General features: G+C 42.1%; 1 protein-coding gene across 1 annotated transcript; it reads right to left on the reverse strand.

The window, feature by feature from the left end:
- Window positions 1-60,916: 60,916 nt before the first annotated feature.
- LOC126260771 (dynein intermediate chain 3, ciliary-like) lies at window positions 60,917-237,131 on the reverse strand. The gene is made up of 7 exons (XM_049958109.1): window positions 236,970-237,131; window positions 178,289-178,547; window positions 111,991-112,244; window positions 107,926-108,275; window positions 95,084-95,219; window positions 72,986-73,132; window positions 60,917-61,132 (listed from the first exon to the last, which is right to left on the reverse strand). The coding sequence occupies exons 1-7, from the start codon at window positions 237,129-237,131 to the stop codon at window positions 60,917-60,919; spliced, it is 1,524 nt and encodes a 507-aa protein (XP_049814066.1).
- Between the last annotated feature and the right edge of the window lie 51,227 nt (window positions 237,132-288,358).

The following is a 288,358-nucleotide window of genomic DNA, read 5'->3' on the forward strand; positions in this document are numbered from 1 at the left end:
CCCACAAAAAATTTTACAAATTGTTTTGGGCAGTGGCCAATAATGATTTGATAAAATTTTTCATAATTACAATAACAAAGATATCAAATGCACACACTTATTGATACAATGTTGGTCAAATGCTACAATTTTCTCACAGTCCATAAAGACAGTCCTGCTCATTCATCACAGTAAAATTGCAGTGTTTTTCTCAAAGTCTGAGCAGTAAAAGAAAATGCACACGGAAGTAGTGGATTTCCATTGCAGTCTTGAAGAAGTAGTGTTGTCCCTCCAACGGAAAGACAGTGCTGACTCTTGACATGCAGACAGGTAATGGGCCACAACAGAGCAAACCCACCGCAGAGTCAGTCGAAGTTTTGAAGAATACTGGTAGGTAGTTCATCACAGAGTAGACCCACTGTAGTCCTGGTAGAGATTACGGTATTGGTGGGCCACAAGAGGTGCTGACCCGCTGCAGTCCTTGTAGAAATAATGGTACTGGTGAGTCAGCAAAGGTGTAGACCCACTGTAGTCCTTGTAGAAATGGCCAGCAGCCATCTGCTGCGACTGTGCAGGTGCACAATCACCATCGAAGAGTCTTGCGGAGAATATAGCAAGTCCATAAACCACCACTTGTGCACTCACACAGTTTTTGGAATTGTCCTTAGAACCAGCAATGCTGTTATCCAGTCCCTTGCTGAATTATTAACACACGTGTAAACACTACTTCTCACATATTGTCCATATACTATGACCAACAGAAACGTGTGCAGTGAAATGTAACTTACAAGGTACTTAATTTGATGAACTGGTGTCAATTACAGTTTTATAACATAAGAATACAATAACAAAGGTACAAAATACATCATTAAAACATAATAATACAGATAACATTTGTAGTAATACAGGCTTTACAAAAGAATAGAAATAGACATATACATCAGTGTTACAGGAATTATGACATAAGTAAATACATAAAAGATCAGAATAACTTTTGAAACAACAACTTCACACATGAGCATTAAAACAGAACAGAATTAATAATGTCTAACATCTTTACAAAGTAAATAACGTATTATTAATGCAAATTATATTTGAGGATAACAGTATTCCTCATCATAGTTCATGTAGCTGAGTATTAGAAAAATTCTACAACATAAGTCTTATCAGATAAACATATAAAGACAGGAAGAACGTAAATACACAAGGGTACACAAACACATAGTGGGATAACACAAGGAAAGGACGGGGTTTGATTTACTGCAGTATTTTGCAAACAAAACTTTATTTACTTCTCAGAGATCTCCCTTCGTTCTTCATTATTCCCAAAAGGTCCTATCTATACCTGCTTTCTGTACTTCTTTCGTATAACTTCTCAATGCATTTCTTCCAATTCATCACAACTCGTTCTCTTATATAGCGTACCCCCTCTTAAGCTAACTTAAATCTACTGAGCTCAGATGCTAAACTAAGGAACGAGGCAATGCAGCAGCACAAAACAATTAACACAAACAACAATGATAAAAAAATACAAATTGGCAAAGCAATTGCAATATTACAACTAATATAAGGCACTGTGCAGCAAACAAGAAAAATAAATCCGTAGTAAAACTGGCTTAACAGCGTAATACAAAGTCAAATTCAGTAGTACTATGCCTGGCACACAGCAGCAGCAAATGAAATAACTTATATCTAAACATGACATAGCTCAAGCAGAAAAAATATTACACTAAAGACAACAGTGCAGACAAGGGAAATGTATATTCACATCTTAATGACTATGTAATTAAAGTGGTGCACCACAACTTATTCTACAAAAGAAATTACCAAGTACTTGGAAAGAAAATTATGAATGCAGTTCCTGTGAAGGTAAATGTCTTTTTGTGCTCCCTCATTTTTTTGAAAAAATTATTATTTACTCGATCTGTAGACAGAAAATATTTATATTAGTACATCTACAAAATTTTTTTAAGCAATGCTGCAGCGCAGCTAGAAACTAGATATTAAACAAATTGAGTAAATAAATACATAAAGCAAGCCATATGGCATTTCTCTCAACTAGCAAGACAATAGCCGTGAAATGTTTCTCATCGTTTCATTAGGCATTTTAGTAAATATCATAAATTAAGAGCTCCACAGTATAATCATATGTTTTCAAGTTTGAGCGTGTCGTATTTTCGATGCTTTCTACAAAGGAATGTCAATAGCGAGGATAATGGCCTCCCCCCCTTTTTTTTCCACCTGTGCCTCTGAAAGGCACACACTAATGGCTTTTTTCTCCAGGCGTCTTTCGCGCAGCTGGGTGGCCACGACGCATTACGTGAAGGTCGTCACTTAACTTTCTTACCGAAATATTTACGACAGCAGTTTCCGCTACAGTGACAGTCTCATATAAAAAATTCCACAGGTTGAGAATTTGCGTTACTGACATGTAGAAACAAAATCCTGTAAATATAACAGTGTTCAAAAAGTTTTCGTCGGCATTGTGATACATTCACGCATTTACACACATTTCATAACTCTTAAAGTACGATTCTTGGTTTCCAACATCCTTTTCCACAAATCAGAGTCCCTAAACACTACTCATTATTCCTTACCTTATTCGTCGACACTTCTTCAATATTTCATCATAACAGATACGTAGCATACTCAAATAACTCATATAGCATCAGCTTATTGATCATAAACATACCTCAACAGCATAATACACATCATCATCGTAATAATAACATCATAAAGCCTCAGCCAAATCTCAAAATCGTTGTAGCTTCCTCCAATAGTTTCAAAACCTAAAAAAAAAATTCTCTGCTCATGTCAGTAGTGTCATTTACCTCAAATTTACTTTAAAAATCATGCTCCCTTACCAAATACATCATTCAAAGCTCTCATAGTATCACAATGGTTCCAAAAAAATATGAACAGTTCACAAAGTACAGACAAAATACAATTTCATAAGTATTAAATTATCCAACTGTGTAATTGCGTAAACATGTGTCACTGACATAAAAAAAATTTTTGTTTCTCTGTTAAATAATCAGATAGCTGTGTAATTCTGTGTTGGAGAAATATGGTACCGATGTGTAAAGCTGTATAAGCAAATATCATATTAGCTAGGGCTCCTTGTGCTTGCCACACACATGGTACATAAAGTAAGCATGTACCCCGCTGAGGATTAATGTAATTATACCCTCAGGTTTTACAGATTACAGAAATGGAATGAAATCAGGGTCGCCATATGAAACGTCCCCTTTGTACAATTGTACAAGACTGTGTTTAAACTGACACACAATATTTTTTAGCGCAACGCAATCCGACTTTCAATAATCCCTACAAAAGAATGGCCCTGACTAACATTAACCTATACCTTTCACAAATCACTTACCTCACAAAAATCTTCGTTACTCAAGCTACAGCAATACAGCGAGCGCCACTACTCCCAACTAAATAAAAGATTCAAACTACCGAAGGCACTAACTACTGATATGCATAGTTAGAAAATGAAAGATTTTGAAAGAGAACAAACAATGTATTTACCTTACTAGTGTTCAAAAGTCATAATATATGTAAGAGTTCATAACATCCATTCTTACAAATATCAAAACTCCGCCATTTCTCTCCCCACATCCACCACTGCTGGCGGCTCACCTCCAACTGCGCAACGATACGCGCTGTTCACATCCAGCTGCCCAACACTACAATGGCAGACAACAATGCAAACTAGCCACAGACTGCACACAGCACAGCCAGTGATTTTCATACAGAGCGCTACGTAACGTTGCCAATAAGAAAACATAAACAGCCTACTTACAACACGTAGCCACAAACAGACACACACACACACACACACACACACACACACACACACAAGCACCAAAATACCTCATATACATGCACCGTAGACAGAATTCTTCCACATGCAAGCAAATACCCTTCCGCAAGCTGCACCAGGCAGCCGGGACGGTTGCTGCTTGGGAAACCACGCTGGTTCGACGCAGCTACGACGTCGCTGACCAAACCACGTGAAGCGGTCTGCGAGAGAGCGCTCGTGGTCATGGCTATGTTTCAGTCGAATACCTCTATGTCCTTTCCGTGTATTTCAAGATATACGGGTATACACTTGGTATGCATCCAAATTGATGTGTAACAGAGCTGTATTTATCAACATGAATCAGATATGTTTTCCAGGCAATATATCGGACAACACGCCAGTGCAGCGAGATTTCGTTTGTGTGTTGCGCATGGTGCAAAAAATATATGAGTTTCGCTTGCTTCTGTGATAGGTTTCAACCCACTGAATGCGAGCAAGCTCACGAATAGACTGTCAATAATTGGAATTACGCAATAATACACTTAAGTTTTATTTTTGCATTATGTATCCCAAAGAAAATAACTGTAAATAGATTATATGCCTACTTGCTTATTACTCGCGCTTCTCCACGCTTTCCTCAAAAAATAAAAATAAAAGTAAAAAGAGAGAGACAGAGAGAGAAAACAGAAATGTATTTCAAATATCAGGTCGGTGACGCCATGTTCGTCTAGTGATGTAAAGCAAAGATAATTGATAGGTAATATCTCGTTGTACTAGCGATATGTATGGCTACAGATTTCTTTCTTTTCTCTCTACAAACAACCAGAACACAATTCAGTAACAAAGTGGTAAGAACACCTATGCAGTGCGGCAATTAAACACTCAGCCTTTCTTGGTTATTTTGTTAATCGTTAACAATTGTCTGTAATGCAGTAAACATCCTTGATTACTGATCTGTTATTACTACCATTGTTATTGTCATTTGTCACCTCTCAACAGCTTTCCTATCACTCATTGCTGCTGATGCACGTAACGAATGGATCAGGATGAATGGAATGTGGGACGTTTCGTCACGGAGAATATGCATATTTATCTCGGCGTCTTGTGTTCGGGGTAATATGAAAATCTGAGTAAGAGCAGACGACAACGGGATGCTGGTGATGCAGGCAGTAATACCCAACTATTTCTGTCGACTTAACACTATGACGACAAATTGGCGTCTCAGTGTATTTTGATTATAATTCGTTAGCCTTCTTGAGACCTCGTTCTAATACCTCGTGGGAGCAGGCATAATATTTTGCTTTTTGAACACCGAGCAGTAACACACAAAGATAGTAGATGGAAGGATGAAAAGAAACAATCAGACTCATGGGTGTGTATCCAGTTCATCATTAGAAGACTAAACAAGAGGGAAACATTACGAAAGCAATGAATACGCTGGTTAGTATGCATTATTTATGTGGATTTGAAGATGAAAAAGCGCAGATCTATACAGTGCCCGAATCTGCACTTTAGTTTCTGTCTTAATGGGCATAATTTTTAGTTTCTGAATTTTCAAATGAATTGATTATTATGGGGCACAGAATAATTAGTTAACTGTGTTTCTTATAGCTTCCATTCGCACCAACACTTTTCTACATTCTCGTGCAATTCATGAAATTCTGCTTGTATGATCACAAGACTGCACATAGATGCAACCGATTTCGAGGTGCAAAGTGTTTTTCATATTACTTTTCCTGACAGGTGGGCAAAGTTGATTTCCAAAGACTTTTTATTGTACTGAAATAATCGTTTGTCACAAAGAAACAAGGTAAGTGTTTTATTCGTATATAAACTAAGACACTGAGACAGAAAATTCAATTTTTTGGCTAAATAAATGCTATTCTTGACATAAGTGACAACTTTTATTATTGTTCACTATGCGTTATGAGGCTGAGCGACCAATACCATGACGAGAGTGGCGTGCTGGCAGCAGTGTGGCTGTAGCCCCGTGTCTCGCGTCGTAACGGCTCAGTGAGTCGTCAGTTCTAATGACTCGTGTGCCAGCATGTGCGAGCTTTTTTTCTGATTTATTTTATGGAGCTGCGAATTTCCGGAAATAATTCTGTAACGAAATCGGAAGAAAACCTTTACACATCAAGTCCTCTTGGTAGCTCGGCTCAGTAAGTTGTGTTAATGGTCATAGGTCTCTGCTTTCTGACTGCCAAGCTGCTTCAAAATATAACCATCTCTGAAGAAATTCGAATCGACCGATGATACGAATTTCAATATTGTTCTTCACTTAAGACTCACATGCCAGGGTGATAAGTATGAAGGAAATAAACCTCTTGATTACTATAGAGCCTCTGTGCTAAATTTCCACAGTAGCAATTAGGAACTCTCTGCAGACATTTGCTAACAGCAGCTCTAGCAACTTACTTTTTCTCTGGGTATCTTCAAATATGGGCAATTTTGTCGCCTTAAATCCAATTGAATATTTTAAATATCACTTTTGAACAGCATTCACTTCTCTATTAATTAATGTATGGACCTCAAAACAAGCAATTTGCCTGACCAGCTATAGAGCTGGTTCTGAAAGATATTGACACAATGTTTCGCATCAGTTTACCACAGGGAATCAAAGAAACAAACCAAACACATTACATTGCATTTACTCTCTGCAAATTCAGATGTACATATGAATCCATGAAAAAAATAAATTATTTGAAGAACCTCCTGTGAAAGGAAAAAGAACAGGATGTGACACTTCAATTATAGCGCCCTGGATCAGAAACAATGAAATTAATTCTGTGCCACATTGATGTATTGCATACTAGTGTAATAAAATACTCATCAAATAAAAACGGTTTCGTGCCTCTGTTGCTATCAAGTGTGAAACACAAATCGTAGACAGATTTTATGGATCACCACTCAACAACATCAAAGCATTTTACACCGTCGAGAGTGAGGAGTGAAGCAGATGTTGTCCGCAGAAGGCGAGGCAGCGCAGTGCCTCAGCCCCCGCCTGTAGGCAGCAAACGGGTCCCAGAGCACTGAGACGCATGCGGTGTTCAGAGGCAGATGGTCGGCCAAGAAATCTCTCGCTAAAATATTGTTGAACCAAACTGTTATTACCAATGTGACAGAAAGCGAAATATATTGTAGATTCGTTTGAATTACACTCATAGCTTCAGCACCGAGAGGAAAGGGGTGATAAAAGTTTTGTCGACGTGTGCTTTCGGTTGCCAGACATCGTATTAGCTAGTCTCGCGTTTTACCTCAAGACTACAGTCGCAGTTAATAGTGATGTACTCAGACTGTAGTCAAGACTTCCTCCGGGAAGTGCCGCAGTCTACAATGTTGCCAGGTAGAGCAAATTGCCGGACATAGTATTCTGAGGGGAGCACGAATGTATTGTCCACCTTACGTGAATGACTCGGCGGTCAATTTTTTTGTCTAAGACTGTATCTACAACACATATTGCATGCTGAAGACCCATAAGAATTAAAAAAACAAAATTAGTGTATGAGTGCAACGTTAACTATAGCGTTTCAAGTATTCATAGTATACGTGTGTGTAAACGCCTTCCAATGCCCACTCAAGGAAGACAAGGACACACAGTCTAGCTTCAATATTATAAATAAGCCTCAGCTTGTGGATGAACCCAGACTTAATCATTTTGAATATTTAGCAGTACTGTACCCATTGGTGTTAAACTCGTTTTCAACCAATGATTCCCACAGCTATAGGAACACTACTTGTGACACCTCTTAGACAAAATACTTACGCAGTGCTATCAGACGAAAAGATCAACCTGACACAAACTGTGGGAAGTTAGTTTTACAACCTTCGTACCTGGATAAAGAGCTTTTCCTATTTGAGATATCTGTGAACGTTGCTGCATAAGACGATTTAAGAAGAAACTAAATTCCTTCAGCTACAACAATGTTCAAAGAAATCGTCTTAATGGCACTAAATCGTGGTTTGTGAATCGTTTAACGGCTGTACTCTGCCGCATTTCGCTGGTTGGAAGGCAAAAAGCTTACTGATAAATTTCACAGAAGGAAAAGGGGGATGAAATGTCTCCCACTGGAAGGTCATGTTGTTTTATTTAAATGATTACAAAATCAGGTAAAACGAACAGTGAGGTTGTCGGTATAAGCACATTACTGTTGTCAGTATGATGTTGCACTACCCAGGGCCTGTAATGATAAAGAGCCCGTTTAGGTCAGGCATATTTTATACACAAGTGGAAGAGTGAGCACCACTAAATTCTACAATCCGTATGCATTGCATACACACAGAAATTACTGTTACAAAGTACTTATGGCGCCCAATGAGTCAACTGCGTATTTTCCGGTGAGAAATAGCTCTGGCAAACAGTCTTCGCTACATTAGGTTACTTAAACTGGTGCCACTCTGAGCTAGAATTTATGTTCAGCGACTAAGTGTAAGGTCAATGAATCGGATGCGGGTTTGCAATTGTGAAATACTTTCCTGAATTATAGAAGTGAATGTTAAATTTGAACCAATAATGTGAAAATTTTGAACTTGGATAGCTTAGAATGAAAATCTTGCTGTTTATTGCAAAGGAAAACAATTGATTTTCTAAAACATTCTCTGTCATACACAACTTGAAACAGGTCGCGTTGACAGAATCATATGGAAGAACTGACAGCGACGTATATCGGAAGGCAGTAAGATCTCTTGGTTTTTGGTTTGGCAGTATTCGACAGCCATTTCTAAGCGCAAGTAAATGAAGAAAGGCAGCGCGTTTTTGTTATCATGTAACGTCTTCATCAATTATTTTAGTTTTAATGTAATCTACGAGTAATTGCTGATGTTTGTTATTAACATGAAAAGGATTCCGTAGACAGGGAAAGAACCTCTTCTTGGGCAACTACTTCTATAATGATCAAAAGGCATTGAATGATCTTCAAACACATGTGTTCTAGCAGCGGTATGAAGAAAATTATAGTAATAATGACGGTAATAATCGAATTACCCGGTAACTTCACACTTCACAGTGGATTTTCTCGAACTAAGAAATTTGCTGAATTAGTGAAAATTTCAAAATGGCTTCACATCGACGCTATTATGCCTAGAAGAGTCTTTAAATCCTGCTGACATGAGAATAGCATAATCTCCGCGTCAGAACCTTGCTTCTACTTCACCATTTAATATACTCGCATTTTTTCCGCCGTGACTAATTTTGTAAGCTAAGCACATCATCCGTTACAACACACTCCTGGGGCTGGGAAATGTGGCCACAATGGTCTGGTGGAACGAACTATCACAGGTGCAATGCGTGGGTTCAGGCGTTTACTTTTAAGAGGCACAAACAGATTTACTTTACCTCTGGTAACCTCAAGACAAAGACGTTATAATCCAGAATCCGCATTAAACATCACGATCCTTCATTACCAACTGGGCAGAGCCAGTTTTCGTTGGGAAATGACATAGCGGAAGTCATGGTAAACAGAAATACAGTCGCCAGTAAACTTACTTACATTAGAAAATTTTATTTTATTTGATGAACCGATAGCCATTTAAAGGAACAGGGCTCTTATTTTACTTGTACTTGATTGAACTAGAGGCGTTGAAAAATTTGGTGCTGGACTGTGATTCGAATTCGTATCTCCTCTTTCGAGGATGAATCTCTCGGAACAGTATAATTCAATCATTTCGTTCCTTTTCCCAAGACTGCAGTCTTCTCTAGGTCTCCTCCACAGGTAAGTATGTGGATCCGAATCCTGATCCGGTACAAAGATATTCATAATTTCATTTCAAGCCCTATCATGTGCACACAGGCCTACTAGTGAAAATTAACATTCATTTTTAATATCTATTCATGTGTTGCGAATAATCGCAATAGGTGTCGTTATTTCTAGTCAAACACGCACACATCTTGCTGTTGGTGAGTAAGCAATTGATGCTTAAGCGCCGGCCGGAGTGGCCGTGCGGTTCTAGGCGCTACAGTCTGGAACCGAGCGACCGCTACGGTCGCAGGTTCGAATCCTGCCTCGGGCATGGATGTGTGTGATGTCCTTAGGTTAGTTAGGTTTAATTAGCTCTAAGTTCTAGGCGACTGATGACCTCAGAAGTTAAGTCGCATAGTGCTCAGAGCCATTTGAACCATTTTTTTGATGCTTAAGCTATATTCGTCGATGATAAAGAAGAACGGTAGGTGTGCGGTTCGATTGTCGCACAGGCAAAAAAATTTGTATCCTTATTTTCGATTCAAACACCTAGCAGCTGGTAAGAATAACCGATACGTAATGTTTTATTTTACTTAGTTAACAATCCGATTACGTGTTGGGTTCGTATCTCCGTCACAAAACATCACATCATGCGCTTCATCTTTAAATGCATGCACACTTCTGAATGGAGGTATATCATACATCTTTCGTGGTTAGTTAATAGGGAGGAAAGGGTCTTGATAAGAATCCCGGTTTATTACAAAAACTGTCGTCTTTTACTTTCAAGTTTAGATTTGGTAACTGATTTTGGAGAAAATTTCGGTGATTCATGACTCTTCATGGCTAGTCAGCAATATGATTAGATTTGATTAGATTAATGCTTGTTCCATAGATCATGAATACGACATTTGGTAATGATGTGGAATGTGTCATTTTAATGAAAGATTTCTTTACGTAGCAGTATTCTATTTCTTTACAACAACTTTTTACTCTCTCTCTCTCTCATTTTTATCTCTCTCTCTCTCTCTCTCTCTCTCTCTCTCTCTCTGTCACACACACGAACGCACACACATTCCTCTTTTATTTCTATTTGTTTGTTGTGCTCGACCATCGGCCAGGCACGAAAACGTCTGTGAATGAGTTTCTTAGTTTTGAGTACACTTACGAAAGAAACATAAAAACAACTATGAGAGTTACTGATTTATGATGCTTAGTTTGCAGTCAGTTCTGAGTATTATTAGTAACTATGCTCCAGTCCCTAAACCTAGTTACAGAAATGCGAACCAGAAGCATTACGTATTCCAGGCCGTGGCAGCCGCGTCTTTGAGACGTCAGCTATGGTCACTTCCCAGCCCACTGTAGCAACACATCGGTTCGCTTCTTCCTGCTGGTACTGTAACTGAGATTTGGCAACAAGGCAAGGTATGTTTGGCAACTCTGTGATCGACGAATTACTTCCTGGTGTGCACGGAATTAAGCCTCAAAGTTCACTTGATTTTTCCTGTCATTTCCATTGAATAATCTGAGTTATTATCGCTTAAGGTGTAACAAAACATTGTAAATTTACGGTTTTCAGCCCGGGAAAGTCGTTGCACGTGGAAATTGCAACTAATCTCGTCCTTTAAATAGCGGTTTACGAGTTCTAGCCACTATTGTCCCCGAAAGAGGAAACCAAGACACATACCTCTTCGCAAGCTCTGTGGTAATGTGCTGACCTGTGAAAAAGCGTCTGTTACGGTTCGCGGTTCCAGTCTCGCTTCCCTTCTGTGAAAGAGCTACAAGCAGTCAGATCAAACATTGATAAGGAAATCGCAAGAAAATACTTTCGGCTCATAGTGCAATGGTGAAAAACTCACAATGCTGCACAATAGGTAACGCCGATTTCCGCTGCTGACAAGCAAATTTTGGGTTTCTAGGAATACATAATTTTGTTTATGAAATGCCACATTTGCATACCTCTTGAGTATGACACAGCATACCAATTAAACACAGACCCAATCGAAATCTAAGCGAGTAGTATTTTACTACACTACTGGCCATTAAAATTGCTACACCAAGAAGAAATGCAGATGATAAATGGGTATTTATTGGAAAAATACATTACACTAGAACTGACATGTGATTACATTTTCACGCAATTTGGGTGCATAGATCCAGAGAAATCAGTACCCAGAACAACCACCTCTGGCCATAATAACGGCCTTGATACGCCTGGGCATTGAGTCAAACAGAGCTTCGATGGCGTGTACAGGTACAGCTGCCCATGCAGCCTCAACACGATACCACAGTTCATCAAGAGTAGTGACTGGCGTATTGTGACGAGCCAGTTGCTCGGTTATCATTGATCAGACGTTTTCAATTGGTGAGAGATCTGAAGAATGTGCTGGCCACAGCAGCAGTCGAACATTTTCTGTATACAGAAAGGCCCGTACAGGACCTGCAACATGCGGTCGTGCATTATCCTGCTGAAATGTAGGGTTTTGCAGGGATCGAGTGAAGGGTAGAGGCAGGGGTCGTAACACATGTGAAATGTAACGTCCACTGTTCAAAGTGCCGTCAATGCGAACAAGTGGTGACCAGACATGTAACCAATGGCACCCCATACCATCACCCCGGGTGATACGCCAGTATGGCGATGACGAACACACGCTTCCAATGTGCGTTCACCGCGATGTCGCCAAACACGGATGCGACCATCATGACGCTGTAAACAGAACCTGGATTCATCCGAAAAAATGACGTTTTGCCGTTCGTGCACCCAGGTTCGTCGTTGAGTACACCATCGCAGGCGCTCCTGTCTGTGATGCAGCGTCAATGGTAACCACAGCCATGGCCTCCAGGCTGATAGTCCATGCTGCTGCAAACGTCGTCGAACCGTTCGTGCAGATGGTTGTTGTCTCGCAAACGTCCCCATCTGTTGACTCAGGGATCGAGACGTGGCTGCACGATCCGTTACAGCCATGCGGATAAGATGCCTGTCATTTCGACTGCTAGTGATACGAGGCTTTTGGGAACCAGCACGGCGTTCCGTATTACCCTCCTGAATCAACCGATTCCATATTCTGGTAACAGTCATTGGATCTCGACCAACGCGAGCGGTAATGTCGCGATACCATAAACTGCAATCGCGATAGGCTACAATCCGACCTTTATTAAAGTCGAAAACGTGATGGTACGCATTTCTCCTCCTTATGCGAGGCATCACAACGACGGTTCAGCAGGCAACGCCGGTCAACTGCTGTTTGTGTATGAGAAATCGGTTGGAAACGTTCCTCGTGTCAGCACGTTATAGGTGTCTCCACCGGCGCCAACCTTGTGTGAATGCTCTGAAAAGCTAATCATTTGCATATCACAGCATCTTCTTCCTGTCGTTTAAATTTCGCATCTGTAGCACGTCATCTTCGTGGTGTAGCAACTTTAACGTCCAGTAGTGTAATTCATGCCGATAGAGGCACGCTTGTGCACAAATACTCAATTTTATTAAAGCAGACTTTCTTTGTAAGGTTATCGTAGGTAGTTTTATTTCATTTCTTATAATACGGTGACTATTTTAGTAAGATTTCTTTTAGTGTTGGTAAAACAATAGTAAACATGAGAGGTAAATTAATCATCAACGACATATACGAATTCTCTGTGTTATCTATAACAGTCTGACAATGCACATGCAGTTTATTGATTACATGCATGTAGAAAACTTGTTCTGAGTTAAAGCTGTCAAACAGTTTCATGAAGAATAAAATGCCACTACCACACGACAGCTAATGTAGAAAATACTTTTCTGACGTATTTTGGCACGATACGCTCTCCCCATACATAATACAAAAATTTCGATATGCCTCTACTGCCTGAAAAGCAAAATGTCGCCGAAGTTAGCCCCTTTTCCACATGCGACTATTTTGGCTTGAGAAGTTCCATTAGATTGATAAATTCAGCAGACAGTAGAATTGCGTTTTGAAAAATGTAGCATTGAATGTATTTGAACTCGCGACGTTTTGTCTAGAGTGCACTACACTTACCGTTACACCACTAGCTGGACCGTAGTTACAGCAGCTCCAGAAGTCAACAACAATTTCTCCAGAACTTCCGCATTGCACTGTTCTGTGAGATAATGCATATGGCCGGATCTAGACTTCTGAGAGACAGACGGTTACAGCGTTTCTTTCGCACTGCACGACGTTTTCAACAAACAGCTAGTGCAATAGAGTAGCTCAAGTGGAAAGGAAAACTTCCTGTTTAAATTTCTGCATCCTACACTGTTGGCAGTTCTGTGTAGGTGTCAGTTACGTGATTTTATTTCGGTGATTACAAAATAAAGTTGAATGTATGCACTGGGTAGCCGAGGCAGCTAGTTCATGGCGATTCGGTCAAACAAGTAAATGAATGTACTGAACATGCTGCAAACCACTACAGGGAGTCTGTGTGTCAGAATTCTCATCCAGTGTGGCGCAACATTGTTATGATAGAATAATGGCTGATCTAGCAGAGAATTTGGTGGTCTCTTGGATTGATGCTAGGTTCATATACTTATGGTCTGGGTTCGATTCCGACTTCTGCTAATGATTTTTGATAAGGAGAGACAGATTCTGTTCTCTTCTGACTACGCCAAGTGAAGAAGGTATAATGGCATTGTGGTCTGAAATTCACGTTAAACATAATATTCCTTCTCTACTAAGTAGACGTTAGGTTGAACCACAATCAAGTCAGGAGTCGCGTCACGTAGAAACTGTATCAGCAGTAACCTTTCTTATGCTAGTTATTTATTTCTAGTGACGAAACAAACGCAATGTAGGGTCACAGGACACTTATTCCATCTTTTTTTGAGCTTCTGTATGTCGATAAAATTGGTTCTGAACTGGGAGTGCAACTCAGACCGCCCTTAACGCGGAATTTGATCCCTTCGTGACAATACAGCTCAACTACAATTTGCTGTTTGTTCAAAACTGCAGATTCCTCAACATCTCCACATAACGCATGTGAATGGGTTCGAATCCTGGCCTGGCCCTAAAGTTTTCATTATGTTTCATCAAGCTCTAGGATGAGAACACCTATCTGCTGGTGGATAATAATTTTGATTTTTAATGTATTTTCACTCCTTGTCAACACTAACGATATCTGACGTTTTTGACTCCCAGTGAGACACAGAACTACACTCCTGGAAATGGAAAAAAGAACACATTGACACTGGTGTGTCAGACCCACCATACTTGCTCCGGACACTGCGAGAGGGCTGTACAAGCAATGATCACACGCACGGCACAGCGGACACACCAGGAACCGCGGTGTTGGCCGTCGAATGGCGCTAGCTGCGCGGCATTTGTGCACCGCCGCCGTCAGTGTCAGCCAGTTTGCCATGGCATACGGAGCTCCATCGCAGTCTTTAACACTGGTAGCATGCCGCGACAGCATGGACGTGAACCGTATGTGCAGTTGATGGACTTTGAGCGAGGGCGTATAGTGGGCATGCGGGAGGCCGGGTGGACGTACCGCCGAATTGCTCAACACGTGGGGCGTGAGGTCTCCACAGTACATCGATGTTGTCGCCAGTGGTCGGCGGAAGGTGCACGTGCCCGTCGACCTGGGACAGGACTGCAGCGACGCACGGATGCACGCCAAGACCGTAGGATCCTACGCAGTGCCGTAGGGGACCGCACCGCCACTTCCCAGCAAATTAGGGACACTGTTGCTCCTGGGGTATCGGCGAGGACCATTCGCAACCGTCTCCATGAAGCTGGGCTACGGTCCCGCACACCGTTAGGCCGTCTTCCGCTCACGCCCCAACATCATGCAGCCCGCCTCCAGTGGTGTCGCGACAGGCGTGAATGGAGGGACGAATGGAGACGTGTCGTCTTCAGCGATGAGAGACGCTTCTGCCTTGGTGCCAATGATGGTCGTATGCGTGTTTGGCGCCGTGCAGGTGAGCGCCACAATCAGGACTGCATACGACCGAGGCACACAGGGCCAACACCCGGCATCATGGTGTGGGGAGCGATCTCCTACACTGGCCGTACACCACTGGTGATCGTCGAGGGGACACTGAATGGTGCACGGTACATCCAAACCGTCATCGAACCCATCGTTCTACCATTCCTAGACCTAGACCTGTTCCAACAGGACAATGCACGTCCGCATGTATCCCGTGCCACCCAACGTGCTCTAGAAGGTGTAAGTCAACTACCCTGGCCAGCAAGATCTCCGGATCTGTCCCCCATTGAGCATGTTTGAGACTGGATGAAGCGTCGTCTCACGCGGTCTGCACGTCCAGCACGAACGCTGGCTCAACTGAGGCGCCAGGTGGAAATGGCATGGCAAGCCGTTCCACAGGACTACATCCAGCATCTCTACGATCGTCTCCATGGGAGAATAGCAGCCTGCATTGCTGCGAAAGGTGGATATACACTGTACTAGTGCCGACATTGTGCATGCTCTGTTGCCTGTGTCTATGTGCCTGTGGTTCTGTCAGTGTGATCATGTGATGTATCTGACCCCAGGAATGTGTCAATAAAGTTTCCCCTTCCTGGGACAATGAATTCACGGTGTTCTTATTTCAATTTCCAGGAGTGTATTTGCGAGATCACTTGAAGGATGTTATTCCGAGCTGCTGGTGGATAAAAATTCGGTAGCTGACGTCCCTTTGTGTGTAATCAACAACGATATGTGTGGTGTTCGATTACCAGTCAGCACTGAACTCTTCGTCATACTATTTCTAGTTCAAACATGCTCACATGTCGCTTCTGGTGTAACAAACCCATACTTAACGTTCGTTTTTTCTAGAATGTAACAGCGATAGGTGCTGGGTTGGAGTCCTGGGAAGGAAAAAATTAATGTTTCGTCTCGTCATTTCACTTAAAACATCTTGCTACTGCTGAGAAAATCCGATATGTCCCAGCTGATTGTGCTTCGATAACAATCCGATTGGGTTCTGGGTTCGAATCCCTGTCCAACACAAAGCTTTAGCTCACGGCATTTCAAGTATGTTTTTTGTGATGAAGCAATATCTAACATCTCTTGTAGTTCGTTAACAGGGACAATAGGTGCTGGGTAGGAATTCGCGTCCGTTAACAACGTTTACGTTATGTAATTTAAAGTTGATATTTGCTAACTGATACTGTCTAAAATCGAGGTATATCACTCTCTGTATGCCTAGTCAGTAATGACTGTTAGTTTCCGTCAGCCACGATGTCTTTGCTTAGTCTGCATGACCTGGGTTTGAATCCATATGCAGAACGAGACGGTTCGTCATGTCATTTGAATTCATACGCATTCTCAACTAGCTGCTGGTGAATAATTTAAATTTTTAATGTCATTTTGTGTTAAATAATAAGTACGGTATGTTACTTCGAAGAGGAAATCATGAATACGACGAACTTACTACGTGCAGTACCTATCTGACGTAATAATGAGAGTGGTAACATTTCGTGTATGTCATTTATTGTAATAAATGTGAGCTTACAAGCCTTAAGGGCAGTCTTATCTGTGATAAAGTGTTCCCTGATATTTGTAGTATCGTGGTATTACTTTACATCTTGAGTTATTGCGATACAGAGCAGTGTTCTAGTAGTGACTTCTTGGAACCATTTTCAGTAGTCAAGCGACAGTACCGAGGATCGATTAGAGGACCTACTAGACAGCTGCGTTATGCGGGTTGCATGCGAATCAGGCGAAATGTAATTCAGGTCGTTCGGATACTTTTGAGCACGACTGTACATTGGTCATAAGAAGGGATAATAAGAATTGTAAATAATAGAATGAAAACTTTATATGAGTATGGTACCTGAACATAATTACTGGTAATATGTGTAATTACAGAATTAAGAAACTAACTCGAGCGGAAACAGTAACATGAGGAATGCATGGTGGAAGTGGAGCAAGGTACGAGTGGGCTGCCAAAAACATACCACTATGGAACCACTTTAGCCAGGAGAGTAGGTACAGTTAAAAGAGAATTGTCTAATAGTTAGCACAAATACATTTAGATAGCACGATAAGAGTACATGAAAACATCAGATAAATCGAAATGCTTGCTTGATTGTGATACAATAGAATATTTCAATTTCTTTTTTCTGACCCCTATAATTAAGCGAGAATATGGAAATAAATGAAAATAAGGCTAGTTTTCCTCTGTTTCAAACTGCAAAGAACTTACATGTGCCAGCTACTATAAAACCTGTGATCCTTGTATATAATCTTCTAATTCTATCTGATATTTTCTGTATATTATGTAAAGATAGTTAAACGATAACGTGAACCGTGTGGAGTGCAAAAAGTGACAAGGTTGGTTTACTACCATGACTTGCGTGCTGCGTGTGCATACCGCAAGGATAAAACGAGGATAAAGCTTCTACAGCGCCGCAGCAGTGCAGGCCATGGATACAGGAGGGGAGTGATGAAAGAAATAAAGGTAACAAATTTACCGTTACATCGATGGACATTCGTCGTGGCGCCGATTGTATGAAGTGGCTTCTTCGGGCTCTGCAGCGATGTAGTGTTCGTCGTAGTCTACGAACCAGTAGACGGAAACGTACGAGCGTGGCAGCTTCGTTGTGGCTTAGCGAGGGGCGCAGGGGGCCGCGACGCTACGCCAACGTACCGGCTACACTGGCTACAGAACTGCGCGGCGGTTACGCGCTTACATTGCGGCCTGAGGCTGATCAATATGCGTCCACTGTAGGGACAATTTCAACTGAACTAAGGAGGCAGAGAAATGAGGGAAAAGAAGAAAGTGTAATAAATGTCGTGAATAGTATTATTTTGTAAACTGAATGTTAAACAACGGGTAAAGGTTATAAAAGAAGAAGAAAAACAGTTGCCAAGTGTAGGAGTACTAAAAAACAAAAGCTTATTAAGTCTGGCCAGACAATAAAGAGTACTGAACCCTCTCCAGGCCAAGGTTCAAATGGCTCTGAGCAGTATGGGACTTAACATCTGACGTCATCAGTCCCCTAGAACCTAGAACTACTTAAACGTAAATAACCTAAGGACATCACACACATCCATGCCCGATGCAGGATTCGAACCTGCGACCGAAGCGGTCGCGCGGTTCCAGACTGAAGCGCCTAGAACCGCTCGGTCACTCCGGCCGGCCCAGGCCAAGGACCCAATGTAGAAATAGTAACGTAATGTCTGCTCTGAACTGTTAATAAACAATCCTAAACAACCAAAAGGTGCACCACTATTGAATACTGTCGTCCAGTAAAATCTTGACAATGCCAGTACATAGCAGGGGGCCAGTTACAGTGAACCTAAACTGGAATACCTAAGAGACTCCCATTTTTTTAATTGTTTGTCTATCTCCTTCTCATGATTTACAGGAAGATAAACCTAAAAAGATTACACAATATACGGTACATAATCAATGTCATCTCAGTAGTTGCACTTTTTTACATGTTCATTTGTTAACAGTTTTCATTTATTAATCATGTTCTCTTGCTTCGGACTCCTCCATGGGACGATGTTTCATAGAGACGCTCCGTCTTTTGTGTGAAGAGAGAAGTGTAAACTTATCTCAAAAAGTATTCTCAATACAGTGCTGAGTACAGGCCTGAAGTGGGGTTTTATTTGGTAGGAGGAAAAATCTACGTCCATTCAGATTCCTACTACAAAAATTTTATTTCATCAAGAAGACGATACTTACCGACGCGAGATGGCCACTAGAAATTTATTTGTCAAGCAATAGGAAGGCCGCAGAAGAAGATTCCAGAGCAGCTGCTATTAAGAAGAAACAAGGTAAAGCGATAATTTCCGCGGACATTACTTTACAAGACATTTATGAGAATTAGTAGTGTTACAGGTGAAGGCAGCAACAGCAGCTGTTCGGTCTGCCGCCCTCCCACACATCTTCAAAGGCTTACCATTATTTATACGAAAATGAAAAAACTAGCAAACTGGGCTATCCTGTGTAGGTGTCTTCGTATCCGCACAGTTACCGGTACCGACACTGGTTTCAACCTGTCTGTCGCCTCCAAGATTATGTCCCTCTACAATTTTTACGCCCTACATTTCCCTCGTTATCACATTAACTTCTACCTGATGCCTTACGGTGCGTCCTAACCCACCTATCCCTGCTTTTATTCAAGTTTTGCCATATAGCTTTTATCTGCCCAGTTTGGCTCCGTACCTCTTCATCAGTTGTCTTACCCACTGATATACTTTTCCGTTTTCTTCTGTAGCACCAAAATGCTTTAAGAAAAAACTGCCTGACTGTTAAATATATGACAGTTTCTCTTGTCATTGCCCGTGTACACTATACATACGAGGGCTATCCACAAAGTACATTACGTTTTGGAATTAAAAATAAATAAAGTATTGGAAATTTTTTTTATTATATACAGATGAAAGCCACACTTAAATACTACTTTTCTACACAGTTGCCATTTAAATTAAGGCACTTATCGTAGTGATGGACGAGCTTGGAAGTTCCTTCGTCGTAAAATTCGGCCGCCTGCGCCTTCAACCATGTGGTTACCTCTTCTTGATGCTGTGCGTCGTCATCAAAACGCTGCATAGCCAACCACTTCTTCATTGCTGGGAATAAGTGGAAGTCGCTCGGTGCCAGGTCGGGACTGTACGGCGGATGAGGAAACAACTCCCACTTAAAAGATTCGAGAACTTCACGAGTGGCATTTGCCGTGTGGGCCCGGGCGTTGTCGTGAATCAGCAAGATCTTTGAGAACAAATTTCCCCTGCGCTTGTTTTGTATTGCTCTTCTGAGGTTGTGCAGAGTTTGGCAATACCTTTGAGAGTTTATTGTAGTGCCTCTTTCCAGGAAATCCACAAAAATCACACCTTTTCTGTCCCAAAAGAAGAGGTAACCACGTGGTTGAACGCGCAGGCGGCCGAATTTTACGACGAAGGAATTTCCAAGCTCGTCCATCGCTACGATAAGTGCCTTAATTTAAATGGCAACTATGTAGAAGAGTAGTATTTAAGTGTGGCTTTCATCTGTATATAATAAAAAAAATTCCAATACTTTATTTATTTTTAATTCCAAAACGTAATGTACTTTGTGGATAGCCCTCGTATTAACAAGTTCTACTGTCATCAGTGACTTTGGCTGAATATTCTTTTTCTACTCAAATATTTGCATATGATCGGTTTCACCGAGATAGGTTATCATTTGGTCTGGTTTCCTGTGATCGTAGGCCCCAGTTGGTAACCTTCGGGTAAGAAAATGAGGTATTGTGTACACCTTATGCACTTATGTTTCATTGTGCAGTCTTAAGACACTCTGAAATGAGTTGGATTCAGCTATTGGAACTGTGCTTAGCTTCTGCATAGTGACTATTGTAACTTTTTTTCCAGCATCGCTTGTTTCAGAAATCGTATATCGGAAAAATCTGTAAAGTTACTTATGACGTCTAGTAATTTTCGCGTTTTGTGCAGGAGATGCTTTGTTTCATAACGAACTGCTACATTGTGGTATTACAGCATAAGGGGCTTTGCCTTTCTGAATAAGTATTGAACGGATTTCCATGTGAGTACGTCTTTTCAGTTACGTGGGATCATTTCTGTTTATTTTATTTCATCGATCTCTAATATTTGTTGAACTTGTGGCTTCTGCTGTAATTCCTCTTGTATTCTCACGATTGTAAAATGTTCAAATGTGTGTGAAATCTTATGGTCTGCTAAGGTCATCAGTCCGTAAGCTTACACACTACTTAACCTAAATTATCCAAAGTACAAACACACACACCCAGGCCCGAGGGAGGACTCGAACCTCCGCCGGGACCAGCCGCACAGTCAATGACTGCAGCGCCTTTAACCGCTCGGCTAATCCCGCGCGGCTCACGATTGTACCTCAGTCTTCACCTCTCACGATCATGATTCTCTCCTAATTTCTTTTATATTCACCCCACAAGCCGCAAGTAGGTGCTTTCTTCTGTGTCAAAATTTCTGTAAATTATGCGAGTTTTCTTTCGTGCACGCAGTCTAACCTTAGTCCGCTGATGACCGCGCAGTTGAGCGCTCCCAAAACCCAACTAACCTTAGTCGAACAGGCCAACCACGTTATGCTGCTCGCTATGAAATTCATCAACAAGTGGTTTCTTAATACAATACATAATCTTATCATTCTGATCCATGTCTAGACGTGTCAAGAATTATTGATTTAACGTGTCTTATATGACTAGTCCATCAGAGCAGCCACGTGCTTCTATCCTGAATGTTATGCGTGAACCAATGTTTTCTTTGAACAGCACATGAGCTTAATATTGTAAGGAACAGTTAAAATGTCACGGAAATCCTTTCGCTTTGGGGAATAATAAATTTAACGTTTTTTTGTGTTTTCGCATCGGTCTATAGATAACTAAACTCTATCTCTGATTGTGTGGACATTTCTTGTAAGGCCTTCTTCTGTTGATCTCCTTTGCTTAGTTTCCATTCACAGTTTGTTTGTGGTTCCCATGAACATTGTTCGCGCCATATGCTAGCGCGACCAGTACCCGCTTGTTAACCGTTAACTGCATAAACGTTTTATGATTCTGTGTGTTTATCTGTCACAAAATGGTATTTGGATTGTGAGTAGGATCTTTGTACTGTAATCTTAGCCTCGTATTGGACATGACCTGTTTTTGTGTTCCTTACAACAAATTTTTAAGTGAAAGATAAGCTTAATCCCAACTTATACGCTGCAATTTGCACCATTCCATTGTCTGAATTTCCTTGTTAATACGTTAATGTTGTCTGTTTTTCACATAAAACCAGTTCTAACAGAATATCAGTTCTAATTTGGGTAATAGAGAGGCGTAAGGGACGTTCACCACTCTCCACCTTCCCCTCCCCTCTTCCAATTAGCTAACGGAGTTTCAAACTCCACAGGAGTAGATAACTTTCATTTCTGTCGACCCTTTCCCTGGGTTGCTTAATAGGACAAACAGAGTAACTGTGCTTCATTTGGGGTCCCTTAGCCAAAGACGTCGTTCGTTGTGTGAATCCTCTGAGGAAGTGGCAAATACAGTGGCATGTTTAAAAGACGTGTTTATTCAAAGAGTCACATAATTTCGTTTCCATCCAACAGCGTTTCTTGAAGATGCTGCTTGAAAGGCGTTTATTTGAAGTGTTCGTGTGCTTTGTCGGATTTTATTCGAGTCTTACTGTGTTTTTGGGATATCTTGTACAGTCTGTAGTTCTTTGTCAGGAAATGTAGAGATTTTATTTTGCATGTGATAAGTTACACCAGAAGTTTTAAATGGATTAATATTCAATAAGAATAAGGTTTTGTAGCCGTTTAGATTTTTTTTATTTGCGTTGTTTGGATCTTTGTAAGGGTGTGATGCTGTGTGCTGGTAAAAAAGAGAGAGAGAGAGAGAATGGCTCCTCGAATGCACTCAAAAAGCAGCTTAAAAACAATACCAACGAGGGAGAATGGTTGTGAAATGGAATCCGAGGCATCAGAAGCTATCGCGGTCACGCTTTGCGACAGAAGTATAAAATGGGGATCAGTGCTTTCTCCTGTATGGCTGGAAACGATGTTTAGGAATCTTGAGGCTGAACTGACAGGTGTTTGTGCCACAATATACTTAGACCACTCGCAAGACGCTCAAGTTGGCGTTAACAAAATTTATAGTAATACGTCTGGTTTTCTGACAATAAATGCTGTCGCATTAGCAGGAGGTGCCGGTTAATGTGTCTGCTGGCCACGAATATGTAATGGTGGGGCTAAACAGCCATATTTATAGTTTAAGTGGAAATTTACAGAAACAGAACGAGAGTCTAAAAGGAGCAGTAAAGAAAGCTCGTGCAAAGGAATGTCGTGAGACAGATGAGAATCTCATGAGAAAAGTTGAAGAGGTGCAGGTCAGCCGTGATGAAAAGTTTCAGAATCTCAGAATTCAAATTCGGGAGAATTAACTGCGGAACTGAAGTCAAAATCTGAGAGGATCAGTTGAATACTATGGAAATGGAACAGTCACAGATACGAGAAGAAGATAGGTCACGTAAGGATAAAGCAATCGAAGGATTTGGTGAGTTTTGAGAGCAGTACCAAAAAGATAAAGAGAAACTCTTGATTCAGATCAGTAGCACAACTTCTGAGAACAATGAATCACTGAAGAACAGAGTTTCGGGAAAAATGTATAGTGATACAAGAACTGGAAGATAATTTCGAAGCTTTGAATCTGGCAGGCACAAAGCGAATCCAAATTGGAAGGGAGAAATCGCTAAACTCGCAGAGGGCATGAAGCAATTAACGGTCTCGGAGAAGAGTGTGAATAGGACAGCTCCACTACTGACGAGATCAGCTGAAAATCATTAAAACAGTGCCGGCCACGGCGCACGGCGTGGGCCACGCGGCACAGCGCGGCATTCGGTTCGACGCTGCGGCGCGGCACAGCCCTCTGAGTCCGGCATAATGGTGGAGCCGGTGCTGTTTGCTCGTGGCGTGAAGGCCGCTCAGAAGTCCAGTGGCTCTGCGCACAAAAAAAGGCAGTCTAGCGATACATCGTCACAGTCCTTTAAAGTGAATGAGACGGAAGGAAGAGAGCGATGACAATTCTCAATTTGCATAAGCGACCGGTACTACATATTTGCTACGAAACGACATTATAATGCCATGCAGAAAGAATTTAAACTTTTAGATGACAATGAAACATGGAACAATTACAACAATCGACAGATGGGATTCGTTGTCCTTACATCAAGTAGTATTTGGTGCTAAATCTGCAGACATGGAGCACTTGTAGAAATTGGTGACACGGATAGTAAAATTTCTGGAGTCCACTCTCAGTTGGAACAGTTTTCAATGGAAATGAACGAAGAGTACGGAGACTTCACACATTACTGCAAAGTGCGTTGCTTAAGCGATAGGCATGCTTGGAACGATTTTACGATTTAAATCTCAACATTATTGAATGTATGAAGAAGAAAGGAGTGCTGGAACGAAAATTAGAACATCTGGAAAGGAACTGCAGACTTCGCGTTTTAAGTGGACATGACTGCACACTGCCCACAGCAAGACATGATAACTTCTTTCTGATCTGATGGGGATGCATTTAAAAAGGAAATCGCGATGTAGAAGGGACACATGCTGACAAAGGCAATCCAATTCCCTAAGTTCACTAGGAAAGCATGAGGTTTGAAGAATTCATTGTGGCCTTGCAAGAGATACAATGACAGTTTTATAAAGATTTTGAGGACACTGTCAATCTCTAACCTGTTTTCGAGACCGTTTGCCATTTCAGTTGAATGTTCACCCGTGCGTGTTCAGAAGCAACTCACTCATCTGCAAGGTAATTCCACTTTAGGTACAAACGTTTTACGTTAAAACTGTCCAGAACGTCTACATAACTTTTCTCAGGTAGATTTTCCAAGTTGCATAATGGGGTTGCAAAACTGCTACAATATTTCGATCGACATACTTCTGTGAAAGACCTTTTTCTGATTATGAAACTAAATAAGCCACGATTACGTGGCAACTTGAGAGCGAAACTCTTTGAAATTGTCTGTACCTGTCCGTACGCCGACGGCTTGTACCAGATAAAAATTATATTGCGTCTTCAGTATGCCCAAAACAATGAAGTAATACTGGAAACTTGTTTTGTTTGTGAACTACGTTGCTGAGAAATGTGAAATTTAGAAGTAAATAGTATGCAGTGCGGCTGTACTGCCATCTAAATGGGGCGCCTCGGCTGTTTTCTGCTCTCCACTCCTTGCGCTCAGACAGCGCGGCCTAGCGGTGCGGGAAGTCTGAACAGAACCTTGGCCGCCCCTGCATTAAACAGTACTCCGGATTTGCGAAAGTCACACGAGCATGTGTCACGATTCGAGCAGATGGTCAACGAGTGACTGGACTTTTGAGAATATAGCCTCTCATAGGAGAGATGATGAAAATGATTTGGCGCATGACAACGAATGCAGTTATGGAAAGGTTATGGGAACACCACATATGCGTGAGGTAATGGGATGAACATTTGCGGATTCTCACCGCAGTGGGAAATGGAATGATTTGATTAAACATTTCCTGTTGATGTGGAAGTTTGCTGTGTCCAAAACTCTTTTACTGAAATCCACCCCAGGGGCCTGGTTGGAACAGCTTCGCTATTCATTACCACCCATACGGCCAAGTGCCCAGAGAATTGAGTTCATGAGTGGCTATTTGGGAGAGGAGCTCCCTTCTCCTTCATAAATTCAACCATAGCGAGATTTGAATCGAAAAAACGTTCCAGGCCTACTCCTTGACTTAACCAACGCACTTTGCAGTAATATATGAAGTCTTCGTACTCTTCGTTCATTGAAAAATGTTGCAACTGAGAATGGAATAATGGGTGCGACTTCAGACATTGTACTATTCATACCACCAACAACGCGATATATCACACACGAAAGTGACGCATAAAGAGAGTTCTGCTGAGATTTTTCTGTCAGAGTATTTGTTGGAGGCGGAGCAGTATAGGGTAAAGCATTGGATCATTATGCTTCATAACTCCAACCACTCACGTTTTTCCAGTCCTGTGAGATTTTTTGAACATACGGTCACGTGGAATCAATTCCTGTATGACCCATAGCGTTCTGTAGAATTGGTCCAAATATTTGTAACAAAACTGCCGGTACACCTTCAACACATTATACTTGCTAGATGCCGTAAAGATGATGCTGAAGCTTTCAAGACACTGCTACAAGAGCTATAATATGATGCAGGCAAGAGCATGTCGCGTAATGAGCAGTAGTAATTTATTCATTATGTTCCATGGCTGCAAGGGAGAAGAATGTGCAGGCGTGATCGTTTTGAACATGGAGATCAGACAGCAACCAATATGGACGAGATAGGATTGATGCAGAGAAGGAGCGGTCAGTAACTGGTAAGGGCAAAAGTGAGGAAATAAAGAAAGGATTGTGATTCCATCAGGGATCAAAATCAGATGAACTGACTCACGAAACAGTCAGTCGGACCACACGCCGCCTCCACCATAGTGATAACAGACAGCAGCAGGAGAAAGATTCGTAGACCGAATGGAAGTGAAGATTTGTGGGCTGAACTACACTGAAGAGCCAAAGAAACTGGTAGATCTGCCTACTATCGTGTAGGATCACTGCGAGCATGCAGTAGCGCCGCCACACAATGTGTCATGGATTCGACTGATGTCTGAAGTAGTGCTGGAGGGAACTGACACCATGAATCTTGCAGGGCTCTCCATAATAATGGAGACCTCTTCTGAATAGCACGTTGCAAGGCAACCCAGATATGCTCAATAATGTTCATATCTGGGGAGTTTGGTGGCCAGCGGAAGAGTTTAGACTCAGAAGAGTGTTCCTGGAGCCACTCTTAGCAATTCTGGACGTGTGGGGTGTCGAATTGTCCTGCTGAAATTGCCCAAGTCCGTCTGAATGCACAATGGACATGAATGGATGCAGGTGTTCAGACAACATGCTTACGTACGTGTCACCTGTGAGAGTCGTATATAGACATACCAGGAGTCCCATATCACTCCAACTGCACACGCCCCACACCATTACAGAGCCTCCACCTGCTTGAACAGTCCCCTGCTGACATGTAGGGTCCATGGATTCATGAGCTTGTCTCCATACCCGTACAGATCAATCCGCTCGATACAATTTGAAACGAGACTCGTCCGATCAGGCAACACGTTTCCAGTCATCAACAGTCCAATGGCTGTTGACAGGCCCAGCCGACGGGGAAAGCTATCTGTCAGGCAGTCATCAAGGGTACACGAGTGGGCCTTCAGCTCTGAAAGCCCATATCGATGATGTTTCGTTGAATGGTTCGCACGCTGACACTTGTTGATGGCCCAGCACTGAAATCTACACCAATCTGCGGAAGGATTCCCGTTCTGTTCCGTTGAACGACTCTCTTCAGACGTCGTTTGTCCCGTTCTTGCAGGACCTCTTTCCGGCCGGAGCGATGTCGGAGATTTGATCTTTTACCGTATTCCTGATATTCACGGTACACTCGTGAAATGGTCGTACGGGAAAATCCCCACTTCATCGCTATCTCGGAGAGGCTGCGTCCCATCCCTCGTGCACGGACTATAACACTACGTTCAAATCTTGATAACCTTCCACTGTAGCACCAGTAACCGATCTAACAAATGCGCCAGACACTTGTCTTATGCAGGCGTTGCCGACCGCAGCGCCGCATTGTGCCTGTTTACATATCTCTGTATTTGAATTAGCCTGCCTATACCACTTTCTTTGGCGCTTCAGTGTATATTGGCTGGGAAGATGTAAGAGAGCTACTGTTTCAGGAAGCAGTGAGCAGTAAGGTTCTAGCTCTAAGTCCTGTGATAAAAATTTGTAGTGGGACATTATCATCATGTGCATTCTGGACCCAGGCAGTCCTTTTGCCATTGTCACCGAAGTAGCATTTAGAAAATGTGGAGAAGTGGGGACTTGGATGATCCTCCCATTGCGAGGAATGAACACTGAAGGGGCGATATTTGGAAAGAACGTGGAAGTCAAAAGGTAAACTCGAGTAGTATCTAGAAGCGAATTTATTAACTGTGCCTTTACCGAATTTAGAAGTGATATTGGGGACTGACATCATGAATGCCCACCAAGCAATGATAGACTTGGGAGGAGGAATAGTGATTCTGGTCTCTATGACGTTGAGATATGGTAATTATGTTTTGAGGGAAGAGTCAGAGGTGAGTTCCCTGAGTTTTCTCAATATGAGCTGCAATCGTAGCCGGAAATAGTCGTCAACTGTGTCAGTGATTTGAGTCTTCCATCATCTGCCCAATGACGGAATGGAGCTTTAGCCAGTATTGTGAGTGAGAGAGTTGCCTGTTTTGAGAGTTCGTCAGAGAGAATGAAATTGAGTGAGATATTACAGGAACATGCTGACGTATTCTCTGAGTCTCTTGGTTTTGTATACGTGTTTAGGGCGAGAGAATAGAAGAAGTTTTTCATGAGGCCATGCCAAATCCCATCGATGTATAAGGTAAAAGTAGGAAAGAAAATTCAGGGATTCTGAAAGAAGGTGTTACTGACCAACCTGTAACCTCCCATAGAAGTCCTCTCTTAGTGGTACTGAAGTGAGATGATTCTGTTGGGTTCGTTTTGGACTTCTAGCAGATATATACTATTATTCTTGCATAAAAATTAGACCTGAGAGTTTAGATGATTTACTGCAATGGTTTGAGTGCGTGGCAGTTTTGTCTGTGTTTGGTTTGTTGTGAGCTTTTCGCAGGTAGTGTTGCACCATGCATGAAGTCGGTATACAGTGTCTTTATGGATCGGAACCTGCTATCAGTTTACGTTACGTCGTTTCGGGTCGAACGTATCTTCAGCTGCTTTTATTACGATGCTACCCTACGATGTAAAAGCGTGAGTGATGCTCTATGTGGTTGATATCTTCAGCATGGAGAAAACGTGGAATGATCACAGTATATTGTTGCATCGACTGTTACTATGTCTCGGAGACGCTCGTGCGAACGTAAATCTCCAGAAGTCACAGTTTGGTGGATAGAGCATTGCGTTTCTTAGGTACATCATTTCAGTGGATGGTATCCATCTTGATCCTGATAAAACTAAGGTGGTTAGGAAATTTAGCACCACCAAAGCAACATGCAACTGAGGGGTTTCTCAAGTTCAAATGGTTCAAATGGCTCTGAGCACTATGGGACTTAACAGCTGAGGTCATCAGTCCCCTAGAACTTAGAACTACTTAAACCTAACTAACCTAAGGACATCACACACATCCATGCCCGAGGCAGGATTCGAACCTCTGACCGTAGCAGTCGCGCGGTTCCGGACTGAAGCGCCTAGAACCGCTCGGCCACCGCGGCCGGCTTCTCTAACTAAACTAACTTTTTTAAAACTTCGCCAGTTTAGGGGTTTTAACTGTGTGACGGCAGTGTATGTTAACAGAATTACCTTAAGTAGTTTGAAAGTCCACATCATTAGATAAATTTTAGTTTTGTTGATCCATTCCCAGGGTTAAATGGTTCAAATGGCTCTGAGCACTATGGGACTCAACTGCTGAGGTCATTAGTCCCCTAGAACTTAGAACTAGTTAAACCTAACTAACCTAAGGACATCACAAACATCCATGCCCGAGGCAGGATTCGAACCTGTGACCGTAGCGGTCTTGCGGTTCCAGACTGCAGCGCCTTTAACCGCACGGCCACTTCGGCCGGCTCCCAGGGTTATTAAATACGCAGATAGAGTAACAATTTTCGCTGCCTTCTGCAGTTAATTTCTTAAGGTAGTTTTCTGGAGATCACCTGACGCAATGTGACCACACTCCATTATCGTTGTTGGCTATTTATTGATATTCGTCTCATAATGTCTTTCAAAGACAAAATCATTTGTGCTCATCGCGTATTTCAAGTCTTAAGTCGTGTCTGATAGAATTACAATATGCCTTACTTAGTGAATTTTAATTCCTTTAGTGATTATTCACTGGTTTCCGTCACTACTTGCTATATGAACGACTGGAGTAAAATGAGGGACACTAAGACCTTGTCTCACCCCCTTCTGAACAACTGTCGCTGTTGCCTGTGCATTGACTGCTGGAACTACGTTATCATTTCCGCATTAGCAGTAGCTCCCACGCCCTGCCTGCTACAGCTCGTCTGCATTTCCAGTTGATAGAGTCTCATACACGGCGTCAAAACACGGCTCACGTCGACCCTCTGTACATTCTCATTAAGTGTGCACAGCGCAATGTACAAACACAGAATTGTGCCAGTAGTGGCTGTACAGCTCCAGGATACAGATGGAAACTGAAAAGTATTCTCTGATTGCCAATTGTAAATTATCGTAGTTGACCTCAGCCGTAACACAACAAACACACTGCGGTGACACAAGTCATGGGGTACCTCCTGATATGGTGTGGGGTCTCCTTTTGCCCGGCGTTGTACGGCACCTCCACGTCACATGTACTCAGCAAGCAGTCGAAAGTCGCCTGCAGAAATGTTGTCTCTTTAGCCGCCCATAATAGCGAAAGTGTTTCCGTTTCGATTATGTCCTATAAATGTTCGCTGGGATTCATATAGGGGTGATTTGGGTGGCCAAATCATTCGCTCAAATTTTCCAGCATGTACTCCAATAACTGTCGTGAATGATTGTGGTGTTGTGACAATTCCATCATTGTTTCGGAAGATGAAGTCCACGAATGGCTGTAAATGATCTCCAAGCCCTGGAAGATAACCATTTCCAGTCAACGATCGTTTCAGCTGGACCGTGTAAATACAGCCCTTAAGTTTATGAAGCCGTGCCAGCTCGCACAGAGCGTTGCTGACAGCTTGGGTACGTCGCGTCTGCACCCACTCGAAACCTACCATCAGCTCTTATACCCTCATCTGCCCAGGTCACAATTTTCCACTAAACGAGAGTCCAAACGATGCGGTCACGAGCTCAGGAGGGGCGCTGCAGGCGGTGTCGTGCTGTCAGCAGAGGCACTCGCCTCAGTCGTCTGCTGCCACAGCCCACTGTCGCCAGATTTCGCCGCGCTGTCCTCACGGATACGTTCGTCGCACGTCTCGCATCGATTCCTGCGGTTACTTCACGCAGTGTTACTTGTCTGTTAGCACTGACAACTCTACAGAAACGCAGCTGCTCTCGGTCGTTAAGTGAAGGGCGTCAGCCACAGCGTTGTCCGTGGTGAGAGGTAGTACCTGAAATTTAGTATTCGCGGCCCTCTCTTGACTTGACACTTGGATCCCTTAACGACTTCCGAAGTGGAATGTCCCATGCTCCAACTACCATTCCGCGTTCAAAGTCTGTTTATTCTTGTCGCGTGGCCATAATCACGTTGGAAACTTTTTCACACGAATTACCTGAGTAGAAATCACAGCTCGACGAATGCACTGCCGTTTTGTACCCACTGTGTACGTGCACACATCGCCGTCCCATGACTTTTGCCACCTCAGCGTAAATGGCAAAGACGCAGCTCCCAGCTGTCTGGAACTCCCAGCTGAGCAGTAACCATATTTATTAAACAACAATACGTGTACTAAATCCATTTCTGCAGGAACAGAAGCGAAGATTCAGGGTGTGATTCTTGAAAACACTCGGAATTTCGTTAGGAATGACGTTCCCAGTTCGTGGAACACTCGCCAAACATGACTTCCCAGAACGCTGAGAACGCCAGTAAAACCGCGGGCAGCCCCAGCCGCCAGCTGGGAGGCGGCGCTACTCGGCCGGCTTGGCCTCCTCCGCCCCCTCCTGCGCCCCCGCGCCGGCAGCGTCGGCGCCGCCCTCCTCCGCGCCGGGCTGGCCCTCCGCCTCCGCCTCCGGCGCCGCCGCCGCCGCCCCCTCCTCCGCGCCTTCCGCTTCCTGGCCGCCTTCGCCGCCTGCCTCTGCTTCGCCGCCTTCACCGGCTTCACCAGCTTCGCCACCTTCGCCTTCTTCTTCGAGTTCTTCACCAACTTCTGGGAGTTCACTCCCGCCTAATTCCTATTCGAAGAAAACAACAATTTATTTTCCCACTTCTATTTTATTCCCATGTGGACACCGTATGTTATTCAGACACTGAAAAGAGCAGTATTTACTTTTGCAAACAGAGTAACATAGGGTGGGTTACAATCAGTATCGAAAACTAACATGTGTAAAAGTATACAATGACGGAAGTAAAAACCTACCAGTAAACACGGGTCGGAAAACCAGCAGTACAAATGCATCATTGCGAGCCGACAGCAACTTCAAAGTGGAACGTTGCCCTACTTAGTAAAATCGAGTTGTAAATGTGGACTTCTCGATTACGTCTTCATCTAATTGGGCTCAAACGCTGTACATCATTGTACCGTCGTAACTGTTAATTGAGCGGAGGCTGTCCACGTGTCGTCGTCACATTTGGATGCAGTACTGCACTCGTCTCTCCTGTGATTTATGTATTCTTTCAAACACCCTCCCCGCCGTCCCAACCTCCCCAGATCATCTCGCAAAATTTTGACAACACAGTTCCTCTCCTGTCCCATTCGTAAGTGGAGCTAGGGAAAAACGACTGTCTGTACGCCCACGTACGAGCCCAAATGTCGCTAATCTAACCTTCGCGGTCCTCACGCCTGCACTAGAATCGTTCTGCAGTCACCCTCGAATGCCGGTTCTCTAAATTTTCTGGAAAGTCCCTCGCGGAAGGAGCGCCGTCTTCCCTCCGTGGATACTCATTTGAGGGCACGAAGGGTCTGCGTAGTACTGGAATGCTGATCCATCCTACCGGTAACAAAGCTAGCAACGCGTTTCTAAATTGCTTCGATATCTTCCTTCAATCTGACCTAGTGAAGAACCTATACACTGGAGCAACACTCTACAATGCGTCGTATCCTTTGTAGATGAGATACACTTCCCTAAAATTCTCTCAGTAAACCCAAGTCGACCATTCCCCTTCCCTACACCAGGCCCCATGTGCTCGTCTCGTTTCACATTGCTTTGTAGCGTTACACCTGTACGGTTAATAGACGTGAACGTCTCAAGCAGCACACAGCTAACCCCACCCTGTGTACACGGCTGTCGGTTGTTGGGGTTCCGTACCTCGGTCGGTAGAAACGGAACCCTCATTGCGTCACTTTGTTTTCCGTCAGTCTGTCTCTCTCTTACACTGATGAAAACCATGTTTCTCAGGAAACGGTAGAGGTATCGAGTTGAAATTTATGTCACGCCCTAAGGTCTACAATCCCTTAGCCTTCTAATAAATGTAACCTTTTAAGTCAGCGTAATCTAAAGCTATCGCCATCTATGCCACATATTTTGACTCGCACATACACATTCATCAAAACGTATAGCGTACTTCCCGTTGAGCTAGAATTATGAAATTTCGCAAGGAGCAAAGTTTTGCAATACATGTTGTTGTTGTTGTAGTTGTTGTGGTCTTCAGTCCTGAGACTGGTTTGATGCAGCTCTCCATGCTACTCTATCCTGTGCAAGCTTCTTCATCTCCCAGTACCTACTGCAGCCTACATCCTTCTGAATCTGCTTAGTGTAATCATCTCTTGGTCTCCCTCTACGATATTTACCCTCCACACTGCCCTCCAATTCTAAATTGGTCATCCCTTGATGCCTCAACACATGTCCTACCAACCGATCCCTTCTTCTTGTCAAGTTGTGCCACAAACTTCTCTTCTCCCCAATCCTGTTCAATACTTCCTCATTAGTTATTTGATCTACCCATCTAATCTTCAGCATTCTTCTGTAGCACCACATTTTAAAACCTTTTATTCTCTTCTTGTCCAAAATATTTACCGTTCATGTTTCACTTCCATACATGGCTACACTCCATACAAATACTTTCAGAAATGACTTCCTAACACTTAAATCTATACTCGATGCAAAAAAATTTCTCTTCTTCAGAAACGTTTTCCTTGTCATTGCCAGTCTACATTTTATATCCTCTCTACTTCGACCATCATCAGTTATTTTGCTCCGCAAACAGCAAAACTCCTTTACTAATTTAAGTGTCTCATTTCCTAATCTAATTCCCTCAGCATCACCCGACTTAATTCGACTACATTCCATTATCCTCGTTTTGCTTTTGTTGATGTTCATCTTATACCCTCCTTTCAAGAGCTATCCATTTCATTCAGCTGCTCTTCCAAGTCCTTTGCTGTCTCTGACAGAATTACAATGTCATCGGCGAACTTCAAAGTTTTTATTTCTTCTCCATGGATTTTAATACCTACTCAGAATTTTTCTTGTGTTTTCTTTACTGCTTGCTCAATATACAAATTGAATAACATCTGGGAGTGACTACAACCCTGTCTCACTCCCTTCCCAACCACTGCTTCCCTTTCATGTCTCTCGACTCGTATAACTGCCATCTGGTTTCTGTACAAATTGTAAATAGCCTTTCGCTGCCTGTATTTTACCCCTGCCACCTTCAGAATTTGAAAGAGCGTATTCCAGACAACATTGTCAAAAGCTTTCTCCAAGTCTACAAATGCAAGTCTCGGTCCGGCACACAGTTTTAATCTCCCAGGAAGTTTCATCATTATTGTGTTGCATTCTCTATGCAGTTGCTTCTTCCGTCCACTCAAAATCTTTATTGCTGCAGAGTCTAGGTGGAAATATTTCATTAAAGACAGTAAGGAAACTACTTACGAATTTTTCAAAGTGTTCATCATTTGATTTACAATTATCAAAATGATTTTTCCTCTTTTAGCTTATTACTAATTGGTAGAATTTTGCACAGAGCATAACTTAATCATAACTAACACTTGGTTCAAGAATCATAAAAGAAGGTTGTATACATGGAAAAAGCCTGGAGGTACTGACAGGTTTCAGATAGATTATATAATGGTAAGACAGAGATTTAGGAACCCGGTTTTAAATTGTAAGACATTTCCAGGGGCAGATGTGGACTCTGGCCACAATCCATTGGTTATGAATTGTAGATTAAAAGTGAAGAAACTGCAAAAAGGTAGGAATTTAAGGAGATGGGACCCAGATAAACTGACTAAACCAGAGGTTGTACAGAGTTTCAGAGAGAGTATAAGGGCAAAATTGACAGGAATTGGGGAAAGAAATACAGTAGAAGAAGAATGGGTAGCTTTGAGGGATGAAATGGGGAAGGCAGCGGAGGATCAAGTAGGTAAAAAGACGAGGGCTAGTAAACATCCTTGGGTAACAGAAGAAATATTGAATTTAATTGATGAAAGGAGAAAATATAAAAATGCAATGAATGAAGTAGGCAAAAAGGAATACAAACGTCTCAAAAATGAGATCGACAGGAAGTGCAAACTGGCTAAGCAGGGATGGCTAGAGGACAAATGTAAGGATGTAGAGGCGTATCTCATTAGGGGTAAGATAGATACTGCCAACAGGAAAATGAAAGAGACCTTTGGAGAAAAGAGAACCACTTGTATGAATATCAAGAGCTCAGATGGAAACTCAGTTCTAAGCAAAGAAGGGAAAGCAGATAGCTGGAAGGAGTATATAAAGGGTCTATACAAGGGCGATGTACTTGAGGACAATATTATGGAAATGGAAGGGGATGTAGATGAAGATGAAATGGGAGATACGATACTGCGTGAAGAGTTGGAACAAGGCCCCGGGAGTAGACAACATTCCATTAGAACTACTGACAGCCTTGGGAGAGCCAGTCCTGACAAAACTCTACCATCTGGTGAGCAAGATGTATGAGACAGGTGAAATATCCTCAGACTTCAAGAAGAATATAATAATTCCAATCCCAAAGGAAGCAGGTGTTCAGAATTACCGAACAATCAGTTTAATGAGTCACAGCTGCAAAATAATAACGCGAATTCTTTACAGACGAAGGAAAATCTAGTAGAAGCGGACCTTGGAGAAGATCAGTTTGGATTCCGTAGAAGTATTGGAACACGTGGGGCAACACTGACCTTACGACTCACCTTAACAGAAAGATTAAGGAAAGGCAAACCTACGTTCCTAGCATTCGTAGACTTAGAGAAAGCTTTTGACAATGTTGACTGGAATACTCTCTTTCAAATTCTAAAGGTGGCAGGGGAAAATACAGGGAGCGAAAAGCTTTTTACAATTTGTACAGAAACCAGATGGCAGTTATAAGAGTCGAGGGACATGAAAGGGAAGCAGTGGTTGGGAAGGGAGTGAGACAGGGTTGTAGCCAATCCCCGATGTTATTCAGTCTGTATATTGAGCAAGCAGTAAAGGAAACACAAGAAAAATTCGGATTAGGTATTAAAATCTATGGAGAAGAAATAAAAACTTTGAGGTTCGCCGATGACATTGTAATTCTGTCAGAGACAGCAAAGGACTTGGAAGAGCAGTTGAACGGAATGGACAGTGTCTTGAAAGGAGGGTATAAGATGAACATCAACAAAAGCAGAACGAGGATAATGGAATGTACTCGAATTAAGTCTGCTGATGCTGAGGGAATTAGATTAGGAAATGAGACACTTAAATTAGTAAAGGAGTTTTGGTATTTGGGGAGCAAAATAACTGATGATGGTCGAAGTAGAGAGGATATAAAATGTAGACCTGGCAATGGCAAGGAAAGCGTTTCTGAAGAAGAGGAATTTGTTAACATTGAGTATAAATTTAAGTGTTAGGAAGCCGTTTCTGAAAATATTTGTGTGGAGTGTGGCCATGTATGGAAGTGAACATGGACGATAAATAGTTTGGACAAGAAGAGAATAGAAGCTTTCGAAATGTGGTGCTACAGAAGAATGCTGAGGATTAGATGGGTAGATCACATAACTAATGAGGAGGTATTGAATAGGATTGGGGAGAAGAGGAGTTTGTGGCACAACTTGACAAGAAGAAGGGATCGATTGGTAGGACATGTTCTGAGGCATCAAGGGATCACCAATTTAGTATTGGAGGGAAGCGTGGAGGGTAAAAATCGTAGAGGGAGACCAAGAGATGAATGCACTAAGCAGATTCAGAAGGATGTAGGTTGCACTAGGTACTGGGAGATGAAGAAGCTTGCACAGGATAGATTAGCATGGAGAGCTGCATCAAACCAGTCTCATGACTGAAGACCATAGCAACAACAACACCAAATATGAGAAATATACCCCTCAGAAGACAGACATGCTACAGACAAGATGAACTACTCCAGGTAGTGATGACCTCTTAGTCGATATTTTTGAAGCTATTGGATGACGAATCTATAAAACATTTATCTAAAATATTTTCAAATTGTTTGCACAGTGGAAAATTAACAACAAATTGAAATGAATCTAAAATAAACCTAATACACAAGAAAGATAGTGCAAAAGATATAACGAACTATCGCCCTGTCAGCCTCCTGTCCAGTTTGACTACACTTGATCCAGCCCAACCTATTGAGCAACGTGGGTTCTGTACAACTAACCATATCCTCACTCTATGAGAAATAATTAGTAGAAAAAATGAGTACCTTCGATCTCTTTGCTTTGCCTTCTTAGTTTTCGAGAAGATATTCGATTCTATCAGTCACCCAGTTGTGGTTGGGGCTCTAACAGATTAAGGAATAGAAGACGTCTATGTAAAAGTTTTATACAACACATACAAAACGTCCACAATGTATGTAAATGTAGTTGAAGAAACCAATTAATTTCCCATCGAAAAGGGCATAAAAGAAGGTGACTCTACATCTCGAAAGCTTTTCTCAGCAGTCCTTAAAAAGTGATGTCTAAATTAGATTGGAAAACAAAGGTAACCTAAATTCTCTGAAAGATTAAATAATTTGATATTAACTTATGAGATTATACTACTTGCAAACGGTATAAAAGAACTTCAAATACTGGTTAGTGAACTTGCGTCAGCCAGCTCTGAAGTTGGGCTACAAAATGAACTACGATAAAACCAAGATCATTGATGACTGAATGGACACTAGAGAGAAATATGTGTTGGAATACGCGGAAACTTCAAAGAGTCACAGAACGATTTTACCTGGGTCAACTGCTAAATATGAAAGGAGACCTAAAACCAGAAATATTCCGACATAATAAATTAGACTGGCAGGCTTTTGGAAGACGCGTCTAAGTTTTGAATCCAAGATGTTTGCAGAGCTAAAGAAAACTGTCTTTGACCTGCCAGTAATAACTTATGGCTGTGAGACATGGACATTAAATGAGTTCATTGTTACAAACTAATAGTAGCCCAAAGAGGAACGGAAAGATAAATGTTGGGCCACACAAATAAAGACAGAAAGAAAGCAGTTGACATCGGATAGCAAAGGTCAGCGACATAATGGAAAGAGTGAATACCTTGAAATGATAGTGGGTTGGTCCTGTTGCTCGAAGAAAAGCTGGGAGGTGCTCAAAACAAGTTCTAGACTTGAGGCCAATTTACCAATAAAGACCACAAAACAGATGGGACAGAGACTTAATGGCAACAGAAAGTTCAAGATCGGCAGAAATGGATAAAGCTGTATGCATCATGTGTTGCACGCCGACTCAAAGAGGCCACATCAACAAGTGATCGAAATGACTGAAAGAGAAGAAGAAAATGGTGATGATGATAGTATTTACTGGTAAGTCCATTATTTCTGTGCAACATCTCTCAAACATGCATTCATCATTTAAATAATTGAAATAATTCCGGGTTTCATAATTTATTTAACTATGCAGAAGTATACATGAGCTCCAAGCGACTTTTTCTTCTCCAAAAGTTATATTTTAACCTGGAATTCCCCATTTTGTTTAAAATTTTAATTGTGTCCTCAGTAAACTAGTGCTCATTTAAACAATCAACTTCAGTATTTTTACATTCTAGCAAAAGGATTTCCAATTTATCTTTTTCAGAGTTTTTGTTGTTTGAAACATACGTGTTAAAATCATTTATATTCCAGTGCTTAGTATACCTACTTTTACTATTACTTATAAGCTGTAGCACATTTCTTTCCAGATAATGGTTTGGCATTGTCTTTCTTATATCCGCAGAAGTTTTTCCACACCCATGACTACTTATCAGTTTCCCTTATTTTTTTATAACCTAGCAACTATCTGTGAACATCTTACTAAATATTTTGAGCCTAACCTATTCAGATACAGGCCATCTTTGGATAGACACTTTGCACTTAGGAATTTGTTGGGATCAATGAGAACGACTCCTAGTTTATTGCATTGTTCTTTAATATTGTTGTTTATTCTCTGCGTGTAGTTGTCACTCTGTGGTGCCACTGATTAGTGCTCTGGAAGCAGTGTATGGGCTTCTGGCCGTTCGAATAAGGTTCCTTGTGTGGTTTATGATTTCTTATTCGCTCTTGGTTCGAAGGGAAGTTGTTTCCACGTGGATAAAAACACCTTTTGGATTCCTATTTCGCTTGTCTGGTACGCTCTCTCTTGAGTTTAAGATGTTGTTTTGAATGTTTATGCAATTGATGAGTCCTGATTCCTGGTCGAATGTCGATTTTGGAATTAGGAACGACTATGTTTTTTAACAATATGTCACCTACAATAAAGAATTCACTTTCTGTCTTAATTTGACGGTTCTTTTTGTCCTTTCTCTCCGTTGCACTGATCCACTTACATTTATTTGGTTCTTCCGTATCTTCAGTTTCTTTTTATTCCATAATGGCGGCTGAGTCGTTTCGCGATTGATCAGTCGTATTACTCTGTGTATTTGCCTATGTACATCTATCTACCACCGGACGTTTTTTTTTCACAAACACAGTGTTTTTCGCGTTCCAGCCCAATATTTTCCTGCGTTAGCAACGTCAATTCTGGTTTGAGAGCGTCAATGTCACATTGAAGAACACGACTAATTTCGTCTTTAGAGCTTAACGCGGACGTTAATCGCGGATTTTCGTCACTTATACAGTCGAGGCACGTGCACTAAATATCGTCACTTATAAACTTGAGACACGTTTTCGGACTCCTCGTGTAACCAAAAGTTCCACGTAATACACCGAATCCCTTTGACTACACGTTTTTGACACTCCTTGCACGAAGAACCATTTAATTTCCACTAATTCTGGAGCACCGTATCACTACACTATCCTGCCAGCGCCCTATTACCTGTTGAGCCTCTCTCCCCTATACTGGAACCGGCACAACTCCAGACACAGCTATCGTGTAGACGCTATATAACATTTCTTCTAACTGAGACTATTCAGGCAATTTCATTTTGCCTATTATTTCCTGCATAATAATATTATTACGACTTTTTACATCTCTTAAGTGTGTACTGCCAACTCTTCCCTGCATTCTAGTGAAATTTAAGTATAGAACTTTAAGTTTACCTCTTGAGCAAACAACGGACGTATTTGTAGCTATTCCATTAGTTTTAAACTATGCAAATAGCTCTTTCGTTACGAGATGTACAATGATGAGACCGCCACTTTTACATACAATGTAATCATCCTTTCCAAGCAGGTGGAAATTCGGATGGTGGTTTGTAAACAGATTTTTCCTGTCTTCTACTATAGTAAACATCCTTGCATCCAATGTTTTCTGTGAGTAGCCCAGTGAGCAGTCACTTATTACAGTAATCGGTGATATATGGTTTCCCCAAATGTATCTTGATTTCTCCACTTACTGTATTTAAAATAATTGTAAGTCTTGCTTGCACAATTAAAACTACTTGTCCTTCTTTCAGCAACACTTTATATTCTTCCTTCGTTGTAGTTTTTTTCATCAAATAGTCCTCTTTTCGTTTTTTCACTTTGACCTCTTCCTCTTCCAATTTATTTTTCGCACACATGACACATTAACTGCACTTAAACAAGTAATTTCTATAATAGGGAATGGTTTAATAACAAAAAAGGTCTGTCAAGATTGCAAAAGTTGTTTATAACTTGCTTCAATCATAAGTGCTTTAAAGGCACATTTTTAGCCATAGCATGTAAATCTATTTTTTCTTAATCAGAGAACCCTGTTTAATAAAGCATGAAAGCCAATGCAAGTTATCTTGTGCGCCGTCGCATGTGATCGCTGGTGAGACACAGAAAGGATGTCTAGTCTTTTGTTAATTACTTCTTCTGTTATCTGTCCTGGAATGGAGTCGAGGGAGAGCCTCGTGCGTTACACTGTCCGCTCTAATTTAAACTCTTTAATTTTATAAAAAGTCACTGCATACTGCAGGGCGCACACTCGCGCATATTAGTAATTATATAAGGAAATTTCCACTGCGCACGGACGAGATACCGACGTACGGATAATCAACATATCACTAGTGATTAATATTGTACTCCCAATGTAAGTAGCACAGTGCACTTCAGTAATTATAGTTATGATTAACGCTATTGTGATTTCATTATTTGTTTAATCCATGATCCTAAAATTTCAACATTACATGTAAACTGTATTTTCAGTATTTATCTCATTTTAGCTCATAAATAACGTGGACGACGAACCTCCTTCTTACGGCGACGAAATTCTCGAAGTATATGTCCGATGCCACCTTATCATGGCTTAAATATATTCACTGATTTTTAAATATTTCCATCCTTTTCAATTCAATGAAAGTTTTTATATATATATATATATATATATATATATATATATATATATATATATATATATATATATATATATATATAAACTAATAGTTTTCAAACTAATAAAACAGGCGAAGGATAAACAGCTATTAAGCTTACAAACAACACAAAATTAAACGTATATCCTGATGAAACATGGACCAAATCAAGGGGCTGCTATATGTACCAAAAAGTACCAGTCGACAACTGCTGACTACCTAGTGTACGCTAGGTGTTGCAAACGCTAAGCTTCACGTGATTTGTAGGGTAAACCAGCGAACGATAAATTTCACAACTCTCGTGTGTACAGATAAGGAAAACTTCATATTGTACACACATCAAAAAAAGTTTTGCATCACTCCGGTTCCCAGAACTCCTGAAGATAGCCGTTCACTGTGGGTATTGTATCACAGACATAGTCCCTTTGACTGTACAGAGATGTCACAAAACCCACTCAAAGATGTAAACGACAATGCATCAGCAGCACCTGTTAGATGGAGAGGTTCGAACAGCCAATCAGTTCCAGTCATTCCATCAGGAAAGAGATACACAGCTCGTGTTGTCTGTACATCAACCATGCCTAGACGGTCAATACCGCGGTTCGATTGTGCCAGGTAGGGCTCTCAACAAAAGAAGTGTCGAAGCGTCTTGGAGTGAACCAAAGTGATGTTGTTCAGACATGGAGGAGATACAGAGAGATATGACCTGTCGATGACACGCCTCGCTCAGGCCGCCCAAGGGCTACTACTGCAGTGGATGACTGCTACCTACAGATTATGGCTTGCAGAAACCCTGACAGCAACGCCACCATGTTGAATAATGCTTATTGTGCAGCCACAGGACTCGTGTTACGACTCAAACTGTGCACAAAACACTGCATGATGAGCAACTTCACTTACTATGTCCATGATGAGGTCTATCTTTGCAACCATGACACCATGCATCAGTAGTTGGACAACAGGGTTAACACCCCATGTTGCATTGTTGCCAAACTTACTCAAGACGGCAGCAATAGATATTGCAATGACGCAGTGACATCGTGTCAGGAAGTTCAAATATTGGTTGGGAAGATAGGTCGATTGGGCTTCTTCCACTAACTCCCTCCCCTACCTTCTCCCATTCCCCCCCCCCCCCAGAAAATGGTGGGAAGTACAAATTTTGGCAGAAAAAAGGTCTCTTGGGCTACCTGAGAAAATAATGGGAAACTAGGTCACTTGAGACACCTCCACTAACCTAAGTCATCCGACTGCCACCTCTTCCTTGGAATTGGTGAGAAAAGGACTCACCTTGTGCTGGACTGCTGGAGAGAGGAAGAAGTGCACTTTATATATTTTGGAACAATTTATTTAGGGACGGATTTCACATAGTTTATTTAGTACACTGATATAAAACACTCGCCCTGACGTGCTTGGGGTCATAGTAAATAGTCTACTGACATGCAACTACTCGTAAATCACCGAAATAATGCAGTACACTGATGTACAGACACGAAAACAACTCATAAATTGTCAAAATAATGTATGTATAGTGCTCTGCAAACACGCTTGCTACTGGTAAACTGTCGATATAATGCATTGCACAGCCTACAGACCTGCAAACTACTCGTAAACCACCGATGTGCAGACATGCAAACAACTCGTAAATTACTTAAATAATGCGTAGCACAGCCTACACACCTGTTCACAAAATAATGCAACAGACATGGAAACAGATTGTAAATCGTCAAAATAATGCATGTAAAAGGCTCTGTAAACACACTCTGGAAGCTTAAACAGCCGAAAATAATGCAGTGCACAAACACTAAGTGCACATAAAAAACGCTTTCGAACTGTCGTCAACCACAACGTATCATCGAACTGTTCCAATGCATGCACATACCGACGCTGCCGACACTGCAGAGGTGCTTTGAAGGGCCAGCCAGATTGCAAGCCACCACCAGAGAGACGAACGCCAGGGTATGAGCCATCGCTCTCCTGCCGCTGCCGCACGCAGCCAGCAGGTGAAAGTCGCATTTGTTTTCGGATATACAGTTACAGTTCTTCCAGTGTTTTATTGACGTCACATGTCTACGTATATAAGAGGCAAGTCACCCTCTGGACATGCATGTGTTCACCAAGCCACCACGGCTGAGGCGTAGCTGCTGGTCCAGTGCCGAGAAAGATGTTTGCGTAGTGGCTCACCCTTGCAGACGCAGCTAAAAGGTTCTCAATGTTATACTGACGTCGTAGGTCTATGTAAATAAGAGCCAAGTCTCCCCTCTGAAGGCGCTACAGAAATGGGTTGCAATGCTTCCCAGAATAGTACAGGGTGCATTCTCCCTAGCGGTCCTAATGGGACATGTGAAATGGCTTCGGCCGCTTATGTGTTTACTCAGCCACCACGCGTACCAGCCGGTCCAGGACAGGCCTAATTGACAAGTGTGAGACGTTTGCATAGCAGCTCAACCACACAGGTGCAGCTAAAAGGTTCACAATGTTATACTGACGTCACAAGTCTATGTAAATAAGAGCCAAGTCTACCTCTTGAAAACAGTAAAGTGCTGCAGAAAAGTTAAAGATCGCTTTTGTAGGCGCTTTCGTGATGTCTCAGCTTGTCTGCATGTAAATTCTTGTTCTAACAGGAGCTGTTTACGAAAATAGCCCAGAATAACACCGATTGCATTCTTCCTGATAGTCCTAACCAGGCAACCCATCCGTCACGTGTTACCCTTCCTGGAAATCACGATGTCCTGCTTTCAACATACATCTCAGAAATGGTAAACATTCTCGCCACTATGTAGAGGCTTCTTAATCCCAGCACAAAGGATGTCTTGTGAATGAATAGATCATTCTGATTGGTTCTTACTGAATTTACTCGCCAAACTGCTGCTGATGATAGTGCGGGAGCACTATACTCCATGTTTTTTCGTGCACACACGACTTTCAGCAGCAAAACTATTTTGTACAGATCACCATATTGCACTGACAGTTAAACCCTGCAAAAGTGGTCTACAGATCGTCAAATTCGGTAACTGCCCAATTGCACTGCTCTGCCACTGAGGATGAAAACTTGAATATTACAGCGTGAAACCGATCTCCTACCCAGCAATATATCACCACGTACCGTGTCGCCATACATATAGCTATCGACCGCCACACTCTCATACATTTACCGTAAAGACAAACAGCATAAGCACATGCACCGAATATACTCCTTGGAGCACTAGATATTTCCCACGACGTCGGGCAGTCACCCACCACAGCCGATGGTCACAAGTCAGCTGCCCCCGACACGTGAGCACAGCGCCCTCAGTGGGCTGAAGTCACTCTCTTAACTGTTGTACAGTCAGGGTCGGCTCCCCTCAGCGCAAAGGCGTTACTGTTCCTGGCCCCGACATGCTTACTTGCTTTCTACACCGATCTCCAGATTCTGGGATTATAAGAACATGTGTAATTCCACATGGTTTGCTAGAATGTCATACCATTTTCGCGATACTTCTCGATATCAAGCACATAACAATATCGCTTGCATAGTAGTATCGCTTGTGCAGTATAATTCTGAAGATATAGCATGGAAATTATTTTTCTAGAAACCTGAACCTTTAGCGAGGTGCAGCGTGCTGTAAACCACTCAGTAACTTGAAACTTATCTCGTCTGTGAAGACCTTTATGTGAAATCGAGGGGCGAGGGGGGGGGGGGGGGGGGGGGGACATAGGAAACAGATGTTTCCACTCGCGAATACCGATGCCAATTATATAAAAGATTCCGAATCATCCTTATAATTTACAAAGTAAACTAAGGTGTTTCTCATGTCTAGACAACCAGCAAATGTGTCCTCCACCCGTCTTTCACCTCCTAGATGCACTGAATACGCACCACAATCGATGTTCTCTTAACCAAATATATGCAGGAAATGTGAAGAAGCTGTCAATTGCACAGTTTACATTGGACAGAACAATGGTCCAGCGCAAACACATGTCAATATTGAATCTTCTCAGATTTCCACAGGATCACGAAAGCTGTCCAACACATACTAGGCATTAGTTCGCTATTCGGCGGTCTAGAGGACGACATGGTTAAGTCAGCTACATTCCAGCATTCCCAGCAGGCCTTTCCATTCGGATGGCTCCAGCTGTAAGTGGGAAATGTGAATGATTCCTGCCACAGGCCACCGCTGGTGCACCACGCACCCCTACACACAATCATCCTTGGAAATCGACCACATAGATACTTGATCGCTATATTTACAATTAAATGTTACGATTGCAGCCTCAATTGAACGACATTCGAAAATGAGTGAAGTATCAGAAATACACCCTGCTGACGGCTGTGGTTCTGGAAATAGAAATATGTGTACCATTCCTGTGACTTGACATACTCTTCCCTCTGCTATCACAGTATTTCATAGTCACCTCATTTGCACATGTCGGAACACAAACACATACTTTATAAGCCTGATGCTCAAGGTGAACCTATCACACATCCCCCATTACTACTAAGTATAATACTTCGTCATTGACTGATTGCCTATGATACGAAATAATAGTGAGAGAAAACCATTGACGGGTGGACATGTCTCATAAGTTTTTCTTGCAAGTCTGTGTCATAGAAAGAGAGACATAATCGGCCAGATGTAAAATAAAACGATCTCAACAACTACTGTATGTTACTGTCACAAGCGGTCTTGGTTCTACAGGTGCACAAAAGTATCCACGTTAAAAGCTATGCTGGCTTTATAAATAGAGGTACGACATTACTTCTGAATGAGGTGGTTGTTCCGGACAAATACCGAGACGGTGATCGCAGGACTGTGTATTATCAGACCAGCACTCCAGTTACACGTAGCCCGCGATGCAACCTCGTGATAAAATCGCTGAATTTTGAGGGTTATTCGGCTAAGGATCATGGTATGAAGCCGGTATGTTCAACTCCATCACACTGCCCCAGCTAGATATTTCTATAGTACTTGTAACATATTCTGGCTCGATACCATGTCAGAGGTTCTGCAATATATCCACTGAGCTATAGACGATGACTTATTGAGAAGGATCACAAACAGTAGCAGTAGATGATGTGCTGATTGACATTGTAACAAATGTACACTAGCTTTTCAAATCTCTAGTGCTACGCTATCTGGTAGAAATGCTGTCTATGATTCGTAATCAAGTCTTCCCATTCAACCATGTACATGTATTGTATGCGATGGAGAAGTCCTTTAATGATTAGAGCCACTGGTGAATCATATTTCGGACACTCTCATATCTCAAAACGAGTCACCTTTTCCGAACATATCTACTACAGTAAAATTGTAGAGAGTTCCTATGCCTCTTGCAACTGATGCCATTTCTGCAGCGTTGCGCATGTGATAGTTCCAATTAAAGTTGGAACTGAGCAGATGTTGCAGAGAGCTATACCCACCACCTTCTGCAACTCATGTAGAAACAGAGTAACATGAGTTCGTGTGACAGGACCATGTTTTGACTATTCAGTGGAAATGGGAACAAGTTGCCATAGATCCGCCAACAGTGTACGATGTGTATGGTTAGCACCAAACCAAGTACGGGAACTGGGAGAACAACGAGGATTTTGATACTGCATTGTGATGCGTTCCTGATCTACATACAGATACTGCAGTCTGAAGCAGATCCGCATCCCTCAGGCCCCATTCACATCTATCACCCCAACATGCTATCATCGTTATTCTGTACCATCCAACTGAGAAAAATTACGAACTATAAAACCTCCACTAACTTCATCCAATAGAGAGCTCCATAACACTTTTACTGCATCTCTCTCGTCCCGTATATCGAAAGCAAATACCGTCTGCATGCCGGCATCGAGCGCATGTGACGATCCAATTAAATATACAGGTATTGATCTATTGCGAGGACCAGTGTAAAGTTGCATTGCCTGTACTGTAGGAGGATTACTGTATCCTACAAGCTATACTATAAGTCAAAGAGACCCTTCCTGTGACCCTGTGTCATTGTTTGAAACATTGTTTTTCTCTGCTGTAACACGCTTTGTACACTGCCATACATTTTGTTTTTCTGCCACGACTTCGAGATCTGTGTCAGGTTCTAAACTTACATTGACACGTCCTGATCCATAGCCTCTCACAGAAGACTGCACATCACACGGCGTATATCATGTTGTTACTGATGCTACCGCACACAGCACACACACATTGGATGATTTTAAATAAAAGACATTTGCATCATAAGGACACTGGAAAAGTTTGGCGGCGTTGTGGAGCATTTCCAAACTGCTGTCGGAAAGTGATTGACGACCTTTACATTTAAACTCATCTGTCACAGTGACGGAATAGCTTATGGTCCTGCATTCCATTTCGACCGATTCCTGATTCCTCGTATTGCAGTGATGTATGCGATCACTCTTTCGGTGCTGGCCATCTCCAGAAGGTGTTGACCCTCCACCAAAACTCTTCCTCCATCTCAAACAAGCGATGTCAGTCAATCGTTAGGTGGTAACCAACAGCGTACCAGTGGACGGATGAGATGGAAAAGACACTGTCGATGTACTGCAATAATAAGCATCACAGTAGATAGTGAGAACAATTTTAGCAATTTTACAGTAATTTCTACACCGACCAATGATGCAACAGCATATTTACCAATTTCAGTATCATCACTAAACCGCCCATTCTCTACTTTGCGAGTATCATTGCGAATGTAGAGAGATGGCTGTGCAGTACATCCATTCATTGTTAATTCTCGAATATATACATTATCAACGTATACCAGACATCACTCACATATTTCTAGCACCTAGAGCATAGTGCTTAATTTACAATCTATCTCTATGCGGATGGGAGTCACATAGCATTCTCACAGAGACTGAAAGACCCCCTCGCACTGTCTTTGACAAAGCTGCCCTTCGGCACCATTACCGACTTAATCTGCACAAGTACACCACAGACGTTCACCACTACATTTCCAGTCTAAGAAATATTTTTCCAGCACATGTAATACATCCTTCTTGCATGTTTCTCTACGATAAACTATGGTAACAAACTGTAAAATGAAAAATTACTTCCTTAAAACATCGGCTCTGTGTGATGCATGCACAATATAGCTTTCCAGAGATGTACAGCGTCTACTGTTCATGGGCCAGAAATTATACTATGCCCAAATCAGTCTTACATAAAATGATCGTTACTAATGGAGAATACCTCTTACATGGAAACAGATAAACGGATACCAGGATCGCCCGACATGTGAAATTACACGTCATGCCGCCACTAACTCTGTAAACAGCAATTCTCTCAGGCAGATGTATACACAGGGATTGCAGTGTCTTACAAACACCTATCGCTAACTTAGAATCATCTTAGTTATGAAGTCTCGATTTTATACCCAATATGCAGGAGGGGAATGGTGTACATCTGTTATCCTTTAACACAGATGCATGTAAGTTTACAGGCAGGTAGTTCTCAGTTTTCCTGAAAAGTGTCAAATACAGTAGTCAACTCACTTGTATCACTGTTATCTCAATAGACATACAGTAGAATATTGCCTCAATGGAAAATAAGTGACTGTTTCCCTGGTTCTCTTCGCTCCCATGTCGACGTTTCCTTAGATTCCTCTTGCTGTCGCATACTTGTTCACATGTACAATTTGTTCTATGCCAACCTGAAGACACGCAAATACTTCCTCAATTTCCCCGCATTTTGGTGTATATTCTCTCAACTTATACGTATTTTGCCATCATTTTTCGCAATTATTTACATAGACATGTGATGTCAATATAACACTCGAAGAACTCTAACTGCATACCCGAAAATAAATGCGACTTTCACCTGCTGGCTGCGTGCGGCAGTGGCAGGACAGCGATGGCTCGCACCCCGGCGTTCGTCTCTCTGGTGGTGGCTTGCATCTGGCTGGCCCTTCAGAGCCCCTCTGCAGTGTCGGCATGTGCACGCATTAGAACAGTTCGCTGATACGTTGTGGTTGACGATAGTTCGAAAAGGTTTTTTATGTGCACTGAGTACACTCCTGGAAATGGAAAACAGAACACATTGACACCGGTGTGTCAGACCCACCATACTTGCTCCGGACACTGCGAGAAGGCTGTACAAGCAATGATCACACGCACGGCACAGCGGACACACCAGGAACCGCGGTGTTGGCCGTCGAATGGCGCTAGCTGCGCAGCATTTGTGCACCGCCGTCGTCAGTGTCAGCCAGTTTGCCGTGGCATACGGAGCTCCATCGCAGTCTTTAACACTGGTAGCATGCCGCGACAGCGTGGACGTGAACCGTATGTGCAGTTGACGGACTTTGAGCGAGGGCGTATAGTGGGCATGCGGGAGGCCGGGTGGACGTACCGCCGAATTGCTCAACACGTGGGGCGTGAGGTCTCCACAGTACATCGATGTTGTCGCCAGTGGTCGGCGGAAGGTGCACGTGCCCGTCGACCTGGGACCGGACCGCAGCGACGCACGGATGCACGCCAAGACCGTAGGATCCTACGCAGTGCCGTAGGGGACCGCACCGCCACTTCCCAGCAAATTAGGGACACTGTTGCTCCTGGGGTATCGGCGAGGACCATTCGCAACCGTCTCCATGAAGCTGGGCTACGGTCCCGCACACCGTTAGGCCGTCTTCCGCTCACGCCCCAACATCGTGCAGCCCGCCTCCAGTGGTGTCGCGACAGGCGTGAATGGAGGGACGAATGGAGACGTGTCGTCTTCAGCGATGAGAGTCGCTTCTGCCTTGGTGCCAATGATGGTCGTATGCGTGTTTGGCGCCGTCCAGGTGAGCGCCACAATCAGGACTGCATACGACCGAGGCACACAGGGCCAACACCCGGCATCATGGTGTGGGGAGCGATCTCCTACACTGGCCGTACACCACTGGTGATCGTCGAGGGGACACTGAATAGTGCACGGTACATCCAAACCGTCATCGAACCCATCGTTCTACCATTCCTAGACCGGCAAGGGAACTTGCTGTTCCAACAGGACAATGCACGTCCGCATGTATCCCGTGCCACCCAACGTGCTCTAGAAGGTGTAAGTCAACTACCCTGGCCAGCAAGATCTCCGGATCTGTCCCCCATTGAGCATGTTTGGGACTGGATGAAGCGTCGTCTCACGCGGTCTGCACGTCCAGCACGAACGCTGGTCCAACTGAGGCGCCAGGTGGAAATGGCATGGCAAGCCGTTCCACAGGACTACATCCAGCATCTCTACGATCGTCTCCATGGGAGAATAGCAGCCTGCATTTCTGCGAAAGGTGGATGTACACTGTACTAGTGCCGACATTGTGCATGCTCTGTTGCCTGTGTCTATGTGCCTGCGGTTCTGTCAGTGTGATCATGTGATGTATCTGACCCCAGGAATGTGTCAATAAAGTTTCCCCTTCCTGGGACAATGAATTCACGGTGTTCTTATTTCAATTTCCAGGAGTGTATTTGTGCACTGCATTATTTTCCGCTGTTTAAGCGTTGTGAGTGTGTTTACAGAGCCCTTCACATGCATTATTTTGACAATTTACGAGTTGTTTGCGTGTCTGCACATCTGTTAACTGCATTATTTCGGTGATGTACGAGTAGTTTGTAGGTCTGTAGGCTGTGCAATGTATTATTTCGACAGTTTACCATTAGCAAGCGTGTTTGCAGAGCACTATACATGCATTATTTTGACAATTTATGAGTTGTTTTCGTATTTGTACATCAGTGTACTGCATTATTTCGGTGATTTACGAATTGTTGCAGGTCTGTAGACTATTTACTATGACCCCAAGCACGTCAGGGCGAGTGCTTTGTATCAGTGTAATAAATATGTGAAATCCGTTCCTAAATAAATTGTTCCAAAATAAATAAAGTACACTCCTTCCTCTTTCCAGCAAGCTAACACAGGCTGAGTCCTTTTCCCGCCATTTTTCCCCATACTGCCATGGGACGAAAGCACCTTCTGGTGACAGTACTGTGTAATAGGTCAGTTGGACTCTGAACCTGATGGTGAATACACTGGATGGAGCTACTGCCTCAAATTATTTAAATAAAGACTGCCTCCAAAATAAAGACTTACGTCGATCCTATCTAGCAGCCCAGCACAAGCTGAGTCCTTTTCCTGCCAATTCCAAGGAAGATGTGGCAGTCCGATGAATTAGGTTAGTGGAGGTATCCAAAGTGACCTATTTTCCCGGCAATTTTCAACTTCCTGCCTTGACATCATTGCGATGTTGCCATATCTGTTGCTGCAATCTTCGATCCGTCATCTTAATTTGGCAACAATGCAACCAGGGGTGGTAACCTAGTAGTCCTACTACTTGCAGTGCAGTGCAGATGGGCCCAACAACATGCTGAATGGACCACTCAGGATTGCCATCACATTCTCTTCACCTATGAGTGCTGCATATGACTTCACCAGACAATCATCAGAGACATGTTTTTGAGGCAACCCGGTCATGCTGAACGCCTTAGACACACAGTCCAGCGAGTGTAGCAAGGTGGAGGGAGGTTCCCTGCTGTTTTGGGGTGGTATTATGTGTGGCTGATGTACACCGCTGGTCGTCATGGAAGGCGCCGTAACGGCTGTACGATACGTGAATGCCATCCTCCGACCCATAGTGCAGCCCTATCGGTAGCATACTGTCGAGGCAATCATCTTCATGGATGACAATTCGCGCCACCATCGTGCACATCTTGTGAATGACTTCCTTCAGGATAACGACATCGCTCAACTAGAGTGGCCAGCGTGTTCTCCAGACACGAACTTGATCGAACATGCCTGGGATGGATTCAAAAGGGCTGTTTATGGACGACTTGACCCACAAACCACTCTGAGGGATCTACGCTGAATCGTCGTTGAGGAGTGGGACAGTCTGGACCAACAGTGCCCTGATGAACTTGTGGGTAGTAGGGCACGACGAATACAGGCATGCATCAGTGTAAGAGGGGGTGCTACTGGGTATTAGTGACACTAGTGTGTACAGCAGTCTGGTCCACCACCTCTGAAGGTCTCGCTGTATAGTGGTAAAACACAGTGTGTGGTTTTTATGAGCAATAAAAAGGGCAGAAATGATTTTTATGTTGATCTCTATTCCAATTTTCTGTACAAGTACCGGAACTCTTGGAACTGAGGTGATGCAAAACTTTTTTTGATGTGTGTATATACCAACATAATAAAATATTGACTAAAATCCAGAGATATACTTAACCCATTTAAAATGCATTAAAACACTTAAAAGGCCAATAGCAGCGCTTAGAGAATAAAGACAGTGCCCCTGTTGTGCACTAGATTAAACTATTACATTGTGTACATGATGACAAAGAATGTTGCGTAGGCATTACAAACAGCCAAGGAGAGATATGTAGTGCAGGGCATCACTGATTGCCACAGGGACACACCCACCAGTACTGCCATTCCAGCAATACATGTCGTACAGGTGGGCTAGCAGAATTATGTATGTCCTGCCTCATGCTCACCGCTGGTCGTGGGTCAAGAGCAAAACGCTTTTCCATGCACATTAAGTCAGACATTTTAGACGTGGAAATAACTTTTTGGCGCTTAATTTGAAGTTCCCTTGTCCTTCGCACCACGTGGGCACAAATATTGAATCAGAATTGTCGTGTTTTGGCGTAGAACAAATCTTTCCTTATCTTGATAAATAATACTGACAATTCAGAAGTGGAAATAATGTTGTGGCACTTTATTCGTGAGTCAGATATTGGTAGAAACACTGAATCACAGTTATCAAGTGTACCTAAACCTGTACGTTACACCAGTAATGCCAATAACTGAACCACGTGTGTTTTGTTCCGTTACAGAACAATAATACGGAAAATATGGATGTGGAATAATACTGTGACGCTTAATTTAGGTTTCCATTGTCCCTAGAACCAAGTGGGGTGCAAAGACCGATCTACAGTAGTTGACGGTCCATTGTGACTTGCACCAAATGATGCACAAACAACGAATTACAGCTGTGTTTGGGGCGCCAAGTGCGGGTGCAAAGAACAGGATGGCCAACTTGTGGGGTGCATACTAACTGGCCGTTTTGTTTTTAATTTTGGGCAAAATACTGGGCGGTGAATCAGAGAACCAAATGTGTATGTGTGTTTTGGCTTAGGAGTTCTACAACTGGCCTATTTTCTTGAAAGAGGTATGGTTTAAGAAGGAGTTGCAAAATATGATTGAAGAAGCAAAATGTGTGTGTGTGTGTGTGTGTGTTGCTGCGGATGATGATGAACGCGTGTGGGTTTTGCGAATGCTGATGACAGCATCCAGCTGTCACTCTCCTTACCACCTCTTGCCTCTGCATGTAGCCAAACGGGGCTTGTGACGTCACAAGCACTTAAATACCGTGCACCAGCAGACCCATAGATATATTAATCAGACTGCTTGAGACGACATGTTGCCATGGCTGGTTTACAATGCAGAGCAGCGTCAAACACTCTTTATGGGGAGACATCCAATCCCTTTATGGGGAGACACCCGATCCCTTGAATTTCATACACTTAATCATAATCAAAGGAGCTATGGAGTGGCTAGAGGCGCCTATCCGTTGATGGCAGAATACATAAATGTTGAGGTCTAAAGTCATGGGAGGGCTGAGCCAGTTGTATGTGCTGCTAAATCTGACGTTTATATTCCTACAGGACCTTGGTGTTCTTCTGTATGAGAGGCATACCGATCGCTTGGACAATGCACGTCCAACGTGATTTAAAGACCTCATAATTCTTGCGGTGGGGAAGGCAGGTACCGGTCTCGTATTTATTGGCACAGTCCTACGGATTTGTAGTTGATAAACCGACTAAAACTCTAACAATGCATTAGTCCAACCATTTTCTGACAATTGTCCGTTGATCTTCAGCGGTTACCACATTGGACTAACGGGAGAAAAAGAAACGATTGAGAAAAGAGGTACATGGTCCATGGCAGGCTTTGCTTAGCCATCGTGTCAGTGTCACACAATGCTCAAGAGGCCGCAGTCGGGGACGTTACGAGGAAGAGGCTGTACATCACGAAAAACTGTACTCATAAAAGTCCACTACCCTCTCTTCCATAAAGGGCAGAGAAACGTATCAGGGTGGTACAAACAGTCCTAAGCGAGACAAGTTTTATTCGGGAAATCAAAGAGATACATAATTCAGGGCTACACGTTGGCCATTTACTTGCCTTAGGTTTCGCCACCATACAACCAACCATATTGCGACGTTGGGCGTTGTGGAACAGAACAGTACTTTTGGAAAGCAGTCCCTATCGTTTTCTCCAAACTTTCCCTTTAACCGTCCCAGCGTGGCACAATAATTGGCAGGTCTCGCAGCGTCTTTGTGGGTCAAGGAATCAACCAGCAGCTTATCCTAAATGTGCTGAGATTGTGGCCATAATTTTCGTCGCAAATCCCGTTGTTTTGAATTTCTTATAGGGCGGGACGAGGTGTGATTCTATGACGCTGATGCTTCAGGTGTCACGCGATGCACCCACGTTCTGTCTCCTTCGACGATACGCTACAGAAAAATGGAATATCGTCCGATATTGCGTTAAGTTCTGAAGCGACAAACCCATTTGTTGAGCTTAGTTACCGTCTGAGAGCCGCGTTGATACCCAGTGAGAACACGTCTTCCTCCATTTCAAGGTTAGATATCGACTGCACCACCAATGAAGATGTTGTGTTCGTGTGCAGTCTGCCTCACATGAGTGCAACAATCGACATGCATTGACACTTTGACACGGCATGCGTCATGTGTGCAGGACGTACTTCACTGCAGTGTCGTTTGTTCGTATCGCACATCTATTATGCATTCATCAATCTCCTCATATCGAAACCACAATTGTTTTCGTGATATTACACTCGTATGGCAAACTTCTACTAGTTGGTGATGAAATGCCAGCTGGGGTCGATTTTTTAAACGCAATAACCGATTACACTTCACACTCCGGTGGCCAGTCATGTATCAGCCAAGGCCTCCATCTTGGAACTCTATTGCGAAAACCAGTGGCACAGCTACCTCCATTTACACCTATTGCGTATAATATTAAAAATAATGTAGGCCGCCTACAATGTTTCTCCCCACATACCAGCCTCGAGTGAACTAGGAAGGGCGAAAACGAGGCTGCTGCTACATCACAGTAGTAGATGGGCTGTGAGGGTTCTACCTTAATGGTCTGATTGTTCTACCTAAGTAAACAAACCAGCCTCTTGTCATAGCTCCCTTAAGTAAGCAAATCACGTAATTTATGCCCCTAATGTGAAGAAATCGATCACTTGGGCTCTTTGTTATGTTTATGTAGAACCAAATGATTTTAGTTTAATGGCTCCAATACAAACAAGTTGCTCACTTAATTGTGGCCTTATGCATAAATAAAATGGCCACCTGATGCTTTGTAAACAAACTGCACACCTGTGCTCTTCGTCCATTTATACAGATGTTACTTAAAGGTGAAATGCTTTTTGCCTAATCTCAGTGACCACATTTTGTGATACAAAATATCGAACTTGTCTCCCCCACTTATTCAGTGCATTCCTACTGGTGCCCCACACGAAAACGCCTTGGGTAGCCAGTATCATAAGATGGACCCAGCATTTGTACTCTGTACAATAGTAACAGCAGCACGAAATTCAGGTGATAGTTGCAATTTCCGGCAGAGTATCGCGTCCAAACGAATTTTATGCATCTTATGATCGCTTTGTTTATAGTTTTCAGACAGACAGTTACAATTCTGCCGATTTTCTGCCACTTTTCAAGAAGACACAGGCAAATATGGGGTTTTAAATATTTAACAGCTAATAAAGTATACTCGCAAAATGTCAGTTCCAGCTATCAATCTCATGCGAGAATTTGGACGATAATTCAGAATGTACAGCTTTTAAACTATGGCCTGTTCATTGTTTGTCACTCGTTCCATCTCACCACAGCCACTTATTCCCCGAGCACAAAGTTCTGTAGAGTGGAGTGACAATCAGTGCCCTCCTATTCACGGTAGCTTGGAGATGACGGGAGAGGAGGGGGCAGGTGCCCACATCATTCCAACATGTTTTGAAATCGTGTTCAGTAACATATTATTCTACATGAAAAATAAGTAAGTCATATGAGTTCCTATTATGTCAACCTCATACATATACACAATCAATATTATTTCAACAATACTCGTACACTTGAGTTTTTCTCATACTATCAGCTTGGTAAGACGTTTTCAACATTAAAACAGTTTCAGCAGGATTTTTATGGAGTAGAAAACAAAATTTCACAGCTGTACGTTGTACACTTAATCTTGCCATAATAGAAAACGAAACAAGCAGATGAACAAAACAAGCCAGATCAACAACATAGGCACCACTGAACTGGAAATGAGTTATGCTATACACACCTGGCGACAGAAATGCTTACTACGTAAGCTCTGCCCACGACAATGTTATTTCGGTTTTTTGTTTGGGCACCCCTTTGTACATGGCTCAAAATCAAAATGGTAAACCCAAGCATTTGAAGTATTATTAGAAAATGAAGTCAATGATTTGAATTTACAGTCTGATCATGCCAATCATGTTGAATAATATCACGTCTCATGCAGATATACTTCACTTTAATAATTTCAGTTTTAAAATCCAAAGAAAATAATGCACATTGGCAATGTTTACAATTAAACGATGCTGTGCTACTTCTTTAACGACACACTCATTCATTTGATTCATTTACACTACATTTTTGAATTGCAACCTAAAAATAATCAAACCGAAGGGACCTCTGGCATCAGCTATGGGCTATAAGTCGCAGACTTTGACACAAAGTATTTCACAAGCCTCTTACCCACTCCACTGCACAATACTTTAAACTCGGGCGCTAAGCAACTGCAGTGGGGTGGAGCGAGTGACAACCACTGCATGCTTATGTTTAAAAGGTGTACATTCAGAAGGTCAAAACTGCGTGCTATCAGAATTATAGCCAAAATTTTCACAGGGATCGATTCCAGGTTTGATATCCTGCAAGTGCGCTTTTTTCTTCTTAAAATATGAGGTAAAGTTGGAGATGTTTCGCCATACGACCACAAGTGAGCAGTTTGTTTACAATGCATCTGGTGGCCACTTTGTTTATATACAAGTGAACAGCCAAGTGAGCACTTTTTTTTTTTTTTACATAAGAGTCATAATGCTAAATCATACAGTCATTAACTTGGTCCCAAATAAACAGAACGAAGAGCCCCAGTGAGTGGTTTGTCTACGGTATGGCCATAAATTGCATGCTTTGTTTGTTGAAGTGGAGGTGGGCCTAGTGAGAGGTTTGCTTACTTAAGGAGAACAAGGGGCCCACTGTGCCAGAACCACCTGGCCCCCCAGCTAACAGTGTATGCTCCACCCTGCACCACTGACCTTGCAGTAGCTTATGAGTACACATGTAAGTGTACTGAATGTGGACAATCCAGAAGTTAAACTCGCTTTACAGCCAACTTGCAATGTCCATGAGGTTTCCAAAACATCTCACCAGTGGGAGACATTTAAGTAATCCGCCGTTTACTTCTAAGAAAAACGTTATGCTTCACAGAACAGACACAACTGCAATCTGGGTAGTAGAGTACATCGCTAAACTAGGAGGTCGCACCTGCTGGCAAGCTAACCTCCTTCTTCCTGGGATTTAATATCACACAGATTTTTTTTTTTTTTTACAGTTTGCCACGAGAAGAGACTATCGAGAGAAGAGACCCAGCACGGTTTGTCAGTAACATCTGAAGGAACCAACCTTCAGGTTCTGTTATAACACCATTATTCAATCAGTCATCTAAATTTAAAAAAATGCATTTGAAGTGTGTTGTAATATAACTGTGATATGCAAAAACTACATGGAAATGGTGAAATACGTGAAGTTAGAGTGCTTGGCAGTGTATATTTTTAACTTAAGTAAAGAAACATGTGAACTGTATAATTTACTGAATAATATTTTGTCATAGCTTAATGAAATGAAAATGTTCGTGTGTGTAATTTTATTTACTTGTGGAAATTGTCACTTGTATAAAAGTCTAAAAGGTGGCTGGAATGATAGGACACGGTCTGCAGGCAGCAGTGACGGAGGCGACACTCGGACGGAGCAGGCGATGCCTCGCCTCGAGATTGTTGCACAGTAGCCCCGGATGACGACTGCTGAGTCATTACGGGATTGATACGAGCTGTTGGGCCACGTTATGGACGTTACAGCGACACCGAGAAGAATTAGTTAGTCCGTACTTCAAGAAACTTGTAACCCGTACCACGCGTAGTGTGGCCGCCATTGCTATCCGCCACACCCATCGCCAACAGCTAACCGGACACAAACTGTATAATTGGAATTGTAGAAACGTGAACCATTAATACAAAATTAACTTCTCTTGAACAATTATTGAATTAAACTTAAAATTTGGTTCACCCTGTTCATTCCTGGTGTTTGATTATTGCGACTAAAAGTCTTATTGAAACATTTGAAATGCTTTATTCAGTATCTGCAAGCTCTAATTTTCATCTTTGAATAAATGTTTGAAAATAATTGTAGTGAACTAATTTTAAAAGTGCAAGAAAAGTGTTGTACAATTTACATAGTAGAAGTGCTGAATTGAAATTTTGCTTAAGTACTGAAGTAGATGTTTTCAGACAAATTTAACGACTTTAATATTCTTACTCTCTTTATAACAATAAGTAAGTTGAGAGTGTGTAAATAAGTTTTGAGTTAAGGACAGATAAAATTATTTCAGTTATAAATGAAACTCAGTAAAGTACAAAGAGTTATACATAGAAAATTGTGGCTCAGTAACATTGAAGTAGGTTTGCATAGAAATATTAAATGACAATATAGAGTAACCACATCGTACCTTTGGCTTTTGTCTGATCATTTGTTAAGACAAGGGTATATACAAAGTGTGATAACAAATTTAAATGTTTATATCATGCTATTAAAATACATAAGTATTTAATTTGTTGGTTATACAAAGTGCAATGTTAGGAATACCCTGGCCAAATTTTTTTAGCACGCAATGATGATTGAAAAATCGTGGCCTTTCTAGATGAGAACTATATATGAATGCGGGCATAGTATCTAAAAGATACCTGTGTGTTTCTCGAAACCATATCCTGAAAAGTTATAATTATTTGTAAATTTACGTTAGGGAACAGCAGGAAACTAGGCCAAATTTTCTTCTTCTGCTTTTCTCAAACTTAACCATTTCTTTGCCTATATAGGCTGGCGACCGTAAAGCTATTAGACAAACCACTTAATCAACTTGATATAGAAAGGTCCTAGATTCAGCATTGTTCTATTTTTACTGTGTTTCTTTCTAATGGGTAGAAAACTTCTAGGAAAAGAACTAATAGTCTGATTTCCATATCCATTAGTCATAAATCACAGTCAAATCCTGTAAAATGGGCTTTTCCCATAGCAGGACTATTGGTTATGTTGACGTATACTGCTCTACTGTATCCTTAAAGAATAGGAGGCAGAGACTTTTCCTGATTACTTCTTTATAAACTGAAGCACCAAAGAAACTGGCGTAGGAATGCGTTTTCAAATACAGAGATATGTAAACAGGCAGAATACGGCGCTGCGGTCGGCAACCTGTATATAAGACAGCAAGTGTCTGGAACAGTTCTTAGACCAGCTATTGCTGCTACAACAGCAGGTTATCAAGATTTAAGCGAGTCTGAACGTTGTGATATAGTCGGCGCACGAGCGATGGGACACAGCATCTCCGAGATAGCGATGAATTGAGGATTTTCCCGTACGATTTCAAGAGTGTACCGTGAATATCCGGAATCCGGAATCCGACGTCACTGCGGCCGCAATAAGATCTTGCAAGAACGGGACCAACGACGACTGAAGAAAATTGTTCAACGAGACAGAAGTGGAACCCTTCCGTAAATTGCTGCAGATTTCAATGCTGGGCCATCAACAAGTGTCAGCGTGCGAACCATTCAACGAAACATCGATATGGGCTTTCGGAGCCGAATGCCCACTCGTGTTCTCTTGACGACTGTGCGACACAAGGCTTTACGCCTCGCCTGGGCCCATCAACACCGACTTTGGACTATTGATGACTGGAAACATGTTGCATCGTCGAGCGAGTCTTGTTTCAAATTGTACCGAGCGGAGGTATTTGTACAGGTATGGACATAACCTTTTGAATCCATTGACCCTGCATGTCAGCAGGGGACTGTTCAAGCTGGTAGAGGCTCTGTATTGGTGTGGGGCGGCTGCAGTTGGAGTGATATGGCAGCCCTGATACGTCTAGATACGACTCTGACAGGTGACACGTACCTAACCATCCTGTCTGATCAACTGTATCCATTCATGTCCATTGTGCATTCCGACTAGTTTGGGCAATTACAGCAGGACAATGCGACATCCCAGACGTCCAGAATTGCTACAGAGTGGATCTAGGAAGACTTCTGAGTTTAAACACTTCCGCTGGCCACCAAACTCCACAGACATGAACATTATTTAGCGTATTTGGGATACCTTGCAACGTGCTGTTCAGAAGAGATTCCACCCCTCGTATCTTACGGACTTATGGACAGCCCTGCGTGATTCACGGTGTCAGTTCCCTTCACACATTAGTCGAGTCCATGCCACGTTGTGTTGCGGCACTTGTGCGAGCTCGGGGGGCCCTACGTGATATTAGGCAAGTGTACCAGTTTCTGTGGCTCTTTAGTGTACATCACTATGTTATCAAGAAAAAACACAAAGAACTCTATATTACGCACTCAAATGGCTTAGATAAATATTTACCGTGTCAATAATTTCGAAGAACTTCTTTTCAGATTTTTCCACTCTTGCTTCTTCAGCAGCAGTAGTAGCAGCTCCAACCAACATTCTTGATTCATCTTCCCTCCCTTTAAGTTTCTGTTTCAACTTCTGTTCACGTACTTTGGCATCCAATATTTTCTCGCGATGGCATTCTCGTTCCAGCATCTATCAGTGAACAGCGCTATAAAGTGAGAACTTATGTAATACATACGCTCATCAGCCAGAACATTATGGCCACCGACCTTCTATCAATATAAACCAGTCCAGGCGATAGCAGCGTCACCTGCCGAGCAATGACTGCTAGTCAGACACATGTACGGTGCGTGTAGTATCAATGAGCGTGATGTCCGCGTGTAGGACAGGCAAGGCGCGCGATCTATCTGAGTTTGACTGAGGGCAATTATAATGGCCCAGAGGCTCGGCAGCAGCTCTTCGGAAACTGTCTTCAACACACGGTGAAACTAAGGTGAAACCACGTCCAAACATTGTGGGGTTAGGCGGCCACCCCTCATTATAAATGTTGTATGTTGTAGGCTGGGCAGATAGGTAAAACTGACAGGTGGCGAGCTGTGGCGGAACTGACATTAGATTTTAATACTGGGCAGAATATAAGTGTGTCTGAACACACAGTGCACCCAACTGTCCTAACGATGGCCCTCCACAGCCAACGACCCATGCATGTGCCGATGTCAACACCATAACGTCGGCAACTGAAATGGGCACGTGACCATTGGCACTGGACGTCGGCTCAGTGGCAGAATATTGCACGGTCTGATGAACCAGGATTCGTTCTCCATCATGCCAATGGGAGAGAGCGAATCCGTCGTCTTCCACGGGAACAGCTACTTGACACCTGAGCTGTGGGTCGGAGACAAGTTGGCGACGGCTCCATAATGCTCTTGGAAACATTCACGTGGGCGTCCATGGCTCCAGTGGAGCTCGTGCAAGGCACCGTGACGGCCAAGGAGTATGCTACACTAGTTGCAGACCACGTACACCCCTTCATAACGATCATGTTTCCCAACGGCAGTGGCATTTTTCAGCAAGATAATGTACCGTGTTACAAGGCGAGGAGTGTGATGGAGTGGTTCCAGGAACACAGTGGCGAGCTCCAGTTGACTGCTGCCCCCCCCCCCCCCCCCAACTCGCCAGATCTGAACCCAGTCGACCACATCTGGGGCGCGGTTGAACATCGAGTCAGAGCTCATCGCCCCCCTCCCCAGCAGTTGATTCGTGTGTCCAGGTGTGACGCTGACTCCCTCCAGCGACGCACCACGGCCTCATTGCTTCCACGCACCACGGCCTCATTGCTTCCACGCCGTGTCGTGTCGTGTCGTGTCGCCGCTGTTATCCGTGCCAGAGGCGGCCACACCGGCTGTTACTCAGGTGGCCATACTGCTCTGGCTGATCAGTCTAAGTTACTTATGAACAGCATACTGTATTCCATTAAAATGAAATATTACAATGAGATTATAAAGTTTTTTCAGAGATAACAGTAAAAGGATAATACTTCAAGTGTAGCGCGTACATCTACGTATATACTCCACTAACCACCAAGCGGTGTTTGGCGGAGGGCGAGGGCAGTATTAGCGCGAAAGTCATATCCCCCCCCCCCCCCCCCCCCCCGTAGTGTCTGAACGCCTCAGTACGAGCTCTCATTTCCCTTATTTTTCAATTGCAATTTCGCGATTTGAAAGTTGGTGGTAATAATGTATGCTCTACATCCACGACGAAGGTCGGATTTCGGAATTTAGTGAGCAAACCCTTTCGTTTAGCGCGCCGTGTATCTGCAAGTGTGTCCCACTTCAAACATTCTACGAGATTTGTAACGCCCTCGCGATGTCTACATGTACCAGCCACAAATCTTGCCGCTCTTCTTTCGACCCTATCAACCTCTTGAACCAGACCTAACCGGTAAGGGTCCCATACGGACGAACAGTACTCTAAGACTGGACGAACTAACTAATTGTAAGCTATTTCCTTTGTTGAAGGACTGCATCGCTGCAGGATTCCACCAATAAACCGCAATCTACAGTTCGTCTTGCCTGTTACTTGTGTAATCTGATCATTCCATCTGAGATCATTTCGAATAGTCACACCCACATATTTGACGGATGTTATCGCTTCCAAAGAGTGGGCATTTATTTTGTACTAGTACATTAATGGGGATTTTCGCTCTTGTTATATGCACTAGGTTACACTTACTAATAATGAGAGGTAACTGCCAGTCATTACACCACGCATTTATTTTCTGAAAATCCTCATTGATTTTTTCACAGCTTTCGTGTGATGCTACTTTCCTGTAGACTACAGCATCATCGGCAAACAGTCTAATGCCGCCTTCAATACCATCAACAAGATCGTTTATGTAAATCGTAAAAAGCAGCGGACCTATTACGCTGCCCTGGGGCACACCTGAACATACGCTTGTTTCTGTTGAAGTCACCCCGTTCAGGACGACATACTGCTCCCTGTCTGTTAGAAAACTATCTATCCAACCGCATATGTCATCGGATAGACCGTAAGCCCACACTTTTTCTAGCAAGCGCCAGTGCGGAACTGATTCGAACGCCTTTCGAAAGTCGAGAAATAAGGCATCAACCTGGGAGCCGGTATCTAGAGCCTGTTGTATATCATGCACAAAGAGGGCCAGCCGTGTCTCGCATGACCGCCGTTTCCTAAAACCGTGCTGGTTTCTGCAGGTGAGCTTCTCACAGTCTAGAAAGGTCATTATGTCTGAACACAAAATATGTTCCATGATTCTACAACAAATCGATGTCAGTGGAATTGCCCGGTAATTCTGTGCATCCGATTATTTACCCTTTTTATACATTGCAATGACCTGGGCATTCTTCCAGTCCCGTGGAACTTTCCACTGTTCCAATGATCTTTCATAGATGATGGATACGAACGGTGCTATATTTGTAGCATAGTCAACATAAAATCTTACGGGGATACCGTCTCCGCCAGATGCCCTTCCTGGCGTCTAAGGATCTTAACTGTTTTACAATCCCAGATACACTAAACACTATGTCAGCCATCCTTTCGTTTGTTCGACAATTGAAAGGAGGAATGGTGCTGCAGTCCTCTACCGTAAACGAGGTTTTGAAACCTAGATTTAGAATTTCGGCCTTTTGTTTATCATCATCCGTTACATTACCCATATTGTCAGCAAGAGAAGGTATTGAATTATTTGTAGCGTTCATAGATTTTACGTACGACAAAAAAAATTTTGGGGTTATTTTTAGAATCTACAGATAAAATATTGCTTTCAAATTCGTTAAAGGAAGCTGCTTTCATTTCGCATAATTTCTGTTTGTCAGGGGGGTCCCGACTACGTTTAAAACGACTGTGCAAAATTCTCTGCTTTCTCAGCAACTTCCTAATATGTTTGTTGAACCAAGATGGATCCTTCCCCTCCCCTATATTTTTGCTAGGCACATATTTCTCTGGCACGTGGTGAAAAATACCATTAAATTTCGACCAAAGATGCTCAATATCTTTTTTTCCCGCGGTGAATGCTTGGAGCTGACCATGAAGATATTCATTAATGACTCGTTTATTTGCTTTCCCAAACAAGAAAACTCTTCGCTGTTTCTTTGGTTTTTTTGCAACTTCCACTGACATAGAAGCCACAACGACTTCATTGTCACTAACACCTTCTTCTAGATTAATTTCCTCAGAAAGATCAGGTCTGTTTGTCGCCAAGATATCTAATATGTTCCCATCTCGAGTTGGTTTTCAACCAGTTGCTGAAGGTAGTATGTTGAGAGCGCTCCCAGAATAACTTCACACGAGTCTTTGCTTCTGCCTCCTGTGATAAACGTGTAATTTTCCCAGTCAATGGATGCAGATTAAAGTCTCCACCTACAACTAATGGATAATTTGGATATTTATTTCCTACGTACTCAAGACTATCCCTGAAACGTTCTGCGACGTTTGTTGCGGATGCTGGTGGTCTATAAAAACATCTTAATACGATGGTCAATCCTTGTCTGATTGACAGCTTTAGCCAGACTATTTCCCAGTACGACCTAGTATCGATCTCAACTGCGTTTAAACAGCTTTTAACTGCAATGAACACACAACCTCCCATAGCATCAGTCCTATCGTTCCTAAACATTGTGCAATCCGAGTTCAAAATTTCACTGCTATTTATGTCTGGTTTCAACCAGCTTTCGGTACCTAATAAAATATCGGCATTGCTACTGTTTATTTCGGAGAGTAGCTCGGAGATCTTGCTACTGACACTTTGGCAATTTACTAACATGAGATTAAGCATATTTAAATCCTTTGAAATGACCTGTTTAGGCGAACTAACAATTTTTACAGTTGGCACATCCACATCAGTGCCATGAACAGATAATTTTTCAAGCCAACGGTTTGTTTTCCGTAGGGAGGATCCTAATTTAAAAAATCCCCATGTGCACGCCACAAGTACTCTGCTACCCATGTAGCTGCTTCCTGTGTGTGTAGTGCACCCCTAATCTTTAGAGGGGCGCCCCTACAACCTTCCACCCCATAGCGTAGGTCGAGGAATCTATAACCATTTTCGTAGCCTCTGGTTTAGATTCTCCACTCGACTCCAAACCAGAGGACCCCAGTCCACCCTCGGTACGATGCTGCAGATCGTCAGCTTGGCTTCCACTCCTCGAGAGATGGAGACCGCCTTCGCCAATTTAGCCAGCCGTCGAAAAGGTCCAATGGTTTCCTTGGAACCCCGACGACTGACATCGTTGGTGCCGACATGTGCAACAATCTGCAACTGGCTGCACCCTGCACGATCGATAGCCGCTGGAAGAACCTCTTCCATATCCCGGACAAAGCCCCCCAGCAAGCACACTGAGTGAACGTTGGACTTCTTCTTCGCCATAGCCGCTATATTCCTGAGGGTCTCCATGACCCGCCAACATTGGAGCTCCAAATAACTAACAAACCCCTACTCCCACGTGCCTGTCCGAACCTTGCTGAAGGAGCGGCCACTATCATGGCAGAAGGTGCATTCTGAGCCGGCTCAGCCTGTCCCCCAGCACCAGATAGCACCCTGAATCTGTTAGCAAAGTGCATGGGATTTTGCAGGAGCCTGCGTCCTCCCCCTTGCAGCCTTCGCCTTGAGGCTCGAGACCTCGCGACAGTCCGCCACCCACACTGAGATCAGAGAGGGTCAGCAGGCTCAGTCGCACCTGAGAGGTCGGCTCAGTGACAGAGAGCTGTGACATCCCCCTCCCCCCCCCCTCCCTGCACATCTAGTACAGCAGAGGCTGCCCCAGGCACCCCATCCCCACCGCACCTCAAGGTGGCACTCTGGAGATTTGTTGACTGTGGCCAACAAAGCTTCCAGCTGCGTTTGGACTTTGGCCAACTCCTCCTGCATCTGCACACAACAGACACAGTCCCTATCCATCTACCTAATATGCGATTTACTATAAGAAACTTAAGGAAACCAATTGCCACACCACGTTAACAGCTACATTCCAGTTAGCAAACAGGACACTCAACAATGCTAGGGGCTATCTAGTGAATACTAAAGAAAAAACAGTGACCTACAGTAAACTGCTAGGGGCTATCTAGTGAATATCATTAAAGAATTAAACAATAACCTACGGTAAGCTACACCTACTGATTATCCCTCGTATTCATAATGTAAACAAACGTTTGCGTACACGCCAAAATGACCTAATAAATCTATAAAAAGTGCTTCCTTCAATGTATCGAGTCTAAATGACACTAATAAACGTAAATACTGAGTATTGTACACTGACAGATGCAAGTATAAGACAAAACCTTTAGCTAACAATAAAAGTTCAGAATGTAAAGCACAAATACGAACCCCACTTTATAGGAACCAATGAGCTTACAGTACACGATCACTTAAGTCCACAACAAGCTAAGGAATTTTAACAGATGGCGAGGTGAGTTTTAGCTTTCTGCTAACTAAACCGTATGTAAGAAGGGCTCAGAAGTTATATTATAACACTGATTTACTCAGATATTGCAGTGTAATACTAATTTACCACGTATTTTACGTTTGCTTAACTGTTAACGGTCGGCGGTTGTGCTAGTCAAACATATACAAGTGAGGTCAGAATTCACTGTCAGTATCACTAATCCTAATAAAACGTATAAAAACTGCCAAATTATCCAGTCTAAATGACTCTAATAAACGTGAATACTGAGTATTGTACACTAACTTAAACTGATTAACCCTCGTATTTATAATGTAAACAAACGTTTGTACACGCGAAAAATGATCTAATAAAACGTATAAAAACTGCTACCTTCAATGTATCGAGTCTAAATGACACTAATAAACGTAAATACTGAGTATTTTACACTGACTTAATTGATAATTCCGCGTATTTAACGTCAGTTAAGAATGTAAACAAACTTTGCGTACACGCGAAACTGTCCTAAACAGATACTCCGCTTTTCCTATTCAGACGCAAATAAAAACTGAAACCTTCAATTTATCAAGCCTATCTCATACTAATACACATAAATACTATAGAATATACAGAAAAATAGTTAATTACTAGCTTAATTACTTATCTTGTAACACAGCAAGCGAGGAGCGCTCGTAGCCTGCGTCAGAGCTACCACACAATACAAAAAATTTAAGTAGTTACTTGTTGTTCGACAGTTGTAGAGAGAGGTTCCACATTGGGGTCTGTCTCCACACCACCGTTAAGATGAGCTAGTAGGGACATACACCACCAGGCAAAAACAGCGAAGCACCCAGGACGGGAGCAGGAAACGAAATGAAACTTGGCTAGTGGAGAGGGTATGTGATGTCAATTGAGTGATCACAAAATCGACTCAAATTTACATATAATGTGGTAGTATGAGACCTCTTGTCAGTATGACATTGCACCTCATCTTGCGTGGATGCGTCCACTGATACGGTTGGGGAGAGTACCACAAAAGCTGTCTGCATCCTCTCTCGAGGCAAGCTAGCATACAGCTGTTCTAACTGGTCCTTAATATCACGGATACTGAAAGTGGGACGGAGTTCACATCTGAACTGGTGCCACACATGTTCCGTCGGGAAAATATCTAAGGACGTTGCTGGTCTTGAGAAGATCTCAACTCAAGTAGAGGTCGTAGAGATGCATGCCATATGTAGACGAGCATGTTATGTTGAAAAATGGCACCACGATAGCCTACTGTCACCACATGAGACCTTATTATGTGAGGATGTACGCTGTCTGTGGTGTACCGTTGTACGCCAGAGTTCCGTCATTCATTACCGGCTGCGACCTGAAGTCATACCGGACAGCTACCCACGCCATGACGCCACGAGTATCTCCGCCTTCGCCCCTCTAAAACGTCGGAATGATGGGACTTCTGCCTTGGGCCTCGCCATACCCGCCAACGATGATCATCTGGGCCAGTGTAGAACTGCAATTCATCACTGAACACAATTCGATGCCATTCATCAGCATCCCATCACTCGTAATGCAGTCACGTGTGTCGTGCTGTTAACGGCTGCCTAACTACGGGAGGGTGATAATGCGCCATCTAGAGAAATCCGTTTCAACGATAAAATGTCTTTGACAACAAGACTGGTGAGTTTTCTGCCACAGTTACCTTCAGATTTGGTGGAACGTCAAGGAACTTTTACGTCTCTCTTAGTATTATACTAATTTGTCCAGTCTTACACTCACGTTTTAACAAATTTAAAGTACAAGCTTTGTGTCCAGTGTGTGAATACATTTTTTTACCCGCATAACAACACATTATATCTTTGATTTCTCTCATTACCATTAAATAATAAGCAAGTTTCTTCCATATCGAATTTTTCAATTTGGCTTCTTGCAATAATATGGAATCATCTTTTTTGGTTTTCTGTGCTGAATATCTTCCATAACACCATGCAGTAACAACAGATCTGTGGCCATTCCCCATGCAGGTGACGTGAGGAATATAGAAGTATATAATCAACCACTGCTGACAAATTTTACCTGAAGTAAATAGGTAGGTGTATGTTATCGTGGCGAAGGGATTGCCAGAAGTGGATTTATCAAACCTCATTTTTTATTTGAGCGCCTCATATTGTGCTTGCGGTGAAATATTGAATGTTACATAATTACAGATTGTGAAGAGTAAATCCTATCCACAGCATAACAGGGGTTTAGGAAGAACCGTTGAACCAACAGTGCTATCTGATGTGTCCTAAGCGAAATTTACTAGAAAGTAGAAAGTGGCGAATATATCACTGGCGCATGCTTTGACTTGACAAAAGAATTCGTATTCTAGGTCATGAAGCACTCCTACAGAAATTAAATCTAGTAGGCATCAGAGGCACACCAAATGACTGGGTCAGGTCGTACCTTTGTGGACGTAAACAAACAGTGGACTGCAACAAAATCACAAGCCATTACTGAGATTACACGGTGTTCCCCAAGGACCAGTACTGGGACCAGTGCTGTTCCTCCCATATGAAAATGATGTACAAACAAACATTCACTGTCAAAATGCTTACCAGTTTGCTGATGACACAAGCTTAAGAATCATAGAAGGTGCCAAACACAGAAAATGTTGCAAGCCACTCTTCAGAAAACTGCAAATCCTTCCGCTTCCATGCCTTCAAATATATGAAACCATAGCATTCATACAGCAGTATGCGACTGAAAATCCCGCAGTCTTCCTCAAAAATGAAAATGTACAATTCACAATAGAAGGCAAAAAACGGATCTCCATATGCTCCATTCAAAAACTAAGCTCTGCAAAAATGGAGTTACACACCTTGGAGAAATGATATTCAGGAAACTGTCCAGTAATATTCAATCAACAAAAAACATAGCAGGGTTCACAAGATTATTTTGATAAATAATAATGTGCCAGTATGAATAATAATGTACCAGTCTTATCCACTGAAACCATAGGAACAGTGTAACTGCTGAACAAATACAAGTAATGTAGCAATAATAATTAGCATAGCCATAAGACATTAATGATGTAAAATGATAGAAACAATATTGTGTTAAATGATGTCCAACATCTGTACATTCTGTGTACCAACAAGGCCTGATGCACAAATAAATAAATAGAATTCGAAGCGTGAAAAGAGAATTACAATATTTAAGCCTACTTTACGGTTTGGCTATCGATTTGAGGGGGGAGGGGGGAAACGGTGGATTCAGTTTGTAACAATTGTGCTTTTTACGTAGGGATCGTTTAGACGTGAATTATTCCTCACGTTCAGTGTGCAAGGTTAAAATATCGGGAAAAAAGAATAGTATGAAGTTTGAGGTTTTATATCCCGAAGACAATGAACGCGTTAGAGATGTGGCAGAAAGGATGGGCAAGGAAACTGGTCTTATCCTTTCAAAGGAACCATACCAGCGTTTCACTTAAGAAGTTTAGGGAAAGCATGGCGTATCGAACCGTGGACTGCTGTCGTGCCTCCAGACTATGGTGTAAGGGCAGGGGAGGGTGCTGTGCCTAGAGGGTTGTGCGCTCAGAAACACAGCGTGTTTTTTGGTCTGTACTTCAGCCTAGTGACTGATTTTAGAATCTTGTAAATGAATGCACAGTAGAGACCGCCATAAGCATTTTCCGCCATTTAGTACAATTTTGTTGTTAGACATGAAGTTGTGTTTTGTGCAGCATTTGTTAATATTCCGTGTTCTACTTTTTTAAGTGCTGTATAACATATTCAAACTATTTCGAAAGTATTGCTAATTCCTCAAGTATAGAATTTTATGATGGGTAAAATGCTATATATTTTCAGAACTATTTGTATAATATATGGACAATTATACCGCACATCATCAGCCGTGCTCCATTGCATATCTTGAAACAGAAGCAGGTCTTTTATCACATAATTTGTCATATTTGCAAACTAACTTTTTTAAATGTCTTAACATATTTATCTGTTTTGAAAATAAAAATATGGGATTCCAGTATCTTCCATTACAACATGTATTTAACTTGCAATAGGTTTTTGTTCATTCTTCTGCTTTATTTGATTTCATTTACTAATTGTTGGTGTCTGGTAGCGTAATAACGTACCAAATATACGATTAAATACGGTACAGAGAAGATTTTCTCGATTGCAAGGCGTTTAAATCTGAATAAACTATTTGTTCCTAGTTACATGACCATTTATACCTTGGAACATGTTTTCACACATTTGAAAAAAACCTTAATTTTCGAAGAAATTTTCATAATTTGACAAAAGAACTGTAGCACATAAAAAGTGGAAGCCATTGTTTAAAAATGACGCCAGTAGTAACACCGTTGCGCCTCTCCAAAACACTGGAAGAATGGAACGCATCCCGAGGTCGCCCCATACTTACCGATGATGGTGATCCAGCGTGGTTCAGAACTGCGATTCATCGCCGAACACAATGCGATGACATTAATCAGCAACCTATACTTCCCAATCACGAGTCACTGCAAAAGCAGCCATTCGTGTAGTTGTGGTAACGGCACAGTAATAACCTAATCCTGCTGGTGTGGGATGATACATAACGTTGGAGGGACTCCATCACCTGTTCTCAGATTGGGAGACGGAGGTGTGAGTTGGTTACGATGAGACTGATGCACAGTACAGCGATCCTCGGTCGTGGTGCTCAGACGTGGTGTATCCAAACCTCGATCCGGTTCAACCAGGCGACCAAACGGAGACCGACAGCGAGGCTATTTCAGACTCCGTCTGGTGCAGATAATGTTGTCTCGTACGAGTACGTGGCATCTCCGTGCCCTTCACAGTGATGGCTCGACAGCTGACGCCGTTCACGCCCCGTGTAAACCCTCCCACGCTTGGTGACGACACCTGAACACCAGAAGCAAAAATGCTCTCCGCTGGCAGCTCTACGTCTGAGAGAGACTTGCAGCACTAATCTTTTACATGTCCGATGTCAGTGTGTGAGCGTCCCAAGTTACGTTCACATCCGAATGTCTCTTCTGGGTGCTTCACTCGCTTGTCAGGTAGTGTACATCCCCCTATAAGGGGATACAGACTTATGACGAATCATTCTTCGCACACTCCATCCGTGAAACGAATGGAAACGAATCATACTACACGCAATATAAATTATCTTGTGTTACGCTCTTTATAGTGACTTGGAGAGTACACATTTAGATGTGTAGAGAAACAGTGCAGAGACCAAGTGGAGGACTGTGATTCGCCTGGAAAAATCTTACGAGATTCTACCTGTTCAACAGATATCTGACTGTTATTCATCTTTCATCAGAGTCACAGATCGTGTGATAAAAGGGTACTCGAGCGTGTGACAGATTATTCACTACGGCACGTGAAGGGAATGGTGTAAATCTTTACAAGCTACCCTTCGCTGTAGACAACGCTATTGTCTTCGGAGTTGAGATATACTAATGGTGCAGAATGAGTGACGGCTGGGAAGACGACTACATCCGTGAGGGGCATCAGTTAGCAGAAGACACTCGTGCGCGGCGCCTGCGGACAGACGGAACCTGCAGTCTACTGCTACGGCTCTAAGCGGCCACCGGCAACTTCTGCTGCTCTTTGTGCCACAGAGCAGTGTTTTAAGTAACAGTGCCAGTAACTCTGGAGGCGCGAGAACAAAATATCGCACAATGCAAATTAACTACAATACATATAGTAATAGAAATCTTACAGTAAATATATCCAAAATGTAGATATTCACTGAATAAACCACCCTTATGCCTCCGCTACAAGTTATTCCATTTACTCCGTGAAATTACAGGACAAGCTGAAGATTTTGCGTCCATATACAACTATCTGCTGGACGTACTTTGGAATCACATCGTATCGGAAGACGACTTAATGCTGATGTGGTTCCGAAGTATGCCCTAGAGACAGCTGAAAGCGGACGCAGTGTCTCGAAAACGTCTGGGACTTGGGAGGAAAATAAATAAGTTGCGGTGAAGCCACAACAATAGTTTTATTCAATAAATATTTGTTCGCTCAAGGTACGGAACACATAAGGCAGAGTTCAAATATTTTCTTTTAGTTTCCAGATGTCAAATGTTATAATGATTTACTTAATTAACTTACAATAAAAAACTTACGGTAGCTAAAATTCCCCTTTCTTTCTTGGGCGCGTCAGCTAAATTCTCAGACAGTTCGATCAGGTTGACTGTCCCGAGAGAGTTGCCCACAGCAACGTGCAGGCCCTCGTCATGCACTCTGAGACACGTAAGCGCTTCGTCACAAACCTGTCGAAGGCAACAAAATTTTATTACTATTTCTGAAAAGTATTTAGAATAGTTAATTGTTTAAAATACGTTTTTCAGAGCAAACAGAGCCATGGCTGGAGGTTTCACAACAAATACGTCAGTATATGACAGTATCTTTCCAGCAGAAAATTCCTTAAAAAGCTGTAGTAACTAATCCAGAAATGCGTTGTCTACAAGCAACATACATTATATGACAGAGCGTAGTGAAAGGATGTATAGGAATAGTTTTGATGTAGCCCCGACTTTTACTTATGATCTCCCATAAAACAACCAAACACTGAAGCTTGTTTCAGGACTCGAAAATAGCGGCACTCTGGTGCGCCTGTGAGCTTGAGAATTTCTTGTAAGGCGCCTAACAGTTTGATCTCAAATTGTTTTTAACCCGCCAAAGACATTTTGTTACGGCAGGGGACGACGTACTGGCGGAACCACGAGTACGGCCCTAAGGGCGCGTCGTGAGTCGCGTTTGGACGGCTCAGTCGGTAATTATGAAACGCAATGACACCAAAGTTCGAGTCCCTGTACGGCACACCGTTTTAATCTGCCACGAAATTTCGAAAGACATTTTGTCAGAGAAAGATTTGTGAAGGGTATCTACCACTACTACTACTAGGCTCTACAGCCCTTGGAGGGCCTTGGCCTGCACCACAATATCCTGCCATTCTATCTGGTCCATGGCTATCCGTCTCCATCGTCTAGACACCCAGCTTTCTCATGTCTTCTTCAATTCCGTCCATCCACCTCTTTCTGGGACATCACTTCCGTCTCTGCCTCCAGTCTTGGCATCAAAAATCTTCTTACATGTTCTGTCTTCCTCCATTCTGACCATGTGTCCTACCCATCGCAGTCTTCTTATTTTATTGGTAGTGACAATATCAGGTTCTTCAAAAAGATGTGCCAGCCTTCTTGATCGTATATTGGGCCGTATATTTTACACAGAACCTTTCTCTCCCAAATGCTAACGATCCTTTCCTCATTTGCAGTCATGGTCCATGTCTCGGCACCACACATAACGACTGGTCTTATAATTGTTTTGTAAATGAGGATTTTAGATTTTCGTGATAGAAGTGAGCTCCAAAGCATGGGTAGTGTGCCAAAGTAGCATCTGTCGCCTGCTGCTATTCTAGCTTTCACCTCTCTGCTGATGTCATTTGTCTCTGTGATAGTCGATCTGAGGTACTTGAAGTCTCTCACCCTTTCAAACTCCTTGTCGGCTATCCTGAGATTTGGTAGCTTGCGCTGGTTGGTCATTGCCATATATTTGGTCATTTCGACATTGACTACCAGTTGTTGATAGGCATCAGCCAGTGCAGTGTTGTTTTGTGCAAGTAAAGCCACATCATCTGCATAGGGCAGGTATTGCAGTGACCGATTAAAGATGGTTCCTCCTCTATTTATGTCTATCTGACTAATGGCTTTTTTAGGCGGAGGTTGAATAGCAGTGAGGAGTTTTTGTCACCCTGTCTCAGTCCCTTCTTCACTTCCAGTTCTCTGGAGATTTGGCCCTGTATTTTTACTTTACAGCTGGTTTCACTGAGGGTCATCATAGTAAGTTTAAGGAGCTTCTTAGCTATTCCTGCCTCTTCCATCACGTTCCGCAATGTCACTCTTGAGATGCTATCATGTTGTTGTTGTTTGTTGTTGTGGTCTTCAGTCCTGAGACTGGTTTGATGCAGCTCTCCATGCTACTCTACCCTGTGCAAGCTACGCTTTTTTAAAATCGATATAAAGCTGATGTACGTTTATTTGATATTCATAACATTTTTCAAGTAGTATGAGTAATGTGAATATTTGGTCAGTTGTTGACCTATTTCTTCTAAAGCCACTCTGATAGTCTCCAATTCTCTCTTCCACACAGGGAGTAAGCCCCCTAGTTAGGACCTTGGAGAACACTTTATGTGTAGTATTTAGCAGGGATATTCCTCGGTAATTCTGGCAGTTTAATTCATCTCCTTTTTTATGTATGGGGCACATAACAGCCGTTTTCCACCCCATTGGCATGCTCTCCTCCTGCCAAATGTTCAGTATTACTTTATGTATTGCTTTCCACGATGCTTCCCCAACACATCTGAGTAGTTCCGTCTGGATCTCATCTTCTCCAGGTGCCCTATTATTTTTTAAGGTCTTAATGGCTTGTATCACTTCTCCCAGTATGGGTTCTGGTGCTATGACTCTGGTCCATAATAAGTTATTTCCACCAGTTCTTCTTGTTCTAATCCTTCTACTTCTGGGTTCAGTAACTCTTGGAAGTATTCTGCCCATCTATCGACTATTTTATTACTCTCCCCTATCAAATCCCCTTCTTTATTTCTACATGTATTTGTTCTGGCTTGAAACGCAACCTTTCCTTCTTTAATCTTTTGGTACATTTCACGTACTTGCTTCTCTTCTCGTTCAATTTCTTCCAATTTTTTCTTTACTAGTGCTCTTTTCTTCTTTCTGCAAACCCTCTTAGCTATACGGCGCTTATCATTATATTCATTCAGATTTGCTCTACTTCTTCTCTGAAATTATTTCATTTGTGCTATGTTACGCTCCTCTTCTCATACATTCTTCTTCAAACCAATCTGCCTTACTTTTAGCCCGTACATGTCCCAAAACCTCCCCAGCTGCCTCGAGAATTGCAGTCTTACATTGTTTCCACATTATTTCTATATGTTCATTTGATGTGTCGGTATCATTCTTAATCCCCTCTTCTGTTTCCGCCTGATATGCTCTCCGTATTTCTTCTGACTTTAGTTTCTTAATGTTAAAACTTTTCTGTTTGCGGCCGTTTTGTTTACTCAGTAGTGTAAAGGGTATCAATAAAAAATACATAAAAAAGACAACAGAGCACTTGCCCGGCGAAGGCAAAGGTCCCGAGTTCGAGTCTCCGTCAGGCACACAGTTTTCATCTGCCAGCAAGTTTCACATTATTTATCTGTTTGCACCTAGACGAACATGGAACAAACAGTAATGCGTCCTCGCAACTTCATTAATAATGAAGTTAGAAGCTTTAACATTTAAAAAAATGAAACTACGCTACTTTTGACATCAGGATATTACATCTTGATGAAACTAAATCAGTGATATTACTATTTTGTAGATCTAAAAAGAAATCACGGAATAGAAGCGCATTGATGAGAGGCGTTTCTGTGCTGACGGATGGCTCATCATTCGGAAGTTTCGCCTCACTCTCCCAGGAAATTAAACTTCTTGGTTTCGTACCAAGAAAAATGTTATATCGTTGGAAAGTCATTAATCCCGCCTTAAGATGACACAATTAGAGGTAATCCCTTGGCGCTCAAGAAACGGTCAGACACCCATGAGTAATTGTCACCCTTACAAAAGCATTAGTATTTTGAGGATAAAATTTATTTATTTTAAATGAAAGTGAAATCTTTTATTCTGTTTGTTTACATCTTATTCAAGACAGAGTGTCAAACGTGTATCTTGTGGCGTCTGTGACGAGCGCTCGTACAGCGGACTCTTGAGGCTGTGTTGTTATGGATGAAGGGAAGAGAGAGGGTAAAATCTGGTGACAGCACATGGCCCGCTCCTCTTAAATAGCACCAAGTGTGCCGCCGAGCTTAAAGTCTCCATTCGCGGACGGACGTCTATAGCAAGTCGCGCGTGTCCTCACTCCATAAAACACTGTGAAAGACCGGTAGTGAGCACGTTTACGCTACAGCCTTTCCTCTCCTTTCCAGCTGGATGCAGGCAGCGAAAATTTCGTCCATGTCAAAGTGCTTATAGCATCAGACCAAGTTTTGGGATCGAAGCTGAGTTCCAAAATAATCATATATGTGGATGAACTTTGACTGCCACTGAATCTTGGGAAGACTACTGTAACCTACTGAATGAGGTAGTTCTAGCTTGAAGAAAAGAGGGATAACCCTCAAGCCTAGAAAGTGTGAATTTATTAGAAAACAGATAAAATTTGTAGGTCGAATCATGTCCAGAACTGGTATTAGAGCTGACTGTGAGAAAATAAAAGTAATTAACGAGTGTCCATCTCCAAAAAATCAGAAGCAACTATAGTCCTTTCTGGGTTTGTGTGATTATTACAGGAACTTTTAGTCCAGGTGGGCCTTCAGCAGTCCCTATCTAACCAAGTCATTAAGTTGGTTTTTACCCGTGCAGAAAAATAGTGGGAAGCTTTTGAAGAACTTGAGGGGATTTCGAAGGACGAGAGGATTTTACACCTCTTGACCTCGGTCGGCCATTTTGTTTACGGACTGACTCAAGTGGGAACAGCAGTGGAGTTAAATTTTTCCAGAATTTTGTTGATGAAAAGGAAGATCATAGAACGACAAGAAAATTCGAGAAATTAGAGCTAATACAGAGGCTTACTGACAATCATTCTACTTATGCACAATCTGTGAGTGGAACATAGAAGGGGGGAATGAGGTAGTGGTAGCAGATTATCTCTCCGCCACACACTGTTAGGAGGCTGGCTGAGTATGATGTAGCTTTTGCAAGTGGATCATTAATTAGGCATGAGAAAAATTGGAGTGTGACTGAGCGAGAAGGGCTGGCATTAGCTTGCGAATTCCAGAAGTACAGAGATTATATACGGAGAATTAAAATCGTCATTTGCGCTGATCACAGAGCCCTTGTATTTCTCAAAAACATAGACTAATTCATGGACGATTAATGAGGTGGGCATTGTTTTTAAAACAGTTTCAGTTTGAAATAGTACATGTTAAGGGTACGCAGAACAAGGTACCAAATGCCTTAGCGCGACTGCCAATGGGAAAGAGCGATGAAGCAGGACATGATATGAATGAGGAACATGTAAAATCGTTTTATATAAAAGGAATTCAGGGAGAGAAGAAAACTGATGGTATCTGCAAAAATCTTTGAAGGTATCAGAATCAGGATGACTTATGGATTATAATAAAGAGGGGCTTAAGTAAGTAACACAGTGATAATAAATTGACAAAATATTGCAGGTACACAGTGCAATATTGTTTATGTGATGCGACGAAAATTCGGAAGACTGGAAGGTGTGCTGGACTGATGAGTACATGGATGGTATAATGCATTACATTCGTTTCAATCTCGACATGTAAGTACTAAAAAGTGTGTACGGAAACTAAGACTGTGTAATTGTTGACAACTTGGTAAAGAGGGTGAATAGCCATGTTGAAACATATGATAAATATCAAAGTGCCAAAGTTGCCAATTATATATAAAGACTTCACATGCAAAGTATTAAACCAAATGATGTGATGGAATTGGTACCCATGGATTTCTACTCCCTTTGTCAAAGACAAAAGGAGGTTTCGTCTGTGTTTTAGTAGTGTTGGGGGTATTTTCTAAATTTATAAACTCTATCCGATGTGACAGTGAAGTGGAAACGTGAAGGGACACGTACAGCACAAAAGCGTACAGGCCGACCTCGTCTGTTGACTGACAGAGATCGCCGACAGTTGAAGAGGGTCGTAACGCGTAATAGGTAGACATCTATTCAGACCATCACTCAGGAATTCCGAACTGCGTCAGAATCCACTGCAAGTACTATGACAGTTAGGCGAGAGGTGAGAAAACTCGGATTTCTTGGTCGACCGGCTGCTCATAAGCCACACATCACGCCGGTAAATGCCAAACGACGCCTCGCTTGGTGTAAAGAGCGTAAACATTGGACGATCGAACAGTGGAAAAACATTGTGTGGAGTGGCGAAGCACGGTACACAATGTGGCGACCCGATGGCAGGGTGTGGGTATGGCGAATGCCCGGTGAACGTCATCTGCCAGCGTGTGTAGTGCCAACAGAAGAATTCGGAGGCGGTGGTGTTATGGTGTGGTCGTGTTTTACATGGAGGGGACTTACACCCTTTGTTGTTTTCCGTGGCACTGTCACAGCACAGGCTGTTTTAAGCACCTTATTGCCTCCCACTGTTGAAGAGTAATTCGGGGATGGTGATTTCATCTTTCATTACGATCGAGCCCCTGTTCATAATGCACGGCCTGTGGCGGAGTGGTTACACGACAATAACATCCCTGTAATGGACTGGCCTGCACAGAGTCGTGACCGGAATCCTATAGAAAACCTCTGGGATGTTTTGGAAAGCCGACTTCGTGCCAGGCCTCACCGATCGACATCGATACGACTCCTCAGTGCAGCATTCCGTGAAGAATGGGTTGCCATTCCCCAAGAAACCTTCCAACACCCAATTGAACGTATGCCTGGAAAGTGTCATCAAGGCTAAGGGTTGGCTAACAAAATGCTGAATTCCAACATTACAGATGGAGGGCGCCACGAACTTGTAAGTCATTGATTACATAGTGTAGATCTTCAGTGTTGTGATATAAAATTATTGTAATTATTTGCTTTGTTTGACTTTATAGTGTAACATTTCATACATTTCTTACTGCTAATTTTGAGAACATAAAGTTATTCTTTGTATATTAGTTGATTTCTCGAGCATCAAGACTCTGTAAAATACTGTGTTCATGAAACTTCGTGGCAGATTAATGCCACCACCGAGCCCGTGGAGCACAGGGAAATGGAAGACACAGGAATGAACCGAAGTGGAAGGCCTTGTTGTTGTTTATTTACTTGGATACATCAGCGACAGAGAAAAAGATATAAGTGCTTGGTAAAGGAAACGTAAAGAAAAAGAAAAAGAAAGAAATAAAATCCGCGCAATCTACGACGCGCTCTTCCATCCGCAGAGGTCAGAGGTAGAATCGATCAAAGGCGGCTTTAACTCAGACACCGCCATGGGGGGGGGGAGGGGGATGTAGGTGCCCTCAGCTCCAGGCACCCCCCCCCCCCCAACTTAGTGGAGGTCTGACAACGACACTTCAAAGGTAACGGCAAATAATGTTTGGTAGCGTGGCATGTTTTCGAGAGCTGCATGGGCTATTCGTAAATTGGTCCAGAAGTCGAGGCGGGATCTAGGTCCATCATGAAAGAGATAAGCGACTGTCGACCCTTTGACCCACGTAATAGCATGACATTTGGTGGCGGGTATAGAAACATTCGAGGTTCGAGTGTGTCTGGTGGCACCCGGAGATAGCAGGCAATGATTTGCTGCACGAAACGCCAGACGGTGGTCATCAGTGTCCAGGTGCTGGCAAACGAGACAAAAAGGGGAATCTGACGAGCCAATGTTGTGAGGTCGCTGCTTCGTGGCAGCTTTCCTGTTGACTATGTGATACCACAGTGCCTGGACGTCCTTAGGGAGGAAGGGCTGGTGGACGTTAGTCCACACTATGAGCCACTGGATGGAGGGATGTTTGGTCTCCATCACATTCCGGGGAACACAGCGCAGGAGCAGGCTGTAAAAATCCTTAGTCCTGGGTGGGCGCGTATCTGGGAGACTGCTACGTATGTAACTGTAGTCCACGAAAAAGGTCAAAATATGAGACAAATGAGGCACGATATGGCCGACAGACACCGGTGGTGAGGTGGAAGCAGGCAGGAGGACCTCAAGCAAGCTGCGTGTTAGAGATGTACCCTGCCCGGTCCACTGTTTTCTCATGGTACTCATGTACAAGGCTGCAGCTCGCATACGGACATTGACGAGCCCGAGGCGACCATCCCGTGGGGGCTGGTAAAGTGTCTCATAACGGACTTCAACACGGAACCAGCCATGAGCTAATAGCCAAAGTCCGCCTGAAGGTTGCGCCCAATCGCCGTCGGTAGAGTGAGAACTTGCGCGATGTGGACCAATTTGGATGCCACATGATGACTAAGAAACTCAACACGTTGAAGTATGTCCTGGAGGCGCAGCAGGTTCTGGCGGACGTCATTGCGGATAATGTGTAACAGGCGACGGAAATTCGTTGCCGCTGTGCATGAGACCGTGGGGGTAAAGGTAATGCCGAGGTGCTGGAAAATCTGCACAAGTGGCGTGGGTGCCACTTCACCTTTCTGGAGGCCTTGTCCAGTGTACACTGCAGGAGATTTGGCGGCAATCGTCGCACTGCCAGCGGCAGCCCCTATCATGTGATCAATACGAGGACTGCTCGAATCTCAGAGCCACAGTGATTGAGGAGGAGGAGTTAATCAGCATATGCCCGACAACAAAAAGTGTTTTGGCATAGGGTGAGGCCAGAGAGCTCGGTTGTCAAGCCCCGATGAGGGGCTCAAGGGCAATGGGATACAGGAGGGTAGAGAGGGGGCACCCTAGCTGTGTGGAGCAGCAGATGGGCACCGGGCCTGCTAAACGTCGACTGAATTGGACGTCGAGGAACGGAGGACGAACGCCCATTCGGGCCACCCCTGAAAACAGGAAACGATGGCGCACTCTATCGAAGGCGCTATCGAGGTCTATAGCGACGACTGCTGCATGGAGTCTGCAGGCTGCCAACATCACAATTAAGTTGCGGCATTCTCCTGTGGCAGTCTGTATGTTAACCTGTCCCCCAGGCGTTGTTTGCTCTGGGGAGAGGATATGAGGGAGTATTGTTTGGAGACGCGTTGTAATTCGTGACCATCGAACCACGGGTTGGTTTGTGAACTGGAGTGATGATGCCCTCAACAAAGGTGGGTGGGATTGCTTGGTCAAATGTCATCATTTCTTGATACATAGTCATCCACCGCGGTGCCATGAGGTCCCAGAAGGCACGGTAAGCCATCAATGCCGGACAATCCGTTGACTGCACCCTTGTCGATTACGTTGTCGATTTCGTCTCGCGTGACCTCCACTGTCAAAGGATCCGCCTCCGTGTGGAGGAGGCTGCACGTGACGTAATGCATAATGGAGTCGACTGCTTCAGTATCAGCATTTTCTTCACTACTAGTAGGACGGTAGTGTTCGGCGAACGCGTGGATGATGCCCTCCTGATTGGTGACATGCGCGCCATGAGGCGCCATGAGTGTGTTGGTGATCTGCCGACAACGATGTCGTTCGTCGGACACTATATGATGCATGGATGAAATTTCCAAACTCGCATGATCACGGCGCCGCGTCCGTATCACCACCCCTTGCAATTTCCGGCGCGCCAGCGCAATTATCCTCGCCTTAGTTCTTTGCCGTTCCAACTGGTTGTCCGGGGTTGGCGGCTGAGTGTCCAGATCTCGGAGAATCGCATAATAGAAGTCAACAGTGTTGCGATGCCAATTGGCCAAGTCCTTCCCGTGTCTCACCAGTACCCTCCGGATCGCTGGTTTCGGGCAGTCCATCCAGCATGTCAGTGTTGCGCATTAGCAGGGAAGGCGTCGTTCGCAGGCTGTCCACGTCTCAGTGACTCGTTGCCGACAAGTCAGGTCATGCAGATGAGAAGTATTTAGTTTTCATGGCGCACGGCTGCGCCATGCAGATTGCGGCGAGAGGAGGACTGTACAGATGTAAGCGCAATGGTCGGAAAAGGCCAGTGGCCAGAGTTCGGCGCCCCGTATCGCAGACCTAAGAGTTTGCGAGGCATGAAGAAATTGATGAAATGTATGACGAGATAAAAGGAATTATTCAGGTAGTGAAGGGAGACGAAAATTTAATAGTCATGGGTGACTGGAATTCGTCAGTAGGAAAAGGGAGAGAAGGAAACATAGTAGGTGAATATGGATTGGGGGGAAGAAATGAAAGAGGAAGCCGCCTTGTAGATTTTTGCACAGAGCATAACCTAATCATAGCTAACACTTGGTTCAAGAATCATAAAAGAAGGTTGTATACCTGGAAGAAGCCTGGAGATACTAAAAGGTATCAGATAGATTATATAATGGTAAGACAGAGATTTAGGAACCAGGTTTTAAATTGTAAGACATTTCCAGGGGCAGATATGGATTCTGACCACAATGTATTGGTTATGATCTGCAGATTGAAATTGAAGAAACTGCAAAAAGGTGGGAATTTAAAGATATGGGATCTGGATAAACTGAAAGAACGAGAGGTTGTAGAGAGTTTCAGGGAGAGCATAAGGGAACAATTGACAGGAACGGGGGAAAGAAATACAGTAGAAGAAGAATGGGTAGCTCTGAGGGATGAAGTAGTGAAGGCAGCAGAGGATCAAGTAGGTAAAAAGACGAGTGCAAATAGAAATCCTTGGGTAACAGAAGAAATATTCAATTTAATTGATGAAAGGAGAAAATATAAAAATGCAGTAAATGAAGCAGGCAAAAAGGAATACAAACGTCTCAAAAATGAAATGGACAGGAAGTGCAAAATGGCTAAGCAGGGATGGCTAGAGGACAAATGTAAGGATGTAGAGGCTTGTCTCACTAGGGGTAAGATAGATACTGCCTACAGGAAAATTAAAGAGATCTTTGGAGAGAAGAGAACCACTTGTATGAATATCAAGAGCTCAGATGGCAACCCAGTTCTAAGCAAAGAAGGGAAGGCAGAAAGGTGGAAGGGGTATATAGAGGGTTTATACAAGGGCGAAGTACTTGAGGACAATATTATGGAAATGGAAGAGGATGTAGATGAAGACGAAATGGGATATAAGATACTGCGTGAAGAGTTTGACAGAGCACTGAAAGACCTGAGTCGAAACAAGGCCCCGGGAGTAGACAACATTCCATTAGAACTACTGATGGCCTTGGGAGAGCCAGTCATGACAAAACTCTACCATCTGGTGAGCAAGATGTATGAGACAGGCGAAATACCCTCAGACTTCAAGAAGAATATAATAATTCCAATCCCAAAGAAAGCAAGTGTTGACAGATGTGAAAATTACCGAACTATCAGTTTAATAAGTCACAGCTGCAAAACACTAACGCGAATTCTTTACAGACGAATGGAAAAACTGGTAGAAGCTGACCTCGGGGAAGATCAGTTTGGATTCCGTAGAAATGTTGGAACACGTGAGGCAATACTAACCTTACGACTTATCTTAGAAGAAAGATTAAGAAAAGGCAAACCTACGTTTCTAGCATTTGTAGACTTAGAGAAAGCTTTTGACAATGTTAACTGGAATACTCTCTTTCACATTCTGAAGGTGGTAGGGGTAAAATACAGGGAGCGAAAGGCTATTTACAATTTATACAGAAACCAGATGGCAGTTGTAAGAGTCGAGGGGCATGAAATGGAATCAGTGGTTGGGAAAGGAGTGAGACAGGGTTGTACCCTCTCCCCGATGTTATTCAATCTGTATATTGAGCAAGCAGTAAAGGAAACAAAAGAAAAATTCGGATTAGGGATTAAAATTCATGGAGAAGAAGTAAAAACTTTGAGGTTCGCCGATGACATTGTAATTCTGTCAGAGACAGCAAAAGACTTGGAAGAGCAGTTGACCGGAATGGACAGTGTCTTGAAAGGAGGATATAAGATGAACATCAACAAAAGGAAAACGAGGATAATGGAATGTAGTCAAATTAAATCGGGTGATGCTGAGGGTATTAGATTAGGAAATGAGACACTTAAATTAGTAAAGGAGTTTTGCTATTTGGGGAGCAAAATAACTGATGATGGTCGAAGTAGAGAGGATATAAAATGTATACTGGCAATGGCAAGGAAAGCGTTTCTGAAGAAGAGGAATTTGTTAACATCGAGTATAGATTTAAGTGTCAGGAAGTCATTTCTGAAAGTATTTGTATGGAGTGTGGCCACGTATGGAAGTGAAACATGGACGATAACTAGTGTGGACAAGAAGAGAATAGAAGCTTTCGAAATGTGGTGCTACAGAAGAATGCTGAAGATAAGGTGGGTAGATCACGTAACTAATGAGGAGGTATTGAATAGGATTGGGGAGAAGAGGAGTTTGTGGCACAACTTGACTAGAAGAAGGGATCGGTTGGTAGGACATGTTTTGAGGCATCAGGGGATCACAAATTTAGCATTAGAGGGCAGCTTGGAGGGTAAAAATCGTAGAGGGAGACCAAGAGATGAATACACTAAGCAGATTCAGAAGGATGTAGGTTGCAGTAGGTACTGGGAGATGAAGAAGCTTGCACAGGATAGAGTAGCATGGAGAGCTGCATCAAACCAGTCTCAGGACTGAAGACCACAACAACAACATATCCTGTGTAGACGGCTTGCGGAATGACTGGTAAGAAAGGTATGGCCAGAATGGTCGCTGTGTTGAACTTCCCAGGTATTGTGAAGCAGGAGGTCCTGCACAACTACACATAGTTCCTGGCATGTAGTATAGTGGGGAATCTGATCTTTGGGGTGCAGAACGCAGTTAAATTCACCTCGTAGTAGGCAGTGGTCGTATCGCCCTAAAAAGAGGGGCGCGATTTCCTCGGAATAAAACTGGGCCTGTTCATGTCGTTGGTCAGTGCCTGAAGGAGCGTAGACATCAATGATGCGTTTCCCATGGCACTGAGTGGCATGCCCCGAGTTGATGGAAGGAAGGCGACGTCGGTGACAGAAATCCCGTGGCGGACGTTGATGGCCACTCCGCGGCCCATAGGATCTCTCGCGGAGGCGTGGGCGGTATAGCCATTGATATCTGGGAGACTGGCCAAGTGAGCTTCCTGCAGAAAGGCGAAATCAATGTCAGGAGCCCAGAACATCTCCCGCACAAGGCGGATTTTCACCGTGGAACGGATGTTGTTGGTGTTGATGGTTGCTACCCGGTAGGCCTGGTGACGGAATGCTACAGGCTGGTCCACTCTGGCGTCAGCGCAAGGGCGTGGGCGTCGCACTGGAACATCCCGCTCGCCCGCGGGGGATTCTAGGAAGAGAATGATTAGTGGGTCGGCCCCGTCCATTTTGACTGCAGCAGATGATTTAGTGGTTCGTGGTGTAGTGTCGGCTATGATGTGTCCATGGCTTAGTTCAGCGTCCGCATGGACCGTCGGGGAGACGGGCGCAGGCACACCGGTGGATGTCTCCGCTCGTAACGTCTCCGTCGGCAGTAGCAGATTCGGGGACATCGTGCAGGTCGACGGTTGCGTCATCCTCGACCTGCAACGTCTCGTCTTTGCCGGAAACAGTGCGGCGCTTTCTCTTGCGATGTTTCGGAGAACGTTGTTCTCGTATGCGACCCTCCGTGTCCGACGACGGAAGGGACTCGCGTCGCTCTGGCAGGAAGGCCGCCGCAGGTACGACGAGCGAGTCCACCTCCATCGTGTTGCCGAGGGTAGGGTGAGCGTCCGGTTGCGTCGGCACCGTCGGAGCGGCGTCGATGGCCGGCCGAGGCGGCGGGCCGTCCGAGGCCCTCTCCGTCAGCGTCTGGTCGTGCTCGTTTGTGGCGTCGTTTGTGGCGTCCGGGCGGCGTTACGAAGCGCTAGGAGAAGGTAGAGCAGCGGCGTAGGTCACCGGTAGCAGCGTAGCTTGCGACACGGGTGGTCCTCCGGCAGCTGGAAGTTGCGTAATACGCCGTTGTAGGCATTCGGATCTATGGTGGCCTTCTTTGCCGCACCCGGAACAGGTCCGAGGCTGGCCGTCGTACATAATTATTGCACGGCATCCGCCGATCTGTAAGTAGGACGGGACGTGGCTTCGGAGATCTATGGTGACCTGTCGGACCCCGTTTAGGACAGGATATGTTCGAAACTGTGTCCACTTCTCGCAGTATGACAGTGACTGTGCCGTATGCTCGGAGTGCCGCGACGACTTCCTCAGCAGGAAGTTCGAATGGCAATTCGAAAATGCTTATCGTGCGCAAAACTAGGCCCGCGTGGTTCCCGTTTACCGCTCCCACATTACCAGCAGCATGACAGAAGCGGGGCCCCTGTTCGGTCTCACGTAGGATACGTTCCCAAGCCGCGTCGTTAATGTTTTTAACATAGACCGTGCTGCTCACGATCGACAAATGTGTGCTTATAATTTCGGTCACCGAGATCTTCACTTCCTCTCGCAGAAAACGCTCCACTTCGAGTGCTTAGGGTCGGGCATAATCGTTGCATAAAGTAAATCGGAGTGTAGATTTACGGCAACGGTTCGCCATGTATCGTATACGATAACCCGGCACTTAAGCAACGGCCGTCAGAATGTAAACAATGCGAGCTCGCGCTCCGCACACGGAAAACACGGACGCGTCTGCTCTGTTGTGCTGCAAAAGGCGGACTGCCACCATCTGAGCTGCCCAAGACCGCTTCACGACCGCTCCTCACAGCTGTACTTCCTCCAGTACCTCGTTCCTTACCTTCCATACTTCACAGAAGCTCTCCTGCGAACCTTGTAGAACTAGTACTCCTGGAGGAAAGGATATTGCGGAGACTTGGCTTTGTCAGAGCCTGGGGGATGTTTGCAGAATGAAATTTTCACTCTTCAGCGGAGTGCGCGCTGATACAAAACTTCCTGGCAGCTTAAAACCTTTTCACATCAGCGCACTCTCCGCTGCAGAGTGAAAATTTCATTCTGCAAACATCCCCCAGGCTCTGACAAAGCCAAGTCTCCGCAATATCCTTTCTTCCAGGAGTGCTAGTTCTGAAATTTTCGCAGGAGAGCTTCTGTGAAGTTTTCAAGGTAGGGGACGAGGCACTGGCAGAAGTAAAGCTGTGAGGAGCGGTCGTGAGGCGTGATTGGGCAGCTCAGATGGCAAAAATGAGTGAAGGAATCAAGGATCAGCTTGAACGGATGTCTTGTGACGTCCGCACAGACCAAAACGCAAAGAACAATATCGGACAAAGTGAAAAAGATGGTAGACCACTTCCCCACGAAAGTCTGAGGTCCGAGTTCGAGTCTCGATCCCGTACACGGTTTTAATGTAACAGGAAGTTTCATATCAGCGCACACTCCACTACAGAGTGAAAATTTCATCCTGGATACTGTATTCATTATTGAGTAAACTTCATATCAGTCCATGTTCTTTTTCATAACCAACATTTGCCGTTATGAGTGCGATTTCTTTCAGTGTTTCAGACTGATACACCCAAAATCACTAACTACATTTGTGAAGTCAGGTGTCTCGTTTGTGGCGAAAACACTATATTATTTGAGATCCTAGAGAACATCTCATCATAAAATAGTGAGCACATGTGAATACATTGCTAATTGCAGGTAAGTAATTTTTTATTCTTTCTTTTATCTCGCTTCTTTTCACTCTTTACATGTGTCTTTGATAGTTAAGAAATTTTTTTGTTTTGTACGATATTACTAATTGCTCCTTCATTATTTGCGAAATTAATTGCAGGACTTTTGCGGTTTTGTTTCCCAAATTCTGATACGATTCTTTTTAGTAACATTGGAAGTGAAATGGGTTCTTTTGAGTTCAAATAAACAAAATTTTCTTAATTATGTTTTGCAAGTTAAATTTGCAGATGAATTCAGCATCAAAATTTCTCAAAATCTATCTCTTAGATCATGTTTCCTCACAGTATATAAAGAGTATGTGTACTTTTCCCGGCCGGCCGCGGTGGTCTCGCGGTTCTAAGCGCGCAGTCCGGAACCGTGCGACCGCTACGGTCGCACGTTCGAATCCTGCCTCGGGCATGGCTGTGTGTGATGTCCTTAGGTTAGTTAGGTTTAAGTAGTTCTAAGTTCTAGGGGACTGATGACCACAGCAGTTGAGTCCCATAGTGCTCAGAGCCATTTGAACCATGTGTACTTTTCCCCATTAAATTTACCATCAACGACATAAGGACCATCACGTCCTGTTCAGTTATAACACACTACATCTTGACACTTCATTGTCCCTGGTTGAACACCTGTCGAAGCCAATGTGGTTCTTCCGTTGACCAGTAATGCATGTTTCTCAAATTTATATTCATGTGATTTGCAAACGTGGCCTCATCAGTAGACAATACTTCCTCCACAAAAGCATCGTCGTCCTGAAGAACCCATTGACAATACGGAGGGGGAGGAGATTAGTGTCTAACGTCCCGTCGACAACGAGGTCATTAGAGACGAAGCACAAGCTCGGATCAGGGAGGGATGTGGAAGGAAATAGGCCGTGCCCTTTCAAAGGAACCATCCCGGCATTTGCCTCGAACGATTGAGGAAAATCAGGGAAAGCCTAAATCAGGATGGACGGAGACGGGTTTGAACCTTCGTCCTCCCGAATGCGAGTCCAGTGTGCGCTGGCAATATGCTCAAAATCGCTATCACGTAGCGAAATATGGAACCGGTGGTATTTACGACAACGAATAATATGAAGAACGGTTCTTTAGCTGATATTAACTTAACTCTGTATTTAACGTGAACCGGTATGCGGATTTATTGCAGCAATTGCAAGAACCGCTAGTTTTGCAACTTCGTTGACAGCAAAAAAGAAATGTAATATAGTTCGGTTGTGTAGCGTAATGATTACAGTATGGGCCTCATATGCAGGGGGTTGTGTGTTTGAATATCTATAAGGGCATCGAAATTTTTAAATCTTTATCGAAATGGCACTGATTATTATTTTTATTCAATTAATTGGTTTAAAGGTAATTTTTTATTTGTATTCTTTTCTCGCATCATTTTAATCATTGTAATCATATTAACTTTTTCATCTGCTCTCATTTCTTCTTCCTACAATTCTTTTTCCACATCGAGTCTTTGTCCACGCGAATTAAATTATTTTTATTTTTCTGCCTTAATATTTAAACAATTGAGAATGGTAATCTATCGGTTAAAAAACAAAAGACGAAATAATCTATCTATATTGACTGGTCAGTGGTGTCAGAAATGTAATTTTCGTTAAAAAGATGTAAATTTTTTGGGTAGTAATCATCATACAAACATTTAAAAGATAAATTCTTATTGCACTATGGACAATATAATGTAGATGAAGATTCAAACGAAACAAGGGATCATAAGAAAAAATGAAAGTCAAGGAAAATGAGAAATAGAAGTAATGAATGCAATAACATGGACGCAAATACGGGATGATAAAAATGGAAGAAATTAATCAATGTTAAGACCTAGAAGTAATTAAAATCACGGGCACAAAGATTCCAAGTGGAAAAAGAAATATAGGAAGAAAAAATGAGAGCAATTGAGTAAGTTAATATGGTGATTAAAATGACGTGACAAAGAAATAGAAATTAAACCAATTTATGTAAACCAACTAACTGAATAAAAATGATAATCAAAGTAATTTCGATAAAAATTTAAAAGTAAAATAATTTCTAAACACCTAATGAGATTCGATCCCATAGCCTCCTGCATATGAGGACTGTTTATAGCCCTTACACTACGTGTCCAATCTGTATTACAATACTTTTTTGTAAAGCTGTAGAATATTACGCGAAATTCAGAGAATTTTTTTCGTGGATTACTTACGAGCGAGAGCTCAGTGGAGTGAATGGCTACATGGTATGATACCTTGGGCATCGGCATATAGGTGATTTCAAAAATGTTGATCCTACTGCTGGCGACCTCTCCTTGTAAGTCATTATGTGACGCAGATCCTTGGGATTTCTGAGGATGGGAGTGCCAAACGTACAAAAAGCTGTGGTCAAATTGCCCCAAGAGCACTGTTCTTAATGGAGTTGTGGAGGTAAGACCTACGTTGGTTTGTGCAGTGGCCTATCCGTGACTTTTAGACATAGAAGCTTCCAATGGCGATGGTCACAGTAGTTGGAAATATTCCGTGACATTTCGGTGGGAAGTTAGAGGAATCCGCAGAGGTTGGGACTATCATTTATTCAGACAGCACTTCAGTGGAACTTGTACTTTTCGCGAGTTAAGCTGGATCGGACTTGGAGATATATACACTAGTCTAACTTTTACTTTGCCAGTTGGGACTCACACTGGTCGACAATTTGGATCGTTACATTTTATGTCTATCAGATTTGTATTTTATCGTTTTAATGTTCATTTTACTTCGAACAATCTGAACTGTAAACAGTTGCTGCGTTCTCCAGTTATTTTACTTATGTAGTGAGTTTGCCAGCCAAGCTATTTTCGATTCGCTTCACTTTGTAGTTGAGTTTAATCATCAGTCTACATTCAGTATGTGTGAAAAAGGAGAATAAACTTTATTACTGAATCTTCCTGGCAAATTAAAGCTATGTGCCACACCAGAACTCGAACCTGGCACCTTTGCTTTTGGCTGGTAAGTGCTCTAGCGATTTTTTTTAAAGAAGGGAAGGAAGGGAAGAGGAGAAGCAATCAGGGCTATACATCCATCCGTCAGCAGAGCCCGAGTACAGGGAGGGCTGGGGTCGTAATTCGGTCCTGGTCACAGTTAGGATGTGGTGGGTACATTTCCTTTTATTTAGTTAGTCCCAATTTGTGTGATGTGGAAGAGGAGGGTAAAGTGTCATGGTACTACCTTATGGGGGGGGGGGGGGGGGGTGCCTTGTTTGGTGAGAAATATGCGCTTGCCTATGCGATGTCTTCAGAAGGCGATGATGAAATATGGAGATGCAACGAGAAGAGTGCGAGGAGAAGACACTGGGGGGGGGGGGGGGGGATGGAGTGGGGATAAGAACCATTACACACCAACTGGGTTGGGCGGGAGATGAACACTTTATGGAAGTAGCTGGCTAAAGTGTTCAGTAATTGGATCAACTCTCCAAGTCAGTATAGGCATTCTGTAACCTGCACCAAAAGTTGATGCATGATTTTTCGCCATCGCCATAGAGGTAGCTGAGTGTCCAACCGTTTATTCAGAGTATGGCGTTAATTTTGGCAGTTGGGAAGTATATGTTCTCAGGAAAGATGTATGTCGCAGGTGCAACCGTAACTGGAAGAGTGCAGAGAAAGCAGGCGACAGTCATGCTGCTGAGATCCTAGATATCAAGGGTTGACGAGCACGTGACGCAGTGGATATTCTCATCGAGGCGTTGGCAGGCAGCATAGAGTGGTGTGTCAGATAATCCAACTGCATGTGACTCCTGTCGTTTCGCAATTCTGCCATTGGTAACCAAGCACCATATTGCTCAGACATATGTGGGGAGGTAAACTTGGTGGATATGGCCATACATTTGACCAACAGATTGAAGGGTACTTCTGTTTGACAAGGTTGTGTGGCATTCAACATAGCAGGACCTTTGGCCGTAGGAGGATATATGTTCAGGAGTGCGGGACAGATATAACAATAGGCAAGAATAAAGGTCGCTATACAGGACAAGGAGATATGAATGTGATCAACTGGCACTGGCGGAAGAATGGACTCTGAAATGAGGACGTCCTCCAGATTGTGTGTGCTGGATGCACCCAGTATAGTCCTTTGTTTCCACATCATTCGAAATACAGAACATCAGCCCTGTGCTGTACACTGAATAGACCAAGTCCTCCCACATGTGGGGGAAGTGTGAGCATTTCATACCGGACCTTAAAGATTGTTTCCATCATCAGCTAGTAGCTGGAGGCCACTTGTAAGCTTAGTCCAATTGCGTGCAGTAAGGGCAGGACTTGTGTAACATGCATCGGTTTCCAAGCAACTTGGCGACTGGGATACACCACCCGTTGAAAAGTGTTGAGATGGTGGAGTAGCCTGTAGATCTCAGTGCGAACATGCTGCAACATGCGCCCAAAATTAAAGGCCATTGTACAGGATGTACTGAGGGTGATGAGTATGCCTAGGTAATTGATGGTCTGTATGCATTGGAAGGGTGCCAGTTTGGCATGCAGGAGGCTGTGTCCTACTGGCAGTGCTGCATATTTATTCACATTCATCGAGGTGCCTGCTGCTGTGCCGTATGTCATGATTACTTCAGTGGTGTTCCATGTTTCTGCTCCAGAGCAACCAAGAACAACAAATCGTCGGCATATACTCAACTACAGAAGGTGTGCTGCTGTAGTGTAACTCCAATGAGCATAGATTCAAAGTTCCCTATGAGGGGCTCCAGTGCAAAGATGTAAAGGAGGGTCGAAAGCAGACAGTCATGTCAGATAGTCATCGTATCGGAATTGGATTCGTAAAACGATCTTTGACTTGTATGTGAGAGCTAGCACTATCATAAATGCCATGTATGACGTTGAGAAAGGGGGAGGGGAGGGTGGTAGCCCATCTGAGCCATCACAGAGAATAGGAAAAGAGTGATGTACTTTGCCATATGTACTTTTTTTTTACTTTTTTTTAACTATGGGGGTTAACTTTTGTGGTCATCAGCCCCCAAGAACTTAGAACTACTTAAACCTAACTAACCTAAGGACACCACACACATCCATGCCCGAGGCAGGATTCGAACCTGCGACCGTAGCGGTCGCGCGTTTCCAGACTGTTGTGCCTAGAACCGCTCGGCTACCCCAGCCTGCTGTGCCATGATGAGATTGGTTTTGAGCTGCCATCGTTGTCGTCGGTTGCGATAGGTAGGGTCGATTTCGATGTCATCATTCAATGTGGAAGTGTGGAGTTCTGGAAAATCATTCACTCACTTTGACAGTAAAAGGCGCTTCACTGATGGAGAAGCATCCAAAGGGAGGACACGTCCTCTGGTTCAACACCCTTTGACTTCAATGAGATTTTCACTCTGCAGCAGAGTGTGCACTGATATGAAACTTCCTGGCAGATTAAAACTGTGTGCCGGACATTTGCCTTTCGCGGGCAAGTTCTCTACCATCTGAGCTGCCGAAGCGCGACTCACGCCCCGTCCTCACAGCTTTATTTCTGCCAGTACCTCGTCTCGTACGTTCCAAACCTTAGAGAAGCTGTGAGGACGTGGCGTGAGTCGTGCTTGGGTAGCTTAGATGGTAGAGCACTTGTCCGCCAAAGGCAAAGGTCCCGAGTTCCAGTCTCGGTCCGGCACACAGTTTTAATCTGCCAGGAAGTTTCACCCTTTGACTTGTTGTCAGGGCTGGTGGCTGTTGGTTCATGGCAGTCAGGTTTGTGTTGGTGCCCTCGACTTCAATCAAATTGTGGTCATCGTGCATGGGAACTGCGATGAGGCATCATCGGGTTGCGAGGCAACCCGATCTGAGATTGTGTGACATCTGAGTTTATGACGCTTCGGTGTCTGCCGATTGCATGAAGGACCTTCCATGTCAGAAGACGGTCGTGAATGACATCATTCCGGCACAAAGGCTGTCACTGGTGAGCTACCCAGGCACGACTCATGACCAATCCTCACAGAGGGAGTTCACTTATGCTATTCCTTATCATTAGTAATTGGTATCTTACCCGTTTTTATTCACATAAATGTTTGAATAATGTTAGTGTTCTGCCTTTGTATACCTGTATCCGCAAATCACTTAACACTAAATGGCTTATGGTACTCTTTACCATCCTTGACCTATCTTCCCAAACAACATTATCGTTTTCTTCATATATTTATTTTATTTCTAAATGCCTCAGTAACATATTTTCTAGAGGCATTCCATCTAAGCCGGTACAAAATTCCTACTCCTCCGTACACACCCCACAAGGAATCGCGAACTTTGTGAAGAAGCAGCAACTCACTAATTCTGTCTATAAACAGTATTTGAGATGCCTCAAGGAGTTCTCCGCAACTTATAATATTGTAGTACTCCGTGTCTTGCTATTTATGTTTTATCACAGTTTTGTCCAAGACAGGATACGGAGGACAGAAGAGGGTTACAGAGGACCAGAAACGATCAGTAGGGCTGGTGTAAAACAGTTGTCATTTTGTTTTCGGGAAAAGGCTGCGTGTCACCTTACACCGACTGACTACCCAACGATGTCGTCGTAGTCAACTCAACACTTTCATCACCACAGAGTAAACTTTTTTTTTTTTTTTCATTTCACTGCGCGATCGTTTCAGCAATCTAAATACATGGCGCTTACTTACGTGGTACCTCGACGAACAAATTCGTCGCGGATTGCCCCTTCATGTTGGAAAAAAAACACATTGCTTTTACATATTTTACTTTCTTCTGTCGTAGTGATGTTGCAGTTTTGCACTGGATCAAATACAACTCGATATCTGACTCGTAGCCGTGCGTTTCCGGTTCTAATTTTCGTAACAGAACGTGATGTTGGCATATCGCTTTTTCTGCCTGCAGCTGTACGATCACAGAGCGAAACAACATTTAAGAAAACACGCACTTCGGTCTAACTGATGACGGTTTGTCAACTGCTATAAAACAATGTGTTGTAGTAGAGGCGGCCCAACACGTCACTGCTACCCCTGTGTCCTAAAAAAACGGAACTGCCGTTTCGTTTGTTTCCTTTCTCGTATTACTGAGTGCTTGCCGTCTATGTCGTCAATGTTTTAACTTCATGTAGCATGATGACTAATCGGAAAATAAGACACTAGAGAACTGAAAGGCGACTTACTTTAACTGTCAGGTAAGGGTCACTGTTGCTCTTGAGCACGTCCCATACGTCCAGTGTCCCATCTCCTTTGGTAGTAAAAAAGACCGAAAATCTTGTGGGACTCCAGTAACCGCCTGTCAGTCTTACGTGATGGTACCTGAGTTAAAAGAGATTTCTCTTTAACGTGTGAACAATTAAAGAAGTGTGTCACAATATCATCTTAGTTAAAAAATAATATTAACGTACTGTATGAAGTAGTTCCACGACAACAGCACTTCCACACCCTAGTTTTATTGGTATCTGCATGTAACGTAATTGTTCTCGACAGCAAAATAATAGAATATGCCACAGTTCTGAGTCAATGTAAAAACAAGAAACGGTTGACAATCTCAATATGTATAGCGGCATTTCCATAGGTTCATAGTTCATATGCCACTCAGCAGGCAGCTAATGTAGGAAACTAGATAAGAAAGAGCAACTTTTCAGGCTCCTGTGAACAGCAGGGTCATCACTGACGAGAAACTAACTCACTTTAATACTGAACAAAGATGAGTGAAAAATCAGTTGTGCACCTATTGGCTGTAGGAACCATTCAGGAATCGACTCAGATTGAAAACTTAAATCCGGATGCCCAGATAAGAATTCAGATCCCGCTTCTCGCAGACATGCTTAAAACTCGAGCATAAAAGCAAAATTCTCCGTGTTATACAGGGTGAGCCGCCTAACATTACCACTGGAAGCACCTCCCAAACCACAACAAACACTGAATAACCAATTCCGAAGACCCAAAGTAAGGAGAGGGGCTGCTGTAATTGGTTAATACAAACCATTGATAAATGCACGGAAGTACGATTTTCAACACATACTTATGTTTTTTTTAATGGAAACCTGTTATTATTTTTAGCACAACTGAAAATAGAAAAAAATACGTAATCAATGCCGTTTCTTACATTTTATCGACTATTTTGAGCTGAAAACTAGAGAATATTCTTGTTATATAGTAACATTAAACTGAGCAAAAGTGAGAACTATTTTGGATCAACCTTTAAGCTCCGAAACATCCGTTATAAGCTGTTGCGTAACGGAAACATTCACTGGAGTGGTCATATGTAACGTCAACCTACCTCTTACAAGCGACCAGCTATTAAAAAAAGAATCATGATGATAAACTGACAAACTGACATCCGGCACCTCCACAACACAATCCATTCACATTTGCACGATTCCATTTAACATTCTGATGGTTACACGTGTTATTAATGTATCAGCATTTCACATTTACAATGGCTTATCTCACACCTACATGGGAGTGTGATCTTGCAATGTTAATCACTTAAATATGATACCTACACAAGCGTATTCCCAAAATTTCATTGCTCTACATTAATTATTTTTTGGTGTTCCGATTTTATTTTCCACCAGTGTATATGCATCTCCAACATATCTGTATAGTACTGTCTGGCTGACTTTACTTTAAAATATCGATCTAAGAACTTTAGTGTTATGTTAAATCATCAACACAGCTGTACATGCGCAAACTTTCATATTAATGCTTCATAATAAAAACGTCCGTATTTAACCTTAAATGGAGTAAGAGGTGAAGGTGTCCTTCCCTACTGTCCTCTGTGCCCCAACACGCCAGGGGAAACATCGTGATGGTACCATGCTGAGTGGATGGTGGCCATGGCGTGAGTGCAGTTCTTGTGATAGCTGAGGAGGTCTGGCACCTTATAGTTTGTAAGTGCAAAATACAAATAACGTAGTTGCCTGGCGTTACACTACCCGTAGATTACATTATGTGACAAGCAACTGTCCACATCCCTAACTGATAATGCAGTGATGATTGGTCCAGAGTTGCAGGATTTCTCAGCAATTTGACGGTAGCTGTGGAATGTGAGTGACTCAGGGAGACTGGCTGTGAGGTTGCCTCCATCATCCAACTCGACTCAGGGCTACCATTGTTCTGCCATGGTATGGAGTGGCTGTTGGCTAGTGCACGCATTCTCATCATTGGTAACAGCAAGGCGTTGTGGATATGTGGCCCTCTCCTGTGCAGTACTTTCTGTACAGGTAGCATCAGTGAGCTACGCGATTTTTAAAGTTAGGACAAGTGGTCTAGTTCTGGCAACCAAAGGGCTTCCCAACATTTAAAACTTAGAGTCAGTGAATCTGCCACCATTTAAAATTTGTAGGTAGTGGATTACGTGGTCTACTCCCCCCCCCCCCCCCCACCGCCCTATCCCCACCACACCCCATCCTACCCACCTATACCCCAGCTTCAGACTTAGGAAAAATGAGCTCTTGGGTTTCAAATTTAAGTTAATTATGAAGTCAGAGGTATGAGGGAATTTGTTTAAACTGCGATCTCACACGAGTGGAGGAAATTGTGGAAAATGTAAAATCAGAGTATCAACTGCTTAAACTTTGGAATCTGGGCTAGCAGAATTTTTAAACTTAGGGAAAATGGGCTTTGACAGTTGAACTGAACTGAATTGAATTTGGATATATTTGAGTTTAAAATGAAGTGAATTAAACTGAATTTGAATGAATCTGAACTGAGCTGATAATTTCACTTCAGTAGGACAATGAATAATCTTTGATTTTTTTTTATTTCACAACAATTTACCCCTGGTTATTTTGATTTTCTAGCCTTTTTTTTATTTCCCATCATTTTATACATAGGCCGATCACGTTATAACATCAGGGTTGGAGACAGTACCCTTTCTCCCAGAACTGGGAATCCCAGGGTTAGGGAACGACCTTAGAGCGACAAAACCATTTGTCCCAGAACAAGAGGGCTGTGGACATGAAAAACGGCAGAACAATAGAGGCATCAGAGAATAACAGCCCCTTGTTCCAGAAGAATAGGAAGGGCAGAAAACAACCGGGAGGTTGGCAAACATTAGCCCTTTGTTCTAGAATAATAGAGGAGGGATGCGGAGGGGGACGGCAGCATCCTTCGTCCCCAAACCGGCACTGTCTACCTACTAATATCTAGTGAAGATATCATGGATATCGAATGTTAATTAATCTGGGTGAAGTTAACCATGGAAGGTGGGTCTGAAATGGTAATCGGATGCTCTTGTAGACCAGCTGCATCGGTATATGTAGTGGTAGTGGGCTCCAGAGAGCATTTGGAGAATATCGTGGTGAAATTTCCGGATCATGCTGTTGTAATAGATGGTCATTTCAACTTGCCAGGTGTAGGATCACAGAATCATGCAATTAAAACTGGTGCCAGAGACAGAGATTTGTGTGACATGAATCTGAATGTCTTGTCTGAAAATTACTTCAAACAAATACTTCGAAAACCAACTCGTCGACGTAACATGTTATACCACCTTTTTGAATCAATAATATCTGAGTAGTCAATATCAAATATTCAGTGTCAGTGACGAAGATGTGGAACACAAATGGGAAAAATTCAGAAGCTCATGCAATATGCCTTAGACAAGTTCGTTATGAGCAAGGTCTTAACACTTGAACCGCTGATATTTGGTCATATCTATATTTATTATCCTGTGTCTGTGGGTTAATGAGGCTACTAATGAATCCATTCTTTGAAGTACTGAGTAGTTTATTCTAAAATCAAGAAAAATAAAGTACCGTCATTTTTTGATTTCCATCGTTCCTTAGTTTCTGCAAAATTCGTGAAGGTATGTTCCGTCTAAGCAACTAATTTAAGCAGTTTGTTTGTTTCCATACACATTTTGCTTCTTTTTTTGTCAAGCATCTTCACTGGCGTATAACACATGTTTCTTTTTATACATATAATAAATGTATTATGTGGTAGTTACATTTTTTCGTGTTTTTCTCTTATTACTTTAGATTGTCGTAGAACAAATTTCGTGATGCGAAACTGTCTTTCAGTGTTACTTATGATTTCCAACGCTGTTAGCTGAAGCATGTGGTCCTGGAGATGCGTTCTTTCACCAAAATTTCATTCAACACATCGCATACATCACTTGCACTTTACATTTTGTGTTCAACACGTGTGTGTGTTTTCGGTGTGTAATACTGCCAACTGTCACTGCGTATTTATCTGTCGTCTTTTTTGTGTTGTGTGTGTGGTTTGATACTTTCATTTGTTTTGTATGTGTGTACTTTGTTGTTTGTAAATGTGTCATTCTTTGTGAGAGTGTTTTTTTTAATGTGTGTGTGTATGTGTGTGTGTGTGTGTGTGTGAGTGAGAGAGAGAGAGAGAGAGAGAGAGAGAGAATGGGAGAGAGAAAAATTCATTAATTATTTATTCTTGTAATGTTTCGGATTTCTGTTTGCTATTGTTTCAGTGCTAACGTGATCAGGGAGTTATTGCTTATACAGATTTGGTTATTGAGTACCTTCTTTTACATTGCGATGTATCTTTGTATGCGAAAGTTTTCTTGCAATATCAGGAGCATTTTGTTGTGATTATTAACTCTAATAACTGTCATGTCACGTTCCATATTGGATGGTTTTTTTATCAGGCATTCGGCGTAGGTAGCATAGCTATTTTCTTCATGAACCATCCAACGTGAAACATGACATAAAAGTTATTAGAATGAACAAACACAACAATAAGCTCCTGACATTGCAAGAAATCTTTCACATACAAAGAGACATTGCAATGAAAAAGAAGGTACTTAATAACCAAATACACTCCTGGAAATTGAAATAAGAACACCGTGAATTCATTGTCCCAGGAAGGGGAAACTTTATTGACACATTCCTGGGGTCAGATACATCACATGATCACACTGACAGAACCACAGGCACATAGACACAGGCAACAGAGCATGCACAATGTCGGCACTAGTACAGTGTATATCCACCTTTCGCAGCAATGCAGGCTGCTATTCTCCCATGGAGACGATCGTAGAGATGCTGGATGTAGTCCTGTGGAACGGCTTGCCATGCCATTTCCACCTGGCGCCTCAGTTGGACCAGCGTTCGTGCTGGACGTGCAGACCGCGTGAGACGACGCTTCATCCAGTCCCAAACATGCTCAATGGGGGACAGATCCGGAGATCTTGCTGGCCAGGGTAGTTGACTTACACCTTCTAGAGCACGTTGGGTGGCACGGGATACATGCGGACGTGCATTGTCCTGTTGGAACAGCAAGTTCCCTTGCCGGTCTAGGAATGGTAGAACGATGGGTTCGATGACGGTTTGGATGTACCGTGCACTATTCAGTGTCCCCTCGACGATCACCAGTGGTGTACGGCCAGTGTAGGAGATCGCTCCCCACACCATGATGCCGGGTGTTGGCCCTGTGTGCCTCGGTCGTATGCAGTCCTGATTGTGGCGCTCACCTGCACGGCGCCAAACACGCATACGACCATCATTGGCACCAAGGCAGAAGCGACTCTCATCGCTGAAGACGACACGTCTCCATTCGTCCCTCCATTCACGCCTGTCGCGACACCACTGGAGGCGGGCTGCACGATGTTGGGGCGTGAGCGGAAGACGGCCTAACGGTGTGCGGGACCGTAGCCCAGCTTCATGGAGACGGTTGCGAATGGTCCTCGCCGATACCCCAGGAGCAACAGTGTCCCTAATTTGCTGGGAAGTGGCGGTGCGGTCCCCTACGGCACTGCGTAGGATCCTACGGTCTTGGCGTGCATCCGTGCGTCGCTGCGGTCCGGTCCCAGGTCGACGGGCACGTGCACCTTCCGCCGACCACTGGCGACAACATCGATGTACTGTGGAGACCTCACGCCCCACGTGTTGAGCAATTCGGCGGTACGTCCACCCGGCCTCCCGCATGCCCACTATACGCCCTCGCTCAAAGTCCGTCAACTGCACATACGGTTCACGTTCACGCTGTCGCGGCATGCTACCAGTGTTAAAGACTGCGATGGAGCTCCGTATGCCACGGCAAACTGGCTGACACTGACGGCGGTGGTGCACAAATGCTGCGCAGCTAGCGCCATTCGACGGCCAACACCGCGGTTCCTGGTGTGTCCGCTGTGCCGTGCGTGTGATCATTGCTTGTACAGCCCTCTCGCAGTGTCCGGAGCAAGTATGGTGGGTCTGACACACCGATGTTCTTTTTTCCATTTCCAGGAATGTACATACAAGCAATAACTCTCTGGTCACGTTAACACTAAAACAATAATAAACAGAGATCTGAAGCATAACAATAATAAATAATTAATAAATCAAACTCTCGCCCCTTCTCCCTTTCTCTCTCTCTCTCTCTCTCTCTCACACACACACACACACACACAGACACACAAAACAACTGAAAGTATTAAACCACACACATAACAAAAACAAAAAACGAAAGATAAACACACATTGACAACTGGCAATACTACACACCGTAAACACACACATGTTGAACGCAAAATGAAAAGTGCAAGTGATGTACGCAATGTGTTGAATCAAATGTGGGTGAAAGAACGCTGGAAATTGGTCAACTGGGGCATGAAGACTACTGAACACATCTCCAGGACCACATGCTTGGGCTAACAGCGTTGAAAATCGTAACTAACACTGAAAGACAATTTCACAAAACTTGATTCCAACCTAAAACACAAGACAACAACATGACAAGATGTGGGATAGTAACATATTGTAACTACCACATAATACATTTATTGGTGTTGTGGTCTTCGTTCCAGAGACTGGTTTGACGCAGCTCTCCATGCTACTCTATCCTGTGCAAGCTGCTTTATCTCCCAGTACGTACTGCAACCTACATCCTTCTGAATCTGCTTAATGTATTCATCTCTTGGTCTACCTCTAAGATTTTTACCCTCCACGCTGCCCTCCAATACTGAATTGGTGATTCCTTGATGCCTCAGAACATTTCCTACCAACCGATCCCTTCTTCTAGTCAAATTGTGCCAAAAATTCATCTTCTCCCCAATTCTATTCAGTACTTCCTCATTAGTTCCGTGATCTAACTATCTAATCTTCATCATTCTTCTGTAGCACCGTATTTCGAAAGCTTCTATTCTCTTCTTGTCCAAACTATTTATCGCCCATGTTTCACTTCCAAACATAGCTACAGTCCACACAAATCCTTTCAGAAACGACTTCCTGACACTTAAATCTATACTTGATGTTAACAAATTTCTCTTCTTCAGAAACGCTTTCCTCACCATTGCCAGTCTACGTTTTATATTCTCTCTACTTCGACCATGATCAGTTATTTCCGTCCCCAAATAGCAAACTCATCTACTACTTTAAGTGTCTCATTTCCTAATCTAATTCCCTCAGCATCACCTGATTTAATTCGACTACATTCCATTATTCTCGTTTTGATTTTATATATGTTCATCTTATATCCACCTTTCAAGACACTGTCCATTCCGTTAAACTTCTCTTCGAAGTCCTTTGCTGCGTCTGACAGAATTACAATGTCACTGACCAACCTCAAAGTTTTTATTTCTTCTCCATGGATTTTAATTCCTACTCCAAATTTTTCTTTTGTTTCCTTAACTGCTTGCACAATATACAGATTGAATAACATCGGGGATAGACTACAACCCTGTCTCATTCCTTTCTCAACCAGAGCTTGACTTCCATGCCCCTTGACTCTTATAACTGCTATCTGGTTTCTTTACAAATTGTACACAGCCTTTCGCTCCCTGTACTTGACCCCTACCACCTTCAGAATTTAAAAGAGAGTATTCTAGTCAAGTCGTAGGGTCAGTATTGCCTCGCGTGTTCCCACATTTCTACAGAATCCAAACTGATCTTCCCCAAGGTCGGCTTCTAAAAATGGTTCAAATGGCTCTGAGCACTATAGGACTTAACATCTGTGGTCATCAATCCCCTAGAACTTCGAACTACTTAAACCTAACTAACCTAAGGACATCACACACATCCATGCCCGAGGCAGGATTCGAACCTGCGACCGTAGCAGTCGCGCGGTTCCGGACTGCGCGCCTAGAACCGCTAGACCACCGCGGCCGGGGTCGGCTTCTACCAGTTTTTCCATTAGTCTGTAAGGAATTCGTGTTAGTATTTTGCAGACGTAACTTATTAATCTGATAGTTCGGCAATTTTCACACCTGTCTGCAGTTGCTTTCTTTGGGATTGGAATTACTATGTTCTTATTGAAGTCTGAGGGTATTTCGCCTGTCTCGTACATCTTGCTCAGCAGATAGTAGAGTTTTGTCAGGACTGGCTCTCCCAAGGCCGTCAGTAGTTCTAATGGAATGTTGTCTACTCCCAGGGCCTTGTTGTGACTCAGGTCTTTCAGTGCTCTGTCAAACTCTTCACGTAGTATCGTGTCTCCCACTTCATCTCCATCTACGTCCTCTTCCATTTTCATAATATTGGACTCAAGTATCTCACCCTTGTATAGACCCTCTATATAATCCTTCCACAACAACAATAATGTATTATACGGTAGTTCAAAAATGGCTCTGAGCACTATGCGACTTAACTGCTGAGGTCATCAGTCCCCTAGAACTTAGAACTACTTTAACCTAACTAACCTAAGGACATCCCACACATCCATGCCCGAGGCAGGATTCGAACCTGCGACCGTAGCTGTCACGCGGTTCCAGACTGTAGCGCCTAGAACCGCACGGCCACTCTGGCCGGCTATACGGTAGTTACAATATGCCTTCCCTTCTTTGCTTAGAACTGGTTTTCCATATGAGCTCTTGATATTCATACAGGTGGTTCCCTTTTCTCCAAAGGTCTCTTTAATTTTTCTGGAGGCAGTATCTATCTTACCTCTAGTGATATATGCCTCTACATCCTTACATTCGTCCTCTAACCATCCCTACTTAGCCATTTTGCACTCCTATCGGTCTCATTTTTGAAACGTTTGTATTCCTTTATGCCTGCATCATTTACTCCATTTTTGTATTTTCTCCTTTCATCAATTAAATCCAACATCTCTTCTGTTAGCCAAGGATTTCTATTAGCCCTCGTCTTTTTACCTACTTGATCCTCTGCTGCCTTCACTACTTCATCCCTCAGAGCTACCCATTCTTCTTCTACTGTATTTCTTTCCCCCATTCCTGTCAATTGTTCCCTTATGCTCTCCCTGAAACACCCTACAACCTTTGGTTTAGTCAGTTTATCCAGGTCCCATCTCCTTAAATTCCCACCTTTTTGCAGTTTCTTCAGTTTCAATCTGCAGTTCATAACCAATAGATTGTGGTCAGAATCCACATCTGCCCCTGGAAATGTCTTACAATTTAAAACCTGGTTCCTAAATCTCTGTCTTACCATTACATAATCTATCTGATACCTTTTAGTATCTCCAGGATTCTTCCAGGTATACAACCTTCTTTTATGATTCTTGAACCAAGTGTTAGCTATGATTAAGTTATGCTCTGTGCAAAATTCTACAAGGCGGCTTCCTCTTTCATTTCTTCCCCCCAATCCATATTCACCTACTATGTTTCCTTCTCTCCCTTTTCCTACTGACGAATTCCAGTCACCCATGACTATTAAATTTTCGTCTCCTTTCAATATCTGAATAATTTCTTTTATATCATCATACATTTCTTAAATCTCTTCGTCATCTGCGGACCTAGTTGGCATATAAACTTGTACTATTGTGGTAGGCATGGGCTTCGTGTCTGTATTGGCTACAATAATGCGTTAACTATGCTGTTTGTAGTAGCTTACCCGCACTCCTATTTGTTTATTCATTATTAAATTACTCCTGCATTACCCCTATTTGATTTTGTATTTATAACCTTGTATTCACCTGACCAAATGTCTTGTTCCTCCTGCCACCGAACTTCACTAATTCCCTTTGTATTTGACTTTAACCTATCCATTTCCCTGTTTAAATTTTCTACCCTACCTCCCCGATTAACGGATCTGGCATTTCACACTCCGATTCATATAAAAAGAAACATGCATTACACGCCACTGAAGATGATTCACAAATAAAAGAAGCGAAACGCGTATTGCAGTAAACAAACTGCCTTCAATTAGTTGCATAGACGGAACATACCTCCACAAAAGTAAAGTATTTTCTTCAAATTAGGAATTATTATAGAGGAAACATATACGCGTCCGCTGCATGCCTTTACTGGCTAACGTCATATAATGTACACAAATAATAATCTTTTGATGTGCATTAATCGCAAACAGTTTTCTTACACATGTGGCACTTTATAAAGGGTTTGTTTCCAGTGCAGTCAGACTTTGTAAGGCATCGTGTTCACTTTTCTTGTCTCTCGGGAATATCTTGGACAGTGACGCTGGTATTAGCCTTCCTGGTTGCTGTGTATTTCTCAGAAAGCTTCTCCCCTGTTGCACTATGAAGTCCCTCCACTTCAACTTTTACTCGTTTATAGCATTTTGTAATACCCAGATATTTGTCCACGGCAAATCCAGACAGTTGTAAAATGTGTGAACAGGTCAACATCTGGATAGTGTTTTGAATGAGTATTTGCGAGCCATTTGATTCCAGCATGTCCATATTTGGAGCGGTTGTAAACTGTAACTGTACCTAGCTTCTTTTTCAAACCTGTCTCAGTTTTCGTGTAAGGATGCATAGTGATAAGAATCGGGATATTCTTTCCGCTCTTTGCCTGATAAACAGTTAATGTCGTATCATTCTTATTCAACAACACTGTGCTATATAACTCTTCTTTTGCTTTCTTGACAGAGACTGGTATTTCCCTGCTAGGTCGATTGATGATATCCACAGTACTTGCAGCATTTGCTTTCAAGGTTTCAGAGGCACTCAAGGAGGTGAAAAAATTGTCAGATTTGACATTTCTTCCCTTATTCAAGTGAGGTACATCAACGTATAGCATGATTGTTGCAACTGAAAAGTGTCTACGCAGTACATACATATAAGATATAAGATACAAGATATAAAAAATAAAGGAGCAGGTGCACCATTAACCAAAGCAGAACAATTAGTTATCTTGTGAGCATTAGAGAAACCAGAGAACTTACGAGAAATAAATGTTAAGGTGGCATCTGCAGTATGGACGGACAGTCAAACTATGCTGAATTCATAAAAAATTCCAGGAATTATAAATATTTGATGGAAGATATTAGAAACAGAATTAGGGAACTGTCAGAGGAAATGGCTGATTAACTTCGAAAAGACGAAAGCACATGTAGGAACTCCAGGAAATGGATGTGCACACAAGCTTAAACACCAAGCAGATCGAGAAAAAGCAGCAGGAAGCTGCAACGGAATCCCTTGGTCTGTGGTTGAAAGAAAGTGAAGATGCACTTCGAAGGAAAAATGGGAAAGAGAACTGGTTCAAACTACAAGAGGAGCGATCATAAAAGATTTAGTTCTGACTGTCCGCCGTCCTTCGACCAAGATTTCGCATTTACCTAATCTTACAAGAATGTTAAGCAGGCACGGAACATTAATGTCATTCTACCAACGGTTCCAGCTAGCTCCAACCCCTGCTTGAACGCGGGGAGAGGGGGATGGGATAGTAGATCAGCTGTTACAGGTGTGTCACGAGCTTAATACAGAGAGAGATGCTCCAAGGAAAAGTATTGCAGAAAAGGGAGGCAGGTGACCCATAGACAAACTTGTTTTCGTGTATCTATACATGAAAGAATTTGACAAATTTTTCATTTTCCTAACATTGCCCAGTATATGAATAATTATGTTACTAAAAGAAAACCTTACACAGATCAAACAAAAGTTTACTATTGTGAATGTAATTATTGGTACACTTTTCATCATGTTCTATCTGGAAATCTTGTGTCGATTATACAGAAGTTTTGAATTGTGAATACTTTTCATCCGTGCTGTTGTAACTCGATATAATTAGACTTATTCTTTATGGTAGTTGAGATACATATTTGGTCATCAGTGTGTGAAGTCACACCTTTAGTCAAGGAGGTACTGATTTAGTTTGCCTTTTAGCTCGTGCTCTTACTGCCTGTAGCCAACGCTGTTGCCGTCCTTCTGCCGAAACCTCTCAGCTATTGAGATTATGAATTTGTTTTACGAAGTAGATTTATATTTGAGCAAATGTACAATAAGTTCTGTAAGTAAAGAATTGAAAACCATTGTTTCAAAAAGTTTCATTCTTCAAACACACAGTTAATTTCGTCTTCTTCAAAATTAAATACACAGAAAGAAATTTCAGTCACGTCGTGTAAGCAGGTATCTAACAGTAAACATGAGGAACAAAGTGTTTTAGGGCATGGAACACAGACGGTGAACGAAACAACTAATATAAAGGACATAGACCTGTGGGTTTCTGCGTTTGCTACCGCTTGGTACCATAGCACTCCAATAATTAAGAAAGAATCATTTTTGCCAGAAAATTAATGCTTGAAACCATGAAGATTTGGAGCAAAACACAACCAGAAGGAACAAAAGACAAAAAACAATTGCAGCGAGGTAAACACATTGGTTTCTTCAGATGGTGGAATTATTATTGTTTGAGTCTTACATAAACGAATTAACATGGTGTATAGATCATTTTTTCTTAGTGTATGAATCGCAGATACTTTCTCAAGCTCCACGTTATCACATACAGGAATTAATCTGTGTTGGTCGATGACTTCAGATTTGTGAAAAAAAAGCTCACAAAATTACAAAATAAAATGTCTGAAATTTGTTATTCATGGCGTGAGTTTCAGTTCCTCACAAAGGAGGCCACTGTACGACCATATGCAAGGACGTCTGAGTAGGAAAGGCCAATATTCCGAGATATGACAAGAAGCAAAAACTGCTAGTAAACATGGGCTCTAAAATGTATACCGGTACCTTAAGAGCTATGGGGACTTGTTCAGTAGAAGAGATGTGCTTCACACTAAGAAAGATGAAGAAAATGTCATTGCTTAGAGATCATGTTTATTAGACTTCTTTGCTTCGAATGATCATTCTTGTCACAACCCTGAATATTGACCATTCCTCCTAGGATGTTCCTCTGACGGGAAAAGATCTTGGAAAAAAGCATACTTACTTTGTCCATAAGATTGAAGATGTTTTGCATTCGCCAACCCATATTTTAGCAGACCAATCACCAACTGTTAAAAAATTCTTTAACAGCGCCTGGTTTCTGTGAAGGGCCACAACTGGTCCTTTATGTGCCGCATATTTTGCAACTATCATTTCCGCCGGAGTCTTCATCTTGCGGTTGCAGGCGATTACCTCGCCCATCTGCGTGCCCACCATGAACTGAGTCGGGATGGTAGGTTCGTACTCCAGGAAGGAAGCGCCCGAGGCCCTGCTGATGTCCTGTTCGCCCTTCTCAGGGTCTAGGATCAGCTTTTCCGTAGGCTCACTGAGCGTGCGCATGTCCCACCACAGAACCTGCAAACAATAACACGACTGTCATACTGTACTGTAAGATTTTAAGGCGGAAAACATGACTGTTGTTTTCCTCATTACGACTTTTTAAATCTGGTTAAATCTGGTATAGTTATCGTGCAAGTGATAGTCAATGTTTCTCATAGTCTTTATATGAGAAAAGTCGCTTTGTACTCTGCACGAGTACACAGGAGACATCATTTACTGTAATAACTTTTGTAGCTCACTCATTTACTGTTTGAGTGGTCTCTGTCTCACTAGGCCTCATTAATATTATGTACGAGAAAGCGAGCTAAGTTAGTAAGTATCCAGGCTATGTTACTGGAACGTGCCAGAACAGTAGTGGAAGAAGTGTGAACGCGAAATCTGTCAACACAATTAACATGTTTCCCACAGTAAGGATTCCCGTATTTCAAGATCGTGCAATTGTCATTTAAAAATACCGAAATGAAACTGGAGTTCTGGAAAATTTCCAAACTCTAGAAGCTTCTTAGGCAGGACATAAAATAAAAGTAAAGCAGTCATTAACTTGAAGGTCGATAGGGTACACCGAACACTACGAAGTTTTACTACGGCAACAACAGGTCGTAGTTTGAAGTGTCTGTGTGATGGCGAGGCACTCCCACGGCGGGACTCGTGGCTGACACAGCGTCTGTGGAATCAGCCTGGGCGTCAGCCCCACACCAGGGTGTCATCTGCAGCAGCTGTGGGCCCGCCAGCGCGCCCCTGGACAGGGTACGACAGCTTCGTGGCACCCACTCCGAGAGAACCACGGCATGGCTGCAGGCCGGAGGGGGTCTGATGTCACAGCCACGAGTGCGCTGCTGCCAAGTTCCTTATAAATTTGACTCGATGCTTTTCCTTCTCACCTTATACATGCTTCGCACTTTTTTGTTATGCTGTGTATTTACAGGATCAGCTGTGACCTCTTAAAAGACACGTATCTGTTACTGCTTTGGGGGAACCTCTCAAATAATATAAACAAGTATGCCGTTGTCATCAGTTGGAAAGAGGCACTAGCTAAACCGAAGATCATCCGTCTCTTAAAAACGAACGCTTTGGAGGTGGCCTTTTGGTCGAGAAAAACGAAGGATTTCACATCCTATTGTTGCAGTAGTGCCAACAAATGATACCATTTAATGATGTACTATTTCTGGACTGCAGTTTCTACCCATCTGCGAAACATAATGCCTGCAGATCTATGATGGGGAATTTTATTCATTACACATCATTGGTGGACAAGCAGAGATAGCGAGCTACAGATACAACCTGTTTATTCAGCACTGGAAGCTGCAAACCTGACTTGAAGATAAATATAAATAAACATACAAAACCTTTTAATACATATGTTGCAAGAATGCAAGAAGAGGTACCATCAGGTGACTTCAAAGGATATCTTAGAACTACAGATTACACTCACTACCGAAATTAATACCACATCCTGTTACTTTCATTTTTTTTATATTCCTTATTATCTTTTTTCTTGGTTGTTGACACTATGCGCTGTGCCCAACGGATTATTTCATTTCTGTATTCCTAGCAGGAAGTGATACTTCATCTATACAACACTCACCGACTCTATAACGACTTTTTTATCTTATCATCAGTGACAATTTATTTCAACATATTTCATATTCAAAAGATAGGGGGGCTCTTACTGTGTTAAACAAAAAGAATCACTCAAGGCTCCTTCCTTTGCCATTTAAACAAACAAATCCAAGTATTAACGCTGAAGGAGGCGTCTGATCATTACACGTATGACGTCAGCTAAAAGGGGAGGTTGGAGGAGGAGGGGAGGAGGAGATTAGTGTTTAACGTCCCGTCGACAACGAGGTCATTAGAGACGGAGCGCAAGCTCGGGGTGAGGGAAGGATGGGGAAGGAAATCGGCCGTGCCCTTTCACAGGAACCATCCTGGCATTTGCCTGAAGCGATTTAGGGAAATCACGGAAAACCTAAATCAGGATGGCCGGAGACGGGATTGAACCGTCGTCCTCCCGAATGCGAGTCCAGTGTGCTAACCACTGCGCCACCTCGCTCGGTGGGAAGTTAGAGGTCCATAAAACACATAAAGAAGTCATGTGCCAGACTATGGATCGAAAGGTCTGCAGTTCGATCCCCTGTCAATTGAAGAATTTTTATCTGTCACATAGCACTCCTTTCATCTCTGGCAAAGTCTATCAACAGGGAAAATACCGAGTTACAACGTGGTTCCGAATTGACAAACTGTAGTTCCCCCTATAGCCTGCTTGATAGTGCAGACATCAGCGAAAGGCAAAGACATACGACTTCTAGCAGGACCACACCTAGTAAGCACTGTGGTGTTCAAACCAACCTTCGGTTGATGACAGCTTCACCTGTTTTGCTTATGGCCAATACAGTGCGAATTTTTAACTGTCTTGAAAAGATTTCGTTTAAATCATGGCTGAATTCTAAATGCTGGTGCTAATAATTTTTTATGCAACTAAGAACTGTGAGAAATGAATTATGAGTATGTGGTCATACAGACTTTGTGGGATATCGCACCTCAACTAAGTGTATAACCACGAACATACATAGAGAAAGTGCAACATCATAAGGTCCATGGTAAACTCAAGGGAGATGATTAAAGATCTTCTCTTGTATTCCACAGAATTTTCATCCAGAACCTGGCCTCTCTCAGAATCATTCAGTGCAGACACACTTTTTTTGACAAGGAAATACACCGGAGGTTTTGAAACGCTTTTTGGCAGCTGTATTGTGGTTTCAGGAGGCCACGATTTGAGCTGAAAACAAAGGTAATTTGAAACGTCTACGAACCCATCTTCATTCAAAGGTTGCACCCTGCTTCCGTTCAGAACATTGAAACTTCCCACACGATAATACCTCCACTCCCCAAATTTCTGAGATTAGTTTAACAAGCAGGTTTAATAAGCAGATGATGAAATAATATATCTCACCTGGCCTCCGTAATATATAAAGGAGCATGGTATTTCCTAAGGAAAAATTATGTGCCAGTTACTCTCCCCTTACACCACTCGAGTGATGAACAATTTCCCTGTGGTGAATTATATGAAAACCTGCTGAGCAACATGTAGGATTGATATGCTTCGATCTCATAGACAGTTCATTTTCTTTTAGCTGCCACTAATTGCCTTGTATCATAGATGGTGGTTGTTAATATTATAACATTGAACCCTAACAGACCTCCAATAGAATCCCCCTAACACATGTAGCGTATATTGGATGTGAACATTTCTCCGAACTATTATACAATAGTGGATACTTGTGCAACAGCAACAGATAAGCACAATGGGATACTATTTTAAAATCAACGAGACTTGGTGAACAGCAAGTCCTCTACTAGATTTGTGGCTTCGTGGGCTGATGGAATCTTTCCGATCTCTTTTATTGTCAAATGTCTCAACTTTGACTGAAACAATATCGAGGATTTCTATGGGGTCCAACTTCTTCTTGGTCATATACTTCAAACTAAGTTTATCACAAGACAACTCTTCACTCATCACAATGAAGTACTTGCGTCTAGGGAAGCATCAGCTTTAGTAAAATTAGAGAAAAACGAGAAAGACGAAATAAGCGCATAAAATAAATAACTGACATAATTTTGGACGAAATAATTTTAAATTTATTGTATAATTTAAATGCCATTATTTTTCAGGAGGCCACAACCATCTTACATGACTCGCAGGTCTCCATTGACAACTCACATGTGAACTCACCTGTCCGTCGTAGGAAGTGGAGAAAAATTCGTTTCCAGTCTTGGAGTGTATGACTTGCACCAAAGCCACAGGCGCACGGTGGCTGTACAGGAGGGTGCTGTGCAACGTCAGAGCCGCGCCGTCTCTGATGTCCCAGACGCCCACTTCTCCGGTAGCCAGGCCGCTCATCAGTGTGTGCGGGTCCTTTGGGTTAAACTCCATACATGTCACCGCCCGAGACGACGACATCTTTCGGAAAGGAGTGTCGGGATTCACTGAATTGAAACGAAATCAGCAGTTATTCCCTAATCAGACAACAAATATCACATCTCCATCACACAAATTTGTTGCGATTTTACATTTTGACAGTAATTGTGTAACTAGTTAAGTTTTCTACACCAGGCTTAGGACGAAATTTGATGTTTTCTTACTGTGACAGCAGTGTCCCTGACGACTAGTGGGACCATTTAGCATTTCACAGCTTTAACGTAGCCACAGTATTGGGGCAACCTGCGTTCTGGTGCACTCTGCACTGTTGTCAGATGTATCCAAGATGGCAGCAGTGAGATCATCCAAGAAGGTGGCATGTAGATTTGGCAACATTGCATGATGGCATCCAAGATGGCAGCCATAAAGTCAGCTGATGATGCAAGTACCGCTATCCAAGATGGCGGCTTTTGGCAGGAAAGTGCCAAGCCCCCTGTTAAGCCCCCCTGGAGGGAAGTTCAAATTCCAACAGGTTAGCGCATCACACCATGGTTATCTCTACCAACCTAAGAAAATCGCAGGAACACAGGTCAGTTAGGCCACCTCCACTAACCTAAGTAAAATGGCGGGAAGCTCAAATTCCAACATGATAATGCATCACACCACAGTTACCTCTACTAACCTATGAAAATGGCGGGAATATAGTTCAGTTGGGCTACCTCCACTAACCTAAGTCACCCAACCCCACCTCCTCCTAGGGATTTGTGGGAAAAGGACTTGACCAGTGCTGGGCTGCTGGAGAGAGGAAGGAGTGTACTTTACTTATTTTGGAACAATTTATTTATGGATCGAGTATATTTATTACACTAATACAAAACACACACTCTGACATGATTGGGGTCATGCCACACAGCCTACAGACAAGCAAACCACTAAAAGACTCTGCAAACATGCTTGCTAATTGTTAACTGTTAAAATCATCCACCAGTCTCTATTTAAATAATTTGAGCCACTGCCACCATCCAGTGTGTTCACCACGAGGTCCAGAGCCCAAGTGACCTAGTACAAGGTACTGTCACCAGAGGCCGCTGTTGTCCAAGATGACAGACATGACGTCAGCTGATGATGTGAGTACCGTTATCCAAGATGGCAGGAAACAGTGTGTTCACCACGAGGTCCAGGTCTAGTACACTGTACCACCCCAGAGATCGTTGCATCTGTTCCATGATGTAATACAAGATGGCGGTCTGGGGTGGGGGAAATTGCGGGAAAAGGACTCTGCCTGTGCTGGACATAAGTCTTTATTTTGCAGACAGTGTCTCCACCATGAGAACTAGAGTCCGACTGACCTAGTACACAGTACTGCCACCAAAGGGTGCTGTCATCCCTCCTGTGATATAATCGAACATGGTGGGTTGGAGGGGGGAAATAGCGCGAAAATGACTCAGCCTGCGCTGGGCTGCTGGAGAGAGTAAGGAAGGGGTATACTTCATTTATTTTGGAACAATCTATTTAGGGTGGAGTATATTTATCACACTGATACAAAACACATGTTCTGACTTTCTTGGGGTCACACCACACAGCCCACAGATCTGTAAACTACCCCTACATAATACTCTGCAGACATGCAAAAACAACTCCTAACTTACCGAAATAATTTCAGTACAGGCATGCAAACTCCTCCTAAATAACACAGTACACAGATGTGCAGACACGAAATCAACTCGTAAACTGTCCAAATAACGCACAGCACAGCCACAGACCTGCTTGCAAAGTAATGCAAGATACACGCAAACAACATATGCAGACATCGCCCACTGCCCCCTGTCTGCAAGACCGCACAGGAGGCTACCGACAGCCCTGCAAAGTGACGCAGCTGCAGCTGTCAAACCACACACAGGTGTCCGTTCAGGTCCCGCAAGCATGAGGCGGACATATCCCTTTAATACTTGGTACATGAGAAATTCCTCTCGAACTATGTGTTCACCTATGCACCGTTGCTGACACGACCGAATGGGAGTGAAGACTTATTTGCCGAGCGCGCCAACACTGCCGTGAGCCACTGCTGAATGCAAGCCAGCACAACCCATTGCTCTCACACTGCTGCAGGTGAAAGTTGGGCCTATTTTCTGGTATACAGTCAGTGTTATACTGACGTCACAGAACTCCAACGCGCACTCACGCCAGTTCCATATGCAAGACACCTGTGGGCAGCTGCTGCGATATCTATGGATACTGACATCACATCTCTATGTAAATAAGCGCCATGTGTTCACTGCTGTTGGCATGACCCCTTGCTCTACCTGTGGTCCAGCGCAGAGAGAGAAATGTTGCAATGCTTCCCAGAGTAGCTCAGTGGGTATTGTTCCTAGCTTTATATGCGAGCTGCATCTAACAGTGCTTAACTGTCCTGCATGACTGACGCAACGCTGTGAAGTGCACCTGCATAGCTACAAACCATCTGAAGCGCATCTAACAAGGTTCTCAATCTTATACTGATGTCACATGGCTATGTAAAATCAGAACCAAGTCGACCTCTAGGAAATTGTATGCTGTCCCAGAAATAGTTAACACTCAGTTTCTTGATGTCTCAGCTTGTATGCACGGAAATTCTTTCCCTAATAGAACCTGTTTACGAAAATAGCATAGAATAAAATCGAATGCAGTCTACCTCGCAGTCCTACACCACCAATCACATTTGGCCCTTTCTGCTTTCAACACACAGAAACGTTCCCTCCACTATGTAGACTCTTACATCCCGGCACAAAAGAATATCATGTGAATGAATCGAGCATTATGATTAGCTCATACCGAATTTACCCTCTGAATTACTGATTCGACCAGTGTGGACGCACCATCCACCTTTTCTTTCTTTCTGCAGATGAAACTTTCAGCAGGAAAAAAACTATTTTACACAGATAGGCGTATTGCATTGAGAATTAAACGCTGCAAAGTGTCCCCACATATCGTCAATTACAGGAAGACTCTTACTCAATTACACTGCAATCCCACTGAGGACAGGAGCTTTTATATTAGAGCATGAAACTGATCTACATACAACCCATCAATATATCACCGTGTACCCTACATATCGTCAAATATGGAAAGACTCTTACTCAATTACACTGCCCCCCCACTGAGGGCAGGAGCTTGAATATTAGAGCGGGAAACTGATCTCCAACCCATCAATATATCACCATATACCATTTTGTTGTGGTCTTCAGTCCTGAGACTGGTTTGATGCAGCTCTCCATGCTACTCTATCCTGTGCAAACTTCTTCATCTCCCAATACCTTCTGCAACCTACATCCTTCTGAAACTGCTTGGTGTATTCATCTCTTGGTCTCCCTCTATGATTTTTACCCTCCACGCTGCCCTCCAACGCTAAATTGGTGATCCGTAGCTAAATTGGTGATCCGTAAATAGTATTGATCTAGTAAACATGCAATTCGTATCCTGCACCATACAAAAATCGCCCCTTGTAAATCATTCACACACATACCGTGAAGACAGACAGCACAGTACATATACTTGCGACACAAGATATTTCCCTGCAAGGTTGGCGGGCATCCACTCCCGATGGGTGACCAGAGTGCTCCTTTCCCCCTTGACACAAATGGGACTGTTTGTGGTCCATACCTGCTTCCCTGACTGCTATTTACTACACCCATCTCCAGACTTTGGGATTACAAGAAAAAATATGTTTTCGCATGGCTTGCACACAGCAGTATCCTACTGATAGCTCATGCACCATAATTCTGAAGATGTGGACTGGGAATTATTTTTTATCAAACCCCAAACTTTAGCTAGGTGGAGTGTGCTCTAGACCCCTAGAAATTCATCCTGTCTGCAAAGACCTTTACATGAGAACTCGAAACAAATAGAGGAAACAGATATTTCCACTCGCGAATACCGATGTTGGTGATGCGGAAGATTCCAAATCAGCCCTATAATTTACAAAGTCAACTAAGGTGTTTCTCATGACTAGAGAACTGGCAAATGTGTCTTCTGCCTGCTAAATGCACACACCACATTGATCTTCTCTCGACTAAATAAAGATGGGAAATGTGAAGAAACAATAAACTGAACAATTTACATGGGAGGGAATAATGGCCCAGCGCAAACACATGTCCATATTCAGTCTCGTCAAATTTCCACACGATCACGAACACTATCCAACACTTACTAAGTATTAGTTCGCTATTCGGTGGTCTAGAGGGCGACATGGTTAAGTCAGCTACATTCCAGCATTCCCAGCAGACCTTTCCATTCGGATGGCTCCAGCTGTAAGTGGGAAATGTGAATCATTCCTGCCACAGGCCACCGCTGGTGCACCACGCACCCCTACACACAATCATCCTTGGAAATCGACCACATAGATACTTGATCGCTATGTTTACAATTAAATGTTACGATTGCGGCCTCAATTGAACGACATTCGAAAATGAGTGAAGTATCAGAAATACACCCTGCTGACGGCTGTGGTTCTGGAAATAGAAATATGTGTACCATTCCTGTGACTTGACTACTCTTCCCTCTGCTATCACAGTATTTCAGTCACCTCATTTGCACATGTCGGAACACAAAGACATACTTTATAAGCCTGATATAAAAGATTCCGAATCATCCTTATAATTTACAAAGTAAACTAAGGTGTTTCTCATGTCTAGACAACCAGCAAATGTGTCCTCCACCCGTCTTTCACCTGCTAGATGCACTGAATACGCACCACAATGGACAGTTTACATTGGACAGAATAATGGTCCTATCACACATCCCCCATTACTACTAAGTATAATACTTCGTCATTGACTGATTGCCTATGATACGAAATAATACTGAGAGAAAATCAGTGATGAGTGGACATGTCTCATAAGTTTTTCTTGCAAGTCTGTGTCATAGAAAGAGAGACATAATCGGCCAGATGTAAAAAAAAACCGATCTCAACAACTACTGTATGTTATTGTCACAAGCGGTCTTGGTTCTACAGGTGCACAAAAGTATCCACATTAAAAGCTATACTGGCTTTATAAATAGAGGTACGACATTACTTCTGAATGAGGTGGTTGTTTCGGACAAATACCTAGACGGTGATCGCAGGACTGTGTATTATCAGACCAGCACTCCAGTTACACATAGCCCGCGATGCAACCTCGTGATAAAATCGCTGAAATTTGAGGGTGATTCGGCTAAGGAACGTGGTATGAAGTCAGTGTGTTCCACTCCATCACACCGCCCCAGCTAGGTATTTCTATAGCACTTGTAACATATTCTGGCTCGATACCATGTCAGAGGTTCTGCAATATATCCACTGAGTTGTAGGTAACGACTTATTGAGAAGGATCACAAGGAGTAGTAGTAGATGATGTGCTGATTGAGGTTATAAGAAATGTACACTAGCTTTTCAGATCTCTAGTGTTACGCTATCTGCTAGAAATGATGTCTATGATTTCGAACCATGTCCTTCCAGCCAATCACATACCTGCTTTGGATCACAGCCACAAGTGAATTATATTTCTGGCACTCTCATACCTTGAAACGAGTCATGTTTCTCGAAACTGTCTGCTAAAGTAAATGTGGTTTCAGTCAGTCCCTACGCATCCTGCAATTGCCCCCATTTCTGCGGCTTTGTGCATGTGATAGTTCCAATTTAAGTCAGAACTGAGCAGAAGTCAGAGAAAGCCATGTCCAGCACTTTCTGCAACCCGTGTAGAAACAGAACGACCTGAATTATTGCAACAGGACCGTGTTTTGACCATTCGGTGGAAATGAGCGGTTTGTGGTGCATCTCCAAACTAAATACAGATACTACAATCCGAAGCAGATCCGCGTCCACTCAAAACTATCTCCCCAACATGCTCTCATTCTTATTCTGTACCATCCAACAGAGAAAAATTACAAACTATAAAAGCTCCACTAACTTCACTCGATATAGAACTCACCTAGGCGCCGTTGCTAGCACGATGACGTATAGCTGCGATATGGGTCCGGTGCAGAGAGAGAGTTGTTGTGATGCTTCCCTGAATAGCTTTCCTAATGGGGCACTCCGTCCGTCATCGAATTTACTTTAGCATTTCATGTTTGTAAATCTTTGTTTCTTTCTTCTAAAAAACGGGTTTTTAATTTCTTAAAATAGAAATCCGTCTCATCACACTGCACACTTCTTGTAAAAGGTTTGTATTCAGAAAGTAGTCCCATCGAGGTATGCACACCTGATTGCTTGTCTGATAATTCTACGTCAGAACCATGTACTGTGAACATGAGTGCGCTGCGTCACACAAGGTAATTTAACATCAATTCATCCACTTTCTTTTCAATGGTCGCGTATTCCTTTAATGCAAGCATTCTGTTCCACAAATTAAAATGTGTATGGGGATACCTCAATATATCCCACATTTCTTTCGCAGTTTTGTGCTCATGTGTATCATCAAGTGAATAATTATCATCTGCTGTGGTTAGAAGAATTCCCATCACCTTTTCGTTCGGCCACTGAGGGGGTGAACTTCCCATATTAGGGACGATCACACACAAACACAGTTTACTTATAGAGAATTCCCTTAATTCTTCGCGAGCAATGGTGGTAATTCTTTTTATTCATCAGTTTGATCGTTAACTTCTGTGTTGTAAATACTCATATATTGTGGAGTAAGGAAACTTTTCTGTTTATTTTTATCGAATTCAGTCATATCTCTCAATTTCACACCGATTTCATAATATCCCTCACGAATCCTTTCGCAATCAGCAATAAAGGAGAAATTTTCAGAATGGTACTCGAAGTTTCTCAGCATTTCGGACGACCTTCCAGTCTGTCTTGATATTCAGACGGTAGCCTCACTTTCTGTTGCTGTGGATCGGCGACCCCGGGCCCATAGCCTGTGATCTGCATTAGAAAAACAGCAGGGAGCACACACAAATGCACAACAGATCACAACTGAAAGAACACATTCATTTTAATATACTTACAGGTTCCCACATTTCACAATAAATCGTAACAAGAAGATAGCAACGGGCACCTCAAACTTCATAAGAATTACAGTGCACATCACTGATAATTGGGTGTTTACCGACCTTCTGCTCTTGGATAAATAGATTTTTTAGAAGAATTGGAAGTCTTTTTAACCAAGATTATTAAAGAATTGCCTTATGTGATAATGGTTGGAGACATAAAGATAAATACACTGACAGACAACTTGCATACAAAAATTGTTTTGTGGTTTGATCAGGTACAATGAGTTTAAGGATGAATACCTTAACAAATTTTAGTAAATCATCAAATACACTTGATGAAAAGCTCTCGCGTTTCCAGATGGGTAGCAATGTTGCAATACCGCGACATTTCGAAAAGTGCCATTCTCATCATCTCCTCGCAAACTGCTGAGATACTGTGAATGACACAATATTTATACTACTATGTGTGACCCCTCCAGCTGGCTGCGGGTGGATGGGTACTGTCCAAGTCTGGCAAGTGGGTGGGGAGGGGGTAGAGTTACAGTGTTGGGGCAGCAGGTGCGTTGGAGGCAGCTCTGGTACCTCTGTCTGGGCATTCTGGATCCGTCTTGTATGCTGGACAGTGCTGGACGCACTCTCGTCGTATTGCTCATAGTGGGGAATTCCATGTCACACTAAGTTATCCTTTGTCCCTATTGATCAGAATCTCAAGAATTCCAATTTCTATAGATTCCTTTATAGGGTGTCCCGAAAGTCAAAGGTGTGGTATTCCTTGAAGCTACGTTCTGGTATCGCTGATTTCTCTGTGTCGCAGGCGTACAGACCTGACGCACTCCTCACAGCGAATCGAGATACAGTTCCGCGTTTGCCTATTATACTTGTGGCCACATTTACGAAAGATGATAAATATACCAAGTACATGGAGCCAAGGTACTCTTTCGTCTTAGGCAGTGGTCGGTAGATGGTTTTTACTTTGGATTTTTGAAGCAGCCTCGAGATTTTGGCTGAGAGGTATAGAAGGAAAGTGAGTTTTTTGTCTCCTTCCTCGTCCTCCCGGTTTACTGCATATTTTCTCTTCTTGATAGCTCTACCAATCTGTGCTTCACTGAACCCATTTTTAGCGGAACACTCCTTCAAGTGCTCCAGTTGGTTCGTAAGGCTTTTTTTTTTATCGCAGATGACGTGCACACTGTGTATCAGAGAGGTCAGCAGTGTGTGGCACTGCGCTCGATGATGGCAGCTCATTGCATTCAGGCACAACTCTGTGTGTGTATCTTCTTCCTATACACCGAATGGGTTTGTGTGACATCAGCCTTCTTCGCTATTAGTGTATCCAGGAAAGTGAGACAACCATTGTCCTCTACACTAACAAAAGTCTTGCAATAGGGATATGCACGTATACAGATGGCTGTAGTAGCACGTACACACGATATAAAAGGGCAGTGCACTGGTGGAGCTGTGATATATGCTCAGGTGATTGATGTCAAAATGTTCCCGACCTAGATATTGACACACGTCAGGAATTACAGACTTTGAACCTGGAATGGTAGTTGGAGCTAGATGCATGGGACATTCCATTTCAAAAATCTTTAGAGAATTCAATATTCCGAGACCCAAAGAGTCAAGACTGTGCCGAGAATACCAGATTGCAGGCATTATCTCTCACCACGGACAATTCAGTGGCCAACAGTCTTCACTTAACGGCCAAGAGAAGCAGCGTTTCCGCAGAGCTGTCACTGCTAACAGACAAGCAATACCGCGTGAAATGAGCGCAGAAATGAATGAGGGTTGTACAGCGAATGTATCCGTTAGGGCAGTGCGATGAAATTTGGCGTTAATGGGCTATGGCAGCAGACATCGCGTGCAATGCCTCTCCTCGGCTCTTGACCACACCGGTTGGACCCTAGACGACTGGAAAACCGTAGCCTGGTCGGATGAGTCCCGATTTCAGTTGGTAGGATCGAGTGTGGCGCAGACCCCACGAAGCCGTGGACTCAAGTTGTCAACAAGGCACTGTGCGAGCTGGTGGCGGCTCCATAATGACGTGGTCTGTGTTTACATGGAATGGACTGCGTCCTCTGGCCCAAGTGAAATGATAATGGACTGGAAACCGTTGTGTTCGGCTATCTGCAGAATATTGCAGCCATTTATGGACTTCATGTTCCCATGACAACGCGATGTCACCGGGCCACAACTGTTCACGATCGGTTTGAAGAACATTCTGGAAAATTTGAGTGAATGATTTGGCCACACAGGTTGCCCAACATGGGTGACATTGAACATACATGGGACATAACTGAGAGGGAAGTCGTGCACAAAATCATGCACTGGCATCACTTTTGCAATTATGCACGACTGTAGTGGCAGCGTGGCTCAGTATTTCTGCAGAGGACTTCCAACGACTTGTTGAGTCCGTGGCGTGTCGAGTTGCTGCACCACGCCATGAAGGAGGCGGTCCGGCACGATGTTAGGACGCAGCCAATGGCTTTTGCATCTCAGTATTTTTCCACAGTGAAACCAATGTTTTGATGGGTGCTGTTAAGATTGTACTGAAGCTGGTCCAGTGTCTGTCTGCTATGCTCCCGTGCCACAAAGTATCATCGACACAGCGAAGAAGTGCTTTGGTTTGAGGCGAGTAGATTGAAGCGCCATCTCCAAAGAATGTTGCACATACTGATTGCCAGGTGGTCGTCAGTACATGCTTAAAAAGTTTAGTTATTTGCAGCTCGAAATGTCGCATCAGAAGTGTCAAGAACTGTTGAAGAAGTTCTTTTGTGAAGAGCTATGTAACGTTTAAACTCAAGGGCAGATCATTTCTTTGTAGATGCATGCCCTTAAGTTCTTTAGCGAAATTGGCTGAGTTCTTCACATTGTGACTGCAGTAGCCCACAATAAGCTTTGGAAACATTGCCAGATATTCGGCCAGTCCCTAACTGTGTGAGTTAAAGGTGTTGAGTATTGGCTCCAGAAGCATCTCTTCCTTGTGAATTTTGGGAAGTCGAATCAGGTGTGGTGTTCCTGGCGTCCTGGAATACAGCCACTTTCTCACTTCTTCTACTATACCTGAAGTCTTCAACAAAGCCACCATCTTCCTGGTGGTGTACTGACGACCAAACTGCTTCAAGTGCAATGGACACTTTTTTGAACACATAGATGCAGTGGCCATGGGACCCCGACTGGCTCCTGGGACTGCAAATCTCTACATGCACCATTTTGACAAGGTGGCCCTTCAAACCACTTCCCAAAAATCCGAGCACTTATTCCGTGACGTCTACGATACTTTTGTGTTGTAGGAACATGGCAGACAGACGCCGGATGAGTTACTGAGCCATCTTAACAGAATCAGTTAGTGAGCCATCTTAAAAGAATCCATCAAAAAATTGCATCCACAATGGAAATACAGGGGAATAGTTGTCTGCCATTCTTGGACATTCTAATAGAGGAGAATGCCGATGCTACACAACGTCATGTGGTATATAGGAAGAAGACTCTCTAGCTGCAACCATCCAGCGTAACAGTAGACAATGCTAACCACCTTGGTACATAGGGCCACGGGCTTCCACAGAAAGTTATTCAAGAGGGGCACCATTAAAAAACTGATGTTTTTCTTAGGTTTGTTCAGTTTAGAACGTGATGTGCCCCAACAATTGAATTTGATAAGAATCACACAAAGTAAGTGTGTCTTATGAGACTTCCTGGCAGATTAAAACTGTGTGCCCGCCCCAGACCCGAACTCGGGACCTTCGCCTTTGGCAGGCAAGTGCTCTGCCATCTGAGCTACCCAAGCACGACTCATGACCCGTCCTCACAGCTTTAATCTCCTACTTTCCAAACTTAACTGAAGCTCTCCAGCGAACCTTGCAGAACTAGCACCCCTGGAAGAAAGGATATTGCAGAGACATGGCTTAGCCACAGCCTGGGGGATGTTTCCAGAATGAGATTTTCACTCTGCAGCGGAGTGTGCGCCGATATGAAACTTCCTGGCGGATTAAAACTGTGTGCCGCACCGAGACTCGAACTCAAATGACAGAGCATTTCCCCGCAAAAGACAAAGGTCCCCAGTTCGAGTCTCGGTCCAACACATAGTTTTAATCTGCCAGGAAGTTTCATGTCAGCGCACAATCCGCTGCAGAGTGAAAATTTCATTCTGGTAAATGTGTCTTAACTGTCTGAAGGTTTCCAGATAATATTTTTTTAAGGTAGCATACGATTATATCTTAAAGGAAAACATATTTCATTAGTGTATCAAAATTACATCTTTTTATATTATTAATATCAATTTGGTTGAAGGAAACCCTTCAAAACAACCGTGAAATTGGTCGGTAGAATCTACTCTTAAGTCTAGGACTCAACCACAATGGTCCTCGTCTGTAGAAAATGTACAGCGTAACTCGTACCTCTATGGGTGCTTGTCGCTCTGTGTTAGATTAGATTAGATTAGATTAGTACTTCTTCCATAGATCATGAATACGACACTTCGTAATGATGTGGAACGTGTCAGGTTAATAAAAGGTGTCTATACGAGATATTACATTACACAAAATATTACATGACACTCAATATTTTTAATTTTTTTGTGTTGGGGAAATTACCCATTTACTATATCCAAAAATTCATCTAATGAGTAGAAGGAGTTGCCATTAAGAAATTCTTTTAATTTCCTTTTAAATGCTATATGGCTTTTGATGCTATTAGGTAAGTGACCAAAGACTTTTGTGGCAGCATAATTTACCCCCTTCTAAGCCAAATTTAGATTTTAACTTGCGTAGTGAAGATCATCCTTTCTCCTAGTGTTGTAGCCATGTACACTACTATTACTTTTGAATTCGTTCGGACGTTGCGAGCCATATACTTCACGAAGATCCCAACATCTTTAAAACCCAGATGTTTTACTATATTTTCTCTATTTTAGCCTAGAAAATGATAATTCTTCTACGTCTCGATTCACAGATGTATAGGCGATTACAACTACAGTGTAACATGACCGTGTTCTCCACACACTATTATAATAGCTCTCCCTCGTGAAATTGAATGCAGTCTCTTTCTACACGACAAATGCTAACTTACTCTTGAGAGTAAGTTGTGGAACAGGTCAAGGGATTGTCTTGTGGGACTTGCGGAGGGGTGTCAGGCAGATACACTGCAGTCATGTTTAGAATATGTTGTTTTAGCTGCCTGAGCTGTCCTCCTTAAATACCCACATGAAAGTGACAGAGAAAAGGACGAGTACTCTTTTTGGCAATGTCTGGCAAAGGTGCAGGTCGGCCAAGATTGGCTAACAAAGCCACAATCACCACAAGACGAGAAAAAGGTATAATTTCTCCTAAACTGCCTGACAAACAAACAATATAGTGTTTATTAAGTCAGTGTTTCTCCTTGCGCTCTGTAATACTAAATGCTTCTAACAGCTTTATCCAAAATTTTTGAGAAAGTAATGTATTCAAGAGTAGCTTCACACATCTGTAAAAATGAAGTACTAACAAAATGTCAGTTTGGTTTCCAGAAAGGTTTTTCAACAGAAAATGACATATATGCTTTCACCAATCAAATTTTGAATGATAATAACCGAACACCACCCATTGGGATTTTTTGTGATCTCTCAAAGGCTTTTGATTGTGTAAATCATGAAATTCTTCTAGGCAAGCTCAAGTATTGTGGCATGAGTGGGACAGTGCACAAATGGTTTAATTCGTACCTAACTGGAAGAGTGCAGAAAGTTGAAATAAGCAGTTCTCATAATATGCAAAGATCAGCACATTCCTCAAACTGGGGAACTATCAGGAATGGGGTTCCACAAGGGTCAGTCTTGGGTCCTTTGTTGTTCTTAATATATATTAATGACTTGCCATTCTATATTCATGAAGAAGCAAAGTTAGTTCTCTTTGCTGATGATACAAGTATAGTAATCACACCTGACAAACAAGAATTAACTGATGAAATTGTCAATTCTGTCTGTCAGAAAATTACTAAGTGGTTCCTTGTAAACGGACTCTCACTGAATTTTGATAAGACACAGTACATACAGTTCCGTACAGTAAATGGTATGACGCCATTAATAAATATAGACCTTAATCAGAAGCATATAGCTAAGGTAGAATATTCCAAATTTTTAGGTGTGTCCATTGATGAGAGATTAAATTGGAAGAAACACATTGATGATCTGCTGAAACGTTTGAGTTCAGCTACTTATGCAATAAGGGTAATTGCAAATTCTGGTGATAAACATCTTACTAAATTAGCTTACTAAGCCTATTTTCACTCATTCCTTTCATATGGCATCATGTTTTGGGGTAATTCATCACTGAGGAATAAAGTACTTATTGCACAAAAGCGTGTAATCAGAATAATAGATGGAGTCCACTCAAGATCATCCTGCAGACATTTATTTAAGGATCTAGGGATATTCACAGTAGCTTCTCAGTATATATACTCTCTTATGAAATTTGTTATTAACAACCAAACCCAATTCAAAAGTAATAGCAGTGTGCATAACTACAATTCTAGGAGAAAGGATGATCTTCACTATTCAAGATTAAATCTAACTTTAGCACAGAAAGGGGTGAATTATACTGCCACTAAGGTCTTTGGTCACTTACCAAATAGTATCAAAAGTCTGACAGATAACCAACAAGTATTTAAGAAGAAATTAAAAGAATTTCTGAATGACAACTCCTTCTACTCCATAGAGGAATTTTTAGATATAAACTAAGAGAAAAAAGAAAAAAATTATAAAAAAACACAAAAATAAAGAAGTTGTTATATTAACTTAAGTATGTTGTTAAATTAACCTAATTATGTCATTTATTGGAAAATTTGACTCGTTCCACATCATTACGAAATATCGTATTCATGATCCATGGAACTAGTATTAATCTAATCTGATCTAATCTAATCTGTGCAATTAGTAGAACCACAGGCAGTTATTTCTAGAAACGCAACGAGAATTCTGTAATGAATAAAAACGTCTCTACCCCGGATTTCAGGAGCGGGCAAAGCCCCCTCTTGCCACCCTCCCCCCCCCCCCCCCCCCCCGCCACTCCCATGTTGAGAACGCCTATGCATAGGGAGCATGCCACCTCTGATAGAGAAATCCTCCCACCTGAAATAGATCACATAAAGGAAGTTCAAAATGGCTCTGAGCACTATGGGACTTAACTTCTGAGTTCATCAGTCCCCTAGAACTTAGAACTACTTAAACCTAACTAACCTAAGGACATCACACACATCCATGCCCGATGCAGGATTCGAACTTGCGACCGTAGCGGTCGCGCGGTTCCAGACTGTAGCGCCTAGAACCGCTCGGCCACTCCGGCCGGCCATAAAGGAAGTGTTCCACAAAAGTGGGCATAGTGAAGCACAGATTAGAAGGGCATTTAAGAAGACAAAAGAGGCTACATCCTGAGAGGGGGAGTAGGAAGAGGACAAAAGACCCCTTCCTTCTTTACTTGAAACCGCTCTCAGCCAAAACTGTGTGGCTGTTTGAAAAATCCGACATGAAAACCATCTTGTGACCGCTAAGATGAAAGGGTACTTTGGCTCTCCAAAAGATTAACTAAAACTGAGCATACCTACGTATCGTAGCCCAAGACCTCCGATATTTCCGAATCTAGGCAAAAGTTTGATAATAGCGCCTCCCCTCCATTTCGAGGGATTGAAATAGGACGCCAAAATTTTTTAAGAAATCTATTTTTCAAAAATATGTTCATGCTATAGAGCACATCTTTCTGAAGAGTTTGATATATAAAACTTATGTGTTCGAGGAAATGTGAGACATGTTATTTGGCTTTAAGTGTGCCAAAGTGAAGGGCCACACCTCTTCACACAGCATTCTTCCATTGCTTGTCAATGTATTTCGCTCTGTGGAATTCAAATATTTATATAATGTAATAGAAGCCATCAAGTCTATATTCAGGACAGTGGAAGTTAAAATATCCTGTGGTGCCTCTCCTGCTCCCAGTAGGCCGGTTTGAAATACTTCCCTCAGGGAAAAAAAAAAAAAAAAAATATTACTGGATGGGATTATTTGTGACAGGGAAAAGAAGAACTCTCCAGAAAATTTGCAAGCTCTATTGTCTATTAGCTAATAACTTTCTCTTTTGTGTGACATAAAATTAAATATAGGAAACATAACAGTATTAAAAACAAGGAACAAGAAAGACATTACACATTTCTTCAATCCTTAGGTCCAAGTATTTTTTTTTCTCACTAATCTTGCTACAGCTTTATGCCCTGTGCTTTCCTTTCCGCAAAAGAAGCTGTTACCTTTTCATAGTTCGTCAAACGTTTTGCTAAACGAAAAATTAAAATGACGTTGTCTAATACTGAAAAATCTGTTAATACGAATAGTACGCAAGACTGGCGTGGTTTCTCGATTTGATTACGTCTATTTTGTCACTGTCTACTAGATAAAACGAAAAATGGTTCAAATGGCTCTGAGCACTATGGGACTTAACAGCTGAGGTCATCAGTCCCCTAGAACTTAGAACTACTTAAACCTATCTAACCTAAGGACATGACACACATCCATGCCCAAGGCAGGATTCGAACCTGCGACCATAGTGGTCGCGCGGTTCCAGAATGAAGCCCCTAGATAAAACGAAATAGGCCTTTCTAATATTACAGCAATTATAACAAACTCCAAATAAGCGAGACTATTTTGCACAACTGGTCATATTTATCTACCTCATTTACATAAATAACACGACGGAATATAATTCACGAAGCACCAATATCAAATGCCTATTAGGCCTACTACAAGCTAAAAGTTCTGTGTTAGGAAAAAGTTTCACATTTCATTCATATGCTCCTGTTTCTAAAGCTGAGATCCAAAAGTAGTATTTCAATATTTTAATATAAATTTGGAATCGTCATATACTACCATATACACACATCATAAAATGTTTTGCATCACCTCGGTTCCGAGAATTCCGGAACCTGTACAGAAAACTGGAATAGAGATCAACATAAACATCATTTCCGCCCTTTTTATTGCTAATGAAAACCACACATTGCATGTTGTACCACCATACAGCGGGACCTTCAGAGGTGGTGGTCCAGATTCCTGTACACACCAATACCCCGTAACACGTCCTCTTGCATTGATGCATGCCTTATTCGTCGTGGCATACTATCCACAAGTTCATCAAGGCACCGTTGGTCCAGATTGTCCCACTCCTCAACGGCATTCAGCGTAGATCCCTCAGCGTGGTTGGTGGGTCACGTCGTCCATAAACAGCCGTTTTCAATCCATCCCAGGCATGTTCGATAGGGTTCGTGTCTGGAGAACATGCTGGCCACCCTAGTCGAGCGGTGTCGTTATCCTGAAGGAACTCATTCACAAGATGTGCACGATGGGCGCGCGAATTGTCGTCCATGAAGACGAATGCTTCGCCAATATGCTGCCGATATGGTTGTGCTGTCAGTCGGAGGATGGCATTCACGTATCGTACAGCCGTTACAGCGCCTTCCATGACCACCAGCGGCATACGTCGGCCCTACATAATGCCACACCAAAACAACAGGGAACCTCCACCTTGCTGCACTCGCTGGACAGTGTGTCTAAGGCGTTCAGCCTGACCGGGTTGCCTCCAAACACGTCTCCGACGATTGTCTGGTTGAAGGCATATGTGACACTCATCGGTGAAGAGAATGTGATGCCAATCCTGAGCGGTCCATTCGGCATGTTGTTGGGCCCATCTGTACCGCGCTGCATGGTGTCGTGGTTGCAAAGATGGACCTCGCCATGGACATCGGGACTGAAGTTGCGCATCATGCAGTCTATTGCACACAGTTTGAGTCGTAACACGTCGTCCTGTGGCTGCACGGAAAGCATTATTCAACATGGTGGCGTTGCTGTCAGGCTTTCTGCAAGCCATAATCTGTAGGTAGCAGTCATCCACTGCAGTAGTAGCCCTTGGGCGGCCTGAGCGAGGCATGTCATCGACAGTTTCTGTCTCTCTGTAGCTCCCCCATGTCCGAACAACATCGCTTTGGTTCACTCCGAGACGCCTGGACACTTCCCTTGTAACAACGCGACACGATCGAACCGCGGTATTGACCGTCTAGGCATGATTGAACTACAGACAACACGAGCCGTGTACCTCCTTCCCGGTGGAATGACTGGAATTGATCGGCTGTCGGACCCCCTCCGTCTAATAGGCGCTGCTCATGCATGGTTGTTTAGATCTGCGGACTGGTTTAGTGACATCTCTGAACAGTCAAAGGGACCGTGTCTATGATACAATATCCACAGTGAACGACTATCTTCAGGAGTTCTGGGAACCGGGGTGATGCAAAACTTTTTTGATGTGTGTAATTTGTGTGATGTTCTCGTTTATTCTCCTTCCTCGTTTCAACAAACAACCTTGTCATCACTAATTCTGTAACTATTCCTGCCACTGTCGGAACTTATTCACCGGTTAACTTCACTAACCCTGCCAGAATCATCGGTTTGGTTATAACGCGTTTGTTCTTGGGTTAGGTGTTATTACGTTTTCGTACAACGCTTTTTCCGCGCTATGCCGATAATAGAATTAAGCAGCTGCTAACGGGGGACTGTACAACTGGCACTTAATTGTGTAGCGATCTGGAAATAATTTTCTGTCAAAATTTCATTTTCTTGGACACACCGAGAGGACAATATGCAATCTTCCTTACCTGTTGTTCGTGTCAGTCGCTTATTCCCAATCTGATAGTCTGAATATATGGATTTCGCTAATAATTGTAACAATATTTTTCACTTGCACGCCCAATGGGACAAATAAACAGAGAATGGCATTCACTCGGTTGGGTTTATTCGACTCAGCTCGTACGGCCTCGTTCCCTTTTGTCTGCGGGAAAGTTTTTTGTTTCGAGATGCGACAGCAATTCCGCTGGCAGAGAGATCACATACACTATGCACGCATTCAAAAATCTACTTTTTGTTCGTTCCGAAATCAACTTAGAATGTGTTAAAAATAAGCAGGGATACGTTTCAAAATCGCATCAACAATCGATAGACCAAAGTGAGGTGTGTGTTAGGCACTTTGTGAAACAAGGTTTTTTTCTTCAAGAATATGAATTTGGCGCCACCTGAAATTGCTCCCCCCCCCCCCCCCCCCGCCTCCCGGGGCAAAACCCCAGTTTGCTCCCCCATTAGATCTGGGCATGGGGGGATATACTGCATCTCTTGTGAATGTGGCCACCGGAAGGCTTACTTTTGGCAAACGCAGCACTGTATTCTGAATCACGGGGAGGAGCACATCAAGCACGTATGACTAGGACAGACAGAGAAATCAGCGATAGCAGAGCACAGCGTAAAGGAAGACTACACTTTGACTTTCAGAGCACCAAGCTGCTACGCCGAGCAGCTGGCTACTGGAGAGCATTCTAAAGGAAACTATAGAAATGAAGATTCACGAGAAGCTGATCAACACGAGCAAAGGATACCACCTTAGTTCGCCATGGAACCCTGTGTGCGACGAGAGTGTGCCCAGCACCGTCCGGCACGGAAGACAGATCTGGAATGCAAATGGCGCACCTGTTACCCAGCCTCACCCCCTCCTTGTCCACTCGCTCATAGCAGCCAGGTGGAAAGAGGCACACTGTTAGTGTAGATATTACGACACCCGCAGTATGTTGACACTCTGAGAGCTGATGATGATGAGTATGACACTGTTTGAAACGTTGTAATATTTCAACACTGCCAGATGGGCAGAAAGCTGTGAGCTTTTCACCAATAGTACATGTGAAGAAAAGTTTACATTGACACATAAAATACACTAATACATTATGCAATAACCAAAATTTCTCAGAACATGCAAAGTATTCAGATGAAAAATACAGCCACGGCAGACCATTTTGGTCATTAGATTGAAATGTTTGGAAAGAAAACTATATGGGGAAAGTGTTTATTGAGTTGAGGGGAACAAAAGAAGCCAATTTAAATAGACTGGAAATGTTACCAAGATCTAATGACTGCAGCTGTACGTTCTTAGCTGAAAATAAAGAAGAGAATTGGGAATATTCCTCTGAACTCTATGCCACTACACAATATAGCGTGCACAGTTTTACATACAACTCTAGGAATTGTAGTAGTAAATGGATTACAGCTGTCATCAAAGCAAAGGATGAACTCAGATGTCATGAAATTTACCAATTAAATAATTCACATGCTAGTCATGACGCTTACAAAGCAAACAAGAATGCATTTAGTAGACTCATAAGTGAAACTAAAGCTAGTTTTTATCAAAAAGAAATCACTAATTCAAATAACATCTCTCTGACCGTGTGGCTCTACATAAACATTACTAGAAAAGCTAAAATAGAGCAGCTAGTGGTAACATGAACATTGCACAAGAGCGGAAAGGAATACAGAGATCCAATTGAGTTCAGTAACATTTTAAATCAGCATTACATTGAGGTAGTAGAGACAAACTCGTAAATTGTACAAATCCCGTAGCAAACACAGTGGAACCTCGCTCAATGAACACCTCCCATAACGCGCAATTCGCATAACGACCAAAGGATAGAGTAAACAAAATGACTCGCATAACGAGCGACACTTAGCATAACGAGTGACGACGATTCAGTCTGACGTCACCAGCCGTTCGCGAGAGGCGGGTGATGGTGGCGGGGGGTGGGGGGGGGGGAGTGCAATATGAACGCCTTTCACTGTCGGCAGCGGTATGTGAGCAACGACTTTAGTACATACTGCAGTCTGCGTTTAGCGCTCTTTCCGCTACCATCCTAGTGCAGCTTGTGAACTCACATTTTTCTAAACTTGTGTTCACTCAGTGTTTTTCTGTGTCAATTTTAATAACCTCCATAGAAATGTGCCCGACGATGAAGGCGCAGGCATACGACCATAAGAGAAAGAAAATGACCTTACAAATGAAACATAAGCTCATTTAAAAACGAGAACGTGCTGTGAGCGTTGCGGATTTAGCACGCACATACAATCGGTGCACATCAACTATCTGCACTACCCTCAAGAACAAGGACAGGATTACGGAGACAGACGCTTCAAAGGAAGCGGCAGGACACCCTAAACAACGGTTTCGTACTCTGACGATGTCGAAAGGTTGCTCCTTATATGGATAAATGAGAAGCAATTGTAAGGCGACGCTATTCACGAGAACTTTGTGAGAAGGCCTGAACACATTTCGCCGACCTGTTTAAGAAGACGCCAGGATCATTAGCGGCCGAAGAAGTGTTTAAGGGAAACCGTCGATGGTGCGAGAAGCTTAAGAGAAGGCCCGCCATCCACAGCGTTGTGAGGCACGGCAAAACAGCCAGCTCCGACACAAAGGCAGCAGAGAACTTCATCAGCAACTTCAAGAAGCCATCTACCAGCTTGACCTGGATGTCATATGGCAGGAACTGCTGTACATCGAGTCTTACCATGAATGTGTTGTAATTGTTTGGAGTGGGCAATACATCATCATGTTGTAAAATAATATGCATGGTCCCATCAGTCTGTGCAGCATCCATATTGTCAGGATGAATGATGTCAAACAAGATCCATCAGGTTTAAGGCAGCTGACAGCCACAATACACTGAAAGTATTCGTATCCCAATTGATGATTTTGTGTGGGCCCTAGGAAGGTGGCTGCAGTGCACACCAGTAGCCACTGAGTGCCTGCACTTTAAGAACAAAAACCTGCAGTGTGTTGTGCGCTGGTGGTGGTGGTATTCTGGCCGTTCGATGTATTGTTTAACACAGTTTACAAGGGTGAGCACCTCCGTGGCTTCTTGTGGCTGTATGGCATCACAAAGCCCGCGGACAGAGTAAGCAGCTCGGCTTGTAGAAACTTTGCTAGGGAGGTGTGGAGATCTTTGTAAGTGGAGTGTACACCTAGCAGCACCCACGGTAATGACTCTGTCCAGTGAGCGTAGTGACACACGAGTGCAACCTTAAGTGTACGGACTGCAGCCTTAAGCATACGGTGCCAGTGCTTCACTAATGTGTTGCTTTGTAGGTGATAAACTGTTGTGCAATAAAACCGTATGCTGCAAAGTTTACACAGGTCATTAGATAGTGATGATTCAAACTGACAGCTTTTGTCAGTGATGTTAGAGATAAGGCAGCCAAAACGTGGTTTTAGAAAGCATCGCTTGTGCAAAACTCAGCTTGCCCTTTTCTCACATGATATGCTGCGAATAGTACATGAAGGGCAACTGGCAATTCCTTATTTCTAGATTTCTGGAAAGCATTTGAAATATGTCACATTGCAGGCTGTTAACGAAGGTAGGAGCATATGGAATAAGTGCAGAGATATGTGAATGGCTCGAAGACTTCTTAAATAACAGAAGACAGTGTGTTGTCCTCGACGGTAAATGTTCATCAGAGACAAGTGTATCGTCAGGTGTACCCCCAGGGAAGTGTGATAGCACCACTGCTGTTCTCTGTATACATGAATGACTTGGCGCACAGGGAGGGCAGCAATCTGCGGTCGTTTGCTGATGATGCTGTGCTGTGCAGTAAGGTGTCCAGTTGGGTGATTGTAGAAAGATAGAAGACGACTTAGACAAAATTTCCAGTTGGTGTGATGAATGGCAGCTAGCTCTAAATGTGGAAAAATAGTTAATGTGGATCAGTATGTAGTGGTTTAATAAAAAAAATGAAAAATGGGAGAAGAGTGATCGTGAAAAAAGGGAAAGAAAGAAAGAAATGCAGATCGGACTTCGTATCACAGAAAATCTATTGTTGGGGTGGTCCTTGTGGCGTTTTTGAGCAAAAGTTAAACCAATTTCCACTACAAAATTTTTGAAAAGGAACAGAGAATAACAGAATGTAACTGACAGGGGGAAGTGGCGTAGATAAATCATCCTTTACCAGGTTAACTTGTCTTCTTTCTTGCGGCGTCTCCTTCATTTCTGGGTGAAAAGTCGGCTCCGAAATCTTGCAGTAAGTTTCATTGTCCAGGAATTTATAATGTGCACAAAACCGTCTTGCTCTTAAATACAATTTATTTTAGTTGCTTCTCTCCATCCTCCGAATTTCATAATAACTTCCACAATGTCTACACATTAATAAGTTTATTCGTCTTAATCAGCTCACGTCTGCCTTAAGCTACTGCTATCAAGAGACAATTGAAAACGGATAGAAAAACAAAAAAGGTTACAATTTTGGTATTTTCTCTCTGCCGTCGAGCGCTCATACTGCTGCGACGGGATATTTATATCTGAGGGGACGAATGTAGCGCGGCGAAATTCAAAGTCCCGCTACATCGCCCCCTCGACTGTCACGCTAAAACATTTAGCGTGGCAGGCTAGCAAACAATAGAATAGATATACCTAAATGTCAATTATACATATTTTCTTAGGAAAGGCCACGTGCATTCATAGGGGATTATCTTACTTTCTAAATCTATATACTAAATACAATTATTACAGTTTGGATCCTTTGTACACAATTAATAAATATATTTACATACAGTTTGTTTGAAAAAGCTGCTCGCCAGCGCAGTTAATGTTGTGTGCTCCCAGCGTTGGTTTCCCAATGCATCTCTGGCAGCACGTAGTCTTTGCGCACGCGCAGTAGCATCACTGAATTTCGCGTGCGGCAGTTTCAAAATTGCTGTGTTATGACAGTCTTGAACAGTATTCACTTTCACAAAGTGTTCATTACAAGTTGTTATTCCAGCATAAATGGCGTGTTAAGTCCGGTGACACCATAAGATTGAGCGTGTGCGTGATCTGAAGCAATGTCTATGTCTCCTGTTACGACACAACACTCCAGGTCCTTGTGCGTTTTCATGACTATTGTTCCCGGGGCATATATGGTCGATGTAGTTTTTAGCCTCCACATCGCCTACGACAGGTGCTGAGTTTATAGTCTCCAAAGCATCTGAAGGCCGGCCAGGAACAACGGCGTCGATGTTCGCAAAGGTAGGTGTTTCACCACATTGTTTACACTTGCCAACAAACGTTCATTTGCAGTGTGAAAATCCTCATTATCGTCGAAGTAAATTGCAGTTTATATCGATTTACAAACAGTTATTTGGTTTATGCAACATAAGTTTCATAAACAACACAAAATTCGTCGTTTATAACGTTCACTGTTTAACACAGTTTGTAACACTTTTTTGCCATATTTACATTTTAACAAAGCTCACTTTGTCCAAGCATGTTTACATCGTTAATTCTGAAAGCTTACATTCCTTGGTCACATTTCAAAATATGTTGACAATATGCAAAGTTTTTATACATATACAAATACATATAAATTTACAAGAATATGCATGTGAAATATCTATACTAAAAAAAAATTATACTAAGTCCCATTGGCTTTCTTTTATTGGGGTATTAATTTTTTATTCAGGTTTGGGTGTGCCAAGGGATATAAGACTTAATATTTAAAAGCACGGGCTTTCCTTCATTTATTATTTACCTCTTTTTTTTTTTTTTTTTTTTTTTTTATTCCATATCTTGGCTAGTGGTTGACCAGGCTTGTAATGCCATTCTCAATTTTCTTCATTTCTTTTAATTCATACCTGAAAGTTTACTGTCACACAATATATTCTTACATTCCATAAACAAACAACACCCAGCTGCAGGAGGTGGTAGGATAATGGAGAAAGAAAGAAAGAAAGACTGGAAGAAACTATTCACTACCTATAAACTACCAAATCCTACAGCTAATACATAAAAAAAGAGAACATAATACATTATAACGTTTGCATCACCTTCAAGGGGTGTGTGAAAGGAGGTACTTACAATTTACCAAATCATGGGTAAATGTAAGTGTCCTTACGTCAAGTCTGTGTAGTGTAACGTCATGACAGATTCTCTGTTTGTGTTCTGACTGTTCATATGACTAAGTGTATTATACCTTAACAAATCCTTGCATGAGTAAATCACATATCTGCTCAGTACTTCCTCGATATCTCCACTTCTTGTGGATACCGTCTATACAAATGGAAAATATATCTCTCAGAGATTGTCTCTCTCATAATGTGTATTATATAATAACATACCAAATTTCCTCTCAAGAGTTCAACCATGAACTTTCTTCTACTTTAGTGAAGGTTAAACATCATGTATGTGGTGTATATATATCATTTCTTTGTATAAAACATAAATAAAGAACATAGTATTATAATTGACAGTAAAATGTCTCTTTCTCAGTGTCCGTTGCTCGATGTCGGCTGCACGGGTGGCCACTGCTCCTTTTTACTTACCTTGCATTGCCTGAAAAAGTGGAGGTGTTGTACGAATCGCAAAACGGCCTTAATAACTCTATCTTTTGCTTCCTCAGGGTTTTCTGTCTTGTGTAAAAAAAAAAATTTTCTATACAAATGTATTCACATGAGGGCTGTGTAAAAACTGTATTTCAACTTAAGTTCCTTAAAATATCATTCTCCTTATCTGAGCACTAACTAGAAATGTTTTCTTCCACACACTGGCTTAACAAAACTTAACGAAAGGTTACCAAGTTACACTTCTGCAATAAATTAAGGCTAACGTGTTTCCAAGTTACATTCTTATTAAACTTCTTTCCACAGCTGTAATCATCATTATGTTCACTCTGCTTTTCTTGCATTCATTCATTTTCGAGGGCACTGTAAAGAGATTCACCTTTAACGCCTTGTACTCACGTGTTTTAACTCATCACAAATGTATTCTCTCAAACTGAAATTCTTATGTAATCTTAAAGATGTAGACTGTTTACTCTCTTCTCCATGTAGCACAATATTACCAAAACATTCTCACTCATTCCTTACTCACATATTCATCATAATATATATATTCTTATACATTAAACATATTCCTCATCAAACATTAATATATCACATACGTGGGGCCATTTGGCACTTCCATTCTCATAAAACTCCAATAATATTTTCCTCAAATAATCTCTTGTCTCCATCAACAACTTCACAGTAACTTACCTTCTTATATTAACTTAAATATTAACTCATTCATTCTTACATCCTCATTCATTCTGCTACATACCTATGTCATTACTGATCTCATTGTAGTGCCTTGAAATAACTAACTAGTGGTTGATTCACCTTATAATTTACAATTAACAACAAATGTAACCTGTGTAGATCTCATTCCTACATGAATATCTTTTCTCACCTGGGTTTACATTCTCTTCATAATTATGTATACAAGTGTAACTGCAGTATATAATTTCCATAAATGAATGTTTGTGTTCTTAGGCTGAATAACTTAATGTGTCGTGTATTCAATACAAATATTTATGATCTCGTTTTCACAGCAACTTGCTCATGTTCAACTTAGTTATCATTATATTATGTTGTTTTAGTGCACAAAGGGTTTCAAATGTCTGTGGGGATGCAGCCCCCTCGGCTTGTGAGATAGCGGGTATTCTAGGGAGTAACAACCTGGGTGAGGTATGCTTGCTATTCTGAAAGGATCTGAATATAATATCTGCCATTTTCTGTTCAGTTGTTTTAATTTTGTAGACTTGGGATGTGAACGCAAAAGAATAAGGTCATCAACCTGATAGGTTTGTTAATTCCTGTTCTGCTGTCATTCTGTCGTCGTAACTGAGGAAACAAATCGTCTCAGCCGTTGCGCTCTTACAACACCTCACGACCGAAGCACGAGCGCTTAGCTCGGTCGGCGACTGTTTTCCGTCGTCTGCTGTGTTTGGCCGGGTTCATTGACCAGCTCCACTATGTTTACATTCCGGCCGGTTGGCGCCCACGCGTCAGCTGATGGCGCGCCGCAATTGTTATTGCTACTTCGTGGCGGGGAGTGCATAACTGTACTAGGGAACGGGGGCGGATTCCGTGGAGGGTTATGATTTGTCATGCGTGAATTTTGTGTGTTCCACATATTCTGTCGGTGATTGTTGGGATTGCTAATGTTTTGGTGGTAATTATGTCTGTTATATGTCACGTTCCTGTCAAAGTAGCCCGGGTTGTACCGGTTATTCTCACGTCTCCTATTGTTGTTGTTGTTGTACTGTCTGTAATTTTCATTTTGCTTGTAGTTACCATTTTGATATGGGTGATAATTATTATTATTATTATTATTATTATTATTATTCCACGAATATCTGCGGTTGTTCCTACTGTCATACACGTTTCCATTTGAATATGTTTCGCGCGCTGGCATCGTATTGTGTCGCGGCGCGGACGGATGGTTCCACCAACCACCGTCACTACGGTTCCTTTGGGGTGGGTGCTGATTTTGGTTACTAATATGAATAAAATTTGAATGGCGTGAATCGCCTCTGTAAACTACGTCCATTTGATCTAAGAAGTTTAAGAAAGTCTTAACGTCATTCTCCGGTACTCCTATTAATCTGTCTCTGTATGGAAAGGGTAAGTGGCTCTTTAAAGTGTCAATTATAGCTGGCAAGTCGGCTGGTTTGGACCAGTACAGTGTCTTGTCTAGGTACCTCTCAAAGTATTGTCTTAATGTCTCTTTTTTAGGGTCATAGGTCTCCGGGTTGCACACTTCTCTCCTTAGACTCTGTTGCTCATTTTCGGACCAGAATTCGTCCAAGAAGGCTTGTTCGAACTGATCAAACGTAAGGCACCGCCGTTTCATAGCGGCACCCCACTTAGCTGCTCGTCCTCTCATGAGATTGGTGACGTATCTGATTTTATCGACTTCTGACCAACTACGTGGAAAAACACCGTCAAATGATCTAATAAACACAATAGGGTGGACTTTGTGCTTGTCCTCACTGGAAAATGTCTGGAAATGCCCATGTCTTACAAACGTGTCATCGGCCATGCCGGTTGGCATAACTGTATTGACGTAGTTTGTGTCACTTGTTACTCTAGGTGTCGTGTCGTAATATTGCTCGTTTGGTGGAAAAGAAGGCGGCACATTGTAATTTTGATTGGAAATAGGTGATTCCACAATAGGTGTTCTGTCTGTGTCATTAGCCATGGTTTTAGCTGTTTTGTCGTTCCCTGACGATGCATTTGCACCAATCGCCAAACACGGCACAACCTTGTCTCGTAATTTTGTCACTTCGTCTTCTATGTGTTTTGTCTCGTCTTTAACATGTGTCTTTGTTTTTGAAAGTATGTCTTCTGTAATTGTTTCAAGTTTTTTGTCCAGATAGTCGTCACACAATTTACATTCATGTACAATTCTTTCGGCAATGTTGGTGTCGTTGTTTAGTGACGCGAGGTCCGCTCGGTCTTCTAATTTTTCTATCTTTTCTTTGAGGTGGGTTTGTTCAAGAACTACCATTGTGAGCTGTTGGGTAATATTTCCCACTTCTTCAGTCAGCTTTTCTTGGGTGGAGCTAGCTGAAGTGTGGGCCTGAGCTAACTCTTCCACACGAGTGTTCACTTCCTGCTGCACATTAACTATTTGAGTTAACTGATTCTCACATCGGTTGATGTTGTTTTTTGTTTCGTGTGTGAATGTAACCAAAGTTTCTTCCTGTTTAGTGACTCGATCGGACAGTGTCTCAAATCGCTGGCTGAGCTTTTGAGTGGTGTTATTTAATTCTGTCATCTGTTTTGTCGTTCGTTCAAAATTTTCGGTCATAGTACGGTTTAATACGTCAAATTTTTCGTCGCTTTTATCTAGCCTTTGTTTAAAGTCCTGACCAAGTGCGTCCAGTTTTGCGTCAATTTTCTGACTAACGTCTCGTTTCATGTCTGCAAATAACTCGAATAGTCGGTCCAGTTTGTCAGTCTCCTGTGTCCGATTTGTGTCACATTGCTGAATTTGTCTCATATTCGGTTCTGACATTGATGTTAACAATGGCGCTGACGGTCTAGTCTCGCGTCCATTACACATTTCGTCATTTAAAGTCGCCATCTGTGTATTATCACAAATGTTGCGAGTTTGAGGCAAAATCATTGCATTGATCTGTGAACTCGTCCATGGAGGGAAACGCGGACTTTCTTGTTGGTTGAAAGATGAATCTACTTCACTTAACTCATCTGCCGAAACTATCTCTACCTTACCGCGTTCCATTGTAATAGGATGTATAATAGTAAGTCAAAAAGGGAATAATACAAGTCTGATTAATAAAGATTTGACTCAAATTTGGGTTGAATATTTTCTCGTCAATGTAAATGATTGCTCTATTGCAAACAATGGTTGAGAAAGATGCAGCAGGGCGGACAAAATTTTTCGTAACAAATGACTGTTTGGCGGTCAAATTTACGATCTTCATATGCAGCTACAACAATACTATAATTACCACAAACTACAATAGAGATAGATAATTTTGGAAAAATCTAGAAGAAAACTACAGGATGCGTGGAAAGGGAAAAATGGATTCTGCAGTTGGCTATTGAATGTTTGAATGAAACATAATTGTGTGACTCACCATTAAATTTTCTGTCCTGCAGCGGCTTGTCAATCACTTCTGCGTAAATCGTATTCGTCCAAATATGGATTTTCTTAATACATCTCCATCGGATAATCACCAAAAGGTCTCAAAATAACGGTTTTTGCATCAATATATGCCATGAAAAGAAAAACAGATTGAATTAGTTACGAAAATTCTTTACAATATTGTTGTATAATCATTTGCTTAGGTACAATAAAGTTGGTGTTTTCGTTACCATTTAAACTTCAGGATTTTTTATTATTCTCTGTTGGGAAAAAATACAAAGTAAAGTTTCAAATTTGCTCAAAAACGACACATCCGAAAATTGCGTCCTGTCGCGGTCGCCAGTTGTAGTGGTTTAATAAAAAAAAATGAAAAATGGGAGAAGAGTGACCGTGAAAAAAGGGAAAGAAAGAAAGAAATGCAGATCGGACTTCGTATCACAGAAAATCTATTGTTGGGGTGGTCCTTGTGGCGTTTTTGAGCAAAAGTTAAACCAATTTCCACTACAAAATTTTTGAAAAGGAACAGAGAATAACAGAATGTAACTGACAGGGGGAAGTGGCGTAGATAAATCATCCTTTACCAGGTTAACTTGTCTTCTTTCTTGCGGCGTCTCCTTCATTTCTGGGTGAAAAGTCGGCTCCGAAATCTTGCAGTAAGTTTCATTGTCCAGGAATTTATAATGTGCACAAAACCGTCTTGCTCTTAAATACAATTTATTTTAGTTGCTTCTCTCCATCCTCCGAATTTCATAATAACTTCCACAATGTCTACACATTAATAAGTTTATTCGTCTTAATCAGCTCACGTCTGCCTTAAGCTACTGCTATCAAGAGACAATTGAAAACGGATAGAAAAACAAAAAAGGTTACAATTTTGGTATTTTCTCTCTGCCGTCGAGCGCTCATACTGCTGCGACGGGATATTTATATCTGAGGGGACGAATGTAGCGCGGCGAAATTCAAAGTCCCGCTACAAGTAGGAGATCAAACCTGTAATGTTCCGTTACAGTATTACTAGTGTCCTTCTTGACACAGTCACATCGTTTAAATATCTGGGCATAAAGTTGCAAAGCGATATGAAATCGAACGATCATGTGAGAAATGTGATACTGAAGGCGAACGGCCGGCCGGCGTGGCCGAGCGGTTCTGGCGCTGCAGTCTGGAACCGCGCGACCGCTACGGTCGTAGGTTCGAATCCTGCGTGGGGCATGGATGTGTGTCATGTCCTTAGGTTAGTTAGGTTTAAGTAGTTCTAAGTTCTAGGGGACTGATGACCTCAGAGGTTAGGTCCCATAGTGCTCAGAGCCACTTGAACCATTTGAAATTTGAAGGCGAATAGTCGACTTGGGTTTATTGGTAGAATTTTAGGAAAGAGTGGTTCACCTGTAAAGGAGAACGCATATAGTACGCTGGTGTGGCCTGTTCTTCTACTGGAGTGTTTGGAATCCATACCAGGTTGGACTGAAGGAAGACAACGAAGCAGTCCAGAGGCAGGCTACTACAATTTGTTACCGGTAGGTTCAAACAGCACATAAGTGATACGGAGATGCTTCAGGAACTCAAATGGCAATCCCTGGAGGGAAGACGATGTTCTTTTCGACAAACACTACTGAGAAAATTTAGAGCAGCGGCATTTTAAGCTGATTGCTGAATGATTCTACTGCCGCCAACATACATTGCACATAAGGACCACAAAGATAATATACGAGAAATAAGGGCTCATACAGATGCATATAGACGGCCATCCTCATAGCAATGGCAACATGTTTGTGTCACTTGAGGCGGAATGCTAATGGGGCGACAGACCATCTGGCCTCGAATGTTCACTGTGTGAGTGTACAGGTACCTGTTCCTTCAGAAGGAGCTGAGCTGGCACATAGGGACATGGGTTCACTAGTTATTGGGACGTCCAGCATTTGACATGTTATGGAGCCCTTAGGGAAATAGGGTTCAGGGCCAGAAAAAAAAAAAAAACCAGCTTGCACTCGGTATGTCCATCATGGGGCCTCATCCGAGATATGGAGGAGGCCTTGTCTGCAGCTATCGAGTATGCTTCTCCAAGCATGTCCTACATATTATCTTCCCGGTGTGCCCTAGAAAATGAAATTTTGACAGAACATTTTTGTCAGATCCCTACACTACTAAGGGCCTGTTGTGCAATCCCTGTTTAGCAGCCGCTTTAAGTTCTATCATCGGAACAGCGCGGAAAACGCGTTGTACGAACACGTAATACTGCCTAACTGAAACCTGTGGTTCTGGCAGGGTTGGTGAAGTTAACCAGAGAAGAAGTTTTGTCAATGGCAGTAGTAGTTACACAATTACTGATGACAAGATTGTTTGTTAGAACGAGGAAGGACAGTAAACGGGCACATCACACAAATTATATGGAAGAATATGACGATCCCAAATGTATATAAAAATGTCGTACTACTACTTTTGAATCTCAGCTTGAGAAACTGGAGCATATGAAGGAAATGTGAAACTTTTTCCCAACTCAGAACTTTTTGCTTGCAGTAAGCCTGCTATAGGCATTTGACATTGGTGCTTCATGAATTATATTCTGTCGGGTTATTTATGTAAATGGCCAGTTGTGCCAAAACAGTCTCGCTTATTTGGAGTGTGTTACAACTGCTGTAATATTAGAAAGGCCTATTTCGTTTTATCTACCAGACAGTGACAAAAAAGAAGTAATCAAATCGAGAAGTCACACCAGTCTTGGGTACTATTCGTATTAACAAATGGTTCAAATGACTCTAAGCACTATGGGACTTAACATCTGAGGTCATCAGTCCCCTAGAACTTAGAACTACTTAAACGTAACTAACCTAACGACATCACACACATCCATGCCTGCGGCAGGATTCGAACGTGCGACCGTTGCAGCAGTGCGGTTCCGGACTGAAGCGCCTAGAACCGCTCAGCCACAGTGGCTGGCTCGTATTAACAACTTTTTCAGCAAAAGACAACGAAATTTTGATTTTGACGAACTTTGACGAGGTAACAGATTCTTTTGCAGAAAAGAATGCACTCCATGTAAAGCTGTAGCAAGATTAGAGAGAAAGAAATGTGTACTGTCTTGCTTTCCTCTTGTCTTTACTGCTTTTATGTTTCCTCTATTTAATTTTATATCACCAAAAGAGACAGTTATTAGCTAATTGGCAACAAAAAATGTAAATTTTCTCAAGAGTTCTTATTCTCCTGGCCACAAATAATCCCAACTCAACCCGGCGGACAGAGGCACCAAAGGACATATTAATTTCCACTGTCCTTAATATAGGCTTCATGGCTTCCATTACATTATATAAACATTTGAATTCCACAGAGCGAAATACATTGACGAGTAAAGGAAGAATGCTGTGTCAAGAGGTGTGGCACGAATAGCGCATACCACGATTTGGCCCGATTTCTACACGAAACTTTGAAAAAATCCTTCGTTTTCGAAAATAATTATTCCGTTCCTAACAGCCACGTTTTGGTTCAAAATATTAAAAACTGAGTATGCAGTTCAGACACCAAGCTTTTTTCCTTAGATATTAAAAATCTTTATACCAATGTCCCGGTACATGAGACGCTCATCATTGTGGAAGAAAACTTATGTCAATTTAAAAAAAGATCTATCAGATGAACAGATTACTGATTTTATGAATGTCATTAATGTCGTTGTCAAGTACAACTACTTTGAATTCAACGGACAACTGTACCAGCAGTCTAATGGGCTCGCTATGGGCAACCCTTCAGCCGGCATCCTCGCCGACATCTTTATCAATTCCTTGGAAAAAAAGCTGTCTAACCGTGTCTCAGCCGCTTCACTAGGTATCCTTTCTTACACAAGATACGTTGATGATATTCTAGTCATCTGTAACGGACCCGCCGATAGAACTGATCATATATTTAAACTTTTTAACGACCTCCATGAAAAAATTTCTTTCACTATTGAACTCGAAAACGATAACCGCCAATTAAATTATTTAGACTTGACGCTTACAATAGAAGACAACCACATCACTTTCAATATTTTTCGAAAAGAAACGTATACTGACCAAATCGTGCCTCCTTCCTCTTTTTATCCACAGTCTCAAAAAATGGCCTTTTTTCACTCTGCCGTCCACCGAGCCACCTCCATACCACGTTCAACAGAAAAGTTTAATGAGGAGATTAATTTACTTAAAACCATAGCAGTCAATAATGAATATACGCCTAACATAGTGGACGATATCCTAAAAAAGAAACTGCAAGAACTACCACGCTCAACACCTCATGCACTGAAATTAACCCAAAAAAACGTTTTTCTATTCCTTTCATAGGACCCATTTCCTATCACATTCAGCGCATGCTTAGCAACAAATACAACTGCAATGTTGCCTTCTCTACTAATAATAATCTAAAGAGAAATTTCATTCATAATTTGAAATCCATTCGCTCCCCTACAGAAAGTTCTGGCGTTTATAAGATCATCTGCGATATTTTTTTTTTCTTTATTGTGATTTTAAAACCCGTGGAACAGGTAGGCTGGCAGCAGCACAATACGCCGCTCTTCAGCCAAAGAGAGTACAATGAGAGAAACAGAGAAGATACATCACTTGGAAAAACGGCGGGAAAAAACAGTAGACACATGAACATAAAAAAACATGAAGCCGTTCACACTCGATGACGATCCACACTACGAACTGTTGACACGACGCACAAACACTGAAGAAGACGATGGCACTGGTGAACTATGGAGTGTGACGGTGAACACTGAACACTAAACATGACGGCACACACGAAACACTGATGGCAGTGATCTCCGGCGCGCGAATGTCCACTTAGCGTGTGCGAGTCCGGGGACCTGCCAAGAGGGGAACAGGGGTGAGGCGGGGAAGAGGGGAGAAAAAGGAAGCCAACGGCTGAGGAGACGGGGGCAGGAGGAGAGGGACAGGGGAGGGGAGGCCCGGGGGAGGAGGGGGGAGAAAAGGAGGAGGGAGGGAAAAGGGAGAGAAGGGAGGGAGGGTGCCCAGAGGAGCAAGCACAGGAGGAGGGCGGGGGGATCAAAGTTGGTAGGAGGGGTATATGGAGGGGAGGAGGGCGTCATCAGGGAGGGGGAGCTGGCGGAAGCCACCTCGGGAGAGGGTAAGGAGGGTGGAGAGATGGAGACCGGGTGGGACGTGCGAATACATGCGCGGCAGCAGGCGGGGGTGGGAGAGGATCGGGGAGACGAGTGGGTGAGGAGGATCGAGTTTGCGGGAGGTGTACAGGATCCGTATCCTTTCGAGGAAAAGGAGGAGGTGGGGGAAGGGGATGAGATCGTACAGGATCCGCGTGGGGGAGGGGAGACGGATGCGATAGGCGAGGCGGAGAGCATGACGTTCAAGGATTTGGAGGGATTTATAAAAGGTAGGGGGGGGGGCGGAGATCCAAGCCGGATGGGCATAACAAAGGATAGGGCGGATGAGGGATTTATAGGTGTGGAGGATGGTGGAGGGGTCCAGACCCCACGTACGGCCGGAGAGGAGCTCGAGGAGACTGAGTCGGGAGCGTGCCTCGGCTTGGATTGTCCGGAGGTGGGGAGTCCAGGAGAGGCGACGGTCGAGGGTGACGCCAAGGTACTTAAGGGTGGGAGTGAGGGCGATAGGACGGCCATAGATGGTGAGATAGAAATCAAGGAGGCGGAAGGAAGGGGTGGTTTTGCCTACAATGATCGCCTGGGTTTTGGAGGGATTGACCTTGAGCAACCACTGGTTGCACCAAGTGGTGAACCGGTCAAGATGGGATTGGAGAAGGTGTTGGGAGCGCTGTAGGGTGGGGGCAAGGGCAAGGATGGCGGTGTCATCGGCAAACTGGAGAAGGTGGACGGGTGCTGACAGCGGCGGCATGTCCGCCGTGTACAAAAGGTACAGAAGGGGGGAGAGGACGGAGCCTTGGGACACACCGGCAGAGGGGAAAAAGGTGTAGGAATCTGTGTTATGGATGGTGACATAGGAAGGACGACGGGAGAGAAAGGAGCCGATCAGACGGACGTAGTTAATGGGAAGGGCGAAGGTTTGGAGCTTGAAGAGGAGACCGGAATGTCATACGCGGTCATAAGCACGTTCGAGGTCCAGGGAGGGGAAGATTGCGGAGCGACGGGAATTAAGATGTTCGGAAAGGAGATGAGTGAGGTGAAGGAGAAGATCGGCGGAAGAGAAGGACGGCCGAAAGCCACACTGGGTAACGGGAAGGAGGCGGTGCTGGCGGAGATGCTGGTGGATGCGGCGGGTGAGGATAGATTCCAGGACCTTGCTGAAGACCATCTGCGATACCTGCTCCTCCTATTATATAGGGCAAACCGGACGTGCTTTCACCGTCAGATATAAAGAACATCTTTTGAGAGAGAACGGCACCAGTCCCCTAAATTCATCCTTTGCCGATCATCCCTTAATTACTGGACACGTGCCTAAAGCCATAGGCGATAACAATATTCAGCATACCGAAAAGAAGGGGTGTAGGTTAGATGTCTTACGGGAACTGGAGATTTTCAAACATCTCATTCGTCATGATGGCCTCATTCTCAACGAACAGCTGCAGCTGCGAAATAAAAACTTTTTTGACTGTATAAAGCCACTGCTTGATCTTTGGTTTAGATTTCCTCATGCAGTTTACCGAAATGTTGTTTTCCTGACACATCTGTGCTGTTTTCTTGTATGTCATAACTAACGTTTTTACGTTACAAAATGTATCTCTGTTTAAAGCAGATGTATCTCCATCCTGTTATTATTAATGCTTACGTTATGCCTGAATCAGCTGCATCACAATTTCATGTGTCTAATTTTGAATGTGCAGTAGCCTAGTTGTTTCTGCGGCTACTAGATGGCGCTCGTAGCAACACCATGCTTACTTGCCCACACTTTCTAAAGTGGGCACCTCAGTCTTGTTGCAACCCTTGCCCACAGTACGAGCAGCCCTTAGCGGCTCGCCATCTCTTAAGTGTTCATGACGTCGCCTTTCCGGCTTGGATCTTTTTTAATATGTGACTTGTAAGTACAGCATCTTTTCCAGTCAGTACAAACTTTAATTTTATTAATGTACTATATACCTAATGTTTTAGTACAGTTAGTCTAATTCTGAAGACGACGCTCATAGTAGCGTCGAAACCAGGTCAATTTCGACTTAATATTTGTGACCGAGGGCTTATTTGTTACAATAATCTTCAGAAAGATGTGCGCTACGGCATGAACATATTTTTAATAATAGATTTTTTAAATTTTTGACATCCTTTTTCAGACGCTCAAGGTAGGGTGGGGGGGACTATCAAGTCTTTGGCTTGGTTCGGAAATCGTAGGTCTGGGGCTCAGAGTGGCAGTAGAAGCAAAAGGAGAGCCAAAATTTTAAATTTCACGTTCATGAAATCATTCATGCAGAAGAATAATACAAACATAACATCGTTTGTCTGTTGAACAGACTCCCGTATGAAGGACATAGTAACAGGCATCTTGGTGTAGAGAACCGAATGAAGGAGTTGAAAACGTAAGTTGCTAGGTCCAGACGGAACCCCAATTCTGTTTTTACAAAGAGTACTCTATGGCACGATGGCGGCGTATAGGGATGTAGTGGCAAATCGCTCCGTGAATATCGGTAAATTACCATCAGTGAATTGTATGCTATGTGCAAAAAAAGTGATAAAAGGTGTTAAAATATGTGTAGTGGCGCATAAATGGTGTCATTCTTGTTGTTTCGTGGAAGCAAATCTCGGTCAACATAGGCCTACATGTGACTGTGGAACTGAGTGCAACGGTCTTGAAACTGCATTTGAAATGTGCAACGCTGGACTCGAAATAAGTGTGAGGGAAGAACTGCAAAGTGACTTAAGTAAAGCTAGACAATATGCAGAAATGCTGAAAAGTTTGATCGACTATATGGACCTTCCCACAGATACGCAAACAGGCAAACGAGAGTGTGTATATACTAGGCCTAAGAAAATCTCTCGACCTGTCTTAAATACCAATGTTTTTCGTGTTCCACTAATGAATAAATACGATGTTCTAAGTGCAGACAGCTCAGAATCACGGACAAAAAATCTCGGTGTAACAGGTAACTGCTCGGAAAGATCTGTTGAACAAAAAAGTGCCAGCAGAAACACGTTACCACCAAATACTATTAAACGAAAAAATCGTGTGAGAGCAACTTGTAATAAAACTGAACACGAGACAAAAAAGGAAACAGAGAAGAAGAAGGAAGAAATATACATATTATCGACGAGTCATGGCAAAGGACTGGCTACAATCATGTCTGATATGCAGTCCGAATATAAAGTGATTGGAATTTCGAAACCTGGTGCTCCTCTACGAGAAGTGCTGAAAAACTGTGAAAGTTCCGTGAAAAGCGACGTCAACTGTGTCATAATCGGAGGGGGAAACGATGTCTATAAAAATGAAAGCAGCCTTGCTGTAAGAACACTGAAAGAATCGCTAGGAAAAATTTCACAGGCGAAGGTATTTGTTGTAAACATTCCCTACAGACACGACTTAACGGAAGACTCGTGTGTAAACAAAGAAATCATCGCGACAAATCGGAAATTCAGGAAGATTTGTAGCGGTTTTGTGCACACAACTTTCATTGAAGCAACGAGTTCAGTAAGAGAGCATTTTACTAGACATGGACTGCACAGAAACAACCTAGGCAAGAAAGTGCTGGCCAAAGAAATTCTCCAGGTGATAAAGACAGCAGGAGTGGGTGCCTATGTAAAAATAGCACTACCTGCAACAGGTTTTCTGCCAATGACAACAGAAAAGAAAAGTGCACCAACAGCATATGAGGAAGAAACATCTGCAGATACACCCTATGATGAAAAAATTACAACTGTGCAAACATGTAAAGCGTCACAGTCACCAGTGGCATTATCAGTAGCAGCAGTGGAAAAGAAAGTAACAGTAGCATCAACAGCAGAAGTTTCACCAGCAACAGTAACTATAGTGCCTCTAAAAGGAGAAATGAGAATTGCAGCAGGAGAAGCAGCATCAAGTGTTACGTGTAGACGGAAAACAGCACCTCCTGTCCGTCTAAATGATTTTTTAGTGGAAGGCAGCAAGATGAAGCAGCCCAGGAGATAAGTAGTGTAACAAATTTCACAACACCTCACCAAAACGTTCAATCTAAAATAAACAACAATTATGATCTTAAAATTTGCTATCTGAATGTTCAAGGACTAATAGATAAAGAATTTATTGTAAACAGTTTTGGACTAGATAACAAATTTGATATTTTCTGTCTGAGTGAACATTGGGTTACTGAGAGTGTACTTACAGTTGTCAAACTTGATAACTATAATGTAGCAAATAGTTACTGTAGAAAACTGCATATAAGAGGTGGTGTGGCAATGTATATTGATCAGTCATTCAGCTGCTCCATTGTTAAGTTGGACCTAGATTATTTATGTGAAGAACAGAACTTTGAAGCCACTGGTATAGTTATGGACAGTCTTAAGTTAGTAATAGTATCCCTTTACAGGTCACCTAAGGGTATCATCAATGTATTTCTAGAAAAATTGGACATGCTGTTAGATGTACTAAGAGGGACCAGATGGTTGCATTATGACATACACTCCTGGAAATTGAAATAAGAACACCGTGAATTCATTGTCCCAGGAAGGGGAAACTTTATTGACACATTCCTGGGGTCAGATACATCACATGATCACACTGACAGAACCACAGGCACATAGACACAGGCAACAGAGCATGCACAATGTCGGCACTAGTACAGTGTATATCCACCTTTCGCAGCAATGCAGGCTGCTATTCTCCCATGGAGACGATCGTAGAGATGCTGGATGTAGTCCTGTGGAACGGCTTGCCATGCCATTTCCACCTGGCGCCTCAGTTGGACCAGCGTTCGTGCTGGACGTGCAGGCCGCGTGAGACGACGCTTCATCCAGTCCCAAACATGCTCAATGGGGGACAGATCCGGAGATCTTGCTGGCCAGGGTAGTTGACTTACACCTTCTAGAGCACGTTGGGTGGCACGGGATACATGCGGACGTGCATTGTCCTGTTGGAACAGCAAGTTCCCTTGCCGGTCAAGGAATGGTAGAACGATGGGTTCGATGACGGTTTGGATGTACCGTGCACTATTCAGTGTCCCCTCGACGATCACCAGTGGTGTACGGAAGATCGCTCCCCACACCATGATGCCGGGTGTTGGCCCTGTGTGCCTCGGTCGTATGCAGTCCTGATTGTGGCGCTCACCTGCACGGCGCCAAACACGCATACGACCATCATTGGCACCAAGCCAGAAGCGACTCTCATCGCTGAAGACGACACGTCTCCATTCGTCCCTCCATTCACGCCTGTCGCGACACCACTGGAGGCGGGCTGCACGATGTTGGGGCGTGAGCGGAAGACGGCCTAACGGTGTGCGGGACCGTAGCCCAGCTTCATGGAGACGGTTGCGAATGGTCCTCGCCGATACCCCAGGAGCAACAGTGTCCCTAATTTGCTGGGAAGTGGCGGTGCGGTCCCCTACGGCACTGCGTAGGATCCTACGGTCTTGGCGTGCATCCGTGCGTCGCTGCGGTCCGGTCCCAGGTCGACGGGCACGTGCACCTTCCGCCGACCACTGGCGACAACATCGATGTACTGTGGAGACCTCATGCCCCACGTGTTGAGCAATTCGGCGGTACGTCCACCCGGCCTCCCGCATGCCCACTATACGCCCTCGCTCAAAGTCCGTCAACTGCACATACGGTTCACGTCCACGCTGTCGCGGCATGCTACCAGTGTTAAAGACTGCGATGGAGCTCCGTATGCCACGGCAAACTGGCTGACACTGACGGCGGCGGTGCGCAAATGCTGCGCAGCTAGCGCCATTCGACGGCCAACACCGCGGTTCCTGGTGTGTCCGCTGTGCCGTGCGTGTGATCATTGCTTGTACAGCCCTCTCGCAGTGTCCGGAGCAAGTATGGTGGGTCTGACACACCGGTGTCAATGTGTTCTTTTTTCCATTTCCAGGAATGTAGTAATTGGTGGAGATCTGAATGCAGATTTTGATATAACAACACATAAACGTACTGTGACTGAGTTGAAAAACGTTTTAAGACAGTGCAATTTGCGCTCAATCAATAACAGGCCCACAAGAGATAAAGCATGTCTTGACAATATTTTTGTCACCTTTAAAAGTACAGAAGAATCATGTGCTGTTACAGCGTTTCCATTTTCAGATCATGACTCTGTATCTTTAAACTATACAAGTAGGTTCTGTATTGATAATAGTAATATTCCTAAGCCTGTCCCAAAAGTTATAATCACCAGGCCTGTCACAGATGACAAAATTGTTCAGCTCTGTAAGTCCCTTGCTGAGAGAGACTGGTTCAACCAATGTCATGGTCACACAAGTTATAGTCTTAGTGCTGATTTGTCAGGGAAACTATTATTTGAGAGATTTTTTAAAACATTTCTGACACAATTTAATGACAATATCCCCATAAAGAAATGCAAATTAACTGACAAAGGCTTTACAAACAGGGCTACAAACAGACAAAATTCATGGTTCACTAAACAATTATCAAGTATGAAAATCAAGTTATGGTGTTGCACAGTATATGTAGCAATCAGAAAACAGAACATGCCAGATTAGCCTATATAAAATGCAGGAATGAGTATAAAAAAGCCATCGTGGAAGCCAAAAAAGCACACAATTTCAATACCATTGATAATTCCACAAATAAGTGCAAAGCTGCATGGAAATTAATAAATGGTGTTGCTAAAGATGTAAGAAGCAAAAAAATTAATATAAGTCCCCAAAAATTCAATGATTTCTTTATTAAATCTGTTGAAAATGTAGGAAATACTATAATCAAACCTGATATCAGTTCATCAGAGTTACTTTCTAAAAATGTTTGCAGAACACCAACAGACACAGGTACGTTTGTGTTCTCCGAGGTCTCACCTAATTATGTCCTAAGCATTGTAAAACGGATGAAATCTTCAGACAGTGTAGATATATATGACATATCCTGTAATTTACTAAAGAAAGTAATAGACTATATTGTGTACCCCTTAACATTATGTATAAATAAATGCATATCTGAAGGATGTTTTCCCGAAGAACTCAAAGTGGCTAGGGTAATTCCAATATATAAAAAGGGAGATATGGACTCACCTTGCAGTTACAGAGCAATCTCCATAGTCCCAGCTTTTTCTAAAATACTGGAATGTGTAATTTACCAACAGCTATCTGTCTATTTTGAAATAGTGAACCTCAGTATGGTTTTAGGAAAAAGTTGTCTACTGTGGATGCTATAGACTTTGTAGTCAAGTACTTACATCAAGTGTTTGAGGATAAGGGCTATGCTCAACTCACATTTTGTGATCCAAGCAAAGCTTTTGACTGTGTAAAGCATAAGCCACTCCTAGAAAAACTGGAATTCTATGGCATTAGACATAACAGCCTTAAATTAATAAAATCATATCTTCAGAATCGTAAGCAAGTTGTTTGTGTAGGGCGAGAAATGTCGAGTATAGAGCAAGTCAAGGTAGGTGTTCCGCAGGGATCTGTGCTGGGCCCCTTTTTGTTCCTGATAATGATAAATGATCTGCCGTCATTTATCAAGTCCACCACTGTGTTGTATGCAGATGATACAACATTTCTTCATGCTAGTGAGGATTTCAATAGCCTTAAAACTTGTGCAGCAAAGACAATTGACCAAGCATCCTATTGGTTCAAGGCAAATGGATTCCTGCTGAATGAAAACAAAACACAGCAGATGGTCTGTAGTCTTAGAGGCAAGCTTCTGTCAGATGATCCAAGTTATGTCAAATTTTTGGGGGTATACATTGATGATAAATTATCTTGGGGTCAACATGTACAATATATTAGTGGTAAATTGTCTAGAGTTATTTACCTGTTAAGGCGACTTATGGATTGTGTTCCTGAAAAATATGTTAGAACATCCTAATTTTCATTCTTTCAGAGTATAATAACATATGGAATTATTTTGTGGGGAACTCTAGCTGTGTACATGACATATTAATACTGCAAAAAAAAGCTATTAGGATAATTACTGGTTCTGCATATAAGGCACACTGTAAACCGTTGTTCTGTGAACAGAAAATCATTACTGTTATAAACTTGTACATATACTATGTTCTAATTTATACGAAGAAGAAATTACCAGAAACAAAAACCAGAGAAAATGTACACAGCCACAATACAAGAAGGAATAGGTGCCTCTATATTCCTTACCACAGGTTGTCAAAGTCACTCAACAGCTACGAAATCATGGGGTACAAATTATTTAATAAACTTCCTCAATCTGTTCAAGAATTACCTGAACAATTATTCAAACAAACAATTCATGAATGGCTAGTCCTCCACCCATTCTATGACATAAGAGAATTTATCAACTGTAATATAATACTATAATGTTAACAACAAACCTATTGTTTCTTTCAAACTATTAATTGTATTTTAGTATGTATATGACGTCTATTGCTGTAATGGCCGAATGACAATAAAATTATTGTTATTATTATTATTATTATTATTATTACTTAACTTGCACTTGTCATGAAACTCCCATCCATCGCAAAGTCCCAAGAGATTAGAAAACAGCACATGTAGCTCTTATACATAAAGAGTAAAAGAATGGACCTGCAAAATTATAGACCAATATTCTTAACTGCACAAATCAATATAGTTTATGAAGATGTAGCTGTTTTCCAGGTCGGCGAAGACGTCACTTATATCACAGATAACGACAAAAGAGACCATAACTGTAATCAAAATATGCATAGCAGAACGGAAATTTGAACAGAATTACCATGTTTGGTCTGCATTTTTGAGGACGTAAGGCATGTACTGAACCTCATACAGTCTAAAAGATATGATAATGGGCGTCTCTTAAATGTGCTTCTGCCTCACTGGGATCTGCCGATACACCTTTTTGAATCCAAACTGCACGTGCCAAATTGTGGATGAGATCTCGCAAGTTTGGAATTGGGTAACTATCCAGGATTGTGCAGGAGTTAAAGGATGAATAGCCGATGCATGGTCTAACTGCGCCTTTTTCCTGGGCACCAGTTAGATAGGTGAAGCCCACAGATTATCGGGAGTTCTCACAATTCTGGCTTGTAATAGCTCGTCAACATCTGCTTTGGCCACGCAAAGTTTCTACCTTGTATCAGATTGGGGGGAGGGGAGGGGGTGATGCTAATTTTATGGACGGTACCATTTTATACAGCACTCTGAGTAAACTTTCACTCATATTTGCACGACGTGGGGGGCATACCCTCAGTCAACGCAGAAGGAATATGAACAGGATGCACTGTACTAACCTGGGTTGTGTGCAGGTGTTGCCAAGTGTACTGCAATTGTAGGCGTCTCATCCCAGATGACACTCTTTGTATGTTGCCTTATTTAAGTCGCTGGAATCATAAAGTTGATACTGTTCCGTCATAATGTTATCCATAAGGAAATGTGTAATAGAGAGTTCGTCCATCACTGGGAAAAATTTTTGTCATATGACACTGTTTTCCTCAGACAGACATAATGAATCTAGTTTCATGTCAATTAATGCTGACTGAGCTGTTGTAGTTCTAACACTAATATTATGCAGTTTTTCAAATGTCTTTGGCTTTGTTCACGTGTGTCCTCGTGTTTATTGCTTTTTCAGATGGATTTTGTGAAAGAATCCCATGGCAGTGGAGATTTGGAGCCAATTATGCTGAGAACAGAGGGACCACTGTTCTGATGTTGCAGTATGCTGCTTGTTAAATCCAGGGAGAGACAAAATCTTTGGACGAAATCAGCCTCCAGCACTGGTTCTTTGACATCTGTGATGTGAAAGTTCCATGGAAACATCTCCTTGAAACCAAGATCTAAAGTGCGAGCCAAGGATCCCTAGTCTGAAATATTAGAATCATCCACCACTCGGAGTTGAATGGCAGGTACATTCGTCATTATTGGTAAGTGTTTGAGAGGTGAGCTGATCACTTCTGACCCCATGTCAGTGGGGAAATATTGGTTTTGGATGTGTACAAGGAGATAATCTGGCACCCTGGAGAGAAGGCTGCATGCAGGGTGTTTTGCTTATGTGTCGAGAAGTTATGCACTTTCAACTGCCACGACGATCTGGCATGCCTATTTTCGATCTGCTTCCTGTTCGGATGTTCACATGGAGGCCTGTAGTTCCTTGCTGTGCCGCCAAACTGAGCTTGGAACCAGCAGAACTGTGGCCTTGACACTTTGTCTGCACACGGCACATCACTGCCGTCTGTGTGAGTGTTTGTTTTGATTGTCTGGAGGGCACCATTCTGTGGGGTGGTGTTGACGTCACGCACGGTGGTGGTCGGGCACGGTCAGGCCGGTTCGCCTGCTCTGTGTTGCTTGGCATCGCACGGCTGCTGCGTGTCCTGGTGCAGGGCATTGTTGTCAGTGGCAATGATACATTGTCTATGTTGCAATACAGTAAAAATCCTTTCTGCCAATTTTTGTTACTGCTCAAATGATTCACATTCACGTGAAATCATTGTTAGTTGCACATGGGGTGGTAGTCTGATGATCCTCTGAATGCACATTGTGCGACCAGATATGAGATTGACATCCACAAGCACACATAGCCAGCCCAAAGTTATGAATGTGTCCTGGTTCCCTGACGTTTGTCTTATACGATTTGTTTTAAATACGGTACTGCTCTGGCATTCAAGTAGTGCTGACTTTGTGGCGTCATATTCACTGTTATTTGGGGATGCCAGAATTATCTCCATGATAAAGTGTAGGTGGCACAGTAATGCTTCAAGTTTTTCACTGCTGTCAGCTATCGCAAACGACAGCATCATTTGGTCTGGACAGAATGGTGGTAACTTAAGACGTGAATTAAAGCATAGAGGTGTGCCTCTGGTGTATGGCTGTGCTAGTGGTCATGTGTGTGTCTGGAGGGGTACAAGGGATAAGCTCTCAAATCGTGTGGTTGTAAATTCAGTGGGGAGTGGAGATGTCCATAAATTATCCAACCAGTTGGACCACAATGTGCAGTGTGAACAGATTGTTCAGATCTATACACAGCGCAGTGATCATGACGACATAAGAAAACATTCCATAAATTGCAGTCACAACAGTTTATCACACTGGCTTGATGGTATGCATATCATTTAAAACCATGAACAAAATCACCCATTAGATTGTCTGTAGGTACCAAATGTTTGGCACTGAAAGACACATTGTAAAAACTGGTAGCACTGTTCTGAAAACGTCACTTTCCTGTTTCACAAGCAGCGATCATTGAACATGTTGATGTGAAGCACTGACTGTTGATGTCTTGTCATAAATATTCTGGTGCATTACAGATGCAACCTGGCTCCACTGTCTCCCCACTGCAGCCAGTTTGCAGAATGCAGAAAGTTTCGAATTCGCTACATGTGGTCATCGAGGGTCACCAGTGTGGATTTTATTCCAGGAAAGGATAAAGCCAACAACTAGTAATGGTATGGTCGCAGATAAAATGCACCTCATTATTTTAAGTGGTACAACATGATATGCATCCATACAGGTGCAAAGCTCAGAAGACACTACTCTCCTCACAAGAAATTTTACTTGCAGCTTTTGCCATACTGATCAGACACCTGTATCTTCTCCACTGATGCTATCACTGATGAAGTCCCCACACATTAATTTCATCTTCCCCACAAATCAAACAGAAGTAGCAAAAATAATACCCAGCCTTAAACATACACTATGTGATCAAAAGTATCCAGACACCCAGCTGAAAATGACCTACAAGTTCATGACGCCCTCCATCGATAATGCTGGAATTCAATGTGGTATTGGCCCACCCTTAGTCTTGATGACAGCTTCCACTCTCGCAGGCATACATTCAGTCAGGTGCTGGAAGGTTTCCTGGGGAATGGCAGCCCATTCTTCACAACAAAGTGCTGCACTGAGGAGAGGTATCGATGTCAGTCGGTGAGGGCTGGCCCGAAGTCGGCATTCCAAAACATCCCAAAGGTGTTCTATAGTATTCAGGTCAGGACTCTGTTTAGACCAGTCCATTACAGGGATGTTATTGTCTTGTAACCACTCCGCCACAGGCCGTGCGTTATGAACAGGTGCTTGATCGTGTTGAAAGATGCAACGGCCATCCCCAAATTCCTCTTCAACAGTGAGAAGCAAGAAGGTACTTAAAACATCAATGTAGGCCTGTGGTATGATAGTGCCATGCAGAACAATAAGGCATGCAAGCCAATTCCATGAAAAACATGACCACACCATAACACCACTGCCTCCGAATTTTCATGTTGGCACTACGCATGCTGGCAGATGACGTTCACCAGGTATTCGCAATACCCACACCCTACCATCAGATCGCCACATTGTATATCGTGGTTCATCACTGCACACAATGTTTTTCCACTGTTCAGTCATCCAATGTTTATGCTCCTTACACCAAGTGAAGCATCGTTTGGCATTTACCGGTGGGGTGTGTGGATCACCTGCCGCCTAACTGTCATGTACTTCCAGTGGATCCTGATGCAGTTTGGAGTTCCTGTGTGATGGTCTGGATAGATGTTTGCCTATTACAGGTTCGACCAGCTTGAATTGTTGGGAGTCTGTCAGTCAACAGATGAGGTAGGCCTGTGCGCTTTTGTGCTTCATGTGTCCCTTCACATTTCCACTTCACTATCACATCAGAAACAGTGAACCTAGGGCTGTTTAGGAGTATGGAAACCTCACGCACAGACATACGACACAAGTGACAACCAATCACCTGAGTTCTGCAGAGTGCCCCATTCTGCTCTTCATGATGTCTGATGACTACTGAGGTCGCTGATATGGAGTACCTGGCAGTAAGTGGCAGCACAACACACCTATATGAAAAACGTATGTTTTTTGGAGTGTCTGGATACCTTTGACCACATAGTTCAAAAACACTGAGGGACTAGATGGTATATCTACTGGTGCAGTTTAACATTGTTGTCACTGGTTGATAACCCTTTGTTGTTTCTTATAAATTATCCATGGAAGAAGGAACATTACCTGCAAGCCCAAAAAAAGTAATGTAGGCCCTGTGTATAAAGGAGTACATAGAAGACTACTTGGAATTATTGCCATATTACTATTACATCTGCCACTTCTACCAAAATAGTAGAACTGTAAATTTTGTTGGGGGGAAAAAATTTTAAATGGGGCACAGCTTGGTTTCAGGAAGTGCATGTCTAGAAAAACAGCAATAGCAAACTTTATAGCTTTTGTAGTAGAAGCATTAGATGAAGAAAATACAATTTGTGGTTAATTCCTTGAACTTTTTGACCATGCAAGCTGTATAACCCAGTACAAAAATTTAGGAAAGTAAATATAGTGGGGATTAGTAGAGTTTGGTCACAGGATGAACAGCACTTCTGGTCAGATGATTACAGGATTATAGACACAAAATCAAATAGGGGTAATGCAGGAGTAGGCTTAGTAATGAATGAGAAAATAGGAATGTGGGTAAGCTACTATGGGCAGCATAGTGAATGAATTACTGTAGCCAAGATAGATATGAAGTCAACATCCATGGCAATAGTAAAAGTTTATATGCCAACTACCTCTGCAGATGATGAAGAAATTTAAGAAATGTATGATGAGATAAAAGAGATTATCCAGCTAGTTAGGGGAGAGGAAAACTTAACTGTAATAGGGTACTATAATTTGATAGCAGTGAAAGGAAGAGAAGGAAATATAGTAGGTGACTATGGACTGGGGGAAAGAAATGAAGCTGCCTTGTAGAATTTTGCATAGAATCTAGTTTAGTTATCATTAAACTTGGTTTAAGAGCCATGAAAGAAGATTGTAGACATGTAAGAGACCTAGACACACTGGAAGAATTCAGACTGGTTTTACAGTGATAAGGCATAGGTTTCAGAGCCAGATTTTCAGCTTAAGACATTTCCAGGGGAAAATGTGAACTCTGACCCTAATTTATTGGTTACGAACTGTAGCTGATGAAATCACAAAAAGATAAGAAATTAAGGAAATGAAACCTGGATAAGTTAAAAGAACCAGAGGTTGTTCAGAATGTCACAGGGAACATTGGGCAATGGTTGACTGAAACAGGGGAAAGGAATATAGTAGAAGATGATTGGGATGCTTTGAGAAACAAAATAGTGAAGATAGTGGGAGATCAAATAGTAAAAAGATAAAGCCTGATACTAGTAGAAATCCTTGGATATCATATATGATACTGAATTTAATTGAAGAAAGGAGAAAAAACAAAAATGAAGCAGGTCAAAGTTAATACAAATGTCTAAAAAATGAGACTGACAGGAAGTGCAAAATGATAAAGGAGAAAGGCTAGAAGCACTTTCTTGCCCAGGATGGGTTTTGTTATTTTAGATTTTTGTTATAAAAGAAAGGATACATCACATTGCTAATACAAGGGCCACTCCAACAGAAATGCACACTATTTAAAAAAAAAATCCATCTTTTATTCTACATGTTTGAAAGTTTTACAGTATGTAGATACATCTTTTAGGAACAATATTTTCATTTCTCCACATAATTTCCATCCCTCTCAACTGCCTTGCACCATCTTGGAACCAACACCTGTATACCCGCACAGTAAAATTCTGGACCAATCTGTTGGAGCCACTGTTTGGTAGCGTGCACAAGGATCTGTTAAGTAAGCCTGAACTTATGGAAAAAATTGGTTCCTCCGAGAATTATCAATAATTGTTAAGGATAATAAACTCATTTATTAAAATTGAACATATGTTTGATGGGAAATACTGCAGATGAGGATAACACCTGTCAGCTTTGGACAAGTCACATGAAAGTAGCCAATCAGGAGTGGCATTTAGGCATAGTTAAATCTTAAAACTATGTGAAAATATAAAAACAATTGATGCCACACTGTCACCACAATCAATGTTTTTAATTTAAAATACAAAAAATATTGCTCTGGGAATCACCACCTGACCACCAGTAACAATTAACTACTAGTTTTACCAGTAATTCCCGGCAGTCACGTGACTTGTCCAAAGCTGACGGGTGTTATCCTCATCTGTAGTTGACCCGTTTGATGCGTCCTCTTTTTTCTTCCTTTGTCCTCCTTTTTGATGCTGTTTGTCCTCCTTTTTAAACAATTGCATTTGGTCACCCTACACACACAGAATACCATCAGACTTCAAGAAGAAAGTAATAATTCAAATTCCAAAAAAAGCAGATACTGACAGGTATGAATATTACTGAATTATCAGCTTAATAAGTCATAGTTGCAAAATACTAACACAAATTATTTACAGAAGAATAGGAGAACTGGCAGAAGCTGACCTAGGGGAAGATCACTTTAGATTCCAAAGAAACATATGAATGCATGAGGCAATATTGACCCTATGACTTATCTTAAGAGATTGGTTAAGTAAAGCACACCTACATTTACAGCTTTGGTAGATTTGGAAAATGCTTTTAACAATGTTGACTGGAATACACACTCTTTAAAATTCTAGAGTAGCAGGGGTAAAATACAGGGACCAAAGGTTATATTTACCTTCTACATAAACCAGACAGCTGTTATAAAGAGTTGAGTGGTATGAAAGGGTAGCAGTGGTTGAGAAGGGAGTGAGACAGGGTTTGTAGCCTATCCCCAATGTTATACAGTCTGTCTCTGAGCAAGCAGTAGATGAAACAAAAGAAAGATTTGGGGAAGGAATTAAAGTTAAGGGAGAAGAAATAAAAACTTTGCTGATTATGTTATTCTGTCAGACACAGCAAAAGATTTGGAAGAGTAGTTGAGAAGAATATACAGTGTCTTAAAAGGAGGATATAAGATGAACATTAATAAAAGCAAAACAAGGATAATGGAGTGTAGTAGAATTAAATCAGGTGATGCTGAAGGAATTAGATCAGGAAACAAGACACTAAAAGTAGTACATGGGTTTTGTTATTTGGGTAGTAAAATAACTGACGATGGCTGAAATAGAGAGGATACGAGATGTAGGTTGGCAATGACAAGAAAAGCATTTCTGAAAGAAAGAATTTGTTAGCATGAAATACAGATTTGTGTGCTTGGAATCCTCTTCCGAAGACATTATATGGAGTGCAGACTTGTACAGAAGTAAAACATGAATGACAAACAGTTCAGACGAGAAGAGAATAGAAGCTTTTGAAATGTGTTGCTACAGAAGAATGCTGAAGATAAGATAGGTAGATCATGTAACCAATGAGGAGGTACTGAATGTAACTGGTGAGATAAGAAATGGTCAGAAAAGAAATTTGTACCATAATTTGATTAAAAGAAGGAATTGGTTCATAGGATACATTCTGAGACATCAAGGAATCACTAATTTAGTACTGGAAGGATGGTGGGTAAAAATTGTCAAGAGAGACCAAGAAATGAATACAGTACACAGGTTTGAAAGGATGTAGATTCCAGTAATTATTGGAGATGAAGAGGCTTGCTCAAGATAAGAATAGCGTGGAGGGTTGCATCAAACCAGTCTTGGGACTGAAGCTCACAACAAAAACAACAGTAGCTATGGAATAAGGAGTAAAGCTGCTGATGTTAAAAAATCCTTCTTGGACAAGGAGCATTCTGTAAAGGTAAATTATAATGTTGGTAGCATTGGCAAAAGTACGTCAGTTTTAAACTGGTGAGACATGGTTAACCATAGGGTTAAGTCCTGACTGCACTCCTACTTATACAATATGAAAACAATATGTCTTCAGCAGTTAGGGACATTGATGTAATCATGTTTGCAAATGACAGATCTCTCACAGCAATAACTATTTTTACAAGAAGACCAGGATGAGAGAATTCCTCAAAACATCACTCCTGCAGAAACATACTTCAGTGAAAACAACTTACTTATAAATGCTAAAAAATACAATATATGTGCAGTTCAGTGCAAACAAAATAGATAAATCAAGTGACACCAGTCTAAAGGTAGGGGACTAAATTCTACATGAGGTACACTTGGAATGTTACTGACCTCAAGTCTTGCCACATTGCTTCATTCTATTCTCCTACAATTATTTGATTTAGGGACAAATTGTAAAATAACAAGCACAACACTGCAGCAATTAACTTAAATCTTTTCATTTTTATCAAGACAAATAATATTATGATGACCAGCTTCTATTCCAGATTTTAAACAGTTCACTCCATCTATGCTATGACTATTTTGACAGAATTGCAACGTATTTATAATACTTTTCACTACAAATAAAACGAGTGAGTTTTTTTATACAGTAGCTGAACACTTTCACTGTTCAACCTCAACTTTGACAGATATAGTTACTGTTCTGATTCATACTGATAAGTACATTCTGACAATGATTCATAGGTGTTGGCAATTTAATTACTTAACTTGGGCTGCCAACACAGAAGCTACAAGTTCTTGGCTTTGTTAATGTGAACTAGTGATACATAGATTTTTCAAATTTGGATGACTACTGTTGAATGTCTCAATTATTGACCTGCACACCTACTAATAGATGTGTGTAAGGTTAAAATACAAAACCTAATATGACATTTTAAATATTAACATAAGTGATAGCAAAATCAGAAGACACGGAATTGTAACAGGCAAAGATGTAAATCTGTTTACCTATGAGCTGTGTAACCAGAAGAGAGGCAAAATCATAGATACTATTTTATAAAAATGATTTCTACTGATATGGGATTCTCAATTCCAAGCTTCTAGAATGTGAAATTTTGCAAATACTACAAAACAAGTTTTTTTTTCAATGAAAGTAGATATGTTGGAAAGAGAGAACTTTGAACTACAAAACTATTATGCTGGATTTTGTAAATAAACACAAGTTAAATTTGAAACATTCTGGAACATGCAATTTTTGAATATGAATAACTTTTTGATATAATAAGACATTTCTTGAGATGAGGAGAAACACACTTTTCAAATGAACTAACTTGATTTAGAAGCAAACAGATATTTGGTTATTGAAAATTTCACTTTCATGAGCTTTGTATCTACAACTGATTACTAATATTTCTTTAAGGAGAATGGATGAACTAATGATCTTATTGTAATCAGTTATTAAGAAACTACACATTTAGCAATAAATTTTGGTAATCTCTGCTTAAATAAGAAACTGAACATTCTGAATGTAAAATGGAGAAAGGTAAGAAATGATAATACATGTATATCACAGACAACAATGACTATTGCCAATACATACCTGGTGTGACAGTGTCCACAACCACAACTAGCTGACACGACCCAAGTGATTACGTAATCTCACAGGAGTGAGATCACTAGCTCACACCACGAGGGCAGTGGCCTACAGCCAGCCGTAACAGAAATGCCCACAGCTGACAATCTTCCTCACATGAGGGTAGACCGCTCACTATCTATACAGTTCACAACCACTGGTAGGTTTCATACATAAGCCAGCAAAAGAGTTCTTCATATCTCTCCTCCACCATCATTATATTTCTCTCCTAGGTCAGTTAATTCATATCTTATTACTTCACTGTGCTTAAATATTATCATGTGTTGTTGTTGTTGTTGTGGTCTTCAGTCCTGAGACTGGTTTGACGCAGCTCTCCATGCTACTCTATCCTGTGCAAGCTTCTTCATCTCCCAGTACCTACTGCAACCTACATCCTTCTGAATCTGCTTAGTGTATTCATCTCTTGGTCTCCCTCTACAATTTTTACCCTCCACGCTGCCCTCCAATGCTAAATTTGTGATCCCTTGATGCCTCAAAACATGTCCTACCAACCGATCCCTTCTTCTAGTCAAGTTGTGCCACAAACTTCTCTTCTCCCAAATCCTATTCAACACCTCCTCATTAGTTATGTGATCTACCCATCTAATCTTCAGCATTCTTCTGTAGCACCACATTTTGAAAGCTTCTATTCTCTTCTTGTCCAAACTAGTTATCGTCCATGTTTCACTTCCATACATGGCTACACTCCATACAAATACTTTCAGAAACGACTTCCTGATACTTAAGTCTATACTCGATGTTAACAAATTTCTCTTCTTCAGAAACAATTTCCTTGCCATTGCCAGTCTACATTTTATATCCTCTCAACTTCGACCATCATCAGTTATTTTACTCCCTAAATAGCAAAACTCCTTTACTACTTTAAGTGTCTTGTTTCCTAATCTAATTCCCTCAGCATCACCCGATTTAATTCGACTACATTCCATTATCCTCGTTTTGCTTTTGTTGATGTTCATCTTATATCCTCCCTTCAAGACACCATCCATTCCGTTCAACTGCTCTTCCAAGTCCTTTGCTGTCTCTGACAGAATTACAATGTCATCGGCGAACCTCAAAGTTTTTACTTCTTCTCCATGAATTTTAATACCCACTCCGAATTTTTCTTTTGCTTCCTTTACTGCTTGCTCAATATACAGATTGAATAACATTGGGGAGAGGCTACAACCCTGTCTCACTCCTTTCCCAACCACTGCTTCCCTTTCATGCCCCTCGACTCTTATAACTGCCATCTGGTTTCTGTACAAATTGTAAATAGCCTTTCGTTCCCTGTATTTTACCCCTACCACCTTCAGAATTTGAAAGAGAGTATTCCAGTTAACAATGTCAAAAGCTTTCTCTAAGTCTACAAATGCTAGAAACGTAGGTTTGCCTTTTCTTAATCTTTCTTCTAAGATAAGTCGTAAGGTTAGTATTGCCTCACGTGTTCCAACATTTCTACGGAATCCAAACTGATCTTCCCCGAGGTCCGCTTCTACCAGTTTTTCCATTCGTCTGTAAAGAATTCACGTTAGTATTTTGCAGCTGTGACTTATTAAACTGATACTTTGGTAATTTTCACATCTGTCAACACCTGCTTTCTTTGGGATTGGAATTATTATATTCTTCTCGAAGTCTGAGGGTATTTTGCCTGTCTCATACATCTTGCTCACCAGATGGTAGAGTTTCGTCATGACTGGCTCTCCCAAGGCCATCAGTAGTTCTAATGGAATGTTGTCTACTCCCGGGGCCTTGTTTCGACTCAGGTCTTTCAGTGCTCTGTCAAACTCTTCACGCAGTATCTTATCTCCCATTTCGTCTTCATCTACATCCTCTTCCATTTCCATAATATTGTTCTCAAGCACATCGCCCTTGTATAAACCCTCTATATACTCCTTCCACCTTTCTGCCTTCCCTTCTTTGCTTAGAACTGGGTTTCCATCTGAGTTCTTGATATTCATACAAGTGGTCCTCTTCTCTCCAAAGGTCTCTTTAATTTTCCTGTAGGCAGTATCTATCTTACTCCTAGTGAGACAAGCCTCTACATCCTTACATTTGTCCTCTAGCCATCCCTGCTTAGCCATTTTGCACTTCCTGTAGATCTCATTTTTGAGACGTTTGTATTCCTTTTTGCCTGCTTCTTTTACTGCATTTTTATATTTTCTCCTTTCATCAATTAAATTCAATATTTTTTCTGTTACCCAAGGATTTCTATTAGCCCTCGTCTTTTTACCTACTTGATCGTCTGCTGCCTTCACTACTTCATCCCTCAGAGCTACCCATTCTTCTTCTACTGTATTTCTTTCCCCCATTACTGTCAATTGTTCCCTTATGCTCTCCCTGAAACTCTCTACAACCTCTGGTTCTTTCAGTTTATCCAGATCCCAACTCCTTAAATTCCCACCTTTTTGCAGTTTCTTCAGTTTCAATCTGCAGTTCATAACCAATAGATTGTGGTCAGAATCCACATCTGCCCCTGGAAATGTCTTACAATTTAAAACCTGGTTCCTAAATCTCTGTCTTACCATTATATAATCTATCTGATACCTTTTTGTATCTCCAGGATTCTTCCAGGTATACAACCTTCTTTTATGATTCCTGAACCAAGTGTTAGCTATGATTAAGTCATGCTCTGTGCAAAATTCTACAAGGCGGCTTCCTCTTTCATTTGTTCCCCCCAATCCATATTCTCCTACTATGTTTCCTTCTCTCCCTTTTCCTACTGACGAATTCCAGTCACCCATGACTATTAAATTTTCGTCTCCCTTCACTACCTGAATAATTTCTTTTATCTCGTCATACATTTCATCTATTTCTTCATCATCTGCAGAGCTAGTTGGCATATAAACTTGTACTACTGTAGTAGGCATGGGCTTTGTGTCTATCCTGGCCACAATAATGCGTTCACTATGCCGTTTGTAGTAGCTAACCCGCACTCCTATTTTTTTATTCATTATTAAACCTACTCCTGCATTACCCCTATTTGATTTTGTATTTATAACCCTGTATTCACCTGACCAAAAGTCTTGTTCCTCCTGCCACCGAACTTCACTAATTCCCACTATATCTAACTTTAACCTATTCATTTCCCTTTTTAAATTTTCTAACCTACCTGCCCGATTAAGGGACCTGACATGCCACGCTCCGATCCGTAGAACGCCAGTTTTCTTTCTCCTGATAACGACGTCCTCTTGAGTAGTCCCCGCCCAGAGATCCGAATGGGGGACTATTTTACCTCCGGAATATTTTACCCAAGAGGACGCCATCATCATTTAATCATACAGTAAAGCTGCATTTTCTCGGGAAAAATTACGGCTGTAGTTTCCCCTTGCTTTCAGCTGTTCGCAGTACCAGCACAGCAAGGCCGTTTTGGTTAATGTTACAAGGCCAGATCAGTCCATCATCCAGACTGTTGCCCCTGCAACTACTGAAAAGGCTGCTGCCCCTCTTCAGGAACCACATGTTTGTCTGGCCTCTCAACAGATACCGCTCCGTTGTGGTTGACCCTACGGTACGGCCATCTGTATCGCTGAGGCACGGAAGCTTCCCCCCAACGGCAAGGTCCATGGTGCATGTGTAAGGTCATCATTTGAAGTTGCTTGTGGAGGGTGTCTGCTCAAAGATTCCGAGGAGGAGTCCACATTCGTGAAGCACAGCCACTGCACCTGCGGCCACTGCAGCGCCCAACTCTTGGACACTAATCTGCCAGTAGTCAGCTGTGCATGTGCTTCCCTCGAGTTAAGCATAAACAGTGTTGCCATCTGATTAACTAAAGCTTACCTTTATTTACAGTATGTGCTCGAAATGATGACCCTCTGTGGCATGAGCAGCCTAACATCTCCTGAACACATCAGCAAATACTTGATGAATTTCAGCTGCCAAGATCTGGCAAATGACTAGCTGACTCCCATCCTCCAACTCTTCGAGCATGCGAAGATTGGTTGCATACACCTTGTCTTTTAACATTCCCCAAAGAAAAAATCACACGGATTTATATCTGGAGAATGAGGAAGCCAGTCAGCTACTCTCATCATCGAAACATTTCGCACTCCATCATAGAAGCATTCATGATGTGTGGTCTTACACTGTCCTGCATGAAATAACTGTACATATTTTCATTGGGTGTTGGTTCTCGGAAAAAAAAAGGACGCAGTATATTGCACACATACTCGTCTGAATGTATTGTTTGATGGAAAGAGGCTGGTCCAATAATTCGTCTTGCACTAACTGCGTGCCACACTACTGTTTTCATATCATGCTGAGGTTGTTGATATAATTCATGAGAATTTTTGGACATCCAGCGTCAACTGTTCTAAGATTTTACAGACCCTGACAAATGCAGCTAGGTTTCATCAGAAAAAAGCATCTCAGGATCAATTTCTCCATCGTGCACAGACTGTAACAGCCCGTTGTAATGACAATGTCGAGCAACACTATCTGAGTTCCTCAGCTGATGCACTACCATTATTTTGTACGGTTTCAGTTTTAGTCTGTGCACAGCTCTTTGAGAAGACGCTCTTGACACATTAGTCTGAAATGCCAAACGCTGCAGAGATTTTCTCAGAATTCTTTCCGAGGCTTCTCGTATCTTGTCTAATTTATTTTTGGTTAAAACACTAGGTTCTCTAGGTCTATGTCTGTGTAATACAGATCTAATCTCTTGAAATTCCTTCACAAATCTGCATATCATGAAATCATTGTGAACATGCACACCAGGAAATTTTCAAGCCAACATTCCATATATGATTCTGTTTTTGCATATTTCAACACAAGTAACACATGTTGATCCTTTTTGTGTACTGTACCAAGTGGGAACTCGACAGGAAACTAAAAACAAAACACCCAAACACTCACTCGCACAGTACTGAAGACACACACAGTGTTTCTGTCTGAGGACTGGGCCGAGCAACATATGGGCAGGGAAAGCCACAAGCTCAGCACAGTTGCAATAATGACATCTAGCAACAACATTTAAAGCAATTAAACTTGACAAAAAGACTCAAAAGAAAACACCAGTACAGTGCAGGAGGCACGCACAGAGTATTGGTGTTTGAGAACTAAGCATAGCACCAACTGGCAGATGCAGCAGCAACACCTGGCAAATGAAACACGTGACCTGCGGACCCCTCTCAAGTGTCTTTTGTTAGATACCCTGTATTTTATCTGAATAAACTGTTAGTGGGCTTTAAACCTATTGAAATATAACAACACAGTGCCTACTAATTTTTTCGCATAATTAATTATGTAACCATAATGTAACAGTGATGTAATTGCTGTAAGATGCCCCTTTTATTATTTTGTAATTCTTGTCATATTATTAAATGTCAAAGAATTATTTCCAATGAACTAATTAAAGAAACAGCATTTTAATTATGTGCATTTGAAGTAGGAGTATTGTCAGTGGGCACATAACAGCAGAGCCAGGCAGAAGTAGTCATCGGAGAGAGTTGCTAGTGATAAGTGGTCAAGTGCAGATGCAGAGCACAGGAATGTAAGGAACAAACTGCAAACGTTTTAATATATGGCCAGTGTGCAGTCCTAAAGCATTGACTGCACGCTGTCCAGTGCAGTGCTACAAAATATCATCAAGAAAACACTGACCCACGTGCCAATGGAAAGAGCGAGCAGCACCACACCTCCGGGAAGACACAGTTCAGTGCCCTCTGTCAACACTGATTTAACCACCCATCCATCATTTGTCAGCCCAAATCAGTTGTGTACTTCGAGAGCATCAGTACTGAGTATTAGGAAGATGATATTTAGCCAGTGTTCTGTGAGTAGTAATAGTGGCTAAAGTATTTGCAGGTATGAGGCACAGGAAGAAAGTTAACTTTATTTTCTTTTTAGAAATAAAGAGTTCAATTAATCTTCAAGTGTTTTGTATAGATGATTTTTGATTCCTACCATTGGCCATCACAACTTTCCTCCTTCCTTGTTTGTGTCAGCACTGACTCCCACAGTAGCTGACGCGGCATCCAGACATATTATGTGGTTGTAAATAGACACAGTACATTCTCATAAAGAGGAATTAATATTCAAGAAGAGTACTGTGGAGAAGAGCCAGTTGCCATACATTGTATAATGCCTTACATCACACCAGCAGCAACTCATCATCCACATCCATATCTACATCTACACTCTGCAAAGTACTGTGAAGGGCATGGCAGAGGGTACGTCCCATTGTAACAATTATTAGAGTTCCTTCTCATTCCATTCACATATGGAACATGGGAAGAATGATTGTTTGAATGCCTCTGTGCGTGCAGTAATTATTTTTATCTTATCCTCAAGATCCCTATGTGAGCAATACATAGGGGGTTTTAGTATAATCCTAGAGTCATCATGTAAAGCCAATTGCTGAGACTCTGCTAATAGACTTTCTCAGGATAGCTTACATCTATCTTCAAAAGTCTTCCAGTTCAGTCCCTTCAGTTTCTCTGTGTCACTCTCCCACGGATCAAACAAACCTGTGACCATTTGTGTTACCCTTCTCTGTATACGTTCAGTGTCCATTGTTAGTCCTGTCTGGTATGGGTCCAATACACTTGAGTTACATTCTAGAACTGGTCCCACAAGTGATTTATAAGCAATCTCCTTTGTAGACTGATTGCACCTCCCACTATTCTACCAGTAAACTGAAATCTACTAATTGCTTTACCCATGACTGAACCTATGTGATCATTCCTTTTCATATCTCTACAAAGTGTTACACCCAGATATCTCTATGAGTTGACTGCTTACAACAGTGTCTCATTGATATTATAGTTATGAGATACTAATTTTTTTTTTATTTTGTGGAGTGGGAAGTGGACAGTTTTACATTTCTGAACATTTAAAGCAAGTTGCCAATCTCTGCACTACTTTGAAATATTATCAAGATCTGACTGAATATTTATGCAGCTTGTTTCAGACAGTACTTCATTATGAATAACTGCATCTTCTGTAAAATTTTAAGGTTACTATTAATATTGACTGCAAGGTCATTAACATACAGCATGAACAGTAAGGGACCCAACTCACCTCCCAGGGGCACACCTGAAGTTACCAGTATATCTGACGCTGACTCTCCATCCGAGATAACATGCTGTGCACCTCCCTCCCAGAAAGTCCTCAGTCTAGTCACAAATTTTACTTGATACCCCATGTGATCATATTTTTGACAATAAGTAAGATCCAACCAGTTTCATCTTTAGATTGTATAAGGCTAGCCAGCATAGTAGTTTTTCTTAACTGAATAACGGAGTGTGCATTATTTACCTATAGGGGCCTATCCTGTCACCATTATTAACTCCAAGACCACCACCAGTGAAAGAATGGTAAAATACTGAAAGTGGTGAGCTTTTTTAATTTCGATAACTAAGATAAAGAAGTGCACTTTACAAAACTGAGAACTATCCTAAACTGTCATTTAATAGCAGTGAACATTGTTGCTTGGTAAAACAACTAGTTAAAGAATAATTACTAACAGTAAAAGAGTAAAAGCATAACTTAAACGAACATTGATAAAATATTACTTCAGAATAATACATTCCCTGTTTTTAGTGGGTGCTGCAAACTCTGCTCACATTTATAAATTGCATAACAGTGTAGTGTAAAATTACTTATTCCTCACTAAATGAAACATTATGATCTTTCCAGAAATAACTTACTATAATACACAACAAGTATTTATGAACATTTGCATTTCTACAATTAGTAGCAGTTAGCATTACAGTTAGTAATGCAAAGCTTTTTAATTAGCGAATTGTTTTGCAAACAATTTACTTTTACATGCATGTGTTCAGTACTAATTATTTTGCTGGTTTTCTGATTAACTGTGTTTCTACAGCTCGGTTTAAGTCAGTGCTGTTGTTTCTGTCCTTATCTGATTATAATTCAATGACTAGTTTGTAAGTTTAGTTTATAAACAATTAATAATTATACAGTAATTTTTGCTCCAACAGTGAGCTAGCGACCATTCTTAAGTCACTTGTGATCTCAAATTATAACAAGTCAGTTTATTTTTCCAAATTTCAATAACTATATCTTATTTTTATCTTTTTTGTCAGAATTTCTTTCAATCATTATCGTGCAAAAGTAGTTACGCCATAACAACTCAGTTACAACTGTACCTGCACTTATTCGGATTTTCATTATTATTTGAAACAGGTGCCTTTCCCAAGCAACAGGGAATATTAGATGCACATGTAATTTAAAAATCCTAATTAACCAGAAGTGTAGGTCTGTTATACTATGGTTACAGTCAATCAAGGTAACATTTTACCAGTCAGGGTATCTTTGCACTACTTTCCACTTTTGTTTCAAATGGCTGCTGCTTCAGCTACTTGCATTATTTTTTACTTAGAGTGAAAGTTTTATTATATCTGTGATTTCTAGTTAGTATTTCAGTTGTCAGTTGTCCTTCCAATTTCCCCTACAAGCTCTTAGGCTTGTGATTATCCTTTGATTGCTTTGACTGGAACAGAGCATCTGATAACAGTGATTTATGTTTAAGTTGAACACTGCAAAGTTGATACAATTATCTTGATATTTCAAAGTAAGCCTGCAGCACTGAATTAACACTGTTTGTTTTTACTTCATATTAACATATTTTACTTCATATTAACACCTGCGTTCCTTCTGGCATGAACTAAATTTACCCAGATCATTAAATATAGGAAAAATTCTTTGTTTCGTAAGACTGAAAGACTGTGTAAGTTTATACCAGCATTGAAATTGAAATTTTACTCTAATAGGCACAGTTAGTTTAAATCTTCACTTTCGAAGCAATCAGTAATGACAGGCATAAAATTTTACAATGTCTGTTGTGAAGTGTAACTTATTTTGTGTACAGTATTTTCAGAAAATGTTAAAAAGTGGTACAACTACATATAGGTTAAATCATTATCCTGAGGTAGCATTCTATTTGTCATCTCATTTGTTTAATAATCTGTTATTTTATTTAGCTGTTTATAAACTAATCACTGTGTGTTCATAAGACAGGCCTTATGAATAATTGTGCTTAAAGAAACCGCACATAATCAAACCACTAAATATGAAAATGGGATAGCAAAAAATTTATTTCAACTGATGAGTAATTTCATAACATTTAACAATTACAATAACACCAATTGGGTTGTTTCATCCAGTACAGGATTGTAGTTGCATTTCATTCCATGATTTATTTCAGGATCGAGTGCCCTAATAAACATATGAGGCCTTAGACTTGGACAGTTAATGTAGGGGCTCCGAGCTCTAAACAGTGAAGCAGCAGTAGCAGTAGCAGTGCAGTTGTGGAGTAGCAGAAGGCAACAGTATTTGCAATACCACAATGTATCTACGAGGACTCCACGCAACCACTTATTCATGGCACTGTCCATGCATCACAAGTTTCATGCTGTGGCTTTTTTGCACTGTGGTATTCACATGTTCACCACATCGATGCTGGCGCAAACCAATATCACAGCTTTGCCAGTCTGCCACGTACATGCTGCCACCTGCCCAAGCTGCAGTTGTGACAGGTCCATCGAACCTGTGTGGCCATCTGCCCATGCTGCAGTTCTTTGCAAAGGCACCAAGTCCACACTGCCTCCTGACCACACTGTAGCTGTTGCACAACCGCCCTGTCCACACTGACATCTCCCCAAACCACAGTTTCTTAGTGACATTGTGCCCATCCACACCACATCCTGACTAAACCACACAGGCATACTCAGTCAGCACCAATGTCTGCTTGTGTCACAACACATCTGCACCACCACCTCCACGTCACATTGCCTCTGCAGTGCTGCCTCTGTGCCATGTTGCATCTGTGCTACCGCCTCTGTGAAGTGCCACATTTGCACTGAGTTCTACGTATCTGTGCCCTGACATGCCCATGCCATGACCTCTGTAATGCTTTGCTTTTGTGCCACAGCATCTCTGTGGCACTGCCTCCACTCCCTCACTTGTGTGCCACTGCTTTCATACCACAGCATCTCTGCATCACTACCTCTGGACCACGTCTTCTTCGTGCCACTGACTTCATGTGGCAGAAGGCAATAGTACACATGTTACTGTCTATGGGCCACAACGTCTTTGTGTCACCTCTTCTGAGCTGCAACACCTCCACACTGCCAGTTCCATACCACTTTGCTTCTGCACTGCCGCCATTGTGTTGCAGTATCTCTACGTCATCGTGCCTGGACCACATCACCTCCAAGACACCATCCTCATGCTGCAGCATCTCCGTGTCACTCCTTCGGGGCTTTGTCATCTCTGCTCTGCTACTTCCAAGCTGCAGCATTTTAGCGCTGCTGCCCCTGTACCATATTGATTTTGCACTGCTGTCTCTGTGTCACCTCCAGGCCATGTCATCTCCGTGCCACTGCCTCCAAGTTACAGCTGTCACTGTGCCACACTGTTTCCTTGCCACTGGCTCCTAGGCACAGTGTCAACTAACTGGAGACAGCAATCCCAGACACTGCCTTCTGCAACACATTGCATTGTAGCAGCGAGCATAAGAATTTCAAGTACAGCAGCTGTTGCATTCCTTGTATGTGGTTTGAATCGCCAGTTGTAACCAACAAATTAAAAAATCACCACATGATTGTGGATCAGGACGTATGAAGTCCTAGACGTCAGAGAGGAGAAGTAGAAACAGAAGGTCAATGGACAGCTGGAGATATATTTTCATTACTTTTGAATGCTATGAATGCTAATTACACTAAAATAGAATCAATATTTAAAGATACAGGTTCAAGGATGGGTGGTATGGAATCTGAAGTAATTAGGGAGATAAAATCAGACTTCAGGGATAATATGGAGGAATTAAAATTAGAATTTGTGGGGTATAACAAGTAAAGTGGGTAACAAATGTGATAAATTGGAAACCAAACTCACAGGGATTGAAAGTAAATTTCAAATTAATGTTAAATTGTTAGACAAAGTTAAACAGAGGGCCACTGGGATAGAGAAAGGGTTAATAGTAAAGTGCAAAGCAAGCTTGTGGGGCAGATTAAGGCACATGAACAGAAGTGTAAAATGTGAGAAGACAAACAGATGCACAATTCAAGTCTATCAAGGAAGAGATTTCTGAATGTCACAAAAAGATGAATAGTAATAACAAAGCATTAGAAGAGGAAGGGGGGGAGTCTGCATGGGAGGAGGAAGAGTGGTGAGAGAACGGGGACAGAGTGGTGTGGGCAGAAGAGAGGGGAAAAGGTGAGGTGAGGGAGTGGGAAACAGGTTATCAAATGTTCAGGCCAGGGTGATGGTGAGAGTGCAGGGTATGCTGAAGAGACAATTCCCACCAGTGTAGTTCAGAAAATACAGTGCTAGGAGGGAGTATGCAAATGACCTGCATAGTGAAGCAACTATTGAAATTGTTATTGTGTAGTGCCATGCAGCATGTTTGAGAACTGGATGGTCAAGTTTGCTGTTTGCCACAGTTTAGCAGTGGACATTCATGTGAGTAGACAGTTGGTTACTTGTCATGGAATGCCACAGAATACTGACCACAGAATACTGAACAGTAATTGCAGCATAGCTAACAAAAATGGCTACATTCATACAGGGACCTGCTTTTCACAGTGTAGAAAGTAGAAAATGCCAGTGATTGGACTACAGTTGTAGGTGGTGGGCAACGAATGGGGCAAGTTTTGCACCTGGGTCAAGCAGAAGGGAATGACTCAAGGGATGCAGGATTAGGTCAGACTGGAACAGGGATGGACAAGGTTGGGTGGGTGGCAGAATTATACTTTCAGTGAAGTGGGTAGAATTTTGGATAGGAACCCCTCATGTCAGTGAATGACAAGAGGTAGTCGAAGCTATGGTGAAGGATGTGGTTGAACTTCAAGGGCAGTGTGATACTGAGTGATAAGAGGAATGCTGGTCCATGGCTTGTTAACAGATTTACTAGAGACAGTGGAGGAGATGGCATGATCCATTTATGGATACAGTTTCTGGGAAGGTTATAGGTGTATATTGACAACTTCTGCTTTCCACTGCAGTTGCAGCATACATGGTAACAAAGAGACTCTTTGACATGAAACTGGTGACAGCTGTGGAAGTGACTGGTGCATCTGAGATGAATAGACGTATTTATGGAGCCATCTGAGAGGTGGAGATTGACATCAAAGAAGGTGGCTCATTGAGTTGATAAGGACTAGGTGACGCAGATTTGGGAGTAGATGTTGAGGTTATGGAAGAAAGAGCAAAGGCAGTCCCTGCTATGAGTCCAGATCATGAAAATGTCATCAACCAGACAAGGGTTTTACATGTTGAATGGGTAGGAAGAGTTCCTCCAGATGGCCCATAAATAAACTGGCACAGGATGGTGCCAGGAAATATCTGTGGCAGTACCATGGATTTGTTTATCAATCTGGCCCTCAAAGGTGAAATAATTCTGGGTCGGGATGTCGGCTAAGAGGATCAGGAAACAAGTGATGGGTCTGGTATCAGAAAGACATTGGGAAGGTGCATGCCTGCAAGGCCATGAGCATGTGAGATGTTGGTGTATTAGAACAGTGACCAACAAGAAGTCAGGTGGAAAGGCAGTGAAGGAAGTGAGCAGTGTCTTGAATGTAAGACGGGAGGTTATCAACAATAGTATAAAGGTGTTGGTCAACAAAGGCAGAGGTTCATTCTGTGGGACCACTGTACCCAGCCACAAGGGGATGACCAGTAGGGAGACCTGTTGGGTTGGGTTTGTGGAGCTTGGGAGGTGGCCTCATGTCATGAACAACCTTTGTTCTTTCCTCCATAACCTCAACACCTACTCTGAAATCCACTTCCCTGGTCCTTCTTACCTCAATGAGCCACCTTCCTACATGTCAACCTCCATCTTTCATGTGGTTCCATAAATATGGCTGGTCATATCAAGTATGCACCAACAGTACTCTCACTTTGACAGCTGTCACAAGTCCCAAGTCAAAAAGTCTCTTCCTTAGAGCCTCACCACATAAGGATGCCACAACTGCAGTGGAAAGAAGGAGCTGTTGAAATACATGGATAACCTTACCAGAGTCTTTAATGACAGGCAGTACTCTATCCAGTTCACCCATAAACAAACCTGCCATGCCATCTCCTCTCCTGACACTAGTAAACCTGTTAACTAGCCACAAACCAGCATTCCTCTGATCACCCAGTATCACACTGGCTTTGAAAAGGCTTAACCACATCCTTCATCAGGGCTTTGGCTACTGCCCTGAGGTGAGGGATATCCTAGTCAAAATTCTACCCACTTCACCCAATATACCTTTGTTCATCCCTATTCTAATCCTGCTTGGGACTTATCGAGTTTATTACTCATCCTACACACGCAGTGTGAGTTAAAAATAAGAATTCGTTTGGGATAGAGACAGCCTTAACTGAAAATGTTGCTTGTTGACATCATAAGATCGAGCCATACATGCCTGCTTTACAACCAGTAGATAAGATAGCTAAATAATCTGCAGTAAATTGTGATCTTACAGTCAAATAAAGCAAGCACAGGCACAGTATGTGAATTAATTAATAATAATACACTGAAGTTATGAGCAATGATCAGAAATGATAAAAATGGGCCATATTTGAAAATTAATGTAGTTGGTAACACTAGTTTAAAGTTGCACAAGACTGATAATTTATTCTGAAATAAAGCAATGTTATGCAGAAATGGTTGACCTACAAAATATACTTAAACAGGTTATAGAATAATAAATATAATTGCTAGTTCAAAATTTACAAGTCCTACTTGTAGCTGAATTTGACTGAGCATAAGCATAACAGAAGTCTTACAAAACTTTCCTGTCACATGAGGCATATTACCAAGTCCTATGTCCTTCTATAGCATGATATCAAAGTAAAACTTTGCTACCACTTCCTCTGATGGCCCCTACAGAACTGTTCTTCTCAGTACTCTGTTGGGCCCAAGAGCCATTCCGCTTCCCAGCATTCTCCAGCAACCTATCGCTCCTGCCAATGTGCACTTGAGATATTCCGACCAAAAGCATTAGATGATCTAGAGAATTTTTAGGAACAAAATGTTGTGGTCCACTGTCAAATTAAACTAAAAAAATAATACAGTCATATAAATGTGCATAGACAGGAGATGGAGAGAAATTTGCATAAATACAATGCAATTTACACATTCAGCTCCTTACTTTGCTAAGTTTTATACACCTGTATAAAACTTATATTTCATAACTATCAAGTGTATAACAATCCTTCAGAGGTCAGAAGAGTACAAGCAATTTATGTCATAAGAAAAATCTTGACAAAAAAAATGAAGCTGATTTGAGGTAGCTTTTATCTTTTCGGTAAGGTTCAATACAGTAGAAATTTGTGTTACTACTTACATTTAGCAAAAATAGATGAGGGTATATATAAAACACACTGATAACATTGCCTATGCAGGGACAATACATTACTGATGTCAGAGACCAAAGTTATGCAGCTCTGAAGTGGAATATCTGTGGGACTGGAGATAAAAAACAGTCTGGTTTTGACCTTCATATGTTGCAGACGTCTTGTGTGTTCTGTTCTAACTAAGTATTATCTGTTCATCATCACATCAGCTGACTCATTGGTACGTCCGACTATGTCCATACAGGAGACCTACCACACCTACATAATAATGTCTTCCCCAGAATCTGTTCCTAAATTATTTTTTACACAAGCTATTAAGAATTCTGGGAGTAGATACTTCTAGACAATCCTATTTACAAATGTAGCTACTAATTTCCAGCAAATAATTCTGAAATAATGTTTATAGACTCATCAATTTTATAACACTCACCAACATCCCAGATGTATGATGTTGTATCTGTGTTTTTAAGCAGTGCTCCAAAACTCATATTGCAGTGTGATACAGCCATCAATGATCCTTCTGGTGCCCAAGAAATGTGGTTAATTGGTCTTTCAGGACGTGAGCAGTCCCTGAAAACACTAATTTTCCGAGCAGTTGCCATCTTGTCAAGTGATTGGAACTCGATACCTCCATAGTAGTCATCATAAATGTTGACAGTGTTATTTTGCAGTATATAATGCTCCATTGGCTGAAACATTATAGATAAAATGTCTTTACAAATATACATATTCTAAGCAGACCTTTACAGCAATCAAGTTTCATTATGATTAATGCATTGCAAAAATCAGTTTATATGAGGACAGTTTGGAAAGTAACTTATCCCACATAATAGTGGAATAGTTAAAGGACATTTATCATAAAATTATGAAATTTGCACCATTTGATTTTTTTTTTTTTAAATAATAACCATTCAGATTTAAGAGTTTATCATTTCTATTAACTAACTGACAATTTCCAACTGTAATGAAATTCTGCCACCTGAGATTGCTGCCATTCTGCAACAACATTTGGGTTTTTCATTGAAGACAAAGTATTTGAAGGCAATTCACAGTCTCATGTGCATGAAGATGTGGAAATCAGTAATAGCCAAGTTCAGCTGCACAGAGGCTGTTAAACATGTACCACATTTGAAAAAATTATGATTGTTGTGTCACTTCAAATGGGATGGTTCTGGTCGTACACTATACTGTTTGGATTTGGATACAGGTGATTTCTACCTCTTTATACACACGAAAAAGACACTTGGCTCCTAACAGTTTGACTTCAATCGTGCGCTACAAGATGATATTACAGGCCTGCTGCAATTCCAGGCAGCCAAAACACAGCATGGCCATTGTAACCACACAATATCAGTCCAAAGTTAATACTGAAAGAGAGAAAACTGTAAGATAAGCAATAGTCAAACACTGTATCAAATGGTGCAGTCTGCAGGCTTCAAGTGATAACAGGGAGATGGTAAAATGTGACTGCACATGCGTGCTTAACTACAGAACTCTGCCAGATTGCATGCCCATTGTACTCTTCACTTGTGCTCCCTTGACAGCCACAGTATCTGAGACTCCATATTGACACTGTGGCTTAAAGGGGAATTTGAATCACTGTAGATACAAAAAAGAAGGAAGGGTGAAAGAACAGGTTTAACATCATGCATGACTTCAGCTATAAGATCTCTCCATCTGTTAATCAGCACAAGGGGCCAAAAGAACCAGGCTTGTGGCTGGCCCACTGAAGAAGAGGGGAGAGAGGCACCGGCATTCCTATCACCGAATCATCCCACAGCATCTCTGCACTGTGATCACACAGTTCCAGGACAACTGACATGGATCTTTGCACTGGCCACTCATACATCCTGTTGAGGTACTTGTGCCAATTGGGGCAGTGGGGGTGGGTGAGGGGGTGAGAGTGGCTCCACTTCCAGGGATACCTCACTGCTTTTTGGGTTGATTTCTGCTGCTATATTCACTTTGCGAGAGGTGTTGTGTAGGTGTGGGTGGTAGTGGTGTGGTGGTGGTGGTGGAGGTAGTAAAGGTGGGGAGGAGGTGGGGGGGGGATGCCAGAAGCGACATAAGAGGTAAATATTTCCACCTCCACTAGCTCCCATTGCTGGTCACTGTCAAAGCCACTAGATTACCATAAGTAGGGGCAGGAGTGACGCTCAATCTGATGGCAGGAGGCAATCTGGGGGGTGAGCTTGTTATGGGTGTGGTTGCTTGCACTTGCTCTAGTTGGCTGCAGGAGAAGGGCAGGGGGGAGGGGGTACAGGTAATGCAGACTGCCATAGCCAGAGCTGGTTTTTATGCCAGACTATCTGTTCATGGAGATGGACTGATAATTGGCAGGGAAGCTGTTAAGTGCATCCTCGGAAATGGCCGTCATCATAAATTTGTGCATCTACATTTTAAATACTCTGACCAGCTACTCCACCTCTTAGTTTGACACTGGATGGAATGTGGCAGTGATCAGATTCTTGATACCATGGCACTGACAGAACAACTGAAACACAGATAATGTAAAATGAGGGCCATTGTCAGAGACAGTTGTGGTGGACACTCCCTCTAAAGCAAAGATAGTATAAAATACACAGGCAGTAACCAACACCATTGTTCTAGCCATTCGTAAGACATATATGGGAATTTAAGGAAGGCATCAACAACAAGCAGTCACACTGGTCCCTGGAATGGTGTGGCAAAATCAATGTGAACTCTTTGCACAAAGGGTTAAAACACAGTGTTAGAGCCAACTGATTGTCAGCACAGACATGGCAGTTGGGACAGTGTGTTCAATGGTAGCATTCACCATGCACCAATAAATGTGGGACCATGCTAATGACTTCATCATACACGTACTCCAATATGCGGTTGAGCCGTGTCAGATTGTATCGATTTCTCTTCCAGGTGGCTTCCTCTGCTTGGCTTCTCCTCTGGTTGTCTGGTGGCACTGCCACCATGCTGCAACCAGTGGGACAAATTTTCACTGCATGTGAGTCTCATTTGGACAGTGCTGGGAGGAAGTTGTGGCTCTGAACTGAAGTGATCAATGAGTTGTATAGCTGATTGTGCAGGATGAGACCAAAAGCTCCATTCTGAAAGAGGCTGATGGCTATCGGTTTCCCATCGAAAGTGTGTTGCTCCCACCACCCATTGTGTTGCCGTCCATTGAAGTGACCTCCTAGTAACGAGCTGTCAGTTGCCAATTCACTTGCAACCCTTTCTCTTACCTGGGATTTAATCGGAAATGACCATTGGTTGGTTGGTCAGTTGTCTCAGCAGATTATGTGTACTTGGTCCTTTGGCTGCTTCTGGCTTCTGTGTGCCCCTGATTACTTACAATTAATGCCTGTTGCTACAAAGTGCCTGGTTTTAGTATTGTTTGAGTTGCTTGTGGTATTGTTTTTTGGTATATCTAAGAAGGGATCCAACTAGTAGGAGTACTACTGGGATAGACAGGGCAATTATTGTGTTGAATTGTTACTCTTTTTTTAAAATTATGTTTTAGAATTTTACTGGCCATCCAATGGGTTGTCTGTTAGCACTAGCTGCACAGGGAGATGGCTGTCATGTAGCACACAGTGTGGACTGTCGATGAACGCCCTATGTTGGTAACTTGTATCTGCATCTAGTGAAATTTAAATTATATATACAGTATATATATAATTTCAGAGTTCTGGGGACAAATAACAGTTTCACTGTAGTTATCTTTGATTATTTCTTGGGCTTATGTACTATAATATTATTTAAGTGTTTAAAAAGAAAATGGAACAAATTTGCAGAAGGTTCAAATGGTGAATTATTCTTGTGTTTCACATGGTCTAAACTGATATAACACTAATATCAGAGTGTCAGTTTTGCAGGTTGGGCTAGTTAGCCATATTGTATGCTGATACAGTTCCTGGTTGTTTGACTGGCCAAACAATTGTTCCAGTGTGCCTCACCAAGTGACCAGCTTGATGATGGGTGAGGAAGCAAGCACAGTTCTGGGCAGAGGCTGGTACTGGGACCTCAATGGGACCACTATTCCATGTCAAATTGTGGTTGTGGGTCGTCTCGTCGGTCACTTGAGTTAAGTACTTATGCTTACTGCGATGCTCCGTTCTGAGGATCTTCTTAATTTTCTGTTCCTCATTAAATTTGCCCTTACCTGCCTTCCCCCCTGGAAACAAGCCTCAAAATTGTGCAAATAGGAAGGTGTCAAGCCATCGGACAGTTGCTAAATTTCACCAAGTTAAACACTGTTGCATTTTAGTTAACATTTAAGCCCCTACAGGCTTCTTGCTGTCACTGTTTTTACATTTGTTGTATTCCTGGTAGCCACCCCAGTGGTCTAGTTGTTTTGAAGCAGGGCATTTACTCTCTTAAATTGTTTTGGAAGAATTGTAAAATATCTTGATCTATTTCTGTTAATGTGGTTTTTTTTAGGGTTTCTTTTAAAAGAGAATATTTGTAAGCCTTCTGGGGCTCTGTAATGATTTTGACCTTCTTGTAACATTTAATATGAGCTTAAGTTATGATGGCAACCACTAGGTGGCGGTGTTACTGAGGTAGCAAAGAAGTGGCACACACCCTTGGACAGCCGAATTCATATTCCTTATGATCTGATTGGTGAGGTAGGTGCAGTGGTTTCTACTTGTTCTAGTGTTCTCAGAGGGCTTAGTCACAATATTCGGTTTCTTGAAGATGCAAGCAGAGAGCAAGAGTTCAGGCTCAATTGTGATTTGAGGCTCCTCCCTCTTAATAAGGGGCACAATGACACTGTTAGGCAATTGTTTACTCACTTCAAGGGCCTACAAGTAACCACTAGCTCAATGAGTTTAGAAGGAGAGGCAAGTGGCACAGAGAGATGTGGCACCATCCAGGGTTCATCAGGTGAAGCATATCAGGATACTGATACTTACCTTCCCAACAGATCAACTGTGGAATCATTTGCTAGTTGCCTAACCCAATTATGCATTTAGTTTGGGCTGTTTCTGATCTAGCCATTGACCAACTGTCCCAGGTTGAAAAGCTGTTATGGATGATTGTCTGTTTTGAGATTCATGCTGATGAATTGCACATTCCCCACTAAGTTAAATTGCATTTATTATATCCTTTGACCCAAGGTTTGCTAAGTAGTTTACTTTCAGAGATACTTAGGGATCAGGACACTCTGGCAGATCTGAGGAGTCATGTGATACAGTTAACTATACCCTTAACGAATTAGAGTATGACCATTATTGGCAGGTACAAGGGCCTACTGAAAATTTGCTCGAATACATAGAATATGTGTGCACGGCAGTTGCCAAATTGCAGAAGATGGTCACGGAACACAACAATGTGCAGGGCACAAGACTGGAAGGTCAGTCAAGGGCTGCATTTGCCCAGAAGCTCACTACATTTTCTGAATTAAACAAACTGTTGTCTTCCAAGGACTCTTTTGAGATTTGCAGACGAGTAGCACAACCAGCAAAAGGGTTAGAGTCCAAATTCAAAGTCCAAGGCATTGGTTACCATTTAAAACTTCTGGTCATAAAGCATGTTTCTGGTGCAGAAAAGGAGATCATCTGTTGCACGATTGTCCGGTCGAGCATGGCTCAAGACCTGATAGATGGTGCCTAATGCACCGAAGTGAGACTGGTCAGTGCAAACCTCCTAGCCAATGTGCTCTAGTCCGAAACATTAACAGTTGTTCCTTGCCATATGTTTGTGCTCAACTTAACCAGGAACCATTCTGTGGCCTATTAGACTTAGGCAACTCAATTTCTTTGTTATATTAACATTGGTATTTGGAACATGATAGGTCATGTAGAATGCCACCATTGTGTCAAACTATTTAGAGATGTTGGGCAGTTAATGGCCAAGTGTTGCCTCTGACAGATGAGGTCTGGGGAAACAACCCATTTTTGATTTTTCATGGCCAATTAAACTGGTCATTGGTAAGAATTTGTCTGTTCCCTTACTCCTCGGTTGTGACTTTATTCGGCAAACTGGGTTGGTGCTTGATTTTGCCAGTTAAGACCTTTTTCTTTAAGTTTCATCCTTTGGGAAAAATAGCCCTTTGTTCTTGTCATAACAGTGGCAACATCAAACTACTTAACTCATGCCAATCTGAGTTTGTCGTTAATCATCTTGAGCAAAGTCATGCTCATCAACTGTTGAAGATCTTGGGAGACTGTCCTGGTGTCTTCACTAACCATTTAGGCATAACAGACAAAATTTAGTGTAAAATTCATTTATTGGATGATGTCCCTGAGCAGCAAGCTTCGTATCGTATGTCACTCCCCAAAATGAGGACATTGCAGCAGAAAGTGAGCCAAATGTTGAAGGAAGGAGTTATCAGGCCATCCAAGTCACCTTATGCATTGCCTATTTTTCTTCTTCCCAAGGGACAAGGCGAAGATTTTAGGCCGGAGGATGATTATAGGGCCCTTAACCAAAAGGTTATCCTTGAATCCGGGGCACTGCCTGATTTACATAATTGTTTCACGCAGTTCTTTGGAGCCAGCTACTTTACTGTGTTTGATCTTAACCAACCCTATTATCAGATACCACTTACTGAGGATTCTAGGCAGATGACCTTATTTTGTACCAACTGGAACCTGTATGAGTTCAATCAAATTCCTTTAGACTTATCTATTGGGGAAGTAGTCTCGTCTTGTCTGTTGGACCAAGTGTTGTGTGATCTCAAGTTTAGCTGCATGTATAACTACCTCAGTGACATTCTCATCTATAGCAGTTCTCTTGACCAGCATCTGTGTCATATTCAGGGGATGTTACCATGGCTTTGGGCAGCTGGGTTAATGGTTAACCCATCTAAGGGCACCCTAGCTAGATGTAATATATCCCTCCTGGGGCATATTGTTTCAAAGGATGGGTTCAGGACTGACCAAGAGCGGACCTCCACCTTGTGATGACTCCTGCCCCCCATGAATAAAAAGGGAATAGGTTGTTTTATTGGCCCCTCTTAATAGTTTATGTAACAAGGGGGCAGCCTTCATTTGGGGAGAGAGTCAGTAGTCTGCCTTTGAAGCAATTAAAACTGCTTTGAGTAACCCTCCAGCATTGGCCTTCCCAGAGTTTCAAAAAGCCTTTATAGTCCAGACCAATGGCTCCATTGCTGGTGTTGCTGCTGTTCTACTGCAGGAATGTTCTGGGAGGAGGTGCCCTGTCGCCTATGCTTCTAGGAGCTTGATACTGGCTGCATTAAAATACTCGAAAAATTAAAATTCTACCTGGAGCGTAGGGGGGTTTGATCTCAAAACTGACAATCAGGTGTTAAGCTGCGTCCTGGCCAATTAGGTTTTAAGCTGTGTCCTGGTCCATCCCACAAAAACTGGAAGAATTGCTAGGTGGGCATATATCCGATTCCGCTTTCGGGTGTGGCATATGAGGGGGCTGACAACCAGGTGGCCAATGCACTTAGCTGGATGTTTCTGGAGTACAGCGAGAAGATAACCGTGTGTGAAAAAGCATCTGAGGAATCGAGTGTTGCCATCTTAACCAAAGTGCCAGAGCTCTTTGCTGATCTCAGCATTAAGCAGGGCTGGGATCCTGAGCTGGACACTATTAGGAAGCTTCTCCTTGCTGGAGGGCAGGTGCCAGGATATCTGTTGATTAAGGTGTTGTGAATTGGCAGGAGCCAATCCACGGGGTTTGGAGGAAGCTGAAAGGCACGCGTTTAAGCTCACGCAGGCTGGCGTGAGGTCTGGAACAGGACACGGAATGAATACTAGCAAATAAAGTACGTAGCTTCTGGAATACTTAACTTTAATCCATAATTGGTGAACATCGGTCTGACGGTACATGCATCACAAGATAAATAGCAATTGATAATGGTGCCTTGCTAGGTCGTAGCAAATGACGTAGCTGAAGGCTATGCTAACTATCGTCTCGGCAATTGAGAGCATAATTTATCAGTGAACCATTGCTAGCAAAGTCGGCTGTACAACTGGGGCGAGTGCTAGGAAGTCTCTCTAGACCTGCTGTGTGGCGGCGCTCGGTCTGCAATCACTGACAGTGGCGACACGCGGGTCCGATGTATACTAGCGGACCGCGGCCGATTTAAAGGCTACCACCTAGCAAGTGTGGTGTCTGGTGGTGACACCACATAAGGGATTTGTGTCGTGAGGTTGGGAGACCACCTGAGCCCAGAGTTTGTTTGCACTTGGAATTTGTCCCGTCAATTTTCACTATTTTCATGACTTCTTGCTCAGGGCCTATTTGGGGCTTCACAATACCACTGCTAAACTGAAACAACATATAACTTAGCCGTTTTTCAGTAAGGATGTCCAATGATTAGTAGGGGAGTGCTAGCTACACTATGTGATCAAAAATATCTGGACACCTGGCTGAAAGTGACTTACAAATTTGTGGTACCCTCCATTGGTAATGCTGGAATTTAGTATAGTGTTGTCCCACCCTTACTCTTGATGTCAGCTTCCACCCTTGCAGGCACACATTCAATCAGGTGCTGGAAGGTTTCTTGGGGAATGGCAGCCCATTCTTCATGGAGTGCTGAACTGAGGAGAGGTATCGATGTCAGTCAGTGAGGTATGGCATGAAGTCAGCTTTCGAAAACATCTCAAAGGTGTTCTATAGGGTTCAGGTCACGACTCTGTGCAAGCCAGTCCATTACAGGGATGTTGTTGTTGTGTAACCAGTCCGCCACAGGCCGTGCATTATGAACAGGTGCTCAAACGTGTAGAAAGATGCAATCACCATCCCCGAATTGCTCTTCAACAGTGGGAAACAAGAAGGTGCTTAAAAATCAATGTAGGCCTGTGCTGTGACAGTGCCACACAAAACAAAAAAGGGTGCAAACCTCCTCCATTAGAAACACTACCTCACCATAATACCACCACCTCTGAAATTTACTGTTGTCACCACACACGCTGGCAGATGGCGTTCACCATGCATTTGCCATGCCCACACTCTGCCACTGGATTGTCACGTTGTGTTCCATAATTCGTCATTCCACACAGCAGTTTTTTCACTGTTCAATTGTCCAATGTTTACACTCCTTAAACGAAGCGAGGCATCATTTGGCATAAACCGGCGTGATGTGTGGCTTATGAGCAGCCGCTCAACCATGAAATCCAAGTTTTCTCACCTCCTGCTTAGTACTTAAAGTGGATGCTGATGCAGTTCGGAATTCCTGTGTGATGGTCTGGATAGGTGCCTGCCTATTACACATTACGACCCTCTTCAACTATAGGTGGGCTCTGTCAGTCAACAGACGAGGTTGGCCTGTATGCTTTTGTGCTGTAAATAACCCTTCACGTTTCTGCTTTACTATCAAATTGGAATCAGTGAATTAGGGATGTTTAGGAGTGTGGAAATCTGGCATAAAAATGTGTGACTCAAGTAACACCCAATCACCTGACCACGTTCAAAGTCCGTGAGTTCCGCAGAGTCTCCCATTCTGCTCTCTCATGATGATGACTACTGAGGTCACCGATATGAAGTACCTGACAGTAGGTGGCAGCACAATGCTCTTAACATGAAAAACATATGTTTTTGGGGCTGTTCGGATACTTTTGATCACGTAGTGTATGTAAAATCGGAAAACATAATCACAACTCTCCCAAGGACCCCCTCCAGTTGGAGAGAGAACAAGACCCTACGAACAAGTTATTCATCGATTACATGTGTCCCCTGCCCCATACTAAGGCAGGGAATTGTTACATATTGGTTGTCGTGGCTGGTTTTTCCCCATTCAGCTGACTTATTGCTAGTAGGGGAGTTACAGCCACAATTACTACCTACCATCTTTCTAAGATGTTTTCTGTATTTGGTCTGCCCTGGGCCTTAGTCAGTGACAATACCCCAGCCTTTGTTTCAAAATAGTTTAAGTGCTTCCCCCCCCCAGAATGACACCAGACATATTACGACAACATCCTACTATCCCCCAGCCTCGTTTGCTAAGAGACTAAACAGGAACCTTAAGGCCACTCTCATTGTCTATCATACTAAGACCCATACCAAGTGTGATGCTTCCCTCCCACAGATTAACCTCGCCTTAATTCCGCCCAACATGAGGCAATGAAGGCCACTGCCACTTCGCTAATGCTTACTTCCCACTCAATACCCCCTTGTGGAACATTAACGACCTTTTGCTGCAAAAGATTACCCCAGAGGTTATTCAACTGAACTGAGACAGGGCTAGGCGAATTATCCAATTGGCTCACCACCAATAAGCCAAGCATTATAATTAGGGAGGCAGCCTGCTCGTGTGAAAGTTGGGGATCAAATTTTCGTTCGTAATTCTGCTCTGTGGATGGTAGTGATGCCGGTATTTCTAGGAAGCTTGTGCCACATTTTTTGGGACCTTAGTTCCTCCAATTGCTGGGTCTTGTTAAGCTTTTAGTCCATAATCTAGCTAACTGTAGGGTCTCCCGAGTACGCATTATTCAGATTAAACAGGCTAGGTAAAGCCTCTCTGTTCTCTCACTCGCCTGACAAGAATAAGATGGGGGGGGGGGGGGGCAGGGTTATTGTTACAGTGGGGGGGTTAAGCCGTGTTGGCTCATATCGATTTTTCTTCTGGGTGACTTCCTCTACTTGGTTTCTCCTCTGGTCGTCCGGTGGCACTGCCACCAAGCTGCAACTGGTTGGCCAAATTTCTGTGGCATGTGAGTCTCATTTGGACAGCACTGGGAGGATGTTGGGGCTCTGAGCTGAAGTGGTCGGGGTGACAGAAGGCCAATTGTGTGAGATGTGACCAAAGACTCCATTCCGCAACAGGCTGACGGCTATATGTTTTCCATCGAAAGTGTGTTGCCGGCAGTGACCATTGTCCATCAAAGTGATCTCCTGGTAACAAGCTGTCAGTTGCCAATTCACTTGCAGCCCTTACTCTTGCCTGGAATTTTATAGGAAATGACCATTGGTCGGTTGGTCGGTTGTCTCAGCAGATGACGTATATTGGGTCTTTTGGCCGCTTTTGGGTTCTGTGTGTCCCTCATTACTTGATAATCGTACCTGTTGCTGCACAGTGACTGGTTTTAGTATTGTTTGCATTGCTTGTGGTATTGCCTTTTGGTAGATCTGTGAAGGGAGTCTTACTGTGTTACGCAGGGCAATTACTGTGTTCACTTGTTAAACTCTTCTTTTTAATTTTGTTTTAGAATTATATTGACCGCCCAGTGGGGTGTCCGTTAGCCCTAGCTGCACAAGGAGATAGCTGTCATGTAGCAAACACCGTGGACTGTTGACGAATGCCTTATATTGGTGAGGTGCAGTATTCTGGGCTAGTTAACCACATTGTATGCTGATCCAATTCCTGGTTGTTCGACTTGCGAACAAATTGTTTTGGTGTGCCTCACCAGCCAGACAACTTGATGATGTGAGAGGAAGTGGGTGCATTCTGGGCAGAGGTTGGTACTAGGACCTCTTTGGAACTGCTATTCTGTGCCGAACTGCAGTTGTGGGTCATCGGTCACTTAAGTACTTATGCTTCCTGTGATGCTCTGTCATAAATATATTTCTAATTGTAGTCAATTACCAAACATTTAAGCCCATACAGGCCTGCTTGCTGTCACTGTTCTTACATTTTTTGTATTCCTGGCAGCCACCTCTGTAGCCTAACTGTTTTGAAGGTGGACATTTACTCTCTTAAACTGTTTTGAAAGAAATGTAAAATGTCTTGATCTATTTCCGTCAAAATGTTTTCTTTAATTTTTTTTAAACGTAATATTTCTAAGCCTCCTGGGGCTCTTTATTGATTTTGACCTTGTTTTAATACGTAAAATTGTTTGTCACCTGTTAGTAAATTTTATTTGGTAGTTTTCAGCTGACGTTTGTTACTGTTTCTTGTTAAATATTTCAGTAAAACTTTTTATCACTGTTTTAATTTCGTTGAGTGTTCCAGTGGTCACCTGAATTTTTGGATTTAGCTAAGAAACTGTGTGAAGCTTTGGTGATATTGGCATTAGTTGTGGTTTAGTAGCATTAATAAAAGTTGTTGCTTTCTTAGTAGAGAGAGAATTTCGAAAGAGAGAAGCCTCTTGTAGATGTAGGTGTAGGAGACATGTAGCAGTCCTCAGCAGTTAGTAAGGCTATGTCAGTTGCAAATTCTAACAGAAAGAAGAACATTCTGATGCTACGTAGTTTGCACGGTAGAGGTGTGGGTCAGCAGTTGCGGAAGTGTTGGGGAGTGAGTACCAGGTCACCAGCATTGTGAAGCCTAGTGCAGGGTTGGCTCAGGTGACAGACAGCATAGGGGAGTTATGTAGGAATTTTACAAATAGGATCAGGTAGTGATTGTGGGTGGAGCAGGAATAGTCTTGATAGGGAAGGGGAATATGATGTAGGTGGTGACCTAAGATAGCTACTCAAACTGGTGGAACTAATGTGCACTTTATGCAACTGTTCCACCATCATGATTGGCCTCTTCTTACTGCTGCTGTTAGGTGTGTTAAAATGGGGCTGGGGAAGGCGCTGATGGTGGAGGGCATGGCTCACATTGCAGTGGTGTCATTGGAGTCTGTTAATAGGTCAGGTTTCACTAGTCATGGCCTGCACCTCAATAGGTATGGGAAGGGGAAGCTGGCAAAAAGCTTACAGGTGACAGTGTAGTGCAAGGTGATGGAATCACTCATGGAAAAATTCCTGTAGTAGTTGGTGTTAGAGCTGACCTTTTTTAGACTGAAGTCAGCTGATAGGTGTACCTGCTTAAAGGAAGTCCCTCTAATAAAGGAATAACCTTCAGAGGAGGTCAGGCATCCAAGCAGAGAAGGAATTAGTATATTTCATCAAAATTTAAGAGATGTTAGAGATAAAGTTAGTGAACTGCTTAAAGATGATGACTCTGAAATTATTGGTATATCAGAGCACCAGATAAATAATTTGACAGTTCAGAGGCTTCCTTTACCAGGAAACAGATTAGCCAGCTATTTTTCAAGGAGTTCTTTGTAGAGTGGGGGGTGGCCATGTACGTAAAAAACAGTTTGAGTCTGTAGACATATCATGGCACTGCAGCTGAATTTAGAGAAACTAAACTGCTAATCGTTGTTGTTTATAGGTCCCCAAACTCTGATTTCAGAGAACTTCTGCTCAAGCTAGAGAGGGGTTTTGATTCACTTTGTAGGAAGTACCATAAATTGGTTATGTGGTCACTTCAATATTGATTTTGTATGTGATTGTTCAAGAAAAAGGATGTTGGTAGATCTCCTAAACTCATATGATCTGATGCAGACTATGTTTCTTCCCACTCAGGGTGCAGGTGAACAGTAGCACAGCCATAAACAATACTTTTATTCATTCTCGATTTCCAGACGAGCATCCTGTTGGTAAAAGGGTGAAAGAACTTTCAGACTGTGATGCATAAATTTTCACACTAAAAGGCTTTTGTACTCAAACAAATGTTATACATAATTGCAAACTATGGAGGAAAGCTAATCCAGTGGCAATAGAGAGTTTTTTAAACCTCGTCAAGGAACAACAGTGGCAGGATGTTTATAGAGCCGATAACATAGATGACGAATATAATGTTTTCCTTAACACATTTGTCATGCTCTTTGAGAGCTGCTTTCCATTAGAACATTCTAAACAGGGCATTAGCAGTAAAAGGGATCCTGGGTTGCTGATTAGTGGGATAAGGGTATCTTGTAGAACAAAGTGGAAATTATATGAAAATGTTAGAAGAAGTCACAATCAATTTATAGCAGCCCATTACAAACAGTATTGTAAGGTGCTTAAAATGTTATTAGGATGGCAAAGAGTATGTGGCACACAAATAGAATAGCTAATTCACTGGGTAAAATTAAAACCATATGGTCAGCTTTGAAGGAAGTGTCTGGTCAACAGCACAAGAGTGACGATATAAAATCAGTTTGTAGTAAAAATATTTCTGTTACTAATACATCAGATATATGCAGAGTATTTAACAACCATTTTCTGAGCATTGCTGCTGAATTAAATAAAAACTTAGTTTCCACAGCGAACATATAACACTCTTGCAAATGCCTTTTCAAGACTGATGTCTGAAATACTCCTCTGTGATACTGACAAGGGGGAGATTGAGTCAATAATTAAATCACTGAAGACTAAGGACTCTCATGGTTATGGTGTAGTGTTTAGCAGAATATTAAAGTACTGTGCTGCACATGTTAGCCCTGTGTTTAGCCATATTTGTAATTTTTCCTTTAGGAATGGTCAGTTTCCTGAACGATTAAAGTACTCAGTAGCAAAGTTGCTTTATGAAAAATGGAGAAAGGGATAATGTAGACAATTTTAAACCTATATCTATGCCATCAGTGTTTGCTGAAGTTATTGAAAAGGCTGTGTATGTAAGAATAACTGATCATTTTACACCACATAATTTCCTGTCAAATGTACAGTTCAGGTTTAGAAGTGGTTTAACAACTGAAAATGCTATATTCTCTTTTCCCTGTGAGGTACTGGATGGATTAAACACAAGGTTTCAAATGCTAGGCATATTTTTTGATTTAACTAAGATGTTTGATTGTGTTGATTACAAAATATTGCTCCAGAAGTTGGACCGTTGTGGAATATGGGGAGTAGCTGAGATGTAGCAATCCATTGAAACCCATTTAAAGTAATAAGTCCTGTAATTGGTAGGAACATTTAGGATTAATGTAATTACCGGTAGGCGAAATCTGCAAAAAATGATTGTGTACATTGATCAAAGTCATTTCATTGAAACTGGGATGTATTTGTGTTAAAACAATAACTAAATTAAAGTCTGTTGTATTTAAATGAAAAACCAACTGAGAGAATCAGAATTGATTAGAAAATTAAAATGTAGTTAGCAAAAATGTTATAAGTGACATGTAAACATAGGTAGTTCTTTAGTATTTTGTCAATAAAAAATAAAAGACCTATATTGCCACACTCAAAGGGTGACTTGGAAACATATATATTGGTAGGAACATTTTCTGATCCATGTATCTTTCGCGTTTTATAAAAGTAGTAAAAGTATTGTTAATATTTCATATTTGAGTATTTTCACATTTATAAAATATTAAATGGTTAAAGTTCGATAAGTGTATTCGTTCTATAAGTGACAGTGCAACTGTTGAAGTATGTCATTAATTTCATACCAAGAGTTTTAATTGTAATTTTATTAAAAAAAACCTTTATAACAATGCCTCGGATTGTCCAGATTCCTATATAAAGGAGCAGCCATGTTGGCATTAGAGAGCAGTATTTTACTGGATTCTGTGCAAGAAGCATGTAATGACTTAAGGAAAATGTAAGTCAGTGTTGTCAGCATGTCAGTACAATTATGAAATATCTTCATTTACATCTACATCTACATGATTACTCTGCTATTCACAATAAAGTGATTGGCAAAGGCTTCAATGAACCACCTTCAAGCTGTCTCTCTACTGTTCCACTCTCAAACGGCATGGGGGGAAAAACAAGCACTTAAATTTTTCAGTGCAGGCCCTGATTTCTGTTATTTTATTGTGATGACATTTTCTCCCTATGTAAGTGGGTGCCAACAGAATGTTTTCGCAATCAGAGGAGAAAACTGGTGATTGAAATTTCATGAGAAGATCCCATTGCAACAAAAAACGCCTTTGTTTTAATGACTGCCACTCCAGCACATGTATCATGTCTGTGATGCTATCTCCTCTATTTCGCAATAATACAAAATGAGCTTCCCTTCTTTGTACTTTTTCGATGTCATCCGTCAGTCGCACCTGATGTGGATCCCACACAGCACAGCAATACTCCAGAATAGGGCAGACAAGTGTGGTGTAAGCAGTCTCTTTAGTAGACCTGTTGCACCTTCTAAGCATGCTGCCAATGAATCGCAGTCTTTGGTTTGCTCTACCCACAATATTATCTGTGTGATCATTCCAGTTTAGGTTATTTGTAATTGTAATCCCTAAGTATTTTGCTGAATTTACTGTCTCCAGATTTGTGTGACTTATCGCGTAATCGAAATTTAGCTGATTTTTTTTAGTACTCATGTGAATAACTTCACACTTTTCTTTATTCAGGGTCAATTGCCACTTTTTGCACCATACAAATATCTTATCTAAATCATTTTGCAAGTCATTTTGATCATCTGATGACTTTACAAGACGATAAATAACAGCGTCATCTGCAAACAATCTAAGACAGCTACTCAGATTGTCTCCTATGCCATTAATAAAGACCAGGAACAATAGAGGGCCTATAACACTTCCTTGGGGAACACCGGATATTACTTCTGTTTTACTCGATGACTTTCTGCCTATTACTACGAACTGTGACCTTTCTGACAGGAAATCATGAATCCAGTCACACAACTGAGGCAATACTCCATAGGCACACAGTTTGGTTAGAAGTCACTTGTGAGGAACGGCGACAAAAGCCTTCAGGAAATCTAAAAATGTGGATCAATTTGACATCCTCTGTCGATAGCACTTATTACTTCATGAGTATAAAGAGCTAATTGTGTTTCACAAGAATGATATTTTCTGAAACTGTTCTGGCTATATGTCTATAAATCATTTTCTTCGAGGTAGTTCATAATGTTCGAATACAGTATATGTTCCTAAACCCTACTGCAAATCGACATTAGTGATATAGGCCTGTAATTCAGTGGATTACTCCTACTTCCCTTTTTGGGTATTAGTGTGACTTGAGCAATTTTCCAGTCTTTAGGTATGGATCTTTTTGTGAGTGAGTGGTTGTATATAAATGCTAAATATAGTGTATTCTATCAGCATACTCTGAGAGGAACCTGACTGTTATACAATCTGGACCAGAGACCCTGCCTTTATTAAGTGATTTAAGCTGCTTCATTACTCCGAGAATATCTACGTCTATGTTTCTCATCTTGGCAGTTGTTGTTGATTGATTGTAATTCAGGAATATTTACTTCGTCTTCTTTGATGAAGGAGTTTCGGAAAACCATGTTTAATAACTCTGCTTTAGTGGCACTGTCATCTGTTACTTCACTGTTGTTATTGTGCAGTGAAGGTTTTGATTGCGTCTTGCCACTGGTGTGCTTTACGTGTGACCAGAATCTCTTTGGGTTTTCTGCCAGATTTCGAGACAGAAGTTCGTTGTGGAAATTATTAAAAACATCTCGCACTGAAGTACGCACTATATTTTGAACTTCTGTAAAACATTGCCAATCTTTGGGTTTTTACAGTCTTTTAAATTTGGCACGCTTTTTCCTTTGCTTCTGCAACAATGATCTGACCCATTTTGTGTACCTTGGGGGATCAGTACCATCACTTATTAATTTATGTGGTATATATCTCTCAATTGCTGTCGATACTATTGAGGAGGAAGTTCAGGTCAGTTTCACCAAACAACACTCCCATTTTGCAATAGTTCATTTATTCACCTCTTTACACAAGCAAGGCTTACACAGAACTAACATGACGGCACTGCACAAAGATAATGTTTAGCTTAGTTCAAAGACGATACTCAGATCGATTCTGGTGTCGACCTCATCGGCACCACATAGTCCCCCCCCCATCCCCCTCCCCACAGTACGGAGTACTCTTGAGAGGCCGGGGGGGGGGGGGTGACTATGGCGTTGGCTGGGATGGTCGGCAGGAGCCGGACCACGGTCAGCTCGACAGTGTCGTCGGGGAGCTGTGTCAGTAGATGTCGTGAAGGAAGGTTCAGCCACCGAACCTAGAAGTCGTTGAAGCACGCCGGGCGTTGTACTGGGCGTGCCGGTCGTGCGGCATCAGGTGGGCTGGCGGTTTGCTGGTGGAACGGAGTGATGACGACGATGTCTCCAGAGGGTGTGGCGAACACAAGAAGCATGTCCAGGTCGACGTCGGGCGAGAGGGGAACACATTTCACCAGGTGGCAGGGAATGGCAGAGGTTGTGTCATGAGCACCAGATGAAGGGAAACACATGATGAACAGTGTATCATCACGTAGTATTATAGAGATGTCGTGGATTATGTCTGGGGGGACAGGCACAAACACCTCGAGCGAGGGCATGTTCAAGATGGGGGGCGTGAGAAACCTCGACAGGGCGAGGCAGGCGATGGGGAAGAGGTCGAAGGGACCGGTGAAGGACCCGGCGGTGAGGGTGTGATCGTAGGTAAGCTCGACGTGAGGAGCATGTGGTCACTCAATGGAGTGAGTCTGACATGGAGGGAGTGGTCACAGCGTCGTGAGCCACGACAGTGAGTGACGTGGTCGTGGCCTAAAGGGGGATAGAAGTGGGATCAACATAAGCAGGCTTGAGTCTGTTGAGAGAGACTGTAACAGCTGAATCTTTTATCTGGATGTCATAGGTGTTGGCTGAGCACCGGAGAACTCGGTACGGGACAGTATATGGAGGTTGGAGGGGAGCACGGACAGTGTCATCTCGGAGCATGACATACTCGCAATTGTTCAGAGATTTCGGGACGCGAACCTTAGGGCGGGAATAGCTGGCGGGCGGAGGGATGTGGAGGTTGATGAAGTGGCATCTGATGTGGTCCATGAAGGAAGGTAAGTCAGACTGAGGGAGAGAAGCAGAAGGGCTCACAAGTTCACCAGGAAGAACAATCTTCTGGCCATATACAAACTCGGCTGTTGTGCCTTTGAGGTCTTTCTTATAGATCGCACGAATGCCGAGTAGCACAAGGGGAAGGGCCTCCGTCCATAGAGAGTCGTGGTATCGAAGAGCCGCCTTAAAAGTGCGGTGCCAGTGCTCAACTAGCCCGTTACTTTGCAGGTGATATGCTGTGGTATGGATGCGCCGGATGCCGCAAATGTTACAGTTCTCGTTGAACAGGGCCGACTCAAATTGTCTGCTCTGGTCAGTGGTGATGATAGCTGGACATCCAAAACGCAATACCCATGACTTGATGAAAGCTCGAGCAACACTTTCTGCAGTTATATTGGGAAGGGGGACAGCCTCGACCTAGCGACTTGTTCGGTTGATAGGCGAGAGAACATAACGAAAGCCATTAGAGGGGTGAGAGGACCGACAGTGTCAATATGAATATGCTGGAAACGCCCAGGAGGGTTCAAAAAGGCGCCGAGGGGGGGGGGGGGGGGTGAAGTGTGCTTGTGTACTTTGCAGCATTGGCACGTGACGCAGGAGCTTGCCCATTGCTGGTAGTCCTTGTTGACATTTCTCCACAGAAAGCGCTCCGCTACGAGGCGGGCGGACGCACAAACACCGGGGTGGGCTAAATTATGCAGTGCGTTGAAGACAGCTCGACGGAGCATGGTTGGGATGTGGGGGCGTAATGTGCCCGTACTGTCGTCGCACCAGATCTCAACAGAAATGCCAGGGAAGGTGGTGCGGACGAAGTGTAGTGAAGAGGTAGAGCCTGAAATCAGGTTTTGCATGTCCTTGTCAGTGGGTTGGAGGTTAGGCAGTTCAGCGAATGAACGGTGTCGACTTGTGAAAGGAAATCAGCAACTATACTGTCAGCACCCTTTATGTGTCTGACATCGGTGGTGAATTGATATATGAAGTCGGTGTATCTGAAGCGGCGAGGAGGCGGGTCAGCTGGGGGGTTTGTACTGGCCGCAGCCAAGGGTTTGTGGTCTGTTAAAACAAAGAAAGTCTTAAAATGCTTGATCGCTTCATAGACCGAGAGCAACTTCTGCCAAAGTCAGAATATTTCTGTTGTGAATTGGTGAGCTTGCGTGAGAAGAACTGCAGAGGCCAAGTTTGGCCGTCGACTGTCTGGCTAAGGACAGCGCCGATGGCAGTATCGCTCGTGTCTGTGGTGATGAAAAGCTGCACATTGGAATGAGGATGCGCGACGGTGCAGGCCACAGAAAGAAGATTTTTGAAGGCAGTGAAAGAGTCAGTCATAGCAGGGGTCCATGGAATGGGCCGAGATCCAGAAGTCTTGGTGCCTGCCAAGGCGTCCGTCGGTGGAGCCTGAATCCCTGCGGCCCAAGGTAGATGACAGTGATAATAATTAACTGTCCCCAGAAAGAACCAGAGCTCTTTGAATGACGAAGGTCTGGGTAGGTTTATTATTGTTTGTACTTTCTCAGGGGGTGGTGAAATGCCGTCGGCAGAGACCCGAAAACCAAGAAAAGTGACAGAAGGTTGATGTAGCTGCAATTTGTCCTGGTTGGTCTCGATGCCTGCTGCCACGAGAGTGTTCATAACAGTTTGCATATGTCGAATGTTGTCCTCGATGGAGGAGCTGAACACAAGAATGTCATCAAGATATGCAAAGCAGAATTTTAGTTCGAATAGCACTTCGTTGATGAAGTGTTGCCAAGTCTGGGTTGTGTTTTTCAGACCGAAGGGCATGAATAGAAACTCAGATAACCTGATTGGGGTGGTGATTGCTGACTTCTCGATGTCTTCAGGAGCCATGGGGATCTGGTGGTAGGCCCGTTTGCTATCAATGACAGAGAACGTGGTCACACCTGCGAGGGAACTGGTAAAGTCGGCAATGTTGGGTATGGGGTAGGTGTCCATAATTGTTCGTGCATTTAGTCGATGGTAGTCTCCGCACATGCACCAGGACCCTTCTTTCTTGGGTGTCATATGTATGGGTGTAGACCAGCTACTGGCAGAGGGCTCAATGACGCCAGAGCTTAGTAGTTCAGAAATCTGATTTTTAAGGTCGGAGAGGTGCTTGGGACAAAGTCGACGTGATTTACTGGAGATCAGGGGGCCTGGCGTGAGGCGAAGCTTGTGAACCATGCCGTTGGTGATGACAGAATTGTTCCCGGCGGCACGGGAGGCCATTTGTTTACAATGTGTGGCAGGTGAGGTAAGGTCGTGGCGTTCGGAGCCACTCGGTGGATCCAACGGGAGCTGAGGCGGCGAAGTGTCCCAGAAAACAATGTGACAAGATGGCCGCTGGCCCAAAGCAGTGGCACCGTGGTCGGCTGAGCTCGGTAGAGCTGGTGAAGCATTAGTGAGTCCATTGTCCAAGGGTGCGGCCTGTGGCAGCACGGTCGCAGGCGAAGCGCTAGGCGCGAGTGCACTGTTTGTGTTGTCAGTGGCGGTTGCACAGCAGCGCGCAGGAGCCAAAGTTGCATAGTTTGAGGTGCTGTCCGCGAGGGGAGGGTAGGAGCTGTCAGTTCGGGAACACGAGTCCGGCCGAGTGTCAAATGCTGCCGTGTTAGGAGGGTGTGATCCTGTGGAACTGTCAGTACACATTATGGTAGACTTGATAGCACAGTTGTGAGGGGTAGCGGGAGGTAAGCATACGGAGGCTCGATTGCTGGGACTGCAAGCAGATTCGGCGCACTTACTGACGTTGTTTTGTCCTTGCTGCAGTGTCTGTAATTCCTTTGCTACATCAGAGAGCTGGAGCTGAGTTTCGTGGAGCCGGAGGGAGAGCTCGAAGTTTTCCTTGTGTAGGCGAGCGACGTTTTCGAGCTCGACAAGGCACTTATGTGTGGTTTCTTGTAACGTCGTCGACAGAGACGAGCATGCACGGATGAGATGAGCCCGGATCGATTTATCACGGGCGGGTTTGCTCGACAGAGCACAGGGGAAGTGAGTCTTGGATGGGTGATGAAACACGGTGTTTCGCACTAGAGCCGGTGAAAGTTTGTGGTGTCGCAAGAAGTCAATGCCTAGTATAGGTTCATCAATTTCACACACTAAAAGAGTCCACTCAAGTTTGCAGTTTGCAGAGAGTGAGACGACGTGTGAAGTTGAACCCGAGCATTGTAGTTTAGTTGAATTCACTGCTTGTAGTGAAGTATGATGAGGGAAGATGTTTGACGATGCTAAGGATGTAGGCAGCAGCGAAACATCGGTGCCTGTGTCCACTAGGAATTGGTGTACCTGGGCGCTAATGACCTCAGTAGTTGAGCGCCCTTAAACCCCACCAAAAAAAAAAATTGGTGTACCGATGAAATGTCTTTAATGTAAAGTCGTCCGAAATTATCTGGTCGTTCCTGGACAGAATGTAGCACTGGGGGCGTGGTGGGGAGGGGGGGGGGGTTGCCTGTCATGTGCGCAGGAGGCATTTGGGAAGTAGCAGGGTGGTCTGCAGTTCCGTGCCGCCACACCAAATCGTGTGTGGTAGTAACAGTACGAGTGGTGCGGTTGCATTTCCTGCGGAATGTTCATTGCCAGTGGCAGTGGCCGAGGTTCAGTGGTCACAGCAGGCTCAGTTGCAGGAGGAGGTGTGACCGTGGGTGGAGCCAGTTACATCCCAGTAGCCTGTTTACTGCTTTCCGGACCGAGCGGAATGGTCGGCACAGTGCGGCCCCGGCCGCGTCCGACCACAGGAAAATGAGCCTGAACCTGAGACTTGTCAGATAGGCAGTGGCTGGCGAAATAGAGCAGTGATGCATCGTGCAGCTTGTCAGCAATAGTCACTGTTTGCTAGAGAGATTCTGGAGGCCTCTGAGCCAGAGCAAAGCGGATATGAGGAGGTAGTTTACCTGACCAGATGGCGAGAAGAGCTATGTCAGAGAGTAGATCAGAGCTGGCGAGGGCGCGTAGCCATCTCAAGAGTTGGTAAGGTTCGTCATTGCCTAGTTGCTCGACGCGGAGCACTTGCTGTATTGGTGCCTCAGTAGAGTGTGCAAGCCGACGTAGAACTGTCTCTTTGGCTAGAGTGTACCAGGTAGATGAGTCTGGGGCTTCGACCAGGTCAGCAATCAAGTCCTCCTGGTCGTGCAGGTGGGTGATGAGCCTCAGAAACATGGCTGACTCATCTAGTTTGTAATGGTTGATCACTTCGTCCACAATTTTGAACCAGGTTGTCGCACTGTCAGGATTAAATGGCGGCAGCATCGGTAAGCATTGTAGAATGTTTGGAATGTTTGGAAGAACAGGTTGAGTTGAATTCGTCGGGGCACTGCCTTAAACAAGCTGTTGTTACTGTAGTATTCCAGGAGAGTGTGCCTCCCGGGAATGTGGCGACGACGGCTGGTCAGGTGGCAGTGTGCAGGTGACGCGTTGTGGTTGAACACAATCCGTCGTGCCGCGGAAGGCCGACACGGGTGAGACACCATAATGTGTCGATTGTGGTTGCAGAAGCTCAACACGTTGTGGGTGTGTTCAGATTGATGTGTCACGGAAGACCGGTGCGGATGAGGCACCGGGGTGTGCCGAGAACGGTAGTGGAAGCTCGACTGGTGCTGGCTGTCCAGAAGCACAGTGTGGAAAATGATGTCGAACATCGGACGGAATGTGTGAATGTCCATTGTTCGTAGTCACTCCACTCAAAATGGTGTGCAGATACGGTGAATGTCGTGACACAAAACACTGAGGTGTAGCAGTGGCATTGAGATGGAGGTCAGGCACAGATAACAAGTTATTGTTCCTGTTGCAGGCTGAGGTATCGAAGCAGCAAAGCATGTGCTGAGGCTTAACCGAAGCAGGCGAGGGTGTGGTCGGATACTGGGGAGGTTGATCTGTGACCAAAGCAGTTCCAGCCATGTGGCAGGAATCGGCGTGGTACTGCATGGAATGCGGCGTGACAAATCGTTGTCCTGGCGGTGGTAGGTTATCAAACGAAGCATTTGCAGAAATCGGCATTGGTCCTGCACTGCACAGAGATCCATAAGAGGTAACTGCACCGTCGATGAGGGAGGGCACATGTGGTGGAAACAAAGGCATCAGATAGCCGGAGTCATGCACACTCCTAACCTCACCTATTGTTGCAGGCTCAAAAACGTCCGGCAAAATCGGCGTAATCGTCGAGTGAGACGCATCGTGTTGCAATCCTGGCAGATGTACATCACCCACAACACGATGCATGTCGATCACAAAATCCGGCGTTAGGCGTTGGGCCGAAGCCATTGTTCGAATGCTGTGACGAAGTAATACACGTGAACATAACCAACATGGAGGCCGCGGACACAATAAAACGGCGAAAATGGCACACTTTACAACTCGGGGTCACCAGTGAGGAGGAAGTTCAGGTCACTTTCACCAAAGAACACACCCATTTTGCAATAGCTCATTTATTCACCTCTTTACACAAGCAAGGCTTACACAGAACTAACATGGCGGCACTGCACAAAAATAATGTTTAGCTTCGAAACTTCCTGGCAGATTAAAACTGTGTGCCCGACCGAGACTCGAACTCGGGACCTTTGCCCTTCGCGGGCAAGTGCTCTACCATCTGAGCTACTGAAGCACGACTCACGCCCAGTACTCACAGCTTTACTTCTCCCAGTATCTCGTCTCCTACCTTCCAAACTTTACAGAAGCTCTCCTGCGAACCTTGCAGAACTAGCACTCCTGAAAGAAAGGATACAGCAGAGACATGGCTTAGCCACAGCCTGGGGGATGTTTCCAGAATGAAATTTTTACTCTGCAGCGGAGTGTGCACTGATATGAAACTTCCTGGCAGATTAAAACTGTGTGCCCGACCGAGACTCGAACTCGGGACCTTTGCCTTTCGCGGGCGAGTGCTCTACCATCTGAGCTACCGAAGCACGACTCACGCCCGGTACTCACAGCTTTAGTTCTGCCAATATCTCGTCTCCTACCTTCCAAAGAAATTGATGCGAACCTTGCAGAACTAGCACACAATTTTAATCTGCCAGGAAGTTTCATATCAGCGCACACTCCGCTGCAGAGTGAAAATCTCATTCTGGAAACATCTCCCAGGCTGTGGCTAAGCCATGTCTCCGCAATATCCTTTCTTTCAGGAGTGCTAGTTCTGCAAGGTTCACAGCGGAGCTTCTGTAAAGTTTGGAAGGTAGGAGACGAGATACTGTCAGAAGTAAAGCTGTGAGTACCGGGCGTGAGTCGTGCTTCGGTAGCTCAGTTGGTAGAGCACTTGCCCGCGAAAGGCAAAGGTCCCGAGTTCGAGTCTCAGTCGGGCACACAGTTTTAATCTGCCAGGAAGTTTCATATCAGCGCACACTCCACTGCAGAGTGAAAATCTCATTCTGGCAACATCCCCCAGGCTGTGGCTAAGCCATGTCTCTGCTGTATCCTTTCTTTCAGGAGTGCTAGTTCTGCAAGGTTCGCAGGAGAGCTTCTGTAAAGTTTGGAAGGTAGGAGACGAGATACTGGCAGAAGTAAAGCTGTGAGTACCGGTCATGAGTCGTGCTACGGTAGTTCAGATGGTAGATCACTTGCCCGTGAAAGGCAAAGGTCCCGAGTTTGAGTCTCGGTCGGGCACACAGTTGAAATCTGCCAGGAAGTTTCATATCAGCGCACACTCCTCTGCAGAGTGAAAATCTCATTCTGGAAATGTTTAGCTTCGTTCAAAGACGATACTCAGATCAATTCTGGTGTTGACCTCATCGGCGCCACACTATCTCTTTGAAAACATTCCACAACTTTTCTGCATTTACATGATGAGATCGTAAGGAGTGAAGAGTGTCTCTTAAAAAGGTGTTAAGAGCATTTTTATCAGCTTTTTTAAATAGATATACTTTGTGTTTCTTTTTTATGGTTGTAGGTGTTATGGTATTCAGCCTAGCAGCAACTGCCTTGCGGTCACTAATCCCTGTATTCATCACAATACTCACTACTTGTCCCAGGATTATTCATTGCTAAAAGGTCAAGTATGCTTTTGCAACCAAATTGTTCAAAATAATTTTCTGAGAAAGCTTTCAGTAGAATTTCAGATGACATTTTATGCCTGCCGCCGGCTTTAAACATACAATTTTGTCAGCATATCGAGGGTAGATTGAAGTTACCACCAACTATAATTGTATGAGTGGGGTACTTATTGAAAATGAGACTCAAGTTTTCTTTGAACTGTTCAGCAACTATATCTTCTGAGTCGGGGCGGAGAGGGGGGGGGGGGGCGGTAAAATGATCCAGTTAATAGTTTAGTCTGATTGTCAGGTATAACCTCTACCCATACTATTTCACAAAAATTATCTACTTCAATTTTGCTACAGGGCAAACTACCTCTGACAACAATAAATACTCCACCATGAACTGTATTTAATCTATCCTTTTTGAACACTGTTAGATCGTTTGAAAAAATTTCGGCTGAATTTATTTCCGGCTGTACCTACAACTATTTGAGCTTCAGTGCTTTCTATTAGGGCTTGGAGTTCTGGTTCTTTCCCAACACAGCTACTACAATTTACAACTACAATACCAATCGTTGCTACAATTACCATACTGTGTTTTTCCTGCCCACTTTTAGACAGACGCCCCTTCGGTGGTTCCACGAGACTCTCTAATCTAAAAAACCGCCCAGTCCCTTCCACACAGCCCCCACTAGAATAAAAGTTCTGAAACTTAATGTTTGTATTTATTAATCATGGCTTAAAACCCATGTTGCAGTAGACAACATGAGCCTGAGGCAGCAGCAGATATGTGGATGAGTACACCTTACAAAATTATAAGCTTTGTTAAATAATAAATTTCACATGTGGTGAATGAACTGGGATTGGTCATACTTTTGTAAATTAATCTTACATTTTGTTTCAGAAAAAGTTTGTAACTTCATATTGTACTTTAGGGTCATGTGAGGAAAAACGAGATAGTAATCAGCAGCACTACAATACAAAGAACATAATGATAATTGTCAAAATGAGGTAAACTGAAGTAGTCAAAAAAGGCCTAGAAGAAGAAAAGTACTGTAAGTACAAAAAATTATTTCAGTTTTTTGTTAACTGTTTGAAAATTGTTTTGCTAGCTTTGTTAATATGGAAGACAACAGGGAGGTTGATGTAAACAATCAGAATGGTGCAAATGTTGGTGGGGAGGAAATAAATGATAATGACACAAGTATTCGTTCATCAATCCATGACGAAAGTAATGTAGTTCATCGAAAGCAGTGACCACAATAATGTAAGTGAAGGTTCACATTTTTGTGGGTTCGAATCAAGTGTGTCTGTTTTGGATAGATTAGTTCAGCTGATGGAGGAACAGAAAAAGTTAACTGATGAACATAAAACTTTTCTCTGTCAAAAACTTGACTCTACCGGAAAGAAATTAGATGGACATGGGAACCAAATATGTGAAACAAAAGATAGCTTAGAAAAATGTTGGGTTCAAGTAGACAAAAATACCAGAAACAAGTCAGTTGTAGAGGGGGAAATTTCTACTTTAAAACAAGAACAGCAGAATTGTGAAGAAAGGTTGGATTTTGTAGAAAGAAAAGATGATAGTTTTGAAAAATTTGCAACCTCAGAGTTTCAACATTTAAAAAAGTTTAACAAAGATGTAGTTAAAAAATTTACTGAGACAGTTAAAAGTATACAAAACCTTACTAAAATTGTGAATGGCAATTTTTCAGAGCTAAAAGAAGATGTAGGTACATATTTATGGTAAATTTCAAATTTCTGTTCAAGAATTCAAGAAACTGAGGACACTGTTACTATACAATCTTTCAGCAACTGCTATCAATTTTGGAATAATATTAATATCAAAACCTTTTCAGGGGAAGGGAATATACATCCTGTTGACTTTATGTTTCAAATTAAAGACAATTTTGAAAGTAGCATGAATGATAATTTAAAAATTAAATTCATTAAAAAATTCTTGTATGGTAAGGCTCTCTCATGGGCTAACCAGACAATCAAACCCGGCATGACCTTTTGTGAAGTTGAACGTGCTTTTATAAATAAATTTCGGTCAGAAACTAGACAAGCCAGCATCAAGTCCGAGTTCTTAAATGGTCTAAATTTCAAACAAGGTAGTGGTAGAATGAAAACATTTTGTGAACAGCAGTTAAAAATATTAGTGCATTTAGATAAGCCATTAGATAAGATGACTCAAATTGATGCTTTGAAAAGACATTTCCCACAAAGAGTACAGTGGAGTCTGGTCTATGGGCCTGACAACACTATTCAGGAACTTTTGAGATATATTGACAAATTAGACTTAGCCTGGGAAAGAAATGAAAGATATAATAACAGGCAAGATGGCAGTAGAAATAGAAATAACAGAGCTTTCTATGATCATTTTGAACATAGGAATAGGAGGGGAGATTTTAGATATGAAAATTATAGGGGAGATTTTAGAAATGAAAATTATAGGGGAGAGTACCAAGGGAACAGTAGATTCAGAAATAATGACAGAAGAAATCGGGTAAGAAATGATAGGCAGAGACCAGAGAACAGAAATTTTGAATCAAGTAAGAGGCAGTGGGGACAAGGTCAAGGAAATAATGGTAACAATTTTGATAACAGAAGGAACTGTCTGGAAAACTAAGGCCTGCCTCTTTCGGAGCCTGGCAGAGTGACGCAAATAGAAATGGTGTTTATAACCAGGCACATTGTGGTGATTTCAGAAAGGGAAGGGGTAGAACAAATAGGGTATACCAAAACTATGTATCCTGAAGATAACCTGAAATGAACAGAATGAATTTTGATAGGGAATTTTGGGAGAATTTTTTATCTGAGAAAAAAGTTAACAAAAATGGAAAAGAAAATCTGAATTTAAAACAGAAGAGAACATTTTGACAAATTTCTTTGATAGTAGTAATGTAATACTAGTTACTGATAGTGATGAGAACAAATCTGATGAGTATGGTTTAGTGAAAATGTTGAGTGATTGTGAAATGAGTGAAAGAACTGATACTGGTGTATGAATGGAAGCCAATGATCATGTACTTAGAAATTAAAGTGAAGATGACAGTGTTATTCCAGATAAAATTACAGTAAGCAGTAAACAGGAAAATGATGATGATGTGGTAGAACAGAAGGATCTTAGTCTTGAAGCTGTTTGTGTATTTGAAGAAGTGTGTGAAGATGGAAATGAATTTAGTGTTGAGAATAATTTTAAGTGTGATGATAATGTTTCTGATGATGATGGTGATGAGGTTGATGATACAATATTGCTTACAGAATTAGATCGAATGGTATATGCAGAAGGTAAGGTTGATGATTGTATTCTGAATGATTCTGGAAACTCTGACATAAGCTTGAGTGATGACTTTGAAACAAGTAGAAAAGTACATGATAGTTTAATTTTGCCAGTAGATGTTAGTGATATTGTGTCTGAATGTGTTAATAAAAATGAGAGAGAAAATTTGAGCAGTGATAAAATAGTGAAAGTAACTGGTGACTATGATAACAAATGTAACCATAGTGACCAAAGGCTTAAAATAATAAATGAAATTTGTCAAAATGTGTCTTTAGGGAAGGAAAGTAGTTCTGAAAATCTAAAATAGTCATCTAATAGAAAAATAATCAGTGGATTGTAGAAGCAGTAGAAGAAAGACGTGGCTGTGATAAAGGGGTGAATTTCCGGGATATAGAGGAGGGTCTGTTATTTGAAACTGAAGTCAATGGAACTGGTAAAGAACTTGGAAATTCTTATATTGTAGAACCGATTTCTGATTGGGTAGGAAACTGTCTTCTGGACACAGGTAGCCCAATTACAGGATTATCAAAGAAGCTAAGAGATAGGATTAAAAATAATGAGAATTTTACAGAATTTCCAGTAACAGGGGTAAGGGTAAAAGATGCAACAGGAAAAAGTTGTAAATTGATTACCAGACAAGTCTTACTGGAATTTAAAATTAATGATGTACAAATTTTACAAGGATGTTTAGTGTTTGATGACTTGAATGAAAACATGATATTGGGTATGAACTAGATAGTTAAGGCAAAAGTAAATTTTATTTGGGCTGACATGAAAATAACATTTGTTGAACCAAAGATTGGAATTCATGGGGAAGCTAGTATTGTAATGAAAGATCATGGCCAAAGTAATTTGATTAGGGGGTGCAAGAGACTAGCGGTGATGGTTATTGTGAGGAAGGGGAAGAATTTTATATTAATGATAACAGTGTTGACTCCTACAGTGAACTGGTAGCTAAAAAGTGTCTGAAACTGAAAGCCTTAATGTAGACAACAGAAGAGAACTCGAGGGTTTTTTGTGGGATTATAATGACATATTTGATTTAAAACCTGGGAGTGTAAAAGGGTATCAATGTAAGCTGAAATTAAAAGTGTATGATCTATTCTTCATTAAACCATATGCTATTCCCATCTGCAAAAGAAAAGAAGTGGAAAGAGCGCTTCAGAAAATGGAAAGGTGGAAAATAATAGAAAGAAGTTATAGTTCATACAATAACCCATTAGTAGTGGTTTCAAAACGAGATGGGGGTATCCGATTAGTTCTTGATTCAAGACATGTAAATAGATACTTAGAGAGAGAAACTGACCATCCTGAAAGCATAGATGAACTGTTTAACAAGTTTGAAAATATAAGGTATATGACTAGCCTTAACTTAACTTCTGGGTTTAATCAGATTGAACTGGGGAGAGATTCTAGAAAGTACACTGCATTTTTGTGTAATGGAAAGAGTGTTCAGTGCTGTGTTGTACCATTTTGTTTATGTAGCAGAATTCATTAGGGGATTAGACGTTGTTTTGGGTAAAGATCTCTTGGAAAAATTAATCATATATGTGGATGACGTTTTAGTATATAGCAGAACCTGGGAAGAGCATATACAAATTTTAAAGGAAATTGGATTTTATTTAATTGTATGGTGATTTTATACAATATACAGTTGATATAAGACAATGATTTCATTCAGTATAAATATGATATAAGATAAGATTAAACCTCGAAGTCCATGTTTTTCAACTAATTAATTAAGCTGGGTGTGAGAGTGAACAAGTCGTCGGGAATTCCAGGGTACGAATGAAGTGGACAGCGTTGGACTATATGTTCAATTGTCTGCTCTTCTTGATTACATTGACACATTGGTGAACTGATCCAGCCCCATTTGTACCTAAAGTAGCTACAACAACCATGTCCAGTCCTTAACCTGTTGAGGCAGCACCAGAGGTTCCTCGGTAGGTCAAAACCCTTTTGGCTTCTTTGTGGAATCAAGGTGATGGGCTCTTGTTCCCAATGTTTTTGTTGAGCATTCATGCTTCCAGCTTTCATTTAGATCAAAACCATCCATGCTGAGCTGTCCTGCCGTAACACTTGCTGGTCTTCTTGATTGCAATCATTGCTGTGGCTGATGACAGAATTCCTGGTGCAATGGTAGAGAGGGTGATGCAGAGATTTTCTCGGCCTCCCTCAGGAGAGCTTGTTTCTGCCTCAAGTGAGGTGGAGGGATGTGACTGAGTACAGGTAACCAGTGGCATGGGGTCGATTTGACAGAACCAGTAATCCAGCTCATTGTGTCGTTAAGTTTTGTGTCTACCCTCTTCACATGTACACTTCCCAACCAGGCAGGTGCACAGTACTCGGCAGCAGAGTACACAAGACTGATGCCAGTTAAACGCAGACAGTCAGCAGGGGTTCCCTGGGTGGTACCACTGGGCTCATGTAGTATGTTGCTCCTTGCAGCAACTTTATGAGAAAGCTTGGTGATGTGCTCTTTGTAGCTTAGTTTTCTATCTAGAGTGATTCCGAGATATTTTGGGAAAGGATTGCACCTCAATGTTTGTCCATTGAGCAGAGCTCTCGGTTTGTAGTTCACAGCATTATTCGCTAGATGGAAACAAAAAGACTTCAGTTTTTGATGAGATTAGGAGCAATCTCCAGGTCTCAAAGGAAGTTGACATCTTCTCCAGCTCCTCTGTAAGAATTTGTTCACCATCTTCGAAATTACTGCTCTGTGCTACCAGTGCAATGTCATCGGCATAGATGAATTTAGTTGATGTTGTGGTTGGTAAATCATAAATGTATAAATTGAATAATGATGGGACTAAAACAGATCCCCGTGGTAGTCCATTATTTAATTTCTGTTTGTGGCTTTTAGAGCTGCCTAGAAACACTTCAAATTGCCTTTTGCTAAGAATGCTGGATATTAGATCCACAATTTCTCGACTTGGTACAGGAAATTGGAGAGAAAATGAGACAGGGGTGTAAGACACTAAATTTGAAAAACATAAATTTGCAATGAAACGATTAAAATTTCTTGGCCATTGCATAAGTGAAAAAGGGATTTTGCCTGATGGAGAAAATATTGAGGCCATCACAAAGTTCCCAAAACCTAGGAATAAAAAAGATTTGAAGTCATATTTTGTATTAGTGAACTTCTATCAAAAATATGTGAAAACACAGGTACTTAATGCACCATGTTTAAATAACCTGTAAAGAAAAAATGCAGTGTGGGATTGGACTGATGAATGTCAGTTAGCTTTTGAGGAAATTAAGAAAGAGTTGACAGAAAGTGAAATTCTTTATAGGCCTGATTTATCATTACCATTTTTCTTGATGAGTGACAGTTGTGATTATGGTTTGGGGGTACATTTGTTCCAAGAAAAAGAAATCAATGGGAAAATAGAACATCATTTTATAGCATTTAAAAGTAGAACCTTAAAATGAGAGAAATTATATGATTACAAAAAAGAACTTTGGGCAATAGTATGGGGATTCCAAAAATTTCAAAATTATTTGTTTGGGCACGAAGTCAAAGTCTATACAGATCTTAAAGCATTAACTTACATACAGGAATGTAAATTGTATCATGGGAGAGTTACCAGGTGGTCAATGTTCTTACAGCAGTTTAGATATACAGTTCATTTCATAAAAGGAATGGAAAATGTAATTGCTGATGCCCAGTGGGAAATGTAAATGATAGTGAAAATGATAGTCAAGGAAAGAATTTCAAAATTATGTACTTTAAAGATGTGAAGAAGAAAATGAAATTAGGAAAATCTGTAATCAATTGAAATGATACAAAAATGGTAATGATCATTGGAAGCCTGTTAAAAGTTATTTAGGGAAGGAAGGTCATGAGAAGGTACAAATGTACCACCAAGTCTTCAAAGTTATTCTGTTTTATAAACACAACCCAGACAGTGATGTGTGGAAAGATTGCTGGCAGATTCTCACATCAATACTTTGATAAAATATACACATGAAAGTTTTGGAGACTGTGGTGCATTGAAATTTATTGAAACAATCCAAGAATGTACATATTTTCACAACATGTCTAGGAGGGTTAGAACTTTACTTACCAGTTGTGATCAATGTCAAAGAACTACAGTTAGTAACAAAACCAACAAGGGTCTTTTACAAAATGTAATACCTCATAAACAGTTGGATTTAGTGGCCTATACAGTAACTATGATGAATCATAATGGTTTTTGCAGGTAACTGTAACACTGTACTGATATATGAAGATAGTAACTGTTCTGGAAAGAACAGATACCACTGATGACTGTGCAGCTTCTCTAGAATAAATGATAATTAATTGAACCCCTCAGCTGCCGACAGGTGTTGTTGATATACCTCGATGTGGACAGCTGAAAATGTGTGCTCCAACCAGGACTGGAACCTGGGATCTCCTGCTTACATGGCAGAAGCACACATTTTCAGCTGTCCCCATCGAGGTATATCAACAACACCTGTCGGCAGCTGAGGGTTTCAATTAATTATCATTTATTCTAGAGAAGCTGCACAGTCATCAATGGTATATTTTCTTTCGAGAACAGTTACTATTTTCATATATAGTTAAAGGCAACCCGGCCACTGACCTTCATCTGTGCGAATGCGCACAGGTTGCCCGAACTCTTACAGGAATCGTTGCCTTAGTGGGCACGAGTAATGAGTGGATGGGCCAATATCTATTAGGTACATTACGTATGTAGATTGTTGACAGATGGGAATGTGGGTCTCATGGGGAGTGTGCAAGGGATAAGTCCCTGCAGTCGCGCTATTCATCTGTGTCCTCGGTGGCTCTAATGGATAGAGTGTCTGCCATGTAAGCAGGAGATCCCGGGTTCGAGTCCCGGTCGGGGCACACATTTTCAGCTGTCCACATCGAGGTATATCAACAACACCTGTCGGTAGCTGAGGGTTTCAATTAATTATCATTTACACTGTACTGAGGTTTCAATAAGAAGAGTCTTTAAGCTGAATACTTCAAATCTCTTCTTGACAATTACATTTTAGTGAAACTTAAACTATCCTTTTATGAAAAAATATGTGGAGTACTTCAAAACTTAAACACACCAGTTATGAAATTTATCACCCCACAAAATTTATTAACTTTTGTTAAGGAAAGTAATTACTTTTCAGTGCAATAAAATAAGATACTCGGAAATATTGTAGCACCTGGAACAGGATCCTGTCTAGGTAAATCTTTTAGGATAAAATACAAGCTCTAAGGATAAAATACAAGCACTCAACAAAGTATAAAGAACACAAAGTTATTACTGAATAAGGAACCACATATATGGTCCATGCAATTATACAGTAATCCACTGATTCTTTGATATCAAGGCGGTGGCAGTGTAGACCTCCTGCAGCTACATAAAAAGGCACCAAAAGTATCCATCACTCTTGCTGTATAACAAGCTCTGTAAATTCTCGTCTTAGCATAGCACACAATTTTCATAGTACAGAGATAACCAAAATATGCCATGAGCAATAAGCAAAATTATTTCCACATCCGAGGCCATATTACATAATCTTTCTGCTCTTCTTGCCTCATTCAGTTCACAAGAGGTGAACACTTTGCCTGGCAGCCACTGACTGACTCTTGCCACAAAGGAGCCTTGCAGTTCAACCACCAAATCCACCTTTTCTATTCCCACCAAGCCAATTTCATTGCAGGGGACTTGCCTCCATGTTTTACATGGTTACGAACCTACTTCCCTATGCTTGAACCAGTATTACAACTATAATTTTAACATTTCAATTATTTTACGGGACATTATTTTTAAAATTACTTCCCTACATTAATTACTGTGACATAAAGTGACAAAAATAAAGAAAAGAACATCTGACAGTATTATGAAAAATATAGTTGCTACTCACCAAGTAGTGGAAATGCTGCGTTGCAGATAGGTACAACAAAAGACTTTCACACAAGTAAGCTTTCGGACATAAAGGCCTTCATCAGAATTAGACATCAAACACACATACACACACTCATGCAAACCCAACTCACACAAACATGACTACAGTTTCTGGCTGTCGAGGCTGTGTGTGTGAATTGGGTTTGCATGAATGTGTGTTCATGTATTGATTGTCAGTTCTGATGAAAAAGACAGTGTTTTTGATGTGCCTATTGTGACTCAGCAGCTCTGCTATAGGGTGAGAGGCAACTATACTTTTCATAATATTGTCATTATTTCATCCTGTATTCATGTTACATCAAAGAGCTCAGTAAAAACAGACAAAGAAGTTACATAAGACAAATAGAGGTAATATCAATAATAGTGTTGAAACTTCCTGGCAGATTAAAACTGTGTGCCCGACCGAGACCGAAGTAAAGCTGTGAGTACCGGGCGTGAGTCGTGCTTCGGTAGCTCAGTTGGTAGAGCACTTGCCCGCGAAAGGCAAAGGTCCCGAGTTCGAGTCTCGGTCGGGCACACAGTTTTAATGTGCCAGGAAGTTTCATATCAGCGCACACTCCGCTGCAGAGTGAAAATCTCATTCTGGAATAATAGTGTTACACATACCCCATGTTTCAGTGATGTTTCCTATTACAAATACGAGGGCCGTTCAGAAAGTAACCTCCGGTTGATTTAAAAAAATACACCAAGTTAAATAAAAATATTTTAATATATACATCTTATAACTACATCTTTGTACTATTTTTCTACATAGTCTCCATAGCGATTGAGGCACTTATCGTATCTCTTCACAAGCTTTGAAATTCCTTCTGCATAAAAATCACCCGCTTGTGCCTGGAGCCAGCCTATGACCGCATCTTTGAGCTCTTCGTCGTCATCAAACCGCTGTGACCCGAGCCATTTCTTCAAATGCATGAAGAGGTGATAATCACTTGGCGCCAGGTCTGGGCTGTAAGGTGGATGGTTGATAACGTCCCACTTGAAGGACTCAAGAAGGGCCGTTGTTCTGTGAGCAGAGTGAGGACGGGCGTTATCGTGCAAAAAAACGATACCGGAAGTCAGCATACCACGGCGTTTGTTCTGTATAGCCCGTCGTAACTTCTTTATTGTTTCACAGTACACGTCTTGATTAATGGTCGTACCACGTTCCATGAATTCAACCAACAACACCCCTTTGGCATCCCAAAACACCGTTGCCATCAGTTTTCTGGCAGAAAAATCTTGCGAGGCTTTTCTTGGTTTGGTAGGCGAATTTGAATGTGCCCACATCTTTGATTGTTCTTTTGTCTCAGGGTTCACGTACTTAATCCAGGTTTCGTCACCGGTCACGATTCTGTTTAACAATGGTTGTCCTTTGTCCTCATAACGTGACAGAAAGTCTAATGCAGAGGCCATTCTTTGAGTTTTGTGGTGGTCGGTAAGAATTTTGGGCACCCATCGTGCACAGAACTTACGGTAACCCAATCTTGCTGTCACTATCTCATACAAGAGAGTCTTAGAAATCTGTGGAAAACCAGTAGACAACTCCGACATTGAGAAACGTCGATTTTCACGAACTTTTGCATCAACTGTCTGAACGAGTTCGTCAGTCACCAATGATGGTCTACCACTCCTCTCTTCATCATGAACGTTTTCTCGTCCACTTTTAAATAAACGTACCCATTCACGGACAACTCCTTCACTCATAACTCTTGGTCCGTACACAGCACAAAGCTCACGATGAACAGCTGCTGCAGAATATCCTTTGGCTGTAAAAAACCTTATGACAGCACGCACTTCACATTTGGCGGGGTTTTCTATTGCAGCACACATTTCAAACTGCCACAAAAACTAAACTAGCGCAGGTACGACGTTCACTCGACCACGGCTTGATGTCGACTGACCTGTTGAGTGCGTGAACGCACAGATGGCGTTGCTACTCCCCCCACAACCCGCACTGTGACCAATCGGAGGTTACTTTCTGAACCGCCCTCGTACATCAGTGAAACATCCAAACCCCTCAAAGAGCATTGGGCAGAAACAAAATTGCAAACACTTCACAACAGTATGCACTCTACATAAAGAGCAATACGAAGACAAAAATATCATTTCAACTCATGCACATATTTTGCAAACAAACATACTATATTTACCCAATTATAAGACAAGGTTTTTTCCCAAATCTGTCATTCGAAAAACACAGGATCATCTTATATTCACAGATTAAACTACTGCTGTTGAGTGTAACGCCGGAAATGCATATCCTCCTATTTCCATCTATTGTACTATAGATTTTAACTTATTTTGTTACCTGAAGATATAACATTTCTGTGTCTTTGTATATTGTAGTTGTTTTACTATTTGTATATATATATATGCATTTATGTCGATGTATAATTGGTTTGTTTTGTGAATATTATTTGTATTTATACGCTGGGTCTGGCCTAGGGAAAACTATGCTATCGAACGAATACATCGATAGGTCGTGTGGAGAACCAAAGTGTTTAGGATCTTTGGTAGTGAAGTCTGCCGCATGGAGCGCGGGCAGAGGGAGTCGGGCTGAAGTAGTGCAGTGGAGCAGATGTGTTGTGTGACGCTCCCGCGAGTTGCCGCGCGTTGCCGCACGTTCGGGGTTTGGCAGCATGTAATTGCGCTCGACTTGCTATGATAGTTTCGGACATGGTGTCGCGGACGGGAAGCGTTAGCTGGCACATATCAAGAGCCCGTTTCAGCTGGAGACTGTGTCGAGAAGAAGGCGCGCCAACATCCAGCTTCTGCATCAGCGACGGCCGACAATGAGTGACCGTCGCCACCTCCTCGATCGACAGTTTCAAACCTTCAATCAACCAACAAGGAAGACTGGAAGCACGTAATGTTTTAGAACTGTATGGCAGACCTCAGCTTTTGAAATTGTTGCATCACAAAATTGCAGCAACTTAGCATGAACCTTTGTTGCTCATTGTCCCAATTCCATTACCAAGCAGGGCCCCTTCCTTTTCCGAAATGAACCCGAGTGTCGTTGAAATTCAGACGCCAGCATTAAAGTAATATTCCAATTCACTGCTTTAATTTCAAAGTTCAGTTAAGGTATTCATAGCTGGCTACAATATTTAGATTACACAAGCACAAATTAAGAGTGCGAGTTTTGTTAGCATATTTTAGCTTACCTGTGACTGCAGCTCAGCTTGGTACGTACTAAATGTTACTATTGTTAATTGTCCAGAATCATTTAATTCAAGTTCAAAGTTAAATCTCTTATTTCTAAATTGCGTAGATTCAAGTAGCTTTTGAAATGATTGTTGAGGTAGCCCAAGACTAACTGTATTTTACTGAATTTCGATGTGCTTCAGAAACAAAGCTCACTATTAATTTCAGTCACTAAATTAACTTTAAATTTTCCAGTTTCATTAATTCTTTTGCTAAATTGAGTCAGAGTGTAGCGAAATTTACTACTTCTAACAAACTTTCAGTTTTCACACTACACGTGTCAACCTTCAGTTGCCACGCTTCTAGTGCTAATTATACGTGTAATAACCCTTCTTTTTCAGTTACTATAGTAATTGTCCATAGGACTGGCAACCGTAATTTCCCCCAAATCTCAAATATCTATTTACTGCTAGTTAATTGTTAACGTAATGGCCGCACATTTACTTTCTTTATTAACTTTACCCCTTTTCAAAATTAATTTCCACCAGTTTCATTTGCATTTTTCCTTTCAATTAAGATGTAACCCTTTGCTCCCTCTTTACTGACAGATTAACTTCGGTGACAATTGCTTTTCTCAAATTTCCATTAGGTACACGCGGTTTAATTTTTCACTGTCATTAAGGTCGATAAGTGAGGGGGAGGTTACATGAGGTCAACATTTTTATGTTGTTTAGTACAGTATAAAGTGGTTGTCTTACATTTAGAGATGAAGCTTTGGCTATTTTAGGTCATGTGTAGATTTATTTTGAAGAGTTTGGAAGGGCATGGCTCGAAAAATGATACTCGTGTTCCAAAAGGCTGAAGATTTTCGAATATGCCAAAGTGTGAATGACCACATGACATTGTCTCGCATGGCATTAGTGCAAGAGATGCACAAGAAAATATCTTCAGGTGATCCCCGATGAATGCTGCGCTGCTCCTGTCAGTGTCCTACATATGCTGGCCATTATCCCCTCCCCACCCCTACCTTGCTCTACTCTCTGTCCGTGCAGCCACTGTGGCTGGTGGGGCAGTGGTGGGGAGAGTGCTGCCCCCGTCTGCACTCTGGGCTTCAGTGTCTGCACTACCGCCATCAGGAGTGGACACCACCATCCGAGAACACCTCTTCCTCTCCAGATTCAGTGTAGGGTTCCATGTCTGACTGGGTTGTAGGCCACTATCTTTACTAACGGGACAATCTTGCAGTCTGATTTGATGGCCTATTTTACTAAGCAACTGCCGGAGGAGTTGGATTGTCTAAGTACTTTGGTGATTTCATAATCCATAGTATGGCCAGTTTTTACATTATGGTTGGCCAGGGAGTTTGTACTCACTTCAGCATATTTCCTATTTGATGGAAATTACTGTGAACAGACAGACGGCATTCCCACGGGATGTCCCCTGTCACCAATTGTAGCAAACTTGTTCGTGGAGAACTTCGAGAAGAAGGCCCTCGAACAAGCTCGTCTAAAACCGTCTTGTTTCTGTCACTATATGGATGACAGGTTTGTCATTTGGCCACATGGACAGGACAGCTTAAGCGAATTTCTCCAACACCTCAACTCAGTGCACCCTCACATACAGTTTACAATGGAGCTGGAACAGGATGTTACCCTTCCATTTCTTGACTTCCCAGTGAAACAGAAACCTGATGGTAACCTGGCACACAGTGTGTACAGGAAGCCTACACACACTGAGCTGTCTGTATCTGCATGCCTCCAGTAGCCACAACAACTCCCAGCATGAAGGCATTTTAATACATCTGTTCACAGGGCATGATCAATCTGCGACCAAGACAGCCCTTCAGCTGAGCTGAAGCACCTCGAGATAACATTCAGATGAAATGGATACAGCAATAAGCAGATAAGACGTGCTTTCAGACAGACTTTTCCAAGCCAACAGCAGGATGAAGAAAAAGAAGAGTACAAATCACTGGCGTGCATGCTACGTCCACAGGAATCAGCAGGATCTTAGTGTAACACAATGTAAAACGTGTATTCCAAACTCCTACAAAAACCTCAACTCTACTAGGCTCAGTAAAAGATGATCTAGGTCTCCGCAAACCAGATGTTTACCAAATTCCCTGCCAGTGTGGCAAATCATACGTTGGGGAAACTGTTCGTACAGTAGAAAAGGGGTGTTATGAACATAAATGCCATACTGAACTATGTCAGACCATCAAATCAGTTGCAGCCGACCATATTATGAAAACTAGCCATACTATGGATTACAAAAATGCCAAAATACTTAGGGAATCCTCATTCTATGATTGCATAATTAAAGAGATCACCAAAATCAGGCTGCAAAATGGACTAATTAACAACGACACTGCCCTACAACTCAGTCAGGTGTGAAGCCCTGCACTGAAGCTGGAGAGGAAGAGGCGTTCCTGGATGGTGGTACCCCCACCCCACCCGACAGCGGGAGCACAGACACTGCATGCCAGAGTGCGGACCGAGGTGCCGCTCTCCTCACCAGTGCCACCGTCCACTCTGGCAGCAATGCTGACGGGGAAATGAGTGAAGTGGTGGAGGGGATAACGACCAGCATATATAGTACGCCAAGAGGAGCGGCACAGCATTCGTCAGGGACCACCTGAAGTTGGCAATGCATCTGTTCGCCAAAATATTGTAGACGAATTACAATGTGATCTGGCCAGACAACCAAGAATTCTATAAATTAGAAATACACCAGGAAAACATCAGATAGCAGTCTATTGCTGTGATTACTATTTGATAATTTTGTGAAACATGGGAGGAAATTGCATTAAATGCTATCATCTTACAAACTTCTGTTGTGTTTGAACAAGTTTGAACTAAATGTTCTCATATATGTATGCATACCATATACAAACATTAATGGCACTTTTTAAATAAAGGTTATATTCAAAAATGGAAATGTTATCCTTCAACAAAACATTTGTTGATTCAGAACTCACACCAATATTTTATTTGGTTACAAGAGACTGTAATGATTTACTAAGTGGATTGCAAGTGAGAAATTTTTAGTCACTGTCCATGTTTTAGAATACCCGGTAGAAACGTTACCAGTTTTTAATCAGCTTTAGAATATTGTGGTGTCATTCAGTCGAAACAAGAAGGAAAATTAATCCAGAATGAAATATCTAGCAGTAGTAGCTTTGTTCATCCGTAGATCTCTTTTTGCAAGGATATAGGACATGTCAAAGTATTTACAAATTTAGATCAATTTAAAATAAGCTAATTCGTATACACATATATTTACAGACTTCTAGTTAGAGACAATCATTAGATTTACTCCTGGTATTCAATACTTTTTTTTACAAATAACTTATTAAATTACGTAATGCCACACTGTTCACTCATATCTCACTATCAGTCAGTGCACACACTGCACACACATTGTTTCATAACACTTCACTCACTACACACACACACTGGTGATCTCTGGGCCATTTTCTATACCACAACTTCCCATTTGCTATCCTGAAAAACTTCATCAGCATTCCTCCATAATGAGTGAGATGTTGAGCTCAGAAAGAGGAAGAGATGTTAGTATTGTGCTATGAATAGCTTGGGGGTAAGTATTTCTAGAAAGGAAAAAAGAAGGAAAAAAGCAAAGTGAAGGTGTTACATGGAATGTTGGATATTTTATAATCATTATTATTATTATTTATTTGTATAACATTTTTTTTTATCAAACCCCTACTCTGTTTTATCTAAGTAATCCTTCAATGTGTAAAATGTATTGTATAACAGGTACTTTTTAGCTGCCTTTTTAAATAAGTGTACTTTTGTAATTTCTTTAATCTCTTTTGGTAATTTATTGCACAGTTTTATTCCTTGGTAGAAAATGCTGTTTTGAGTTTTATGTTTATTTTTTCTTGGTAAATGTAAGTTCAGTCTAGCTCTTGTTCCTTGGTCATGGACAGATCTGTGGAGTAATTACCAATGTTATTTTTGATGTGTACAACTGACTGGTAAATGCATTCACACAGAGCAGTTAAAATCCCCAGTGTCTTGAGCAGATCTTTACAATGAGCTCAACTACTGTTTTTGGTTATTGTTCTTGTGGCTCTTTCTGCAGTCTGAAAATTGTGTTCATATTTTGTGCATTAGTTCCCCAAAAAAGGAATGCCATAGCTAAGAATTGAGAGTACATATGAATAATATGTAACTAAAGCAAATTTACTGTAATTGTTATTGCAAGAATAAATTACAGCAGAAGACCCACCATGGAAAGAGTACTAACAGATGTCATTAGATCACTGGATGAGCAAAAGTTTGAGAATGGAACTGAATCATAATTGTGAACTTTTATTTATGTATTAGTTGGTGTTGTTGCATACGACCCACACACTAGAAGATATTACAGTCAGTTTTTCACAGCTGCTCTAGCTCAGTGTCACAGAAGGGTTGGAATGAGGACAGTGACACCAACTTGGCTGAGGGCTAGGATGATTGCACGGAGGGGAGCAGTGAGCAAGCAGCAAATTTTGTCTTGTTGACATCCGTGGGAATATATGCTATATACTCTGTTTTTTTTATGAATGTTTAAACTGCAGGTTGCCTGAATGCATTTGTAATCAGAATCAAAATGACTTTAAGAATGGAAAAATATTCAACAATAACACTCATTTCTACGGCAGATGGTAAATGTCTAAATAAGGGCCAGTGTTTCTTGCTGCAATGTTGCTGACGCTCACCTTGATATATGACAGCAACAAAGGAGGGGGGGGGGGGGGTCACCTGGTTCTATACAACCAGTGAGAAAGTAGCAAGCAGGTGATATGTTTGGAAGCTAGAGACATTGTAACATTCTTACATCGGTATAGAAGTGAAATCTGATATGTATTCAGGAAAAAGAAAAAAAAGAAAACCGGCTGTCTTCTCAGTTCCTACCATAACAACTAATTCAGAAATTGCAACACATTTGAAAGAAACATCCAAATATTTATGACAACAATGATATAAACTTCACAGCTGTGCTATTAGGATGATGATGGTGATAATAATTAGTGTTATTAAAAATAGTGATACCACAGGCCAGAGGGTTATTAATCATAAAAGCTAGAAAAGAATATTGTCCAAAAATGAATTAAATCATTTCTTTTTCTTTATTTTATTTTTCCTAGTTTTATCAAAATGTAAACAATCAATAAATGGCATAAGTTTAGAATAGGTGTAAAGTTCACTTTTTTCTCAAGGAGGTTCTTCAAAAAGTTGTTTGAGTGTGGGGGGGAATCATCTTATGTTCAGGGTCACCTTATAGTTGGGTAAATATAGTGTATCATGGCAAAAAGCTATCTGTGTTGTATAGAGCATTGGGTAACAATGAGTACACCCATATAAGAATGACAAGAATGTAAGAGAATACATAACAAGACAGTAAATATGGCACAAACTTTTACATAAACATTATTTAAAATCTGTTCAATCTTTACAGCTGTTTACCAGAACCCCTCCCCCCCCCCCCCTCCATGAACCCTGGACCTTGCTGTTGGTGGGGAGGCTTGCGTGCCTCAGCGATACAGATAGCCGTACCGTAGGTGCAACCACAACGGAGAGGTATCTGTTGAGAGGCCAGACAAACATGTGGTTCCTGAAGAGGGGCAGCAGCCTTTTCAGTAGTTGCAGGGGCAACAGTCTGGATGATTGACTGATCTGGCCTTGTAACACAAACCAAAACGGTCTTGCTGTGCTGGTACTGCGAACGGCTGAAAGCAAGGGGAAACTACAGCCGTAATTTTTCCCGAGGGCATGCAGCTTTACTGTATGGTTAAATGATGATGGCATCCTCTTGGGTAAAATATTCCGGAGGTAAAATAGCCCCCCATTCGGATCTCCGGACGGGGACTACTCAGGAGGACCTCGTTATCAGAAGAAAGAAAACTGGCGTTCTACGGATCGGAGCGTGGAATGTCAGATTCCTTAATCGGGCAGGTAGGTTAGAAAATTTAAAAAGGGAAATGGATAGGTTAAAGTTAGATATAGTGGGAATTAGTGAAGTTCGGTGGCAGGAGGAACAAGACTTTTCGTCAGGCGAATACAAGGTTATAAATACAAAATGAAATAGGGGTAACGCAGGAGTAGGTTTAATAATGAATAAAAATGTAAGAATGCGGGTAAGGTACTACAAACAGCACAGTGAATGCATTATTGTGGCCAAGATAGACACGAAGCACACGCCTACTACAGTAGTACAAGTTTATATGCCAACTAGCTCTGCAGATGATGAAGAAATTGAAGAAATGTGTGATGAGATAAAAGAAATTATTCAGATAGTGAAGGGAGACGAAAATTTAATAGTGATGGGTGACTGGAATTCGGTAGTAGGAAAAGGGAGAGAAGGAAATGTAGTAGGTGAATATGGGCTGGGGGGAAGAAATGAAAGAGGAAGCCGCCTGGTAGAATTTTGCACAGAGCACAACTTAATCATAGCTAACACTTGGTTCAAGAATCATAAAAGAAGGTTGTATACATGGAAGAAGCCTGGAGATACTGACAGGTTTCAGATAGATTATATAATGGTAAGATAGAGATTTAGGAACCAGGTGTAAATTGTAAGACATTTCCAGATGTGGACTCTAACCACAAACTATTGGTTATGAACTGTAGATAAAAACTGAAGAAACTGCAAAAAGGTGGAAATTTAAGAAGATGGGACCTGGATAAACTGACAGAACCAGAGGTGGTAGAGAGTCTCAGGGAGAGCATAAGGGAACAATTGACAGGAATTGGAGAAAGAAATACAGTAGAAGAAAAATGGGTAGCTTTGAGGGATGAAGTAGTAAAGGCAGCAAAGGATAAAGTAGGTAAAAAGACGAGGGCTAATAGAAATCCTTGGGTAACAGAAGAAATATTGAACTTAATTGATGAAAGGAGAAAATATAAAAATGCAGTAAATGAAGCAGGCAAAAAGGAATACAAACGTCTCAAAAGTGAGATCGACAGGAAGTGCAAAATGGCTAAGCAGGGACGGCTAGAGGACAAATGTAAAGATGTAGAGGCTTATCTCACTAGGTGTAAGATAGATACTGCCTACAGGAAAATTAAAGAGACCTTTGGAGAAAAGAGAACAACTTGTATGAATATCAAGAGCTCAGATGGAAACCCAGTTCTAAGCAAAGAAGGGAAAGCAGAAAGGTGGAAGGAGTATATAGAGGATCTATACAAGGGCGATATACTTGAGGACAATATTATGGAAATGGAAGAGGATGTAGATGAAGATGAAATGGGAGATACGATACTGTGGGAAGAGTCTGACAGAGCACTGAAAGACCTGAGTCGAAACAAGGCCCCGGGCGTAGACAACATTCCATTAGAACTACTGACAGCCTTGAGAGAGCCAGTCCTGACAAAACTCTACCATCTGGTGAGCAAGATGTATGAGACAGGCGAAATACCCTCAGACTTCAAGAAGAATATAATAATTCCAATTCCAAAGAATGCAGGTGTTGACAGATGTGAAAATTATCGAACTAACGCGAATTCTTTACAGACGAAACTAGTAGAAACCGACCTCGGGGAAGATCAGTTTGGATTCCGTAGAAATGTTGGAACACATGAGGCAATACTGACCCTATGACTTATCTTAGAAGCTAGATTAAGAAAAGGCAAACCTACGTTTCTAGCATTTGTAGACTTAGAGAAAGCTTTTGACAATGTTGACTGGAATACTCTCTTTCAAATTCTGAAGGTGGCTGGGGTAAAATACAGGGAGCGAAAGGCTATTTGCAATTTGTACAGAAACCAGATGGCAGTTATAAGAGTCGAGGGACACGAAAGGGAAGCAGTGGTTGGGAAGGGAGTGAGACAGCCCTGATGTTATTCAATCTGTATATTGAGCAAGCAGTCAAGGAAGCAAAAGAAAAATTTGGAGTAGGTATTAAAATCCATGGAGAAGAAATAAAAACTTTTGAGGTTCGCCGATGACATTGTAATTCTGTTAGAGACAGCAACGGACTTGGAAGAGCAGTTGAATGGAATGGATAGTGTCTTGAAAGGAGGATATAAGATGAACATCAACAAAGACAAAACGAGGATAATGGCATGTAGTCGAATTAAGTCGGGTGATGCTCAGGGAATTAGATTAGGAAATGAGACACTTAAAGTAGTAAAGGAGTTTGGCTATTTGGGGAGCAAAGTAACTGATGATGGTCGAAGTAGAGAGGATATAAAATGTAGACTGGCAATGGCAAGGAAGGCATTTCTGAAGAAGAGAAATTTGTTAACATCGAGTATAGATTTAAGTGTCAGGAAGTTGTTTCTGAAAGTATTTGTATGGAGTGTAGCCATGTATGGAAGTGAAACATGGACGATAAATAGTTTGGACAAGAAGAGAATAGAAGCTTTTGAGATGTGGTGCTACAGAAGAATGCTGAAGATTAGATGGGTAGATCACATAACTAATGAGGAGGTACTGAACAGGATTGAGGAGAAGAGAAATTTGTGGCACAACTTGACTAGAAGAAGGGATCGGTTGGTAGGACATGTTCTGAGGCATCAAGAGATCACCAATTTAGTACTGGAGGGCAGCGTGGAGGGTAAAAATCGTAGATGGAGATGGAGATTCAGAAGGATGTAGGTTGCAGTAGTTACTGGGAGATGAAGAAGCTTGCACAGGATAGAGTAGGATGGAGAGCTGCATCAAACCAGTCTCAGGACTGAAGACCACAACTAACTAACCAGAAACTTTAAGCAGCTCATCTATTTTGGCTTCAAGGCAATATTTACTTTTCAAATTTTTATCATTTTCAAAATATTACTAAAGATTTTACTTTCAGTTCATGTACAGGAAACATAATTAGGGATAACTATTGTTTTCAACAGATGGGTGCTTTTGGCTACATTAATTTTTATGCAGCTCAGCAAAATAACACACTATTATTTGCAATAAGCATACACGTTTTCCTTGCCCTTCATTATTGCAGGCAGTCCACTCCAACACCTTTATTTACAAACCTTGTTTTACCAAGGGAACACTTGGCTGACCCTGAGATTTCAGGTAGTTCATTTCAAACAGCCTTTCCTGCTCTATGCACATTGCAAGAAATTATGCTGCCCACTTCACATATGGGTTGTCTATTTAATTATTCTGCTGCTCGTTATGCAGTGAAGCCTTTTCAATTGTCATTTCAGTTTTCTGGAATGACCATTTTATTCTATACTTCATTACCTCATTAAGAATCTGAAAACTTATAGACATATATTAGCAAAACTATATCAGTAAGTCATCACAACAGTGTAACATCCGTTTCAAAAAATATTTGTAAGAATAAGCATATTGTAATACAGTACATATTACCCATGACATGTTTTCAAACAGTGCGCCTTTTTATTCTGTTCTGTGGGCGTAAGGTTCAGTCCACTTGTGACAGAGCAAGCAGGGATAATTTAAATACCCCTCTTGTTTTGCCACCTGCTTCCTTAAATTGGTTTTGTTACTTTTACCTGTTTATCATTAGCATATGTGAATATAATCTGCATTTTCGTGAAAGAGAAAGATTGGCCCTCAGTTTTAAAGAATATAACACCAGATTTATTTTTGTGCTTAGTTTTATGTATGTAATTGATTTTCTAATTTATTTTGACTATTACTAGTTAGTATCTTTCATTATAGGGCAAAATCAGTGATTGTTTCATAACTTATATTCTATTGTTAATGTATAAACAAATACAAATTCTGTAATAACTGTAGACATTTGGAAGACAAAATGCTAGTAATCTTAAAATGTCTATTTTGCTCTATTCATAAATATGTTAGCAAAGCCAGCCCTTCATTAATTCCAAAGTAATTAACAGTTATGTCAAAAGTATTGTTCGAGTAACTATATTTGTTAATTTCATGATTCAAACAAATAATTCGGCCTAAACCTCATAGTAGAAGAAACTGTTAAAAAGATGCAATTTTTTTATGTATTGAGTTAATCAAAGAAGTTAAGTTTTAATCTAATATTTGTAAATTAAACCTCGAACAATGTGTAGTTTCAGTACCTATTATTATTATGATATATAAGGGCCCGATTTTTGGTCATGAGACAGTCAGTTCACGGACGAATTTCAGGCGAGTAACCTGTGCTGGTTAGAACAACAACAATGCCTCACATTAACTGTGGAACAAGTGTTAAACAATTAGGCTGTGTGTAAAAACAGTGGACAGTGTCTGCTCCATATGTACCTGATTATTCTTCAAGAACTATGAATTTTGTGGTTAGGTTTTACTGCTCATAGGTGTTGAACAGTAAACTATCGTAGCAGTATGTGGAGTTTCGCCTGCAAACTATTAATGAGGCTTATGGAAAGGATAAATAGTAGTTCACTGACCATATAACTGTGTAATATTGGGAGTTGTGCAAAATGTAAATTAAAGTACTGTGAAACGCAACTGTGCACCTGTCGGCTACATAATTTACAGCAGTGTGTGTCGGAATCCATAACCCATTTTTTAGCCAGTGTAGCAACGAAGTACATCAACACCGAGGACAAACATCAATCAATGAATAAATAAAAGCAGGTGGAACCACCACACACTACAGAATAAACACCTAAGCACTTCTTTGATTTTGGGTACACCAGATATTATGGTGTAGTGTGAGGAGTTCTTGTACTTTAAACACACCATTACAAATATACATAAATTTGGAAATATAATTGCTTGATTCTGAAATGAGCATGCCCCATGCGCTCTACTTATGGTGGCAGTATGTGCTACTACAGACAGTATAATTTCATTTTTTTATTTTATCATAACAAGTTTTAGAGGTCTAATTTCATCCATAGGGATGTTGTCCACGTATTCTTTAACTATATCTAGTGGCTGTTTTGGTTTCGAGTTCCCCTGTGGGTCCGGGGGTTAGAATAGGCCCGAGGTATTCCTGCCTGTCGTAAGAGGCAGCTAAAAGGAGTCTCACATGTTTTGGCCTTTATGTGATGGTCCCCTGTAGGGTTTGACCTCCATTTTTCAAAATTTTCCAAAGAGCAAGCCAATTGGGGAAGGGTGACTTACACGGTGCATCGTGCCCATCGTGCATTGAGATCTTTAGCCCACTTTCTCATCGTCTCATTGCAGTCCCACCCATTCTCCATTTCTTCCTGGGTGTGTTTTCCACCATGCACTATGCAGTGTCACTTTCTGTGCTGACAAAGACCATGGACTTCTTTGCACCTCATATCCAGCACGGTAGCCAGTCTGTCGTGGTGGGGCCGCCATGTACCCTGTTGGTTGTAGCCTCCTGCCAGGTGGCCTTTGCTGTGGCTGTGCGGCACCCGTGGGGAGGGCCCCTGCTCAGAGTGGGTGGCATCAAGGCGGATGACACGCCATGAAGCATTGTATGTCATCCCTTTCTGGTGGTCTGCCGCCAGAAGCTTCTAAATGAGTAAAGTCTAACTACAATGCTAAGAAATACAACTCCAAATCATTCCCCTCCCTGGCCACACCATGGGAGGAACACCAGGCTAAGGACGGCAGTGAAGCTTATTCGCCCTGGTATCTCGTATGTACGAGAGTTGATGGGGAATCTTTCATATCCATGAAGCTTCAGCTTTTTGTGGAGCATTTGGAGAACAAGTTTGGGGAGGTGGAGAGCTTGTCCAAAATGCACTCTGGGTCACTTTTGATAAAAACAGCATCGTCTGCCCAGTCACGGGCATTACTCATTTGTGGCAAGTTGAGGGATGTCTCTGTTACCATCACGCCTCATAAGAGCTTAAATATGTTCCAGGGTATTGTATTCCTCAGGGACCTTCTTTTGCAGTCTGACAATGAGCTGTGCACCAATATAGAGCAGCGAGGTGTTCATTTCATCTGGTGTGTCCATCGGGGTCCGAGGGATAACCAGGTTGCCACCGGTGCCTTCATCTTGGCCTTCGAGGGTGACACATTGCCTGAGAAGGTCAAGGTGATGGTCTACCGCTGTGAAGTCAAATCACATATCCCTCACCTGATGTAGTGCTTTAAGTGCTCGAAGTTTGGCCATATGTCTTCCCGTTACACTTCCAGCCCCACCTGTCACGATTGTAGATGTTCATCGCATCACAATACTTGATGTGCCCCACCTCCCATCTGTGGCAACTGCGGAGAGCATCATTCACCTTGCTCGCCAGACTGCAGGATTTTACAGAAAGAGAGGAAAGTCGTGGAATGAGACCCTGGATTGACTGACCTACACTGAGGCTAAGAGGAAATTTCAGTGCTTACATCCTTGGCTATGACCTCCTCATATGCTGCCACTACAAGAACAGGTCGCTCCATCAGTTCCTCGAATTCCTGTCGCCTCTCAGAACCGGGAGACTACACCTGCGCCCTTGATGGTGAGGCCACTTCCCTCCCTGTTGCTCCCACACCACCTACTTCGGGAGCAACACCCCCCAACCATCGGCGATTTCAGTCCCCACTTCTGAGCCAGAGAAGCATAAGGCTTCTTCAGCTCCTCTCATTAGGAAGGGGTCCCTTGGGTCACTCCCTTCCCAGGTTTCTGCTAGTGGGAAAGATGAAACCCACCAGTGGCTGAAGAGCCCAAAAGCAGCTAGTCGTAGGGCTTCACACTCACACTCAGTCCCAGAGACTGATTCAGTGAAGTCCTCCCAGCCAGGGAATCCCAAGGAACAGCACGAGAAATCAAAAAAGAAGACCCCAAGAACAAGGAACTTGTGGTGGCACCCACACCACCGCTACCTAAAAGCTCTGTATCTGAGGATGGGGTGGAGATTCTGGCATCCGCTAAGGACATGAATCTCGCTGGACCCTCAGACACAATGGATATATACTGCTCAGGCAAAAAGTCGAAGGCAGCAGGTGACCCTGAGGTGTAAACTGCCTCACTGATTGTTCCACGCCTTCCCAGTCTCACGATGATGTCATCCTCCAGTGGAACTGCGGCGGTTTTTCCACCTCCTGGCTGAGCTGCGGCACCTGTTAAGCTCTACACCTGCTTTCTGCATTGCCCTCCAGGAAACCTGGTTTCCAGCAATGGTGACCCCTGCCTTCCGTGGCTATAAGGGATATTACAAGAACCGTAGTGACTATAGTAGAGCGTCAGGTGGAGTTTGCATGTATGTCCTAAACTCAGTCTGCGGTGAAACTGTGCCCCTTGAAACCCCTCTTGAAGCTGTGGCTGTCAGAATAAGGATGACATAGGAAATAACTGTGTGCAATGTATATCTTCCTCCAGATGGTGCAATATCCCTGAATCTATTAACTGCACTGATTGATCAACTCCCTAAACATTTCCTACTTTTGGGATTTTTTTTACACCCATAACCACTTGTGGGGTGACACCATGCTCACTGGCCGAGACAGAGGTGTCAAAACTTTACTGTCTCAGTTCGACCGCTGCCTCTCAAATACTGGGGCCGCCACACATTGCAGTGTGGCTCGAGGCAATTACTCGGCCATTGATTTATCAATTTATGGCCCAGGAGTAATCCCATCTATCCACTGGAGGGCATGTGATGACCTGTGTGGTAGTGACCACTTCCCCATTTTCCTGTCACTGCCCCAGCATCAGGCCCATGGACGCCTGCCCAGATGGGCTTTAAACAAGCTGGACTGGGAAACTTTCAGCTCTGATGTCAACGTTGACTCTCCCACAAATGGTAACATCAATGTGATGGTCGAGTAGGTGACTACCACAATTGTTTCTACGGCAGAAAACATGATCCCTCGCTCTTTAGGGTGCCCCCAGCCAAAGTCCCTTGGGGGTCACCATAAGTCGCTGAGGCAGTTACAGAACATCAGCAAGCTCTACAGCGACATAAGTGGCTAGAGCATCTTCCCTAGAGCATCTGATAGTCTTTAAGCGGCTCTGTGCCAGTTTATACCAGCTTATAAAACAACAGAAGGAGGACGAAGATCAGATGTCTTTTTAGGTACCACACCCCAACAGGTGTTCCTGGTGTTAACATCAATGGTGTGCTACATAATGACACAAACGCGATTGCCGAGCACTATGCTTGAGCCTCTGTATCGGAGAACTACCCCCCCAGCCTTTTGCACCCTCAAACGGCAGATGGAAAGGAAAGTCCTCTCGTTCACTACATGCCACAGTGAACCCATATAAATCCCCATTTACGGAGTGGGAGCTCCTCAGCGCACTTGCACATTGCCCCGACACAGCTCCTAGGCCAGATCGGATCCACAGTCAGATGATTAAACATCTCTCGTCTGACTACAAGCGACATCTCCTAGTCAACTTCAACCAGATCTGGTGCGATGGCGTCTTTCCATTGCAATTGCGGGAGAGCACCATCATTCCGGTGCTCAAACCCGGTAGAAACCTGCTTTATGTGGATAGCTATCAGCCCATCAGCCTCACCAACATTCTTTGTAAGCTGCTGGAACGTACGGTGTGTCGGCAGTTGGGTTGGGTCCTGGAGTCACGTTGCCTACTGGCTCCATGTCAGGGAGCTTCTGCAAGGGTTGCTCTACCACCGATCATCTTGTGTCCCTCGAGTCTGCCATCCGCACAGTCTTCTCCAGACACCAACACCCTGCTGCCATCTTTTTTTATCTATGCAAAGTACATGACACCACCTGGTGACATCACATCCTCACCACATTGTATGAGTGGGGTCTCTGAGGCCCACTCCCGATTTTTAACCATAATTTCCTGTCGCTCCATACTTTCCATGTCCAAGTTGGTGCCTCCCATAGTTCCCCCTGTATCCAGGAGAATCGGGTCCTGCAGGGCTCTGTATAGAGTGTATCACTATTTTTTGTGGCCATTAATGGTCTAGCAGCAGCTGTAGGGCCGTCCGTCTCACCTCTCTGTATGCAGATGACTTCTGCATTTTGTGCTGCTCCACCAGTACTGATGTTGCTGAGCGGTGCCTACAGGGAGCCATCCACAAGGTGCAGTCATGGGCTCTCACCCACGGTTTCCAGTTTTTGGCTGCTAAGTCGTGTGTCATGCACTTCTTTTGGAGTTGAACCATTCATTCGGACCCAGAACTTTACCTTCATGATGATTCACTAACTGTAGTGGAGACATACCGATTCTTAGGACTGGTTTTCGACACGTGATTGACTTGGCTACCTCACCTTCATCAGATTAAGTGGAAGTGCTGGCAGCATCTCAATGCCCTCCGCTGCCTAAGCGAAACCAACTGGGGTGCAGATCGCTCTATTCTGCTGCAGTTCTACAAAGCCCTTGTTCAATCCCGCCTTGACTATGGGAGTCTGGTTTATGGTTCAGCGGTACCCTCAGTGTTGCGTGTACTCAACCCAGTGCACCACTGTGGCATTCACCTAGCGACGGGAGCTTTTAGAAGAAGTCCGGTGACCAGTGTGCTGGTGGAGGCCGGAGTCCTTCCATTGCAGATCCAACATGCACAACTGTTCGCCAGTTACATTGCACACATTCATAGATCTCCTGAGCATCCGAATTACTGTCTCCTTTTTCCACCTGCGGCAGTTCATCCCTCGCATTGGCGACCCAAGTCAGGGCTAACAATTGCGGTTTGCATGCAATCCCTTCTGTCTGAACTGGAGTCCTTCCCTTTACCACCTCCCATCCATGTCTGTCCGCATACACCTCCACGGTGTACACCTTGACTGCAGATTTGTCTGCACCTTTTGCACGACCCTAAGGACTCTGTTACTCCTGCCGCTCTCCGCTGTCACTTCCTCTCGATTCTTGATGTGTTCCGGGGCTCTGAAGTGGTTTACACCGATGGCTCGATGGCTGACGGTCATGTTGGCTTCACCTACGTCCACAGAGGCCACTTTGAACAGCATTCCTTGCCCAGTGGCTGCAGTATATTCACTGCAGAGCTGGTGGCCATCTTTCATGCACTTCAGTATATCAGTTCATGCCCCGGGGAGTTGTTTCTTTTGTGTACTGACTCCTTGAGCAGCCTACAAGCTATCGACCAGTGCTACCCTCGCCATCCTTTGGCAGCATCCATCCAGGAGTCCATCTATGCCCTGGACTGGTCCTGTGATTCAGTGGTGTTTGTGTGGACCCCAGGACATGTTGGTATCCCAGGCAATGAACTTTCTGACAGGCTGGCCAAACAGGCTACGTGGAAACCACTTCTAGAGATGGGCATCTCTGAACCTGACCTGCGTTCTGACTTATGCCGTAAGGTTTTTTGGCTTTGGGAGACGGAATGGCATAACAGTATACACAACAAACTGGATGTCATTAAGGAGACTACGAATGTGTGGAAGACTTCCATGCAGGCATCTCGCAGGGAATCAGTTGTCCTCTGCCGGCTCCGCATTGGCCACACTTGGGCAACCCACAGTTACCTCCTGTACCGTGAAGACCTGCCTGAGTGTCAGTGCAGTGCCCAGTTGACAGTGGCCCACATTCTGGTGCACTGTCCCACTTTGACTGTTCAGCAACAAAATCTTGGGTTACTGGACTCGTTACCTGACAATGCCTCATCGGCTGATTTAGTTTTACGTTTTATTCGTGAGGGTGGGTTTTATCATTTGACCTAAGTTTTAGCGCATGTCCTTTGTCCCTCTTTGTCCCCCTCCCTAGTACTTCCAGGGTGGAGGTTTTAATGTGTTGCAGAGTGGCTGGTTTCTCCTTTTTTATTCTCATGGTCAGCTACCCATGGTAATCTGCTTTCCCATTTCTTGCATTACTGTGGTTTTCTTGTCCCCTTTTGTCCATTTACATGTTTGTTGCCCTTCATCGTTGTTGTGATTTTTCCCTTCATCCTCAAATCCTTTTCGAATCTGAATTTCACCTGGTCCTTCTCCAAAACCCAAGCCACCTTCATCTTGTTGAAGCTCACATCCACACCTCTGTCCACATCAAACCCACAGACAAACAACAGTACCTTCACTTTGATAGCTGCCATCCATTCCACATCAAACACTCCCTTCCCTGCAGCCTAGGTATCCGTGGAAAACGTATCTGCTCCAGTGACAAACCCCTCAACAATTACACCAATAACCTGACCTCTGCTTTCCTCTCCCACAACTACCCTGCAGACCTTGTCCACAAACAGATCTCCCGAGCAATACATTGCTCCCAGACCAACAACAATGTTCCTACCCCCAGACCACACAGAAGCATCCCCCTTGTCACCCAATATTATCCAGGCCTCAAATGCATCAACAAATTACTCCGCCAGGGATATGACTTTCTCAAGTCAAGCCCTGAAATGAGATCATCCCTTGACAATATTCTCCCCACACCACCCAGACTTGCCTTTCATCACCCTCCTAATCTCCGTAACGTCCTTCTCAAACCCTACAATATTCCCAGACCACCATCTCTATCCAGCGGTTCCTACCCCTGTAACTGACCCCGCTGCAAAACCTGCCCCATGCATCCCCCCACAACCACCTACTCCAGCCCCGTTACTGGTAAAACATACACAATTCAAGGCAGGGCCACATGTGAAACAACACATGTCATTTATCAGCTGACATGCCTGCACTGCACAGCCTTTTACATAGGTATGACGACAACTAAACTGTCTGAGCGCATGAACGGGCACAGACGAACTGTTCACCTAGGAGATGTCCAATACCCAGTAGCAGAGCATGCCCTCCAGGGACCTAGGAACCTGCTACACCATACGTGCCATTTGGCTTCTCCCACCCAACACCAGTCCCTCGGAACTGTGGAGATGGGAACTTGCGCTCCAACACATCCTTTCATCCTGCCATCCCCCTGGCCTAAACTTACGTTAACCAACCTCCCTCCCATTTACTCTTCAGTCTTCTCCTCTTTCCCTTTCCTCTTTAGCCATTCACGCACCTTTTCATTCTACATAGTTGTGTTTATCTTTATACTATATACCTCTTTACTTCTGTATGCATCCTCTTTGGTTTGCAGCTGGCACAGTACTTACAGTAGAATATCTTTTGCTTCCCTATGACACCCATGCCTCCATCTTTGCTACCCTCCTTGTTTATCTTTCCCCTGTTGCTTCATAACCTGGGTTGTGAATAACTGAATCCACTTTCCCTTCTTCCCCTTTTTTCCCCTCTCTCCTCCCTGATGAAGGAACAAAGTTCCGACAGCTAGGATAAAAATTTTAAGTTCTGTTTTGTGTATCTATCGGCTGTACTGAGCTGAGGTACTGGCCAGCTCCTCTATCTCTTTGTTGGTACAAAATAATGTTCCATTATACATTCTTCGATTTCCATTACTTCAATACATTCCTTACCTGAAATACCTTCCAGTCTGACCATTCTGGGTCACCATTTGGTTTTAACAGAAATGCTCTTATTAGACAGCTGGTAGTAAGTTCTCAGGTTCATGGTTTTCTTCTAACATTACTAGCTCTTTTTCTGTCACAGCATGTTCTTCATCTGGGCTGTCATCCACAATAGCTCTAAGGACATCTACCTTTACTTCGTACTTTGTGTAGTCGTCATGAACTTCAACAATTCATAAGTATTCATCCAAATCTACCTTTTCCTGTTTATTGACAACAGTTTGTTTTACTGGTATTTCATTAGTAAGGGATGCTTTGTCAGTAATGCTGAGTATTTTATCTTCCTCCTGTCTTCTCTTTTATTGTGACTTCATTTCTTTTCCTACCATTAATTTCAATGTTATTGGCAGCTCGCATATTTTGTGCAGCACCTTCTTCCTCATTATTTGTCTCTCTTTAACAATTGCTGCTCACAAACTTTGTGCGGTGATAAATATTTCCATTTCTTCATTACTATTGTCAACATCTTTTTTCCTCCTTTCCCTACCACCTAACCTTCTCGTCAGTTAATAACTTTTGAAATCCTCCCACTGGCACTGCTGTAGCTCATGGTACAGATCATCAACCTGTTCACACCAACTTGCAATCCATAACAATTCATTTTCACAAATTTTATCATTATTTAAACCATTGTTGGTGCTTTCTTCCTTTCCTACAAATATGATCACATTTTCTCTTCCTGTGGTATTATTATCTACTGAAACAGATTCACTGTATTCTACTGTGACACCTTCATTCTGTTCTGTTGGCATAACTACAGCTTCCATACTGATCGGTCTGACATATTCGTTACTGGCGGACACTATGTCCACAATTTAGTATTTGTTTCATCGCCTGCCTGCTATGACTCATTCCTGAGCACACCTGTCGCTTCACTTGCAGCAGCCCGCAATGCTTCATAGTCACTCTCGCAAGTACTTAAGTCATTATACGTATGCCAGTATTGTTTCATACGCTTGGGCCGTGAAAATCTGTCCATGTTAATTTGGCCTGAAAAATAATGGAATAGCTATGAATTTTCTGACACGATTTGTTGATATACTGGTTATGTAGTTTTGTAAATTTTATAAGGAAGATGACATCATTCATCTGAGATGTTATACACGGTATACACAGTACAGCTTGATGCTGATTTGGAAAAAGAGAGAGGTTTTCAAGTGGATGTAATGTATCACTTTATTTAAGTGAGGTGTTGCACTTGGTATTTAGGACCAATGAACGATGATCATTGGCAGCCGAAGAAAATTTATTTAATGTGGTTTGGAAAATGGGACACACATGTTGAGCATGGGGTTTGACTGACTGGCAATGCAAATGAGTGTTGTTATTGGATGGAGTGACGCTGGCAGCAGCTCGCATTTGGCCGTACTCACTGTTTTTAATGTTTTCTCCGTACAGGGGATCCCTGCCTCAGAGTTGTGCCAACCTCCACGGAAGAAGATGGCTGTGACAATGCATACAAAAAGTCGTGAACAAGAGATGTTGGAGTTGTAGGGCTGCCAAGAACTGCGATCCTGATCATCACAAATGTATTTGAAATACTTTTGTCAAGCAGGCAGAGAGCCATTTGAAGTTGTTTCTTGAGTGTAAAAAATTGTTATAAGTGATTTACGAAATAGAAAATTCTGTCTATTAATAGTGTGCACAGAAGCAGTCTACTGTCGAGTTTTCAGCACTCAGCAATATGATAAAAAGGAGAAGAAGTCAACAATATGAGGCATACACAGGCAAATAAATAATAATAAAAAAAACACACACATTTTGACATCAGCAGCCTACCTTCCAGTTAACAGTTTGCATTACTCTTTAAAACTGTAATGGAAGTACCGAGGAAACATTTCAACAGTAATTACTTCACTTGATTCTTCCATAATATAATTCAACAGAATAGCATACATACTTTTGTCTACATTAGTTAAAAACAGAATTTTTGTGAAGAAGTCAAATTTACAAACAGTGAAGCAAGATCACTTTCTGTGCTACATGGAAATAACTATTGGAATGACTTTAAAAAGTCTATGTGGTTACTTAAAAACACTTGCTGCTTTTCTCTGATTTTGTTTATTAATTGTCATGATGCTCTTCACCTTTAACTCATCAACTGATTGCCTATTATAAACACAAAGTAACAGATGTTATGTTACAGATTTTACAGGGATGCAATCGTCTTAAAAAATCAGTTCTAAATGAACAATTTTTAAGAAATAACACTTTTTGATAAAGGAATACATACCATTTTAGATGGTTCAACAGTTAGGTTCATCGGGCTGTACAATTAATGGTGGTACCTGTAATGACATTCTTTGATGTCTACATCAAAGTCTCATGCATTTGTATCTAAAATGATATTTAGCTCTTTGTCAGCCTTTTTACATTCCTTCCAAAAATTATACTGTATTCATAATGGCTGCTTTCCTCTACTAGAATTTTCAGTCTGATTTAGAATATACTACATGGTACTATCAGCGTAAAACCTTCTAGAGCTTACACTCCATGTAAGCTGTACCTGATAGCAGCCACAGTGTTATGAATGAAAGTACATTAATCCGGTGCTACATACAATAGCATATGTTAAAAAATAAAAGCTGTCTTGATATGAAGACAAGAAATGAATAACTTAATTTACTGGTAAACTGAACATTATCATACCTATGAAATGGTTTCAGCTTTGTGAAGATGAAACTTTCAATACCTGTATATTTTAACTAGTTGCACAGTTTCAAACTGCTCAAATTTACAGGGCCAACTTACAGCCTGAGCAACAGAAGCAGTCGCTCAGGATGCCAAGGTTACAAGGAAGCCAAAAGTGCACTTAGCACAATATTTGTGTACAGTGTGTATCATAATTCATAGTGAAAACAGCCAATTTCCATGCTCACTAGCTTCAGATTTAATTTAATGGTCTTACCAAGAGCCTAAGAAATAGTAAGTAATGTATGAGGGAGGGAAGGAAGGGGGGAGCCAAATGACATGGCACAGTGGAAAAATGGGGGGTGGGGCTCTAAATGAAAATGTTGCTCCTGTCAAAAAATTCACTCAAACCAACCCTGCACATTCATAACTGTTTTTTGCAAACTTTACAGATGTAAACAACACTGATATTATTTTCTTTTTGGAATAATATAGCAGCTCTGTCAATTGTTACCTTGTTATACTAGACACAAGCAGCCATTTCTGGGGAAATAAATGACCTATCTTGGCAAATTCAATGTTTTTACTGAATCAAACATATACACTTACCTCACAAATAGTTCTTAGTGATTGCAGGTAAGATTCATCCTTCATCTGTTTGTCCCTGTATCTCTGCGTTTCCTCTGGATCATTAGGATTAACATTCTTCGGCCAAGAGCCTTCAGCATGGTTCATACCGTGCTCTTCATATTTTGCAGCTTCTGTATTCATCTGAAAAATATAACCATGTTATTTTTTCCTATGGGAAAAACAACAGTTACTGTGAAATTTTTGGTGTCACCTGCAGCAATGCCACCCTTGTGCAAAATTCAAAAAGGTATTTTCCATTTCACATGTGAATGACTTCCTCATCTACGATATTTGATCAATTAAGTCCAAAATGGAAGAATAGAAAGCCAAAAGATATAAAAGACCATGCTTAACAAAGACTAAGTTGACTGTAGGAAATGAAACTATCAATTTCCACTGTTTGATTAAGTAAAAAATAAGACTAATTTCTATATATAAAACTACCCACAAAAAGGGGCGTCACCCACATATTTATTTATTGTTTTGTGTACACGCCTGTACCATACAGCATCTGGCCTTGAGCTTAATGTTTATTATGACATACCTCCTGAACTGTCTCTCATACGATAGAGTAATTTTGAAGTTACATTCAGTGCTATATGTTCATACTGTCTGCAACAGTGTCACAAATAGTTAGTAGTAAAGAAGTAACAAATTAAAGCATCATGCCTCATATTATACTTTCAATGCATGAACAGTGTAAAAGTAGTACGCAATAAACTTTTTTTCCTTTCATTTTGTAAGGATTGTCAACCAGAAAAAATTTAATACAGTTTTGAAATTACATGTAACATTTGTTGCAAGTCCCTAAGTGCTCTCATTTTCAAATACAGGGTGAGTAGAGGCTACACTTCTTTTTCGTCCCCACCCCTTTGACAGGAGGTGATTCTTACCCTCACAGAGATTGTTGCCTGACAATAACATATTGACTGAAATCAGTCCAGCAATTTAGGAGGAGATGTGGAAGATACACAGACACATCCCTTTTTATAATATGTGTTGATTATCATAGAAGCAGGTGACAATATAAGCAAAAAATATTACTTTAGTATGTTACAATACAACAAGTAATCTATCCTGCACATTACATAATCACCTATTTTGCATTATGTTGCAAAAGACCAAGTCTTCAGTGGTCCACTACTGCCAACAACAACAACAACAACAGATATCTTCACCTGCTTTCTGACTCCCACATTTTGCCAGTAGCCTGGAAACCACAATCAACAAAGGACTCTGCCACACCACACTCGACTACAGCTGGATTTGTATTCTTCTGGCACTGTATAAGGCCTTAGAACATATAGTTCTCAATTCACATACAGACTATTTAATAACAATTAACATTCTACAAGAATACCGATGAGGCTACCATAAACATCACACACAATATTTCCTTTAATAAAATCAACAGACAACCTGAAGCTAGGCAAAGACAAACAATAGGTGACTATCAACCTCACTAGATAACAGTTGCAAAGATCTACAACTGTTTCATGGCAAAATGATTTAAGTTTTAATCTCAGCAGACGTAATCATACATTAAACAAAATGCTGTGTGTAAAATTCCTTGAAGCTCAGCTTGATAACAAGTTAACATGGATAAACTGATCAAGAAGCTCAGTTGAGCATGATTTGTCCTTAGAAGTGTCTGTCATTGTGTTGATCTAAAGACAAGAGTGTTGTTTGATTTTGCAAATTTTCACTCCCTGTTGTCTTTGGAATTATCATCTCAGGCAGTGCACCTTAAGTAAATAAAGGATTTTATTCAGCAGAAGTGAGCAGTAAATCTATCATATAAAATTTATAACTGTGCATCTGCTGAGGTCTTTTTAAAGGCCTTAGAATTTTTGCATCCATTCCCCAGTACATTTGGTCCTCAATGTTTTTTGTTGGAGACAATAAAAATCATTTCTATCTGAACTGCGATCCAGCGATCCACACAATCACAATACAAGACACTAGAGAATTTTCACACAAATTTTCCTCCTTATCTAAGATTCAGTTAGTTAGTTACATTTTCATGTATCATTTTGCATGATAGATCATAATGATGTGGAATGATTCATTTTACATTCACATTACAAATTAATTAGTGCATACAGTTACATTCTCAACATCTCTAATTTTTTTATTTTTATTTTCATTACAAAAATAAAAAAGATATACAGATGTGAGTTAGTAATTTCTAACCATCACCTTTTACACATTTCAGTAACAGATATTCTTGTACCGAATAGGAGCAGTTGTCAAGGAGAAACTTTCTCAGTTTGTTTTCAAATTTTAGTTTGCTGCTTGTCAGCCCAGGTAAGTGACCAAAATTTTTTGTTGCATCATTGTACGCCCCTTTTTGTGCTAAAGACAACTTTAATGTGGAGCAATGAATGTCCTTTTTCCTTCTGGTATTGTAACTATGTACATCATTGTTCCTTTTGAACTGTAGTGGATTATTTACAAAAAACTGCATAAGGGAATAAATATACTGTGAAGCAGTAGTCAGAATGCCCAACACCTCTAACAGATGATCATGGGTGAGCACCACACATTATTCTTACAGCACATCTTTCTTTCTTAAAGATGAGTTACCCAGCACATCTTTCTTTATTAAAGATGAGTTACCCATAACATTATTCCATATGGCATTATTGAATGAAAATATGTAAACTTCCTCATTTATCTCGCCCTGAGACCCCTGAGGATTTCGAAGTCGCACCCTATTTATTATTTCCTAAGCATGTGTTACACTCATCCTTGGTGTAGTATCCCTAGATGTGCAGAACTGAATATGTTGTGTCTTTTTGCAATTGAGGGTGAGACCATTTGCAGACAACCAGTCAATGATACTTGATAGTGGATGTATGCAGCCTGGTGCAAAGGAATTTGTGGAATTTCCTTGACGAAAAGCTTGTCATGAAATACGGAGAGCAGACTGATCCTGTTATAATACAGCTCATTAACCACACAGAGAGAAAACTCTTAACGCATGTACACTAGACAGTGTTTCAGAGTGAACTAAAAGTGTCAAAGATACTCATCACACGGCAACAGAACATGCTTCCCAAAGAATCTTACTCAATCACACTTGCATTATGAATAGTGAGACCCCACAGAAACCCCACCCCAACCTCACTCCTCCCTCTGGAGTGTGGGGAACTGCAGGAAGCATTGTCATGTGGCACAGATGTCAATGTTGTCTTTGAGCATGTGTTGCACTTTGGACCTACTTGATAGTGTTGTCAGTCCGTGCAGCCTCTGAATTTGCTGTACATGGAAAATCCATGCAGTTTTAAGGTAGTTCACTGAAACAGTGGTTGGCTTGCCATGTGGTAAAATATTGAAGGTTTCCTCGTTTTAGTACCCTCTGAGGATCTAAATATTGTGGCTGCAGTGCATGTCGAATGGTATCCTCCTGCTACCTGACACATTCACAGTCTGTTAAGGCTTTGTGAACAAATATTTTTGGTGAGCTGTGTGCCTGTGGTGGAGGTATCTCAAGCCCTGCATTGTGTTGTTTCATTGAAGAAACAGGGTGCAACCAGCTGCAGATTGTGGCACATGTCGGAACAAATGATGCCTGTCACCTGGGCTCCAAGGTCATAACTGTATCATTCCAACAACAGGCAAAGAAGGTTAAGAAGACCAGCCTTGCACATGGAGTTTCAATGAAACTCACAATTTACAGCATTTTCCCCAGAAATGCTCATGGTCACCTGGTTCTGAATTGAGTGAAAGGACTGAACCCAACATTTCAGAGGTTCTGTGACAAGCTAGGCTGCAACTTCCTGGACTTGTGCCATACGGTTGAGAACTGTAGGGTTCCCTTACACATCAGAGACTCTTACTCCAGTAGCTAACTATGGGGTCCACACAAGGGTTTTTTAGATTAGGCAACTCTCTATCCAATCCCTAACTATGGGGTGCACACAAGGGTTTTTAGAGAAGGCAACTCTCTATGCAATCCATGTAACAACAACTGTAGAAAACCCAGAAGTATGAGTGTAAGGTCGAAAGAAATACCTCCCACAGGTGAGAGGATTAAAATCTTAATGGTTAACTGCCAAAGCATTTGCAACAGAGTGCCACAGTTTGACGTGCTCATACAACGCAGTGAAGTTCACATAATACTAGATACAGAAAGCTGGTTTAAACTTGAAACTGACTGCAGTGAGATTTTTGTGGAAAATCTGAGTGTACATCAAAAGGATAGGCTAATGGAAAATGCAGATGGTGTGTTTGCCACAATAGACAGGTAACTCAAATCCATTGAGACAGAAAGTGAAGTTGCATGTGAGATTGTCTGGGCAAGACTCAGTATCAGGGGTGAGCTTAAAATGATAATTGGATCCTTCTTTCGCCCACCAAACTCACCTCCTGATGTAACCAAAAACTTTAGAGACTACTTCAGTTCACCTGTACATAAGTTTCCCAATCATACTCTAATAATTGGTGGAGACCTTAATCACCCAACAATCAGTTGGAAAAATTACAGTTTTGTTAGTAGTGGGTATGATAAGACATCCTGTGAAACATTACTAAATGTCTCCCTTAAAACTACCTAGAACAGATAATTTGGAACTCCACTCATGATGGAAATATATTGGATCTAAAGGTAACAAACAGACTTGATCTCTTTGAGCACATCAAAATCAAAAACGGTATCAGTGACCTGACAAACAATGATTAATAAAGTGCAATAGGCAACTGAAACATGCAGAAAGATATATATGTTCAGTAAACTAGATAGAAAGTCAATAGTGTCACATTTCAATGAGAAATTGAAACTTTCAGCACAGGGCAGCAGCATGTAGGGGAATTAAGACAAAGTTTAAAAGAACAGTTGACCATGCACTGGCTAGATATGTTCCCAGTATGAGTTCTTAATGGGAGTGATTCTCCTTGATATACAGTCATTGTAAAGAAACTTCTAATGAAACAGAGACTGCTGCATAATAGGTATAAAACAAAGCATATGACTACAGATAGAGAGACGCTGAATGAAACGCATTTGACTGTTGAGAGAGCAATGTGTGAAGCCTTCAAAGATTATCACAGCAAAATATCCTCAAATGATCTTTCACAAAACCAAAAGAAATTCTGGTCTTATGTATAGACTGTTTTTGGCACCAAAGTTAGTGTCCAGTCCCTAGTGAATGCGACGGACCTGCATCTGACGGTAGCAAACCAAAAGTTGAAATGCTTAACTCTGTTTTCAAACATTCCCTTATGCAGAAAACCCAGGAGAAGTCACCCAATTTCAACCTTGTACCACTGAAAACATGAGTGAAATAAGTATTAGTGTCAGTGGTGTCGATAAACAGCTGAAACTGTTAAAACTGAACAAAGCACCAGGGCCCAATGGAACCCTTTTCAATTCTATATCGAATTTGTGGCTGAGTTAGCCCCTCTTCTAACTATAATCTAACATAGATCCCTCAAACAAAAAACCATGCCCAGTTCTTGCAAGAAAGTGCACGTCACACCCTTCTACAAGAAGGGCAGTAGCAAAACTACTTTACAATACCCTTGACATCAATTTGCTGTAGAATATTAGAACATATTTGAGCTCAAACATTATGTAAGCTCGAACAGAATGACCTCCTCCCTGTCACTAGGCATGGATTCTGAAAACATCAATCATGTGAAACCCAATTCACACTTTTTTCATGTGACATACTGAGAGCTTATGATCAAGGCTGTCAGGCAGATGCAGTAGTTCTTGATTTCCAGAAAGCATTTGACTCAGTACCACATGTCCACTCATTTTCAAAAGTACAATGATATGGTGTTGTGACTGGATTGAGGAATTTTTGGTAGGGGGGGGGGGGGCAGCATGTTATTTTAGATGGAGAGTCATCGTCAGATGTAGAAGTAACTTCGGCTGTGTCCTAGGGAAGTGTGTTAGACTCTAGTTGTTCGTGTTGTATATTAATGACCTCACTGAAAATATTAATAGTAAAATCAGGCTTTTTGCAGATGATGCAGTTATCTATAATGAAGTACCATCTGATGGATGCTGCATAAATATTCAGTCAGATCTTGTTAAGATTTCAGTGTGGCACAGAGATTGGCAATTTGCCCTTAATGTTCAGAAATGTAAAATTTTGCACTTCACAAAATGAAGAAATGGAGTATCCTATGACTACAATGTTGATGAGTCACTCTTGGAATCAGCCAACTCTTACAAATACCTGGTTGAAACACTTTGTAGGGATATGAAATGGAATGATCATATAGGTTTAGTCATGGGTAAAGCAGGTGCTAGAATTCAGGTTATTTTTAGATTACTGGGGCAGTCCAGTCAGTCTACAAAGGAGATTGCTGACAAATCACTCATGTGGCTTGTTCTAGAACACTGTTCAAGAGTGTGGATTCCATACCAAATAGGACTAATGAGAGACACTGAAAGTATACAGAGAAGGACAGCACAAATGGTCACAGGTTCGTTCGACCTATGAGAGAGTGTCACGGAGATGCTGAAGAAACTGAACTTGCAGACTCTTGAAGATAGACGTAAACTATCCCAAAGAGCTCTGCTATGAAAGCTTCAAGAAATGGCTTTAAATGATGACTCTAGAAATATACTACAACCTTCTAGTCATCGCACACATAGGGATCATGAGAACAAGATTAGAATAATTACAGCACACACACAGGCATTCAAACAATCATTCTTCTCACACTCCATATGTGAGTGGAATGAGAGGAGACCCTATCAACTGGTACAATGGGACATATCCTCTGCCACGCACTTCATGGTGGTTTGCAGAGTATAGATGTAGATGTTGATGAGAGCAGATAGCTCCATTGTTGCTGATGGCTGCACAAGTGAAACAAAGTCTGCTGGCAGAGTGAGTAGTTCACCATAAAGAATTTCTGCTAAAGAGCTATGGAGATGTTATCTGTACACAAAGTGTATACCTAAAAACACACAGGATATTGTCCACTGGCTGCCACGGCACATAAGTGCTGCCTTGATCACTAAACCATTGCTTTCTGGATAATAAGCTGTGGTGCAGTAGCACTGGACACCGTGAAGTTTACCAGGTCCAGATGGTAGTGCAGATTTAAATTAGCACCCATTGTTGGTAATGATAGAGGTCAGCCAGCTGAACTGTGAGATCCGCAAGTTGGCAAATGTTCCGTCATCATCTCTACCATTTCTTTCCATCAAGGATGTGGCTTTGAACCAGCGGATGACGCAATCAATGGTGGAGCGTTGTATCAGAAGCCTTCAGGCTCTAGGAGGATGATGACCAGATCAAGACGAACATTTTGTAACCAGTCTTTAGGTATTTCATATTGAGTTTGTGGCAGCTGTGCATGTCATCTGACCTTGCAGCACTGACAAGCTGTGAAAGGTTAAGTCCACAGTTTCAAGCCTCTTTTCACTTTTGGCCACACAAACCAGTAAGTGACTACTTTAGGTTTACGCGCACTGACTGGAACCAGTGGCCTAAGGGTGTTTTGTTCATTCAGACTTGGGCAGTGGAACCCACAATGGTGCACCATTCAAGCTTCAGAATAGTCACAGGATCTTGCAGGAGGTTGCATAGTTGTGTATCATATTGTTGTGCGACGGCCAGCTCCCCATAATTAATGTCAACTGAAAGTGCTTGCACTCAGGAGAGATAGCCAGCCAAGATTTTGTCCATGTCTCTGAGGTGTTGGATCTTCTTCTTGTTTATGTGATCAGGTCCAGTGGACCACACACTGCTACAAGTTGCCACCTCTGTTGTACTCTGTCCATTGTTGCTATCCGCCATCCATCCACATATATTGATGCTTGGTTTAACTCTTCATGGAGGCCATCCCTCCAGTGCTTCTTGGGTCTCCCTGGGGGTCTCTTTCCTGCAGGTGTTAAATCCAGGAGCTTTCGGGGCCACCTGTGATCTTCCATCCGGGCCACATGGCCAGCCCACTGCATTCCTTTGGCTTTGACAGTTCCTGCTATGTTGGGCTGCTGGTATAGTTCCTCAAGCTCTTGGTTGTGTCTGATCCTTCATTCCCCTATGTCTTCATCCAGAACTGGCCAAAGATCTTCTGAAGCACTTTTCTCTCAAAACCGAGGAGCTTTTGGAAGTCCTGTTTCTGCATACTCCATGTTTCGCAGTTATATAGAACAACGGATGGATCAGGGTTTTGTATAGTCGAATCTGGGATTCCCTGGAGAAATATCTGGACCGATACAATTGTGCTAGGCTGTCACAAGATCAGTTTCCTGCTTGTATTCTGTCACTGATCTCTGCTTCACAAGATGAGTTTTCAGTGAAATGTGCCCCTAGGTATTTAAATTCATGCACTGTCTTGTAGGACGGGTCTCCCACCTGCAGTGATTGTAGATGACCAGCTGTCTGATTTTGACCACGTGTCATAACGAGCTACTCTGTCTTGGCTTCATTTATGTTTAGCCCAAATTTGCTGGCAGCCTTCTTTACTGCTCTGGTCATTTGCTCCAACTCCTCTTCAGACCTAGAGAGTAAACAGATGTTGTCTGCATAGGCCATGTATGCCAGTTTCTTTCCTTCGATTTCAATCCCTTTGTTCTCTTGGGAGGTCTCACGTACGATCTTCTCGAGGGAAAAGCTGAACAGGATAGGGGACAACCCATCTCCATGTCTGAGTCCTGTCACAATTTCAAATTCCTCAGTTATGTGATTTCCCATTTTCACCTTTGCATATGTTTCACTCAGACAGATCTTTATGAGATTGATGAGTTTCTCTGCCATGCCAAACTCCCTTAAACAGCTGAGCAGGCTCCTGCGATGTATACAATCATAGGCCTTCTTAAAATCAATGAATAAAATATTCAAATCTTTACCATATTCACCCAGTTTCTCAGTGAGCTGCCGGAGATTGAAGATGTGATCTACTGTTGACCACCCTGGCCGGAAACCTCCCTGGTACTCTCCAATCACCGATTCTGCCACTGGCTGAATTCTATGTATGAGGCAATTGGACAGGATCTTATAGCAGATGTTAAGCAAGGCGATTCATCGATAGTTGTCACATTTCAGTTTGTCACCCTTCTTATGTATTGGACAAATCAAAGCTGTTTTCCATTCTGCTGGTAGTTTTTATTTGGTTCATATTACCTGTATCAGTCGGGGTATTTTTTTCTGCAAGTTTCTCTGCTTCTGCGATGGATCATTTCAGCCTGTATTCCATCTTCACCTGGACTCTTATTCTGCTTAAGGTGTCTAATTCTGGTTTTTCTCTCATCCAGGGTAGGTGGGGGATGATCTGCATTGGCTGTACTTGAGTACTGGAAATCAAACTGCAGTTCAGGTTCATCACAATTTAGCAGCTGTCGAAGGTACTCTTTCCATCTCTCAGCTATATCACTATCTTTTGTCAGGATCATGGGAATCTTTGACAAATTTATGCTCGGCCTGTTGGGCTTTGCAGAGGTGCTTCGCCTTCAGAAAATTTCCCTAGTCTTTTGTCCTCTGAAGTCTGTTTCTGCATCAATGATGATATGCCTTATACATACATCTAAAACAGTTTTGCATCACCCCAGTTCCCAGAGCTCCTGAAGACAGACGTTGACTGTGGATATTGTATCACAGATACAGTCCCTTTGACTGTTCAGAGATGTCACTAAGCCCACCCAAAGATGTAAACAACCATGCATGAGCAGCACCTCTCAGACAGAGGGGGTCCAACAGTCAATCATTTCCAGTCATTCCACCAGGAAGGAGATACACAGCTCGTGTTGTCTGTAGCTCAACCACGCCTAAATGGTCAATACCGCAGTTCAATCGCATCCGTATTGTTACTTTGTGCCAGGAAGGGCTCTCAACAAGTGAAGTGTCCAGGTGTCTCGGAGTTGTTTGGACATTGAGGAGATACAGAGAAACAGGAACTGTTGACGACATGCCTCACTCAGGCTGCCCAAGGGCTATTACTGCAGTGGATGATGACCGTACCTACGGATTATGGCTCAGAGGAACCCTGACAGAAATGCCACCACGTTGAATAATGCTTTTTGTGCAGCCACGGAACATCACGTTATGATTCAAACTGTGCACCATAGGCCACACGATGCGCAACTTCACTCATGACGTCCACGGTGAGGTCCATCTTTGCAACCGCGTCACCGTGCAGCGTGGTACAGATGGACCCGACAACGTGCCGGATCACCGCTCAGGGTTAGTATCACATTCTCTTCACCAAAGAGTGTCGCTTATGCTTTCAACCAGACAATCGTCAGAGACACGTTTGGAGGCAACCCGGTCAGGCTAAATGTCTTAGACACACTGTCCAGTGAGTGCAGCAAGGTGGAGGTTCCCTGCTGTTCTGGGGTGGCGTTATGTGGGGCCGACGCATGGCACTGGTGGTCACGGAAGGCACCCACCATAATGGCTGTACGATACGTGAATGCCATCCTCCGACTGATATTGCAACCATATCGGCAGCATATTGGCAAGGCATTTGTCTTCATGGATGACAATTCATGCCCCTACTGTACATGTGAATGACTTCCTTCAGGATAATGACTAGAGTGGTCAGCATGTTCTCCAGATATGAACCCTATCGAACTTGCCTGGGATAGACTGAAAAGGGTTGTTTGTGATAAACTGAGTTTAATTTGGTCAAATTCTTATTGCATTTGAGGGGTCCATGTGAGGCCACACTTGCTATACATGTGTTTGCCGGCCAGTGAATGTGTCAGTGGTGCCTGTATGTCCGTGGCCGTGTGAGGTAAGTGACATCTGTAAAAATTAGTCATTCCAAGAAATTGGTGTAACTGATGATAAATCTTAGGCCATGGAAGCTGACAGATGAGTTCTGTGCTGTGGGGTATGGGGCAATGCCATTGTGACTAACAGATAGGCCCAGAAACATTACTTTGGATTTCCTAAGTCATTTGTCATCATCTATCACAACACCAAATTCCAAAGAGGCTTGTAAATGAGAGTGAGATGTTCCTTGTGTTCCTGCAAAAGGCCACAAAACCAGTACATCATCCAAGTACGCATAACAGAAAGGATACAATGAAGTGTTTCCATGTTTCAGCTGCATTTTTCAAACCGTGAGGCAGGAGCAAAAATTCAGAGCACGCAAATGGTGTGATGACTGCTGTCTTGAATACGTCCTATGTAGCCGTGGGACTTTGCAGGTAAGCTTTTCTAGAATCTAGAACACTGAACACAGAAACATCTGCTATGTGTCTTGAACGTTCTGTATTGACTAGGTGTAAAGAATTGTGTGTATAATGAGAGCCCAATAATCAGCACATAACTTATGTGTTCCATCTTTTCTGGGAATGAGGCATATAAGTGAAGCCCAAGAGCTGTCTGACTGACGGATAATGCCAGTTTGAAATGGTTCATCAATAGCAGTTTTGGATGCTAGCAGTCATTCAGTAATCAGTCTGTGCGCTTTGTTGCAGACTGAGGGAGCTGGATGTAGTGTTGATTTTATGATCAGCTCATGTCCAGTACCTCTCTCTTGGAAGGTCACACACAAGTCTTGGGTAGAAGCACCACAAACTGAGTATGCATCTGCATTGCAACAAAAATTCATCATACCAACCCGTATGTATGGTGGCTTGTGCACTGCATTCTGTCTCAGCTGATATGTGTGTGTGTAGCTGACACCACCCCTTTTGCTGTCTCATACATGTTTGTTACGCTGGAATGGTGTTGTTGTTACTGCTTGAGGTGTTGCAGATAGGAAGATACAGCATCTAACTCAGTTCCTAAAGAAATAATTGTGGCATGAAATACATGATTCTCATTGCTTAGTCTGAGTTTCTCCTTTATCACTTGTCTATGTCTGAGAGTCGTTGAGTAGCTGTAGATGGCTGTCATGTGTGGAGCACGGAAAAGGTGATTGTGCATATAGTGGTGAACTACCAGTGATGCCTCATACGGATTCTACACTATTGGTCTGGTGAAGGATTCATCATGTCAGATCCAGGGGGAAATCAAAGTGACAGAGGAAATCCATGCCCTAGATTAGGTCATGAACATATGGGACCTAAAACTGTCATGAAAACGTTTCACAGAGGCTGAAGTCTATGGTATTAGAATTCTGAAAAGTTTGATAGAGGAGTCATTTGTGGTACACAGTTGGACAACCCGTGTAGGAATCTCTATTGCTGGATTCTCCCTTAGAATGATACTCATTTCTGATTTGCTGATTTGTTAAATGAGTTAGCATGTACAGTTCAGCTTTGTCATTTAGAACTTTGGCAAAACTGGTTTGACCCATGAGTTTTAACTATATTCACTTGAGCAAGTGCAGTGATCTGGAGTGCCTATTGCAGACAGTGTTTTGAGTTTGGGTGATTGTACAGCATCATCCAGTGTTGCGCTTTGCCACCAAACTGAATGTGGAACCAACACAGCTGGGGTCGCATCGAATAATTTTAATTTGCCGGATATAGACTGGGAGCCTCAAACGTTCATAACGGGTGGCAGGGACAAAGAATCCAGTGGAATTTTTTTAAGTGCTTTATCTGAAAACTACCTTGAGCAGTTAAACAGAGAACCGACTCGTGGCGATAACATATTAGACCTTCTGGTGACAAACAGACCCGAACTATTTGAAAAAGTTAACGCAGAACAGGGAATCAGCGATCATAAAGCGGTTACGGCATCGATGATTTCAGCCGTAAATAGGAATATTAAAAAGGGTAGGAAGATTTTTCTGTTTAGAAAAAGTGACAAAAAGCAGATTTCAGAGTATCTGTTGGCTCAACACAAAAGTTTTGTCTCAAGTACAGATAGTGTTGAGGATCAGTGGACAAAGTTCAAAACCATCATACATTATGCGTTAGATGAGTATGTGCCAAGCAAGATCGTAAGAGATGGAAAAGAGCCACCGTGGTACAACAACCGAGTTAGAAAACTGCTGCGGAAGCAAAGGGAACTTCACAGCAAACATAAACATAGCCAAAGCCTTGCAGACAAACAAAAATTAAGCGAAGCGAAATGTAGTGTGAGGAGGGCTATGCGAGAGGCGTTCAATGAATTCGAAAGTAAAGTTCTATGTACTGACTTGGCAGAAAATCCTAAGAAATTTTGGTCTTATGTCAAAGCGGTAGGTGGATCAAAACAAAATGTCCAGACACTCTGTGACCAAAATGGTACTGAAACAGAGGATGACAGACTAAAGGCCGAAATACTAAATGTCTTTTTCCAAAGTTGTTTCACAGAGGAAGATTGCACTGTAGTTCCTTCTCTAGATTCTCGCACAGATGACAAAATGGTAGATATCGAAATAGACGACAGAGGGATAGAGAAACAATTAAAATCGCTCAAAAGAGGAAAGGCCTCTGGACCTGATAGGATACCAGTTCAATTTTACACAGAGTACGCGAAGGAACTTGCCCCCCTTCTTGTAGCGGTGTACCGTAGGTCTCTAGAAGAGCGTAGCGTTCCAAAGGATTGGAAAAGGGCACAGGTCATCCCCGTTTTCAAGAAGGGATGTCGAACAGATGTGCAGAACTATAGACCTATATCTCTAACGTCGATCAGTTGTAGAATTTTGGAACACGTATTATGTTCGAGTATAATGACTTTTCTGGAGACTAGAAATCTACTCTGTAGGAATCAGCATGGGTTTCGAAAAAGACGGTCATGTGAAACCCAGCTCGCGCTATTCGTCCACGAGACTCAGAGGGCCATAGACACGGGTTCACAGGTAGATGCCATGTTTCTTGACTTCCGCAAGGTGTTCGATACAGTTCCCCACAGTCGTTTAATGAACAAAGTAAGAGCATATGGACTATCAGACCAATTGTGTGATTGGATTGAGGAGTTCCTAGATAACAGTACGCAGCATGTTATTCTCAATGGAGAGAAGTCTTCCGAAGTAAGAGTGATTTCAGGTGTGCCGCAGGGGAGTGTCATAGGCCCGTTGTTATTCACAATATACATAAATGACCTGGTGGATGACATCGGAAGTTCACTGAGGCTTTTTGCAGATGATGCTGTGGTGTATCGAGAGGTTGTAACAATGGAAAATTGTACTGAAATGCAGGAGGATCTGCAGCGAATTGACGCATGGTGCAGGGAATGGCAATTGAATCTCAATGTAGACAAGTGTAATGTGCTGCGAATACACAGAAAGATAGATCCTTTATCATTTAGCTACAAAATAGCAGGTCAGCAACTGGAAGCAGTTAATGCCATAAATTATCTGGGAGTACGCATTAGGAGTGATTTAAAATGGAATGATCATATAATGTTGATCGTCGGTAAAGCAGATGCCAGACTGAGATTCATTGGAAGAATCCTAAGGAAATGCAATCCGAAAACAAAGGAAGTAGGTTACAGTACGCTTGTTCGCCCACTGCTTGAATACTGCTCAGCAGTGTGGGATCCGTACCAGATAGGGTTGATACAAGACATAGAGAAGATCCAACGGAGAGCAGTGCGCTTCATTACAGGATCATTTAGTAATCGCGAAAGCGTTACGGAGATGATAGATAGACTCCAGTGGAAGACTCTGCAGGAGAGACGCTCAGTAGCTCGGTACGGGCTTTTGTCAAAGTTTCGAGAACATACCCTCACCAAAGAGTCAAGCAGTATATTGCTCCCTCCTACGTATATCTCGCGAAGAGACCATGAGGATAAAATCAGAGAGATTAGAGCCCACACAGAGGCATACCGACAATCCTTCTTTCCACGAACAATACGAGACTGGAATAGAAGGGAGAACCGATAGAGGTACTGAAGGTACCCTCTGCCACACACCGTCAGGTGGCTTGCGGAGTATGGATGTAGATGTAGATGTAGATGTAGAATAGCCTGCCGGTATAATGCTGTCACCAGCCAGGGTCAAGTTTGTTGTGACTTGTCGCAGGTCATTGTCCTCATAGTGGGGGCTAGTGATGTCACTTTGGAACTGCATGGTTTGTGTTGGCATCCAATGGCTGCAGCCAATATTGTGCATAGGGAATGTGTTAGTGGCGTCGGAGGTCATTGACCTCATGGTGGGGGCTAGTGACGTCTTTTTGGAACTGTATGGTTTGTTTTGGTGGCCGATGGCTGCAGCCAACATTGTGCCTATGGAATGTGTTAGTGGCTTCTATTGTTGTACAATATGGTTGGGTGTGTCGATGCTGACAAAATTGTCAAGTGTATCTGTGATGGTAGTTTGATGAGCCATAGCTCCATAGCTCATTGCCTGGCATGAGATTCAAATTGATTAATGTACAGAGACATCGCCAGAGCTGAGATGGTGTTCTGTTGCCTAATCATTTATTGTAAATTAATTGCCATGGCTGTTGCTCCAGTGCCTTGACAAGCTGATGAAGCAGTGCTATTCTGGCAATGGTATATCATCTATCAGCTGGAGGTGTGTGTGTGACATCACTGATAGTGTATGTTTCATAAGCACAGACCATCAGGGGATGTTTGTATGTAGAATAAGAAATAAGATGGGTGATGCTAGCACTGGGATAGTGCAGTAGTCAGATGGCCTAATGTCTATCATGTCTAGATGGCAAAGGTGTCATTTTCACTGTGGCAGGGGAACTCATTTCATCATAGCCCAGCCAATTAACATGAAGCACTTATAAACAACACACACAAATCTTCCTCATGAATCACTCTACGTATTACTTAAAGCCAAATCACAATCCTAAAGTATTTCCTGAGATTTCTGATGGATTACAAAAACAAAGCTGAAATGTCTGTCAGCTTTTGGATGCATTTTAGTATCCCCAATATTTTATAGGCCACCATCAGAAAATATCATAAGTTTCATCAAGTAAATAACAAGAGGATTTGTAAGATTCTCCTGATTTACATGGCGATCCATTACCTTAGAAGTTGATCTTTTGTTAGTGTGGACAGAGAACACAAAAGACCTTTGAAGTGTCTGTATATGTGTGGATGGATATGTGTGTGTGTGCGAGTGTATACCCGTACCTTTTTTCCCCCTAAGGTAAGTCTTTCCGCTCCCGGGATTGGAATGACTCCTTACCCTCTCCCTTAAATCCCAAATCCTTTCGTCTTTCCCTCTCCTTCCCTCTTTCCTGACGAGGCAACCGTTGGTTGCGAAAGCTAGAATTTTGTGTGTATGTTTGTGTTTGTTTGTGTGTCTATCGACATGCCAGCGCTTTTGTTTGGTAAGTCACATCATCTTTGTTTTTATATACACTCCTGGAAATTGAAATAAGAACTCCGTGAATTCATTGTCCCAGGAAGGGGAAACTTTATTGACACATTCCTGGGGTCAGATACATCACATGATCACACTGACAGAACCACAGGCACATAGACACAGACAACAGAGCATGCACAATGTCGGCACTAGTACAGTGTATATCCACCTTTCGCAGCAATGCAGGCTGCTATTCTCCCATGGAGACGATCGTAGAGATGCTGGATGTAGTCCTGTGGAACGGCTTGCCATGCCATTTCCACCTGGCGCCTCAGTTGGACCAGCGTTCGTGCTGGACGTGCAGACCGCGTGAGACGACGCTTCATCCAGTCCCAAACATGCTCAATGGGGGACAGATCCGGAGATCTTGCTGGCCAGGGTAGTTGACTTACACCTTCTAGAGCACGTTGGGTGGCACGGGATACATGCGGACGTGCATTGTCCTGTTGGAACAGCAAGTTCCCTTGCCGGTCTAGGAATGGTAGAACGATGGGTTCGATGACGGTTTGGATGTACCGTGCACTATTCAGTGTCCCCTCGACGATCACCAGTGGTGTACGGCCAGTGTAGGAGATCGCTCCCCACACCATGATGCCGGGTGTTGGCCCTGTGTGCCTCGGTCGTATGCAGTACTGATTGTGGCGCTCACCTGCACGGCGCCAAACACGCATACGACCATCATTGGCACCAAGGCAGAAGCGACTCTCATCGCTGAAGACGACACGTCTCCATTCGTCCCTCCATTCACACCTGTCGCGACACCACTGGAGGCGGGCTGCACGATGTTGGGGCGTGAGCAGAAGACAGCCTAACGGTGTGCGGGACCGTAGCCCAGCTTCATGGAGACGGTTGCGAATGGTCCTCGCCGATACCCCAGGAGCAACAGTGTCCCTAATTTGCTGGGAAGTGGCGGTACGGTCCCCTACGGCACTGCGTAGGATCCTACGGTCTTGGCGTGCATCCGTGCGTCACTGCGGTCCGGTCCCAGGTCGACGGGCACGTGCACCTTCCGCCGACCACTGGCGACAACATCGATGTACTGTGGAGACCTCACACCCCACGTGTTGAGCAATTCGGCGGTACGTCCACCCGGCCTCCCGCATGCCCACTATACGCCCTCGCTCAAAGTCCGTCAACTGCACATACGGTTCACGTCCACGCTGTCGCGGCATGCTACCAGTGTTAAAGACTGCGATGGAGCTCCGTATGCCACGGCAAACTGGCTGACACTGACGGCGGCGGTGCACAAATGCTGCGCAGCTAGCGCCATTCGACGGCCAACACCGCGGTTCCTGGTGTGTCCGCTGTGCCGTGCGTGTGATCATTGCTTGTACAGCCCTCTCGCAGTGTCCGGAGCAAGTATGGTGGGTCTGACACACCGGTGTCAATGTGTTCTTTTTTCCATTTCCAGGAGTGTGTGTGTATATATATATATATATATATATATATATATATATATATATATAATAGAGGGAAACATTCCACGTGGGAAAAAACATATATAAAAACAAAGATGAGGTGACTTACCGAACGAAAGCGCTGGCAGGTCAATAGACACACAAACATACACACAAAATTCTACCTCCGGAAAGGCAACTCACTCACCCTTCACAACCTTTCCAGCAAACCTCAACCTCCTCTCATTGCACACAAACCCAGTCTCTCCCATCTACTCAATCTCCCACTTCCAGCTCCACTCCCTCCAAAACCTCAAAATTCCGATCAACACAATCTAGAACCACAACACCCTAATTCAGTAGTTAACCTTTCCTCCAAACCTCTCTCCCAATCCGAAACCTCTGTCCTATCCAAAGGCCTCACCTTCAGCCCCACTCCCAGATTCAACCAAACAGCCCTCGTCAAAGATTTACTGTCCTACACTCGTACTCTCTGCTGGAAATATCACTTTGCCACGAAGAAAAATGATCCTAATCCTACTCCAATGATCCAACACCCCAAGACACCATCCAAATTGAACCCTGCCTGGAACAGTTCCATCCTCCGTCACAGCGGGACCCACCTCCTCTTCCTCAAAATCACCCTCTCCAAACCTTCCAGGAATTTCTGACTTCCAGCCTTGCATCTCAATGCTTCTTAAAAAACCTTAATCCTACTCCCAACATCACCACTGCTTAAGCCCAGGCTATCCGTAATCTGAAGGCTGACCGATCCATCGTCATTCTTCCGGCAGACAAGGGTTCCACGACCGTGGTACTTGATCGTCGGGAGTATGTGGCTGAGGGACTGCGTCAGCTTTCAGACAACACCACATACAAAGTTTGCCACGGTAACCCCATTCCCGATGTCCAGGCGGAGCTTCAAGGAATCCTCAGAACCTTAGGCCCCCTGCAAAACCTTTCACCTGACTGCATCAACCTCCTGACCCCACCGACACCCCGCACCCCTACCTTCTACCTTATTCCTAAAATCCACAAACCCAATCATCCCGGCCGCCCCATTGTAGCTGGTTACCAAGCCCCCACAGAACGTATCTCTGCCTACGTAGATCAACACCTTCAACCCGTTACATGCAGTCTCCCATCCTTCATCAAAGACACCAACCACTTCCTCGAATGCCTGGAATCCTTACCCAATCTGTTACCCCCGGAAACCATCCTTGTAACCATTGATGCCACTTCCTTATACACAAATATTCCCCATGTCCAGGGCCTCGCTGCGATGGAGCATTTCCTTTTACGCCGATCACCTGCCACCCTACCTAAAACCTCTTTCCTCATTACCTTAGCCAGCTTCATCCTGACCCACAACTTCTTCACTTTTGAAGGCCAGACATACCAACAATTAAAGGGAACAGCCATGGGTACCAGGATGGCCCCCTCGTACACCAACCTATTCATGGGTCGCTTAGAGGAAGCCTTCTTGGTTACCCAGGTCTGCCAACCCAAAGTTTGGTACAGATTTATTGATTACATCTTCATGATCTGGACTCACAGTGAAGAAGAACTCCAGAATTTCCTCTCCAACCTCAACTCCTTTGGTTCCATCAGATTCACCTGGTCCTACTCCAAATCCCAAGCCACTTTCCTTGACGTTGACCTCCACCTGTCCAATGGCCAACTTCACACGTCCGTCCACATCAAACCCACCAACAAGCAACAGTACCTCCATTATGACAGCTGCCACCCATTCCACATCAAACGGTCCCTTCCCTACAGCCTAGGTCTTCGTGGCAAACGAATCTGCTCCAGTCCGGAATCCCTGAAACATTACACCAACAACCTGACAACAGCTTTCACATCCCGCAACTACCCTCCCGACCTGGTACAGAAGCAAATAACCAGAGCCACTTCCTCATCCCCTCAAACCCAGAATCCCCCACAGAAGAACCACAAAAGTGCCCCACTTGTGACAGGATACTTTCCGGGACTGGACCAGACTCTGAATGTGGCTCTCCAGCAGGGATACGACTTCCTCAAATCCTGCCCTGAAATGAGATCCATCCTTCATGAAATCCTCCCCACTCTGCCAAGAGTGTCTTTCCGCCATCCACCTAACCTTCGTAACCTGTTAGTTCATCCCTATGAAATCCCCAAACCACCTTCCCTACCCTCTGGCTCCTATCCTTGTAACTGCCCCCGGTGCAAAACCTGTCCCATGCACCCTCCCACCACCACCTACTCCAGTCCTGTAACCCGGAAGGTGTACACGATCAAAGGCAGAGCCACGTGTGAAAGCACCCACGTGATTTACCAACTGACCTGCCTACACTGTGATGCATTCTATGTGCGAATGACCAGCAACAAACTGTCCATTCGCATGAATGGACACAGGCAGACAGTGTTTGTTGGTAATGAGGATCACCCTGTGGCTAAACATGCCTTGTTGCACAGCCAGCACATCTTGGCACAGTGTTACACCGTCCGGGTTATCTGGATACTTCCCACCAACACCAACCTATCCGAACTCTGGAGATGGGAACTTGCCCTTCAGTATATCCTCTCTTCTCGTTATCCGCCAGGCCTCAATCTCCGCTAATTTCAAGTTGCCGCCACTCATACCTCACCTGTCTTTCAACAACTTCTTTGCCTCTACACTTCCACCTCGACTGACATCTCTGCCCAAACTCTTTGTCTTTAAATATGTCTGCTTGTGTCTGTATGTGTGGATGGATATGTGTGTGTGTGCGAGTGTATACCTGTCCTTTTTTACCCCTAAGGTAAGTCTTTCCGCTCCCGGGATTGGAATGACTCCTTACCCTCTCCCTTAAAACCCACATCCTTTCGTCTTTCCCTCTCCTTCCCTCTTTCCTGATGAGGCAACCGTTGGTTGTGAAAGCTAGAATTTTGTGTGTATGTTTGTGTTTGTTTGTGTGTCTATCGACCTGCCAGCGCTTTCGTTCGGTAAGTCACCTCATCTTTGTTTTTTTATATATATATATATATATATATATATATATATATATATAATAGAGGGAAACATTCCACGTAGGAAATATATATATATATAAAACAGGATGGGAGGTGAAGAAAACAACAGAAGGTGGAGGTGAAGAGGGATACAGGCAGAGCAGAGAGAAAGGGAGAGAGATGGAAAATAGAGGGAGGGGAGGGCAGGGAGTGGGGAGAGGGAAGGAGAAAATGCCTGTATGGGGAAAAAAAGAGTGGGGGGAGAAAGTAGTCATGAATTGGGTGGTGAAGGAGTAGGGTGGAGAAAGGTGAGAAGGGAAAAGGTAAGTTTGGCAGTGCGGACCAAGTTAGCAGAGTTAAGTCCACAGGGACAGCGAGAGTGCAGGATATGCTGGGGAGCTAATTCCCATCTGCTTAGTATGAGGAACTTATGCTGGAAGGAAGTATCCAAATGTCCCATGCAGTGAAGTAGCTGTTAATATCTTTTGTTGTGGTGCACAGCAGTTTCAGCAAATGGATGGTTAAGTTTGCCACAGTCTGGTTGTGGCCATTCATGTGAGTCAATAAATGATTATTTGCTGTGCCCACAGAGAAAGCTGTCAGTAACTGCAGCATAGCTGGCATACAACATGCCTGCCTTTTCTCCCTTGTTCTATATCTTTTTTACACTTACAGTCTACACTGAATCATCTGTCAAAAGACCTGCCTCTTTCCCACTAACCCGTCCTTGTGTCTTATCCTGTGGCTTCCCCACCGACCTCAGCCCAGGAAACTGTTTTCAGTATCAATAATCAACAATCAGTCTTGTCATGGCTATGGGAGTGTGCATTTTGGTCTCTGTGTAGTTGTGTGTGTGAATGTGTGTACTTTCATTAGGAATGAGCAAGAGCTGAAAAGGCAGTGTGAATAATGTTTCCTGTTATGTTTTTCTACACTCTGCACACCAGTCTGCTATAGGTGAGTGGCTGCTTTTTCCCTTATTTTAAGGAACTAGACAATTTTTTTAGAAAAAGTTAATAAGCAATGAGATACTCTTCTCGGGTTTGCTGTGGGATCATATTTCATCACTACAACTGTTCTACTTCTTCAGGTAGTGGTAGTTGCTGTTGTCACTGCTACAAGGTTGTCAAGTAAGTGCCACCTGAATCCAGCACTTGCTGGCATTAAGTCAAAACAGAAGAGACATGAACTTCTGATTCATGATTCAATCCAGCACACTGCTGAGACTTAATTAAGCTTTTAACCACAGGAGTATCTGGCAGCACAGTCATTGCCCGCAGCGCATCCACAAAAGGTCTTTCAACGGCTCCTGGCAGGGGCACTATGAGCGTCGCTTTCCTCCAAACAGCAAGTGTCTCCCTCGACATGCCTGTCGATGGCTCCTGGGCTGATAAATTTCAAAGCCGCTACACACCTATCATCACTGTCACTTTGTAGCAGTGACAACAGCTGCTACCACCACCTGAAGATGTCGAACAGTTGCATCGACAAAATATTGTGGGATTTTCACAGTACAATCTGACAGCAAACCTGAGAAGACTATTTGTGAGAGATCCGTCAAAAAATGCCTGAAAAGTCACATTGAGACACAACTAACCTTCAAAAAGCCTTTGCTACAGAAAACTACAACATTCTTAATACAAAGCTTCACTAATATGGACTAGGAGAAAATGCCTTATCTTTATTTCATTCCTAAGTAAGCAATACAAAACAATTAAAGTGTGTAAGTAATACATAAAGATTCATTAACAATCAGTAAATGTGTACCCCAGGACACCTCTCTTGAACTCTTCCTGGTTAGAATAAAAGTAAACAGCTGTTCTATATGCTGTTTTGCCAGCCAATAATGAACATAGATGGCACTGTATTAGTTGTGCTCTTTATTTATTGATTATGGAGAAGGAGCTAATCTGGAAGTTGGACAGGCAGAATTAGAGCAGTTGAGAGCTGCAGTTGGCAGCAGTAATAGTAAGAATAGGAGAAAGGACTAGACTGTGGTCAAACTTGCCAGATCATGGAAGACAAACTAAGAGGAGCTCCAAGTCTGCCAGCTTTATTCTAGATACCTTCAACAGTTTTACTGCTCTGGAGGCTGTGGACAAAAGTGTGCAGACAAACAAAGGAGTACAGAAATATTGAAATTGTCAGGAAAAAAGTGCAATTTATGTTTAGAGTAGTAGTCAGAGGGCTAAAAAGATCAACAGCATCGTTCTGCTATGGAGTATTCAGGACAGATGAGTGTCCGAGTTAGTTCAGTACTCCCTGAGTACGGATAATACATAAATAACATTTTAAATCCATGTCCATGGTTCAGCAATGTCATCCATGATTTACACTCTTGGGAAATATCATTGTAAAGCAGATCACAAAGTAATTATTGGGAGTGGCAGAAGCAGTTTAGACTGTAATGTCAACAATGCAGCTGAGGGTGACATCATGCTCATTGATGGGAATGGTCCTCACACTAATGTGAAGACTGTATCACTTCCTCAATGATAGGCACGTCATGAGGAAGGGGTCTGTTGAGCATGTAAATGTAGGGTATCAGGAGACTCAATAAAATGGGGCAATCACACACGAGTTGTAACATGCCCAGGGGTACAAATGGGTGGGGTACCTTTAAACTGGTTGTCACTTCTGCTTTTCTAGACCGTGCGCCCTGTCCACACCATGTACCTGATAATCCTGCAGTGGTCGTATTGTTCTGCTCCACACTGCTGCTGGTTTGCCTGATATTATCTATTGAAATAAGCTAGCGGGTTTACAGGAGCCACTCAACGTTAAGCACAACACTGTTCTACGTCTGATATGAACATCTATATTCTGAGGCGATATGGAATTCACAGGTTGCACTGTTTACACTCTAGGTCGTAAACGTTTATCCCAATTGACAGTCTTGATGATTATCTGTCCACAATATCACTTGGACGAGCGTACACGTACCGAACACGGCACGGATGATTGTCGATGATGCGAAAGCCGAATAATGGAACGAAAGTTCTTACGCTCGCCATGCATACACAGATTTCTGGAACCAGTCCTCCTTGATACTAGTAACAGATTTTAACACTGTTCACAAAGTTAAATTTACAGTTCACAGTTCTCAGTTGTACGAGTGTGTGCGTAACCATCACGGCACAGTTGATTGTTGATGATGTGGAACGTGACGAAAGAACGCACGTTCACACACTCGCTACAAGACACTGGCACTCAAATACTCTCTTTTGTGGTAAATAGTATTACTGATTCACATTAGTTCATACTTGGAGATGGAACATGGCACAGATGATTGATACTGTACGGTATGACACACAACGAGAGGATACACAAATACGTTATCAGCAGCACTGCTCATTTTTAAATTACTTATTGACACACTTTCCTCTGAATCATTTGCTTATTTTATCACTTTACTGTAATAGCACTTATAGCATCACTTCAACTTTCATACTAACAATGCCTCTCACATGCAGAGCTACACACTACACAACATAACAGTTCCGTGTCCGGTGCTCGACTCTGCCGACGCAGCTGCCCGCAAAGATACTCCACAACTAAATCAGCGATATGACAATACACTTACAGAGTGTGATCAAGTGTCGCCTCACACACAGTCACAACATATTCAGCACAATCTACAGTTCCTGAAAAGAAATTACTTCCACAAGTAATAATCAGTAGTATTCAGTGTTATCAGTGAACTGTCTGTCCAGTTTGTACGATATTCACTCAGGCTTCTTTAGATTAGTTTTTATGAAAGACAGAGTTGCAAAGTCACTGCAGATACTGAAAATACCAGCATAGAGAGCACATAAATTTACTATCATAATATATTTGAAATTTAAGATGTTTGTAAAATACAAAAGATAAGCTGAAATTTCCTGGCAGATTGAAACTGTGTGCCGGACTGAGACTCGAACTTGGGACCTTTGCCTATTGTGGGTTACTGCTTTACTGATTGAGCTACCCAAGCATAACTCACAACCCATCCTCTCAGCTTTATTTCCAACAGTACCTTGTCTCCTATCTTCAAAACTTCATACAAGTTCTCCTGCAAAACTTGCAAGACTAGCACTCCTGTAAGAAGTGCGGAGACGTGCCTTGACCACAGCCTGGGAAATGTTCCCAGAATGGAATTTTCACTGGCAGAAGTAAAGCTGTGAGGACAGGTCGTGAGCCACGCTTGGATAGCTCAGTGAGTAAAGCACTTGCCCGTGATAGGCAAAGGTCCCAAGTTCGAGTCTCAGTCCAGCATACAGTTTTAATCTGCCAGGAAGTTTCTTATCAGCACACACTCAGCTGCAGAGTGAAAATTTCATTCTTTAAAGATGAGCTTCTCAAATCACTACAGGAAATGAAAAAAAAATCTAAAAGTGTTTCTACAGAAATGCTATGCTTCACAGGACCTCATTTGAAAGTGATAGAAATTGAACAAATGCACCTGTATAGATAAAAGTTCAAAAAATATTGCTGTAAAAAATATAAGGAGAAGGGGATTGACTGTTGTCATGATCTTCGATAGAAAGACTGATTTGATGCAGCTCTTGATGCTTGTCTGTCCTCTGCAAGCCCCTTCATCTTTTCTTAACTACTGCAAACTACACCACTTAAATCTGCTTACATTAGTCAATCCTCATTCCCTCTCTAAAATTATGACTGCCACATAGACTCACAAATGAGAGGTACAACTAGTAGCACCCACAGTATCGAGAAAAGGTTAAGACTATTTAAGGCAAACAAAGCACCTTACAGAATTCCAGTTAGATTTAAAATCGAATATGCCATGGAATTAGCTCCTTTCCTAGGTCATATTTATCAATAATCCTTTGCAGAGTGAAAGACCAGTATGACAGAAAAAAAGTGCAGCTCACTCCTGTTTACAAGAAAGGTGACAGCTATGCACACAATGACAGACCAACATTGCTGACGTCTGTCTGTTCCAGGACACAGGAACTGGAGGAAAACGAGCATCTCTCAAAGAACCAGCGCAGATTAAGGAAAAGCGACCCATGTGAACCACAACCTGCTCTACTTGCACACATCTTGCAAACAATTGAAAGACATTTGACACTGTACCACAGACTCTTCCAACAAGTGCCCCGCAGACAGGAGTGTCCACGAGTGCTCACAGCCTCATCTCCAGTGGTGAGGAGAGCTGACATCATGCACACGAGCAAGCAGGTTCACCTCCATCTGTTTAGCTCCAGTGGGTGTGTAGCTGTGACAGCAACAAAAATGTCTAGGTTGTGGAAGCCCACTGCATGCCTTTTTAGAAGAAATATATTTCTTTAGTGACACTGACAAATATTAACAGTGCTGGTGTGTCGCAAATTGCTTGCTTCTGCAAGGAAATACTATTTATAGTGTCATTACAATCGCGTACACACACCAGGTTACGAACAAATAGAAGGGGATGCTAGCGAGAAACTGGTTTCAAATTTGAAGGGCAATGTACAGGAAGGTGTAAGCCAAAAAAATATTGATTGAGAACATTTTATAACTGTAAGATACTTATTGTACTACCGTACCGTATTCATTTCAGCTGGGTGTTGCTGAAGAAAACCTAAACGATGCTGTAATTCGCGTAAGTCATAAAATTGCTCACATCATAGCATTGACCGGCAAACCATTCTGCTTGGTACCTCCCATTAAATCAAGTTTGGCACCAGTTCCAAGGTAATTAGCAACAGTATGAACTTGCTGTGGGAAAACATTTGTTCTGTGATCACAGACAGTGCACTACAAATGGGTGGGCACCAGCAAGGTTTAGTCTCAAAGACGGTGTCACAACGAATCCTCGACATGTGAACTGATTTGGAGATGCAACTAAGGAATGAGGGGCAGAGTTGCATAGCATTTTCTCTGACAGTCAGTGAGAGCACAGATATATCAGATTGTGCTCAGCTTGCAAGTTATGGGGAGCTGCTAGATATGGTAACACTGGATTACTCGACAACAGGGCTCAAATATTTTTGAAGCTGTATGTGAGTCTGTGGGCGGTATGAACTTGCTGTGGGAAAACTTTTGTTCTGTGATCACAGACAGTGCACTACAAATGGTTGGGCAACAGCAAGGTTTAATCTCAATTTTGGTAAACATTTCTGGAATACAGTGATCAATTAATTGTTATATTTAGATTAAAGTTCAGTCTTGATCACGTTATGTCTGTTGAAGTAACTAAAGACCCCACTCCAAAGTTCCAATTAAAGATTAAGAAACTAGTCGATGAAAATAATCACCTCTTGACCCCTAAAGAAAAAAAATATGATGAAAAATATGAATCCCCAAATACCTAAATTAAGATCACAGATTAAACTGCATAAAAAAGAGAAATCTATACGACCCATTGTCAACTACAGAAGTAGTCCTTCATATAAACTAAATATGAAACTTAATAAAATTTTGAAAGCATTCTATACATATGACAGCAACTTCAGTATCAAAAACAGTTATGAACTAACACAACAAATCCACAATATAGACATTCCAACTAGTGCAAATTTCGCCTCATTAGATATTAAAAATTTATATACAAATATACCAATTACTGAGACGATTAATATAATTAGGGATAACTTAATACAATACAAAAATATGACTAAAGACGAAATAATCGAACTTATAGAACTACTTGAATGCACTTTAGATTACAATTATTTCTCGTTTAATACTAAAATCTATTGTCAGAAAGATGGCTTAGCAATGGGAAATTCTTTGGCTGGGACAGTAGCAGACATTTTCGTAAACCACATTGAGACACAATTCCTGAAAAATAACCCTGATATCGCAAATAAAATCATATATTACAAGCGATATGTAGACGATACATTATTACTTTATAATGGTTCAAAAGACGAAATTGAGAAACTTGCTATAAAATTAAACTCTATGCATCCAAAGTTACAATTTACAGTTGAGCATGAAAATCGAAAATCTATTAACTACCTAGATCTCACTATAACTAATAACAATGGGAAACATTTATTCACCATATACAGGAAACCTACAACCACTGATGTTATTATTAATGCTACATCATGTCATCCTGACAAGTATAAAAAAGCATTTTTTAAGTCTATGATACACCGAATACTAAAATTACCGCTAGAAGCTAATGAGATCAAAAAGGAAATGACCATCTTAAAACAAATTGCAAAAACCAACTCTTTCGACACACGGCAGGTAGATATTATTTTTAATAAAGTACAACAATCACAAAGTACTCCTCTAATAAGTAATCCAAAATATATGAAGATGACATATATGGGAAACATATCAGATAGAATCACTAACTTATTCAAAAATTCTGGAATAACAATAGCATTTACAACTGACAATACTTTACAACAAAAATTAAGACATACCGTAAATAAAGATAATGGAAAATCTACCAGATCAGGAGTGTACAAGATCCAATGTAGAGACTGTGAGAAAATATATATCGGCCAAACAGGTCGAAATTTTGCAGTAAGGTACAAAGAACAAACGTCAGGTACCTCACGAACAAAGTCTGTTTTTGGTCATCATATAACATTCAATAATCATGCTGAGGGGACAGTACAACAGAATTTACAAGTTCTTCATTTTGCAAATAAAGGCTTACTTATGAATATCCTAGAAGAAATCGAGATATATGCTCATTTGAAAACCAAATCATCAATGCTGCTCAATGAACAATTAGATTTTCGCGAAAAATATTATTACGACCTTTTTGATGAAATTTTATAATAAAAGCATATACTCTTTTGTTTTTTAAAATATAAGATTAGTTATACCCATGGCAAAAGCAATGTATGTAAAATATGCTGCATCAGCAGTCTCATCAGTTAATCAGATATACATAATGTGGAACATACTATTGGCTGCTAACTTAATGCTATAAAGAACATTGCCATAAAAACTACAGTTAAAACAAGACGATTCTGCAGCATCAAACAAAGATGCAATTGTGATGTAGGCGACTTGGTATAATCGATATATACCACAACGCCAAGTATTTTACATCTTTGATGTAACTGGCACTGTAATATTATTAAGGTTGTCCATAGAGGGCACAGCTATCACACATCGTAATTCACTGTTTTTATTCAAAATATAAATAAGTTGTAGACACAACTACTATCTGTTAATCAGATATTTAAATGAATCAAATTTATGTTATTAGTGTATTTCCTACTTTTATACTTTGACGATGGCGTCATATTATGAACGCTGATTGGCAGTTATGAAGTAGTGTGACAGGAAGTAGGCGGAGCCTCTGCATATTTAAGCTCGTGCTCAGCACTCATAACCATCAGTTGACTGCACAGCAGCAAGGGGAGCTCCACCTACCAGCCCAAAGGAGCCAATGGGTATAACTAATTTTATTTTATTTTGTTAAAAATTTTGACATCATTAGACTTTTTCATTCATTTAAAGATTGGTATCTAGTATTTCTTAAAAAAAAAAAAAAAAAAAAAAAAATTTATTCACAGGTCTGAAGATGGTTTTATAGAAAAAACCGAAACCGGTTACTCATTAAAACAGACATAACGTGATCAAGACTGAACTTTAATCTAAATATAAGGTTTAATCTCCCTTAAAAAAATGAAATGAAGATTTACTTTGTAAAGGACATCTACAGTATACATTGTTCCATTCATCAGGAGGCATTGTGTACTGTTTAATTGTGGAGATTTGTCATGTAAAGGATATTGTGGTAAAGTGTGTGAATTTTGTACAAAGGCATAGTGTCAGCCATCATCAGATGAAGGGTTTCTTCGAGGTAATCAAGTTAGATATGGACATACACTTTACCACTGCACTTTTCAGTGGATCAGCAGAAGTAATGTTCTTGATTTTTCTTTTCTTTCTTTCTTTTTTTTTTCAATTCATGAAGAAAATGCATTGTTTCTAGACACATAAGGGGAAGAAATTCCTTGCCTCAGAAAACCAAAATGTATATCAGATCCTAGAAATAAGTAATACACGAGACTGGTCCAAGTAACACAAATATGGCTTCATTCATGCATCTCTGAAGAATAACAGAAAACAGATTCCTGTGGATCCCCACATAACAGGACACAGTACACTCACGTGAATAGTACACTGGAAAGACATAAAAGAGAATCAATTGCTGCTGCTCTGGCATACATCTGTGTGAGTCGCAGCTGATGGCACGGCACAGACCTGTCACATGCACACCTCCCACAAGTGGCCTCCAGCAGCCAGTCCGCACTGATGCAGTTGGAGGCCGATTCAAACACGCACACGTGGCAACACCACGCTCGGCACAGTCACACACACTAGTCACAGGATACGGCACAGATCTTCCTTTTCTGGTTGATATAATGATGCACCTAAATACACTGAATGTGTTACTACAGGGGAACAATTTGTTAATAGTACACCAATTTGTTAATAGTACACCTATAATCAGGGGGTTCAGGGATAAGCTCCATTTATTTGACAAGCAAATCAGGAACCAAAATCTGACGTTCTTCACTCTCCTTGACTTTCTAAATTTACCTGACACCATCTACACTTTAAACTATCAACATATAATTTATCAGCTAATAAATAGTTTTGAGTCGCAGTTCAAAGAACTGAACTTTTCCGAGACGGAATTGCAGTAATTGAATAGTACTCCTTTTTCAGTTGTACCCCTGAATGGTCTTGTGTAAACCAAGAAATTCAATCTGCAAACAGAAAGCTAAAAAAAATAGTGAAAGGCTTCCATAACACTTGTTTTATTGATACTCCTAGTAACAAGGAACTTTATACAGCACATGGACAACACCTTAATGCAACTGGTAAAGAACTAATTGCCACAAGGATTTATGAATCAGTGGAAACAAACAGGAAAGTGTACAAAACAGCAATAGAACTTAAATGGAAGGATACTGAAGTCTCAGATAAAGAATCAGTGAGAATTGTTATTGATACAACTCCAGCACAAATAACAACAGAATCCTTAAAAGTGAACCCTGTTTGTGGGGAGAGGACAATTACTCAAGCAATAAACTTACCCAAGAGGACAGTGCAAACGTTTGAAGAAGCAGCAAATAAGGTGGCAGGAAAGAAGGCACCATATAAGAAGAGAGACCTACTTGCAAAAAGAAGAACAGCAAATCAAGCTCAAGGGATGAGAATACCAACACGTGGAGTACGGCAGTCAACCCGAAAAAAGAAACCACAACCGAGGGACCAGGATTTTTGGTGGGATCAGCAGTGGTTTCACAGACGAAAGCAGTTAACAAAGTGAGTCATCAAGTGGATGAACAGGTATGTGACTATCATAACACACATGATCACAGTGCATCAAGATTAAAGACATTAACGGAACCTACAACTTCAAATATAAAGTCAAATTGCTCTCAGAGGAATACAGACAGAGACAAACTACTTACTTTTCTACAAGTTAACATACGTTGTATTAGAAATAAAATTTTAGAATTAGAACATTTATGTAACACTGAGCATGTAGATGTTATATGTGTATCTGAGCACTGGTTAACACAAGAACAAGTAAATATGTTCATTCCCCAAGGGTATGTTGTGGGAGACATGATATGTAGAAAACAGAGAAAGAATGGTGGGGCGGGAATTTTTGTCAAAGAAGGAATAATGTTTTCCAGAATTGACGTATCTACATACTCCTCAGAGCTAGATGGGGAGTTTAGTTGTGTAAAACTAATGAATGAAAATATAGTGGTAGTTAGTCTATATAGGTCGCCAGATGGTGATGTAAATTTGTTTATTAAAAAATGTGAATTAATAATTAAAAAAATATTGAAGAGTAAAACGAGAATTGCTATATGTGGTGATTTCAACATAGAAATGGTAAACACACAAAGACCAGTTACTAGGACATTTTTGAATATTCTAAGATCATTAGACCTCTATTGCACAAATAACTGTGCCACACGTAAGAATGCCTGTATAGACAATATTATTGTGAATTTCCATTGGGAGGATTTTACAGTTAGACTTGCAGGAAGTGGACTTGCAGATCATGAGCCACTACTCCTTACCCTCTGTAAGAGGCAGCCAGTTAAGACTGAAGAATCTAAAGTAGTAGTGGTACGAAGACAGAAGGAAGAGTACATAAATATGTTTGTTGTTAGATTAGGAAGTGCAGATTGGGACTTTATATATAATTGTCAATCTGGAAAAGGGGAAGCTGAAATTAGCTTTGGTAACTTCTTTAAAAAGTACACAGACTTATGGTATTCCTGCTCACCAGTAAAAAAAATAAGATATCCAAATGAAATGAAAAAGAAAAGTCTGAACTGGTTCACACAAGAGCTAGTAGAAATTAGAGGAAACTTGCATATGCTGTACCAGATGCATAAACAAGCCTCTGACCAAGGGGCAGAACAGAGTGTGAACATTCATAGGTCGTATCTGAAATGCAAAAAATACTATAAAGCTAAACTACTTCTGGCAAAAAAGCAAGCAGTGGAGAACTATATAGAAAGAGCTCCCAATAAATGCAAGGCAGCCTGGCAAATAATAAAACAAGAGAATACACCGAAACGCACAGAAACAGCTCTGCTTGATCCTGAAGAATTAAACGAGTACTTTTTAAACTCAGTTAAAGAAATAAGTAACAGTATCAAAGCAACAAATTCATCTGCAATGAACCATGTTGGAACACCACTGCCTGTTAACCTGGCATTTCAATGGAGGGCTGTCACACCTGCTGATGTTATAAAAGCTGTATCCAAATTTTCAGGTTCTAAAAGTATGGACTGTTATTGGTTATCAAATAACATAATTAAAAAGACAATACACTCAATCGCCAAACCATTAGCTTATATTTTTAATAAATGTGTAGAATTTGGATTTTTTCCGGATGCACTCAAGGAATCAAAAGTTGTCCCAGTTTTTAAAAAAGGAGACAAGCATCTCCCCCAAAGCTACAGACCAGTCTCCATTGTTCCAATATTCTCAAAGGTATTTGAGGCGCTGATACACACACAAATAAGCAACTTCTTTGAAAAACACAATATCCTATGTAACAATCAGTTTGGCTTTCGAAAGGGGAAGAACACAACAGGGGCCATCTTGGAAATCATTGACCAAACCTTAACAGCTTTTGAAAATAATAACATGGTATCACTGGTATTATGTGACCTAAGCAAAGCTTTCGATTGCATTCCTGTTGACATACTACTGGGGAAACTAGAGTTTTATGGGGTGAGAGGGAGAACTTTATCTGTGATAAATTCTTATTTAAGTAACCGAAAACAATTCGTTTCAGTCAGAAATTTAAATTCTTCCATCATGGAAATCAGCACAGGTGTACCACAAGGGTCTATCCTTGGACCCTTCTTCTTCATTGTCGCTATTAACGATTTACCTAAAAATATAGCTCACCCTGTTGTGTGTTATGCTGACGATACAACACTACTTACCACACATCAGAACATTTCAGATCTGAATAACCTAACAAAAGAAACACTAGATAAGGCCCTGGACTGGTTTGCAGCCAATAAGCTCCTATGCAACCCTGACAAAACACAACAACTTTTAATGGGAACATCAAATGAAGTAGGCAATAAGTCAGTAAAACTCTTAGGTATTCACATTGACTCAAAACTATATTGGGAGGAACATGTCAATCATGTATGTGAAAAAATATCTCGGGTGGCATACCTTCTCTTGAAACTAAGGGAGGTAGTGAGGTTGGAGTACCTCAGGGTGACTTACTTTGGGCTATTCCAGTCACATATTTCATATGGTCTGATTATATGGGGGCACTACCCTCACACCAAAAACGTATTGAAATTCCAAAAAAATGTCATACGTATAATGTGTAAAAGAGGTCATAGGGAGCACTGTCGTCCTCTTTTCTCCAGACTCAGAATACTTACAGTTATAAATTTATACATCTATGTGTCTGTACTCTATATTAAAAATAATATTTCAGAATTTATTGCCAGAAAGGAAATACACGAACACAACACCCGGGCGAACGGTAATTTAGACATACCGCGCCACAGATTAGCGAGAACAGGAAATTCCCACAAAGTTAACCCACTCAAAATGTTCAATAAACTGCCAGTTCATGTTCAGTCTATGGATACAAATTCTTTTAAGATTAAGTGGTACAGCTGGCTGTCAGATCATCCATTCTATGACATTAAAGAATTCTTTGAGATGCCTGAGGAGTATATAAGCATTTAAAAGTTGTCTGTAGTTAAACATATTATTTTGTGCTGTGGTTAATAGTGTGTAATTACAAAGTTTATACTATAAACAATAAAATACCTTATTATATTAGATTATAAGATAGCTTGTTGTGTTAGCTTTTAAAAGCTATCCTTTGTAATTTGGTACACTGCAATGCTTCAAATGTATTTATAATGTATTGACAGAAGTTTATTTTGTTATTCTGTATGTACTAGTACATCTTGTATGACGAAGCCAATATCATTGTAAAATGATCTATGGTGAATAAAATTCTTGAAATCTTGAAATCTTGAAATGCAATCATAACTGACTTACAAAATTCAATGTCAAAATTCAATGTTGTTACAGGTCAGATACTACAACTGCTTAAATATGTCTCAACAGTAAGAAAATGTAAAGACAAAAACATTCATTGCTGGGAGCATTGCAACAGTGGTAACACCAGTTCCCACCAGATCACTGAAGTTAAGTACTATGGGGCTTGGCTAGCACTCGGATGGTTGACTGTCTGTCTGTCACACACTATTGACAAGCGTGGTGCACTCAGCCCTTGTGAAGCCAATTGAGGATCTACTCAGCTGAGAAGTAGGGGCCCAGTCACAAAAACTGACAGCGGCCAGGACAGCGGTGTGCCTCCGTATCACCGTGCAGCAACACCTATCAGTTGAGTACGAGACGGTGGTCAGTCGGTACCCTTGAGCCTACTGAGGCCTGTTCTGATGCAGTTTAGTTTTAGATTTTTTAGGAACATACTCCAAGCTACAGGGGAATGCAGCTGGGATTACGAGCATGTTCAGGTCAACAAAGTGTTGTGAACAGCTATTCTTTGCAATGATGAGGATAAAAAACATTAAAAAGTCGCTGCTTCAGGACACAAGAATGTAGAGTATCCTGCGCACTGCTGCACTTGTCTCACAAAAAATCTGTATTCAACAATAAATCTTTAGTTCGTTGTGCAAAAGTTACTTGTTAATCTGTTTTGCTTCCCAGTTCATCGTAACTGGTTCATCTCTTACCAGCTGTTACATTTTTATGACCTTCAATTTGTAATTCAGACTAATTTCATGAAGAGTAAATTAGAATCAGAACGATTTCACGAACAGCCGCACCTGAGGCCAGATGTGTAATGCAGCTGAAGTTCCTCATGATGTCACGCCCCGGTCTACCTCTTCACTTGTACACAAACTTGCTACAGCCACATACCCATACAATCACAGTCACAGGCAATAGGTGGTGCGCCGTGGAGAGGTGAGCAGTACCCAACTCGTGAGCGAGTGCATTAAATGGGACAGGCTGTTGCTCCGTATCACTGACTTCTGCCCAAGATATTGTCACATAGAATAAGGAGTAATTAGCTGAATGACAAACACTAACTTCACTTAACGAAGCTTTATTCAGCACTTGCACATACGAGAGCTTGGAGCGAACTGCCTCCGCCCAGAACACATACAGTATATATACAGCTACAGAACATGCTAGTACAATGATGCTTGACATTTGTGGATATTCTAGAATGTACTCGAACCGAATATAGAAATTAAAATTGTACAGCCCAGGTGAGTTTTGAACTCGCGACCCTCCGTGCACAAGTTTAGTATCGTAACCACTACACCACAGTGTTACTCAGCTTCTTCTGCGACTTTGCTCCCTCCTTAAGCGAGCAGTGTCTCAGTGTTACAGCCTCCTAGTCTGCAAACGAGTCATCGGTCCTACATACTCCAACGCCCAATGACTGATGCTCGCTCTGGGGGTGATGTTCTTAGAACTTCTTTTGCTGCTGCCCTCTTCGTCACCTTTCCGCTTGTTGCCTGTCGCTGGAGCTTCAAATTTACCCTGGGCTGCAGCATCCTTGTAGGGCTTCATTCGAAGGACGTGGACCGTATCTCTGATCCTTTGTCGTCTTGTGTCGGGGTCGAAATCTTCAACTTAAAAGCAACATCAGACAACTGTCTTACAACATTATAAGGTCCAAAGTAGCACCTGAGGAGCTTCTCAGAGAGACCAATCTTCCGAGCAGGAGTGAAGATCCAGGCGAGGTCACCAGGCTGGTAGACAACAGGGCGGTGGCTCGCGTCATACCTTCGGCGATTGTTTCCTTGAGCCTGTAGTCGAGCTAATTGCTGAGCTTCCTCAGCCCTGATTAACACCTGGCCGATGTAGTTGTCATCCACGTAATCAGGATGTAACGGAAACACAGTGTCCATCGCCTAGTCGCCTAACGCCCAAGCACCAGGAAAAGGGCATAAATCCCGTGGTGTCTTGTTTCGCAGTGTCGTAGGCAAATGTCACAAAAGGTACCACCTCATCCCAATTGCTCTCCTCAACATTGATAAACACTGATAGCATGTCGGCCAAGGTCTTATTAAGGTCAGAATGAGATTTTCACTCTGCAGCAGAGTGTGCGCTGATATGAAACTTCCTGGCAGATTAAAACTGTGTGCCCGACCGAGACTCGAACTCGGGACCTTTGCCTTTCGCGGGCAAGTGCTCTACCATCTGAGCTACCGAAGCACGACTCACGCCCGGTACTCACAGCTTTACTTCTGCCAGTATCTCGCCTCCTACCTTCCAAACTTTACAGGTTTGCAGGAGAGCTTCTGTAAAGTTTGGAAGGTAAGAGGCGAGGTACTGGCAGAAGTAAAGCTGGGAGGACGGGGCATGAGTCGTGCTTGGGTAGCTCCGATGGTAGGGCACTTGCCCGTGAAAGGCAAAGGTCCCCAGTTCGAGTCTCGGTCCGGCACACAGTTTTAATCTGCCAGGAAGTTTCGTCTTATTAAGGCATTCAGTAAGCCTGTTAGTTTGCGGATGGTAGGCAGTTGTCATGTGATGAGTAATGTTGCACCTACAGTTTATCTCTGTCACAAGAATCGATTGAAAAACTTTCCCTCGATTCGTAATTAACGGCCTTGGGGTACCGTGTTTTAATAAAATGCCTTCCACGATGAACTTGGCTACCTCGGTTGCTATGGCTGTTTTCACAGCTTCTGTAATGGCACAGCATGTCAGATAATCAGTGCAAACAATAATGTATATATTGCCACTAGCAGACATTGGAAATCATCCGAGCAGGTCAATCCCAACATGCTGGAAAGGTGTTTCAGCTGACGAAATTGGTATGAATCGGCCAGGTGGTTTCAGAGTGACTGCTTTTCTCCTCTGACACTCTCAACAGTGTGACACATAGTGATGGACACTTCTGAATAAACTTGGCCAAAAAAATCTCTTGTGGATTCTATCGTATGTCTTAATAAATCCTAAATGTCCGGCCTCAGGTGTGTCATGGAATTTCTGTATAATGTCTAAGCACATGTGTCTGGGAATCAGTGGCAGCCACCTCTTTCCAAACGGATCAAAGTTTTTCTTGCAAAGTAATCCATTAACTACCTTAAATTGTCCTTTCACATCCTCTGACCGATTTAAGGCAAGCGTAATTTGAGATATCTTGCTGTCCTTCTACTGCTCAGCAGAGAGATCCTGGAGTGCAGCAAGACAGTCACTATCTTCATCAAAGTCTTGATGGTCTAATACAGGGTTTCTTGAGAGACAGTCGGCATCTTGGTGTTTTCATACTCTTCATAGTGCCAGCCTGGCAAGTCGTCCTGTTGGATCCTTAAGATCTGTCAACCAACAAAGTGAATGATGGTCTGTAACAACTGTCAATGGCCTTCCATAGAGATACTGTCGAAATTTGCACACGGCCCAGATCACAACAAGACATTCTCTTTCTGTAGTTAAGTAGTTTCTCTCGGCTTTTGTAAGTGTCCTAGAAGCATAGGCTATAACCTTCTCTTTTCCATCCAAAATTTGCACCAGAACAGCACCGATCGCATACCCACTGGCATCTGTGTGTAGTTCTGTAGGTGCTCTCTCATCATACAGACCAAGTACAGGGTCAGTCGTCAGAGCTTTTCGCAGCACATCGAAAGAATCTTGTTGAGCACCACCCCAGATAAATTTAGCGTCAGCCTTTAACAACTCTTGGAGTGGCCTGGCTTTGAGACAATAGTCTTTGGTAAAATGATGGTAATAAGAACATAATCCGAGGAAGTTTCTCACATCTCTAATACTTTTAGGAATAGGAAATTCCATTATAGATCTCACCTTTTCCTGGTCTGGGCGCACACCGTTTGACACAAGGTGCCCAAATATTTTGATTTCTTTTGCTCCAAAGAGACACTTTCTTGGATTAAGTTTCAGTCTGCCTTGTTGGAGACACTTAATAATAGGCCTCAGTATTTTCATATGTTAATAAATGTCTCTGAGAACACTATAATGTCATCTAAATAACAAAGACAAATTGTCCACTTAAGATGCCTTAGAAGATCTTCCATCATCCGTGCAAAAGTTGCTGGTGCATTACACAAACCAAACGGCATTACCTTAAACTCATACAGGCCCTCAGGGGTGATGAATGCAGTTTTCTCACTCATCTACTTCGATTTGCCAGTATCCCGAGTACATGTCCATGGCTGAGAAAAACTTAGCCCCCTTCAATTCGTGGAAGAGGGTAAACGTCCTTTTTAGTTATCTTATTAAGCTTCCTGTAATCAACAGAAAAGCGACAGCTGCCATCCTCCTTCCTGACGAGGATCACTGGTGACGACCATGGGCTCTGCGAAGGCTGAATGATGTCATTCTTCATCATTTTCTCTACCTCGTCACGAATTATTCGACGTTCCATTGCTGACAGACGGTATGCACCCTGGCTTATTGGTTGATAGTCTCCAGTGCTAATCCGGTTCTTCACCGTCGATTTGTCTCATTTGCTCTTCACCTTTGGATTGAAGCATTCAGAGAACTCTTGAAGAATGGCAAGTAGCTTCTTCCGTTGTTCCTTAGTAAGAGCTGGTGATAGTCGAGCTAGAAGATCTTGTCTCGTAGTAGTATTAGTGCTAATTTCGCCCACAGACTCATCACGGGAGGTTTCTATGACGCTTAGCTGTTCTGCAATTAACAGCTCAGCATTTGCTACACACGTGCGTCTTGGAAGGATCTGCAGTTCTCGGCACCAGTTAACTATCCACAATTCACTGAATCCATTCTTAAACGAGACAACAGAGGCTGGGATGACCAAGTTATTCTTCAGTGGTATGCTTCTCTTACATTCCACTTCTAGATCCATGGGTTGATGCATGGCATGACACATGGCAGTTACCTTTATAGCGTTGACTGCAGGAATGATCACTTCATCCAGTACACATAGTCTCCACACACTCGGATGTGCATCTTCCTGTCCCCAGTATCTCATCTCGTCTAGCATAATCTTCGAGCAAACACAATCTATAATTTCCTGAGAAGCTATCAAAAAGTCCCATCTGAGAATGACATCATCACTACACTCTTGTAATTCGATGAATTCTAAGAGCTGTGTATGGCCACTTATACCCACAAGAATTGTACATCTTCCTGTAGGTTTTACATATTTCCCATTAGCCACCTTCAGCAGAGATGTTTTGCTGTCGACAAATATGGTTTTCTGCAACTGGCAGCGGTACTTTTCCGAAATGACTGAATATGATGCTCCAGTGACCACAAGAGATTGGGCCGGTCAGCCATCCATGAGGACACTGACGTAGTTTCCTATCGTTTTTGTAGTGATCAATGGCAGAGGATTTTTCTCTTCGGTGGCCTCACCTCCAAGGAAGGTCACACCCTTTAGTTTTCCAGGTTGCGGCAAATAGGTAATCGGCTGGAGCTTCTAAACGGCGATGGAGACCTTGATCGGCGTGTTGGGGAGCGTTCTCTCCAGCGGCTAACTTGTGGTGGTGGTGAACTATGTCGTCCTGCACCCACATCTTCTTATTCACCTTCGTCATCCCAGAATTGGCGTCGGCTAAGATCAGTCTGCTGTCTTCTGGCGCGGGCATCATCAAATATCTGCTGCCCTTCTCGACAATAGCGCACAACATGTCCTGGCTGTCCACAGTGGAAACACACTGGTTGGTTATCCTGAGTCCTCCAGACTCTTCCTTGGTCCCAAACAGGTTCCTCATGCAGCATTGTAGGAACATAACTTCACCTGGGTCTCGACTTTTTTACAATTTTAAAGGGGAATGAAGAACGAGAGATTGGCTCAAATGGTTCAAATGGCTCTGAGCACTATGGGACTTAACTTCTAAGGTCATCAGTCCTCTAGAACTTAGAACTACTTAAACCTAACTAACCTAAGAACATCACACACATCCATGCCCGAGGCAGGATTCGAACCTGCGACCGTAGCGGTCGCACGGTTCCAGACTGAAGCGCCTAGAACCGCTTGGCCACCACGGCCGGCAACGAGAGATTGGGTTCAATGTCTGTTCCACTTCCTTCCTTATGAGCTCTTGAAGCATATCATTTTTTTTTTTTTTTTTTTTTTTTTTTTTTTTTTTTTTTTTTTTTTGCTCGCTGTGCAATCCAAGTGCCTTCTGAACCTCCTCTCTCACTATCTGACGAAGAACACTTGTGAAATCAGTTGCTTCCTCCATCACAGACTTCGATACAACATTTGGAAGCCGTTCAAACTTTTTGCATGTAATTCTTTTTTGATGCATTGTCTGGATATACTGGCACCATTTTATGAAGTCGTCTGCTGTCCAAACCTCCTTCAGGAGTAGGGCTTGATACATGTCCTCAGCAACCCCCTTCATGAGATGTGCAACCTTGTCTTCCTCCTTCATTCTAGGATTCACTATTTTACACAGCTCCAAGATGTCTTGAATGTAGGAGGCTGTAGTTTCTCCTGGACGCTGTGCCCTGTACTTTAATTTATCTTCAGCCTTGCACTTTTGTTGTTGTGTGTCGCCAAAATACTTGTGCAGTTAAACCTGGAATACTTCCCATCTTGTGAACTTCTCCTCGTTGTTCTCATACTATAGCTTGGCAGTGCTCTCCCAGTAGAAATCATATGTTAGCCAAACACACGGTGTCATCCCATTTGTTAAATTTGGCTATACGGCCATATACCTTCAGCCACTTGTTTGGGTCTTGACCATCGTCACTAGAGAACCTGGAAGGATGTCTCATGTGGTGGCACACCGTTGCTGTCATTGTAACATCCTCCTCTTCTTCTGTCTCTGGTAGATCGCGATCTGGTGAATACGGCTCGAACTTGGGTTTCTCGCCACGTAAATGCCGGCTCTGTCATGGCCTGATGGGAACCACTGTGTCGCTGATAATGTGTGCTATCACAAGTTCCAATACCCGGAGCCTCCACCAGACTAATGTCACGTAGAAGGAGGTGTAATTAGATGAATGATGAACACTAAAGTGCGCGTCATATATCTTGGCGGCCGAGTTTAGGTTCGTTCTGCTCATCTGACGTCACAAAACACAGTCAGCCAATGAACAGAGAACGACGTTGCCAGATCTCGACTGCAGTGCAGAGCACGGACCAGTGTCTTCAGTTTTAGAAATGTTCAGTCATAAAGAAAGTAATAGAACAAAAGCAATGTCTTGATAGCAGACTTTATTTTATAGAAAGTTTGGAAAAAGCATTCTTTATACCAATTGCTTCATATTCTATTAATTAATTAAACCAAACAAGCAATAAGACTCCTAATTCAGGCGATAGCAAGGAAAGGTGTTTGTTTCAATCTCACGAACTGCTTTTTCGCAATAAAGAACAGCAGTAATTGTTTATTTCCTATTGTACTTCGACGAAGCGTGAGTAATTCATAGTCATACCAACAGTGTTTATAAGTAGTTGCGTGAGGTGTTAGAGTCCTTATGAGCTGAGGTAGCGGAACGGTTAAGGTGTTGGGCTGCCAAGTGAAAGGTTATGAGTTCAAACGTTGTGCGGTGCTTCATATTTTCTTTATTTAAAAACAATATTGGAGTGCCTTACTTCAAGAATTTTATTCGTTTAAATGAAATTTCTAGTGCTTTGCCTCTTCATTAACTTTTTCGCTGCTGCAGACACGTGCTCTCCGCATTCCGCGCTGTGCGCGATTTTGTCATCACTGCACTTCTCGCCTGTGCAGACACATGGTGTTCCCACTGCTTTGACACACTTATCATTCGATTTCACAAAAACTATTTGGCCAAAAAATTTGATTTTTACACGTCTTCTTGACTGATACCTTCCCCACATAAATGACTTAATTTTGTTTTGATGTGCAGCATTAAATGTAGTAAACCATTGCACGAAATTTTGAAGAGTTTGCAGAGGTAAAAGTCCATAGCGTATACTTTCCGTATGGTCAATTTTAGTTGCCACAATGTTGAGAATAAAATGTGGACAAGATACCTAAATTTCATATAATATTTACTGTATAACAATATCTCATTTAATTTAAGTACCACATAGGTGTCGTATGTAATATTGAGAAATATTCAGTTTTTCGCGACTGTAATAAAAGTTTTATTTACACAGGGCGTGTTTGGCTTTATTTTAAAGCACTTCCATCGGTGAAAGGTATGGCACATACACAATGGTATTCATGTTCTATTTCTCGTTTTTGTTCCACAGTCGCAGTTTTACCAATGGTATTGAAATATATCCCTCTTCTGCAAATGTAATAAGCGACTTATTTAGACCAGACGCGTTTCTCTCTTTTGAAGCATTATAAGAGGACTGTATTTTGTGTCCTCCATTGCCAAGTCACCTTTCGTAGTTTTGTGCTGCGGTAGCACAATATTCAACGTTTGTGTTGGCTCATCAGTGTTTTAGCAAATAAATGCTGTTTGTGTGTGCCACACACAAAATTATATTTGACATAGCTCTGAGCACTTCACTGACAGACGGTATATTCAAGTCCTAATGTTTTTGTAAGTCCACAGTTTTGTTTAATGTATTTTGTCAACTTCCTTTTGATTGATTGAAGTGCTTTAAAATAAAGCCAAACGTGCCCAGTGTAAGTAAAACTTTTGTTACTGTCGCAAAAGGTGGAATATTTCTCAATATTACATACGACACTTATGTGATACTTAAATTAAATGAAATATATAGGTATCTTGTCCACATTTCATTCTCAACATTGTGGCAACTAAAATCGACCATCCGGAAAGTATACTCTATGGACTTTACCTCTGCAAACTCTTCAAAATTTCGTGCAATAGTTTACTATATTTAATGCTGCATAATAACTGCGTTGAACATCGAAACAAAATTAAGTCATTTATGGGGGGAAGGTATCAGTCAAGAAGATAGGTAAAAATCTAATTTTTGAGCCAAATAGTTTTTGTGGAATCGAATGATAAAGAGTGTCCAAGCAGTCGGAACACAATGTGTCTGCACAGGCGAGCAGTGCAGTGACAAAATCGCCCACAGCGCGGAATGCAGGGAGCGCGTCTTTGTAGCAGCGAAAGGGTTAATGCGGCCGTGGTGGCTTTACTTCATGAACTGCGCGCTCCCCCCTAAACGTAAGCTTGCGAACTATGCTATACTATGGCGCTGCTTCTCTTGGCGCGTGCGTCGTGTGCAACTGGCAACGCAGCAATCTCCCGCGTCTAGGCGGGCATGCGCGAGCCGCCAAGATAAAAGAATTGAACAATAACTTCACTTAATGGAGGTTTATTCAGCACTTGCACACACAAGAGAGCGGAGCGAACTGTCTCCGGCCAGAACACATACAGTATATATACAGTTACAGAACATTCCAGTACAATGATGCTTGACATTTGTGGATACTTCTAGAATGTACTCGAACTGAATATAGAAGTTAAAATTGTACAGTCCAGGTGAGTTTTGAACTCACGACCCTCTGTGCAACAGTTTAGTATCATAACCACAACATCATGGTGCTACTCAGCTTCTTCTGTGACAATATAATCATACATACTATTTTTTCACTGGTTTGATGAATACTTGGCTAATAGAATCCAGTACATTATACTGGATGGCAAATGTTCCATAGCAAGGAAAGTAAAACTGTGTCTGCCCCAAGCAACCATAATAGGACCTCTAATAACATCAGGTGACATCAACAGCACAATAACAATGATCACTAATGATGCTATTGTCTAGAGGGAAGTATTGGTCACAAAACAATCATAAAGAACTGAGGAAAGAACTGGACATAGTTTTCACTTGGTGTCAGGAATGGCACAGCTCTTTACGTGTGTATAGGTGGAAGATAGTTCCTATAACAAAGAGAAAAAACTTCACAGCATATGATTACAAGACTGGTGGTAAACATCTTGAGCACTTCATGCCATTTAAGTATTGGGGACTAATATGAAGAATCATTATGAAAACAAGATGAACACATACAATCAGTATTAGGGAAACCAAATTGAAGACATAGGTCTTTGGGAAGGGTTCTGGGAAAATGCAATACATCTGTAAAGGAAATGGCATACAAGGCTCTAGGGCAGTCAATTCTACAGTATTCATCTAGTGTTCACGGTCCTTATCAAGTAGGCACAACCACAGACATTGAACGAATATAGCCAATAAGAAAGTGAGACAGAAATGCTCCAAGAACTAGAGTGGAAGAAAGACAACTTAGTTCTCACGAAACCCTGTATTCAAAGAAGACTGTCACTTTTGTATATCTCTTTTAGGAATTATGTGAATATGATAATGGCACAAGCAGAAGCATATAGATAGCCATTTTCCCCTCGCACAAAATGCAAATGCAACACGACAAAAAATCAGTAGTACAATGCACTCTCTGCCAAACACTGTATAGTGGCTTGAAGAGCATATATAAGTAAATGTAAATTTTTACCTCCACTCTTTCATCCATAACCAAGCTGAATACTCCTTGAAGCTTCAGGATCAACCAAGCCCTTCTTATAGTCCAGTTATGTAAGAACACTTGTCTCCCCAATTCAATTCAGTACCTGTATGTTAGCTACACAACCTACCCATTTACACTTCAGCATTCTTCTGTAGCACTACATTTCAAAAGTTTCTGTTCCCTTCTTGTATATGTTGTTTGTTGTTCACATTTCACTTCCATGTAAGCCTACATTACAGGCAAAAAATTTCAGGTAATACTCCCTAACACTTAATTTCATATTAGACTTTTTTTTCAGAAACAATTTTCTTGCTATTGCCAGTCTGCATTTTATATCCTTTCTTGATCTGTTATCTCACTGTCTAAATATCAGACCTCTTCCATTACCTTTAGTGTCTTATTTCCTAGTCTAATTCTCTAAGCATCATCAGACTCAGTTCCAGTATACTACATCATCCCAGTTTTACTTTTGATGTTTATCTTACAACCTCTTTTCAAGATACCATCCATTCTGTTCAACTAGTCTTCAAAGTCCCTGCCATCTCTAACAGAATTACCACAGTTTTTATTTCTTCTTCGTGAACTATAATTCCCTTTCCAAGCAGCTCTTTAGTTTTCTTTACAGTTTGCTGAATGCTTGTATAAAATAACATGGGGAACAAGCTGAAATCCTGTCTCACTCCCCACCACCTGACATTACTGCCTCCTTTCATGCCCTTTGACTATTATAAATGCAGTCCTGCTTCTATACACAAGTTGTATCATAGATAAACTGTCATACCTTGTATTTTATTGTTGCTAATTCAGAATTTCAAAGACTGAACTCCCGCCAACATTTTCTCAAGAATTCTCCAAACGTAAAAATGCTACACATTATAAATTTGCCCTTCTTCAGTATACCTTCTAGAATAAGTTGTAAGTTCAGTTTTTATTTTCCCTAGGGTTTCCACAGTTTTTCAGTACACAGCATACATCTCTCCCATACTGCTGCATGCTTCAATAGCTTTGCATTTCTTTGCTAGCCATTTCTGCCTTGCCATATTGCACTTTGTCAATATTTTGTTTAGACTTCTGTATTTCACTTAGAATAATTCATTTTTTGCGCTTTTACAGTTTCTCCTTTCACCAGTAAAATTCTAAATATTATATGTTATCCAAGGATTTATACTGGGCATTGTCTTTTTGCTCATTTTATCCTCTTATATAAACAAAAGGTAGGAATAAAATCTAAGCCCATTTGCCTAAATGAGTACTACAATGAGCAGCACTGTGAGTGTTGTATTTCTCTAGTAGACTTGGACCATATAAGACGGTAGTTCTGACAGTGTACAGAAACAAAACAGTAAATGAATACAGGTCCCCAACACAAAACTTCATTACGCAACTAGGGGTTACTAGTAATACAGGGTGGCGCAGGGGAACGGGAAATTTTGAACGTTACAGTTGGCAGCACTGTAGTGCCGGCAGATGTTCCAAACTTTGCACAATTGATGTGAACGCATTGCCATTTAGTAATCATGGAGAACTGGACTGGTGCGGAACGTGCAGTAGCTGTGAGAGCGTTTTACAAAAATAGTGATAGTGCGACTGCCGCGCAGAGAACATTTCGACAGCATTACCAGCTTGGACATCATGGACATGTCCCATATGCACATGCGATTACCTACAACGTGGGTGTGTAATTTTGAAGAAACAGGATCTGCCTTGAAAAAGAAACCTCCAGGTGGCATTCCAACAGTACATACCCCAGAGAACATTGCAGCTGCTATAGCTGCAATCGACAGAAGTCCTCGCAGCTCCATTCGACAGCATGCATCTTCGCTAGGGATTAAGCAACAAAGCTTACAAAGAATACTGCACGAATTAGACTTCCTTCCCTATAAGTTGCAGATTGTGCAACATTTACATGAACGAGACCCAGCGTCACGTATGGAGTTTAGTAGCCAGATATTGGCTAAAATCAATGAGGACGTGAATTTCCTTGGTAACTTATGGATATCAGACGAAGCCCATTTCCACCTGAACGGATTTGTGAACAAACAGAATTTTCATTATTGGGCACAGGACAATCCTTGTGAGTTTCACCAGCGACCACTACATAGCGCCAAGGTCACAATATGGTGTGCTGTATCATGTCATGGTGTTATTGGCCCTTATTTTTTTTAACGTGAGGATGGTAGTGCAGTGACAGTAACATCCGCTCGATATGTTGAAATGCTTCAAACATTCTTTACACCGAGACTGTACGAGCTTAATCTTAACGTTGAAAACATGTGGTTTCAGCAGGACGGAGCCATGTCACACACTGCTCGACAATCGATGGCAGCAGTTTGTCAATTGTTTGGAAGACGCATTATTTCACGTAACGGTGACATTGCATGGCCTGCAAGATCCCCTGATCTTAGTGTGTGAGACTTCTTCCTGTGGGGATATCTTAAAGGCAAGGTATACCGTACACGTCCTGCAACAATCCATGAACTGAAGGAGAACACTGAAAATGAAATCACCGCCATTCCCCAAGATTTGCTACACCGCACATTCCAGAGTTTTCATAACAGGCTGTTAGAGTGTGAACGCCGAATGGGAGCACATCTTTCCGATGTCATCTTTAAAAAGTAAAAAGACACTTTTGAACATTTTGATTGTAAAGATATACTGAATAATGGCATACTGAACAGCCAAGGAAGGTATAAGAAAAAACGTAAAATCAAGATTTATTCAGACAGTTACGTCCGAGGATTAGCAGCTATGTTAACGGAAAGCGGACCTCGTGTGATTAACGAGTTTGAAATAGAAGGTACTGTTAAATCAGGAGCTGGTTTACGAGATGTTTCAACATCAATCAAGAAAGAAAGCACAGTCCTCGCGGACAGAGACTTTGTAGTGGTAATGGCCGGAGCAAACGACGTCAGCAGAAACGAAAGGAACATTGCTACTTCGACACTGAAGAAGACTCTCGGAATGTTAACCCACACCAACGTGATTGTTGTTAATGTGCCACATCGACATGATTTGCCCCAGTGGTCATGTGTGAATAAGGAAGTGGAGCAGACAAACAAGGAGTACAAAGCTATCTGTAAGCACTTTAAGAATGTTTCCCTAATTAACACCAGTAGTTGAAGCAGAGAATGGCATACCAAGCATGGTCAACATTTCAGTTATCTAGGTAAACGTGTTTTAAGTGATACAATTATCGGAATAGTATTGGATAAGCTAGAGAAGAAAAAAAGACCAGTAATGTGTTTGGATTATGTTTCAACTGAGATGACAAAAAACTTGTATGCATAGACCAGGTTGGGTGTTCAAGTAACATAAGGACACAACCTGGTCAACTTTCATGCAGTAACAGTAGGTCATGTCAACTAAGAGAATACGCAAAAAAAGAAATGCCTAAAGTAGAGTTTAAAATATGCTACCTCAATATTCAGGGCATGGCAGATAAAAACTTAATTGTCAACGAATTTTCAAATGAAAACGTGATAGATATTCTATGTTTAAGTGAACATTGGTGTAAAGAGGATGAGCTTGGGTACAAAGTATTGGATGATTACACACTACTTAGTTGCTATTGCAGAAAACAGCACTTACGTGGTGGGGTAGCAACATATGCAAAAACACCTCTTGCACCAAACTGTGGCAGGATAGATCTTGATACCCTTTGTGATGAAATGCATTTTGAAATGTCAGGTATAGTAATTGAGAGCCTTAAGCTAATGGTAGTAGTAGTGTACAGGCCACCTAGTGGTGACCCCCATATCTTTCTGGAGAAACTTGAGGAACTCTTAATGTACATATGTATACCGAAATGGAAAAAATACAATGTTGTCATTGGAGGGGATATCAATTCAAGTTTTGATGTCCTGCAGGACAGAAAAACTGTGACAGAGCTCAAAAATGTGCTTCGACAATTTAACATGTACTATGTTAACTGCAAACCTACCAGAGGCTCATCCTGTCTAGACAACATATTTACAAATATTAAGAGAACTTGTATGTCCACTGATGTAATTAGTTTCCCTTTCTCAGACCATGATGCAGTATATCTTAGTCTTAATAATGTAACTTCAGACTGCACCAAACCAGAATCTAAAACTGTGATTACTAGACCAGTGAGCAGAGAGAGGATGGATAGGTTTAGACAAGCCCTCACTTATTTCAGTTGGGACATATGTTTTATTAGGCTTCAACACTGTTCAGCTGATATTGTATTCACAAAGTTTTTCTCCATATTTTTAAATGTATTTGAAAATAGCATCCCTCTGAAAAAATGTACAGTGAATATTAGTAGTAATTACAAGAGAAGGAAAACTAAGGAATGGTATACTCCACAGTTAGGGCAACTGAAAAATACTGTTATGCTGTATTCTAGTCTGTACAAAACCAGTAAATCAGAACTGTATAAAGACCTGTATGCTAAAGCTAAATGCAAGTACAGGAAGGCAATAAATGAAGCAAAGAAACTGCATAACATAGTAAACATTGAAAAATCTAACAATAAATGCAAGAAGGCCTGGAGTGTAATAAACTCCATTGCACACACTAAACACAAAGAGGAAATTGCCATTACCCCAGAAGAATTTAATAAATATTGCATTCAGTCCATTGAAGAAATTAGTAGTTCAATAATCAAACCACCTGAAAATGCACTTAGTATTATGGACAGCTGCTTTGAAAAGCTTCCCCCAAGCACCTTCACTTTCACAGAAGTGAGCCCAAATAATATCCTAAAAATAGTGAAAAATTTCAAACCTTCAGTTAGTGTTGATTACTATGATATGTCATGTAATTTGTTGAAAGATGTTATTGATTGTGTGATTTATCCTTTAACCTTTTGTGTTAACAAATGCCTAGTTGAAAGTAAGTTCCCCGACATACTAAAAATTTCTAGAGTTGTGCCCATATACAAAAAAGGGGAAAAGAACTGTCCCGCTAGCTACAGGCCTATATCCATGACCCCAGTTTTTTCAAAAATTTTAGAAACGATTATGTATGAGCAAGTTAGAGCCTACTTGGGTAAACTAAATATAATTAGTGATAAACAGTTTGGATTTAGGAAAGGTAAATCCACAACAGATGCAATGGACTCCCTCGTAAAATTAGTCCTAGATGTGTTCGAGGCTAGGGACTATGCCCAGGCTACATTTTGTGACCTGAGCAGAGCCTTTGACTGTGTAGAGCATGACACTGTGCTGAATAAGCTAGTTTACTATGGTTTTGATGACAACAGTATAAATATGTTCAGGTCTTTTCTAGAGAACCGTCAACAAGTTGTGTGCATTGGTAGGGAGAAATCAAATTTGGTTAATGTTAGGTACGGAGTGCCTCAAGGGTCGGTGCTTGGACCTTTACTGTTTATACTAATGATTAATGACCTGCCCTTATTCATAAAATCTCATACAATATTGTATGCTGATGACACAACTTTTCTACATAAAAGCTCTGATCTAGGTACACTGAAAACACTGACCGAAAATACCCCTGCTCAGTCCTCATTATGGTTCAAAGCTAATGGCTCCTTGCTAAATGAAAACAAAACCCAGACACTTTACTTTAGCCTCAGAGAGATTCCTAACTACCAGGAATTAGAAACTGTTAAATTTTTAGGTGTTACTATTGACAATAAATTGACATGGGAACCACACATTAAAAATATATTGGCTAGGCTTTCAAGAGTGATTTATCTAATTAGAAATTTAAAAAGACATGTTCCCAATGACTATGTGAGATCAGCATATTTTGCCTTCTTCCAAAGCATCATCTCTTATGGAATTTTACTGTGGGGTAGTAGCTGTCATGTAAATGACATTTTACTTTTACAGAAGAAAGTAATAAGAATAATAACGGATTCTTATAAAACAGAACATTGTAAACCTCTATTTATTAAATTGCAGTGTCTTACAGTAGTAAACATATTCATCTACAATGTTTTAATGTACATTAGAAACAATGTGTCTAATTTTGTGTTGAGAAGTGATATTCATAGCCATAATACTAGAAACAGAACATCTGTAGACGTACCATATCATAGATTATCAAAATTGCATAACTCTTACCTAGTTCTTGGACTAAGGATGTTTAATAGACTAAGTGCTGACTTTAAAGAACTGCCTGTAAATATTTTTAAAGCCAAATTATACAAGCTACTAGTGAACAATCCGTTTTACTCCATTGATGAATTCTTTGAAGATGAAAATACTGTAGTCTAACGTGTACCTATTTTATGTAAACCAATTCACTTCGATATAGGCTAGTAGTTTATGTAGAAATATATGCTCTTGACTTTGTCTATTGCTGTAATCAGCTGAACGACAATAAAATTATTATTATTATTATTATTATTATTATTATTATTATTACTGAATACATTCACTTTCATTAATAAATTACTAGTTTTATGAATTTATTCATGGAAATGACGTTATTTCGAAATTTCCCGTTTCCCTGTGCCACCCTGTACTTAGTTGAAATGGCTGGGAAGTAATTGTCTATGGAATTTCAATACTAATTTCATTCCATTTACCCTCAGTTGAGGGTCATTTAGTCCTCTGATTTTCTTGGACCAATAATATATCACATTTATGTTTCATAGTAATGTCAGACAATAAAGCCTCTCTCTCTGCTGAAATCTCCTGAGTATCAATGGAGATTGTTACTACTACTGGCACTGACAAATGTCATTTTCGGTAAACCACTGTAGTAGGTAGCATCTTTGTTAGTGGACGATTCAACCACTCAACATTGTCCAGGATAGGTCCTAGTGCTTGGCAACCATCGAGAAGAGATTGACAAGAAAAAGCAATAAACAGATCCAAGGCATCCACTGTCTGGAATTCATGCTTATCCATCACAACTGAAATACAGAAAAAGCTTCCTCCTTGCAACAACACCAATCTACGTCTATATCTACGTGGATATTCTGCAAATCATACTTAAGTGCCTGGCAGAGAGTTCATTGAACCACCATTACAATAATTCTCTATTATTCCACTCTCGAACAGCATGCGGAAAAAATGAACACATATGTCTCTGTGCAAGCTCTGAT

This window comes from Schistocerca nitens, chromosome 5 (assembly GCF_023898315.1).
Source record: "Schistocerca nitens isolate TAMUIC-IGC-003100 chromosome 5, iqSchNite1.1, whole genome shotgun sequence".
Taxonomy (NCBI): domain Eukaryota; kingdom Metazoa; phylum Arthropoda; class Insecta; order Orthoptera; family Acrididae; genus Schistocerca; species Schistocerca nitens.

What these genes read in the sequence shown, in the direction of transcription:
- LOC126260771 (XM_049958109.1), bottom strand. Translation starts at nt 237,131, where the DNA reads ATGAATACAGAAGCTGCAAAATATGAAGAGCACGGTATGAACCATGCT. An exon ending in CACTAAGAACTATTTGTGAG is followed by an intron (nt 178,548 to 236,969) that starts GTAAGTGTATAT and finishes ATAATGTTTCAG; the next exon opens with CCAATGGAGCATTATATACT. An exon ending in ACCCTTACCTGACAGTTAAA is followed by an intron (nt 73,133 to 95,083) that starts GTAAGTCGCCTT and finishes TGCCTTCGACAG; the next exon opens with GTTTGTGACGAAGCGCTTAC.